This window comes from Macaca nemestrina, chromosome 1 (assembly GCF_043159975.1).
Source record: "Macaca nemestrina isolate mMacNem1 chromosome 1, mMacNem.hap1, whole genome shotgun sequence".
Lineage (NCBI taxonomy): Eukaryota > Metazoa > Chordata > Mammalia > Primates > Cercopithecidae > Macaca > Macaca nemestrina.
The window spans coordinates 58,956,366-59,236,836 of record NC_092125.1 but is presented as its reverse complement, the minus strand read 5'-3'; the positions used below and the strand labels follow the sequence as shown (position 1 = coordinate 59,236,836).

Genomic DNA, 280,471 nt, shown 5'->3' with positions numbered 1-280,471 from the left:
TTCAGCCAAATGCACCTTATCTATTTTAGCAACTTGAAGTTCTCTTAGCCTTAGAAATGGCTATCATAAAGTATCTGCATTAAAAGAACCAAAAAGTGCATAAGTAGAATTTTATTTAGAGGAAAATTGGTTCCAAATGATAGAACCTGATCTGTTAATACTCAGGGAAAGGATCTAGAAGTCACTGGAGCAGCACTTCCCAAAGTGTGTTCCTTGGTACACTAGTCTTGAAGGATGCTCTTCAAAAAAGAGTTTGTGGTCAAAACTGTGGGAAACACTAGACACAATAATGTATTGTAAGGGAGTCACAATATGTTTTATCACATCAAAGTATCTGAAAAGTTCTGAAGTAAAATGTGCCTATTTAATTTACTTTAAGGTTCCCCGAACTAATTTATTCATAGAAACCACATTTTCCCCACAGACAGTTTGCATCCCATGTACAGTAACATCCCATGATACTGTTCCTGGGAGCATACTCCCTGAAGCGTATTTTGAAAAATGCTACCATAGAGTATTATCAGAAAGACTTCAGAATATCAGGTCTGGTAGGAAACTTAGGGCCTTCTGAAGCAGCAGTTTTCAGAGTATGGTCTGAGGACTCTGTGGGCCTCCAAGACTCTTTTAGGGAAACGAGTTCTAACTGTTTTCCTAGAAATACTAAGATGTTACTTGCTGTTTTCACTCATTCTCCTACAAGCATATAGTGGGGTTTTCCGAAGGTTAGATGGCATGTGATATTGCAAGTGACTGAAGGCAGAACCAGATGTGAGAATGCACCTGTCTTCTATTCAACCGGATGGTAAGGGGGGGGTTATAAAAATATAAATTAATGCCACTCTTCTTACTAAATTTTATCTTTTAGAAAAATAGTTGTTGTTTTTTTTCACCAAAAGGTGCTTATACATATAATGAATTCATTGTTGTTACATAAATATGATTAAATTTTGTTTTAATTTTAATACTGCAAATATTGATAGGACCCAGATAAACAAAAATTCCTTAAGGTCCTCAATTAAAAAAAAAAATTTTCCCCCAATATAACCTCAATCTTTTTTTTTTTTTTTTTGAGATGGAGTTTTGCTCTTGTTGCCCAGGCTGGAGTGCAATGGCACAATCTCAGCTCACCGCAACCTCTGCCTCCTGGGTTCAAGCAATTCTCCTGCCTCAGGCTCCCAAGTAGCTGGGATTACAGGCATGCACCACACGCCTGGCTAATTTTGTATTTTTAGTAGAGGCAGGGTTTCTCCATGTTGGTCAGGCTGGTCTTGAACCCCTGACCTCAGGTGATCCACCTGCCTCGGCCTCCCAAAGTGCTGGGATTACAGGCATGAGCCACCATGCCCGGCCTAACCTCAATAATTTTTAAGAATGTAAAAAGACACAAGACCTGAAAGTTTAAAAGCTGCTCTTCTAAACAAATCTTTTCAGGGGGAAACTGAGACCCAATGGGCTAGTGCTTTGACAGGAGTAAGTTCAAACTAGAAGCCGGAACTTATGATTTCTGGTTCCAGGGCCTTACCACAACCCTACGCTGCCTCCTACTCACTACTGCAAGCTGAAAAACAAACAAAAACCCAAGATATTTGATGAAGTTAAGAACATTGAAACCAAAAAGTGAGCTGTTATCCTCTATTTATGCAGTGCCATGAAGTCTACAACCAAAAGAACATGTGCAGTGGTGGGAGCTGAACCAAGAAAAATACAACACAGGGAGCTGAACACGTAGCACCCAGGACGGTGTACATCAGGGTGCCTAATGGGCAACTGCTGGTAGAATGCCTGACATAAACTGGGTCTAGTATATCAATTTAAATATGGGTGTGCATATTACATCTGTATGTGCATTTACATATAAAAAATAGTAAACCAGGCAGTGTTTGTCATTTATTAAGCTTTAGGTAGAATAATGCTTTTATTCTAAGTTTTGTTCAATTAAAATGTAATTCAGCCAGGCGCATGGGCTCATGCCTATAATCCCAACACTGGGAGGCCAAAGCAGAAGGATCGCTTGAGGTCAAGAGTTCCAGACCAGCCTGGGCAACATAGCAAAACCCTCATCTCTCTCTCTCTTTTTTTTTAAAGTGCAATTGCTGTTTGCTTAAGAGTTGCTTTAGTCAAGTGGTGTTGAGAGTGCAGTGTGTGTGTATAAAAAGGCAAATATGGGGACCCCAGCCAAAAAGAGTGTGCCTATCCAGGGGCTTGCCAAGCTAGAAAAGGGTACTACACAGCAGGGCACTCTCTGCCCTGAGCTCAGTGCCCCCATCTCCCTGATGCCTGAGAAATCCTGCTACAGCCAGAGAGATAAGAGGTACTCAGGTATCTGAGGATGGTGCCCATACTATTTCAAAGACATTGTCAGGCACCTGACCTGCCATCTGTGGCTAGAGGGCAATGTCCTATAAGAGGTGGGTCAAGCGCTTCTTTGTACTCCCACATTACTGCCCCTTTGAGAGTGTTAACACATATCTGTATTCTGTCATTTGAGCTTTGTTCTCTGTTTAGGCTGGATGATCTTTTAGTGTGTCTAAGACATGGTTGCTAATGCAAAAATTAGGAAGTTAATCATCTCATAGGAGCTTGAGGTGATGAGACACTGGACAGATAAGCTTTGGTGGGGATTAGAGGAAAAGCAGGGGCATATAATTGATGCCAGGGAGAGTAGACACCATTTGGGAGTAATGACAGCGCTCATCCCCTATCCAAGAGCACCAATGGTAGAGACAGGGAATGAGGAGGAACCCAGACCCTCAGCTGTGGCATGGATGCCAAGATTTCGCCTCGTAAAGTCAAACTGATTTTAGGGTTATTGGATAAAAGCAGATATGAGCTAGAGGGTATGGGTTTTGGCCTGAGTTCTAGAGCTCCAAACTTGGGGGCAGGATGAAGGCTAAGTCCTGAGAGGAAGCAGTGGAAGGCTCCAGAGCTTCCTTAGGCCTCCTCTGCTGGAGAGAGTGCATTGCTGACGTTACCTGGTCTCCACCCTCTCCATGAGCCCTGAGCCAGGGGCTCCCTGCTCCCTCCTGGCTCACATTCTGACTCTGATGTCACTGGGCTCCCTGCCCTCCCTTCCCATACTGAATCGTTAGCTATTTTTCTACATGCCTCTCCCTGCACTTCCCCAGTGCTCTCTCTTTGCTCTCCCTACACCGCCCCTGCCCCCCACCAGAATGCCCTCCTCACTATCACCTTGCTCCTGAATTGCATCCCAAATTTTGCCCATCCCCTTCCCGACAGTATTTGTTTCCCATGGCTGCTGTCGCAAATTACCGTAAACCTGGTGGCTTCACACAACACAAATGCATTATCTGACAGCTCTGTAGGCCATAAGTCTGACAAAGGTGTTCCTGAACTAAAATCAGGGTGTCTACAGGGCTGCATTCCTTCTAGAAGCTCTAGGGAAGAATGTATTGGCTTGCCTTGACCAGCTTTTGCAGCACCCACAGTCCTTGTCTTGTGGCCCCTGCCAGCATCTTTGAAGCCAGCAGCATAGCATCTCTCTGACCCTACTTCCACGTCCATCTTCTTCTCTAACCACAGCCAGGAAAGGTTCCTCTGTTAAGGAGCCATCTAATTAGATTGGGCCCACCTGGATAATCCAAGCCGCTCTCCCCAACCAAGGACCTTAATTTAATTATATTTGCAAAGTGCCTTTTACTGTGTAAGACAGTATTCACAAGTTCCAGGGATTAGGATGTGGACATTTGGGGGTGTGACATTGTTCTGCCCCCACCACTCTGGCACAGCCCAAGTAGCCCTCACTGCCCTCAAAGCCCCCTCTCCACCATTCTGGGCTCCCCTGGCCCTTGGTCTAGGTTTCCCAAGTGCCGCTGCAGCCTTCCCCCAGCACAGCTCTTACCATCCTGAATTGTCATTGCTTGTTGATTTGTCATTTTCTTGCAATAAACTTCAAGTTCAGTGGGAACAGGGACAGGGTTTGTCTTGTTTACTGAGATATCCCCAGCACCTAGCACAGTGCTCAAAAAATTTTTGAAGGGAAAAAGCATTTCTGATACAGGAGATAGAAATTATTTAGGCAGACAGCAAGGACAAAAAAGTCCTTAGCAGAACTTCCCTTCTAATAAGAAGCAGTCCTAGAAATCATTTCTTTTCCAACACAGAGTAGCCTGAAAGATTGGGCTGCAAACATATATAAGGAAGCTGGAAGCTTGCATGGGGGAATGCTGGCAGCTGCACTCATAGAAAAGGGCTACCAGGGGGGCCAGGCATGTTCACCATGGGGCTCTACCTTCCCTTTTTTGTTAGCACATGTACAGTAAGAAAGAACTGGGCAACATGGAGAAGCTCAGGCAGAGAAGCCACCTGCATAATAAAGATTGGGCTGGGGGCTGCCAGAGATTTGTGCCCTATACAGATGGCACACCTGGTGCTAACTTTTTTTGAGGTGCCCTGTATAGATGAGATACCATCTCCCCACTAGCTCATCTATAAAACCCCCTGCATTTCACCTTGAATCGGCAACCCATTTTTCCAGGACCCCTCTCTGTAGCAGAGAGCTGTTCTCTTTCTTTCACCTATTAAATTTCCACTCTTAACCTCACTCTTTGTGTGTCTGCATCCTTGATCTTCATGGCCTGGAGACAACAAACCTTGGGTGTCACCACAGACAACAAGGCTGCTTCACTTCTACAACACATCACTTTTCGTGCTACATTCCAACCATGTGATTGGTCTCCTATTAGGTTGTGCATTACTTGAAAGCAGAGTTACATATGATTTGTCTATTGTATCCCTGGGGTACCTAGCATCTGTGAGCCCTGGAGTTTGGCTCACAGATAGCGCTTGGCACATGTTTATGGAATTAAATTGAATGAATAGGTTCAGACTAACTTCACTGGCATGGCTCATAAACCAGGGCACATGGAGGATGCATGGGAATGAGGTGCCCTGGGTCAGGTAGGACTATTTGGGAAAAGCTTCTGCAAGGCAAGTGCTTGGGCAGAGAGTTGAATTAGATGAAAGATAATGACTGGCAGGGCTAGGCATGATAATATCCTATGGAGGACTGCAATGAGCAAAGTCAAATGTAGGGACAGCCAGGGAGGGGAGTAACCAGTGATGAGATGGGGTGGGGAAGCACAGAAATGGTAACCACTTGGCTTGGTTGCCAAGTGGAGGGGTCTGAATTAGATGCAACAGGGTGCTTGCTACCAGAGATTATTGAGCAATGAGCGATGTGCTGAAAACAGAATTAGAGGAAGATAGGATGAAACTAGGAGGACACAGGAAGGGAGTGCATTTCAGGGAGCAGAATGCTAGCTGAGGAAACATACAGGCAGGGTAACAATAGCTACTTCTTGGGGACACCTGGATAGACAAGATGTGGAAATAGGAGAAAGGAGTCAAAGATAGTTTGATGCCATAATCTAGGGGCTGCAGAAATGCCAAATGACAGTGGAAGTCCTCCCTTCTGTTTGATGAGGAAGATGGTGAGCTCAGCATTGGGCATATTTAGTGTTGTCTGTCAGAGGGTCATCCATTGGAGGTGATAGACTCAGTCCCATGCTTTTGTCCCCATGAAAGTCCCCACCTCCACATAGAACGTATACGGGGGAAGAAGTGTCTTTTTCCAGTACTTGAACTATCTCTTCTGCCCCCACGAGGTAGGCATCCTGTCTCTGCCTGAGCTTGCTCACCAAAGCAGCCATTCTGACCTCCACAATGAGCTAACATTGCCATTTATAGAGCCTTCCTCTTTGTGCCAGATGCTGTTCTAGGTGCTTTGCACATGTAAACTTATTATATCCCCACAACCATCTTGAAAATTTGGTAATATTTATCCCATTTTATGGGCATGGAAACCAAGACTTCTGAAAGGATTCCAAAGACTTCCAAAGACCCAAAGGCGGTGTCCTAAAGGAAACCACCCAAATTCACACAACTAGGAAGGGAAGAACCAGGATTCCTGCCCTGGTCACTCTAGCTCCAAAGCCCCTGACCTTTGCATCACACCACAGGCCTCCTGTCCCTGCTCCCTGCCAACTAGGTTTAATTTAATTCTATATAATTCAGTTTAGCAAACACTTCCTGAGCACCCACCAAGCGCAGGTCACTCTGCCAGGTGGCAAGGATATAAAGAGGAATAAGGCATAAGCGTAGGAGAGAGGAACACAAACTCAGTGGCCTCCAGATAAGTGCCCACCTCAGTTCACAGGGCCTTCGAGGGGCTTGATTCCACCTGGACCCAGCCCATATGCTAATCCAGCCACCAACCTCAAGTTTGGGCCATATTGATACCCCTCCCACCCACCCCTAAGGAATCCCAACATATCAAAGCTGAAGGGGATCTTATAATCCAACCAAATCATTTTACAGATAAGTGAAGTAAGGGAAGCTGAGGCCCAGAAAAGGGAGGTATGTTTTCCAGGCTAACACAGCGGCTTAGGGGCAGGGGCAGGGCCAGGGCCAAAGCCCCGGTGTCCTCACTCCAGGTCTGGTGCCCTGAATTCAGATGAGTCCTCTTTCCTTCACAGCTGGCAAGAAGTTCACACCTGCCCTGTAGCAGCTGGGAACCCCCACCCCTGCATCCTGGCCATGCACACTTTGCCCCATTTTGCCAGGCCCAGCACCAGCATGGGATAGGCGGACCAGGCTAAGGACGCTGTTGTGCACACTCTTCACAGGCCCAGCCCACACCAACCCCTCTCCAACCCTCGATTTCTCCTTCTCAGGTGTGTGTGTAGGGGTAGAGACGTTGCCGCGCAGAAAGTCCTCTGTAGCAAAGACGTGGATCCCTAAATAACATTTCCAGATTTTGAATGAGGACAAAGCCCTTCAATCTCATATCGTTTTTGTTGCTATTACTAGCTTACAGTGCATAAAGCGCTTTCTCTCTAAAACAGCAAGATGAAACAAGCTGAGTTTTATGATACAAGGAAGGGAGAAGCACTGCAGTGGGAATTCTCAGGCCACACAAAGGCAAGACCCTTCCCCAGGAGTTTGGAAGGCTGACGTTTCCTTTTCTGATTTGGTCGGGTTTGAGAAATGCCCGCCTCTCCCTTGCGCAAGAGTCTCCACGCCCAGGTGAAGGCGGGTCTTGCTGCCATGGCGACAGCGCGGTTAGGCTAACGAGCTCCTCTGGCAACCAATAGAAGCTAGGAGAGGGCGGGGCCCGCTGGGTCTTTTGCGGCTGCGGCGGGCTTGCAGGTTCGTGGACGCGGCATTGGGGGAGGGGACGGGGGTCGCGGGGGTACTGGGGGTCCTAGTCTGGCCTAAAACCTCTGGGCGTGGTGGGCACCGGCCTTCGCCGTCGGAGCAGGGGTCCCAGACTCGCACCCAAAAGTTCCCGTCGGGCCCGAGCGGGGAGGAGCTGCGGGGCGGGCAGAGGCGGAGATGGCGGAGGGCAGTGGGACGTGATGCGCGGGTCAGAGCCGGGCCTTGAGAAGGAACTGGAGGCCCCTGGCAGCGGTGTGCTCTCGAGGCCCCCTCTGCCGGGCCCACCAGGTGGCCGGCGGAGAGCCGGAGAGTTGTGCGGGATAGAAAGCAGGGTTTGGCGACCGAGTTTAGCAGGCCTTGGAATCCTGGAGCCCAGCCCCCAACCCCATTCTCACTTCTTGGCAGGATGGTTAAGGGCCTAACGTGCTGGCTGCAGCGTGGCCACCTTCCCCTTCTCCGACTCCGTATCTCTTTTTCCAGGTGTCCGGCTTTGCTGGCCCAGCAAGCTTGATAAGCATGAAGCTCTTATCTTTGGTGGCTGTGGTCGGGTGTTTGCTGGTGCCCCCAGCTGAAGCCAACAAGGTGAGGGAGGTGAGCCTGCAGCACCTGGTCACGACCGCCGACCACCGTGCACGGCCACCCTGTCTACAGGGCTGACTCAGAGGTAGCTAGTTGCTCCTTAAGACTGCCTCTCACTCACCTATGGGCCATACTTTTTTTAGTGGTCTTCCTTCAGGTTCAAGGCTGCTGGCCTCTCTAAGGATAGTGCGGGGGAAGAGGGTGGGGCACAGAGCACTGACTCACTCTGGATCAGACAGATCAGTGGTGGACTTCCAGCAAGGAAGTTTGGAGAAGTTATCTAAGTTCTCCGTACCTTCCTTTGCTTTGGACCAGAAGTATTTTTCGTTTCAGATATTTTTGGATTTGGGAGTATTTGCACATACAAAATGAGATATCTTGGGGGAGGGGAACCAAGTCTAAACCTGAAGTTCATTTATGTTTCATATATGCTGTATACACATAGCCTGAGGGTAATTTTATACAATATTTTCAATAATTTTCTGCATAAAACAAAGTTTATCTACACTGAACCATCAGAAAGCAAAGGTGTCACTATCTCAGGCGCTCATGTGAATAGTCTGGTTGGTTGGCATCACCACCGTTCCTGACAATGAATTTATATGCTGCCGATAAATATTTTCTTACAAATAAATTTTTAACAGTAAAAAATATGATGTACTATTAATACAGTGAAAATAAATGATGTGTTCAGGGTAGCACAGTAGCATCACCAGAGTATCAGCTGCTAGACACAGCAGCATCAGGCTTTCTGTCCCCTGCTGTGACGCTGTGTTTTGATTAAAGGTTACTGTGCACAGTATTTTTTTTAGGTGAGAAGTAGTGTCTGAAGCCGTAAAGGTACCAGAAAGTGGGTTCTCTAGAGATGAGAAGGCATTCTGCCAGATGGTTTTTAAAAATGTTTTTGCCAGTCACCTGATTCATTAACAAGCTTTTGTCTTAGAAGTCTTTTTGATTTTATAGACTGACACGATTTCTTGTTCTGTTATGAATACACTCTGCTGTAGTATTTCAAGAAGCCCATGACACATTTTTACCATGTCTATAGGTGCTTTTCTGCAGTGTTAACATCATCTTTGTGGTCATGTCCGTGCTTAACAAGTTTGAGATTGGGAGCATTTCGAATTTTTGTTTTAGGGATGCTAGTACTGCCACCTGTAGCAGCAGTTGTATCTATTACTCTGCTTAGGGAGAATCAAATTACATAACAATGTAAAAATGCCCTGTCAGTATAAAATCCTATACAGTTTGAAGTTTCCATTATTAAGGGTGACCCACCTAAGTTCTAGGACTCCTGAGATAACTTCCATTCTTTAAGGCTACATTCCTATGGAGCTGTTTGGATAGATCTATGGAACTAAAGATCATCCAGGCTTTGAAGTAAGGTTAAGGCCAGGGGTTTGCTTCCATTCTCTCCTCAGAATTCCTAATTAATAAAGACATTTATGGTGGTGTCTCTTACTCATTCCAGAAGGGAAGAACTTTCAAAGGGGTTGCTTGAGTATGCCCACAGAAATGACCCACTTTTTCTTGTTTACCCTTGCCCTTTATGTTTCCCCAATCCTACCAAAGAAGTTGGAGATGGAATGTGGGGAAGAGGCTGGCTGCTAAGTCCACTGGACAGAGGTGCACACACAAGTGTGGGGTCTGGGGTAGAGGACTGCCACTTCACACACACATACACACACACACACACGCATTTCCCCCCTTCCCTCTCCCCCGATTCCTCTAAGTACCTACTTTGGGACTCGCAGGCCTAGACAACTTTCTGTGAGTCTCATTTGCCACCTGGACATTTTCTGTCTTTAGGACCCTGTGCTGTAGCTTGCCTCCTGCAGTGGCAGTCCTTGCTGGACTTGAACTTGGGGATGGAGAAAGTGCAAGAGCATAGATATGGTTCACCTAACAGGATAGGGAACAGAAAGTTGACAACCTTGCTAGAACCTGAACCCAGGCAGAGTCTCTGTGTACTTGACATGTGCTTTCTCTTCCAGAGTTCTGAAGACATCCGGTGCAAATGCATTTGTCCACCTTATAGAAACATCAGTGGGCACATTTATAACCAGAATGTGTCCCAGAAGGACTGGTAAGGCATTACACACAGGCCCCTGGCTGCTATACCCAGCTGAAGTTATGGGTGTTTACTAGAGTTCTTGGACCCTGGAGGATAAGCATGCTCTCCCATTCCTATGGAGAGCCTTTCAAAGGAATAATTATTCATGTCACAGAACCAATTTCATAGTTGTCAACTGTCTGTGGAAACAGGACCCAGGTATCTTGAATTCCAGCTGGGTGGTCCCTGGCTAGAGGAGTGGATTTTGTTGTTTTGCTTTGAATATTGGTCTTTAGTGATGCATACAGAATGGTAGTAGAGAAATTGGGAGAGGTAGGTATTCTGACCACATACTGTAGGATACCTAATGCTTTTGCAAAGCTGTTACATGTGATATTCTGTGCCAGTCTCATAGCGTCCTTGTAAGGTAGGTGGGATGGATTTTGCTCCCATTTTATAATAGCAGAGACAGAGGCCCAAAGAAATAATTTAGAGTCTTGAATTCATTTCTGGGTACTTCACTTTTAAAAAGAGAAGAATAACCCAGAATTCATTTAGAGAAAGGAGACCAGTGCGGTGAAGGGAAGTTTGAACACATTGTCCTGGAAGGAATGGCTTAAGGAAGCAAGGAGAGCCTAAAGAGGAGAGGACTTGGGGGCGCACGATGATTGATTAAGAGCTGGAATGTTATGGGAAGTGAGACCTGTGGGAGCAGGTACTGGTGGGGATCAGTTATGTTCAGTGGGGTTTCGTGGTATAGAGTTGGAGCCAAAGCTTCAGGGAAACCGACTTAAGCATGAGTTGAGGGAGCATTTCTAATCTAGGCAGTTTTGGGAGTCAGGAATCTCCGTGCTTGGAGGGCCCCGAGCACAGATGGGCTGAGGTCACTATAGAAGAGATCAACATCAGTTGAGGGGTCCGGGTCAGTGCTGCCTCTCCTGCTTTCTCAAAGCAGATGAGCTTTGAGAAAATACAGATTCCCGGTACCACCACCACCCCCCGATTTTGATTGTTCAAATACAGAGTGAGGGTGGGGGGAAGCAGTAACCTTTCTTTCCTTTGGTGCTTAGGACGCAGTTGATCCAGAGCAACACTCGAGAATTTTGAAACTAGTTGAATTTCCAATTCTGAGACTGTCTCGTTTTCTGAGAGGCAGTCTAGTTAGACAGACTCTGTGTTCAACCTTCCTGACTTCAAATTTAGCCTAGCTGATTGTTAATTGTGTGACAAATTACTTAGTCTCCACTGCACTTTGATTTCCTTACTGTAAATAGTGGCAGTACTTTGAGTGTTAAGTATGTATGTGTTTGTGTGTGTGTTGTGCATGTGTGTGCACAGGTAAGTAACTATAGCACTTAGAACAATATCTGGCACATAGTGCTTATATAAATGTTAGCTGATATTAATGTATATTATCATGCCTTACTGGTGGCCACATAGATAGTCATGATCAAACTTACACCACAGACTGAGAAAACGGGCTCCTCCTGAAGCAATAGCCTTCTACTTAGAAGTACAAGTAACCCCCTTGTATCTTGTGGTTATAGTTCAAATAGCATCAGTAAAACCTTTGATGGGCTGTCTTAGCCCTTCACCAGATAACAAGGCTATATCCCACACTCCTTGTGCAGGCAGACACTTGCAAATTTAGGAACACTCTCTCTGTCCTGGAGCTATAGATGGCCTGAAAACCCAAGGTTGGATGCCTGCAGAGGACAGAGTCCTGTCTAGACCTCTCAGGCTATAGTTTATCTCCTTCTTCCCCTTAGAAGTCAGAATTAAGGGGCTGCCTGATGAATAGCCTTACATCAGGACCCTCAGGGCAGCTCCATTAAGGGTGGTGGGTGAGGCTGGAGGAAAGACTCCAGGATTCTAGGACCCAGTGACACTGACCTTGACTGGGAGTCATCATGTGCTTGCCTGGAGCCTCTTAAGGGTAGGGTGGGGCCTTGACATTATTCTGAGTACCTCAGCGCTAGGGCTACAGGAGGCCAGTTTGAGTGGGTCTTCTAGTCTCTGCCACGTTTTCACTTTGCTGTCACGTTGGTCCACTGCTAAAGAACACTTGCACCCTTCCCCTTGGTTGTGCAGAGTAAAGCCAGAATCATCTGAGATGCGGTCCTCAGGTTTAATGGCCAAGCCATGTATGTTTCTATGTTTACTGGTATCCTGCCATCTAGTGTTGAGAGTTTATAACTGTATGCACAAAAAAGGCAGAAACCCCAATTTTGCCCCATTGGTGGGTCTGGCAAGGAGATGTGTTATTAGAGACACTCCCAGAGCAGGAAGGCACTTAATAAGTTGGCTAGTTCCTTGCCTTTCAGACTTGTTAAAATAGAACTTCTCTGCAAACAAAATCAATTTTAGAAACAAAATCTATAAAACATAAAGTCGGAATTGCTCTGGCTGAGAGGGAAGTGTCCCTCGGCCCCTCCCTGACTACCACCCCACCGTACAGTGGTTCCCATGGGTCCCAAAAGAGTACAGTTTGGAAGACACTGACCAAGTTCAGTCTCCATTTGTAAATGAGAAAACCGAGGCCTGGAGAAGTTAAATAAATTGCCCACTATCACGGGAGAGTTGGAGACAGCAGAAGTATTTCAGCTCCTTATTGCTGTTTCCCTGGGTAGCAGGATCCCACAGTGAAGAACTCAGGTCGCCCTTCCAAACTGCCCCTGACACCTTGGCCTTGTGAGAAATCCATAAATCCCACTGCAGTGCTGGTATGACCTAGACCCAAGACCCAGTGTAGCTCACGTAAGGGAGGAATCTGGAGGCTTGTAGAGACTTCCTGGAGAAGGGAAGATGGCATTCCCTCTGGACAGGAATGACAACCAAGCACCCTGGGTGACCCTGGCCTTGCCCCTCAACCCCTCCCTCCCAGAGGAAACAGCGTGCAAGGCCTGAAAGCAGTACTTTCAGTTACAACAGGGGAGACCTGCTCACAGCAGGGAGTAAGTAACATGTTGGACACAGAGATGGAACTGGATCATGAAAGGTTTAGATAAACTATTGTATGCTACATATGGATTTTTAGGAGAACAGAGTCTTTTAGAGCATATCCCATTCTTATTCCAACACACGATCTTTATATCACACACCCTTGATGCTTCTGCCAGAAACCCAGCCCTATAGCTCAGAAGGGAGCTGTGCTTGACTCTTGCAGGACACCGGTCAGAGCTGGAAGGGCTTTTTAAAGATTAACTGGTACAACTGCTTTATCTCACAGAGAAGAGGACAGGCCCAGGATATGAACACTTGGTGGCAGAGCCAGGACAGAGCCCAGGTGCACTGCAGCATGACACCTGCTTCACCTCTGCACACCCCCGAGGAGTTTGGTTTTTCCATTGGTAGTGATGAAGTGCGTTCTGTAGAGTTTTTTGCTTTCTCAATGTGGTCCATGAACCCAACACGTTGGAACCATGCCGATCTGAGGAAGGCTGGGAATGAGAGGCTTGAGGCAAGCCAGGTACCAGCCCAGGCCCCACTGAGGCTGAGTCAGAAGTAAAGACATGTGGCTGAGGATCTGGATTTGGTTTCTGGCCTCACCACCACTGTGGAGATGCCACTTTGCCTCCTAAGCCTCTTTCCCTGTTTTTAGATGTGGAACCTAAGATCTTTATCCCACCTTATGCAAGAGTGCTGTTAGATGAAAGTGGGCTAAGTGGGTCTACTCTTCCTTTAGGAATCACGTAGTTACTGAGCCTGCTCTGGCGAGCACCCAGCTAGGCACTGGGAATATGGAGATGTATAAGACATAACCCTGTGTTCGAGGAACGTACACCTCCTGGGGAGACAGCACAAATAAAGATTGGATTCCAGTGCAGTGCATTGGCGGGGGGTTGGGAGGAGCTGGCTGTTGGGCACAGGCAGCTGAGCTGAGAGTTAAAAGATGAGACGAGGTGGCAAAGCCATGCCCTCCTGGTGAGAGTGTGAGTGTGGCTCATTCAGAGAGCAGCCTGGCAGATCCATGTGACTGGAGGATGGGAAAGTGGGTGAGGGAGGCATAGCAGGAGATGGAACTGTAGTGACATGGGTTGGGACCCCCAGCAGAGCAATTCAGTTAGTACTGACCCTAGGGGCTCTGTGGAGGCCTAAGCTGGGGAATGACATGACCAGAGTTGCATTCTGAAAGACTACTCGGCTGCCGTGGGAAGGTAGTACATGTTAGAAAGGCCAAACTAGAGGCGGGAGGGCAGTGCAGAGGCTGGCGCAGTTGTCCAAGGAAGATAGGATGAGGGCCTGAGCTAAGACACAGCAGTGGGAAATAATAAAGGAGATGAATTCTAGGAATTTTTAGGGAAGTAAGATCACTGGCCTTTGGTGGATTCATAGATGAGAGGAAGGCAGTGTCAAAGATGATTTCCAGGGTTTGACCCAGACAGTGAAGTGGATGGTAGAGGTGTTCTCTGCCATTGCGAATGGGGAGCCAGTTTGCAGGAGTAGGGAGTGGGGGGCAAAGGGTGTGCAGGGGCGGGTGTAGAGTTCATAGTCTCTATGAGACATGCAAATAGTGACTCCTGTAGCTTATAGAGGAGAGCGGCCCTGGCTGGAGATTCTGACCTAAGATCTGTCAGCTTCTGAGTTAAACCTTTGGGACAGATGAGCACATCCAGGGAAAACATAGCATGAGATGAGGAAGGCGGCTGGGGGTAGAACTCTGGGAACGTTGATGGTTTTGGTGCCAACACTGTAGGCAGTTTGGAGAGCTGGTTTTGATGTGCAAGGGGCATGGGCTATGAGGCTTTGGGTTGGGAAGGGATTCTGCCAGTCTGATCCTTTATAAGCCCTCAGTCCTCTCTGGGAGCACCCTTCACTTTTTCCCAGTCCCTACCTCTCAGCTCCCCTGGCTGCCTGCTTCCCTGGTCTTGAGGCTTTAAGACCTGGTGGCCCTGCCTCGACAGCCCTGTCTGTCTCTGTTGCAGCAACTGCCTGCACGTGGTGGAGCCCATGCCGGTGCCTGGCCATGACGTGGAGGCCTACTGCCTGCTGTGCGAGTGCAGGTACGAGGAGCGCAGCACCACCACCATCAAGGTAATGCCAGGGTGTCAGGAAGCCAGTGGGATTCCCACACTCCATTCCCCAATCGCGGGCTGGCCTACACCCACAGTTTTTCACTTTATTCTGGAACATTCCAACGGCTATGAGACTGGCTTCTAGGCTAGCCTAGTATAGACATCGGGACCCACATCCCACACCTTCCTGGAGCCAGCTCCCTTCTCTGCTCTCTTTCCAGTGGTTCCCATTACAGTGAGAGGGGAGAGCCCTGGGAGAGCTGCTGGAGACTCACTTTTCCCTTCATTCTTTCCAGTTTTTTTCCTTCCTCTCCCTTCTTCTGTTCATCCAGTAAATCTCTTTTCGGTGCCTGCTATATTCTGGGCAGATGCTGCCAATGGGGAGGTTGGCCTGCCCTCCTGGAGCTTAGTCTAATTAAGCTTCCAAAGTGACTAAGCTCCTGTAAAAAGTGTCAGAGCTGTGAACTAGGGCTGGGTATTGGGTGCTGGGAGAACATCAGATTGGTCCTTTTGTGTTTTCCTGAACCTTGTTCTCATTGATTATTTGGGTGAATTCAGGAAAGAGATGATAGACACAGTCATCACCACAGACATCATGAGGTCTCTGTTCATTCCTCTGCACCAGGCAGAACTTCCTGTGTCTTCTGGAGGCTGTGAAGCTGCCCTAGCAGAGACCCCCATGACCCCCAGCCTCCCAGTGCAGCTTCCTAGTCCAGGTTCTAACAATCCTGGGCCAGGCGCCTGGCACACACAGTGCTCACTGATTACATAGTCATTTCTCTCTCTTTTTTTTTTGTTTTTTAGAGACTGGGTCTGACTCTGTTGCCTATGCTGTAGTCCAGTGGCATGATCACAGCTCACTGCAGCTCTGACCTCCCAGGCCCATGCAACCCTCCCACCTCAGCCTCCTGATTAGCTAGGACCACAGGTGTACATCCCCACACCCAGCTAATTTTTAAAATTTTTTGTAGAGACAGGGTCTCACTATCTTGCCCAGGCTGGTCTCAAACTCCTGGCCTTGAGCAATGCTCCAGTCTTGGCTTCCCGAAGTGCTGGGATTGTAGGTGTGAGCCACCATGCCCGGCCTAATGTAGCCCTTTCTGTTCCAGTTTGTAGCTTTTTTCTGCTTATCCTTTGAAGAGTCTATAGATAGCATTGGAAAATAATTCTCATATTTAAAGGCACTGCTGGGTCCTCCATCAGGTTTCTCCTTTTGAGGCACATTTTGTGGGGCGGTGGTCTTCACTGCTGTCCTTCCTGCTTGTTCCAGGGAGCCCTGTGCTGTAGCTCCTCTGTGTTCTCACCACTCAGGGACAAAGCAGCTGTCTGTCCTCCACCGCTCCCAGCCAGTGCCCTGTGCAGACTCCACTCTTTTCATCCTCCCACCTGCGGCAGCCCCTCCTGCAACTGTCTTTCTCCTTCTCTGAACTTGCTCCAGTGGGCCTCACCCTCCAGGGACCAGATGCCTGAGACCTGAAATTCAGAGCCAGATGTCGCCGCTGCTCCCTGTTTGGCCGGGAGGGAACTTCCTGGCATGGGGACCTCATCAGATACAACTTCCTAATCCCTCCCATTTCCCCCAGTCCTCCTGCTAGGAGGCGCCCCTCAGCTTCAGCCTATTGAAGACCCAGCCTCTGTTCTCCTTCCGCCTTCCTGGGGTACAGGTGAGGTCTGATTATTTGACCTGTTTAATCAGGTGTGAACACGGTGCCCCAATCAGGTGGGACATTGGTCCAGTGGAACTTGGCTATTGGCTGAGCTGGGCACCCAGCTTGAAAGTCCTGAGGTTCTTTTTTTCACTCTTGTTCACAGTGTAGGCAGGGCAGGGCTGAGATCAGAAGCCAGCAATGGCCAGGCACTGTGGAATTAGGAAAGGCATTTGAGAGGGAGTCAGCAAGTCTGGGTTCGAGTCACACCTCCACCGTCTGGTAGCCTTGGGATCCCGGGTGACCTAGCCCAGCAGTTCTCAGTCAGATGATTACAGCCCCACAGAGGGCATTTAGAAGTGGATGAAGGTGCTTTTGTGGTCCCAATAGCCGAGGTGTGTTATCAACACCGTTACAGGGATGTCCCACCCAAAATCCCAGAGCACCCACATTGAGAAACATTGAATTTGCCTCATTAAATCTATCTTTTCTGTAAAAACAAAATGACTCCAGCTTGTGAAGCACTGTGTATGTAAGAGATTCATGGAGTTGTTGTTCTAGCCCTGGCTTTCCCCTCCCTGCAGAGGGGCTGGTGGGAGGGCAGGCGTGACCTTCACCCCCAGTGCACGCCTTCTTACCAGCCCGAGCCACTCTGCGCAGGGGCGTGCTGTGAGTGGGCCAGCGTGCGCCATCCGTCCTGCTCTCCACAAGAGCAATGAGCCCCCAGCCCAGGCTTATTCTTCCTGGTCTCAGCTTTCCAGCCTCTCCACAGCCTGTTCTTCCTTGCTCTTAGTTTCTGATTGCTTCACCCTTCATCATGGACTCTTCTACAGCCAGGGAGGCCCTGCGTTCCCACCTCCACCCCGCGAGCCTCTCAGGGCATCAGGCTCCAGATTTCTTCCTTTATCATCTGCCTGCTGCCCTGATGCCTGCTGTGCAGATTCCCTCAAGTTAGGACAGAGCGCTTCCTCTGTGGAGTAGGCCCTCCCTTTCCTTTCGGGGCATGCTTTCCCTCTGAGCCCACGTTGCCTCCAAGTCCTTTCTTAGTGCACCACTCGAGGAGTCACTGCCAGCCAGGCACAGATGGCCCAAGACTAGAAATGGATTTCTAGCCCTGGCCCCAGATGCTGATTGACAGGCACGCTGGTCTTTTCCTCAGGTCATCATTGTCATCTACCTGTCCGTGGTGGGTGCCCTCTTGCTCTACATGGCCTTCCTGATGCTGGTGGACCCTCTGATCCGAAAGCCAGATGCATACACCGAGCAACTGCACAATGAGGAGGAGAATGAGGTAAGAGGGCTTTGAGTGCCCAGGCCCTGGGCTCCTGCATGTGTGTCCCCAGGGCAAAACCCAGAGGAGCGCCACCTAGGTCTAGGGCCCACCTCCCCCACATGCTTCAAGTTGCTTTTCTGGTCAGTGTCCTACACATCACCCAGACTCAGCAGGGACCTGCCCTTTGCCCTTCCAGATGAAGCAGGACACCAGGCATCAGGCAGGCTCCATGCACAAGCCGGGGGAGCCATGTCATCCTGCTGCACTGTGCTTCCCAGCAGAGGGGGTGCAGCCAACCAGGGCCAGTCACACATAGATACACATAATATTCCCTGCGTGCTCAGACATGGGTGACAAGCTGCTGGTGGACTGGAAGGCGGCAAGTTAATTTGTTTGTCAAGTGATTCCACAAACATCTGTTGAACACTTGCTCAATGCAAACCAGAGCTCCAGGGTCTGGAGGGAAATGTAGGATTTCCAGAGCGGAAGAGGAATGAGGTAGACAGTGGTGCCGGGTGGGGGACGTGTGAGGAAGTTTGAGCGTTGCAAGCATAGGGTAGGGGTGTTTGCACAGTGGCAGTGAGAGCTGGCCAGTAGATTAAGTCCACATTATTAAAGGCCCTAAATGTCAAGCTAAGGGGGCTTGGCTTTATCTGATATGGAAAGTGGGGAACCACTGACCCCAGATGGCCTGCAAGGCCTCCAGGAGCTCATGCAGTGGTGGGGAGCTGACGGGGCTTGGACCAGGCCCAGCACAGTTAGCAAGCGCTCTCATCATCTTCCCATTCATCCTCATACTAAAAAGTTGTGGACACCATGGTGAGGAAACCCAGGGGGACAGGAGGGCTCAGGTGAAGGACTCTTGGTGGGAGTGAGACGTGGTGCGCCAACATGTTGAGCAGAGTTGTGATGAGCCCCGCACTCCCCAGGTGGTCTAGGGGAATCTTGCCCGAGTGAGCCCTGTGTGCCTTGGGCTCCCCACTTACGCGCTCATGTACCAGCTAGCTGGGCGCACGAGACAGCAGAGCGGGCTGCTTAGAGGCGTGGAGCCGAGGCGGACGGGGTTGGCTGCTGCTTCCACTCTGAGCTCTGTCCCCAGGGCCTTGCTGCTGGAAGATACTCCTGTTTATTGACTGATGGAGGGATGCCCTGAGTGAACTCATGCATATGCATAAGGAATATCTAGTGGGGAAGCGCCTCAGCTAGGCCTCGGAGAATTAGTTGAAGAAACTGAGAGTTATTTAGCTTAAAGGAAAAAAGACAACTAAAGGAGACACATGATAGCTGCCTTCAGAAGTTTGTAGGAGGCGGCCGGGCACGGTGGCTCACGCCTGTAATCCCAGCACTTTGGGAGGCCGAGGCGGGCGGATCACGAGGTCAGGAGATCGAGACCATCCTGGCTAACACGGTGAAACCCCGTCTCTACTAAAAATACAAAAAATTAGCTGGGTGCGGTGGCGGGCACCTGTAGTCCCAGCTACATGGGAGGCTGAGGCAGGAGAATGGCATGAACCCGGGAGGCGGAGCTTGCAGTGAGCTGAGACTGCGCCACTGCATTCTAGCCTAGGCAACAGAGCTAGACTCCGTCTCAAAAAAAAAAAAAAAAAAAAAAAAAAGAAGTTTGTAGGAGGCAGCTCAGCCTCACCTAGGGACGGAGAGATTTAACACAGTATAAGGAGGAAGCTAGGAGTCTTCCTGTAGACAGCGTGGTCTAACTATGGGGCAGGTGGGCTGGGCTCCCTTGCAAGACCATGAGCCAGTTCCTCACCAAAAAGAGGACCCAGGGCCTCAAGTGTAAGTGTGAAGCTGCCTGGGTGACGTGGGTCTGGGCCAGCATGAAGAGTGAAGAGAAGGGCAGGTCAGGGAGGGAGCCCGCCTGCTCTCGAGGGCTGTGTCGCCCCACCCTGCGCACATGCCTGGACTGCTCCCAGTTTGCCCCCAGCCTCCTGCTGACATGAGTTTGGCCGAAGGTGGAGCAGAGGGGATGAACCTCGCCCCATTGGAGCTGGGGCCTGGGAGGTGGTGGCACTGGCAGTTGGGTGGTCTGTGTTCAAGAGGAAACCTCGTGTGCCTACCTGGTTATTAATGTAGAGTAATAGCAGCTCTGATAGGGGAGGAGCATTGCTAATAAACACTCAGCGATTAGGGGTAATGTGGTAATTGCAGTCCTGGCTGGGGTAGTAATTGAGAGATGCAGCCCAATGATTTCCGTGGAATGCATGGCTCTGGGGCATGGCCTTGTTGTGTCTCCTGCCATCCTAGCCAGGGAGCCGGAGGGAGGGCAGCTTGGGGAGGGCAGCTTACCGTCCCTGGGTATGAACCCAGGTCTCTCTTACCCCCAGGAGACCTGGGGTGCTCCTCATTTGAAGCCTGTTCGTATGAGCCTTGGGAGGAAGAAGGGGTTAGATTGGCTAACCTGTAGCAGGACTGCCTGAGAGGACAGTAGGCTGTGACAGGCTGCAGCACAGAGAAGCTGGCGAGCCATGCTCCCTGCTGTAGGGGAGATTCCGGCCCTGGGATGGACAGGATGACATGCCCTCACCTCTCACCCAAGGTTCTAAAAGGTCATAAAAGGTTGTGTTTAATCTCTTTGATACCCTAACCTAGGGTGCAGCCAACTCTGGCTGGTTTTGGCCTGGGGCAGGTAGATCCCATTGGGTGCCCTTGGCTGGGTAAGGAAGTGCCCTCGGTCCCATTCTTTGGCATCACCTCTCCATCCCCTCACCTCCTGTGATTCTGTGTGGTCTGGAGGTCACAGATGTCTGTGGTTCAGCAACCCTGCTTTTCTGAGTGTATTCAGAAAACCTGCAGGTGGCACGGTGTTGAGATTTACACAGACCTTATGTCTGCCCTCAGGGATTTAAGCCCCAAGATGGCCAAAAGCAGGTGAACCAGCAGGAAACATAAAGGCTGGCAGTAAAATCTGGCTTCATAAGATGGATGGTCAGCTGAAGAAGCCAGATGCCTTGGGAGGCCCCTCTTTACTAAACAAGGGGTCGGAAAGTTACCCTTCCCTTTGTGTTAGTCTGGGAAGGAAGGCTTCCTGGCAGAGGGGGATTTTCAGTGCCAGCTCAGGGTGGATGGGAGAGTGACCGCTGAATTGCAGGGAGGATGAACAAGGCATTGGGGCTAGACAGAACCCAAGGAACTTGTCTTTACAGAGACTGGGGCCCTAGTCCTGGATGACAAGGGATAATCTACTGCCCCTCTCAGTGCACAGAGGAAAGGATTGCGGGGAAACATGGGGCTGGGGGGCAGGCACTCAGAGGAGTGGCAGCAGTACCTAGGCTGTAGCCATGTCTCTGGGTTTCACCCCAAGAGGAACAAAGTCAGGACATGGCCTCTTGGGGTTCCTTGAAAGCTCGCCTAGGCCTGTACAACTCGGTGACTTTAGAAGGAAAAGTCTCCCTAGGCTCCAGGAACTTTCAGGCCCTACGCCCCAGGAGTCTGGGACCCAGTTAGGGGTGAGATCTGGAAGTCAGGGCATTTTTTCAGGTTAGGGACCCCTTGGGTCCCTCTTCCCAAATCCTGTGGCCAGGAGCTCTCCTGCCCTGGAGGCAAAGAACTGGAAGAGGAAGGGGAGGCCTCCCCCTCAGCCTCAGCCCCGTTCATGGAGGGAGATGAAAGCCTGTCATGTTCCCTTTGAAAGCGCTGGCAGAGCCTCAGTGGGCCCTGATTGCTGGGCGCTGCCTCCCCTGGGATTCCAGCAGCATTAGGCGTAATCCCTGGGCTCAGACATCCTTTGAAAGGAGGAAGCAAGCATGTTTGCTGGGGCAGAAACGGCAAACAGAGCTGTTTTAGATGTGCAGGTTGGGCCCTCTTTGAAGAGACACACATGGTTTCTCTGAGGCTGGGGATGTCGCTGCTCACAGCATGGGCCCAAGCTCTGAAGAGGTCTTCAAAGTGCTCACCCTCCTGGGGCAGTGGGTAGAGTTCTGGGCCCCGTTTGGGAGAGCGTACACAGGGAAATCAAGGAAAGGCGATGATGATGATGGGAACTGGAAATGCAGGCACCAGGGAGAAGACTCGGGCCCCTGGGGAGCAGTCTCCCCTCCTGTCCGCACATGGGTAGCAACTGTGTGCTGAGGACCCCAGCCCTGGGGAGCTGACAGTGAAACACGGAACAGACACACTGATGAGGGCAGTCCAGACAGCCTCCTCCCCTGAGGGCAGAATAGAAAGGTGTGCAATTCAACAGATGCTTCTAGAGCCTCCAGTGGGGCAGCACAGCATTGTGGTTAATCACAGTCCTGGGAGGGGCTGAGCCCTGCCATTTACTGTCCGTGGTGCTAACCTCTTGATTTAGTTTTCTAAATCTGGAATAGACATAATCATTTTTACCTCAGCATAACTGTTGTGAACGTGTGCGTGGAAGCTTTACAAGTATTTGCTCATCCTTAAGAATGTGCTATTTCAATCAGGTGTTAACACTTAAGTAGCATCATGATTGCTGGAGGGAAGCCTGAGGGGCAGAGTGCACAAGGGCCTGAGTGAGGCGATCACCGCAGGTAGAGAGAGGACGCATGGACCAGTGTAGCCAGAGGCTTGGGGGTAAGGGGGGAGGTGAGGCTGGGAGTGCCCTTGAATGTCATGCTCAGCAGGGTTTTACTTGTGAGCAGCTGGGTCCCAGCTGGGGTTTTTGAGCAGGGAAACAGCATGAGTTGGTGTGTGGCAGGAAGGTGGCTCCCGCTGCAGCATGCAGGGGTCAGGGAGAGCCTCGCCGCAGAGATGCAGTGGGATGCAGCAACAGCAGCAAGGATTTGGGTCAAACGCGCAAAACTCAGGCTGTATAGTCCTCTTGCTAAAGGGCTTTGCACTAGGGCCTTGCTTTGCTGAGTGGCTGGTAAGTGACGAGACCACCTGGTCACGTTCCTGTGTCTGGGATTGGGGAGGACAGAGGAGGAGCAACCAGAGAGGGGAGAGCCGCCTGAGGTGGGGTTCTCACTCTCCCTGTGTTCTCGTCATCAGACTTGGGCCAAGTCCAGTGCCAGCTCAGAACCAGTGCTTCTGGGCAGACTGAAGAGGGTTTCATCTGGGACGGCCTGAAGGGCTCAGGGCTAGTTTGATCAGCTCGGGCTTATCCACACAGCTACTTAGGTCCTCCCAGTGCTGGAGAGGAGGGCCTCGCTTGATGTCCTGAGCACTGGTTCCTTTAGAGGTGCTTTGTTCTTGCTCTAGCTGTGGGGAAAGATACCAACCTGTCTCTTTGGTTCTCCATGCTGGCTCCCTCTTAGGAGAAACCAGCTAAAGAGGGATCCAGCTGGGTCCTAGGATAAGAGATATACATACATAGGTTCAAATTCTGCCTTGGCCACTAAACAGTCATGCAGCCTTGGGCAGCAAGATGATTCACCTTTCAGAGCCTCAGTTTCTGCAGCTACAATATGGGATGGTTTTACCCATTTGCCAGTGTTGTAAGCCTGGGAATAATCTGTGTAAAGTGCCTAGCAGAGCGCCTGGCACGTAGTGGCACCTGTCACAGTCACACTGGTCTGGTCCCCCTGGGGACCTCCTGGGAACCCATCCATGTCCAAGCTCTTTCCCCTGATTGGGAGGGGCTCCACCCACCTCCCCTCCTAACTGCCCTTCTGTTCCCGAGTTAACCAGAGGCCCAGACTCAGGGCGAGAGGGGAGGAGTTGGTGGTATTTCTCCCACTGCTACCCACCATACTTGCTGCAGAGCAAGCACGGATGAGGCCTCACTCTGGGCTGTCTCTGAAACAGATGTGGAGTCTTTAATACCTTTTAATCAGACTATTAGCGATGGAAGCACAGCCTCTCAGTGGCAGCTTTCCCCCACTTAGGAGCTGTTTGTTAAGACTTTACATGAAGGGAAAACAAATGATACTGTGGTAATGTGGTGAATTTCAGCATGTTCCCTTAATGCTCTGCTCTGGGATCTCCCTGGCTTCCCCTTCTCAAGACGCTCCCCTGAGATGCAGAGCAGTGGAAGGAGGGCAGGGCTAAAACTGCCCCACCCTTCCAAGCCTAGCACCCCACCCACACACACTGGAGCCCTGTCATGAGGAGGACGGTCCCAGAAGGGATGAGAGTGGGAATGAAAAGAAGAAGAGAAGGCAATCCAGCCCCCAGAGCCAGGATGACCAAGTCCTGGTGGGCCCATAGCTTCCCAGATGGGTCTTTAGTGTCCACCTCATGTAGACGGCCACACAGAGGCAGGATTGGGTGGAGGCTTGGTCTTAGCACTGTGGCCAGCTCAGTCAGCACAGTGAACAGAGAAGGCATGGAACTGGAAGGAGGGGCAGCAGCACAGCAGTTCTCACAGGCTTTCTCCTGGCAGCAGGCTGCCAGCCTTACTGCCTACTGGCTTCCAGAGCTAGGCTCTGATATCAGCCATCGCTCCTAGGGAAGAAACCAAAGGTCTCTTGAGCCCTAGCTCTGTGACAGCCAGGGTAGTAAGTGCTTTATATGTGTGTTGTTTAACTTTGCCGTACCCATCTACTAATCTTAAACCAGTGTATTTCAAACAAGCCATTAGGTCATGAAATGAATTTTGTGAGTCATGACCAGGATTTTTAAAAAAATAAAATGGAACAGAGCAAAGAATATCAGAATGCATTACACTAAGTATTGTTTTATGAAACTTCCTTTTCACTGTGTGTGTGTGTGTGTGTGGGGGGGGGGGGGGTAATATTCAGTAACTATAATTCCTAAAGACTGTAGAGCAGAAAACAGTCTCAATGACTACATTTATTATATTAAATTGAAGCTTGGAGAAATAAAGTAACTTGTTCAGGGACACACTGCCTCAGAAGTGACTGAGGCCATGGCTCCTTCCCAGCCCCCGCTGTGGACCTGTAGTTCCACCTGGGACACGGGCCTAGGGGAGTCTGAGGCTAGAAGGGGGCAGGTGGTCCCCAGCCCAGGAACAGAACCCAGGAGTCCTAATTCCAAGCTCAGTGTGCCCCCTGCCTGACATGGCCACACCTGCCTTTCAGGTGTTGCCTGAGCCTCACCTAGCCTGGCACAGGAAGCCTTCCTCAGGACCTGGACGGGAGGCTCCCAGAAGGCAGTGTCCATCTCTAATGCAGCTCAGAGATGAAGTCCTCAGAGCTCCAAGGGGATGATGATGAATCCTCTCCCAGCCTCCTCACTGCCAGCTCATTCTCTGTCCACCCTACCCTCACCTCACCACCCCCCTTCGCCCCAGCCTAGCAGCTGCATGGTGACAGAAGCCGTGCCAGCTTGGGGCATTAGAAGCAAAGTTGCATTTACTGGGCGGCTCTGGGCTTAGAGAAGTGCACTAATCCCTTAAGAGATGTGTGGCAGGAGATGAGAGGCAGGGAAAGCTAGGGAGGAAATCCCCACGGGGGTGCAGGCCTGGCCCTCAGCTCTAATTCTCTCCAAAGATCAGGTTCAGGTCCTGCAGGAAATGCAGAGGCTCCAGAGCTTCAGAGGCAGAGAAGTGGTAATTAGGGGAGGATGCTTTTGACGGCAGCAACAGTTCTGAAAGCAAAGGGGAAGGGGATCAGCAGAGGCAGATAGGGAGGAAGCAGAGCTGTCCTCGGCTATCAAAGGAGGGAATGGGCCAGAGTGGGCTCTGCAAAGGGAATGCTGGGGCCGCTCTGAATTTCCATCCCTGCCAGACTCCCTGAGTGATGTCACATCCCTCTTTCCCAGAGAAACTAAGATCCCATGGATCTGGATCTGTGCAGACTCCTCAGTAGGCACCTTCTCCCATCTGGAGCAGACTGCTGCCATCTCAGGGTAGCCAGACTCTAGCCCCTGGGCCTTCCTCCCACTCCCTGGGCGATGGCAGGGAGGGCAAGGGAGTTCTCTAGCCTAGTACTAGCCCTGGGGGCACCTCGGTGCATTCCTGAAACAACACATGTCATCAAATCCTCTGCCTAAGTGAGGTCTTGAAGCCTATGCTTAGCATCCTTTTTGAGAGTTAGAAATAGTGGAATGGAGCATTATGAGGGGTGAGTTCAGGCTGGGAACCTCCCTTGAGCTATCTATGTGGCAGTAACTGGGGCCCCAGCAGAGCCTACTCTTCCTGGAGTGCTTGCTTTCCCAGGCCCCAGGGAGGGGCAGGGACCCCATCCTGCAGATGCTACAGACACTAAGGCCTCCAGCAGACCTGACACACTGTTCAGCTCTGCAGATGACAAGGCAAGGTCCTCAGCCCACAGCACTTGGGGAGGCCCAGCCTCCCAGTCTGGGGAAGGTCAGGCTTTGGGGTTGCTCATGGGTCGTTCTTTCCATGTCAGACTTTTAGGACCTGAGACCCTTCTGGCTTGCCGTGCCAGATCTTCTCTTTTTTTCTTCCCACTACAGGATGCTCGCTCTATGGCAGCAGCTGCTGCATCCCTCGGGGGACCCCGAGCAAACACAGTCCTGGAGCGCGTGGAAGGTGCCCAGCAGCGGTGGAAGCTGCAGGTGCAGGAGCAGCGGAAGACAGTCTTCGATCGGCACAAGATGCTCAGCTAGATGGGCTCATATGGTTGGGTCAAGGCCTCAACACCATGGCTGCCAGCTTCCAGGCTGGACAAAGCGGGGGGCTGCTTCTCCCTTCCCTCGGTGCCAGTTTTCCCTTTAAGAGCCCGTGGCATTTTTCCTCCTCCTCCCTAACTTTAGAAATATTGTACTTTATTTTGATTAGGGAAGAGGGATGCTGTCTCTGATCTCTGTTGTCTCCTTGGGTCTTTGGGGTGGAAGGGAGGGGAAAGGCAGGCCCGAAGGGAATGCAGACATTTGAGGCGGCCTCAGGAGTGGATGCAGTCTGTCTCTCCTGACTCCACTCTTGCCGCCTTCCAGCTCCGAGTCTTGGGAATGTTGTTACCCTTGGAAGATAAAGCTGGGTCTTCAGGAACTCAGTGTCTGGGAAGAAAGCATGGCCCAGCATTCAGCATGTGCTTCTTTCTGCAGTGGTTCTTATCACCACCTCCCTCTCAGCCCCAGCTCCAACCCTGAGGACAGCTCTGATGGGAGAGCTGGGCCCCCTGAGCCCACTGTGGTCTTCAGGACGCACCTGGAAGCTGGTGTTCCCTGTCCCCTGTGCACTTCTCCCATTGGGACATGGAGTGCCCTTGCATACTCTGCTGCTGGTCCCCTCACCCGCGCTTGAGGGGGCTGGGCAGTCCCTCCTCTCCCCAGTGTCCACAGTTGCTGAGCCAGATGGTTGGTTGGAACACGAGACTCGAGGCTGACCGTGGATCTGAACACCGCAGCCCCTGTCCTTGGGTCGCCTCTTGTCGCTGAACTTCGTTGTACCAGTGCATGGAGAGAAAATTTTGCCCTTGTCTTGTCTTAGAGTTGTGTGTAAATCAAGAAGCCATCATTAAATTGTTTTACTTCTCTCACTTGCTGGATTTTAAGAGATTTAGGGAACTAGGAATTTTTCACAAGTGATCTGGTAAATGTATCCCAGAGGGGACAGAGAGCATTGCGCTTGCTAGGTCCAGACAGGCAGAGCCTTGGGAAGTCCAGGTGGCCGTGGCAGAGCCAACCATAGTGCACTCAGGCCAAGGCCACGGCTTGCTGGAAGTCCTCCTCACCTGATGAGGAAAGAGGTGGGTAGGCTGGGGCAAGGAGCATGGTGAACCGGCCCTTGGGAGTTATCCTGAGATTTTACTTGCTTCATGTTTGTGGGCGATTCCTCTGAAACTGAACAGTGCCTGATTCATCCTAATATCCTACAGACACAGTAAATAGTGCTCCCTGCAAAACCCTGAAGTATCCCCAAATGAAAACCAATAGGTATCAGGAGAAGGGTGGGTGGGGGAAACCAGAAAACGAGCTGCCCTGTAGAAGAAAGTGCCAGCAGCTTCAACAGGGACATCCAGAGGAGCCTGGCACTGCGCCAGCTCCAGTCTGGATGTGTGGTGCAGGGCACGGCCAAGACCCAGGCAAGGCATCTAGAGGGACCGAGCTGATCTGGTGTCCCCAGGGTTGTCCAAATAAACATGGATTAAGAACCTTTGTGTGGGCCCCCATGCTGGGTTTTTGGAGAGGGGTAGGAGGCAAGAGAACAACGTGGGGTGGGGGGTCAGTTTGCAGTAGTTTGTTGAAGTTCAGAGACAGAAGCGTAAAGGGGATGGGACTAGGGTGACCTGCAGATGGGGCTCCCAGGAGGAGCAGAGACTGGTTGGCATTGGAAACAAGAGACCCAGGTGAGAGAGGACCAAGTGGATTGTGGGGTCCTGAGCAAGTCCACTTAAGAAGTTTGTGGTAGGGCTAGCAAAAGATAGATGTGCCCCCAAATGCAAGGCTGGGACGGGAGTTGGTACTGACAGCATTTCTACTGGTTCATTTACTTGGCAGCTACTCAGCGCCTACCAGGGCCAAGTACTGCTGTGGAAGCTGCAGTGGGCTCTTTTATTCTTTCAGGATGGGGATGCCCTTATTTCAAGAGGCACACAAAAGCAGCGCTTTCCAAAGGTGGGCAGGTGGGTGTATTAACTTACCAAGGATAACCAGGCCAGAAATTGGTGCCTAACATTGCCAGGTCTCCCCTGTAAAACCACATGCCCTGGGGGAAACCTTGAGTGCCACATTTCTCTGAGGCTTGGGTAAGTCCTGCAGATGGTCCAACCTGGCTTTGGTAGTTTTCAGGACAACTGCTGTTAACTATAAATAAACCGAACTACAAGTCCAGTATATGAACATTTATAAAAGATTAGGAGTGACTGTTCACTTTACTAAAGATTCAGCCAGTAACCAGACATCTCAATATGTCTCAACTTCACACACAAAACCCAATTTTCAGACGATGGCAGAGTACGCTTCATCTCTCTGTGAATATGAAAGGACGGAGGTCCCCAGCAAGGGGCGAGTGCACTGCTTGACTGGTATCTGGAACAGAGATGAAGACCCCTGCAGCCAATGACGGAAAAGATCAGAAATGACATTCTTCACCCCGTCTCATATGATGTAAAAGGAACAGAACTTGGCCGGGTGCGGTGCCTCACACCTAGAATCCCAGCACTTTGGGAGGTCAAGATGGGCAGATCACAAGCTCAAGAGATCGAGACCATCCTGGCCAACATGGCGAAACCCCGTCTCTACAAAAAATACAGAAATTAGCTGGGTGTGGTGGCGCGTGTCTGTAGTCCCAGCTACTTGGGAGGCTGGGGCAGGAGACTCGCTTGAACCAGGGAGGTGGAGGTTGCAGTGAGCTGAGATTGTGCCACTGTACTCCAGCCTGGTGACAGAGCAAGACTCCGTCTCAAAAAAAAAAAAAAAAAAAAAAAAAAAGGAACAGAACTTGGTGCTGTGTTCAGAAATCCTGTCTTCCCTCAAACCCAACAACCATGCTGTTCTGTAATAGATTGGTCCCACCTCGAAAAACAACTGGTTGGAGTTGGCCCTGGGAACCTGAGCCTTAGAATTGGTCTCCACAGTTAGAGGCCAGCACTCATCCCTCGTGTGGCTCAAAGGGAGGCTGATGGAGAGGCCAGCCTGCTTCCTCGTGGCCTTTCCTTCATTCCTCACCTAGCCCGACTCAGTCCTCCTCCTTCTCCTCTCATTTCCTGGCATCGCTGTTACGCATCTGCCAGCAAAACCCCAACCCCACCCAGCCTGACTTCCCTGCTCCTCCCTGGGCAGCCCAGTGCTGCCACAGAGGCTGAGGGTGCCCCGGCAGGTGCATGGCCTCCACCCCCTCCCTTCCCCCATGAGGGCCAATAATGCTCCCGTGAGGCTCACTCTTGAGGCCACTAGGCAACCTTCCTGTCTCCTCATCTCCCTCCCCTAGAAAATCTTGCCTATGACTTCAAGAAAATGGAGTGATCTCTTAACTCAGCCCCATTGTTAAATCATTCTTCATTCATACTCATCCTGACTGCCTTTGCTACAGTCTTGGGGATAGTGTGTTCCTGTTCAAAGCCAACCGCCCACCCCATACTGCATGGGATTCCCATCATTTCTCCAACCCCCAATACTGTCAGGGACCTCCATTTCTCCAATCCCCCCCTGCCCAGTACTGCCTGGGACCTCCATCATTTCTCCAACCTTACCCTATTTACTGGCCCTTCTCCTCAGCCTAGTTACATGCTGAAGTCTTTGTCCTAAGAACCCTCCAGGGGCTCCAGGTCCACCCCTGGCTACAGTGGAGTCTCCTCCCTGTCTCTGTGCACTCAGTCATTCACCCCCTGCCCCTGCCAGCTGACCTCGCCCTCCATGCTCCTCTGAAACTGCGCTCAGCAAGGTCACAGCGGGCTCTGGGAGCACCAGGCCCAGGGGGTGTCTTTGGTTCTTCTGGCCCTCTCTGCTATTTTGGTGGTGTTGATCCTCCCTCCATAACACTCATCACTTGGCTTCTGGGACCTGGCCTCTTGGGCTTTTCTGACTGTCCCTTCCTGTCCCCATGAATGTTGGCTCCCCAGGCTTCCATGCTCAGCCTACTTGGCTCAATCTAAAATTTGATTTCTAAGTACTCTCTTTGGAAGTTTATTCTGTTTTGCAGTTTCATGGTGTTTATTCAAACATCTCTATCTCTAGCCCAGCCCTAACCAGCCCCAGAGCTGCAGACTTACGTATCTGGCTCCCAGTTGGACTGTGCCCCTGAGCACCCCAGAGCCAAGATTAAACTCATCTTTGTCCTGAAATTGGCTTATTTTATATGTAATATATAAAAATATGATATATATTTATATATAATATATAAATTATAATTTTATTATATGTAATAGTGTTTAATATATATTTAATATATAAATTTATATATAAAAATATATTTATATATTATATATAAATGTATAATATATTTTATACATTTATATATTACATGTAATATTTATATATAATTTATATATATTTGCATATATTTGTATATAAATATATAATACATATAAAATAAACCAGTTATATATTGTATATAATAAAATATATATAATACATTATGTTACATATAATATTTATAATATACATTATATATAATATAAACTATATATATTTATATATATATATATTTTTGAGACGGAATCTTGCTCTGTTGCCCTGGCTGGAGTGCAATGACATGATCTTGGTTCACTGCAACCTCCACCTCTCAGGTTCAAGCGATTCTTCTGCCTCAGCCTTCCAAGTAACTGGGACTACAGGCACGTGTCACCACACCTGGCTAATTTTTGTAGTTTTAGTAGAGACAGGGTCTCACCATGTTGGTCGGGCTGGTCTTGAACTCCTGATCTCAAGTGATCTGCCTGCCTTAGCCTCCCAAAGTGCTGGGATTACAAGTGTGAGCCACAGTGCCTGGCAGCTTCTTTTATATTCTTAACTGGTGGTACCACCACCCACCAAGTTGTTTAGGCCAGAAACCTGAAGGTCATCAATTCCTGATTCTTCTCTTGCACAATCACTCACAACATCCCACCAATTTTACCTCCAAATAGTCCTTAGATCTGTCCCCTCTCCGCAGCCCCTGTTACCACTGCCCCAGTCCATGCCTCCCCATTTCTCACCAGATATTGCAGTTCTTGTCAGGAGTGCCAGAGAGTATGTTTTTAATCAGACCAGGTCACTTCTCTCCTTCAGAGCCATCGGGGGCTCCCCATTTCCTAAGGCATGAGTTCTTTATTGAGACCTGTAGGGCCTCGAGGCCTCGGTCTGTCTGCTCCTCTGGCCTTTAGCCCCAGAACCAATTGGCAGGAGTCTTGGAAGTGAGGAAGTTGGAAAGACCCTCCAGGTGTCTGCTCACCTAGGTGGGTGCCAGGTCTTGAGTACGAGGAAGGCAGCGAATCCCAGGCTGCCCCATGAGGCTCTGTGTCCTGGGTAGGAGCTGCCTCATCTCCCCACTGGCTCCCACAGCTCAGACCCTGCCCTAGGGGATGAGGCGGGAGCTGAGCTTGAAGAAGGGATGGAAAGGGTAGAGGGGGATGCCCCAAGCCTACATTTACTGTCTAACACTGGAGCATGTATTTCCCAGTGCACAGGCAGTGCCTGTGTGGCTGCATGGAGTCAGTAGGTGCTGTGGACAGAGTGTGGTCTGAAAGCTGGAAGCTACCTGGGTTCTCAACCCAGCTCTTCCCCTTGGCAATGCCTGAACCCCTTTGAGCTGGTTTCCTCATCTCTAATAATACCAGGCCTCAGGGCCTAGCCTGTAGTAAATCCTCAACAAATGAGGCACTGGGGCCTAAAGCTCCCTAAAAGACCCATCTTCCACCTAGTAAAATAAGTGGCGTGGCTAAGAGCACGAACACTGAGCCCAGTACCCTGGGCATAAATCCTAACTGCCACTTACTAGCTAGGCAGCTTAGAATAAATATTCAAACTCCATATGTCTCTGTTTCCTCACTGCAAAATGAAGCTACAACTACTGACTGTGTTGGGTTGTTGGAGGGAGTGTGTCGTGAATGTGTGTAAAGCACTTAGAACGGTTCTGCAGTGTAAGCACTCAACAAGTGTCGGCTGTTCTTGGTCACGTCACTATTATTACTATCACCACATAACCTGCAGCCATCAAGTCAAGGTTCTGCAGTTTCAACAGGGACTTCCTACTCAGTGTTACCAGGGGACCTTTAGGCTCCAGAAAACCCTGACCCCTCAGCTAGATCCCACACTTGTTGAGGTTCAACTCCACGCTTCCAGGTGGGACAATTTCTCCTCCGTCTCCCCTGCCCCCAGGCTTGGAACTGAGCAGGGAGCCAAGGCTGCAGGCAGGGCTGGCTCTGAGGGTGCCTGAGCTCTTGAAGGTTTGGGGACTCCTCTGATTCCTGCCTCCAGGTGGACACGGAGGCCAAGTCTCCAGGCTGGGAGTTGGGACCCCTGACCCTGGCTCTGCTGCTATTCGCTGTGTGACCTTGGGCAGGGTGGCCTCCTCTCTGAGCCTCAGCCTCTCCAGATATCCTGTCCAGATAGAGCACGTTAAACTAGCCCATGGTCTTGCAAAGCATGGTGTACACAGGTGAGGTGATTTTAGGTGGTGCCCAGAAGAACACTTTTTACTGTAGTAGCTATGTAATTACGTTAATGTGTATTAGAAAAAAACATAATTGGCACATCCACCTCACAATTTTGTGGATATTAATGCTAAGGACAAGCAGAAAGGGGCCAGGGAGTGAGCATATATAAAGAAAATCATTAGGAAAACAGCGAGTACAAATGGTGCTATAAATGGCAGAAACCGTGGAGGCAGCTGTGTGCTGACGATGCCAGTTTGGGCGCCCTGAACCAATCACTTTCTAAGGGACCTTCAGATCCTGCATCTGTACACTACAGAATCTCTAGATGTCACTCTGCCTGTTGACCGACTGGGGCTGAAAAGCATGAAGAGAGGGTTTGCCCAAGGCTCTGCTGCTGCAGCAGTGAGAGCGCAGCTCAGACCAGGTCCCGAATGGATCCACACTGGGAAAGACACTGTGGTGCAGTGGCCGGGAGTGTCGACCCCGGAGCCAGACCATGAGGGTTCATGCCCAGCACTGACTCTTCCTAGCTGTGTGACCTTGGGCAAATCCATCTGTCTCCATTTCCCCAGCTAAAACATGGGAATAGTAACTTCTCTCAGGGGGTGTGGGGAGGGATAAGTGTGTGTGTGAGTGCGTGGGGAGCAGGGCCTGACGTGTAGTGAGTGCTCAGTGGCTGTGGTTGTCTGTCATTCCTAATACGTGTCTGTGTGGCGGAAAGGAGGGCCTCCTCGCTGCTACCAAGAGAGGTCCCTGTTGGTACCTCAGCCCAGCCCCTAGGCTTTTTCTGTCTGCAGAGAAACAGAGTTCGACGTGGAGTGAGGGTGGGAGGGTGGGAGGGTGGGGAAGCAGAAGCTAGAACGCAGGTCTCCCAGCTCCCAGCACAGGCCTCCTCCCTAGAGCCGCAGGCCTCACCACACAGAGCTGGGCCTTCACCTTGCCGGAGGCTCATCTAGTGGGCCACGTATCCCTGGACACACCTCTTTCCTCTCTGGGTGCCACTTTCCTCAGCTGGCCACTGGGGAGGATAGGCTTGGTGACCTCCACGGGCCCCTCCAGCTCTGGCTTCAGGCAGCTCTGTGCATGTGCAGTGCAGTTCCCCTGCAGTCCCTGCAGAGGCCAGCTGCACAAGTGCCCCCCTCCCCCAGCCCTGCACTGTGTCTCTGGAGAGCCACTGCAGCCCTCCTAGTCCTCGGTTCAACCCCTGGAGTGGCCAGTGATCACCTGACCGTCCCCACCCCCAAGCTGGTATCATTAAAGCCACTCCAGAGAGAGTGTTGTCTTCTCCTGACCATAAGGACTGCCCCCATAAAAAGAGACTCCCTGAGTGTTCCTGGTCTCTTGCCCTTCACGCTCACGACGCATTTCCTACTCGCTAATTCAAGTCCCTCCTGCTGCACAGACTTCCATCCAGAGGCTATCTGAGGCTCCCTGGCAGCTGGGCCAGATGTGTCACCCTCCCTTGGCTCTCAGCAGGGCAGCGCCCTGGACAGCATCCCCATTCCTCCTACGCTCCAGCCCAGAGCTGCATGTCGCTTGCCCAGACTCAGGGCAGCCAATCACAGGAGGCCAGGACTGGCCCTCTCTCCTCCTTGGGAGCTGATCCCAGATCAGAGGAGCCCCCACCCCCTGCCGCCCCTCCTCCCTCCCCTTCTGGGTGTGTTGCCGTTTGAAGCTGAATCAGGTAAAGTGTACCTGGCTCCTGGTGCCGTGGCAGGAAAGCCCGGCCAGAGGCTGCTGAAGGTGCTGCTGGGCAGGCGGGCAGCTCTGGAGATTCCGCAGTTCCCCCAGGAGGTTCAAGAGCCACTGATCAGGAACGGCGCTGCTGGAGGAACAAACCCAGAGAGGTAACCGTGCGAAGGTGGTGGCTGAGGGATGTGCCCGAGTTTGATCCTGAAATAGTGATGGCCCCACCCGGCCTGGAGGAGGGAGGCCAGGAACACTGTTTACTCAGGGCTTAGTCACCCCGATGGCTTTCCTACCCAAAGGAAAGGAAAACAGAGCCAAGCCACCTGCTGGCTGGGGTTATGCACCCACCAGTGAGGGGAGAAGGCGAGACCAGCTGTGCTGCCAAGGCCATTGCTACTGAGCGGGCATTATCCCAGGGACTTGCTTGATGTGAAGGGTCTAGGCAGGAGGAGAGCTGGGCCTGGGTCTGAACTTGGGAGCAGGCTCAGGAGGTGCAGAGCAGTGGTGAGGGGACTGGCCACGGGAGAGATTGCCCAGGCTCAACCCCAGCTCCATTACTTAGTTGTTGTGGGACCACAGGCCATTTGCATATCTAGGTCTCTGTCCCTTCACTTGTTAAGTGAGTTAATAATAGTATATGGCTCACAGCAGTGTGTGAGAATCAAATGGGTAAAGTGCTTAGACTAGTACTTGGCATAGAATAAATATTATATAAATATTTTTGTTGTTTTTAATCCTGCCATTTACTAAAAATATGATCCCCCTTAAACTCACTTAAGCTCGCTGAGCCTCAGTTTCCCCATCCATAAAATGGGAGTAGAAAGTTATTTAAGGGAGGGCGGGGCACAGTGGCTCATGCCTGTAATCTCAGCCAGTCAGGAGGCTGAGGCGGGAGGATCACTTGAAGCCAGAAGTTCGATTCTGTCTCTACAAAAAAAATTTTAACAACCCAGCATGAGGGTGCATAGCTGTAATCAGGAGGCTGAGGCAGGAGGATTACTGGAACCCAGGAGTTCAAGTTTACAGTGAGCTATGATCGTCCCACTGCACTCCAGCCGGCATGACAAGGTGAGATCCTGTTTCTTTAAAAAAAAAAAAAAAAAAAAAAGGGGGAAATAAAAGAAAATTAACTTTAAAAAGAGCTAAGGGAACTTGAAGAGATTAAATAAATAAATTGCTAGCACATGGTAAGGTGCCTAGCAAATAACAGTCTCCTTCCCCTATGGTGTGAGCCAAGGTTCTGTCCCCATTAGAACACAACATTTCCTCCCACTCAGTGCCTGTGCTTTTTATCCTGCTCCCAGAGGAGGCAGTTTGGATGGATGAGTTTTGTATTTTAAGGCTCAGACCTCTGCATCGCTGCTCTACCACAGACATTAAATGAAGGTGACACGGCATGTGAGACCACCTGCTTTGCTAGAATAGTCATGGACTGGTGACACTCACCTGTGCCCATTCAATTGCCGTTTATCCAGCAGCCATTCAATTACCCCTCCACATCAGGTACTTCTTGGACACCTCCTGTATGTCAGGGGCAGGGCTGGACCCACAAGAAACAGAGGGGGCGTGAGGTTCCTGCCCTTCAAGGAACTTCTGCTCTTTGAAAGAGCAAGACACAAATGCACAGCAAGGTGAAGAGCAAGGCGAGAGCACACCAACCAACTCTGACCACTGACAGCCAACACGCCAAGGCTTTAGGATTCAGGGAGGAGAAGGAGCAGAAACAGGAGAGGGTAGCAAAGTTCTATGGACAAAGAAAGACCCAAATGGGTTCCAGAAGTAGGAGTAGGAGTTGGATGAGTAGAAAGGCAAGGGGCTGATTCTCCCGGAAAGGAGCAACTCTGTGAACATGGGCTTAGAGGGGAGAACGCAGAGGCTGCTTGAGAGAAGAGAAAGAGCTGTGTTCATGCTGAAGCTGAGGGCTGATGTGGGGATATGGGGGAAGAGAAGGTTGGAGAGAAGGATGGCAGACTGCTGGGAACCTAGATGCCAGGCCTGGGAGTGTGAGCAGCTGTTGATTACTGAGCACTTCCCAGCCACGAAGCCGCCAAGGTGTTTTCATGCACGATCTTCTTGAACTTCGCAGTAACCTTAGGAAGTGAGTGCTGTTGCTCTCCCCAGCCTACAGAAGAGGAAATGGAATAGGCTTGCTCAAGGTCATATAGTTGGGAAGTGGCAAAGCCAGGATTCTCACACACATCTGGCTGGCTCCAGAGTCCCTGGTCGTAAGCCAAGGTATGACAAGTTCAGAGAGCCCCAGTTCCCTCTAAAATACGGGTAATTGCATGCATGAGACAGGTTGGAGAATCCCAGTGACAGCCTGCACACAGAGGGAGCTGCAAGGGCCTCAGCCACCAGGAGGGGAACCTGGGATGGGGGCAGTGGAGAACCAGGGCCATGGTCTACCCTGGCCACAGATCCAGGCTCTCCTGGCCTCGGTCCCTCCTGTGGAGTGGGGTCTGCAGACACCCACTTCACAAGGACACCCTGAGGCTCGAATGAGATCCAGAGTGTGAAGCATCACAAGTGCTGAACAATGTTAGTTCATGAATCTCCTTCCATCATTACGGGTGCCATCTCCCCTCCAGCCTTGCAGCTGCAGTCACTTTCCACCTACAAATTCTCTGGATCTATTAATATGATCTGGAGAGGCCACCAGGCCCATCTTCCTTGGGAACCCTCAAACTTTTGTTCTGTGGCCCCTAAGGGCTTTTCTCTCCCATGAAATACCCATCACCTACAAGGGAGACTCCTTTTTGTAGAGAAGGGAGTGAGAATCCTTTTTCCTCTGTTCCCCTGAGTTGGCAATAATATGGGCCCCAGGGCATGACTCTCTGCTTGAGGTCGGCACTGGAGCCTAGGGCAGGAGGGCTGGGGAGGAGACAGCCGTGATGATGGGTGGGCGACTCAGAGGGCAAAGTCTGGCAGGCAGCACCCTTGGGGGCAGCTTCCATGGTACCCACCCTTCCACCCCAGCCTCCCTGGCTTCCCAGCCTGTGAACCCAGCTCTGAGGTTGACTGTTCCTCATCAAGGGAGGCTCAGGCACAGCTTGAATTTCCAGGGTTCAAACTGATTTCCTCTGCAGAACTGCCTGGTTCATTCTGACCATGACTTCACTGTGTCTATAGGAGGCTTTTCCTTCCTCTTTGTCTTCTTTGAAATTAACATTGATTAATCATAAGCATTCAGAAACACTCTTGAGCACCTACTGTGTGCAACCAATGATGAGAACAGGAATCGTAGCAACTTGCATTTGCACAGCAGTATGAGTCACTTCAGCCAGAGAGAGCAAGTTAAATACTGGGTTCCTAGTCATAATTTTGGCCAGGGTCTCACCTTTCCCTTCTGCAACCCCAAAACCCACCCCCCAATAAGGTTGTTGGACTCCTCAGAAGGTATTTCTACTCCCCGAAAGGCAAAGCACGGAGCAGTTTTATCTGATGGTAAGATTTGTGCAGTCCCATTAGCACCTATTGGTGGCTTTGGGACAAGAGTCCAGGTGTCGGGCTTCTGAGCCATAGACTCTTCCTCCTCCCCTTGGGTGGGGTGGGGTAGTAGGAATAATGTAGGGAATGGACTTTCTTCTGAATCTGAGTCTTATTCTTCTGGGCTACGAAAGACTCGTTCCTGGACAGGATGACGATGCCTACCCAGTCCCAGAGTGTAGAAAGGATCCCTTGAATCCCAGGTCAACATTTATCAGCTGTGTGACCTGTGGCAAGTTGCTTAACCACTTTGTGCCTCGTTCTTCTCATCTGTAAGTTGGGGATACCATCAGTCCTGACATCATAAGGTCGTAATGAGAGTTTTGTAGTACACTTAGAACAGCGTCTGGCATATAGGTAAGTGCCAGGTGTGTGTGGGCACTAAGATGTGGTCCTTTTGTCCTCTACTAGACTGAGGGCAGCAGTTGAGGTTGTCCTGTGCTGGGTCCCCAGCCCACAGAAGGATTCCTTGAAGGAGCTCAAGAGATGTTATTTGGTAGGTGGATTGACAGGCAATAGAACACATGGTTGAATAAATTCAATTTATTAGAATTATTTGAATTCAGTTACCCTTTTCATTCAAAGATTTGAGGGGAAAAAACAGACATTTGATGCATAGAATTTTCCTTTTAGACTCTGTCAGGACAGACGTGACTATGGGAAGCTACTGGGTGTGAGCATTGGTGCTGTGTCCATTGCAATGTTGATGGAACAATGTTGGAGGGGCACCTGCCGTCCTGGGCTTCTCTTAGCCACATCCAAGGGTCCTAGAGCTTCTGGGAGCTTTTCTGAAGGTCACTCATCCCCTACCGGCAATAACAGCTACCATTAATTCAATTGCTTTTAGGTGCCACATGGCTCACATACATTACCTTTATCTTTACAGTAACCTCTAAGGTAGGTATTATTACCTTCACTTTTCAGATGAGGAAACAGGCTTACAGAAATCACTTACTGGCCTAAAGCTACTTAGCCAGTAAGAGCAGTGCCAGGATTCATCCCGGCCAGTTTGATCTAAAGCCCGTGCTCAAGGTTTAGGAGGTAGAAGCTTGATATTTTTCCTAGGAATTGGGGGTGGTTACCTCTGGGAACATCTTCCCATGACTCCACAGCATTGCAAATGCCCGGTTATATTCAGGTAACTGGGAAGGACTAAGCTCCTCACCCAACTCCACCCTCAGGAGATCCTGTAACAATCATTACTCATAAAAAAGTTGGGGACCCCTGCCTAGCCAAGAAAGTCCTCATATATCAACCCAATGAGACCCGGGTAAATTCAATCAGCTGTGCGACGCTGAGCATCTCTCTTAGCCTCTCTGAGCCTGTTTCCTCTTCTGTAAACAGGAAGAGTAATAACTTCTCTCAGGTGTGAGGATGACATGAGATAAGGAAAGCAGAGCACGCTGCAAAGCACCAGGCATCAGAGGGCACCTAGTCCACGCTAGCCCTTCCTTCTCCACCCTGTTTCTCTTCTTTAAGACTCTCAGCAAAGTGATGCCACAATGAGGACTTGGCTTGGTCAGCCCATGTCAAAGCTCTGTGAGTTTTTCTCTCTGTGAAACTGGATGCAGCCAGGTTGCTGGGGAGCAACAGAGGTTTCCAAACCTGAGGCAGGGAGGATGGCATGGAGGGCAGTGTGAGGGGCTAAGCAGGCTCTGGGGCCCATGGACAGTACTCCCTCATTCAGTGCAGGCTAAGGGGCAAGTGGGGCCGGAATCCCGCCTACACGACACCCATCCAGAGCATGAAGCATTGTTTTCTAACCCAGCAAGGTGCCATGTGGGCTCATGGGCACAGGGCCTGGCTGCCCCTTCTCCCATCAACGTTGAAACTATACCTGTCAAGATTCAGAAATGATTGTTTATGTTGAATATGTGGTCTGGAGTGTTCACTATGTATATGGTGGGGGTGGTGAGGTTATCCTTCTAGAAATATTTACAGGTTGTGTGACAGACCCCACAAGGGAGATTGTAAGATTTCCTATTTGGTTTTTTGTTGTCTTTTTTTTTTTTTTTTTTTTTTTTTTAGACAGAGTCTGGGTCTGTCACCCAGCCAGGTGCAGTGCCGCAATCACAGTTCACTGCAGCCTCCACCTCCTGAGCTCAGCTGATCCTCCCACCTCAGCCTCCCGAGTAGCCAGAACTACAGGCGTGCATCATCACATCTACTTAATTGTTTTTATTTTTAGTAGAGATAGGCTCTCTACTCAAGTATGCAGAACCTAATGAAAAATGAATATGATATTTAATGACAGTTTTTTTTCAAGTTAGTGATAAAAAGATGGTCTACTTAATGAATGCTAAATAAATTGACACTGCCAATTATTGGTCTACAAAATTAAAACAGAACCCTATTGGAAACCATATACTAAACTGAATTCCTAAAGGAAAATGTAGGGGTGAGTAAGACTTAAAAAAGACTAGAAGCACAAGTTTCCCAAGCTGGTCACAAATTCCTGGGCTCAAGCGATCCTTCCACCTCAGTCTCCGAAAGTGCTGGGATTACAGGTGTGAGCCACCACACCCGGCCCCTGTTTGTTTGTTTGTTTGTTTGTTTTAATATATGTATCCTGGAGATTTAAAGGCAGAATTTCCTGAAGTGTATTCTATTTGATGTTAGCGGGCTTAAGACCATTTTTTTAAAAGTGTTCTGTCCCATTGGGAATTCAGGGGTTAAACACAAACAGGTTTCTTTACTTGTGGGCCTTCCCAGGGCCTCTGATGCTAATGTGCCCTCCAAGGGCGAATGCTAATGTGGGTATCCAAGCAGGGGCATGTGGGGAGCTGCATTTCTCAAATTATGGAGCCCTTAGGGGAAAGGTTTTAGAAACCATCTTGCCTGGAGGCAGGGGGATGAGTGAGAACTCCACAGAGCTAATGAGTTCTGTCATTCTGAGTCCTTGGCGTCCTGATAAATGTTCCCAGTTTTGGCAGCAGTGGGTAGAGGGGAGGCTATGGAAGCAGTCTCCCTGTTGCTGCCCAAAAGCAGCATTATGGACTAGCCAACTCTCAGAAATCTCTCAGAGTGGTAGGCGAAAAAGAAGACTATGGAATCACTTTCCCCAATACCTCCTTCAGAGTCATGGGTTCCCTGTTGAAAGAGACATATTCAGCCAGTTCCTGACCTCAGACCCCCAATTCTGGTTCCAGTCCCACTAAAGACAATGAGAAAAGCAGGAAAGGTAGAATGATGTTGTCTTCTTCTTCAGAGTTCACATCTGCCTTTGCCTCCCCAGGGCTTCCCACCAGTGTCAATCAACAAATACTGAGCTTGTACTGTGTGTCTCAAAGAAGGATAAGACCAGAGTTCTTGGGCTCACAGTTTACAGCCTGGGTTGGGAGCAGTGACAGGAAGAGCCCTGGGGAGAGGGCCCTCAGGCTGCCTGTTGCCCATGCAGAGTATAAGACTGAGGAGGGTGGGGAGACAGGGCCCTGGTGAACACTGGGCACCAGGAAGAGGCCTGGGAGAGATGGGCAGGGGATGAGTATGAAACCATTAACAGCAAGTTATGATAATGTGCCATCCCCAGGAGCGTGGACAGTGAGATCCTCTGGCAATAGGGACAACAAGGGGCTAATACTGCTGGGGCAAACTAATGCTACACAATTAGAAGCAGCAAGGCATTGCAAAGGAGGGCCGGGAGACCCCCGCTGGCAATGCACCCTCTCTGGTGCAAGTCAGATTTGAGGATTAGAAAGTTCTTTCCACAATAACTGATGATAGCTGGCCCTAAACAAACTAACTGTACATGGTACAACTGAGCGCAGACAGCAGGCATAAGAGCTGAGGTAGCTTGCACCACGAAGAAAGCTCCTGGGAGGAACGGCAGTTACTTCCTGCCAAGCACATCTGCTCGGCTGCTTCCCAGGGCAAAGTAAACTAGAGTACAGCTGGTGATGAACGGGGTTGCTGAAAGCAAGGAGTGGCTTCTGTCCCAGAGAGGAACCAGGGCCCCTTAAAAAGGGGGACAGCACTGCCTGCAACTAATAGTCTGTGCCTACTCAAGGCAATCAACGGGTTCATTCAACTAGCTCTTTCAGCAGTCACCATGGGGGCTAAGAGTAGAGGGAAAGCTCTTCCACTGTTTCAGAGCCACATTTTTATCTAGTAAGTTGCCTAATGCTGATGCAATTGCTATTTTTAACTCAAAACAACAAAATACATCTAATTGTATTGATACATGTTTTATGTACATGTGTACATAGTGAAAGTTTAAGTGATATGAATTGCTTAACAAACACAAGCAGAAAATTAGTAGACGTTGACAGAAAACTCAATAGCTTTTCCTAAGGGGTCTTCTCTTACCCTGAATTTTCCAGGAGACCTAGGGACCCACAGTCCCCAAAGGGAGCTGTCACAGGAAGTGATGACTTTGACACCCGTGGGGTGGGGATGGGAATTTCATCAATCTGTGGCCGCCATTGCGTCTCACCACCACACTGTGGCGCTATTGATAGCTCGTTCTGCCCAGTCCCATGAACTTAGCCGATGAGTAGGTTCTCTTGCTACTGATAGATCCTCCTGGGGCCTCTGCTCAGGTTTTCTAAGCTCAGGCAAGGGGGCTCCTGCTGCTTGACTCAATCTGATGATACTTCAGTCTGCGTATTCCCAGCAGCAGAACTCCATGGGCCACCCGCCAAACACATCTTCAAGGGGGTGTTACCCTCCCAAAAGGTGACCAGGGTGACCTTTAGTTCTTCTCTTAGCAGAAGCTAAATAACAGCATCATAATTTGAATCTTCAGCGGGATATCCCCTCCAGGAATTATAATTATAATCGTAATTCCTCTCCAGCAGGAATAATAGTACTAAGATTATTTTGTTAGGTCAGTGTAAACCTCTCCGATCATTTGATCAGATGAGAAGCCACTAGTAGAAATACTGAGGGAAGAGGTGGGAAACTGAGATTGTGGGTTAGCCTTTATTAGTTCATGAATTCCTAACAGTGGGTCCTTAAAAAGTGACTTACCCTTCATGTGCCTCAATTTTCTCACCCGTAAAACCAAACAATATTAGCACGTACCTCTCAAGGATGGCATGAGAATTAAATGAGATGATTCACATCAGGCTCTTAGCACAGTGTCTTGCACATCATGAATAATAAGTGTAGCTATGATTATCATTATTATTATTATTTCACTACAATGTTTGTTTGCTGTTCTATCCTAGTACGTAGAGCAGTACCAGGATATCCAGGACCCTCTGTACATATTTACTGAATGAAAATCATACCGCTTAATGGTAATATGCTACACTGTGTTCCTCAGCTTCGTATTCAGTGATAGACGCAGAACACAATTGCAGGTGTGTACCCCCCTATGCTACCTGGCAGGTAGGTTATGAGTTGTTTCTTTTTCCTTTTTTTTTTTTTTTTTTTTGAGACAGGGTCTTGCTCTGTTGCCCAGGCTGGAGTGCAGTGGTGAAGCCTCAGCTCACTGCAACATCTGCCTCCTGGGCTCAAGCCATCCTCCCCGCTCAGCCTCCCTCTGAGTAGCTGAGACCACAGGCACATGCCACCAAACCCCACTAACTTTTTTAATTTTTCGTAGAGACAGGGTTTTGCCATGTTGCCAGGTTGGTCTCAAACTCCTGGGCTCAAGTGATCCTCCCTCCTTGGCCTTACCAGGTGCCGGGATTACAGGTATGAGCCACCGCGCCTGGCCTATCCGTTCTTTTCTAACAGTAAAGACAGAATTGGCTCAAGAAATACACAGTCCAACTGTGAGGTTTCTTGTTTGAATCACCTTTCTGAATTGTTATATGAAAAAATGTAAATAGTATATGAGGAAAATAAATAAGTTATGAATATTAAATCAGCATGAACATATAGTAAGTTGTACTTGTTAAAATTGTCGTAAACTTCTGACCCCTATCAAATTAAATTTAAATAATGAAGTCAAATATGAATAGACAGGGGTCATATGGGAGAGTGCAGTCTGGATCCCAAATTTGTACAGTAAAAGAGAACTGCTAGAAAATCATTTTGAGCAAGGGACTGATAGGTGTTACCTGAGAAATAAAAGCCCTAGCCCCTGCCTTCGGTTGCTTACATTCTGGTTGAAGACATAGAATAATGCACAACCCATGTTGGAAGTCAGAGAGCTCAGGCAGTCAGAATGGGCAGGAGCTGGAATCAAGGATGGCAGGACTCTGGGTAAAGCAGAGAGGCGTAGAGAGGGCCCCCAGGACCAGAGCCAGCACAAGCCAAGTGTGAGATCAGGAGAGCTAAGAGTTCCAGAGAAGACTGACCTGATAGACCTGAGGGTCTGTTTGGGAGACATTTTCTAGAACCTTCTCTTGAAAGCAACGGGGAGCCTTTGAAGGCCATTGAGAAGGGGAGGGATATGTGAATTTGTCCTGAATTCTCAGACATTTGGTTTCACTCTTTTTTTTTTTTTTAAGGAGAATCTTGCTCTGTCGTCCAGGCTGGAATGCAGTGGCATGGTCTTGGCTCACTGCTACCTCCACCTCCCAGGTTCAGGCGATTCTTCTGCCTCAGCCTCCCAAGTAGTAGGGATTACAGGCGCCCACCATCCCACCCGGCTAGTTTTTTTTATTTTTAGTAGAGACAGGGTTTCATCATGTTGGCCAGGCTGGTCTCGAACTCCTGTCCTCAAGTGATCCTCCCACCTCAGCCTCCCAAAGTGCTGGGATTGCAGGTGTGAGCCACCACGCCTGGCCTGGTTTCACTTTTGAGAACACATCTAAGTCTCCGTGATGCTTAGAATCATTGTTGATTTTTCTTGGTCCTCATTTAGTGTGGAGGACAAAGCGAGCTGGAAACAGACTCAGGGCCTGCAATAAGGACAGAGGTGAGAGGGTGCAGAAGGAGACGTTCTCAGGAATCTGAGTTTACCACGAACTCCTCCTGTCAGGGAGAGAGCTAGCCCCTTTCTGTCTCTTGGAGAGGCCGTGCCCAGTGGCCAAGGTGTCACGCTGCCCATCACTCACTCACTTGCTAAGTCCTGAGCATCTTTTACGAAGAGGGAAAAAATAATAGAGTCGTGATAAGTGCTAATATAGACCTTATGGTACCCTGTAGACACACACAAGAGGTGGGCGTGCGATCAGAGAGGCTTCCTAGACAAAATGGCACCTAACCTGGATCTGATAACCACATTCAATGAAGCTTGGTGGCACCTAAACTCAACACACACCAATTATTTCTGAAATAACAGCTTCCTAAATCCTATGAAAGGCTACGTGTAATCAGTCCCACCCTAACAAACCCAGCTTTCTGCCTAATCCTCTCTCTCAGTTATTCCACATGTATTTGTGGAGCATCTATTACTTGACAGGGGCTGGGCTAGGCTCAGGACATACAGGTGAAAGAATAGATGCCCCCATTAGGTGCCACGGAGAAACCCAGGGTGGGGTGAGAGGGTGTATCTCGGACCATAGGAACTGGGGCAGGGAAGGCTTTGATGACTGTCTCTGCCAGGCAGAGGGCTTTGAACGGACCAACAAGACCTACCTGGTTATCAAAGAGGCATTCCTTTCCATAAAGAGTTGGCTTCCCTCGTTGGCTGATGGCTGCTGCTGCTAATTCAATAGGCAGTCTCAGACCTTCTTCTAGATGTAAGGCCCTGGAAGGGATCAGTGATGAGACTTAATCCCCACTCTCAAGGGACATGACAAAATTGGGCATTTGTATAAGCTATGCCCTTTAGGAGGTGTTTTTGCATACATACTTTCACAGTTGATTCGCTTATTAATTTCTTGTCAGGGATGTTTCCCTTGCCCTTCCTAGGGAAACCATGACTCAAAGCGGTCACCCGACTAGTAAAAAGGGATGCGCACAAGATTTTAACCCAGATCTGTGCCCCTTCAGTAGCCAACCACCTCTCCTCCTGAGGCTTACAATCCCGTTTGCGGGTGGAGATGATACAAATAAGCCCATAATACAGGCCTTTCCTAACTGATATGTTCACTCTCCTCTCCTCTTGTTTAGAAATGTTTCCCGGGACTCCCTCCACTGAGCTGGCGCACTCCTAACAGCAGCCATCAGTTTGGGCACCCCGGACTGCCCAGGGATCAGGGATCTCGAAGGCCGTGAGGACCAAGGACCAGGCGCTGGGGTGGGGGTGGAGGGCATGGAGCCTGGGGTTTAGGCCTGAGGTGCCCATGTTGGGCGGCAGGAAGAGGCAAGGCGTGCGGGTCTGTGGCCGTGCCCATGGGTGCTGCGGAGCGAGGTGTGGGCCCTCAGAGTTCCGCGGCGCCATGGGCTGGATCTGAGAAGGTGTGCACCGACCCCCTGAGAGGGGCCACACTTGTCTAGGACGATGGCTGGTGTTAGGGAGTCCTTGGAAGCCACCCTAAAGGGCGAAAAGAGGCCCTAGCAAATCCTGGTACCCCGGAGCTGCTGCTAGCGATGTGATTTGCCCCAGTGGTCGAGACCGTGTAGACCCCAAGCAGGGGCCATTCGGTGGGGGCCTCACTCTGGGTCCAGCTCCACGTGGCACCATGAACAATAACTTCTGCCGGGCTCTGGTGGACCGGAGGCCCCTGGGGCCCCCCAGCTGCATGCAGCTGGGCGTCGTGCCCCCTCCCCGGCAGGGGCCCCTGCCTCCCGCCGAGCCCCTAGGCAACGTGCCCTTCCTGCTGTACCCGGGCCCAGCCGAACAGCCCTACTACGACGCCTACGCGGGGGTGTTCCCCTATGTGCCCTTCCCCGGTGCCTTCGGGGTCTACGAATACCCCTTCGAGCCAGCCTTCATCCAGAAGCGCAACGAGCGCGAGCGGCAGCGCGTTAAGTGCGTCAACGAGGGCTACGCGCGCCTCCGCGGCCACCTCCCCGGCGCCCTGGCAGAGAAACGACTTAGCAAGGTGGAGACGCTGCGCGCCGCCATCCGCTACATCAAGTACCTGCAGGAGCTGCTGAGCTCGGCCCCAGACGGCGCGACGCCCCCCGCCGCCCGCGGCCTCCCGGGCACCAGGCCCTGCCCCGCGCCGCCCGCCGCCCCCCGGCCCGACCGCCCTGGCGACGGCGAGGCCCGGGCGCCCTCCTCCCTGGTACCGGAGTCATCCGAGTCCTCCTGCTTCTCCCCCTCGCCTTTCTTGGAATCGGAGGAATCCTGCCATTGATCGGGCTTGTGGCAGCCCCTGGCTTGGGGAATGATCCGTCGGCCCCGTCCCACTTTCGGGAGCAGCGGGAGGCTGCTGGGTCACCCGCGATGCGCCGCAGGCTGGTGACTGCAGGAGGTCCGCGGTGCTCCCGTGTCTGCGACATCCTTCCTCCTCCATCAACTTGGGGAGGAAGTGCAGGGCAACGGGTGCGAGGCGCGCGATAGAGACCTGAGGAGCTCCGTGGGTGCAGCGAGGGGCAGGGCCTGGGACTGCTCCGGGCGTCCTGCGTCCCCTCCGGGGTGCAGAGGGGCACTCCAGGACGATTATCCCTGGGTCTGGCTCCCGCTCGGCCCGCTCCTGCTTCTTCCTTCCTCGCCGCAGGCGCAGCCCAGTCTCTGCGAGTTCCCGGGAGGCAAGCCCGGCTTTGATCCCTCGGTTACCATGCCCCTGCTCTCCACCAGATGGCTTCAAATACTAGCGACTTCTTTGGGAGCACGCTTGCCCTTTGAGAAAGGAACCCAGAGGAAGGGATGGGAGGCCAGGCCGCTGCCGGCGCTCAGCCCGGACCGAACCCACAGACTCAGCAGAGGCGACCTATGTGCCCTGGTGGCTTTCTCTAGCTTCCTTGGTGGGGGGCGATCACTCCCTTCACGCCCCCCAACGAGGTCATCTAGTTTTGTCCCAGGTTGGGTGGGGACTGTGGTTTTTTTCCCTCAGACTGTAAGCCTTGGGGGAGGGGGGTGTGCATATGGGTACATAGGCACTGTGTTGGCACCAAAGAGCTAAATAAAAGGATTGTTGAATTTTCTCATTCCTAGATCATTGTCTACCCTCACCCTTCCTGGTGCCCCTTTCTCATTCCCACTCCTAGTCCAGAGTACTTGCTGGAAGGGTATGTGGGATTCGCTGTTAGCGCATTTAAGGTTCAGTGTTAGCTCAGGCATTCAATGAATTTTTTTTTTTAATTTTAATTTTAATTTTAATTTTAATTTTTATTTTTGAGACAGGTTTTGCTCTGTTGCCCAGGCTGGAGTGCAGTGATTCTATGCCTGCTCACTGCAACCTCTGCCTCCTGGGTTTGAGCAATTCTCCTGCCTTGGCCTCCAGAGTAGCTGGGATTACAGGTGCACACCACCACGCCCACTAATTTTTGGTATTTTTAGTAGAGTTCAGGTTTCACCATGTTGGCCATGCTGGTCTGGAATTCCTGACCTCAAGTAATCTGCCCACCTTGGCTTCCCAAAGTGCTGGGATTACAGGCATGCGCCACCGCGGCTGACCTCAATGAACTTTTCTTTTTGAGACAAAGTCTCACTCTGTCTCATTCTGTCACCCAGGCTGGAGTACAGTGGCCCGATCTTGGCTCATTGCAGCCTCAACCTCCCAGACTCAACTGATCCTCTCATCTTGGCCTCCTTACTAGTTGGGACTACAAACACACACCACCACACCCTGCTAATTTTTGTATTTTTTGTAGAGACAGAGTTTCACCACTTGCCCCGGCTGGTCTTGAACTCCTGAGCTCTAGCCATTTGCCCACCTCAGCCTCCCAAAGTGTTGGGATTACAGGCATGAGCCACCACGCCTGGCCTCAGTGATCATTTACAGGGAGCATAGTATATGTGGGGACTGTGCAGAGAAGGGGCCAGAGTCCCAGAGATAAAGCACACAACCTTTACACCTGTAGGGGTGGGAGGAGGTGAGGAAGAAAGATACACAGCAGATGCTCCACAGTGAGGCAGGTGCTATGCCAGAGGTGTGTACACTCAGGGATGTTCTGGGAGTCTTCCAGCCCACTGGAGAGGGGTTTACTGTTTCCCTGACATGGGATTGCTTGGGGGGTGGGTTGAGGGTATGTTTGGGGAGTCTTGGCTGATGGTGCAAATACTGAGCTAGGTAGAGGGTGCTGTGGAGCTGTCCTGACTTAGGCTGCCCAGTGCCTTCTCCAGACAATGTCATGGGGCTGAGGAGGGGAAACCTAATTTTGGCATGAGGGGGCCACTCTGCCGTTTGAGGTTCCATATCCAAGGCTACCGCTTCCTGATCTCTGTTGCCGCAGGCTTGAAACCTTCCATCCTGTCTCCCTCTCCCACTGCCCCTGCCCCATCCCAGGCCTGTGTGTAAGTTCTTCTCCCCATCCCCCACCCTCCTCAGGGGACAGATTGGGAAGCCACTGGCTGGACTGGATGGAATGACAGCTGTCTGGCCTCAGGAGCTCAGGCCCGGCAGTGGGGAGCCGAGTGGAGGCTAATTTTACTTGCTGGGAGTGGGGAGAGTAATCCTCCTGCCCCCACTGCTGCCCCCGCCCCCCGGCTGGCTCAGCAGGGCAGGCTCAGCCGACAGCCTCAGCCAGCCCAGTCCTCAAGGCGGGGGGCATTGGGGACGCAGGGAAGAGAGGGCACTGGGGAGGGGGAGCCAGATTCCCAGGGAAGCCATGGAGCCGTCCTCACCCCAGGATGAAGGCCTGAGGAAGAAACAGCCCAAGAAGCCGGTTCCTGAGATTCTGCCAAGGCCACCCCGGGCCTTGTTCTGCCTGACCCTGGAGAACCCCCTGAGGAAGGCCTGCATCAGCATCGTAGAATGGAAGTATCCTTCAGGGCCCAGGCCGTGGGGGGGAGCATGCATCATGGGGGAGGGATTCAGGGGTGATCACAGAGCACATACTTCCTACAGGAGGGCCAGGGAGGCCTGGGACTTAGACCTGGGGTGAACTCACAGAATTGAGTGAGGCTAGGGGAAGGAGCCCTCAGCTGCGCAGGAGAGGAGGAGGAGGAAGAGGAGGGAGAGAAGGAGGAGGGGGGAGGAGGAACAGGAAGAGGAGGAGGAAGAGGAGGAGGACTTGGTGGGGCTTCCTGGGCCTGAGCAGGCCACCCAAGTCCTGGGTGACAACCAGAGATGCCTACTGACCACCTATGGGTGGGGCCTGCTTCATGGGGACTGTTCCCAGGTGTGCCCAAATCCACATTATCATGGGGTGCCACTAGGTTTTTGAAGCACCAGCCTCATTTCAGAATAGGATAGGAACCAATAAAAGGTTCAATGGCCTCTTTGAGAAAACTCCCCCTTGTTTGGGTTGGGTGGGGGGTGACCCCTCTGGGGGCAGATCCCAGCTGAGGACAGAGCCAAGGGAAAAAATGGGTCTGAAAGACACCTGGTCTGAGTGGCTCCAAGACACAGGCCAAGCAAGCCTGGGTGTTCTAGCTCAGACGTGCCACCCTGGGGACAGAGACTTCGAATCTCATGCTGTGTTTGCATTTGCTCTGGGGGGAAGAATGCTGAAAATATCCGGGTTATCTGGGGAAGGGAGGAAGGAGTGACAGAGAGAAGGGGAGGGCTGTGTCAAGTGGGTTCTGAGAGCGAGGGTCGGGCATATTTGAAATATTTCTGAAGGGTTCTGGAAGGCTGGGCTCCTACCAACTGTTCCCTAGAAGGAAGGAGAATGAGGGATAACTAGAAGGACAAGACAAACGTGGGGCAAGTAGAGATATCTTGGGGTCAGTGTCAGCCTTGTTCCCTTCACCTGCCCTTGGCCAGTCGGTGAATCACCCACATCGAACCCTCCTAGGCCCTCCCTCCTTGCCTCTCTTCTGCAAACAGGTTTACTCCATGGGTTCTCCCTCTCCTCCATCCTCTGCTCCTCTGCACCTTCCCCTCTTGTAGCCCCCTGCCCCTGTGGCCCTCCTCTTTTCTCAAACACTGGAGGTTACTGGGAAGAGAATGGGATTTTTCTGTCAAGCCCATCTACATAATATGCCTCCCCATCCGCCCCCAAACAACTGCCTCGCTTCCTCCCTTGCTTTCTCTAGCTCTTTCCACACTTGCTGCCTAATGGGTCAGAAAGTCAAGAAAGCCATGGACCTGGGGTACCCTCTAGAAATGGCTGTGGGTGGGTGTGTCTGGGAGGGGCGAGGTGTGATGGGTGTGAGCACGAGCACACCAGCATGCACACATGGCTCTGGAAATTCATCGTTCATCTCTCCATCCCTCATTCCCAGTCCTGCTCGGTGAGTTCTCAGCCTTACCCCGCATCAACCCTTACCCTCCCGTGCCATTTCTCTGGGTGAGCCTCTGTGGATTGGCCAGAATCTGGGAAAGTCATGGCTCCCTGGGAGGAGGCAAGGGCGTAGACAGGCACTGAGAGTGGAGCGGTGTGAAGACCCCCTAGGCCTTAAAGCTGAGTAGCCCTTAGCCAGGGACCAGACCTTTACCATTCCAACGAGTCTATGTGAAAGCGACTTGTTCCCGAGGAAAGGGAGCCAGTTGTCAAGGCAGGAACCTGGTCCTCACTGTATCCTGCAGGTGCTCAGGGAAGGAGCATCGTGGGTGAGTGTCCAACAGCTTGTCCACCTGCCTGGCATCAGAGTCACAGTCCAAACTGACCCTCAGCGCCCTCTTCCCCTTAACCCTGTAAGTCCCATGCCCCTGTGGCCCAAGGGCTCTCCTTAACCCTGGCTCCAGGCCCTTCGAGACGATCATCTTGCTTACCATCTTTGCCAACTGTGTGGCCTTGGCCGTGTACCTGCCCATGCCAGAAGATGACAACAACTCTCTGAACCTCGGCCTGGTAAGATTGGCTCTTCCATCCCCCTTCCTGCTGGCCTGCAGCCCCAGGCTTGGGGAGGCCCCCTTGGTGGACTCTGTTCTGGGGGATGGTGCTGGTGGTTTAACTCCCTGCATCCCCACCCACCTGCAGGGCTGGCTGAGTGGCTCAACAGGTTTCCAGGGTCAACGTGCTTATTCTAGATTCTGTGACATTGTCAGCCAGCACTGAGCACACAGTCATCGGTCCCGGGCACTGTGCTAATACCGGATGAGAGTAAACTCATTTAATCTTCACAACCACCTCATAAAGTGGTTCCATTTGATAGATGTGGAAACTGAGGCTTCGTAAGGTCAGCTAGTGAACCACAGAGGTTGAATGCTAATTTCCCTTCCCTAGATGTAATTCATAAGAAACTTGTGTCCACTAAGTTTGCCTTCATGGGAGAGTTTTATCCAGGAATCTGAAGCAAGAACATGTTTTAGAGTTCTACAATACCACTTTCTCTTCACCCCTTCATCGGTAACACATACCTGGAACCATAAAATGCCGGGGCTGGAAGGGATATTCAAAAATTAGGCTGTCCTACCTCCTCCCCACCTGATTCTGTTTTATGGATGAGGAAATTGAGGCCTAGATAGCTTCAAGGACTTACTTACCCAATAGTTAATTTATAATAAAAATGGTTAGCATTTAGTAAGTACTTATTAAATGCCAGGATTTGAGCTAAATATTTTACATTATTGTATTATTTAATCCCCATAACTACTCCTGTGGGGTAAGTAACATTATTAGACCCATTTAAAAGACAAGGAGACTGATATTCAGAGAGTTTAGGTACATTGCCCAGGGTCACCCCACATCTAAGTCTTGTGGTAGGGCCTCCAGCTTGGTCTCTCTGACTTTAGAACCTGCAATTTTTTTTTTTTTTTTTTTTTTTGAGACAGGGTCTCACTCTGTTGCCCAGGCTGTGCAATCTTGGCTCACTGCAACCTCCACCTCCCGGGTTCAAGTGATTCTCCTGCCTCAGCCTCCCAAGTAGCTGGGATTACAGGCGCCTGCCACCATGCCCAGATGATTTTTGTATTTTTAGTAGAGATTGGGTTTTGCCTTGTTGGCCAGGCTGGCCTCGAACTCCTGACCTCGGGTGATCCGCCCGCCGCGGCCTCCCAAAGTGCTGTGATTATAGGCGTGAGTCACCACGCCTGGCCAGAATCTGCTCTTGTACAGGCTGTGTTGCCAAGGTGGTGGGTGACAGCAGAAAGACTTCTAGGGGAAGCCCTCTTAGAAACAGTGGCCTCAGGCTCCCTAGGGGACAGGACAATGGAACCACCTTTTTCAACGGGACTTTTTTTTTCCTGCACTGAAACTGCAGGGCCTGGGAGGGAGGAGGTATATTAGCATGTGTCCAGGGCCTGACACATCTCTGCCTTTCCCTTATGCTGGTTTCCATGGGAATCTATCTTGAGCCGATGGGAAGCTGGGATTCTAAATGTGTGCTTGCTATGAGGAGAAAACACTCTGAGCTCCCGAGTGTGGAAGGAGAGTGGGATTAAATGTTGGCAGGGCAATGCTACCTTTGCTGGCAAGGAAGGCATTTCGTAAAGTCTGGGCATTCTACACCATAGGCTTAGTCTCCATGTTTCTGAATGCAGGGAGAGCTCTGGGTCTACCCCACCCTTCACGATTTCATATTTTTGGGCCTCAGTTCCTTACGACATTGACTACTTTTGCAAAAAACTCTGCCCCACCTTGGAGGATATTAAATTACACCTCTGCTGGATGCAGTGACTCACACCTGTAATCCCAGCACTTTGGGAGGCTGAGACGTGAAGATCGCTTGCATCCAGGAGTTCGAGACCAGCTTGGGCAACATAGAGAGACTCCCGTCTCTACAAAAGTTAAATTAGCCGGGCCTGGTGGTGCATACCTATAGTCCCATCTACTTGGGAGGCTGAAGTGGGAAGATTGCTTGAGCCCGGGAGGTCGAGGCTGCAGTGAGCCAGGATCATGCCACTGCACTCTAGCCCGAGCGACAGAGTGAGACCCTGTCTCAAAAAAAAAAAAAAAAAAAAAAAAATTACATCTTAGAGGTTATATCATCTTCCATCTTGAAACAAAATGGCTGCCTTAACTGTTTCATGTAGTCCTGTGTGTGTTTTTCTTTAGTTTGTGGGCTGGAGTTGCAAAACCTTGGGTTAGGCCTAGAGTTCATAGAGACAGGATTATGAGTTCCCTGGAAGTCGGAAACCTAATAAAAAATGTTTCCAAAGCGGAAAATGCCACTTGGCATGTCAGAGCTGTATGGGAAATGAATATTCAGGGAGGACTCCTAATCTGACCACTTAATTGTGAAGCCCAGAGAAAGTCGGTGATACCCAAAGTCGCTTAGCCAGCTTCGAGCTCAGGGCTCCTCACTGTTCATGTCCACAAAACCCAACAAGAGGGAGATGAGAGGAGTCAGAGTAGAAAGGGGCAGCAGGTACTCTCTCTCTTACCCTATTGGCTGCTTTGTAGGTATCTGAGAAGGGTTGGGGTCTTTCCAGTCATTTAGAATAACCCATAGCTTTCAAGAAAGGAGGCCTAAGGATTAACTGTTCATGAACTTTCTCATTCATTTAACGAATGTTTCTTTAGTGCCTATCATATCCCTGGCACATACTGGGGATATCACTGTGAACCAAATAGGCACAGTTCCCATCTTCACAGAGCTTCATTACCTGGATTAAACAAGTAAATATGATAAAACAAATTAAACAAGTAGTTAAAATGAAATGGGAAAGGTTCAAGGTTTGGGAACATTTTGGTAGCATATTGGCAGAGAACCTAAGCTAGTCTTGAGATCAGGAAGTCCTCCCAAAGGATGGGATGTTTAACCTGAGACCTAAAGGCTGAGGACAGGGACAGCTCCCATGTGTACAACCTATGCAGTCCCAGAGGACCCCCACTCAGAAGGGCCCCACATTTGGGGTTGAATGCTCTGTGGTCAACGTATTGAAATTTTAATTAATTTTATCTTTGAATTTATGATTTGTAAGTGAAGTACATTGGGACAATGGCACATGCACCTCAAGCTTGGAGCCTTGGCTTACACGAGGTCCTGACTTCTGCCATCTCCCTGCCTCTAAGGAGGGGCTCTCAGCTTGATGTTTTGCCCTCTGGAGTCCTGGGCCACTTGGCAGAGGCCCAAGTGGGAGAATGGAAAGGGCCGTGTCTCAGGGAAGGACATGGCTCTGGTTGTCTCTACCCTGGGCTGACAGTGATGCAGTCCATTCAGTAAACGACCCTATGAGGTTGAGCCTCCAAGACCCTCCCCCATTCTAGGTACTTATTGTCTCCAAGGAAGCAGAGATTGCAACACCCTTGGGTGCCGGATGTCCACTATGGGCTGAGGTGGCGGGTCTGAGTGAAGGGGAGATGCCTAGCTCCACACCTCCACCTCTGGCCAAGGCACAGGATGTTGGGCTGTGGGATAGTGAGGGTGGAGGGAGAAGACTAGGAGGAGGTGCTTGTGACAGTCTGCACTTGCCCCACACAACGCCGAACAGCAATCAAAAGACACCACCGTAGGTTGAGAAAGGGGCTGGAAAAAAAAGGAAAAGCTTTATATTTAGTACCTTCATCAGCACTTATTTCCTACTGTTTGAACATGGGGGCCCACATTTTCACTTATATTGGGCCCCCCATTATGTAGTCTGGCTGTGAAAGAGCGCGTTGTAGAAGGCCAAGAGGGAAAGGGGACTCTGGGCAGAGGAAGCCACATGGGCAAAGGGCTGCAGGCAAGAGACGGAGAGGTCAAGTGGGGATTTAGAAAAATCAGGCCCCACGTGGAGCATGGATTGGGGTGACATGGGGTGGGATGGAAAGCAGGGAAGGGGGCAGGGAGCCCAGGGAAGTCATCCAAGCAGGCAACAGGGGAGGCTGGGCCAAGGCACTGGTGATGGTAAAGATGGCTGTGAGGTGGCCTTAAGAAAGACCTGCCAGATGGAATCCATGGTGAGGACTGGATGTGGGGATGGAAGTGTAGGGGAGGGGGAGGATGACACTTGGGGTTCAGAAGGGAACAGAGCAGATGGCTCTGTTACTTACCAAGACTCTGTATCACTTACCAAGACTGCAGGTGGGGGTGGGGAAGAGGAAGGTGGTGAGTTCAACTTCAGATGTGTGGAGATACAGGTGCCTGTGTCCACTGACAGGCAATTGGATTTGTAGGTCCAAGCATTTTATGACAGAGGTTTCCTCACTTTGGCACATGCCAGACTGGCTGGGTGGGTCAGGGGCAGGGATGGTTGTGGGCGAGAAAGGCTCCCCTCAGTTGCCTTGTGTGTGAGCAGGGTTGGGGGTATGACTGCTGTCTGTGGGAATGGGCTCCCTTGGCAATGTCCCTCCATATCCCTTCTGCCAGCGTTGGCTGAGGGTAATAGACTTGGGGCCCGGGTTTCCTGGGGCTAGGGGTGCCCTTCTGACTCTGCCTGCTCTGTGTCAGTGGGAAAGCCCAGGATCCTCCCTGAACAGAAGAGGAAACTGAAGTCCAGAGAGAGCAAGGAGTCCTGGGAATGAATATGCAGCAGGTCAGAGGGTGGCAAGAGGGGCATCCAGGATGCTGAGGTCCTGGCCAACTGTGAGATGTTACAGTGGCACCGGGCTCTGAAATCAGCCCATTATGGCATGGTGGTTATAAAAATGGGTTCTGGAGCTAGAACCTGCTTTTGAGCCCAGGCCCACTCACGTACTAGCTGTGTGATCTTCGACAAGTTATGTAACCTTTCTGTTCCCTCAGTTTCCTCCTTTATAAAATGGGGATGATATTGTATATTTAAGAAGTATACTTAAGAAGTAACTGGATGAGTGAAGACCTTCTCAGTTTTAGTGCTTTATCTATCAACAGAAGGAATTTTGATCATGCAGGTCCCACAGAGCAGGCTCACCAGCCAAAATGCCTGTAGTCACAGAGACCCCCAGATTGTTCTAGATTCAAAGGGTCTAACTCCCAACAGTTATGACAAAAGATTATTTCAGGTAAAGAACTCCTCTTCACCCCGCCCATCGTCTGTCCCTGATTTCTCTTTAACTCTGTGTCTTCTCTCCTTGAAACCTCTAATTTTTCTTAGTGGCTTTCCTGGTCACCCCTCCCTAGTCCTCCAGCAAATCAGCAGCAGCAGCAGCAACAATGACATTCAATATTTGTCGATTACTTGTATATTGTCAGTCACTGTTCTAATGCCTTATATGTGTTATCACACTGAATGCCATGAGGCAGGTACTTTTATTTTTCTCATTTGTACAGAGGAGTAAACTGCAGCGCAGAGAGGTTAGATCACTGCGCATGCCCAGGTGGCTTTATGGGCAGGCCTACATCCTTTATTGGGCAGGGTTACCACTCCAGCCTAGGCCAGGCTGAGGGGACCAATGTGGAAAAGCAAAAACAATCATCAGACTTACTAATTGTTGGGCAGACATGAGAAACTGATTGCTTTTGCTACATTATCTCATTTCACCCTCAAAGCAGTCCTACGTCAAAGTATGATGTTCAAAAAGTGAAAACACAACTGTAAGTAAAATATCGAAGGAACACATACCAAAGATTAGTTCAACTCAGAAGAGAACAGGCAGGCGTGTGGAGCTGGGTTAAAGGGAGTTGGAGGAGCAGAAGTTATGATACTGGAGAAAGAATGATGGAATAGGAATTCTAGGTTAGATACCAAGCTGGTTAATGTCCTACAGGGCAATAAAACTCTAACCATTGGGATTATCTTCCTATCAGGCAGAATTCATTTGTATCTCTAGAGGACAGAAGAGTGAGGGCTAACCAAAGTTACATTCCCTCCTAGTCAGTGGTTTTCAAGGGATTGGGGAGGGGAAGTAGTTCTGCCCCAGAGGATATTTGGCAACAACTGGAATTGTGAAGGGGAGGGGCAGGGGCAGAGATGTGTCCTACTAGCTTCTCGTGGGGTAGAGGCAGGGGCCCTGCAATGCACAGGACAGGCCCCTCTCCCACCAGCAAAGAAGTATCCAGACCAAAATATCATTAGGGCTGAGGTTGAGAAACCCTGACCTGGATAATTAAATAATCCTTGGCCAGGCCTGTTATAAAATGCTCCAACATGATATTACAAAGATATGGCATCCTTTCTTTGCTTTATTTCCAAGTTCCGGATAATTTAGATTTTCCTTAAGTAGATGGTGCCTGCTGTCCTTGAGGGCAGGGCAGGGCAGGGCCCGCAGGCTGGGCAAGATGGCTGCCCCTTTGGCCCCTCCTGGACTGTAGGGCAGCTGCCCACCCCTCAGGCATCAGCTGGCTCCACCAGGCCCCTGTCGCATTCCTGGGGTTCAAGTTGCCGCAGTGTCCTTCACGAGGCTGGAGCCTAAGCCTCTGGCAGCCAGGGCGTTTGTCTTTTTATAGGGTCTGGAATGCGCTTGCCAACTCTTGTGGCCAGCAGCCCATTCCACTCGCCATCTGGGGAGGCTGGGGCCTCAGAAGGACCGCAGCTCTGGCCTCACCCCTCAGAGATCCAGCACCTGCAGAGCACAGGGTTGTTTGAGCCTGGGCCACTGTACAGAGAAGTAATGGTGCTCAAAAAGGGTCTGTGGAAATGAATGAAAGCCTGGATTTTAGACCCACCCGGGAGCCTGCCCTCCCACCACTGCAAGAACTTAGGTCCCCTTTCAGGGCACTTAGCTTCCCCCTCCCCGCCCATCCCAATCCATGCCCCTTCACACCAGGCACAGGGGCTGCAGACGTTGTAAGAGCTGAACAACAGAAGCCTTGGAGGAAAGCCTTTGCCCAAGCTGTGCTAGCTGCCCGGGAGTCGCAAGAAAGGACAGGCTCTCAAGTCAAACCAACCTGCCTCCAATCTAGACTTTGGTCCACAGCTTCCTAAACTCTCTGAACCTCCATTACCTCATCTGTGAACAGAGGACGACAATATCTTTCTTTCTTTCTTTTTTTTTTTTAGACCAAGTCTCACTCTGTCGCCCAGGCTAGAGTGCAGTGGTGCGACCTCAGCTCACTGCAACCTCCACTTCCAGGGTTCAAGCAATTCTCCTGCCTCAGCCTCCCGAGTAGCTGGAATTATAGGCACACACCACCACACCCAGCTAATTTTTTTTGTTTTTAGTAGAGACAGGGTTTCACCATGTTGGTCAGGTTGGTCCACAATATCTTTCTTTTCAGGACTGTTACATCCATGAGTGCAACAACCTCGTGTTTGACCTTGCACACAGGAGTTGCTCAATAAATGTTCATTCCCTTCCTTCTCTGACCTCCCAGCACTAACAGCGCACAGCTGAAGTCATGCTGAACCCAAGCCTTGGGGTGCAAAAGACAGACCTGGGATGGACTGAGGGCAGGATCTACCAAATGTACCCAGATGTCCCAGGCATGCTCTTTCTCTCTCTTCCCCGTGCCTGGCATGGTGGTTGAGACCACAGAGTATGGAATCAAACTGTAAATATCATGGCTCTGCCTCTTGGTAGCTATGTGATCCTGGAGAAATTAATCCCTCTGTGCTTTGGCTTCCTCATCTGTAAAATGGGGATAAGAGTACCTACCTTAGTTAGCTGTCGTCAGAAGCTAGGGAGGATGATGATGGACTGCCCCGCACAGACCAGGACGCGTGTTGGGTGTGGGTATGACTGCGTGTCCGCACTCAGTGGGAGCTGGGCAACACGGAGGAGTTTGTGGTCCTGTTGCTTGCTGATGGAAATGTGTTGGACCCTCCTTTTCAACTGGTTCCTCCGTTGGGCCCAAGGGTTGAGAGTAGGAGATAGTATCCCAGGCTGGCGAGGGCCTGCCCCTTACCTTGGGCACCTCGTTTTCGGCCTGTACCCTTCCCTGCCTTTGCCCTCCTAGTGGTTGTATGTGGGAAGCCCATCTCAGTTCCTGTGATCTATTCGCCTTGACCCAAGGTGGAGCGTCTGGCCTCTGCTGTGACACTGGGATCCGAGGCCTTTCCCTGCTCAGTCTGGAGCCTGCCCCACACTACACCAAGCACTGGACTCCAGGACCCCCTCCTCCCACTTTCTTTTCTTCAGGTCACGCCGCCCTGTGCTGTATCCAGCACCGTAGAAACCTCAGTGTTCGTCCTCTGCTGGGCTCAGAGGCACAAAGAAGCCTTGGGGTGTGGGGAAAGACTGTTCTTATCTAGAGTTTACTCCAAGGCCAGGGGGCTACCGTCTTCTTCACACACACCCTTGAAAGAGGAAGCCTCTTTGGGGCAGAGAGGTGGGGGCTTCATCTCAACATAGGCTGGTGGAGGAGGGGGATGCTTTTTCTTTTCTTCTTCTTCTTTTTTTTTTTTTTTTTTTTTTTTTTTTGAGACGGAGTCTCGCTCTGTCGCCCAGGCTGGAGTGCAGTGGCCGGATCTCAGCTCACTGCAAGCTCCGCCTCCTGGGTTCACGCCATTCTCCTGCCTCAGCCTCCCGAGTAGCTGGGACTACAGGGGCCCGCCACCTCCCCCGGCTAGTTTTTTGTATTTCTTAATAGAGACGGGGTTTCACCGTGTTAGCCAGGATGGTTTCGATCTCCTGACCTCGTGATCCGCCCGTCTCGGCCTCCCAAAGTGCTGGGATTACAGGCTTGAGCCACCGCGCCCGGCCTTCTTCTTCTTCTTTTTGGACTTGTTAGGAGTTAATGTTGCAAAGAGTAGTTTACATCTTCACTTTCTGAAGACGCTTGAATTGAGAACCAATGTAGCTGTCATGGCAAGGGTCATCGGGGCTGGCCACCTCACACCCACCATCTTCCCATGGGACTCCAAGACCTGAGACACAAAGCAGCAGCCAGCCCAGATCCCCCTGTTCATCCTGCACGCTCCCAAGGTTGCTCCATGCCAGCACAACCTTTGGGCGTCAGACATCAGAAGGTCTGTGTGCCTCAGCCCTGAAAGGTGCAGGTCTCTCTCATCCTCTTCTGCACCTGGGAGCAGATGCATTACCAGTAGACGAGGGCCACCTAGCCCTGCTCCAGCCGGGACCCCTGTGGCTCAGGTAGAGGTGCCGAGTCCCTGTGTCAACGTTGCTAAACGTTTTACTTTTGTTCCATCCTAGCTCTTTTTTCCCCCTTTCCTGATGATTGATTTTACAAAAGATAGAGCTCAGAAGGCCCTGAAGCGAGGAGGAGGGGCAGGGAAGATGACTAGTAGATGGAGGGTGAGGGCTGTTTTTTGCCAAAAGCCTAAGTAGAGTGATCTGGGTTATCTGACACCCTCCTGGATGGAACCCCAGAGTACCTCCAGTGTAGAACGTCCCTGGATTTTCCCCAGCCCCCAGCCTCTCCCTCTTCTGCCACGGAAGAGAAGACAAGAATTTTTAAGAACTTATTATAGCCTATTTCTCACTGGAGAGGAAAACTTATCTGGCTTTGTGGAGAAATTTCCGTCTGATACTCATAGTACATGATCTTTACTATATGCTAGGATATCACATTTAAAAGGACATAAAAGAAGAAATGTAAAACGCTTGAATGAGCTTGTATTACAACATTAATACTATTGAGAGTATCCGCTTTCCAGGCTAAAGAGAGTCATTCATTCTTCTATTCTTGCTTTAGCCCTTTGTAATCTGTGATAATGATTTTTTTTTTTTTTTTTTTTTCTGGAGATGGAGTCTCGCACTGTTGCCGGGCTGGAGTGAAATAGTGTGATCTTGGCTCACTGCAACCTCCGCCTCCTGGGTTCAAGCAATTCTCCTGCCTCAGCCTCCCAAGTAGCTGGGGTTACAGGCGCCCGCCACCAAGCCAGGCTAATTTTTTGTACTTTTAGTAGAGACAGAGTTTCATTATGTTGGCCAAGGTGGTCTTGAACTCCTGGCCTCGTGATCCACCCATCTCGGCCTCCCAAAGTGTTGGGATTATACGTGTGAGCCACCTCACCCAGCCCTACTTTTCTTTTTAAGACAAAAATGTATACAAATAAAAACTTGAAAAGGCAAAAAAAAAAAAAAAGTACTTGCCTTATAAGGTTTCGGTGAGTATTAAATGTATGCATGTGGCCAGAATAGGGCCTGGCGCGTACATGGGTGCTTACTAATGCTTAGCTATTATTATCCTCATTACCCAAGACAGCACTGGTCTCCTTTCTTCTCCCAGCCCCCTTCACCCTGAACATACGGAGCCCTCCTGGGACCCTCGGCCCCATTGTCCCTCTGTCTAGTCAGCCCTGGTGTGTCTGGTCTGCCCAGACCTGAGGGAGCCTGGTTGCCTGGTGAGGGAAGTGCTATACAGGGAAGTGAAGAGGGAACTGGAAGAGGGAAATGAGACCCCTGAGATGGAGGTAGGATGGCAAGGGAGACCCATTCCAGTTACATCTATTTAGGTGAGCGTTCATTGGACTAAACATAGCCACTTCCCTCACTCTTCAACGTGTCATCTGCCAAACCTGGAGAATGAGGTGGTTGTGGAGACATCAGGGCCCTGGACATCCAGTGTGCGGCGTGGCCATAGAGGCCAGCACTTCAGGCCAGCCTACCAGAAACTCTGTTACTTCAGTCACGGCAGGCAGGGCCTCCTCGCCTCTGGTAGGCACCTCATTCCCCTCTAAGTCTCACTTCCCTCCTCTGTGAAACAGGAAAAACAGCACAGCCGGACCAAACCTCTGTGACAACTGAGGTGTGCAAGAAATGACTTATTTTTTCCTGAGAACCAACTTTCCATGGATCCTGAGCGCATATCCCTCTAGGATGGAGAGGGATCACTGCAGCTATTCTGGCGCCTTCAGTTATCCACCTACCTGGGGAATGTGCCTAGGCCCTGGGTCTCAGGCAGTGCGCAGGTGACAGGGTCATAGGTCCTCTGCACCCTTCTTAAGGCAGGAATTGAGGCTGAGTCCTCTTTCCTGGGGGCCCCAGTGCCTCCTCCCAGATCCTGCTACACCTTCAAACTGTGAGCTCTACCCCTGAGACCTCCCAATGTTGCAGTGATTTTCAGGCTTTGGAAGACAAAAGCCTGGGCGCTGCCACAAACCAGTCCTGAGGCAAGGGGGCCCAGCCCCGCTGTCAGCTTAAGGGAACAAGAAAATGGGGGAATCTAGGAGGAAAGCAATCATGAATATTGTAAAACTGTCTTCTGATAGCACCTGCCAAGGCTGTGTGGAGAGCTTCCTGTAAGGTCCCTAAGAGGGAGTGGACATTTGAGGATGTCTGTCCTCCGCCCCAGCCTGAGCTCCCTGCAAGCACCCTGGGCGTCCTCCTCTTCAGTCAAATCTACCTTGTCTCCTTGTAGCACATATGCCTTAAAGAGTTAACAATAAATATGAGTCCAGTGCCTCCCTGCTCCAGTGAGATTTGTGCCTGAGCAGATCACTCTGTCTTGACCCTAAGGAAGGAGACTTTCAGGCCCAGGTGACAGGCAGTCATGTGGTGGCAGTGCACCTTCCCAGGGATCCCTTCAACTGCAGACACTTTGCTGCCTCTGCCAGCCCCTCCCCAGGCCAGCCGAGTAAGGTCCTTTCAGTGGGCTCTGTAGATCCCAGAACCCTCCAGCGGGGCACATGGGGAGCCCGGGAGCCTGGAGTCCTGACCAGGCCACTGTGCCAGGGGTAGGATTGCAGGGGAAGAAGGTGTGGTAGCTGCTGCCTCTGTGGTCCCAGATAGGGACACTGGCACTGGGCAGATCCCTTTGGAGGGAAGCCCAACTAGTTCTCATCATCTTCCCACAAAGCCCCATGCAGGCCAGGGGAGAAGAAGCATTCAGGACTGGCTGACCCTTGGAGATAGCAGACTCAGCCTGAAAATAGAGGCAGTGGGAGGGTGAGGGGATGTGCGGTCCCAGCCCTGCTGTTTTCAGCCCAAGACTCTGGGAGTGCCTGGCTCCAGTGCCCCTGGGAGCAGGTGCAAGGCCTGTGCATCAGGGGTCACACACCAGGACAACCTCCAGCTAAGTGTGGCTCCAGGGAGCACCAGTTAGAGGCTTATCTATGGAAGGATGAGAATTCCCTTGAAGGGGACATTTAGTAATAAAGGCCCTTGTTGGGGGCTGAGGTAAGGGAGCTCTCACGTCACAAAGTCAGGCGGGCTCACTGTCCTCCCCTGAGCTCAGAGATCAGGGGGTCAGGGACAGCCACTGCTCTCCTGCTCTGGGATCAGGACCTGAGGTCCAGTGTCTCTTCTTAGGAATACAGATCCCAAGGCTGCACCTGGTTTGAAGGTGAGCAGAGATTGTGACTTTCCATTGTTCATTTATTCAACAAACATAGCTTGAGGGCCTACTGTGTGCTGGGCAGGATGATGCATTCTGGGGCAGGGCTTCTCAGATGATCTGTAGGGAAAGACCACAGTTGGTCATTTTTAATTTCTACTCCATCATGGCCTGATACATGGTCTTACTGTGTGGGACCCCTCCACAGTGTGTGCCAGCTGGGATTCGCCATGTGACTTTGACAAATCCAGAATGGTCTATAGTCCACCCATATGTGTGGAAGTGGCTGCAGATTGCCATAGAATTTTCCAAATGCTTACTCAATGCCTACACTGACCTCATTTCAGAGTGATAGTGACGGTGTGCAGCTGCACCTGCCCACAGCCTGCACCTCTCGCAGCAGTGCCCCGGGACACTGGTTCATTCATTCCATCACAGCACTTTCAGGCACTGTTCCAGATGTAGTTGACACAGCAGTGAACAAAGCTGAGTCCCTGCTCTCAGCGATGTTATATTCAGGTCAGGAGAGATGGGTCAAATAAATTAACAAATATATAACGAGTCAAGTTTTGACAACAGCTAAAAAGAAAAATGAATCAGGCTAAGAAGATAGACAGTCAGGGGGTGAGAGCCAGGAAGGTCTCAGTGACAAAGTGACCTTCAAGTTGGGACATGCAAGGAAGAAGTAAGTGAGTCATGCGGATATCTGGGGAAGAGTATTCCAGACAGAGAGAACAGCAAGGGCAGAAGCCCTGAGCCCGAAATACTTTCATCTCTGTCGGGGGACCATACGCCCCTGGGGGAAGGGCATCAGAATCACCAGTTGGTGGGGCCTTCTCAACCATAAAACCTCCCCTCATCCACCACCAACAGCAACTCTAAGAAGCCTTCTTTGGAGAGTGACCCTGGCCCCCAAGCCCAAATGCTATTGCTGATGGCGGAATGTCACCTCTCTCCTGTTCTTGGAACAGAGAAGCCATGGAAAATCTCCACAGTTAGGAACACATGTGAGGATGACGTGGCCTCAAGGAGGCCGCAGTCTGTCAGAAGGCAGCAAAGAGCAGCACAGGATTATAAGGGACAGTGAGGACACAGGGCTGGTGCTCCCTGTGGGGGGTCAAAGGGTTGTAAGAGGCAGGAGGTCTACTTGGGCAGTGGGCCTTGGGGACACTCTAGGCAGAGGGGCCGGGATGAGCAAAGGTGGAGGCTGGGGCAGCTAGAGAGCTAGGGGACCTGAAAGTCATTCCACATGATCGACGGGGTGGCCAGCAGGCTGGTGGTGAGGCCAGAGGGATCAGCAGGGGTCATGTTATGGAGGACTTTGCATGCCACGGGAACGCATTTGGATTTTCTGGTAAGTGTTGTGGAGCCATTGCAGACTTGCAAGCAAGGCAGTGGCAGGATCTATATGGAGAAGGGCCCAGGGGAGGAGATGTGGATGGCGGTGGACCACTGCAGGCAGGGGAGAGCAAGCAAGGGCAGGAGCAGTTGAAGAGGAGGAGCTGGATTCTGGAGATGGTAGGGCTGGAATGGCCTGGACCTGCTGGACACTGGGACCCAGGGAGAGCAAGAGGGAGGAGGAGTCCAGAAAGACCCTGGGGGTTTCTGGCTTGGGCCACTGAGTGCCTTTGGCTGAGACAGGGACACATGAGAAAGAGCAGGTTTATCAGTAGGAGGAGTTTCATTTCAAACATATGGAGTGTGAGGTGGGTCAGAGCCAAGCCCTGGTGACCACCCACAGCCGTGACATCAAACAACAGCTCTGTGAAAACCAATAGAACATAATGGAAACCAACAGAACACAATGTAGGCAGAAAACAGACCTTCACCAAGGGCCCAGGTGTCTCATAAGAATAGCTGTGATGTATTCAGCATTTGGTGCATGCCAGGCAGGGGTAGCCACTTACTCACAAGGTGCCATTTAATCCTCACCATGACCCTTCAAGGCAGCTCTCATTATCTCAGTTTTACAAATGAGGAAACTGAGGTTCACAGAAGCTTAGGAACTTGCCCAAAGCAGCAGAGCTGGTGAGAACCATCACACCACGTATCTCCTGTCTCCCACCTGCCCATGGTGGGCTCTGGGGGTTGTCACAGGAAATTAGGATGTTTTAGGAAGGTTGATGACTTTGATCTTGAGGAGACAGCCAGGTCTTACCCAGGGCATCCAGTCGAGAGCTTAATAAATATCTGTGGAATGACTATCCCTCATTCTTCCATGGAAGACTGGGCCCAGGCTGCAGAGGCTGTCAGCCAACCCAGTGTGACACTGATGACACTGTTCCTATGATGCAAGAGTGGACACATCCCTTTTCCCTCTCCTCCGGAACGAGGGCTCACGCTGTGTGCACACACAAGGATTGTATGGTACTGAGTTTTACTTCCAGGCACTTCAGAGTTGGGCTGGAGGGAGTATGGTGGAAAGAGGCAGGCCTTGGAGCTAACAGGCTGAGGAAACTGAGTGACCTCATCTGAAGCCCACAGCCCCCGACAAGCTCTCTCTGAGCCAGGCTGAGCCAGACAGGCAGTGGCAGGTGCAGGCAGTTCTCTGGTGTTCATGGCTGGCCGCCCAGCCTGTGAGCACTGCAACTATTTCAGGTCCTGCTTTTCCTTGCCTCAACCCCACTTCTGTCTATCCCCCTGGGACTGCAGCAACCTGAAATTGTAAATGCTGCCTTGACTTCACTCTCCTCCCTTACACTCTTCCCTTAGTGGTGTGCCTGACTCCCAGGAAACCTATCCTGCAGAGGAGGGAGACCACCCACCCAATTCCCGGGAGATCCCTCTGTAGTTGGCCCAGCCCACTCTTCCTGCCAGGGAGGGTGCCCAGACCTCCCTTTGCAGCTCCCCTCCATGGAGTGGCTGCTCCATGATTCCCCGCAAGTGCCAAGCACAGTCTCCATCAACAGGCCCTTTCACAGAACTGCATGGCTTTGCATTTTAATTATCATATTACCATTTTCTGGAAGAAGGGGAAAGCTTTGGGGTCACAAATTGATAGAAGGAATGAAGGGCAAAATTAAGAATAGCAAATCTAGTCCATGTATGCTGCAGTTTTCCCTTCTATGTGGAAGGGGAAAATCATGCTTTCAGGAAAATTCTCTGAATGACAAGTTTGGAGGATTCTGGAGCCCTAACCACAATAATGAGCCATGTGAGGGCCTCTTCCCTTGCCTCCCACACCTACTCACTTGGAAGTAAAATTACATTATCCTCCATATCATTAATGGAGTGCCCCATTCCCCAGTCTGGCTCCTCCGTAAAGGAACTGTGAATATGAGTGACGCCTCCGCAGTGTGCTGATGGGGAGGGCCCCTGCTCCCAGGAGACGCTTCCAAGGGTGTGAGTGTTGGAGACTAATGGGGGCTGGGTTGTGGGGGTACAGACCCCCTTGTTGTGTAACTCCAGGGAGCACCAATCAGGATAGATCCGTGTATATATATACACACACCTCCTGGAGCTGTGCCGTGCTGCAGCCTGGCCTAGGCTGCAGGCTGGGTCAGTACCGCCTCGGGAGGCTGTGCTTATCTGGGGAGGCCTGGAGGCCAGAGCTCTTAGAAGCTGCCAAGCCAGGGTTCAGATGGCTGCAAGGACAGCAGTTTCAGCCTGGAGTCCCAACAAGAGAGACCTGCTTCCTCAGTTAGAAATAGCTCTCACCTGGGCCCAGAAGAGGGCGGAGGGTGACAGGGCTAAGGATAGAGTAACATAGAGGATCAGGCTACAGGGTCAGGGCCTGGAGTGTCGGCTGGGCCTTCTGCAGAGTGGGGCTGAGCTGAAACCTCAGCCTCTTACCTGTGCTCCCCACACACAGTGTACCCCACACTCCACTCACCCTATGTAATAGGGTCACGCCCTTTAAGGAGCTGCCTAAAGGGAGCCAATGTGAGGGCAGGTGGGGCGGGCAGGGAACCTTAAAGGAAAATGAATTAAAGAGCAACACTGCCCAGCAAGGGAAGGCATCTGGAGTTCTGAGCAATCCACTCCCATCTCCTACCATCCATCTCCTGCACGGTGGGAGAAGAAAGGTGCCAAAACCAGAAAAACCACCTGGGGACTTTCATTTTGGGTGCCTCAGATCCTTCATGTATTCAACCCATTCTCATCTCTGGAAGTCGAGTAATGAAAAAAAAAAAAAAAAAAAAGGGCAAAAATCCGCATGCTTCATGGAGTTTATATTCTAGTGGGGAAGATAGATAATGAACAAGATTTCATATATATAATATATATAGATATGGTATTTAAGCTAAGAGTAAGTGCTAAGAAGACCAAATTAAGCAGAGCAGAGGAACATGAAATGCTGGAGATAGCTCGCATTACACTTGGTGGCCAGAAAAGGCCTCGGTGAAGGAATTTTGAGTAAAGACCTGTGGAAAGTGAGGGAGTGGCAGTGCGGGGGCGTGTAGGTGTGGAGGTGGGTGGGCATTCCATCAGTAGGTGCGAATGTCCTGAGGCATGCCTGAGCAACAGCAGGGAACCCAGCGTGGCTGCAGGGAAGAGAGCAAGGGTGAGCTCGGAGAGCGCAGACGCATGCTGGGGACCACGTTTGCTCCCACAGGAGAAGCTGGAGTATTTCTTCCTCATCGTCTTCTCGATTGAAGCCGCCATGAAGATCATTGCCTACGGCTTCTTATTCCACCAGGATGCTTACCTGCGCAGCGGCTGGAATGTGCTGGACTTCACCATTGTCTTCCTGGGGTGAGAGCTGGGTATGGGGAGACTGGAGGTCAGACCCTCACTGGGGACTCTGTGCCCACTGCCACCACCACCAGCCTCTTAGAGGTGGGGCGGGACTCCAGCGGCCACCACCACCAGCATCTTAGAGGTGGGGCGGGACTCCAGCGGCCACCACCACCAGCCTCTTAGATGGGGCGGGACTCCAGGGGCCACCACCACCAGCATCTTAGAGGTGGGGCGGGACTCCAGCGGCCACCACCACCAGCCTCTTAGAGGTGGGGCGGGACTCCAGCGGCCACCACCACCAGCCTCTTAGAGGTGGGGCGGGACTCCAGCGGCCACCACCACCAGCCTCTTAGAGGTGGGGCGGGACTCCAGCGTTGTGCTAACCACTGCGTGGAGCAGCCTCTGTTAGAGGCTGGCCTGGCAAGGGTGTTGTCCATGCTGTGGAGAGTGGGTCATTGCTCCTGACCCTGCCCGCAGGTCACAGTCTCCTTCCCTGGCTAGATGCTATAAATTCCATTATCCTCCTCACATCACGCAAATTTGGAAATGATATGGAAGGTTCCACTGGCCAGCAGTTTCTGGATGTTCATTAGTTTCTCACCCTCTGTCATTTATTAGTTTATTCCATGGACCTGTATCGAGTACCTGTTATTCGGGTTCACAAAACGGACATTTATTAACTGTATTAGTTTGCTAGGGCTGCCATAATAACATTCCACAGATTGGGAAGCTGAAACAACAGCAATCTATTTCTCACAGTTCTGGAGCCTGGAAATTCAAGGTCAAGATGCCGGCAGGTTTGGGTTCACACGGTCTCTCCTCTGTGCATGCGCATCCTTGGTGTCTCCTTGTGTGTCCAGAGTTCCTCTTCTTATAAGGACACCAGGAAAACTGGATGAGGGCCCACCCTAACAACCTCATTTCATCTTCACCACCTCTTTAAAGACCCTGTCTCCAAATACAACCACATTCTGACATGCTAGGGGTTAGGGCTTCAGCATATGAATTTAGAGGGAACATAACTCTACCCATAGCATTACCGTAACTACCACGTAATGATAACAATAGCATTTATCAAGTACTTAATATGTGCCTACATGCACCGTCTCATTTAATTCTCACCACAATCCTGTTTTCCCTCATTTTATGAATAAGGAAGCTAAAGAACAGAAAAGTCAAGCAACTTGCCCAAGGTCACACAGCTAGCTGGTGGCAGGGCTGGGATTCAAGCCAAAGCAGTCTCGGTTCCAGAGCCTGCATGCTTAACCAGAATGCTGTCCTTTAGTTCTGAAAGGATGGTGTTGGTTACCTGCTAGCCATCCAGTGCTACTTTTGGCTCAACGGGGAAAATAGAAGAATTCTGAAGAATTCTGTGAATCGGCCTCTGCCTTTACAAACTGCCCTGGTTAGAAGCCAAGACAAGTGCGTACAGAATAATAGAGTGCAGAAAGCAAAACCTCACAGCGCATTGTTGTTTCATATGCAATGTGTCCCAGGGAGTTCTGCCGTTAGAAGGATTCGGAGGCAAAGGAATTTGAGGTAGACTTCAAAGGATAATGGAAATTTGAGTAAATTAAGAGAGGAAGAGGAGGCTAGTAGGAAAGAAAATAAAGGGCATTATCAAAAAGTGCAGCCAGGAGGAAAAGCGTGCAGGGAGAACTTGCTATGGAGTTTCTTCTCTGGGTCACCACTGAGTGTGATACAGGTAACCTCCAGCCCATGTAGGGGGTGCTCAGCCCTAGGGCCAGGGACTACACCTGTGGCACACATACCTCAACCCCGTTGAGCATGCAAAGTAGACCTCACAAGTGGAGCACCACTCTTTTCCCTGAGTATGAACTTGATGTCAGAATCCTTTTAAGTGAAATTCCCCAGGTAAGCATGATCAGATCATTTGTTAGTTGATGAACCATATTTGCCGTCTCTCCCCTAGGCCTTTCCACAGGTGCTCGAGCATGGACAGGACACAGGGCCCCAGACCACTGGGGCAGTGGCTTTTCCAACCCCTGGACCCCTTCTCTCCCTCTTCTCCGTTCTAGGGTCTTCACCGTGATTCTGGAACAGGTTAACGTCATCCAAAGCAACACAGCCCCAATGAGCAGCAAAGGAGCCGGCTTGGATGTCAAGGCCCTCAGAGCCTTCCGAGTGCTCAGACCCCTCCGGCTGGTGTCGGGGGTGCCTAGTGGGTGGCAGTGTCCCTGCAGACCCCTTTCTCCTCTCCCTTCCTGTTCCCTTGTCCCCAGTTCTGGGTCCCCTTCCTACCTTGACATCTCAGAGGCTTCCCAGGATTTATAGGGAGGGAGGGCCGTGAGACCAAGTGGAGGTGACTCCTCTTTTCCCCTCCCTGGCTGCCTCTGCAGGCCTGCAGGTGGTCCTGAACTCCATCTTCAAGGCCATGCTCCCCCTCTTCCACATCGCCCTGCTGGTCCTCTTTATGGTCATCATCTATGCCATCATCGGGCTGGAGCTCTTCAAGGGCAAGATGCACAAGACCTGCTACTTCACTGGCACAGGTGAGCTTCCAGGGAAAGTGGGACTGTGGGACAGGGCCTAGGACGGCTCAGAAGGGGGAGCCACCCTAGCTGGTGAAGGAGCCCAGGGCTTGGCCATTGCCACCCACATCTGTTGACCTTGGGAATGGGCTTTTCCGGGATAGGGGGGACTTGGAGGAAGGACAGCTCTACTGGGGTCAGTGAGCCAAGAAAGTGAGCAGGGGCCTGGGCCACAGCTTGTTCTGAAAAACCCTTACCCCCTACTCCACATGCAATGTGGTATATTCCAGGTTCTCTGAGCCAGTGGTAGATGGAGACACAGGCATGGGACAAGCTTGAATTTCTATGTGTACTTTTCCTGTCACATAGTTTTAGCTTTAGTCTGAGCTGCCCCTCAGAGCAGGCACCCAGAATAGGGTCTGAATGGGACCTCAGAAAAAACGCCCAAGAGCCAAAGGCAGTCATTTGTTGAGTTTCCAGAAATAACCTACATTGAAGCCCAGATATTCTTGAGCTGAACCAGCAGTTCTCAAACTTTTTGGCCTCAGGACCCCTTTTCTCTCTTATAAATTACTGAGGACCTCAGAGAGCTTTTGTTTATATAGGTTTTGATCTGTTGATATTCATGGTATGAGAAATGAAAACCAAGGAACATGTCACAATATTAATTTATTAATTCACTTTTAAAGAACAGTAAGAAACCCATGACATGAGAACACAAATAGTACATTTATAATAAAAAATAACTAGATTTTCCAAAACCAGCAATATTTGGTGAGAAGAGTGGTGACGCTGTTTTACACTTTTTGTAAATCTCTTCAATGCCTGACTTGATAGAGGCTGCTGGACTCTCACATCAACTTCTGTGTGCGCGTGCTGCCACATCACACCTCATGCAGCCACTGGAAAATTCCAGTCTACATTGTTGAGAGAATGAGAGACAGATGGGCAACTAACATCTTAGCACTACTTTGAAAATCGTTTTGGTCAGGCCAACACCCTGAAAAAGTATGGGGTCCCGCTCTGAGACTGGCTGCTCTACCCTGCCAGCAGCTCGATGGGACTTAGCCTCCTCCATGAGTCCTGGCATTGAACTCACCAGAATAACTCTCCTTGACCTTCAGTGTCTCAGGAAACTCTACTCACCTCCTCATGACCACTGACAACAAAGAGACAGTCAACACCAGTCCCAAACCCAACTCACAAGAGTAAACTCTGGTCCAGCTTTCAGGGGTTATATTCCTAGACCCCTCCCATCTCAGCCTCTTCCCATCACCACCACAATCTACACCCTATAATAGGCATTATCAGGATGGATAGGAGGGGACCTTTCATCACATCTTCAACCCAAATTTGGAGGTCTCAGTGGTGTTCTCATGACATCTTGAGGAATGCTGAGCAGCAGTGCTCAAAAGCCCCTCTCAGATCAGGGCTTCTGACTTCATGGGGTCAAGGCCCCCTCAGAACCATCAGTGTCCTCTCCTTTCCATCTTCAGAGCATTGAGCCTACATGCTAAATAGGTTAATAGCCTACACGGTAAATAGGTGAGGCAGGGTGTTCCAGTTCTGATAAGCCAATCTAATCTCTGAACACAAAAGGAGACTGTAAAACATCCTAAGATGAAAGGGGATGCAGGATGTCATCAGAAGTACAGGATTTTAGAGACAAGAAAGCGTCATCCAGGGGAACAAAGGAGAGTGCAGGCTCGGGCCTGGCGGGAACTTCCCTTGAGTGCAGACCCCTGCCCCATCAGCTGGGTGTCTTGTACAGCTCAGCCCAGTGCTTTTGGAGCTTCTCCAATTTCACCTCCCAGACAGAACTCTCAAGTCAGAACATGTGAGCCCTCCACCTCCAGCCTTACTCCAGCCAGGCAGCTGCCTTCTTTTTTAAAGTTCTGTGGGGACGAATGACACTCAGATTACTCCTCATTCATGGGTTGCACTGCATAGGACAATTAATCCTAGAAGCTGACCCTGCCATGAGGGCCGGGGGCCCAAGACATAATTCCTGCTGCCTGTAGCCATCCTCAGCCCCAGGCATTCCTCTTCACTGTCACCATCTGCTCCGTGTGAAGCTGTCTTTTGCGTTTTCAGCAGAGTGTCTTTAGACTTACTGCTCAATTCTCTTAAACTGCTCTTATACACCTTTCCTCCTGTCATTGTCCACCTACTACTGTTGTCTGATGCTCCCTCTGCCTTCTGTCTCCAGATATCGTGGCCACAGTGGAGAATGAGGAGCCATCACCCTGTGCCAGGACAGGCTCAGGGCGCCGGTGCACCATCAATGGCAGTGAGTGCCGGGGTGGCTGGCCAGGGCCCAACAATGGCATCACCCACTTTGACAACTTCGGCTTCTCCATGCTCACCGTGTACCAGTGCATCACCATGGAGGGATGGACTGACGTCCTTTACTGGGTGGGTCTGGGCCCGGGCCTGCCAGAACCATCTCCCTTCATCCACAGGTTTGCAAGGGAGTGGGGAGGGAGGGCTTGCCAGTCCACACAGGAGGCCAGTCTGACTTGAGTGACCCCAGCTCCCTTTTGCTCCTCCCTGGGGAATCTATATAGGATGTGTGTCCCCTTCTGGTTCCCAGGTATGTGCCCCAGCATCTTATGGGGAAATCCCCATGATACAGTATGTCTATGCAGGATCCAAGGGGCGGGTGAAGAATGGAAACCAGGAAAAACCTGGCTGTGAGTGACTTAATTCTGATGGCTTAGAATTTCAGACTTTTTGAGGAATGAAGGGCTCTTTGAGTCTTTTTCCTTTCCTCTGCAAGACTGCTTTCCCATATAACTATTATAAGATATTAGTTTCCTTACCCGTAAAATAAGGATAGTAACACTGTCTATATCAGAGTTAGTAGGAGAATTGCAACAGTGCCTGGCACACGGTCAAGACTCCATAAGAGTTTCTTTGTTGGAGTATATTATTTATTTGGTGTTTGTTAAGAGCTAGTTAGATTTCTTATTTCATCCTTCAATGATGGAAGGCATTGCTCCCATTTTATAGATAAGGAAACTGAGGCTCAGAGAGAGTAAAATAACTTGCCCATGGTTAAGAACTTAGTGAGCAACAGAGCCAAGAATCGAACTCTGATCCCCCTGGCTCCAATCCGGAATTAACCACAATATGATGCTGCCTATTAGGGGGGTGGGGGGATTGTAAAACTGTCAAATGCTTTGCAAATATAAAGGATTCGTGTAAATATTTATTGTAAGTGTGTATTAGGAGAGCAAATTATTTAAAATATCAAAGGACTGTCACATGTATGATTTCACCTCTGTTTCAAGCCTGTGAGGAGAGACAGCCCATGTCATTATCACCATTAGGCGGATGGGAATAATGATCAGAGATGTTAGGTGACTTGTCCAGGGTCACAGAGGTTGTTCACGTGAAAAATCTTGGCTTTAAATAAATCAACTGGAGGTAGAGTCTATGAGGGAGGTTAAACACTCTTGGTTGGAGGGAAATTAGGTCAGTCTTGCCCGGACCAGGTAGGCAGTCAGCAAGTCCTCCCTAGGGAGATCCTTTCAGACCAGATCCTAGTCCTCAGGCTGGAAAAGTCCTTCCAGACTAGTCCTCAGGTGAGGAAAAATGTCCACTCACTGTCCCAGGGTGGCTTCTCTCCTTGTGCCCCAGGGTTGGGTGGAGTCTTAATGAGCAGACTTGGGGAAGGGGAGCCAAGCCCTCAACTCAGAGAATCACACCTCTGTCCTGACCAGGTCAATGATGCCATCGGGAATGAGTGGCCCTGGATCTATTTTGTCACCCTCATTCTGCTGGGATCCTTCTTCATCCTCAACCTGGTGCTGGGCGTCCTGAGCGGGTAAGAAAGTTCAAAGGTAGCCAGGGGGGAAAGGAGAAAGAGGAGGAGGGGAGAAGGAGGAGGAAGGAAAAAGAACGGAGGGAAAAGAAACAGGAGGGGTGGGTAGGGGTAGGGAGGAGGAGGAGAGAAAGGAGGAGGAGGAAGGAGTGGAGCAGGGCAGGGGGCTGTGGGTGAGGCCCTCGGCTCATCCCTGGGTTCCCTGCCATCTCAGCTGGGCCAAGAGTGCTTCCTTCCTGGTGAGCAGGAAGAGAGGAGATACACACAAGAGCCCTTCAATTTTTAATTTGCCTTTCTCCTCCTCCTCAAGTCTTCCCCCATTCTCGGCCCTCCTGTCACTCTGCTTTGACACTCCTCAGTGAAGCCTCTGAGACTCCAACCTCCTGGCCCTGGGAGTGCTTTAAGTGGAGCCTCAGCACTAAGAGGCAGTGGGGCTTTCGGTTAAGCACACGGACTCTGGAGCTAGAATGCCCACATTTAAATCCCAGCACTACTGCTTGGTGGCTGTGTGACCTTTACCTAATTACCTAACCTCTCTGTGCCTTAATTTCCACATCGGCCACATAAGAATTATTTCAGTTTCTATCTCATAGGGTTGTTGTGAGGATTAAATAAGTTAATACGTATAAAGTACTTAGAGCAGAGTCCAGCACAAAATAAGCACTAAATACTAATGGTTATTATTAATGAGAGCTGTTCTCTTTGAGACAGTCCTGCTGTCATCTCTCCACCCACCCCAGCACAGCAGAGAGGCTAGAAGTCACCATCAGCCTTCTTCCCCATTGGTATCACCCCATTCCAGAAGCTTCCCTCCAGGTAGTCTGTAGATAGAATTCTGGGAGACTGTGAACTTGGATAGGAAACACTTATCTTTATTTTTCACAACTGTAACTGAAATTTAGTGTTTCCTTTAGTAACGAACATAGGCAACAAACCACAGTGCTATTAGCAGGGCCTATGACTTGTCCTAATAGAAATCATGTCACATTACAGTTGTGAATAGTATTTACACTAATTACTCCATACTTTGAAATTATGATAGATACCAGACCTGCAGCTAGATCTTGCTAGTTAATGAGTTAATGAAAAAGCAAATGTATTACTCAATCATACTTTTTTTGCATTTTAATAACTGTATTTTAACATGCAGTCAAGTGCTGCATGAAGACATTTCAGTCAATGACGGGCTGCATCCACAACAGTGGGGCGCTAAGATTGTACTGTATTTTTACTGTACCTTTTCTATGTTTAGCTATGTTTAGATCCACAGATACTTACAATCGCTTATGGTGTGCAGTACAGTAACATGCTGTCCAGGTTTGTAGGTTAGGAGCAATAGGCTATGCCATATAGTCTAGATGTGTAGTCGGCTCTCCCATCTAGGTTTGTGTAAATACGCTCTTGATGTCTGCACAGAGACGAAGTCACCTAACAATGCCTTTCTCAGAACGCATCCCAGTCATTAAGTGAAGCCTGACTGTAACTGACTTCTTTGTCATGCTTTGGTTTTATTTTGTGCATTTCACATTATTCTGAAGACAGATCCATAGGCTTCACTGGACTTTCAAAGGGTCCATGGCACAAACTGATCAAGACCCCCTCCCTGGACCCCGCCTGACCAGGGCGACTCGACCTGCCCTGTGGGCCAACCCCTCCTGGCTGCCAGGCGCAGCTCCTCAGAGCCCACGCCTGTGCTGCCGTCTTCCCCCCTGCCCCGCAGGGAAGGTGGCCATAGCCCAGGGCTGCCCTCTGCTGGCCTGAAGATCCCTCGCGACGCCTCGGGTCCTTTTCTTCCAGTCCTGCCACCTGGTTCCTCCGAGTCCCAGGAGAATTTTCCCAGGCCTTTGGTCTGTACAAAACTAAATTTCTAAGGTAGTCTGAATGGTTGGGGCAGTACGGCCAATTTGAGGCTCCGTGGTTGATTCAGTTAGGCAATGGATTGCCTTGTCATTCACCCCTAATGTGCAAGGGGAACCCCAAAACAAGGCAGGAGACAACGAGATGGATGAGAAGAAAGAAATGAGGAAGGGGCAAGGAGTGCTCCAGGGTGTTCCTGGAGGGTGGGGATAGGTGAGCGGGAAGTGAGAGGGGCTGTCTCTCAGCCACCTTGAGGGGCACCTGGACCCCAGGCAACACCCTGGGCCCAGAAAAAGGAGCACTCCAGCCACAGAATGGGTTTGTCTGTCCTCACAAAGCTCAGTCTTTCCCTGACCCTGTTCCCTCTTCTCCTCCCCTCCTGGCTCATCCATCCCATTTCAGGGAATTCACCAAGGAGCGGGAGAAGGCCAAGTCCAGGGGAACCTTCCAGAAGCTCCGGGAGAAGCAGCAGCTAGATGAGGACCTTCGGGGCTACATGAGCTGGATCACGCAGGGCGAGGTCATGGACGTTGAGGACTTCAGAGAAGGTTTGGGCCCAAAGGCTGGGGTCAGCACTCACCTCACTCTCTGACTCCTACCTCTGGGCCACACCTTGCATTTGGGCTCCATGGACAGCACTACCTCATTTAACCCCCAGCAAGCCTGGGAGGCCCACTGAGCAAGTCCAACATTCATCCTTTGAGGGTGAGTGACTTGCCTAAAGCAAAATGGCTCAAAATGGTAGGATCCAGGTGTGACCAGAGGTCTTCCCAAAGGTACATACTGCCCATCCTCACGGCCCTTCCCCTGCAGATAAAGTGGGCTCTTTGTCTCTTGGAACTCTCAATCTCTGGAAAGCACCAAGAAATCCAGGCCTACCTAGGACCCATTGTCGCAGATGTCTCTGGTCAACGGGCCCTTGTCTCGGTGCCCAGCCCAGGTGTGTCCAGCCCAGAGGGGCCCTGAAGGCTGGCTGACTCTTTCTCTCCTATCTCCAGGAAAACTGTCTTTGGATGAAGGTGGCTCTGACACAGAGAGCCTGTATGAAATTGCAGGCTTGAACAAAATCATCCAGTTCATGTGAGTATCTGCCCACTGCCCCAGGACCCTCCCAACCCCCAGCTCCCTGAGACATGAGGGTAGAGTCCAGTTACTTCCCCTCAGTGGTTTCAGAGTCACTTGTCTAATCCTTTAGAAAGGCAACCTTTTTAAGAAAACAGGGCCAGTTCCTGCTCTGAGGGACTCCACAGGGACCAGACCTTCGGGGAATGTACGATCAGAGGGGTCCTGAGCAGTGACCTATTTATATAGCACATAAGAAGGACACTGGGAGCCTCTGGGAGCAGTGAGCATGCTTGCTGCTGCTTCACCCTGATCAGGGCGGAGCTGGGTGAGGTCATTTGTGTTGGAAACCTCTGAGAGGGAAGAGGGAAAGTGTATGCAGTAGCGGCTGCACAACCCGGGAGCCCTTCAGGAAGGAGGCTGGAGGCAAGAGCACACTCCACACTCTCTCGCCTTTGTCTTAAGAGGAGGGTTGGTTTGTTTGGTTGTCTGTTTCCTTTTACAAATTCACACTTAATTATGATTTTGAAAGATCAAACAATAGAGCTATACATCAAAGAAAAGATGAAGGTCCCCAGTGCTCTTCAAAGAGGTAACCATGGTAACAGATGTGTAGCCTCTAAGATCTTTTCTGTGCTTTCCTCCCTCTTGTACACACACACACGCGCCAGGATTTTTTTTGTTTTTGATTTTTTACACAATGGGGTTGTTTATGTTAACTACTGTCACTATAGGGACTAGAAGAGTGCCTAGCACATATGGGGTGTTGCCAAAAATTTGTCAAGTAAATGAATGTAATATACACTAAAGGATAATCCAATAAAGGATTATCTAGTGACTTACTTTTTTTTACTTAGAATTATCTATGAAGAGCAATTTTCAGAACAGATTCACTTTCTTTTGTGTATCTTTGGATGTAAAATATTCCACAGGATGAATATACCATAATGTAGTTAATCTTTGCCCTCTTTGGCAATACAAATAGTGCTGCAGGGAACAGTTGTGGATAGGTATGACCATTTCTGCCAAAGGAACTCTAGAAATAGACTTGCTGGATCAAAGGGTATAGCTACTCCCAGCTCCTCGGGAGTCTGAGGTGGGAGGATCACCTGAGCACAAGAGTTCAAGTCCAGTCTGGGCAACCTAGAAAGACCTGTCTAAATAAATAAATAATAAAACATTAAAAAACAGAACATATATATTTTAAATTTTGGTAAGTGCTGCCAATTCATCCCAAAAGATTATACTGTCAAAGCTCATTTCCCCTCACCCTCCCCAGATAATATTAATTTGTTGAAGAGTGGCCTCGGATAATGGGCAAAACGTGGCATCTCAGAGTTGCTTTAATTAAAATTAAACCACACGGAGCGTCTGCTCCTTGCCAGGCACTTGTGCTAAGCGTTTTGCGTGCGTCCTCTCATTCCATTACCTCGGAGGTTTGCGTCACTATTGCTCTTCTGTGAAAGATGGAGGATTTTACTCAGTCTGGATCCCCAGCTCATGCCCTGAGCTTCTCTCATGTGGCTGGAGGAAGAGGAGTGGTCAGCTACGCATGGCTGGAGTTTGTATGAAGGTAGCTTGGACAGGTGGGGTGTAGACCAGCGCAGCACTGTGCACCATCATCTGTCCCCTCCCTTAGCCGGCACTGGAGGCAGTGGAACCGCATCTTTCGCTGGAAGTGCCACGACATCGTGAAGTCCAAGGTCTTCTATTGGCTAGTGATTCTCATCGTTGCCCTCAACACCCTGTCTATCGCCTCAGAGCACCACAACCAGCCTCTCTGGCTGACCCGTTTACAAGGTGAGGCAGAACGGAGTGAAGCCGGGAGGAGGGCACATGTGGCTGTGGCTTGATGTCAAAGTCAGCCAATGGCACTGCAGGTTTTGCAGAAGAGGTTAATTAGATATTGACATCATTTTCTAAAAATTATGGACCATGAGTGTTGGATTATATGACCAAATCCACTCCTTTCACGGGGGTAAAACGAAAACCTCAAGTGACAAAGCAACGTACCCAATTTTCCTCTTCATGGCATTGTAACTTACCAAGGGCAGTAAAAGCAATAGGCTGGGACAGGTGCTTGCCCAGGTGTCCAGGCAGATTATTCTAATCACAGATCCCTGGACATAAAATTGCTAGTAATTTAGAACTCTAAGCACCCAAGTTCAAATTCTACTACAAAAACAACAATCTTTCACCAACTATTTATTGAGTGCATCCTGTATGTAAGGTACAGGAAAAGAACTCAGGATACAGAGAACACTTAGACACTGCTCCCAGCTTCAAGGAGCTTACTTAGCCAGAGGGAAAGACTGATGTTAATAAATAATTCCAAGTCAATACAAGGAGGGCAATGATAGAGGTAAATACAAAATAGCAGCAAGAGGAGAATCACAGTAGAGACACTGGAGCTCTGTGGATCTTAAAGGATAGGTAGACAAGCCCCAGGTAGTCAAAGGGAGGAGGGAATCCTGCAGAAGGAACAGTGTGTGCGAAGAGATGAAGATGTAAAACAGTTTAGTGAATTCAGTAAGCCATAAGAACATTGCATGTGACTAAGAGAGATGTTTGCTCACATGTTTGCCTTGTGTTAGGCCATTCTTGCATTGCTATAAAAAAAATACCTGAGGCTGGGCGTGGTGACTGACACCTGTAATCCCAGCACTTTGGGAGGCTGAGGCAGGCGGATCACAAGATCAACAGATTGAGACCATCCTGGCCAACATGGTGAAACCCCATCTCTACTAAAAATACAAAAATTAGCTGGGCGTGGTGGCTTGTACCTATAGTCCCAGCTACTCGGGAGGCTGAGGCAGGAGAATCACCTGAATCCGGAAGGGGGAGGTTGCAGTGAGCTGAGATTGCACCACTGCACTCCAGCCTGGTGACAGAGCGAGACTGTCTCAAAAAAAAAAAAAGAAAAAAAAAAAAAAAGGCCGGGTGCGGTGGCTCAAGCCTGTAATCCCAGCACTTTGGGAGGCCGAGACGGGCGGATCACGAGGTCAGGAGATCGAGACCATCCTGGCTAACATGGTGAAACCCCGTCTCTACTAAAAAATACAAAAAACTAGCCAGGCAAGGTGGCGGGCGCCTGTAGTCCCAGCTACTCGGGAGGCTGAGGCGGGAGAATGGCGTAAACCCGGGAGGCGGAGCTTGCAGTGAGCTGAGATCCGGCCACTGCACTCCAGCCTGGGTGACAGAGCGAGACTCTGTCTCAAAAAAAAAAAAAAGCACCTGAGACTGGGTAATTTATAAAGAAAATAGGTTTGGTTGGCTCACAGTTCTGCAGGCTTTACAGCAAACATGGGCTGGCATCTGCTCAGCTTCTGAGGAGGCCTTGGGAAGCCTATAGTCACGATGGAAGAAAGGGAGGGCAGGCACATCACATGGTGAACACAGGAGCAAAAGAGAGAAAAACTGGGAGGGGAGGTGCCACACACTTTTAAATGACAGGTTTTGTGGTGAACTCAGAGTGAGCTCACTTAACACCAAAGAAATGGCCCAAGCGATTCATGAGGAATCCGTCCCCGTAATCCAAACACCCTCCACCAGGCCCCAGCTCCAGCACTGGGAATTACATTTCCACAAGAGATTTGGGCAGGGCTATCTATCCAAACGATATCAGGCCTTATATGTGTTGGACTTTACACTTTAGGCAATGGAAAGCCAATGAGAAGTTAAAAACAGGAATATAGTGTGATCAGACTCAGGTCTTGGAAAGCTCAGTCTTGGTGGAAGGTCAATAAGTCAGCCTCGTCCACGTGGTAGATGTTCCCCTGGGTGTGGAGCTTTGGACCCTGAGAGGAGTAGGATATGAGAAAAGAAGGACCCGTTCCAGTAACACCCCGTGGACAAGCTCAGTACCCTCCCCGCAACAAACATGTAACAATGCTGCGTAAGGCATAAGAACCATGTTTCCCAGAATGAAAAGGAAGTCTTTGAGTGGCGGAAACAAAGAAGTGACCCAAAACCAGAGCAGCGAGCTTGTGAACTGACTTCCAAGGACATTTTAGACCTAGGCCTAAATCCTAATGGGTAGCAGCTGGGTTCCTAAGGCCTGTGCAGGGCTGGAGACAGGGCCCTGGGCCTGCATGAGGTGGGAACTGGAACTGTCACACCTACACAGAGCCAGGGCCCTGGAAAGGCTGCCCCCGTGGAAGGGAAGCCAAAATCTCACTGGGCCAGGAAACGAGCTTGGAAGTTTATTCCTGCTAGAGGCCCTGGGAGAAGGGAAAAATGTCTCAAGTGAAAAATCAGAATCCTATCAGTGCCTTGTGTAGGTATGGAGTCCAATATACACTACCTCTCATGGTCCAAGGATCCTAAGCTAAGATAGTAACATAAAAATCAAGTTGCAAACAAGTAAAATCCCTGGGGTACCCCACAGAAGCAAACATAAACCATTCTTTAAGGATGCTTCTTAATCTAAGGCATATAGAATTTCTGCAGGGAAAAGTGTTTCCTGAAGATGAGCTCACAATTAAAAAAACAAACAAATGAATGAACAAAACTGCAAACCAAATAAGGAACAGAGCCACCCTGAGAAACAGTCATCAGGTACAACCAATGGAAGCTAATAGCCCCAAAAACCTGAGATGATAGAATAGTACAAAGGAGACTGTTTAAAATGATGAAAGAGGTAAAAGAAGGAAAATAAATAGAAAACAAGATTATCTTTTTCTATGGGAATAAAATAGGAAAGAAAACTAGTTCTAAATGAATTCATTCATTCATCTGTTCATTCATTTCAACCAGTCTTCTCGAGAGCACCTTGAATGTGCCAATCGTTGTCAAGGCACTGTCAATGACCAAATGTGGAGATGGTGTAAACAGTGCCCACCAAGAGGAGTCAGGGGTGATTTTGAGGTTTGTGGCCTATGCAGATAAATGGATAGTAGTGCCACCTGCTGAGAAAATGGTTAATGACCAAGTATTTTGGGTAGTGGGTGAGGATGGGCAGTATCCATGAGCTTCGTCTTGGGCATGGTGAGTTTGCTGTGCCTTTGAGACATCCCAATGTACATGTCAAGGAAGCAGATGGAAAAATAGGTCTGGAACCCAGCAGAGCAGTCTCAGCTAAAGAGCTAAATCTGGGAGGCCTTGGTGGGGATGGTCTGAAGCTGTGGTCTTAGATAACACCAGATCCCCAAGGGAGAGTGTATACTCAAGGGTATCACTCAAATCAAGCATTCAATGACTCGCTGTTTCATCCTGCTGAACCTCAGCTGGAATTGCCCCAAAAGCAGTGGTAGGGGAATTCCCACAAAGGACTACCCCAGACAGTCCTGAGATAGGGTCGGTTGCCATTCCAAAGAAAGAAGTACTAAATGCCAGGGCGATCAGTACAAAGCTTTTGTTGGGGAAACTTACTACAGAATGTTGAGCAATCCTCGTGATAGACAGCAAGAGAAAAGGGATGTTCTACCCAGACTTATCCACAGCAATGGGGTCAGGGCATGGACTTTACGTAAGGGTTTAAGGAATCTGGCTCAGGGCTGTGGCCAGTTCCTTTCAATGTTTGGGGCAACACCTATTACCTTTATTAGTACCTAGGAATGTTCAAGGTCCCAGTTTGAGGTAAAGCCTGCTGAGAAAAACCTGTAGCTACGGGTCACAGAGTGGTCAAAGCAGTCTGCGATTTTCAGTCAGGACACAGAAAGAAAGTGGCAGGGTGGGAGTGGGGAGAACTGGAAGACCCTATGCTTGCTGATGTAAAGAATGCATCTGCAGAGGAGGCTCAGGAAAATACAGAGAAGTAGAGGAAATCCAGAAGGATGTGGCACCACAGAAACCAAGGACAGAATGCTTGAAAAAGCAAGAGGATGGTCAACAATGCCCAGTGCTGCTGGTTGATCAGGAGCGGGAGGGTTAGATCAGCACTAGATGTGGCAGATTGATGCCCCTGGAGAGAGCTGTGTTGGTGAAGTAGTGAGGGCGCATCCAGGTAGGGATGAGGTGAGGAGCAAATGGGGCAGGGCAAGGGGTGAAGAAGTGAAGAGAGCAATATAGACAACTTTTGGGAGTTTGACAGTGACAGGGAGGAGAGAGCTAGGACAGGAGATAGAGGGAAAATGGGAGAGTCTTGGGGTTGTTTTGTTTTGTTTTTGTTTTTGTTTTGAGATGAAGTCTCACTCTGTCACCAGACTGGAGTGCAGTGGCTCAATCTCGGCTCACTGCAGCCTCTGCCTCCCAGGTTCAAGTGATTCTCTTGCCTCAGCCTCCCGAGTAGCTGGGATGACGGGCGTTGTGCCACCACACTGAGCTACTTTTTGTATTTTTAGTAGAGACGGGTTTTCACCATGTTGGTCAGGCTGGTCTCAATCTCTTGACCTTATGATCCGCCTGCCTCGACCTCCCAAAGTGCTAGGATTACAGGTGTGAGCCACCACGTTCGGCCTAGACTTGGGCTTTAAGAATAGCAAAGGGAGGGCTCATTTGAAAGAAAGAAGTTAAATATGTAGGAAAGAAAAAGAATCATGGATAGGGAGCTTCCCGAAAAGGGGGGGCGGGCAAAGCATAGGAGGACGGATTGGCTTCGGATAGGTGGCAGGACCCTTCTCTACCGGGAGGGAGGTGTATAGGAATGAGAGAGTAGCAGACTTAATGAACTTCGGTACAATTAAAAGTAATAAGATCATCTTCCTGTTAAATATGATATGAGTTAGCTTGCAAGAAATCAATGGGCAAAATTTACCAAGTTGTTTTTCTTTTTTAAAGTTAATTTAAAAATTTGCTGGACATGGTGGCTCACACCTGTAATCCCAGCATTTTGGGAGGCTGAGGACAGCGGATTGCTTGAGCCCAGGAGTTCAAGACCAGCCTGGGCAACATGATGAAACCCTGTCTACAAAAATACAAAAAACTAGCTGGATGTGGTGGTACACACTGGTATTAGGGAGGATCACTTGATCCTGGGAATTTGAGGCTGCAGTGTGCCATGATTGTGCCACTTCACTCCAGTCGGCAGAGTGAGGCCCTGTCCCCTGCACCCCCCAAAAAAATCCATGGTGCCTCGGAAACAAGGGAAGGGGCATCCTGGGTTGAGGCCCAGCCAAGGCCAAGGCTGGGAGGCAGGAGAAGGGAAGGAGAGTGATGCCGGGGCTGTGCCGCCAACCCTGCAGACATTGCCAACCGGGTGCTACTGTCCCTCTTCACTGTCGAGATGCTGATGAAGATGTATGGGCTGGGCCTGCGCCAGTACTTCATGTCCATCTTCAACCGCTTCGACTGCTTCGTGGTGTGCAGCGGCATCCTGGAGATCCTGCTGGTGGAGTCGGGCGCCATGACGCCCCTGGGCATCTCCGTGCTCCGCTGCATCCGCCTCCTGAGGATCTTCAAGATCACCAAGTGAGCGCTGGGGTTGGCTGGCACTCCCGGGTCCCCGGCAGGCACCACGGCCTGGTCTGGTCTACACCCACCTCATTTCTTGGGGTCTGGAATATGTGTAGGTTCATCAGTGGCCCCTTGCCTGGACTTCCCTCCCTCCTTGAAATAACCTCCTTCTGTGAAAAAAGGAATCACTTCCCCACTTTGAATCCATTTCTCTGTTTTTTTCTTACCATAGTTTATGGCAGGGTAGGGAGAGGGGGTGGTGGAAAAGAGAAAGGAAGAAGAGAAAAGGAAAGATGGGAAGAGGGAAGGAGGACAGGAAGAGCTGTAGGGAAAGGGGTGGAAACAAGAAAGAAGGAGGAACACAGACAATCAGAGCCTTTGTGAGGTGGTGAAGGAAGAGGAGAGGGGTTCATCTGCTTGCACTATTTATCCATCACTTGCGTGAGCTAGGTACTGTGCTAGACACAGGGCATCGAAGGTATGCGGGAGAAAAGCCGTCCTTACTCTCACGGGGTTTCTCGTCCAGTGACGGGACCTAAAGTTAATCAATAGTCATATTAACCAGTGTGAAATTACAGACAAGTGCTCCGCAGGAACACAGCGGGCATGCAGCCATGAATCCAGGGCCTTCCAGCCCCGAGGCAGCCCCCCTCCCTCTGTGTCACGTCAGTCCTGAGTCTTTCCCCCAAGCCTGTCCACACCTCGTGGGCCCCAGTGAGAGGGTCTATCTCCTCCCACCTTGCACCTCCTCCTCCTTCAGATACTGGACGTCGCTGAGCAACCTAGTGGCATCCCTGCTCAACTCCATCCGCTCCATCGCCTCCCTGCTGCTGCTGCTCTTCCTCTTCATCGTCATCTTCGCCCTCCTGGGCATGCAGCTCTTTGGGGGGAGGTATGACTTTGAGGACACAGAAGTACAGCGCAGCAACTTCGACAACTTTCCCCAAGCCCTCATCAGCGTCTTCCAGGTAGGCTGTCCCTCTGTGTGGCCATCCTTCTGCGCAGTTGCTGAATCCTGCTTCTCTTGTCCTTCAAGATCAAGGTGGGCATCACGTTCTCCAGGAAACCTTCTCAGATCTGCTGGTTGAGTGCAATGTCCTTCTCTGGGCTCCCCTATCACCTGTGCGTCTCTCCATTGTGACACTTGCTTATTTGTCTCCTTCACTGTAGCTGCACCCACTTTGTCTGATTAGTCTTTGTTTCTGGTGCCCAGCACAGTGCTGGCCTACTACAGGATAGTATGACTGGGTTAGGGATGGCCTGGGAGTCCAGATGCATGCTTTCTCTCCCATGTGCTACTCAGGTCTCAGGGCAAAGTCAGATAAGGGGAGCTTTTCCTCCCCAAGGCTGAGAAAGCCCCAGAGAAACACAAACCATTTCTCACTCTGCAGGCGCGGCACAGCCAGTTCACTATCAGCCACCCAACGGAGCATGGCTGTGGCCCAGTGAGAAGCTTTCAGAGCCCCTGGCCTCCTGGAGGAGTTTTCTTTTTTTTTTTTTTTTTTTGAGACGGAGTCTCGCTCTGTCACTCAGGCTGGAGTGCAGTGGCCGGATCTCAGCTCACTGCAAGCTCCGCCCCCCGGGTTCACGCCATTCTCCTGCCTCAGCCTCCCGAGTAGCTGGGACTATAGGCGCCTGCCACCTCGCCCGGCTAGTTTTTTGTATTTTTTAGTAGAGACGGGGTTTCACCGTGTTAGCCAGGATGGTCTCGATCTCCTGACCTCGTGATCCGCCCGTCTCGGCCTCCCAAAGTGCTGGGATTACAGGCGTGAGCCACTGCGCCCGGCCCCTGGAGGAGTTTTCTTAGTGTAGACGTGGAAACATTCCTCTCTGGAGTGGCCCATATTTCATGAGTGACGCCTCCCTTTTGTACCAGTGAGAGATGCAGTGTGTGATCATCCATCGGTCCTGTGGATGGCTTTGCCCACTCTTTCTTCCATTAGCCCTACTGGCTGGTCAGGCCTTGGGCCTTTCAAGAAACTTGACATTTCACATGACTTCTAAGGCCAGAATAACAGGAGGCCTGGGTGGGTGCAGCACAGTGAAGCCCGGGGATTAGGAACAGAACAGGGAGGTGGCGAGCCCACAGTCCAATTCCTTGTCCGTAGAGAGCAGTGATAAGCTTCTATATCACTGGAATAGGGGTTTTGTTTTGTTTTTTGAGATGGAGTCTCACTCTGTCACCCCGACTGGAGTGCAGTGGCACAGTCTCAGCTCACTGCAACCTCCACCTCCTGGGTTCAAGCGATTCTCCTACCTCAGCCTCCCAAATAGCTGGGATTACAGGTGTCCACCACCATGCCTGGCTAATTTTTGCATTTTTAGTAGCAATGGGGTCTCACCATGTTGGCCAAGCTGGTCTCGAACTCCTGACCTCAAATGATCCACCCACCTCGGCCTCCCAGAGTGATAAGTTACAGGCGTGAGCCACCGCACCCAGCTGGAATAAGGGTTTTGGGGAGAGCAGGGGCTGGCCACCTGGACTGTGGAATGAAAAGAGGGAAGGTCTGAGAGAACCACAGAGTTGGAGGAGACCTTCGGTCTATGCGGTCCCAACAGAAGACTCTCAGGCCCCTCTGTGTTCCCGAGCCCTTGTTCCTCCCTCCACACAGGTCCTGACGGGTGAAGACTGGACTTCGATGATGTACAATGGGATCATGGCCTACGGTGGGCCGTCCTACCCCGGCATGCTTGTGTGCATTTACTTCATCATCCTTTTTGTCTGTGGCAACTGTATCCCCTTAGGAGCAGGGTGCAGAAAACAGCTTAGGGAGGGGGTGGGGGAAAGGGCTTAAAATGGGAGTCAAGGGTGTCCAGTTTCTAGGTAGCCAGGCCCACTGGCTGGAGGGGAGCTCCCAGGCCCTTGGGGTAGGGGGTTAGGACATAACAAATGCAGGTATAGCTGTAGAATAATTCTTTCTGCCAAAAGATGAGAGACTCACAGGGGTGTTTGGCTACAGCTGGGAGGAATTAAAAGCCCAGTAAGGTCAGTGAGCCTAGAGCAGTGGGGAGGAAGGATAGAGCTTTGCTGAAGAGCATGAAGATGGTGGGACAGCCTGCTCCAAAGGTTCAGAGGCAAGCAGGGAGCCACCAGGACCCTGTGGCCGGGATGCTCAGCCTGAGCGCTGGGACCAGAAAGATGGAGCCAGGACAGGCCGAGAGATGAGAGGAGCAGATATGAGGGTGAGGTGGATGGGACTGGAGAGATACTGGCGGTGCCTGAGGCATCCTGGTGCCTGCACCATGGAATGTGATACTGTGGGGAGTGGGGGGGGAAGGGCACCGTTGTTCCCCGACTCATGCGTGCCTCGCATGGGTCTCACTTGTTTTGCCTCACTGGCTCTCCATGCAGCTCAGTGTGGGATCTGGGACCAGTCTGGACAGGAAACGGATGGTTCAAGGTCACAGTGGATTCAGGCTCCTTCCTGGGTAGTCTCCACAGGCATGCCTCCCTGAGGGCCTTCCACTATGACCCTGGACCCACACCTTCCCATGGATAGCTCTGGGAGTAGGGTTAGGTGCTGCCCACATGCAGGCAGGCAGGATTCCTGCCCACAGGCTCCCTTCCACCTATAACCGAAGGCTCCTTAGCTAAACCCACTCAGACATCCTGCTTAATGTCTTCCTGGCCATTGCCGTGGACAACCTGGCCGAGGCGGAGAGCCTGACTTCTGCCCAGAAAGCCAAGGCTGAGGAAAGAAAACGCAGGAAGATGTCCAAGTGAGTGCTTCCTTAGTAGGAAGGGACCTGGAGTGCTCAGCCGTGGCCATGGCCTTCCAGCTCTGAACAAACGATCAGGGTCCTTGACATGGTAACACCCACCTCAGTGGGCAAACTTCTGCAACCTGCGCATGGAGATGGCTGAGGTCCTTCCCTGTGGACAGGAACAGAGACATGTTGGCCTTCTGGACAGATAGGCCTCGGGATGCAGAATGCCAGAGCCTCAGAGCCCGGCCAGTTGAGCACGGCTCCCCCAGGGAGGGATCCTGGGAATTCCCTTCCTAACCCTGTTACTGAGTCGCCATGCTTCTGGGAGAGAGGTGTTGCCCTTTGCTGAGCCTCAGGCATCCTCTCTTCTGTGAAGTGGCCATTGGCTTCTCAGGTTCTTCACAATTCTCTCCATCTGTGACTTTGTCAGTGAATTCTTTGTAGCCTGGGACCCTCCTCTGGAGTGGAAGCCGACTGGTGTTCTAGACAGTGTTTCTCAAACTCTAACTGCAAAAAAATCACCTAGGGATCTTGTTGAAATGCTGATTCTGTTTCAGCTGGTCCAAATCAGATAGGGCAGGGTCGTAGTTCTACATCGAACAGGCTTCCAGGTGGTGCCCATGCTGCTGGTTGGAGGATTATGCTTTGAGTACCTAGGTTCTAGACAGAGTCCCGCTTCTTCCAATGCCCATGCCTACAGGAATGGGACACCCGTTCCTGTGGAGGCAAGATGGAAAAAGAGGGACCAGCAATGGAGTTCAGACATTTCTAAAGAGTTGGAGCCATCTTGGGCAAACCACTCTGGGCTTCCACTCTGTGAATGTTTATGAGATGTTTGTGAGCCCAAACCACATCTTGGGCTTCCACTCTGTGAATCTTGTATAAACACAGTACAAAGCCACATTCCACCCATTCACTATCAACCAACATTAAACATGGCTGACCAGTGAGCCACAGGTAGCCATGGGCCCATGCTGTGTGTCGGGCCCACTCACCATAGAGAAAGGAGTTGCCTGAGCCCACTGCACTTCCCATCTGGGGGCTGATGCCACTCCTCCTACAGATCCCAGCCCTTGGTGTGGGATCCTCCTGAGGGTGTTGTCAGGCTCAGCAGACCCCTGAGAACTTTCTGGTTTGGCTTCCACTTTGGGTTTTCTAACTCAGGGGTCTCCCAGACAAGTCAGAGGAGGAGAAGTCCACGATGGCCAAGAAGCTGGAGCAGAAACCCAAGGGTGAAGGCATCCCCACCACTGCCAAGGTGAGCACCTCGTGGGGATGTTAGAGGCAGGCTGGGGGCTCTTCCAGTCCCATGGTTCCCCTCGTACCACAGAGTACAGGTGGGATAGGTTGGGGAGGTGGGAGAGTTATCAGCCAGGTGAAGGCATCTCCCCGTGTCTGACTGGAGGGAGAGCCAGCGAAGCCATCTCCAGGGACTCCTGCACTGAGAAGCACAGACTTCCCAATCTGAGAACCAGACTTCCCCAGCGTAGCAGCTTCCCACGCCAGACCAAGGAGGTACCTCCTCTCCTTAACACCCACTGTTCCACTGAGAGCCCCAGACCAGCTTCCACCACTGCTAGCCCCACCCTGCTTGTTCCCATCTGGCTCTGCTCACCATTCCTGAAAACTGAGGAACTGGAGTTCAAAAAGTCAGGGAACCGGGCCCAGAGGGGCTGGAGGTCCTGGCCTGGGAAACTCAACTCTCTTCTGGAGAACCAAGCAGTGGGTGTGTGAAGATAGAGTCAGACAGGCTAGGGCGGGCTCAGGCCTTGCCCTGTGGGAGCTTGTGCAGATTGTCTGGCCTTGCTGGGCCTGGCCTCTCATTTGTAAAATGGGGGCGATCATAATATTCCCTGTCCCTTATCCTGTAGGGATGATTAAGTGAGCTGAACGCTAACAGGCTCTCCAGTATATGCTCACTGAGGGGAAACCGCAACTTCTTTTTCATTGTTATAGTCATTGTGTTCCTTCCTACAGCTGAAAATTGATGAGTTTGAATCTAATGTCAATGAGGTGAAGGATCCCTATCCCTCAGCTGACTTCCCAGGTGAGGATGCTGGAGACTGGACTGGAGCAGGGTGCTGGGGTAAAGTAGGGGTGTGCCGGTCCCTGATTCTCCCCGTGGGCAGTCTCTTGTGTGTCCCTACCTGGACCCCTCCATGTGGAGATCAGAACACCGGAGACATCCCTTCTGTGCAAATAAGCCATCTGCCAGCTTGTCTCTCCCAACAATGCACACAACAGAAAAACCCATACATTTTATTTTCATGTAACTCAGCAAGTATTTATTGAGTGCCATGGGTACTCAATAACTCATGTTATTTCATGTAACTCAGCAAGTATTTATTGAGTGCGTGGGTATACAAGTCTTGCCTGCCAGTCATGCAGTCATGGATCATACATGAGGATATACCTATCTATGTAGTAATGAGGCAGATTACTCACTATCCAGTGTCCAGTAGGACTGGGGGCCGGAAGGATACAGGGATGAATAGAACCATGACAGGCAGTGTGGGTAAGTTCAAGAGGAGGAGACAATGGTGGGGTAGGGGGACCATGGATAAGAAACAACCGTGGATAAACCACAAACATCTTATAAATGCAAATAGCCAGTGACTGCTGCAGAAATTCCATTTATCTGGACCAAGAAGAGGACAAGCAGAACCAGGCTGGATTAATCTTACCAGGCCACCTGGCAGAGCCCTGGGGTCCAAGAACTCTCTGAGTCCTGGGTCCTTTGGATCACCAGGTCAGTGGGTCAATTTTAGGTCTACTTGTCCCATCAGCTGATCAGCTACTTTTATGTCTACTTATGGAATCAGCTGATTAACATCTGTTTGCTCTGGTGACTCTAAGCTCCAGGGGGACTTTTGTGTTCCACACAGCACAGTGTTTGGCTCAGAGGAGGCCTCAATAAATTGAATTAATGAATGAATGCATGAAAGAAGTTTGCAAAGTGAAGTATGGGGAGAAGGGAGCTGGTACAAGTAAGACTAATGAAATTTCTTCAAATATCCACCAGCAATGAATATTTGTGTTTTAGAATAACTCATTTTGAGTTGTTTCATCTAACAGTTACCACCTATTAGATGGGAGTGACTAGTGTGCAGGTGAGATGGTGGCTGATAGGAAATCTGAGGTCAGGGAAAGGGAAGGGGCTGCAAAGAAATGAGGAAGGGAGGGGTAGAGGGGGTGTGGGCTGGGCAGCAGGAAGAGAGTCTTACCAAGGGAACTGAATGTGTTTATATCCTGCTTCTTTCTAAAAGTAGTTTGAAATGGCTTACAGCAAAAGATATGTGCAACGAAATTAAACTGGACATAGGCAGAGGAAGTAAGAAGGTGGGGGAAGGATGCAAATACGCTAACTCTAAGAATTAACGGTCTCTGTGATTAAGCATGAAATGTGTCTCTGGGGTCTGTGGCAGGCTGGGCAAGACAGGAACTGTCAAGTTAGGCCACTCATTCTGAGGAATAAGAGTTTTAGCTTCTCGGGGGAACAGAAAAATTGGAATGTGACTTGGTGGGTTTGAGAACCCCTACAGGTGGCCATGATGGAGACAGTAGAATCCAGTAGCTCTTGGCTTCCCTCAAGGCCTCTGCCAGGGGCCAATAGGGGTAGGGAAGAGGTAGCTGTCAGGGGAGGGAACCAAGAGAAACCCCAGCTTTGTAGTCCCCCCACCGTCTGATCACAGGATTCTCCCACCCTGGGAGCTGAGGATTTCAGGTACTCAACTTCCTCACGTGGTCATGAGACCCAGTGAATGTGCTTGGAATGTCTGTCTCTTCCTCTATCCCCTGCTCCCATCCCCTGTACCTGGTGTGGTCCTGGGGACTGGGTGAAGCTCAAGAAATTCTGATTGCTTTTTTCCATGCTGGAAGCTTCTCTGTGAAGTTACTATTTTTAAAATCCTAGTCCAGGAGAGGATCACAGAGTCCTTTTATTTCAACAACCCTCCTGCCCCTTGTCGGTTTCACAAATTGGAAAGCTGATGCTGACGAAGGACACAGACCTTCCCAGCACTGCACAGCAAGTTAGACGCAGAGCCGGAACTAGGACCCAGGTCTCCTCTTCTGAAGCAGGGTTCCCCACTCCATCCCCCAGCCTATGGATATTTGAGGCGGTGTGGACTGAGCCTTGAGACAAAAGATGCAGCCACAGAGTTACTTGGGCTTGCTCCTAGCCCCACTTCTGGAAGGTTGTGAGCCTCCCTTACCTACCCTTGACAGCTCAAATCTGCTCACTGTGAAGAAAAGGAGATGCCCAGGCTGAACTCTGCCAAAGCCCTAGGGTCCTAAGTCAGCCCAGTACCACCTTGCTTACCAGCTGCAGGGGCTCCTAGGAGGGCTCTGAGCACAGAAGCCACGGGCATAGCAAAGCATGGGAAGACACCCCTAATTCCTCCTTCTCTCCCCACAGGGGATGACGAGGAAGATGAGCCCGAGATCCCACTGAGCCCCCGTCCACGCCCCCTGGCTGAGCTGCAGCTGAAAGAGAAGGCCGTGCCCATTCCAGAAGCCAGTTCCTTCTTCATTTTCAGCCCCACCAATAAGTAGGTGCCCCTTGGCTGCTGTGGGGGTGATTGATGAGGCTCTCATCTGCTTCCCTGCCCTAGTAAAAACCCCCATCTGACTCTCCATGCCTACAGTTATACTATGAGAAACTCAGTGTTTTAGCTTAAAGTCTTGGGCCCTGTTTAAAATGCTAGTATATCTGGGAAAAGTAATGCTTTAAACCTTATCAGTTATTTACACCTAAGAGGGACCTGTTTATTGATTCCTTTCTGAAAGAATAGCTTTAGACAGGACAAGGGGGAGAGAGCAAGGGAAGCTATAGTTTCTATGGGCTTCATTATTTTACACCTTTAAACTACACACAGGTCATAGTCTCTATGTTTCATCTGTCTGCCTCATGGCTAGAGACCAGCCTGTCCCATTTTCATCTGATGGGAAACCTCAGGGTGGTGCCATAATCACAGGAAGGGGCAGGTGGTGGGAGGGGCTTGGCTGGGAGGCAGAACTAAGGCTTTAGAAACAGAATGAGGGGTTAGGGCCCCCTGTGTGTCCAGCCAGAGGACGCCGCAGGTGCAGGGCTGCACTTCTCTACTGGCCGGGGAGGAGCAGGAGGTATGTCCCGTGTCCCTCCACAGGATGGAGGCTGATGAGGCCAGAGCCTCCAGCAGCTCACAGCTCCCCTGCCCTCCCTAACTCGCCCCACCAGGATCCGTGTCCTGTGTCACCGCATCGTCAATGCCACCTGGTTCACCAACTTCATCCTGCTCTTTATCCTGCTCAGCAGCGCTGCACTGGCTGCGGAAGACCCCATCCGGGCTGATTCCATGAGGAATCAGGTGATGGGCCTCACCCTCTCTGCTGCTCAGCACCCCTGCCCCCTCCAGCCTCAGCCTGGTGCCCAGGGTTCAGCTGTATCCTCTATGTGGCGACAGGCATCAGAGTTTCTTAGAGTTCAATTTCTCAGGGCTAGGACTGCCCACTCCACTCCTTCTGAATGGCACAGGCTGGGGCACAGACTGGCTCTGACTGCCTGCTTTAGTGTTGCTGCTGATGATGATACTTTTGCCCCTTCCTCCTCTCACTGGCTGCTCCCTTCCCTGCCCTGTCCCTAGATCCTTAAACACTTTGACATCGGGTTCACCTCTGTCTTCACTGTGGAGATTGTCCTCAAGGTAAGTGAGGCTGTGGGGCAGCCCTGGGGAGGGAGTATCCCTGATGTGGTTCCAGCTTACACACACCGAACTCAGGGGCTGGAGAGAAGTGGAAGAGAGGTGGAGAGTGGCAGGAAAGACTCACGGGACCCAGCACACCGGGCAGACCCACAGGTGTCTGGGTGGTGGGCTGGAGAGTGAAGCCCAGCCAGCCTGTGGCTCCCCTATCCACAGAGTGTAGCCCATGTCTTGAAGCCTCAGGCATTTTTCTTTTTAGACGTAGTCTCGCTCTGTCACCAGGCTGGAGTGCAGTGGCGCTATCTCAGCTCACTGCAACCTCCGCCTCCTGGGTTCAAGCAATTCTCCTGCCTCAGCCTCTCAAGTAGCTGGGACTACAGGCGCATGCCACCACATCCAGCTAATTTTTTGTATTTTTAGCAGAGACAGGGTTTCACCACGTTGGCCAGGACGGTCTTGATATCCTGACCTTGTGATTTGCCCGCCTCAGCCTCCCAAAGTGCTGGGATTACAGACGTGAGCCACCACGCCTGAAGAAAAACTCTAGCATTTTTCTTCCATACAGTTAGCTTAAAAGCAGACCTGGTGGCCGGGCGCAGTGACTCACGCCTGTAATCCCAGCACTTTGGGAGGCCAAGGTGGGCGGATCACCTGAGGTCAAGAGTTTGAGACCAACCTGGCCAACATGGCGAAACCCCGTCTCTACTAAAAGTACAAAAATTAGCCAGGCGTAGTAGCGGGTGCCTGTAATTCAACCACTCAGGAGGCTGAGGCAGGAGAATCACTCGAACCCCAGGAGGCGGAGGTTGCAATGAGCTGAGATCGTGCCACTGCACTCCAGCCTGGGTGACGAGAGAGACTCCATCTCAAAAAAAAAAAAAAAAAAAAAAAAAAAAACATGAGCAGAGCTGGGGAGCTGTGTGATTTGTTGTCCCTAGACCTCTGTTACCAGCAACTGGAAAGGCCTTTTCCTTAAAGAGTCCCCAGAGAAGTGACCGCTGCCCTGAGCTGGATTCCTGGCAGCTCGCCCCATCACGCCTTTTCCACACCTTACCCACAGCACATCACTGCTCACCCATTCCCAACACAGATGCATGGGGTTCCAGCCATCCTGGGGGTGGTGGGCTCTGTGGGCAGAGGGAGGATCCGTCTGTAACTGAAATCCAGTAGCCCTAGTGTGTACATTCACAAACTAAGAGAGGAGAGGCTAGCCAAGCCCCAGGAATAGGTTCGGAGCAGGCTGTGGTGTGAAATCAGGACAGTACCTTATTTCAGGGCCTCTACTATTGAAGGAATTGAGTAGAGGGAGATGGTGGCTTCCTCAAGGTCAAGAAGTTTGTGGAGTTTGGGGCATGAGAGCCAGACCCTGAACAGACCCTGAAGTTGGACAGGCCTTCACTGGGTAGAGATAGCTAGAGCAGCCTAGGACAGACGGTAGCAAGTGCATTATAAGAAGATTTGGAGACATTGCCAGAGAGGACAAAGTGGCCCCTTTGGGCTGGGATATATTGCACATACAGGGAGGCCTGGGTGCTGAGTCTGAGAAGGCAAATTAAGACAAAATCATATAGGTCCTTCAATGCTGGGAAAGGTTTCAGCCCCGTTTGATTTTAAGGGCATAATGCATTTGTGCAAAGGCCTGGGAGATTATTAGAGAATATATCAAAGAAACTGAGAGGGGAGCAAGAAGGCAGGTGCTGGGAAGGAGATGGAGAAGGAGGAGAGAAGGCCCAGGACCCCTGAAGTCTTGGAGGGCTTGTTCAGCCTGATTCAGCAAGCCACCAGGCAGAAGGGATTGCCCAAAAAGCTTTCCAGGAAGGAGGAGAAATTTTGTGTCACAAAGGAGACAGTGGGGCCAGGGCCTCCCACTCTGTGGCCCCCTGGGAAAGGAGACCCAGGGTTCCCTATGGCATGTGAAGAAAAAGACTTCTGGCCCAGCTGCCCATGGGAAGTCCCCAAACTTCAACACTGTGAGCAGAGATAGGAAATGCATTTAGGCCACTGCAACGAGTTGAGTGAAATATAGAGATTTCTGGAAGATTATGCCTCAGTAAGTGCTCTCCTGAGCAGAGGCGAGAAGCCCATGTCTGTGGGAGACAGGCCTATTCCCCAAGCTCCTCCACCCAGGCTGCTGCCTCTGTCTCCCCAGATGACGACCTATGGAGCCTTCCTGCACAAAGGTTCCTTCTGCCGCAATTACTTCAACATGCTGGACCTGCTGGTGGTGGCCGTGTCCCTCATCTCCATGGGACTTGAGTGAGCAGCGTCAAAGACCAGCCCTGGGCACTGGCCACTCTCTACTCTGTGCCAGGGCTTTGTAATGGGAGGCCCACCCATGTTGGTGGGCCCCTGCCACAAGAGGAGGGTCTCTCAGGGCCTCTGATGGGGGCTGGGGTCCTGTGGGTTGTCACCAGCTGGAGTGTGAGTTGCCACCAGCGAAGTGGGCAGCACTCTGTTCTGGAGACTGGCAGGGGATGCAGAGAGGAGGAAGTGGTCCCTCCCTCCCCCACCCTGCGGGGAGCACAACCCCTGCCTTCAGGGTGCTCATTGTCTGATGGGAGGGATGGAGCCTCTAGCCACCCACAGGGGAAGGCTGTATTCTGCTTCACAACACACCCATGAGAACACAGTCCAGACAGCAGGGGTGGCTGTGCCCTGGAGTAGGGCACACTCTCACAACTGGAGGAAAGGGAAGGGGAAGATGGGAGGGTTTGCAGGCAGAAAGGCAGCTGGTGTGGAGGGCGGGGTACGACTAGAGGCTCCACTGCAGACCGGGCTGGCTGGAACAGGCTGCCCTCAGCCCCCGCACCATTGCCACCCCCCCAGGTCCAGCGCCATCTCCGTGGTGAAGATCCTGAGGGTTCTGAGGGTGCTCCGACCACTCAGAGCCATCAACAGAGCCAAGGGGTTGAAGGTGAGAGAGGGCCTGGGCATGAGCCCCGGAGAGGGATGGGAGGGTTACAGGGGCCTCCTGACTCCAGAAACTTCAGCCCAGCCATGGCTGGGACCCCTGTCCCATCTCCCTGGCCAGATAGGGGGGAGGATGAGGCTGGGGTAGCCGTGCCTCCCCACCAGCCTCTCCCCGCCTCCAACTCATCAGGAGGCAGCAAGTCTTGCACTCCTGAGGTTTCCTCAGCTGGGTTAGCGGGGTTACAGTGAGTGCACCCCCAGCCCCCATTGGCCCCTCTTTCCCCAGCACGTGGTGCAGTGCATGTTCGTGGCCATCAGCACCATCGGGAACATCGTGCTGGTCACTACCCTCCTACAGTTCATGTTTGCCTGCATCGGCGTCCAGCTCTTCAAGGTGAGGCCCTGCCTGCGCAAGCAGCTCCCGCTCCCACTCCCAGCCCTGGTGCCCACTCTCAAGCAAAAGGAGCCCCAAATTGTGAAAACAGATGTCTTTGAATGCAGTTTTTCATACGAGAATATTTTATTTTGAAAAATAGGTCTTCACCACACCAAACACGTAAGTCTGCAGAAAACTAGTAAGGCATCATTACATTTAAATAGCACCTTGAGTTCCACAAAAGCAGCCCGATGATAATCTCAGAAACAGTCAATGGGCTTCTAACACTACTGAAATGGTAGCAGAGGGTCATGTGTCTATTGAGTTGAAGTTAAAATACAATTCAAGCACCATCTCTTAAAGCTATTGTCATGCACTTAGAATTCTATCAAACAAAACAAGAAAACGGTTAGTTTGATGTCCATCTTCTAAATTTGACTATGAAACTTCAGTCTATAAATACAACTCTCCTAAATCAAACTTTTAAGAGGCAGCCGTCTTTCAATGATGGTCAATAGCTTTAAGAGATCAATGAGCTAAAATGAAAACCTGACAACAACTATCTTAAGCTCTTCAAAAAATTAAATACACAAGCAACACAACACGTTGAGACTCAAAGTGAATTTGCTTCAGTTGAATGCACAGAGTTTTGAGGCTAATATATGGCAAGTCCAGATCCTGTTTCCTCAGTGATATCCATTCTGGGCCTCTGTGGTTCTGCTGACCACCACTGCCATTGTGCCATTGTATCTGCTCTCTCCCTGCCCCTGCATGGCTTCTCCTTGGGGAGGGAGGACCCTCCTCCCAGAGCCCTGCAGCCATTCCTCTCCCTTCCCACCCTTGCCCACTTCCTCCCATCCTGCCAGGCCTGTCTGTGCCAAGCATATGCCCTATCCCAGACCCACACTCCGCCTCCATCAGTGCAGCTGGGCTGTGGCAGCCCATCTTCCCTGCTGGTATGTCTGGCATCATCCACATCTACCGGGAGCTCCTAAGGCTGAGAGTTCATCATCTCACATCTGGAGCCAACCTTATTCTTTTCTCACTTTCTTAGGGGAATACAGCTATTCAGTTCCTCTCTAGGAATCAGCCCTATAAAGATGTCCCTCCCGCAGAACCCTGATTTCCAGATGTCTCTGGCCCTCAGATCATTGGCAGGACAGAGAAATTGATTTCTGAATATACACCAACACCTTTGACACTTTCTGCATGACCCAGCTGCTCCTCCTACCACCAAAGCACAATCTTTCAAAGTCATGATTACATAACCTCAGTCAGTCTTAGACAGGCAATGGCATCATCTTACAATCATTCATTCATTCAACAAACATGTACGGAGCATGTGTTCCATACATGAGCCAGGGCCTCTGCTAGAGCTGAGGGCCTTACAAGCCAAATCCTCCCAGAGGGCAGGGAACAGGCTATGAGAGAAACAGCAGCGTGAAGCTCCCAGAGGACCTTCGGGGGTAACAGGTCTTGTCGGTCCCTGTCCTGGAGGGATGGGAGGGATGGGAGTATTTATTGTGTCTGGCCACTCTGCCAGCTGCATGTGGCCTTCTCCCCCTGGCCCAGCTGAGGGCTGTCCACCTCCTGCCCCCCAGCCCCTTCCTCTGCCAGGCTTGGGTCCCCAGAATCCCCTGAGGGCAGAGTCTGTGTCTGCCTCATCCCTTCGTCTGGCCCCCTGCCCAGGGGCTAGTGCAGAGGAGGCCCACCAGACACGCTCCCTGAAGGAATGAATGAGCCGCTGCCCTTCCTCTGGCTTCCACGTCCCTTCCAGACAAGCAAGAGCAATTGCCTGTCAACACCCAACTCTCGCCATGCTTTAGTCTGTCATTAAAAGACCCCCCAGCTCCTGCCTTCCAGGAAGTCCTAGAAGCATAACACTGCCAATTGGCATTTGATGTTGCATTTGACTCCGTGGAAGCTTGCCACGTGCATTCCACGTTATAGCAGAGAGTCAAGCTTTGCTTCCCATAGTAAATTGTGCATTTGATGTTAAGTGCCCAGGATCTGCCCAGCGGCAGCTCTATCCACTCCCTGCTTACCCCCCAGTACCACCTGCCTCACCTTCACCCTCTGCTCCAGCAACTATAAAAAGGGCATGTAGTAGGAACAGCGCAGACCTGTGCGGCAGGGGCAGTGGGAGGCAAGGTCCAGCTGTGTCTTTAGCTAGTGCTGTGTCCTTGGCCGAGGCAGTTTCCCTATCTGAGTCTTTGAAGGAACTGCACCAGAATCCGTGGATCTCAAGCCTGATTTAGCCTCCTTAAGACCTAGCCACCCTGCTGGGCATGGTGGCTCACACCTGTAATCCCAACACTTTGGGAAGCTGAGGTGGGCAGATCACTTGAGGTTGGCAGTTCAAAACCAGCCTGGCCAACATGGTGAAACCCCTTCTCACTAAAAATACAAAAATTAGCTGGGCATGATGGCACATACCTGTAACCCCAGGTACTCAGGAGGCTGAGGCAGGAGAATTGCTTGAATCGGGGAGGCGGAGATTGCAGTGAGCCGAGATCATACCACTGCACTCTTGCCTAAGTGACAGAGCGAACTTAAAAAAAAAAAAAAAAAAGACCTAGGTATCCACTACTTTCATTCAAACATGTTGTTCAGGGGTCCAATCTGTGACACAGATAAAAGGAGCAAGTGCTCTGGCCAAAGTCAGTGCAGAGGAGCACAGAGCCCCCCTACCCAGGCCTTGGGCTAGGACATGGGACCCCGCTTGACTTTGAGACAAGTTGAGTCATCAGAGCCCAGCTGGGCTCCAACTCTGCGGCTCCTGCCCCACTGGCAGGAGGATGGTGGTGGGAGGTGGGCAGCCCCTCCTCCTCGTTCCATAATGGGAGACCAAAGAAGGCCTCCTGCAGCAGTACGGGATGTGAGGGGCTCAGCTCCCTGATGGAGGGGCAGGGGCAGAGCTGCACTCATGTACATCCCCTCAGCCCATCAGGGGCACTCAGTAAATGCCCCTCTGAGGCACTGCCTTCTCGATCTTGGCAGCATCTAGGCTGGGTGGGAAAGCCCTGGGCGAGCTGTGGGAATGAACGATGGTGAAGAAAGGAGACTGCTCTGGGGCCCTGCCCCAAGGGCGAGTTCATGCCTCTGAGAGGAAGAGATCCTTTTTCCAGATGCTTGCCTTCCCTCCCCGCTTCCACTGTTCACTCCCAGAGCCCACTTTTCTATCCTGTTTCCATGACAACATACCTCCCTCCCTCCCTCCCTCTTTCTCCTGGCTGCAGGGGAAGTTCTTCAGGTGCACCGACTTGTCCAAGATGACAGAGGAGGAGTGCAGGTACACGGGGCAGGGAGCACGGCGGGATGGTGACAGGGCAGGGAGCACTGTGGGACAGTCACAGGGCAGGGAGCACAGCGAGATGGTCACGGGGCAGGGAGCACTGCGGGATGGTCACGGGGCAGGGAGCACGGTGGGATGGTCATGATGCAGGGAGTACTGCGGGACAGTCACGGGGCAGGGAGAACGGCAGAATGGTCATGGGGCAGGGAGCACTGTGGGACAGTCACGGGGCAGGGAGAGTGGCGGGATAGTCACGGGCAGAGAGCGTGGCAGGACGGTCATGGGGCAGGGAGCACTGCAGGACAGTCACGGGGCAGGGAGAGCGGTGGGACAGTCACGGGGCAGGGAGAGCAGTGGGACAGTCACGGGCAGAGAGCACGGTGGGACAGTCACTGGCAGAGAGCGCGGCGGGAGGGTCACAGGGCAGGGAGCCCTGTGGGATGGTCACAGGGCAGGGAGCACCGTCGGACAGTCATGGGGCACAGAGAACTGCGGGACAGTCACGGGGCAGGGGATTGTGTGTTGGTGGATGATGGCCCTTCAAGCTGGAAACTGGGGAAGCTCAGCCTTTAGGCCTAAGAGGGATGCTCACAGAGGCCCCTTTCCTCGGGCTTGCCCAGCGATGTCCCCTCGGGTCCCAGATCCAGACCTTCATTTCTCCTGCACACCCCCCACCCAGGGCCCAGAGGATGTGGGTGGGGCAAGGCAGCCCAGCCGTGCCCTGTGGAGTGACTGGGCCTCACTGCCACAGGGGCTACTACTACGTGTACAAGGACGGGGACCCCATGCAGATAGAGCTGCGTCACCGTGAGTGGGTACACAGTGACTTCCACTTCGACAATGTGCTCTCAGCCATGATGTCCCTCTTCACGGTCTCCACCTTCGAGGGATGGCCTCAGTGAGTGGGGGCTGGGGCCTAGGTCCCTCATGGGCGTGGTCAGGTAGGACCAGGCAGCCAGCCTGCCCTTCTGCAGCCCCCATGGTGCTACTGCTATCTGTGGCAGGTGCCCAACAAACCCACCAACTCTCTGATGGTTTGATGGTATGTTGACTGGTCACTCCAAAGTAGGCCTGACCAGGGGGCTCTGACAAAATGTACTCAGTCCCCCATAGGTGTATGCCTCTCTGCCCACAGGGCAGATTGTTAATACTGATTGACTAGGGATAGATGGAGCAACCTCTGGAAAGGCAGGGCCATTCCAGGGTTGGGTCTGGTCTTTCCTGGCCCCGTCCTAACTCCTGTCCCATAACTTGACTGTTGAGAAGGCTCCCTTGGCTCGCCACAGCCAGTGGGATAAGGCCCATCCTTCCCAGCCTGACTCTCTGCCTTGTCACCCCGCCCAGCCTGTCCTCTCTTCTCTGCCCACCCCCAGGCTGCTGTACAAGGCCATAGACTCCAATGAGGAGGATGTGGGTCCCATCTACAACAACCGTGTGGAGATGGCCATCTTCTTCATCATCTACATCATCCTCATTGCTTTCTTCATGATGAACATCTTCGTGGGCTTCGTCATTGTCACCTTCCAGGAGCAGGGAGAGACTGAGTACAAGAACTGTGAGCTGGACAAGAACCAGGTGCCTGGGCCACCTGCCAGAGGTGGAGGGCAGAGCTCCAGCAGACCTCCTGCTGGCCCGAGCCCTAGGTCCAGCCAGGGAAGAGAGGCCTAAGGGTGACCCCAGAACCGCATTTGATGCCAAGTCCTGGCCTCCATGCACCCTACCCTATCTCCAGCCTGAAGCAATACAAGTTGGTAGAGTGGGTCTTCTCGTGGAACCTCATGATGCCCAGAGAAAGGAAGCCCTTCAGACCCCCAGGCTAGTCTAGAGCACCCATGGGAATGGGCTGTGATAACTCAAGGGGAACCCAAGAGCCCAACAAGATTCTTCCCCTAAACAGTGCAGAGTCCTCAGCCACAGCCTCTGGCCACAGCTGCTCCTGACTTGCCCGTCAAGCCCATGGATGTGGGTGTGGAGAGGGAGGGAGGGGCCTCTTGGTGCTGACCTGTCCTGTTGTGTGTGTTGCAGCGCCAATGTGTACAGTACGCCCTGAAGGCCCGCCCACTGAGGTGCTACATTCCCAAAAACCCATACCAGTACCAGGTGTGGTACGTTGTCACCTCCTCCTACTTTGAATACCTGATGTTTGCCCTCATCATGCTCAACACCATCTGCCTTGGCATGCAGGTAAGGGCTCCCCAGGAGACAAATGTCTGATCAGATTGGGACCTGGGCCTTGGGTAGTGCAGGGTGAGTAGGGCAGGATAGCCCGGATTCCCCCCAGCAGACATGTTCTGTGTACTGTGTGCTGAGGCGCTACATGGAATACAGAAGTGAACTGCACCCAGGCCTTGACACCAGGCACTTATGGCTTATTAAGGAGGTAATTCGAGCATAAAAATAGTATGGTAATTCTGCAAACAGGAGATAGCTATCACAGAAGGAAGAGAAAGTGTGGGAAGTAGAAAGTGCTTTCTCTGTTTTTCTTCTGCTGTTGCAAATCTGGATGGTTGAGTTGGCTGGAATCTTGGCTCTGGTCCCAAGAAAAATGGATTTAGTATTTGCAAAACAGGTGTCTCTCTTGAGAGTTGAGCACCGTTTATAGACAATATCATAATTAGCAGCATCGTTATCAAGCCTTGGTTAAGCATCTGATTCCTTAAGCCCTGTATAAATAGGATGGTGCAGCTAGGCTTCCTGCTCGTAAAAGCCCGAGACACACCCAATGATAAGAGCACACACTGCAGGCCGGGCGCGGTGGCTCACACCTGTAATCCCAGCACTTTGGAAGCCCGAGGCGGGCAGATCACGAGGTCAGGATATCAAGACCATCCTGGCCAACATAGTGAAACCCCATCTCTACTAAAAATACAAAAAATTAGCCGGGCGTGGTGGCGGGTGCCTGTAGTCCCAGCTACTCAGGAGGCTGAGGCGGGAGAATGGCGGGAACCCAGAAGGCGGAGCTTGCAGTGAGCCCAGATCACGTCACTGCACTCCAGCCCGGGCGACAGAGCGAGACTCTGCCTCAAAAAAAAAAAAAAAAAAAAAAAAGAACACACACTGCTAGGTCATGATGATATGGAAAGACAATCATTGAGCCAGGAGGCCCAGGTCGCAGAGGATCATCAGCACTGCCTTGTGTTTGGGGCCAAGTCAGGCAGCAGAATTGGACAGTCCTGCCGAGGCAGGGCAGGGTGGAGGCAGTCATCGGATCCTCCCAAACTACCTGGAAGGTTTTGTGGAAGAGGTAGAATTTCATCCACTTTCTAATAAAACAGTCAGAGATCTCTGGGAAAACTTACAAGGAAGTAGATTTAAGGAGGGTCATAGTGGTGGGTGACAGGGGCCTCACCATCGTGCCTCCCCATCACTGGGGGTGGTGTGCAGACACAGTAAGCTTGGTGAGCTCTCGGTTTCCCACTAGTAGACAGTGATAACACGGACTGTGGAACCCAGGGGTCTTCTTTCCTAGTCCTGTACCCAAATGACTAAACAGAACCTGTCACAGAGCCCTGCCTGGACGACCTCCCATGCTCGTCCTCCCAGATCTGATATGTAAACAAGCTCTGGCCCTGCAGCCCTGCATGTAAATGAACACACTCGACAGGACTTGGAATTGGAGCCCCTCCCCTCCTGTGTTTACCTCTTTTGTGGTAGGGGGGTAGGAGGAGGATGTTCATAAAATTTGGTGGAACTCAGGGGATTGCCAAAGCAGCTTCTAGTTTTCTGAGCTAAAACAAGGTGAGCAGGGGGCCCAAGAAAGGGTTGGGGCCTGCCCAGGAAGAGGCAGGGGCTCTGGGAATGCAATCTACAGGGTGGGCAAACCCAGCCCCCCTGACCCACTGTTCCTGTGTCCCCTCCACAGCACTACAACCAGTCAGAGCAGATGAACCACATTTCAGACATCCTCAATGTGGCCTTCACTATCATCTTCACCCTGGAGATGATCCTCAAGCTCATGGCCTTCAAGGCCAGGGTAAGTGTGGGGGCTGCAGGGCCAGTTGAGAAGCTGGGGCTGGGGGGGTGGGGCCTTCCAGTGGAACATCCACCCCATCCCTCATCCTATCAGGGCCCTTTTGCCCAGCACTTCTGCTCCCAACTTGCTCCTTTGCCCACTTCCACCTTCAGACACAGGGCAGGCAAATCTTCATGCAGCCAGAATTGACTGATGACAGAAAGACTCTGGGTGCCTCTTCCTTTGAGCTTCTCTTACATTCTCGCCTGCCCCGAAGTTTCTGAAGAACAGGCCCAGGGCTGGGGGAAAATCTTGCCTTGTCTCTTTGATTCTCAAGGCCATTCCCATGGTTCCCAGCACAGCCCTGTCAGTTCTGCACTGTCAAGCCCCAGACAGGATGTTCAGTGGGGTTCAGGAGATGAAAGATATCTCTATCTGGACCAGGACCCCAAATCCTGAGATCTCAACAATTCTCCCCTCCCCCCCCCACTACTTTCTGCTCTGGAGGAGGGGAAATAAAGAGCAAAGGGAAGAGGAGGGTTGGAGTGGGGGAGCCCACTGGAGCACCAGTAGGGAGGTGGAGTCAGAGCACCCCACCTTGACCTGACCCGCAGCTCCACATTAACTCGAGTGGGACACTGTCCTCTGCTAGCAGCCAGAGTTCCTTTCTCCCAAAGCTCACCCCCTCACTCTTCCATCCTTTTCCCTCCCAGGGTTACTTTGGAGACCCCTGGAATGTGTTTGACTTCCTGATTGTCATTGGCAGCATCATTGATGTCATCCTCAGCGAGATCGACGTGAGTATCAGGCAGGCAGAGCCATCACTAGCGTGGGTCCAAGAGCATGTGTTCAGTCCACAGATATTTGTGGGTTGCCCACTGTGTGTGCAACATGGAACCCCAGGGATTAAAAAGATGGAATGACAAGTCGTGGCTTCTCCCCTCAAGGGACTATCATCCTGCTGGGCGAAGAGATAACTCAGATACCAGAGAGACACCATGGGTGTACCTACTACACTATCAAAGGCAAGAGCTGTAATGGAAAGGAAAGTCATCTCTGAGTGGGGTGGTCAGAGAAGGCTTCATGGAGGTGGTGCCATCTGCCTGAAGGAAAGGAAGGTGGTGACTGGAGTTGGAGAGGAGAACAAGCACCTCAGGCAGGACTATTGTAGGAGAGGCACAGAGCAGGAAATGCAAAGAAGGTTCAGGGCATGCTGAGTGGTCCAATTTAGCGGAAGCATAAGAACATGCAGACACGAGAACGGAGAGGGCGAGGCTGGAGAGCTAAGCGGTGAGAGGGGGCTTCAGCTTTATGGAGCAGGCAGTGGAAAGTCACTAAAGGTTTTTAAACAGGGCAGTGGGAGGATTAGAGTCCTACTTCTTTTTTAAAAATATGTTTTTGGAATATGCAGATGGGGTCTCACCGTGTTGCCCAGGCTGGTCTCCAATTCCTGGGCTCAAGTGCTCCACATGCCTCAGCCTCCCAAAGTGCTGGGATTACAGGTGTGAGCCACCACGCTGAGCCCTTAGAGCTCTGCTTCTAAAAAGCTAGCCTGGAGGTGAGCGACAGGAAGTCAGAATGACTAAAATTAAGAGACCCGGTTAGAAGACTCACTCATTCATTTCTCAAATATGTACTGGGCACCTCCCGTGTGCCAGGCTAGGTTCTTGCTGCTGAGATACAGCAGTGAACAAAATTGTGGAACAAACTGGCAATAAATAAATCAATCCCTAATATGACAGGTATGACAAATACATAGTATTATACAGAAACATAAAGGGAAATAGGGGCTTAGAGTGGAAGAGCATGGGAGGGTGGTGTCCATATGACACTGTAGCAGAGACCTGAAGAAAGCAAGGGCATGAGCCATGCCAGAATGGGGGCCAGAGTGCTGGCAGAACAGGAGGCCAGTGCAAAGGCCCTGCAGCAGGATGGTACTTGCTGAGTTGGAGGAAGAGCAGGAGGCCCTTGTAGCTGGAGGAGAGAGTGGTGGAGATGAGGTGAGAGAGTGGTGGAGATGAGGTAGGAGAGAGAAGGCAGGGGCCAAATCATCTAGGCCCTTGAAGGCCACGGTTACCATCTTGGATTTTATTCTGAGGGAGACGAGAGCCCTTTGGAGGGTTTAAGTGAGAATAGACTTTAGTTCTAAAACAATCACTGTGGCTGCTGTGTTGTGAACAAGCTAAACTGCAGGGGACACGAGGGCTGAGCCAGTGAGAGCAGTCAGGCGGTTCCCACAGTGATCCAGGTGAGAGGCGATGGGGGCCGGGGCTGGCTGTGGAGACCGTGAGAAGGGATCCATGTCTGGATCTATTTTGAAGGTTGAGCTGATAGGAAGGCTCCCAGGATCTGGACCAAGGGGATGAGGCCTTGGCGGTGGAATGAGAAACAGCAGCAGGACCTGCCTTGTGAGGGGGATGAAAGGAGCAGGGAGGCAGTTCCAGCTGGAGAGGTCCACATTCAAGGTCTTAGAAGCGGAACCCTCCAGAGGCTGCCTTGCCGTGGGTCTGCAGCTGCAGGTTGCTGCAACGATGGAGGGCGGAGACTATCCGAGAGTCAGAGGCCAAAATCAAAAAACAGTTGCCCAAGTGGCATCCTAGGAGGGACACAGGGGAAGAGAGAAAAGATGAGCATTCTTCTTTCTGAGCCAGGGTGGGATGTCAGAAAGCTGGCTGGCCTGGCCATGAGGGATCCCAGCAGGGGACTGGCCCTAAAGCTAGGGGCTCAGCCATGCATAGGGCTTTCTTCTGAACTGCCCACTGCTCAACGGAAAGCCCTTTGGCTGTGCCAGCCTGTGGGGTGAACCTTAGGGTGAGTTGGGGATGGGGTGGAAAGATGAGCACTGGAGATGCCTGAGGTGGGGTGTGGGTGAGAGGAACAGCTGAGGAAAAGTCTGGAGTCTCTGAGGAAGGAGCCCTCAGCTGAGGCTGAGCTCTGGCAGGGAGTGGGGACTTGGCTGTCACACCAGCTGTCTGATGTGCTAGGGGAGGACCAGGGTGGGAATCCTGTTCACTCTCCATGCACAGAACAGTGACAGACAACCCCATCTGCTCAGATCCCCTGGGGGCGCTGAGCTAGTGAGGGCCAGGGTGGGCTCTGAGCAAAACCAATGCGCGTGTGTGTGTGTGTGTGTCTCTGTGTGTGTGTTGTGTATTTCCATCCACACTCAGTTTTTGCTGGGAAATAGTATCCCAAAAGGCTCCATGGTTTGACAGCAGCACTTCTCACCAGCACAGCCAGAGCAGAGAAATCTAAACAGCCAAAATAAACAGCCCAAGCTAAAAATAGTTACTTGTTAAAATCTGAGGTCTGTGTAGGGGAAGCCTGGATATATCAAAACGGTGTCTTTGGTGGTGGAGGCCAGGAGGGTGTCACTGGTTTTTATTTGATTTTTAGCAGATGTCCCTTACCAGTAGTGTCTGCTTAAAGTCACGTGAAGGTTGATTTACATACCTGATGTACAAACCAGGGAAAGGGCTAGGGGGAGCACATTGGTTAGAACTTTCTGCAAGGACAGAAATGGTCTGCCCTGTCCAATAGAGTAGCCTCTAGCCACACATGTCTACTTGTCACTGGAAAAGTGGCTAGAGGAACTGAGGAACCGATTTCTGGTTTTATTCAATTTTCATTGTAATTCAAATAGTCACATGTGACTAGTGGCTACCATATTGGATAGCACAGGTATAGAACACTGGTCATCATCCTTGCTTGCATATGAGAATCACCTGGGGTGTCTTTAAACTTCTGAAGCCAGGTCCCATCCCCTAGAAGCTGACTTAATTGACCTAAGTGGAGACCCAGCAAAGACATGTGAATTTTTTGAGTTCTTCAGGTGATTCTGACATGCATCCAGGGTTGAGAACCAGTAGTCCAGGGAAAATCTGCCCCAAACGGTGTTGTTTAATGGGAAGACCAGTATGCCAGGGATCAGTCTACCTGTGGATAATTGGAAGATAAAACAATGACTTCTTTTGACCCAGGGCTCCAGAACAAGGGTGTCACATGAAGTGTGGCCCAAGGGAATAAATAGGAAGAAATTGCTCCCACACACCTCCCCACCTGCTCTTCAAGAGCCTGACTACTGAGATAGCAGCCTTGGTCCCAGATCCAGTCCGGGGCAGAGAAACATCTGCTGTGGGGATCTCAGACTCCCCCAGAGGAGTGTGCCCCTGGGAGATGGGACTTCCACAGAGGCCTGGACCCTGGCCTCAGGGCACTAAAGATGTGAATCCATTTACAATGAGCAGGCATTTTCCAACACGCCCTTGTTAGGGACATCCCCAGCATTACATAACCCAAACACATAAGAAAAACCCAAACCCTTGCCACCGGTAGCTGCATTTCCAAAATGAGAAGGGACCTGTCTGTGTCCAGCCTTCCCTCCCCTTCTTATTTTCTCGTCCCTGCCTCTTGCCTCACAGTTCCCACAGAGCTTCAGTCCTCACTCCCACCCACCCCGCCCCTGATTGACAGCCACGTGGGGTCTTTAGCCCCTGCCTCTGTCTTTTTCTCTTTAACTCTTCTGTGTGTCTGTCCTTTCTGACACGTCTCTTCACCTCCCTCCCACGTGTCCCTCCTCCTCTCTCTCCTCTCCTTCCCCTCCCCTCGTCTCTTTTCTCCACAGACTTTCCTGGCCTCCAGCGGGGGACTGTATTGCCTGGGTGGAGGCTGCGGGAACGTTGTAATTTCAGGCTGCACGAGCCTGCCCGGCACGCTCACCAGCTCCTGCCCTGCCACTTGCATGCATGGGCCTGGCTGCGTGGATTGCATGGGGTGGATCAGCACTCAGGGCTCCCTCCCCAGGGCAGGCCCGCTGAGGACCCAGGCTAGGCTCGGGTTGGGGCAGAGGCTCTGCAGTCAAGTGTGCATGGATATAGCAGCTTCCTCAGAGCCCTGGGAGATGGAGTGTGGGTTCTCTCTGGCATCATCTACGCAGATGGAAACACAGTCCAGAGAGAACTGTGACCGCTGGCAAAGGACCTTAGTGACAGTTCATTGGGCACAAGGCCTTTGAGGACACAGGAAGCAGAGCAGGGACAGCTTTCCCCTTCCAGAGTAATTCGTGTGTCTAAGGCTGGCACAAGATTAGAGGCTTGCCTGGCTTAGAACAGCCGCGTGTGGGGTGGGAGTGATGGGGAGTAGCCACATTGAGTTTATGGCAATAGAGCAGCCAAGCTTTGGGAAATCTTCGCACTGGGAGGATGCTGGGGAGGGGCCCTAGGAGGGCCACCAGGGTCCTTGACTCTGTGGCAGCTTGAGAAGATAGTGAAATGTGCAGGAGGTCAGAGAGGGCAGGCAGTGGGCCTGGGTGCAGCCACACCCCGGGGCAAATCCCTGCCACTGCTCCCAAGTGTGGGCTTCACCACACTGCCTGGTGCCCCACGTCCTCTTCCCTGCCTCCCAGCTGAACAGCCCCAGAGCCCTGCGCCTGAGGATGGTCCCGAACTAGTGGACAGCAGGGGCCAGAGGTGGGGCTGGAGCCTTCCACAAACATCTCCCCAACACACACAGTGCACCTCCCTCCCCGCCCTGCCCCTTACCCCTCTGAGGTGCTGCCCCCAGACTGACCTCTGGGGCTGCTGCCCCGCAGGACCCAGATGAGAGTGCCCGCATCTCCAGTGCCTTCTTCCGCCTGTTCCGTGTCATGAGGCTGATCAAGCTGCTGAGCCGGGCAGAGGGAGTGCGCACCCTCCTGTGGACGTTCATCAAGTCCTTCCAGGTGCAACAGGGACCCTGGAAACTGCACGTACCTGGGGAGGCCACTAGGGACATCTGCCTCAGCCCAGGGTGGGCCCCAGGGGAGCCCGGGGCAGGGCAAAGCCTGGGGAGCTAACAGAGGGCAGGGCTGCAGACACACAGTGGAGCCCTAAGACACTGACTGGTGCTCCCGCCCGCCCTGCAGGCCCTACCCTACGTGGCTCTGCTCATCGTCATGCTCTTCTTCATCTACGCTGTCATCGGCATGCAGGTGAGAGGCAGGTGGGCCCAGGCCAAAGCATGAATCTTGGCCAGGTTAGAGGGGCCATCAGTGGACCCTGAGGAGCCTGAGCAGCACACGGGCTGGACCCTCTGCCCTCCCTGCCTTGCTCATGAGAAAGAAGGAGGGGCAACCTCCCTGATCGTGGATGGCTGGAGTGTGAGATGCTTGGATGCCATCCAGGAGAAACCTGGGCATGTGGGTGGAGAGCAGGGGCCAAGCTGTGTCTCTAAGGCCCGACTAGAGGCCTGGGTGGCCTCTGTCTACCCTCCCCTGAGAGCCCTTCCCCCACACATTGACTCGTCAGGTCTGCTTGCTGCTGGGAAAACGGGTCTACCCTCCTACTTTTCTTTGGCTTGCTGGGAAGAACTTTACCTGACCTAGAAAATAATCCCATTTTTTTGGCTTCAGGTCTGATGTGGCCTGTAATGAATGGAATTTTGGGGAAGTAGGGGCGAAAGTGGGGGTCAGGCAAGAGACGCAGTGGGGTATAAGCTGAGGGGACACTTGAATCTAGGTTCCACAGTCAGGGCCCTTTGTGACTTGCAGATGTTTGGGAAGATCGCCTTGGTGGATGGGACCCAAATAAACCGGAACAACAACTTCCAGACCTTCCCACAAGCTGTGCTGCTGCTCTTCAGGCACGTGTCTCCCACCGCCCCCACCCCCACCCCACTGACCAGTCAGCCTCTGCTCTGTTGTAATCTGCACTGGAGCCAGGGCTGGCTTCATGGGTGTGTGACCTGTGCAGCCACACCGGGCCCTACACTCAGAAGGGTCCCCTGCTTGGTTGCATGCTCTGCTGTCACTGTCTTGAAGATATTCATTGTTTTTCAACAAGTGGCCCCACAGCCTTGTTTTGCACTGGGCTCCTCCACTGAGTGAAGTGCTGCGTTCTCCTCCCATCTCATCCCCGTGAAGCAAAAGACAGGGTGAAATATCTTCTCCTGGACATTTGCCCTTGTCGCTCCCGGAGCATGAGCAGGAATGCAGGGAAAGGCAGAGCAAAGAACCAGATGGGGTTGGGGGTGCTGCCACAGGTAGGGCGCAGGGGCCTATGCTTCGCCAGGGCACAGGAGCTAGAGCGTGGATTGCAACCGAGGATCCTGGGCTGCAGGCCTGCTGGGTGTGCAGGAGCCAGGTGAGAGAGGTGAGCTTCCTGGCCCACAGTGGAATGCTCCACTGAGACCAGACAAGGCCTAGGGACACCCACACCCACGGCCCCTTCTTGGCACAGCCTGTTGAAGGCTCCATGAGGTCACAGCAGCCTGCAGCCCTTATGGCCTGTGAAAAGGAGACCGCCACCTCACTGTGTTAGGTGGATATTCCCACCTCGCCCCTGGCTCTGCACTCAACTCCAAACCCGAGGCCACCCTGCACTGCCTGCTCCAGGAAGGAAGAGAGCTAGCTGAAGTGAGACAGTCATTAGATACAAAGGCGTGGGAAGTTATGCAGTCTGGCTGAATGTGACTAGGGGAGACACTTCTTCCCAGCTGGAGGGAGGTTATCTACAGAGCAGGTGGTAGCGGTTACGGGAAAAATGCAAACATGTCATGCATATGCACCTCGGATGCATTGAGATTCTTCACTCGATAGCAACACATCCACAAGGTGTGAAATCTAAGCCTGCTTTTGTGACTCAGTTAGAGTGGGTGGCAGTTGAATTCAGCCAGTTGGGTTCAACTGTGGGGTTACCTCAGAGAGTGCAGTCAGTTAACCTCTCTGAGGCCTCCGTGACATCTGACCCTGCCTTGCTTTGGTCAGAACAGTGCATCCCTCTAGTAACTTGAATCATAGATTGACTTTGCCCTCTTCTCTAAAGTTTAGCTCCTGCTTGTAACAGCCCATGAGGGCTGCAGCACAGAGGAGAAACAGGCCCAGCTCACACTGAGCTACATGGTGAACATGAAGATCGGACCTCCCTACCTTTGGGCAACAGCCCCATTTTGCTCATCTGTCCACACCCTGCTCCCACCTGGCTGCCAGCCTCCTGCGGGGCCAGGCAGGAGCAGATAGGTGACAGGAGCCTCTTCTGTCCTCTAGGTGTGCAACAGGTGAGGCCTGGCAGGAGATCCTACTGGCCTGCAGCTATGGGAAGCTGTGTGACCCAGAGTCGGACTACGCCCCAGGGGAGGAGTACACATGTGGCACCAACTTTGCATACTACTACTTCATCAGCTTCTACATGCTCTGCGCCTTCCTGGTGAGACACTGCGGGCCTGGGGGATGGGGAGAGGGCTTTGATGCACTGAGGCATGGGGGAGCCTATTTGCCCCTTCCTGGCCAACTTCCACCTCTCCTGGGATTCATCTCGGGGACACAGGAAGCTCTAGTTAGGTTGTCCCTGGTTCCGGTCATCCTGAGTGTGGCTTTGTTTCCTGGGTGCTTTTTCACACTCTAGAGAGGTTGCCAAAAGTTCTTACCTTTTTTCTTGTTTGGGTTAGCACTCATTAAAAGGAATTTAGCAAGGCCAGAGGGCACTGTCTGTGCAAGAGCACAGAGACATGACGGAGCATTGCTGTGTGTGCCATGTGGGTGGTTCAGAAGGGCTAGAACCAAGAGCACAGGTAGTGAGAAGTTGTAGGCCAGTGGACACCTCCCAGCTCTGCGACCCTAACCCTGGACCACCTGCCTTTCTGTGTTGGGACTCCTTGGTTCTTCTCTTGCAGGTCATCAACCTCTTTGTGGCTGTCATCATGGACAATTTTGACTACCTCACCCGGGACTGGTCCATCCTGGGCCCTCATCACCTGGATGAGTTCAAGGCCATCTGGGCAGAGTATGACCCGGAGGCTAAGTGAGTCCAGTCTGTAGGCTCTGTGCTGGGCCCTCCTTCCTAGACCCTTCCTAGTGTCTCACAGGGAGTCACTCACCAGTTTATTCAGTATGAGTGGGCTTCTCCTTCCCCCTTCATTTATCCGAGGTCTCAGACCAGAGAATCAGAGTCTCTCCAGGTTGGAAGGAATCCTACAGCTTCCCAGGATGGAAACACCCTTGACTTTATTGAGAAATGGTCATCCAGCTCCTGCCTGAACACTCCTAGGAGTAGGAAGCTCTATACCTCACTAGACACTCTAGACCCCAAATCAAAGTGTGGTCCTCGGACCAGCAGAATTGGAGCTTGATTAAAATGCAGAGTCCCAGGCCCCTCCCAGACTGACTGAGTCAGACTCTTGCATTGCTCTGAACGTGAGCCTCGGGACATTCGTATGCACTTTAAAGCTTGGAGAGCGCGGCTCTCTTACTTTACTTCCCAATAGGAAATATGCATCTCCCAATGGTCTGTCTCAGATGAGGAAACTGAGGTTCAGAGAGGTTAAGTAAATTGCCCCAGGCCATGCAGCTAGTAAGAGATGGTGCCAAGATTCAACGCAGGTCTGTCTGGTGCCATAGCAACCATGCTTTAAAGTGCCTCCATCAGCAGGAGCCAAACCTACTTGCCTCTACCAGTCACCCACAAGTCCTCACTCAGCCCTCTGGAGACAGGCGGGGAATGTTTCATCTCTTTTTCACAGGCCCCCCGCCCCATCAAAGAAAAGAGGAAGCCAGTAGGACCTTCCAAAATGATTTTTCTCAGGCAACACTCACAAGCTGCTCTTGCCATGCTTGTCTTTTGATCTGACCTCCCTGGTTGTTCTGTTTTCTGACCTCCCTGGTTGTTCTGTTTTATGTCTATTCTGGGAATCACGGTGCCAGTGAAAATGTGGTTTCCAGCTCTGGACCAGTCTCTGGAAGTGGGCTTCCACCTCCCTTGATCTATACCCTCTCCTTCTATTAATACAGCCCAAGAGGCGCTATTAACTTGACCAAAACCTAAGAAAGGTCCTGATGGGGAAAATGAGGGCTGGATTCCAGACCTGGAGATCCGATATCCGAGGGAACGCCCCAAAAGAGAGAGCTTATTTTGGGTACCCATTTTGTAGACAACAGTTAATCCTAACATTGTCTCTTCTTTTAAAAGGGAACTGGGCTCCCACTTCCTAAACACAGTTGGAAAATAAGGAAATGCTCCCCTGTTTCCTGGCTGTCTTTCCCTTTGCCCATCCTCTGAGCAGAAAGGTTCCGGCAGCAGAGGAGGGTACCAGGTACATAAGTCTGTGTGTCCTCCTGCAGGGGGAGGATCAAACACCTGGACGTGGTGACCCTGCTGAGAAGGATTCAGCCCCCTCTGGGCTTTGGGAAGTTCTGCCCACATCGCGTAGCTTGTAAGGTAACCAGAGCTGCCAGGGATGGGTGGCCCCAGGGAGGGGAAGAGTCACCGAGACACAGGGAAGCTGGTGAGGACCTGATGGAATGAAGCATTTTAGAGCCGGAATCTCCTGGGTCCCCAGGTTCCTCCTGGAGGACCTAAAGTCTCAACAATGTCACCCAACTCATCATTCTGTCTGTCCTCGTCAGCCGACACCCCCAGCCCTCATGTCCCATCCCCTCCCAGCCCACAGACTGGGTGAGGATGACTTGCCAAGCTTGTCCCAGCTCAGCAGCAAGCCACTGCCTCTCCCTGCACAGCGGCTGGTGGGCATGAACATGCCCCTGAACAGTGACGGCACAGTCACCTTCAATGCCACACTCTTCGCCCTGGTCCGCACAGCACTCAAGATCAAGACGGAAGGTGAGAGAGCCTTCCAATGTGAGCCCCCTCCTTTCTCCCAGAGGCTGTTCCTGGCACAGATTCTGCCAGATTCTCAGAGCTCAAGATTGCTCTCAACTGTGGGAAGAAGCAGAGGGAAGACCCTAGGCCATGGGCACAAAGTCCTCATGCCCCTCAGGGCTCAGAGGGAGTCTGAGGGTTCTCTGCAGGGCAAAGATCATCAAGTGTCTGTTCCCACACTCCTCAGCTGTGTCTGGGGACCAGAGAAGGGCCAGTGCTAGCACAGGGGTCAGGAGTGCCCTGTAGTTTGGCTCTGAGCAGGAGCAGAGGAGGTTCTCAGGCAGCACTGGGCAGGCTGACGGGAGTCCACATTCGACTCCACTAAACCTGCAGGTCCTCACCTACTGGGAAGACAGGCATGGTGGGAGCAGGGGAAGGAATCAGGGTGGGGTCTTAGTATTGTCTCTGAGCCCTTGCTCAGGGCTCCCACTGTATCAAGCTCAAGTCTCCAGTTGTATCAGGTCCATCGGCACACGGGGACCACTGCAGGGTTCTGAGACAACCTCAGGGTAAGCTTCATTAGGAGGGCAAGATGAGGAAGGCCAGGAGTCAGGAAGGAGCAGGTTAGAGCTGCAGCGAGTCTGCCTGGGGGTATTTGGGACAGACCACATTTCCTTGGGAATTGAAAGATTTTGGAAAAAGAGCAGGAGATGACAGCCTGTAAAACCAACCACTCTGGGCACTGGAAGCCAAGGCCTGTGGGGAGAAAGTACATGACCCAAGAGGTGGGCTGCCTCAGGGGGACAGTGATGCCCTCCCATCATTGCGAGAACCCGCAAGGCAGCTGCCACAAAACTCAGCCAATGTTTCGTAGTAAATGACTGGCTGGCTGAGAGGTTCAGAAAGAACTGGGTGGCCTTGTCAAGTGCAGTTGGTGTGATCTGGATAATTTTTGGCCTCTTTGCCTTTCTCCTGCTCCAGGTAACTTTGAGCAGGCCAATGAGGAGCTGAGGGCCATCATCAAGAAGATCTGGAAGAGAACCAGCATGAAGCTCTTGGACCAGGTCATCCCTCCAATAGGAGGTAGGTGCTGCTTTGGGGAACCAGAGTCCAGGAACAGCCAAGGAATGGGGTTGGGGAGCTTCTCCAAGGAGCCCCATGGGAATCTGAGAATGGACTAAACCCTCTATAAATGCCTTAGGTAGAGCCCACGGGCATCTAACCTCAGGATGGAAAGTGCCCAGTGAGCAAGTCAGCAAGACAAGGGATTGCTCGCATGCCCGGGCCTGGCTACAGCTGGCTCCCACTCTGAACCAGTGTCAGGTTCCCACCAGCCTTCAGGGCATCTCTTGTTGGCTCCTCTGCAGATGATGAGGTGACAGTGGGGAAGTTCTACGCCACATTCCTCATCCAGGAGCACTTCCGGAAGTTCATGAAGCGCCAGGAGGAGTATTATGGCTATCGGCCCAAGAAGGACATTGTACAGATCCAGGTAAGCCCAATCCAGGTACGTTCCAAGGGGCTCCCTGACTGAGCCAGGTCTCCAGACTCTAGTTATCCTTCCATGTCCTTGAGGGGCCAATGATGGAGACATAGAAGGACAAAGGAAGCCCAGAAGAGTGAAAAAATGTCAAGACAGTTCTGGATAGTCCACGATTGAAGATGTTTCAACCTCAAAAAAAGAACCAGGGGCACTTCATCTCTGGATGATAAGACCAAATAAAATAGGATTTGTTCGAAGAAGAAACAAGTTAGACACAAACAGTGGTCTCTAGGTCAGGTGCGGTGTCTCACGCCTATAATCCCAGCACTTTGGGAGGCCGAGGCAGGTGGATCACTTGAGGACAGGAGTTCAAGAACAGCCTGACCAACATGGCGAAACCCCATCTCTACCAAAAACACAAAAATTAGTTGGGTGTAGTGGCATGTGCCTGTAAGCCCAGCTACTCAGGAGGCTGAAGCATGAGAATCGCTTGACCCTGGAAGCGGAGGTTGCAGTGAGCTGAGACTGAGACACTGAACCCCAGCCTGGGCGACAGAGTGAGACTGTGTCTCAAAAGAAAAAAAAAAGAACAGTGGTCTCTAAAGAAAGGCGATCCACGAAGAGCTCTTAAAATGTCCCACTGGGTATGGGTCCAGGTGCGGCGGCTCACACCTGTAATCCCAGCACTTTGGGAGGCTGAGAAGGGTGGATCACTTGAGGTCAGGGGTTCAAGACCAGCCTGGGCAAGATGGTAGAACCCCATCGTTACTAAAATTACAAAAATTAGCTGGGCATGGTGGCATACACTTCTAATCCCAGCTATTTGGGAGGCTGAGGTGGGAGGATCACTGGAACCCGGGAGGCAGAGGTTGCAGTGAGGCGAGATTGCACTACTGCGCTCCAGCAAGGGTGACAGAGTAAGACTCCATCTCAAAAGATAAATAAATTAAAAAAAAATTTCCCATTGGATGTGAAAAGAAAATATTAGAACTTTTATGTTTTAACTTTTCTGGTTTTATTTCTATTTTTGTGTTCATTGTAATGCATATAATTTATAAATCCCCCAAATACACATGCATTTGAGCTGTGCTCAAAAATTTATTTCAATGGCTATTTTTATTTTGAAATAATATCATACTTTTAAAAAGTTGCAAGTATAACACAAAACCTTTTTTTTCTGAACCATCTGAGAGTAACTCCAAAATGATGTTCCATCATCCAAAAACACTTTAATGCATATTTCAAGGCATTATGTGTATTCAAGGCAAAATGTGTATTACAAGGGCGTTATCCTGCATAATTCTTCTATGTAACCACAACATAACTACCAAAATCAGGAAATTAACACTGATGCTTTCTTTTTGTCTTGTTTGTTTGTTTGTTTTTGAGATAGAGTCTCGCTCTGTCGCCCAGGCTGGAGTGCAGTGGCAAGATCTTGGCTCGCTGCAACCTCCGCCTCCTGGATTCAAGCCATTCTCATGCCTCAGCTTCCTGAATAGCTAGGATTACAGGCACACACCACCACGCCAGGCTACTTTTTGTATATTTAGTAGAGACAGGGTTTTGCTATGTTGGCCAGGCTGGTCTCGAACTCCTGACTTCAAGTAATCTGCCTGCCTCGGCTTCTCAAAGTGCTGGGATTATAGGTGTGAGTCACCATGCCAGGCTGATACATTACTACATTCTAATCCTCAGACCCCATTCAAATTTCACTTGCGGTCCCAATAAATGTCCTTTATAGCAAAAGGATCCAATCCAGAATCACAGTGCATTGATTTGCCATATCTCTTTAATCTCTTCCATCTGGAAGAGTTCCTCAGTCTTTCCTTGACATGACCTTGACACTTTTGAAGACTGCAAGTCAGTATGTCCCTCAAATGGGGTTTGTCTGATTACTAGGATATGCACCTTGGATAAGAATGCCACAGAAATGATGCTATGTTTTCATTACAAGCTATTAGGTGACACCAGTCTTGACTTGTCCCATTACTGGTGATATTAACTTTGACCAACTATATATATATATATGACATATGCAATCAATAGAGATCACTAATCTAGAAGACTGTACTGAGTAAGAACACTTCTCAAACTGGAAGCCTGGGAAGGGCATGAAATTTTCACCCATGGGGTCAAGAGATGACTCATTGGGAACAATTAAGGTGTGGGCTATCCCAGAGGCCAGAGCAGAACCTGGTGGCCTCTCAGGTACCTGAGACATTCAATAACCCAAGAGGGAGAGTGGGGCCTAGGCTGGGGCTTCAGGAGAGCCCTGGGTACAGTGATAAGAAACAAGTAAGCCACAGAAAGTGGTTCTAGCCAGGTATGGTGGCTCATGCCTGTAATCCTAGCACTTTGAGAGGCCAAGTGGGCAGATCACAAGGTCAGGAGTTCGAGACCAGCCTGGCCAACATGGTGAAACCCCATCTGTACTAAAAATACAAGCATTAGCAGGGCATGGTGGCACATGCCTGTAATCCCAGCTACTCAGGAGGCTGAGGCAGGAGAATCACTTGAACCTGGGAGGCGGAGGTTGCAGTGAGCTCAGATTGTGCCACTGCACTCCAGCCTGGGCAACAGAGTGAGACTCTGTCTCAAAATAAATAAATAAATAATAAACAATAAGAGGTTCTGGTCTCCTCTCCTGGGCTGGAGAGATAACTGAGTCCCTTCGCCATCCCCAGGCAGGACTGCGGACCATTGAGGAAGAGGCAGCCCCCGAGATCCGTCGCACGGTCTCAGGAGACCTGGCTGCTGAGGAGGAGCTGGAGAGAGCCATGGTGGAGGCTGCAATGGAGGAGGGAATATTCCGGGTGAGGGAGAGCCAGGAGCACCCCTAGTGGTCTAGACACCATAAGTGGCAGTGTCTCACAGAGAGGAGGGCCAGGAGCCCAGCCACATGACAGGGGGACATGAGAGCTGAAGATATCCCTCTCCGTCTCTCCACCTCACCACCCACCTCTCCTGGAAGTCAGAATCAATGACCTGACCTACTAGAGGTGTCAAATGCAACACACCCTTTCCGGCCTTTCCCTACCAAATCTCACCCCTTCCCTTTCCTCCCCACAAACCCTAGGCAACGACCTATCTCCCAGAGGCCCTCCAGGATCAAATGCCCCGCCTGCCTCCACTGAGGCCAGTCCATCCTCAGTGCTGTCTGATGTTTCTTATAACACTTTAGAGCTGGAAGGTCTTTAATGACACCTAATTAGGTCTTTTTGGGTTATTCATGAGGAAATGGTGGCCCACAGAGATCATGTGAGATGTCCAATATCACCTAGTAAATCCGTTTCAGAGAGGGGACTAGAACCCAATGCTGCAGACTCCCAATTCAGCCCTCTCTCCCCTACACCACACTTCTCTTCTGTGTGCCTGTGTCCCCTATATACCTCCTTAGGTGTGTGCTGCCTACCCCATCAAACGAAGAACTTTCTAAGGGTGGGAATTCTCCTCTTTCGATCTCACCACTCAGTCCATCCTCCTTTGGCCTTATAAGATTTGTCTCCCAATACTATCGCTTGTTCCCAACACCACTGTCCCAGAGTGACAGCCCCCCATGCCCTCCTTGTCCTCATCCCCTAGTCACTGCTTGTCTCCTTGCCCCTAGAGGACTGGAGGCCTGTTTGGCCAGGTGGACAACTTCCTGGAAAGGACCAACTCCCTGCCCCCCGTCATGGCCAGTCAGAGACCCCTCCAGTTTACTGAGATAGAGATGGAAGAGCTGGAGTCACCGGTCTTCTTGGAGGACTTCCATCAAGATCCACGCACCAACCCCCTGGCTCGTGCCAATACCAACAATGCCAATGCCAATGTTGCCTATGGCAACAGCAACCATAGCAACAGCCATGTGTTTTCCAGGTAGTGGCGGCCACTGCCATCCCTGGGTGTAGAGGTACTGGGAGGACAATGTCAGCAGGTTGCAGGCTGGATTGGAAGAGGGTACCCCGAAGTTGTAGGGTGTCTTTTGCTTGCCTTTGTGCCCCAATCCATCCTGAACCTTAATGTAAGGGCCGACCTGGAGGGCACAGGCTTCTTTGGCCAGCAGGGGGAAGCCTCACGTCATGTCAGTATTGGCCCCGATGCTGAGAGGTTCTTTTATTCTGTTGGCTTCAGCAAGTCTAGGAGCTGAGATGTATTGAACACATGATAGGTTAGGAGAGGACCTTTGGTGGTAGCACATACCACAAAAGACCGTGGACAATAAGGTTCCATCACTGGATTTAGGTTCCAAGGAGATCCCGCCATGCTGGGTGGTTCCCGTCTCACCAACCTTAGGCTGCAGACTAAATATAATCTGTGATTGGGTGATATGTTATGTGATATGATTGGGACCAAATAATCACAGAGGCCGGGTGTGGTGGCTCATGCCTGTAGTCCCAGCACTTTGGGAGGCCGAGGTAGATGGATCACTTGAGGTCAGGAGCTGAAGACCAGCCTGACCAACATGTTGAAATCCCATCTCTACTAAAAACACACAAAAAATTAGGTGTGGTGGTGCATGCCTGAAATCTCAGCTACTCGGGAGGCTGAAGCAGAAGAATCTCTTGAACTCAAGAGGTGGAGATTGCAGTGAGCCGATTGTGCCACTGCACTCCAGTCTGGGTGACAGAACAAGACTCTGCCTCAAAAAAACAAAACAAAACAAAGCAAAACAAACAAACAAACAAAAACACCAAATAATTACAGAGATTTAGTGTCCTGAGAGTGCAGAGGGGGTATGGATCACCATGGGCTAGAAAGACCTAGAATGGTTCTCAGCCTTGGCTATACATTAAATAATCCAGGGAGCTTCTGCAAATCCCAAGGCCTGGGCCTCACCACAGATGCTGGGTATGGGACACAGCCACCACTCACCTTTGAGCTCCTCAGGTGATCCTGTGTGTGGCCGAGATGGAGAAGCAGGGTTCCAAAGGCTGGGAAGCTGCAGCTGGGCCTTGGAAGATGAACAGAATGTAGAAAGGGTAGAGGGAGCAACTGAGCAAAGGAGTGGAGTCAGGAATGCACTGGGCTCCTTCCTCCTAGAGAGTCAGGGCCGGCTGGGGCACATTGGTGGGAGGGTCAGCCCTGGAGTCATGGCTACTATACTAGGTTGGCCTTGTACAGGCTCTAAGGGAAAAGGATGTTTGGGGCCACAGAGAGGCAGGGATGGCAAGAGAGCTAGCAGCCTTCTCTGGTTTACCCAGCCTTGCTTCCATTTCAGTGTCCACTATGAAAGGGAGTTCCCAGAAGAGACAGAGACATCTGCTATCAGAGGAGGAGCCCTTGGCCAACCCTGCAGGGCCCTGGGTCAGTGCATTCTGTGCGTCTAAGAAGCTTGAGTCTTCTTCCAGAGGAGTCCGGGAAGCCCCACTCTTTTCTTAGAGTCTGGGAACTTGGCTGGGAGGGCTGGCTTGGGAGCCTGTTACAATGGCAATCATCTGGGCCCTGGAATGGGAAAACCATCAGGGCCAGCTTCTTGTCCAGGTGGGGAAGCAGGGCACCATCTAGGTGGCTGAATGAGGTGGAAGGGGGAAAGCCCGTGCATGCTAAAGGGCCCTCTGCTGGCCTCCCAGGAAACTCACCCAGCCCCCTACACCATCCCCAGCGCAGGAGTCCCCACATTGCCCCAGGTCCCTGGAAGGGCAGCCCCTGGACACACTGATGTCTTGACTCTGGGGCCCTTCCGCAAATGATATTGAAGCCTCCTAGTATGATCTAGACTGCTGTGTGACAGTAGGCGCCCCAGGGAGGCTGGGGGCTAGTGGCAATAAGGATACTGCTGTGTTTCCCAACACACATTCACATTAATGTGCACACACCCAGAGACCACAGAGAACCAGCTTGGCCAGAGGCTCTGGCCCTTATCCCCTCTCCCAAACCTTCAAGAAGAGCTACCAGGCCAGTAAAGTTGGGGCAGCCCTGCCTGGCCTGGAGTTGGCTGGGCCTCATCATGTGTCTACCCTCTAAGACATCTTCTGCAGCCGTGAGAATCTCAGAGCGCTCACAGAGTGTGGCTAGCTGGCCAAGCGAGCCTCTGTTGACTTGTGGCTCCTGGCAGGAGTCAGCAGCCCCTCTTATCCTTGCCCCTTCTTGCCCACAGGACCCCACAGCAAACCTTGTGTGGAGAAGCTAAAGGGACTGATGACCCAGAGGGCAATGCCCAGAGGCCAGGCACCTCCTGCCCCCTGCCAGGTAACAGGGGCAGGGGCCTGGGAGCAAACTCCATACAGAGACCCTGCCTGGCCTGATACTTGGAGTGGGACTGTGGCGGGGGAAGGCTGGGCAGCAATGTGTCCAATAGTACAGAAGGGAGGGGATCCCTTCATCCTCCCCTTTCCGTGGATCTTGGTTGAGCTGCCCTCAGATGATCTGGAATTTTGCTCATTGGTGGGCTCCAGCACCCCCGTGGGGGTCTTTGCTTTTGTGCATTTGGAACAGTGCCCCAGGGTGGAGTCCCCCATGCCTGAGGACAGAAGGAGCTCCACACCAGGGTCTCTGCACGAGGAGACACCCCACAGCAGGAGCACCGGGGAGAATACTTCCAGGTGCTCAGCACCAGCTACAACCCTGCTGATCCAAGAGGTGAGCCGGGGGCTGGGTCACAGCAGTGGCTGCATTGAGCGGTGGCCCTGTGATGACCTGGCATGGAGAGAGGGTAGGGCCAACAGGCAGGTCCCCAAAGGTGGCTCCCCAGGAAGACCCCACCCAGCCTCCTCTCCTCCCTGCAGGCTCTGGTTCGAGGGGGCCTGGGCACCTTGGCAGCTGATGCAAACTTCATCATGGCAACAGGCCAGGCCCTGGCAGATGCCTGCCAAATGGAACCAGAGGAAGTGGAGGTCATGGCAACAGAGCTACTGAAAGGACGAGAGGCCCCAGAGGGCATGGCTAGCTCCCTGGGATGCCTGAACCTCGGTTCCTCCCTGGGCAGCCTTGACCAGCACCAGGGCTCCCAGGAGACCCTTATTCCTCCCAGGCTGTGATGCCCACACAGCATCAGCATGGGCTTAGAGCTGGCATGACCAATGGGGGTGGGGAGGTTACTGGGGTGGAGAAGGGCTAGCCCACCACAGCAGCCTCCCTCCCTCGCAGCAGCTAGATGCATGGCCTGAGGCGGGGTGGTCAGGAACCACCTCAAAAAGTGGGGAGGAAGTAGCTGGACAGGCCCTGCCCCTCAACCAGCAAGAGGCATGATTGGATGGAGCTTCTGATGTCATTCAAAAAGGCCTAGTTGGTGTCTGTGTCTGTCTGGCCTAGGGTCACTCCCACCTGCAGGACATTAAAATCTCCAGGCCTGTGACACTGGCAACTGGCCTCTGCTTGTCCAGTTTTTTGGACTCTTCTACACTTGTGTTTCCCTCTCCCCCAGTCCCTTCCCCAGGAACCCTCCCCATGGGCGTGGGAGACTGGGCATGGAGAAAGACAGAGGGGTCATCTGGATTTTTTTCTGCATGAGGCAGAGAGGGACCTGTTGTGGGTTCTCCTGGAAGTCCACAGCCAAGTCCACTGACCGGGACCAAGCAACCCCAGGAAGGACTGGTGGCCTTAGAAGCAATCGCACACCCCAGGTCACACCAATGCCAAACATCTTCTAAGCTGTGACCGTGAGGCATTGGCCAGAGTCCACTGCCAACACAGGCTCTCAGAGCCCTCAACTGCCCCCTGTTTATGGCCTTGAATACCAAAGATCTACATTCTCCAGGGCTCCTCTCAGCCACACCAAGTAACGATGAGTAACAGTAGCTGCTGTTTACCAAGTGCCTGCTGTGTGCCACCTACACACCTGCTCTCATGCCAGGGGCCGCAATACGTTATGTTTACAAAGCACTTTCAGTTACAATATTCATTTCATTGCCACCACAACCATGCGAGGTAGGTGTGAATTCCACATTAAAGATGAGGCAATGGAGGCATGGAGAGGTGATGGGACAGCCCTGGGGTGCACAGCCAGAGGCGAGGACAGGACTCTGTGCCGGGGCCTCTGCGTCCCCACAGCATCCTTCCCCCTTCACTGGACTCCTTGCTCTTCTCGCCATTCCGTCATTAAGCCTGTGCCAAGCGCCTGCTCTGTGGCTGTTGCTGTGGAAACCACACTGGCCTCCCCGTGCAGCCTCCTGGCGAACCCCCAGGCAGCTTCTGGGCTTCTCAGCCAGGCCTAGGGTATCAGTCATGCAGGGCAGGGACACTCACACTCTCAATGCACTGTACGTCCCTGCCCCCAGTCTCAACAGGGCCCCAATGCTTCCTAGTCCCTGTCAGTGCAGCAATCTCAATGCTCTTCTCTGCTCAAACCCCAACACCAGCAGCTAGCTTTGCTCCCTTCTCCACAAAAAAAAATAGAAGCTACCAGAAGGTTCCTCCCACAGCTCCTGTCCCCACACTGATGAACCCTCCTGTTTCTGCTGTCGCATTCTCCTCCTTCCCTTCTGACCCAGTGGAAGCCAGTGCTCTCCTGCCAGCTGCTCGGATTCTACCCCAGCCCTTATCCCCTCTCTCTGCCTCTCTGTAGGCCCCTTCTAGCTGCATGGAACACATTCCAGGTGACTCCCTCTTAGCAGACTGACTCTGCAGCCATCCTATTTCCCTATTTCTGTCTCCCTCTCTCTTTTTCCATCCATCCCTCCATCCCTCCCTCCCTCCCTCCATCCATCCATCCGTCATCTATGATCTATCATCTGTTGACCCTTTTTTTTTTTTTAAAGACAGAGTCTCACTCTGGCACCCAGGCTAGGGTGCAGTGGCATGAACTCGGCTCACTGCAACCTCCACCTCCTGCGTTCAAGTGATTCTCCTCTCTCAGCCTCCCGAGTAGCTGAGACTACAGGTGTGCACCACTACGCCCAGCTAATTTTTGTATTTTTAGTAGAAACTGGGTTTTGTCATGTTGTCCAGGCTAGTCTTGAACTCCTGACCTCAAGTGATCCGCCCGCCTCAGCTTCCCAAAGTGCTGAGATTACAGGCGTGAGCCACTGCTCCTGACTGAGGACCAAACTTCTTACCTGTATGGTCTCCTTGTCCACATTTCTATTTCCCCTTCCATTCTCATTTCTCCTCTCTAGGCAGTCTGCCTCTGCCCCACCCCTTCTCTGAAACCACACTCACCAATGTCACTATCTGGTTGCTAACCCAGTGGACTCTTACATCTTTACCTTACTTGACTTCCAGGCAGCATGAGATACAATTTACCCTCCTCCCTGCCTGAAATTCCCCCCGAGTGTCAGATCTCCTGAATTTACTCGTACCCCTCGAGTGTTCCAACTTGAATCTTCCTTGGGAGTTCTCCCTTGGCCTGCCTACCTCTCGGGTAGACTCTGTCTCCTTGACCTTTTCTTCTCATTGTAGTACACGTTCATATCTTAGTTGCATGTATGTGCCAGTAATTCCAAAATCTGTATTTCTAGTCAAAATCTGTCCTAAACTCCAGATCTGTATCCTGCTCCTCCCAGACAACTCTGCATAGACGTCTCACTTGTGCCTAATGCTCACCTTGTCCAGTGGTGGCCTCTTATCCTTTCCCGAAATCCTGCTACTCCTCTGGTGTTGCTGGTCTCGGGGAAGCCCACTCCTTATTCAAACCAGAAGTCTGGGTGTTGTCCTGGATGCCTACCTCCCCCTCCCACCATGCCCCACAGATTTGTCCTCCTAAGTATCTCTCACATCTGTCTCCTTTCTCTTCATCCTCACGGTCACTTTCCTGATCCGTTCAACCATCATCTCGTGCTTTATCTATTGTGACAGCCTTTGAACGAGCCTCCAGTCTCCTCTTTTCTCTTGCTCCCCATCTGTCTCTGATCTTTCTAAAAGGAAGAACCAGTCATCTTGTCTCCTTGCTGAAAACTTTTAAAGGCACGCCCAAAGCCCCTGAATAGCAAGCAAAACCCTTGCCTGGGCTCACAAGCCTCTCCCAGATCAGACCCTGCCCAAGTCTCCTGTTCGCCCCACCCAGAGGGAGCTTTCACCTCTTAGCTCACATGTACTGTTCTCTTTGGAAGCGTCCTGAGCCTTCTGCCTGACTGAGCTCTAGTCACCCTTCAAACCTTAGCTTTGCTATTACTTCCTGCAGAAGGCTTTCTCTGAACACCCCCAAACTCTCTGTAGCCTGGCCCAGAAATTTGGCTGCCATCTCTCCTCCGTTACAGTAGGGATCGTAACTGTGTTGTAACTGCTTGTTTATTTTTACCCCAGCCAGACACCAAGCTTCACAAAGCAGGAGCTGTGTCCACGTTGTTCACAGTTCTGTCTCCAGGGCTGAGCACTTTTCAACAGAGATTGCTGGCTCAATGTCGCTTGTTAAATAAATGCAGGAAAGAGCTATGGGGTGTGGACCCTGCCCGCAGCAGGGTCGCTGCCCAGTATCACCTGCTCAGCTCTGCAGCCTCCACCACCATGGCTGTCCATCTATACCAAGAGGAGGCAGGGATGTGGGGCTCTGCCTCTGGAGGATAACAAGCTAGACTCCATGGTGCAGCTCCCACAGGCAGGAGGGAGTACTCAACACCCCCACAGCTGCTTACACTGTCTCCTGCTCAAGTGACTCATCTCTAGGGAAGACAAGATAAAATGGAACATAAGTGTATGCTGTAGAGTTTTATAAAAGGACACTCTTATTTATGAGGGATCTGAACATCTCGTAGTAATGCCTACCACATACAGAGTGTCAACTAGGGCTGGACGCAGTGAATCACACCTGTAATCCCAGCACTTTGGGAGGCCAAGGTGGAAGGATTGCTTGATGCCAGGAGTTCAAGACCAGCCTGGGAAATGTAGGAAGACCCCTGTCTTTACACACACACACACACACACACACACAAAAAATTAAAAATTAGCTGGACGTGGTAACATGATCTGATAGCCCTAGCTACTTGGGAGGCTGAGGTGAGAGTGCGGCTTGAGCCCAAGAGTTCAAGGTGAGCTATGATTGCACCACTGTATTCCAGCCTGAGTGACAAAATAAGACTGAAAAAAAAAAAGAAAGCGAACTATATGGCAGGCCCTCTTCCAAGGGTTTTGCCATTATACTAATTTATTTAATCCTCTTAACAATTAAGAAAGGTATCATCATCCTCACTTTGCAAAAATGACACAGAGAGGGCCAGGTGCAGTGGCTCACACCTGTAATCTCAGCACTTTGAGAGCCTGAGGCGGGTGGATCACATGAGGTCAGGCGTTTGAGATCAGCCTGGCCAACATGGTGAAACCCCATCTCTACTAAAAATACAAAAAATTAGCCGAGCATGGTGGTGTGTGCCTGTAATCCCAGCTACTTGGGAGGCTGAGTCAGGAGAATTGCTTGAACCTGGGAGGCAGAGGTTGCAGTGAGCCGAGATCACACCACTGCACTCCAGCCTGGGCGACAACTGCGAAACTCCTTCTCAAAAAAAAAATAAATAAATAAATAAATAAATAAAAGGCACAGAGAGAACAAACGTAACTTGCCTAACCACACAGCTCATAAGAGAGCCAAGGTGGGAGTCAGTTTAGCATCTAATTCCACGTCCTTAATGGTACACCATTTGTCAAATCTATGCTGTCCCTCCCAGCCTAACTAACAGATACATGTGTAAACACAGGCTTTGAGAAACTTTCCTATTAGGTCTTCACTCTATGGAAAAGTTCAGGCATTTTCCTTTGCAACATATAAGATGTTGTAATTTATCAGAATGTGCAAAATCCTACCTCTGCACCAGCTTCGCTTCAACTCATAGGCGGGTTTCCCCTTATAGGGCTGCCGGGCTACTCAAAGCCTAAAAGGAACAAATTGTGGCAGGATGAGGCCTGAGGTGGGAGGGAGGGAAAGTGGGCAAATACAGAGAAGACAGACGCCCCTCAGCAGGACCCCCTGACAGACAGTGTATCCCTAGGAGCAGGTGGGCCCCCTTCTGTCACCTGGGGGCACTGGCCAGGGACAGTGTCTGCCAGACCCCTGTCTTCTCCCTGACAGTTCCCTGCAGACACGGGGCCCAGCTGCTGGGTGGGGGGTTCTGCCAGAAGGGGCGGGGTGTGGCTGGCAGGAGGGGTAGACACAAAGCTGCATGCTGGGGCTGTGGGGGCTAGGGGAGCCCTCCATCTAGGGGGTGTGGAGCTCAGTTGGAGGGTCTCTGGAAAGGTGGAAGAGGGTGGGCCTCAGTTCCAGTCTGTCTTCAGAATGGGGAGGAGCTCCCTGGCCCTGAGGGACTCCTGCCAAGTTGCCTGTCCTGGGTTCTTGAGGCAGGGAAGTGGTGGCTGTTGTCTGCAAGGTGTTTCCGAGCAGAGCCTTGGAAGCCCGAATCCCCTTCCCCTGTATCCATGTTGAGCGATGGTCAGGCAGTTCATATAACCCTTTGAGGTCTCTGCTCCTCCCTCTGTCTAATGGGAAGGTCATTCCTACTCCTAAAGTGGTTGTGAGATGCAAATGTGATTGAGGAAGGACCTGGCACAGGAAGGGAAGGAAGCCGTTGTTTTGATTCTGTCTGATGCTGGCTAGTGATGGGGTCAGATCTGTAAGACAGGAGAAAGCCAACCTTGGGGGAACCCGGGCACTTTAGGGGGCACAGGGCAGCAGCAATGGGCAGCCCACACACCTCAGCACCAGGCCTCGTCCTCCTAGAGGCCCTGCCAGCTCTCACCAACTGGCATGGATGTAGAGGTCGGCTCCTGCCCCAGACTGCTAGAGAAGACACTGCCAAGGCAAGGCTGAGCTTAACCCCAACTCCTATTTCACAAGGTTATGCCCCCATTCTTCTGGCATTTGATCCCTAGTTCATGTCACCCCAGCCTTGGGGCTGACAGTTCACAGTGCCAATCCCACCACAGGTCATCCTCCTGCCATTTTCCTAATGAGGCCACTGAGAGGTCTACAGTTGGTAAGTGGCAGATCTGGGATGTGCCCTCCAGCCTTCTAATTCCATGGTAACTTTCCCCTGTGGTCCATAACTGTGTGTCTCAATGGAACTTAAAGTCCAGTTGAGGAAACTAAAGCACAGAAGTATTTTTAAAAGAGATTGGCTACAAATACAAGGTGCAAGCGATGATTCTGGTCTTGTCAGCTGAAAATGCAATGGTGTCGCATACCTTGGTGAGACAGACACTGGGGTTTGAAAGGTTCAGAGGAGGCTGGGTGCAGTAGCCCATGCCTGTAATCCTAGCACTCTGGGAGGCCGAGGTGGGTGGATCACCTGAGGTCAAGAGTTCAAGCCCAGCCTGGCCAACATGGTGAAACCTCATCTCTACTAAAAATACAAAAATTAGCCAGGCATGGTGGTGCACACCTGTAATCCCAGTTACTTGGGAGGGTGAGGCAGGACAATTGCTCCAACGCAGGAGGCAAAGTCGCAGTGAGCCAGATCACACCACTGCACTCCAGCCTGGGTGACAGAGTGAGACTTTGTCTCAAAACAAAAACAAAAACAAAAACAAAACAAACAAACAAACAAAGAAAATTAGCCAGGCATGATGGTGCGTGCCTGTCATCCCAGCTACCTGGGAGGCTGAGGTGTGAGGATCCCTTGAGCCTGGGAGGTCAAGACTGCAGTGAGCCATGGTTGCACCACCACACTCCTGCCCGGCCAACAGAGTGAGACCCTATCTCACAAAATAAATAAAAATAAAGTCAAATGAAGAAAGAGAGATTCCATGGTGGGGAGAAGGGAAATGAAGACCCGGGGAAGGAAACAACCCCATGTACCTCACATCACTAAGTTCACCAGAAGAGACTCCAGGCTTCCTCAGCCAAGCTTCAGAAAGGCTGTCCTGAAACGTGCAGGGTGCAGCAGAGCGAGGCCCTGGACTTGGAGAACACCCACTCCCATTCCCACTGGTGTGTTCTCCTAAAAATGTTTCTGCCCTTTGGTTTCCTCATCTGTAGAACAATAATGGTTATAACACACATTAAGCCTGATTCATTAAGCATTTTGCTTTTCATATCATGTAATCACTGCAATACCTATAAAATAGGTATTACTACTAATCTCATTTTATAATGAGAAAACAGAGGTTCAGAAAGGCTGAGTGAATTAGTTGCAGTCACTTGACCCTGAAATGGTGAAACCAGGTGTCCAGCGGGAGCCTGGACACTATTCTTAAGCCTCTTACTTTTTGTATTCTTGTGAGGCTCACATGACAACCCACCCCTACCCTCCAATCCCCACTCATCCTCCACTAATCTGGCCTGAAACCCTTTGCACACTCTGCCAAGCACCAGCCCAACCACAGGCAACTCAACAACTCCCTCTTGCACAGGCCACGCGCTCTCAGGCTTCTACTGACAGTGTCTCTGCGCCCAACAAACTCCTCCTTGGGTCTCAGCCTGACAGTGCCTCCCGCAAGTCTTCTCTGATCACCCAAGTAAACTTAGTTGCTGCTTCCTTAGTGCTCTTACAGCACCTGATAACTCTCATTATTGGCATTTATTACACTGTATCCTAATTAGGGGTTTGCAGTTTGTTTTTTTCCAAGCATACTGTGAGTTTCTCAGGGGCAGGCATTGAATCTTTATCAACTTTGTATTCCTAGCAAGGAAAAAATGGAAGGAAGGGGAAAAGGAAGGCAGGAAGGGAGGGAGAGAGGGAGGAAAGGTGGGCAAATGCAAGAGACTGCTACATAGAACATATTAGATGGTATCATTTGAAATTGCCAATATTCTATGCCTTCTTGTCTACAAAATGGTAACTTTATATTTCACCTGGTATAATGAGGGTCGGTTTCCCCACTAGCCAGACCCACCCGAGTACATCCACTCACCCTCTAGTAGTCCCTGCTCTCTGTCTTTTGTTTTGGGACAGTTTATATGCGTCTTGACCACACAAAATGGTTAGGATCGGGGCTCACCAAGGAGGGTGGTTCTTGGGCAGCGTACAGACCAAAACTGATGGGGGCTTTCTGTACCTCTTCTCATTGAGACCACCTTGAGAGGTCCCTCTCTGAGTCCCCTCTGAGCGGGGAGGAGAAGGCTGACTCAGTGATGAGGGGGAGTGGTCTGCAGGTGGGGGCCCAGCCACTCTAGCACCAGCCACTGTCAGAGCTTGACTGTCTCTCTGGGAAGACCTCCCTCGCCTCTCACAGCACCCCAAATCTGATCCTCTTGTCTTAGGGTTTGACTTCCTTCAAGGCCTAGCCCCCTATCTCCTCCTTCCCCTTTTCCAGCCCAAGGGACCCTCATCACTGGAGGGTGGGAGAAAAGGGCCTCTTCCTCTACATTCTTTTCAATTTTGGTTATGACTTAACGTCTTTGCTCCACCCAGTCCTGGCCTGCTATTTGGATCCTCCGAGTTTAGAAGTTAAAGAGAAAAAAGGGTCTTTTCCTGCTTCTCCGCATCTTCACTAGATCGTAATTCCCAAATTCTCCTTAAGGCCAAGGGTCTCCTCTGTCTACTGATACAAGTGTCAGGAAATACAAGGGTTGCAGGGAGGACACAGACTAACTTTTCCAGAGTTGTTTCACCTCAGGCCAACGTGACTATCTCCGTCAAAAAGGCCTTTGAAGTGGTCCTAAAACCATCCTATGAGATTCAGCACACACACTGCCTGGAGTACTGGCATTCACTACCATACCTTAAAACCCTCAGTCTGGCTGCATTTCTGGAGAGCTGGCACTTTAGAGGTTGACCTCTCTCCACATGCTGCCTCCAAGCCCTCTCCTCTTCCCCTCGATTTTTAAAGTGTTAAATGAACATTTGCTGGCAATTTGCTCTGCAGGGTCTGGCCAAGGCAATTATCTATTAAAATCCAAGAAAATGATGCATCCTGGGGACTGAACGTCAACAGCAACCAGGCCAGGGTAGGCTGGTGGTGGTGATTTGTTAACTTCATCGGGGGCAGGGGCGTACACGGGTGGCATCTGTCAAAGGAAGGGAATGGCTCCTCTGGGGCCTGGCTAGGACTGCTCAGAGCCTCCTCCTCATCACCAGGTCTGGGAAGGGGTCCCATCTCCTGTCTCTCCTCTTCCCTTGTCCTCAGGCCTGTGGCTTCATCTCTGTTTTCCTCTTCTCTGACGTCCCCAGCCTGGCCTCTTGCCGGCCTCTCCAGTGTCTCCCTCTCCTGTTTTATGCCACCTTTCCGTCTCTCTGGTTCTCAACTTCCCTGCCACTAGCCCCTTCTTGGGAGGTGGCACCTTCCATGAAGCCATAGGCCATGTGGTCTCAGGAAGAGGTAGCCAGGACTTTAACTGACTGTCCTCATGGCCCAGGAGAAGTCACCAATCACTCTGCACCTCTGTTTGAACAAAGAAGTTGGGACAAGTTACTTTTCAACAGCTTTATTGAGGTATGTAATTAATGTATAATAATCTGCACATATTCAAAGTGTATAATCTGATTAGTCTGACAGATGTATTAGCATACACCCACGGAAGCATCACCACCATTGAGACAATAAATTTGCCAGGTGCAGTGGCTCACACCTGTAATCCCAGCACTTTGGGAGGCTGAGGCTGACAGATTGCTTGAGCCAAAGAGTTCGAGACCAGTCTGGGCAACATGGTGAAACCGTCTCTACAAACATACAAAAATGAGTCAGGTGTGGTGGTGCGGTGTGCGCCTGTGAGGAGGCTGAGATGGGGGGCATCCCTTGAGCTTGGGAAGCTTGAGGCTGCAGTGAGCCACAATTGCACCAGTGTACTCCAGCCTGGGTGACAGAGCAAGGCCTTGTCTCAAAAAATCTAAAATTAAATGAATAAATAAATAAATATACCCACCACCTCAAAACGTTGCTCATGCCCTCATGTCCTCCTACCCCTCCCAGATCCCTCCCCTTGCCAGGCAACCACTGATCTGCTTTCTGACACTATAGTTTACATTTTCTAGAATTTGTACATCAGTGGAATTGTACAGTATGTGCTCTTTTTCGTCTAGCTTCTTTCACTGAGCATAATGAATTTGGGGATTCATCCACATTCTATCATGTATCAATAGTTCATTCCTTTTTATTGCTAAATAATATCCCACCATATGATATACCACAGATTCTTAATCCACTCCCCTGTTGATGGACATTTGTGGTGTTTCCAGTTTGGGCCTATGACAAAGCTGCTGGGGTCCTTCATGGGCAAGTATTTATGTAGACAAGTGAAGCTCATAACTCCTTAGGGGGCTGTGCTCACTTTCTTGGCAGCTCAGCAGCTGCCAAGACCAGATTCATCCTTTTCCCTCCCTGTAATTCAGCCGAGGATGAAACGGGCAGGCAGCATGCTTGAGTCTGAACCCTGCCCACCACTTGCAATGTGACCTTGTGCACCTCTTGGTATCCTGGCTTTCTTTATGTTCCTACCTCCATGGGTTGTGTGAGCATTCCATGACCGTATGAATCTGAAGCATTTGGTGCAATGCCCAGCACAATGTTCAGAAATAGTAGCTGTTCTCATTTTGCAGGCACCTCTGAGAAGATCTATACAATCTGGAATGGGCTTCCTCTAGAATCTCTGAGCAGTTACCCTAACCCTTTGAAGTGGCTCCATTTCACAGAGGAGTAACTGAGTCCCAAAGCAAAGAGTGACTTGAGTAGGGCTGATCTTTAATTTGGGAGTGAATGCAGGCATGTCCTGATACCCAGCTATTTCCTATTTGGGTGATGGGCAGGGAGGAAGTCGGAATTTTCCAATTACTTCTCAGAGTGTCTCCTGGAGAGCCCTGAGAAGTAGCTCAGCACTTCTAACCAGAAGACTATGAGTAGTAGCTAACCAGAAAACTATGAGCCCCTAAGTGTTCCTACAAAACCATACTCATTTAGTCAGTTCCCCCGGGCTCAGCAACCTGGAAACCCCATAAAATCACAGTCAAATCAGGAGGGAAAGAGATAAGGGTAGAGAGGCTGCCTACCCTCCTCCCCTGCCCCACAGGGCTCTAAGTAGCCCAGAAAGGGGCTTCTGTGTGTCTTAGGCAAGCAGGTCGATCTCTGGAAGGTACTCACGCCATCTGGCATCTTTACAGACCAGGCCTCCGAACTCTGGCTCTGCCCCTTCCTAACTGTGTCAGGGTAGGCCAGGCTTGCCATGGCAACACACAACTTGTAAGTTCAGTGGTTTAACACAATGAAAGTTTATTTCTCATTTACACTCTATGAACAACATAGGTGTGAGGGTGCCAGAGTCTTAATGCTTCCGCTAGAGCTAACGCACATCAGTTCCGCCACGTTTTATTGGTTAAAGTTGTTCACATGTCCACAGCTAGCATCAAAGAAGAGTGAGAACATGCAGTCCTACCTTGTGCCAGAAGGCAGAGAGCCGGAAATATTTGGAGACAGCACTAATGACTACTACACTAGCCAAGTGACCTTTGAGCTCATTTCCTCTTCTGCAAAATGGGGACGAGAACAGTATTTGCCTCATAGATTGTTGTGAGGATTAAAAGAGAAATGTTATGTAACACCCTTGGCACAGTGTGGCACATGGGTGAGGTTGAGGCCCGGGGTATTTGTGTACAATGAGGACCCAGCATGCCCAGCCTCCCTCCTCCCCTGCAAACACTGACCCCGGACCCCGAGGCCCATCACTGAGTGGTTAGCAGAGGATGGATAATTTTCCGCAAATCTGTCTTCTCCCACCCTCTGGATCTGACACTGACCACTTGCGCCAGGCAAACTTCATTGCCATAAACTATCCCCCGCCCACCCCCAACTTCATTCACACTCATGTGAGACTTCTTATCCCTCACGTGACTGCTTTATGACAAATCTGCCCTTCTGTCCAGTTAGAGGATAGGAGTCCATTGAAGAAGGGATAGAGAATCCAAGAGAAATGTGAAGGAAATTAACATCCATTTTTTGCTGAGCACTGTGCTGGATGCTTGACCCACGTTACCTCATTTAAACCTCATAATAGTCCTGTAATGAAGTGAGTGTGATTATCCTCATTTTGAGATGTGGGAGCTGATGCTTGGAGTAGTTACACACCGGCCCAGGGTTACATAGCTAGTCAGTTGCAGAGCTGGGATTTGAACCCAAAACTCTGGGACGCAGAAGACCACACTTCAGCTTCTGGGCTGTCTTTTGCTATTTCATTCAGACCTTTTTTGTTTGTTTGTTTGTTTGTTTGAGACAGAGTCTTGCTTTGTTCCCCAGGTTGGAGTACAGCGGTGTGATCTCAGCTCACTGAAATCTCCACCTCCTGGGTTCAACCGATTCTTGTGCCTCAGCCTCCTGAGTAGCTGGGATTACAGGCATGTACCATCACATCTGGCTAAGTTTTGTATTTTTTAGTAGAGGTGAGGTTTTGCCATGTTGGCCAGGTTGGTCTCGGACTCCTGGCCTCAAGCAATCCACCTGCCTCAGCCTCCCAAAGTGCTGGGATTACAGGTGTGAGCCTCCACACCTGGCCCAGACCTAACTTTTATCCAGGCTATAAACTCACCAACAGCCCAACCATAGATGTTTAGCCTTTGGGTTCTATTGTGCTGTTGTGGAACTGCCCTGCTTCTGGAGTACAGGGACTAGGCTTTTAGTCACTGCTCAGTCCCTATCTTACTGTGCAACTTTGGACAAGTCCTTTGACCTCTCTGGGCCTCAGTTTCTTCACTGAAAATGAAAGGGCTAGACTAAATTTCTCAGGTTCTTTCCATATCTAGGATTTGGTAACATTGAGAATTGCCCATAGCTCTTCCTGCCTTTGGCCCTCATACTGTATTAGAAAGCATCACAAAGTAGAAAGGTAGATAAAGATCCCACATTTGAAGTTATACACAGCATTAATTAGACTCTCATTATTATTTGAAACTAAAAATAGTTTAAGATTGATGGTGTGTTTGTAATCCATAGCAGTTTTCTCCCTTCCTTGCTATTTATAACAACTCTGGTTTCCTCTGTAACTAAGTCTGTCTCCTCCTATAAAAGAGGAAGTCAGGCTAAGTCTGCTCCTGAGCTAAGATCTCCTGAGTCTGCACCCCAGGAGAGGCTCTCTAGAGCTCTGAGCTCCTGTTGCTGGGCAGAACTGGGCTCAGTCTCCAGGTGGGCATTGGAAGATGTGGCTGGACTATATGCCAGCAGGATGGGCTATGCCTGTTCTCCCATGGAACCATGCATAGCTGCTGGGGTGTGGCTGGGTATTAGGACTGGAGATCCAGAATGCTGTATCTTCCACTCCTATAACTTTTGCTTAATGCTTAGAGAGTTTTGTAAATGCCAATGCCCAATGCTAACCCTGAAGAAGATAAAAGGAAACAGAACTCAAGTTCAGGCCACTTTTGGGAGACATTTCCAGGGCCTACAACTATCTCTTAGGTTTTTAATTTGTTCCTATAGGGTTGTTGTTGAGAGCTGAGTGTCCTGGGAAATCTGGGCATCCCAGATGGCTGCCCCAAGTTGCTGCCGGAGTATTTTAACTACAGTAGTGTGGGAGCTTCCTGCCTCAGAGAGTGCTCCCCACACCTCCCCCAGGTTCCCATCTGCCCAGACGCCCACAGCTCCTGTCAAGAGAAATGATGGAAGAAGCCCCAAGATACCTGGGGGAAGGGCCTCAGCTCAGGACAAGAGCTGGGGCTCCAACCTCAGTCCAATCAGGGAACTCTCAGGGCCACTCATGGTTGTGTGCATGTGTGTGTGTTTGCCTGTTTCTGTGAGACAGTGAGGAAAGATTTGGGGGTGGGGGAAATATGCACATGGGCAGCTAATCCTGAGAAACTTTGGGGTCTGGGAAGGGGGGAAAGAAAGAAGAAAAGCTGGAAGGGGATAGAGGTGGTGGGAGAGAGGGGGATGGGAAAAACCAAAGAGAGGAAGCAGTGGCTGTGCTGAAGCTGGACAGAGACCGAAAAGGACAAGTCTTGTCCTAAACTTCCTCTGACCCACCTAACCTAAATCTCCCCACGCTGTGGTTTAAGCCTCTTTCCCACCTTGGTTCTCTGTCTAGCCTCTGAGCAGCAGAGTCCAGGAGTAACGTCGGGATGCTGGCTGCCCTGCTGCTTCCTGGCCCAGGAGGGAGCTACTTCTGAGTAGCCAAAGTCCTGAGGCTCTGACATTTAGGAGGCCTGAGTTTCCCACCCATGTGCATCCCTGCTTCCCCTGACTTGACACCCAGTGACCTGGAGGGATGCAGAGGGGGTGGGCAGCAGCTCTGGAGGCATTTCCCAGCAGTAGAACTGTGAGTCAGAAGGATCATCTACTATCGGAAGTCAGAGGGGACCTCCTGCAGGCAGGAAATCAGAGTTGGGCCCCAGAGAAGTCCAGAGATGAGTTGGCGGGAAATTAGCTCTTCAGAAAGCAACATTACCGTCCGGGAAGGCTGAACCTGGAGCCCGCTATGCCTACAGGAAAAGCCTGGGCCAGCCTAGCTCCCTTCTGCCTGGGCATCACCATCCCTTCCGCCTTGGCATCACCATCGCTTCTGCCTTGGTGGTCATCTGGGAAGTCTGGAACAAGATATACAAGTTCAAATCCGGAGTCTGTTGCTTATATGCTGGAATTCATACATGTGAGGCTCAGTTTCCCCATCTGCAAAATTTAAAAAGAATAAGAAAGCCTATCTCACAAGGTTACAGGGATAAAATGAGAATATGTGCATAAAATACCTTGTGTAGGTGGTCCATATGTGTTAGTCTCCTCCCCACGTCTTATTTTGGTTGGAAGATGGGGAGGAATGTTGCAGGATCTGACTGCAACATTCTGCTAGCCTCCTGGTCCAGGAGAGGTGATCCCCTGGCCCCAGGGAGAGCTTCCTCTAGATTCAAATGCTAATAAAAGGTCCAGGATCCCACCAAGACCTCCTCTCCAGCCTCCATCCTGGGGGCACTGCTCGCAGTGCTCCTCCTGTTTGCCATGGGGATGAAAAGGGTGTGTTGATTGGCCCTTGAAATTTGCTCTTAAAATTATCTTTGGTTTTGATTTGACCTTAATAGGTCAAGCCAAACAGGGATCTGAGCTACTGCATGAAGCAGTTATTGCGGGGGGTGGTGGGTTGCGAGTGGAGGAGGGGAGGGGAGGAAGATGGCACCAACACATGCATCCTCAGACCCCAGTCCACACCCTTGCCAAAATCTCTGACATGGTTTCATCATCTGAGGGTGATGTAAGAGGCCTGGAGTCAGACTCCCCTTGCTCCCCTCCCCCAGAGAGCCCCATCCACATCTGGAGCTGCAGCTGGGTCCTTCTCTTGGGCCCTTTCCAGGGGAGGGAGCTGGGTGAAGTGAGGGCAGCTGGTGAGGGGCCCTGTGAATGGCCCCAATGTTGGGAGGCAGGGGGCAGGGAAGAGGCCTCTGGGCTCATAGGGAGGGAGGTGGACTGGGAAGGGAATTGTGACTTTGCAGCATTGGTCTCCTCCTCCATCCAGGCCCAGTGTTAAAGTCTCCATGGTCCTCCTTGTCCTTTATATCCATTCCTGCAGGCAGCTGCCCTCCTTCTTCCCTTCCCCACCCACTTCACCGCCCAGCCTCTCTACCCAGGTGCTCGGAACTGAGGGCCCCCTTTGTTCCTTCCTTTCCCCCAGGGCAGCTCAGGCCTCCCACACTGACCCTCTGGCCCTACTGCCACAACAAGCAGAGTGTGAGCCAGGCCCAGTGGGGTCATCTGTGGGTCATAAAGGTCAATGGGACAGTCGTCTAGCAGTAGGGAGGGGCTAGTCTTGGGCTAGGAGCCTGGCCAGGAATCAGCTAAAACACGAGCTTTAAAATGCTGCAGGGCGGGGGTGGGGGGAAATTTATTTAGGGGCTAGCAAGAACTCCCTTCAAGAAGGGTTGGCGAATTTACTGGAATAAATGCAGAAGGGAAGCTTTCCTGGCTCTTGTGAACTATAAACCGTCAATCGCTGTGAGATCCCCGGGAGACCAGGGTTCTTACCATGCTTACCCACGAACTCGCTCTGTGACCTTCGGTAGTTCCCCTCTTTAAATCTCAGTTTCTTCATTTATGAAATGAGGGTCCCATTGAAGCTTGAGGTTCTGCCACTCCAGGAGCCAAGGTTCTAACGTGGTCTGCGTCCCGCGCCTCCACCCCCCATCCCACCCCCACCCTCCAATCCCGCCCCCTACCCCCAGCCACCCGTGGCCGCGAGCCAAGAGGTCCCTTTAAAGGCGCGAGTCCCGTCCCCGCTGCTCATTAGGGCTTTCGATTGGCGGCTCCCGGGCTGGGCGGGGCCCGGCGCGGGCTCGGGGCGGGCTCGGGGCGGGCTCGGTGCCGGATCGGCCCCCGCCCCCTTTGTTCGCGCTGCGGCGGGAGGTGACGGCCGGGTGGGAGGTGTGTGCGCGTGTGCCGCGCCGTAGGAAGCGGCGGGTCGCGCCGCCGGCTGTCAGCTAGCTCCGCGCCGCCGCCCGATGGCCCGAGGAGGCGCGCGGGCCCAGCCCCGGGGGGCCGGCCGCGGGTGAGCCCCTCGGCCTGCAGCCCGCGAGCATGTCACCTCCAGCCGCCGCCGCCGCAGCCTCCGCCAGCCGCGCCCGCGCCCCCGCCTCCCGCAGCCGCAGCCGCTGCCTTGGGCATTGGCCCCCAGACCCCCGCCTCTGATCCACGCCCAGACCCTAGAGCCAGAGGGCCATGGCCGGCCAGGGGGACTGCTGCGTCAAGGTGGCCGTCAGGTAGGGACCCGGGGCATGGAAGGGGCCTCGCGGAGAGGGCTCGGGCTTTGTCTCGCGTGGGCTTTGGGCGGGGGGCGCGGGCACCGCTCGGGCTGGAGCCTGCACTCCCGGGGGAGGGGCCGGCGTGGGACGGGATGGAGGGCGCCGCGCGCTGGCCAGGCTGCCGCCGGGGAGCAGCGACCCCGCGGACTACTGCAAGGTGGCTTTGTTTGGGTGGTAATTTTGGGTCCCTCTTGGGAGCCCTTAATGATCAGAAAATCGAATAAACAAGGAAATCCGGTATTTCACACCCAGCCCTGGCCCAGGCCGGAGCGTCTGTGTGTTTCCTCTTCGCCTCCCCACGAGGCTGCTGTCTCATACGGGTATACCAGAGGGAAATTTCCCCCTCATCCACGAGAGTCAGCTAGTTATGTGCTCTTGGTCCAGCTAGCAAAGGCAGCACACCCGCCCTGGGAGCCAGATCTGCAGACAAAGATCCGGTGCGGGGACCAACGAAAAACCTGGGATGATGCCTTGGCCTTCTGTGGGAAGTCAATGGCTTTCTGGGAGAATCCTGCCACTCCTGTCCCAAGAGGAGATGGGGCTAGGAAGGGAGGAAGAGGTGTATCTGAGGTGCTTCCCTCTGAGAGGGCAGGAGGGTGTGATGTGGATGCCCCATCCTCAGACACTCAGACAAAAATTGAGCAGGGGAGGGTTGCCTAGACTTATCTGGGGTTCCATTCTCAACAGCTCTGGGACTTGAGCCGGCAGAAATGAGACAGGGAGAGGACATGGCTGGGTGGGTTCTATTGGGAGGGGTACACAAAGGTGCAGGAGCAGGAAATGCTGTGAAATTGAGCCATCTGTGTTCTTTGTGCTGGGTGGAGACGCTTTACACCTCACCACCTCTCCCAGTTTTTGCTTTGGTTTTTTCTCTTTGAGAGGGGTGTATTGGCAGCAGCGTGCCAATCTGGGGCTGCTCACCAAGGTAGGGGTGTGGAAAGAACGTCTATCTCTGCCCCAGCCCTGTATGATGGAGGGGGCGGGGGATTGTCCAGGTCTAGGGTAGGTCTCTCAGGTCTCTAGATCCCTTGGGTCATATGTGACCCAGATTCCAGGGACCCGGGGAGGTTGCTCCTAGACAGAGTCAGAGATGGCAAGGAAAAAGCTTTCCTCTTCCTGCCCCAGGGCAGATGCCCCTCGCCACGGCCACCTGGCTGGCCCTCTGCAGCCCAGAGAGGAGCTGACACTGATCAGTGCTCAGCTGGAGGGAAGGAGATTGAGGCGCCCCCACCCATGCACCCCAGGCAGCACTCAAGAATCACTTGAGAACAGCTTTCCTGGCCCTGAGCAGCCAGAGAGACAAAGAGGAGCCCTGCAGGTGCCTGGTGGGCTGGCTGGGGCGGGGCCAGGCTGCTGCTGGGGCTGACATTGCAGCAGGATCTTGTGGAGGTCGAGGGAGGGTTGCATGGCCGGGGGTGGGAGTGAGAAATGTAAATATGGCATCTGCAGCAGATTGGGAGAGTCCAAGAACACCATAAAAGGGAAATGAAGCTCTGGCCCCTCTGGCCCCCACCCATTGTGAACGAGGACTGGGAAGGAAGGGGCTTGGGGGTGCCCTTTCCACAGGGGGGGTTTCCTTTAGATTCCATCTTGCTGGAGAGAGCTAAACAAAGGCCCCCACCTCTGTTCAGGGTCTCCAGGCTGGACTGGGGTGAAAAGATGTGGGTCTCCCACCCGGGGAGCCTCATGGGATTGGCACAGTGAGGATAAGCTGATGTTCTCTTCCCACTGCCACCTCTAGAGGCTTCCCGGGACCCTTTCTGCAGAGAAGGGATCATGTCTGCCCTCTGCACCCAGTTCACGGCGATGTGTGTCATCTCTGTTTCCCAGTCAGATTGCCCTAAGTGGGGGCAAAGTTGCTGATCTGTATGGGGGGTGGGGCATTTGAGCATCAGAAGTCAGTCTTGCAGGGTCTCCGGGAAGGTGAGGGCCCCACCCACTCCTCCCCTCCCACCCCAGCATGAGTGCCCAGCCCGGGCACACGCCAGACCTCAATGGGCAGCCGGCCGTGGAAGGCAGACGATGTCTGGACAGAACCCAGTTTCTAATCAGAGAGCTTAGGACTGAGCTGGGGCTGGGCTGGGCTGGGAAGGAGAGCAGATGGTGCCAGTGACGGGCTGTAGGGGGAGTTCTCCTTGTTTTTAGATCCTCTTCTACCCCTCCTCCCCTGCAGCACCCCCAGAAATCACTTCTCTCACCTGAAAGACTGGGTGGTGGGCTGCACTAGAGTAGAGCATTTATGGGAAGGGCAAGGCTTGTCCAGGGTCTAGTCCAACCCCAGGGCTCACTACCTCCTGCCAGGTCTGGCTGTCTTTCTGACTTTATGGAAGTCCTTTCTTATATCCAACTGAAGTGCTTTCTGAATTTCCATGAGAATAACTTGTAGCGAGCCTGGAGTCCAACTCTTCAGACAAGGAAGACCAGGAATGAGACGGGCGTGGTCTGATGTGTGTGTGTGGGGGCGGGGGGGGGGGGGAGGAGAGAGGCTCCAGGACTATTAGACGAGGTGAGAAGTGCCAGGCCCAAGACTCTTGGCCTTGCAATCTGTTTGGGATGAGGAGATCGAAGCTGGCTGGCTGTGGAATGCTTCAGTGAAGGCCTGGGCTCCTGGAGAGCCGGAGGAGGAAACTTTCAGGACCTGGGTCTGGGGTAAGGGAAGAAGGTCCAGGGGTGAGCAGACCCCAAAAGCCCCACCTCATGGCCTCCCCAGCTAGATGGAATCTGGCCCATCTGTCCCTGAACCCAGGCTAGTCGGCTTTGCACCAAGGGATTCCCAGGCCGGCCTCTCCAGCCTGCCCTGTGATCCCTTTATCCATTAATCCCCTTGTACTGTAAAGATTCTCAGCTTCCTGGGCTGGACTAGAACTTGCCGTTACCTGGGGGAGGAGGTGTGTAACAAGGCTAGAGAGAGGTGGGGCGGAGCTGTGACCTGCCCCAGGCTGCAGAGATACAGGCCTGACAAATGTGGGGAGAAAGGGGTAGCTGTTAAGAAATGCAAGTTGGCAAAATTAAAATTGGGGAAGGAAGCCAAGTCACATGGAAGTTTGTTTAAGACCCTTTCAAGTCCCCAGCTCTGAGCCCCCACCATGAGAGGAGACCTCGGTGTTGCCTAGCCCCCTCCCCTCTTATCTCTGCCTGGCTTCCCTAAGCTTCCTTCCTTTAGTCTGCTTGGCAGTGCTTGGCCGGCCCAGCATCCATCTGTTGAGACTACAGGGTTAAGTAGGGGATAGGGAGGGGTTTGGGGGGGGTGGCCCAAGGGACCCAAGGGACAATATTAGATTGTACCCCTGCCCTCTCCCATTTGGGTTCTCTAGCTGCAGTTATTTCCCTAGTTCTAGGTTACTCTGAAATCTTGGTCAATGACTGTCTGAATTTTGAACCAAGAGCAGTGGTGGCTTGGGAGAGAAAGACTAAAGAAGATCGAAGAAACTGTAGGGGAATGGGCATTTGGGGTGCCTTCCGAGTCCCAAAGCCAGTCAGTGCCAATCAATGCCACCTGTGTCCAGTTTACAGCTCTCGGAAACTGAGGCCCATACAGGGCCTCATGTGGGCTGTGTGGAGACCTGAGAATCTTGGTGCTGGCCTCCTGCTGCAGAAATAGGGTTTATGTCATCATAAGGAAGTGGAGTGTAGTAACCACAGGCCCCGGAAACCTCCCCCTCCACCACCCAGCCTGACTGCCTGATTGGATCTCAGCTTTTGAAAACCTCCAAGTGGAGGTGGGGCGGGGCCCAGGCCGGGGCCAGGGAGGTGGCAGAGGTGATATGTGCCTGGCATGCTTATTTTTGCAACCCTGGGGGCAAAGGGCAGAGCAGGAACTGATGCAGTTCATCTACTGGCTGCGTCATGGGCGCCTTCCCTGTTTGTCTTTGTGGGCCTTAGTTTTACCCACTGGAAAATGGGAACAGCCACTGTGTTCTGGTTTGTTCATTTGTGAAGAGCAGTGGCTTGGAGAAAGACAGACATAAAATCTTTGGAGGGAATAAAACGCAGAGTAGATTCCTGAGGAATTGAATATAAATAAAATGTTTTTTAAAAAATAGGCCCTAGGCCAGGCGCAGTGGCTCATGACTGTAATTCCAGCACTTTAGGATGCCGAGGCAGGTGGATCACAAAGTCAGGAGTTTAAGACCAGCCTGACCAATATGGGGAAACACCGTGTCTGCTAAAAATATAAAAATTAGATGGGCATGGTGGCATGCGCCTGTAGTCCCAGCTACTCAGGAGGCTGAGACAGGAGAATCACTTGAACCTGGGAGGTGGAGGTTGCAGTGAGCCGAGATTGTGTCACTGCACTCCGGCCTGGGTGACTAAGCAAGACTCCGTCTCAAAGATAAAATAAAATAAAATAGGCCCTAATGTAAGTGTACCTAAGAGATGTCTCTGTAGTTTAAGCTTCAGTGAACTCTTTAGTGAATTGAATTTACCCCCAATCCTTTGATTAATATATTAATTTAGAGCAGAATGCACGGTGTGATGGAGAGGAGTATGAACCGGGAGGTAGCTAAGCACTATAATGTATTGAACACTTACAGTGCCTGCAGCATCCTATTCAACTGGCCAGGTGACTGATGTTATTCCCATCATATACATGCGCAAACACAGGTGGTACATGGAGGAGGCTGGATTTAAACTCGGTATTCTCAGTTGTGAACACATGCTCTTCATGCAGCTCTAGGCTGCCTCCTAATTGAGGTGGTAATTAGCTGTGTTCTTGAAGTCTCTATGCCGCAGTTTCTTCAAATGCTTTACTACATGCAGTGGCCGTAAACATGAATGTGGGAAAGTGAAAATGGGAAGGCACATGGTGCTGTGCAGATGTGTGGCAGGGCTGAGGCTGTCCAGATTCTCCGGTATGGGATTGCTTAGCAGCATGGGACTGCCTGGCACCACCATGGTCCTAGCTCCTAAATCCGTGCTGTCATCATTTGTGTTTGGGGAGCTTCTCCCGCCACACTCTCCCTTTCTTAGATTGCTGCAGCCATCCCTGGCATGTGTCTTCCTGCCTGAATTCCACCTTGGCACTCTCTCAGGAAGGATATTCTGGGGGCAGCCAAGTCTTTTGCTGGCCCCCCACCTCACACACACCAAAGGGCAGAACCCAATGTGTGCGGGGTCTCCTAGCCTTTCATTTTACCCTCTAGAAAGTATTGAGAACATTGAGGAGGAAAGCAATGTCTTCTGTGCCGCTCCCTCTTAGAACAGCCGGAGGGGCACTGAGAGGGCCCTGGGCTAGGTGGTGGTTGGAGGTTGCTTCCCTGCCATGAGGGAAGCTGGATTGGAATGGCTCTTCCTTGGCCACAGAGATCCACCCCTCGATCCCTATGTGAAGCTCCAGGGCAGGCGGCAGCAGTGTTGGCTGCAGTGCCCTGTTTCTGGAGGACTTTCTCTCACCTCCAGCTGCTCTGGGGTATGGAAAGACGATCATGCTGCCATCCCATCCCCAAATGCCCGAGTGTCTATCCCTCTGCCTTCCTGAGGTGAAGCCCCCTGGCCTTTATGAAGGCTGGTCTGGTCCCACCTGAGGCTGACTTAAGGTGCACCCAGGAGAGCTATCCTGCATATAGTGTGGGCAGGGGGCCAGGGCTAGTGCGGTGGGGAGAGGCTCGCTGCCCTCCACAGCCAGCCTCCTGTTGCTCTGCATTCCTCAGCAGGGAAGCATCCCCAGGGCCCAGTCCCCACTGGCCGTCCCCCACCAGATGCAGATGCCGATGCCGTCACAGCTCTGGGCTCTGGGTGAAGCCTGACTCTGCAGCATCTCCTGTCTCTGGGGAGGTCATGGGAAACCCCTGCCAGATGCCCCGAGATGGGGGTGGGACAGGGAGAGTGGCGATGTAGCACAGCTGAGCAGTACTTCCCTGGGCTGGGCTCACCCTCTTCCCAGGCCCCAGAGATGGAGGAGCTTGACCCTGGCCCAGGAAGTTCCTGGCTCCTGCTCACAGCCAGGCTTGTGCGGCCAATGGCAGGCTGCGGATATATCCAACTCAGGACAGGGTCTGGCTCCCCTTCTCTCAGCCCCTCCTGCATATCCCTGCTCCCTGGCTTCTGATATTTCACCCCAGTCTCCTTGCTGGCCTGATTCCTCCGCACGGCTGAGATCCTGATGCCCTGGAGGGCCATAGACAACAGGACTCTCAAGGTGCCTCATGGCAGGCCCCCCCTCCCCTGTTAGCCTGCCTGACCCTTGGCATTACTCAGAAGCCAGTGGCCAAGACCCTAGGAAGAACTGAAAGAGTAAGGTCAAGGACACTCAAGAGGAGGGGTGGGGTCGGAGTCCTGAACCCCAAGCATCCCAAGCTGACACCCCAAGGCCTCCTGTAGGTTTTCCTGGAGTATCACACGGGAATGTGATTGGGGGCAGAAATCAGGCACAGAGGGTTGACAGACCGCTGTCACCATGCCGACCAAGGCCTCCTAAACCCATGCCCTTTGGCCGCATAATACAAAGCCTTCTTGTTTGGGGGTTCAGAGTCCTGAGGGCAGTCTCAGGAGGGCTGACCTGGGGAAGGGTCTGAGAGGCCAGGAGAGGGACAAAGGGGAGGGCAACAAGACCCTTCGGCTGTCACAGAGCTCTGATGGCACTGCCCCCAATAGTGCTGGGCTCTCCCCACACCTTACCCCTGCAGCTAAAAGGGCAAGCACCCCAAATTGGATCTTGCCACCCTGTTTTATAGAAGACTGGCCTCTATGGGAAGATGCTTTGTCTGGGCTAAGTCAGCTAAAAGCCCCCTGGGGTGTCTGGGAGCCAGACTCCCCTGAGAGCAGGGATTTTGCTTCAGCTGCCTTCCCCAGAACTGGCAGGCTGCCACGGGGAGGAGGAGAGGAGGCTCATTAAAGTGGGGGTGTAGACGTCCTCTTTCTGCCACAGAGGAAAGCCGCCTTCCTCTGACAGGGAGGCAGCCTCCTGGGTTCCTGACTCCGTCCTTCTCCCTGCTCCAGGCTTCAGCTTTCTTAAGCATGAAACAGGGAAAACGCTTTCCCAGCAGACAGCTTGTGGTACTGCTGGCAGCTGTCGGTAGGATCAGTCCGGGAGATTCTCTGAAGGGATCGTTTTTCTCCAAGCCAACCTCTTTCCCGCCCTGGTGCAGAGCTGCTTGGTGAATGCTTCAGGATTGGGCACCGGCAGTTTGGTTTGAATTTCGTCTCCACCATTACAAATTGTGTGACTTTGAGCTTGCTAAATTTCACCTGCTGAGTTTTAGTAACATGGGGCGCATATCCCCGCTTCACAGGGTTGTCTTAACACATTACATGTGTTCATGTACATAAAGGAGCTTGGCACATAGGCTCTCACAAAGTATTAGGTAGTGTGTGTCCTCATCAGAAAAGACCTAGGTGGTGAAGAACACATAGAACAAGGCAAGAGGGATATCAATGACAAATGATTTCTGAGGAAGAAGACTCCACAGACCCCTCCAGCCTCTCCTCTCCCAGCCTTAATCATCTTTGCAAGGAGGAAGTTCTTTTTGCTAGCTTATCTAAATCCCTCCTGCTACTGCTGAGTTCCCTTTTGATCTTTCCCTGTCACTGACGAGGAAGAGCTGGTGCCTGGTAAGTCACCACATAGCTAAGTGACCCCTGTGTGCCAGGCAGACTAGCCATCACCGGGCTTCTCTCTGTGTCGCCTCCATACACTCACACATCCACCACAGAGGATGCAAAAGCTTAGCTCTGCTCTGCCCTGCTGCCCAGTCTGGAGCCAGGCATGCCAATTGGAGGCTGGGTCATGGAATGACCAAGCAGAGGTCATGGAATCAGGGCAAACATTGCTTTTCCCCTTAGGCTTGCTGACTTTGCAGTCCCTCCCTGGGCTGTCTTACCAGCTTCTAGGAGCTCCTTTTCAAGATTCCAGAAAGGAATCAGGGGTCTTATAGGAGAAAAGAGCAGGTATGCTTTTAGCCCCCTGGGGCTTTTTCTGAAGGGACTAACATTTTGGCCATCTGGAAAGGTGATTCTAGTCCAGCTCTCTGGTTCTTCTCAAAGCCTTTGAGGTAGGCAAGAGGGTGTCTGCCAGCCTAAAAGTCCCTGAAGTGCAAATTACACACAAGTGGGCAGCTGCGAGCATGCCAGTTCTCCCCAGATTTCCCCTGGATTGAATCTTCAGGGCTGATGGCTAATAAAGGTGAAAACCTTTTTACATATTAGCTATGTGACCTTGAGCCGAGTTATCAGTTTCTCTGAGCCCTCATTTGTAAATTAAGGGCAAAAATACCCACCTTAGAACTAAATGATATAATGTAATGACCTAACATGTGCAAAGCACCTTAGATAGTGTCTGTGAGAGGCAGTCTTGGCTCTATAAATGTGTTGGTGGTAACTAATTGAGGAAGTTTAGTAAGCCAAGTCTGATGGTGTTACCATTACTAGCAAGGAAAAGGCATCAGGAATCACAGATCATGCACCATAGTTGTAAGAAATTCTTGGATTCTGGTTAGCTGTTTTAATACCATAGCCTGTGACCTCTCATCAGTGAGAAGACAGACCCTTCAAGTGGAAAGAACCTGGGACTGCACCAATGGGGACCTCAGTGTAAAGATTTGGGGGTAGCTTAGTTAGGAGTCAAGGGAGGCACCCTAGCCAGCTGATTGGGTGGGACTGACTTCACCTAAGAAGCTGAGCCAACCCCTAGGAGCCTAAGGTCACTGGGCAGAGCTCCTGGGAGGGCTGATTGGTGGGCTTTGTGTGATGTCATTAAGGACGAGGTTGGGGATGTGGCCCAGCTAGCGCCATCCTCCCCCTCCTAAGCCGCGGGATACTGTGCGGGATACTGTGCGGGGCTCCCGGCACGTGCCCGGATGTGCCCAGTCGGTACCCTTTGCAGTTTTCTCTCCTTGGCAGTCTCTCAGCATACCCCTGAGCTGCCTCCTCCCTGTCTCCTCTGTCCTCCCCTTCCGCCCCGTCCTCCTGGCTCCTCTAAGAGCTGAGGATCCGCTGAGCTCAGCTCTTCCTGCAGCTCTGCGCTCCGGGCTCGCAGCCTTTGTCCCGCTTCCACCGCAGGCACCCAGCGGGTCAGGGGCAGGGGGTGGGGGTCAGCCTGGAAGGAGGGGGCTCTCCAGCCGCCCGCACGTCCCTGGCCTCTGCGTGCGCGTTTCTCCCTGGGTGGGGGACACTTCCCACATCACACCCGCTCCTGCTCAATTGTGAACAGAGGAAGCTCAGCAACTTTGCTGCCTGTGCCAGATCCTGCCCTGAAAAGCTCCGGGCCCTTTCTCCTCGCTCTGGCGCCCGCTCTACCCGCCGCTCAGCCTCTGGATTGCCAAGTGGCAAATAGGCCCGGCTCTGTTCTGGGAGATTCCGGGGGCCTTTCTGAGTGGGGCTGTCCAGCCGGCCCTCCCTCCTGGCAGAACCTTGAGAAGGGATGGGAGGAAGACTGGAGGGGTGGGGCCTGGAGTGAGATGCCCTCCAGGTACCCTGGACAGAAATGACACTAGATGTTTGGGCAGCAAACTTTTACTGACAGAAACAGGCAGCTGGCCCGTGGGCCACAATTTGCTAATTTGATTTTTAAAATACTGCACTAAGTTGTAATTTATCTTGATTACTGAGGTTCTTCCTTGCCTCCTTAAATTCTGTACTGAGGGTGAATGCCTCACCCTAGTCCTGGCTCTGGTCCACAGCCTCTAGGGCCTGTATTTTACTTGGAAGACCCTAAAGGCCACATGCAGTGGCTCATGCCTGTAATCCCAGCACTTTGTGAGGCCAAGGCAGGAGGATCACCTAAGCACAAGAGTTTGAGACAAGCCAGGGCAACATAGTGAGACCCTGTCTCTGCAAAAACATTTTAAAAAGGAAGACCTTAGAGAACCTTGACCCCCCTCCCATGTCCCCAGGGAGGAAAAGGACTGTTAGGTGGTACCCATCCTTGCCACGCTGCTTCTTCCTTCTGCTTCTCTGGGGCCAAGTGGGCCACTGTCGCTTTGAGGGCAGCCCACAGAAGTGACCTCACCAAGGGTGGGGTCGGGAGAAGAGGCTGCTGGAGGGCTGGGCAATGGAGTTCTTAGAAAGTTGAAAGTGGGAACAGACCTTCTAGATAACCTAGAAGGAAGCAGTGGCTCATAAACCACAAGAGAGTCAGGGCAGAGGCTTGGCAAGGACCCTGGTCTCTTGTTTCCCAGCCCTCTTGTCTCCTATTTGTGGGGCATCAGTTTGAATTTGCCACTAGGCAGGGTGTGGTGAAGAGTGAACCCAGGATGACTGAGACAGTGTCTGCCACTGCCAAACTGGGAGCGCTCAAAGGTAGGGCAAGCCTGATGCCCAGCCCTGCACATATGTGAGCAGACATGCAGGACTCCTTCTAGAGAGCCCCCTGGCTCTGATGGAGGTGGTGTGGGATGAAGTTTATTTAGCGATTTTAGGATTAAGAGTTTTCAGCTGGGCATGGTAGCGCACACCTATAATCCCACTTTGGGAGGCTGAGGTGGGAGAATCGCTTGAGCTCAGGAGTTCGAGACAGACCTGGGCAACATGGCAAAACATCTCTATAAAAAATAGAAAAATTAGATGGGCATGGTGATGCATGCCTGTAGTCCCAGCTACTTGGGAGGCTGAGGTGGGAGGAGGAGCCCAGGAACCTGAGCCCAGGAGGCTGAGGCTGCAGTGAACCATGATTGCGCCACTGGATTCCACCCTGGAGCAACAAAGTGAGACCCTGTCTCAAAACCGTACATACATGCATACATGCATACATGCATACATACATACATGCATGCATGCATGCATGCATACATACATACATACATAGAGTTTTCTGACAGAAAGCAGCTTGAGGAGTGGAAGGGCATTCAGTCAGCCACATCAGGAGTTGATGCCCAACTTCGCTGTATTTACTGTGTGTGTGGCTTAACCACTTCAAGTCTCAACCTTCCTTGCTGGAGAATGGGGATTTAAATCCTCAGGTCATAGCATCACTTAAACGAGGTAACCTGTGGAGGTGCCTGACCCAGCGCTAGCACATGGAGAGCATCCCTGATATCTTAGCTTTCCTTTGCTTCCATTTCCATTTATTCATTCAGTCAGTCCAACACTCTCTCCCTCTTCCAGGTAAGTTGCTTTGGGAATTGGTGACTCAACCAGGGTCCATGCCCCCTGTCTCCCAGCCAGTGTCAGTTTCTCTGGGTGACACTGCTCAGGCATGCTCACCTGCACCCTGGCAAAGTAGTCTGGTGCTAAGAGCTGACCAGCATTGGGCGGATGTCTCTTTCTGACCACAAAGACCCTCACCTCAGGATGTGTTGGGTCAAAAAAGGGTCCCAGGGTGAATGCCCAACTGACCCCGCAACTCCTGGACCCTAAAACCCTGGGTCTCCTCCTCTATATCCTCCCCGCCAGACTGTTCTGCCCACTCTCTTCATCCTGGCAGGCAGCCTCCCCAGGGGGTCAGGGGGCTGATTGCTGAAGCAGAAGCTGCCCCTCCGTTGAAGGGCTCTGACAAGCAGGGCTGTTGCTCCCCCTCCCCTGCTCCACTGTCTCCAGGGATGATGATTCGATTTTCTCCAATCGCCAGCATTGCCATCTGCCTACAGTAATTAAATGGTATTTGAACTGAATCCAGAAATCCCACTTCAGGCAGCCACGTGGTAGGGAAGCTGTCTTCAGGAGCTGGTGCTAGCCAGCAGAGCTGGAGGGTCCTCAGAGGCTGCCCAGGCCAGGCCCTTGGTTTACCTAGGAATACCTGGATGCCCTGAGAGGAAGTGCTTCATCTTGGGCCCCACAAGCCCACAGGCAGAGCCAGGTCTGAGAGCCAGATTCCTGTTTAGTACCTGTGTACAATGCCATGCTCCTCCTTCTAAGGTTGCTCCTGCTCTCTCTCCCTGCACATGTGACATGTTCTTTCTCCCTGGCACTCTGAACCCTGGTCCTTAGAGACAGTGTAGCATATGACACTGAAAGGGCAGTGCATGCAGACTGCATAGGTTCAAGCCTTTGATCTGCTCCTGACTGTCTGTGACCTGTGACTCTGGCTGTGTGCCATCTCAGCTTCCTCATCCATACATGAGGGTCATAATCCTCACCTCCCAGTGTTGTGAGGACCAAGAGTTAATCTATGGCAGTATTTAGATGCTGCCTGGCATAGAGTGAGTGCTCAGTGTATGTCCACTGCCATTATTAGCAGTAGAGGTAGAAGTAGAGGTGGGAGCCTTGCTGACCCTGAGCTCTTACTGGAGACTGGAGTTTCTGGTCTGGAGGTCCAGACGGATGAGCAAGAATCAGCCATTCTCTTCCCAGGCAGAAAAGCCAATTCAACTGGGAGACGAAGAAGCTGGGCTCCCATTCCAATCTGGGTGAGACAGCTAGATAAATGTGGTGACCTCCTTTGGGCTTCCATCCCTTTTAGAGGAGAGCCATTGACCTATGAGGACCTGTTCACACCTTGGAAACACTTCTGAAGAAGGCCCAGACTCCCATCTGTGGGTACGAACCGGGCCTGGTGTTGCTTACCCCCGATGTCTCCCTGCTGGGCTTTCCCCACCTCCCCAGTCCCCAGTCCCTTGCTGTGGAAATGCAGGCAACAGGCTCAGGTGAGCACCTTCCCCAGCCTACAGCTCTGAGTGGGCCTTGGGGGCTGGGGTAGCTGGGGACAGACAGGATGGCGACTTGCAGGCCCTAGACTCTGTGGCTAGGCGCCTCTGGGCCCAGGATGGGTGCTGGCTTGGCCCCTGGCATTGTTTCTTCTCTTGGTGAGTGTTGGCTTAGGGAGAGGAGGCCTGACAAGTAGCTCATTGTGAGTGCCTGCTGATGGACTGGCTTGTGTGAGCCCATGGGCATGAAAGCCTAACCCCCAGCCCCTTTTACTTTAGGGAGTTGGGGTGGGGGTGGTGCTTTCTGCCAATCCCTGTGCACGCATGCTTGCTGACTCCTGCTTGGTTGCCATGGGAACCTTGTCGTGGTGATGGCTGCTTGGGAGAGAGAGGAAGGGGTGGCTGGATGGAGACAGTTGTGTCAATGGCTGCCTCCTCACTCAGTCCTGATGCTACTTTTATTCCTCTTTACAGGGAAGCCTGCCAGAATCTGGGTTGGGAGCACACCCCAGGCTAGCCTGGTATCCTTTTTAGAGGTCCCTGCCCTTCACAGGGGAACCTGGGACTTGACCTGGTCAGCCCCAGCTCTGCAGGTCTGGCCCCTCCACTCCTGGAAAGGAAGCAGAGCTCAGGCCTGAGAATGTCTACCAGGCTCTGGCATCTGGGAAGGGTGCTCCTGGTCTGGTGTCAGGGAGGGGAGCTCCTGGCCTCCTGCTTGCAGCCCCGATAGGCATTGGCAGAGGCTCTGGCCTTCTCTAGGACTTAGTCCTGGCTCTGGGAATGTGGCCCAGAGCTGTGGAAGCATCCAGTTCCTTCTCTTCCCCACCCTGGCCCTGTGCTTTGCCTCCCCAGCAGTGGACAAGCTGCCTTCTCTCCCCTGACGAGATGCTAATTTCTAGGGCTTCCGGTCCAATCAGGAGTATGTGCTTTTATGTCACACAGACCTGGACATGGCGCCATCACTTTCCGTTGTACCCCCTTGGGCAGGGTCATTTAAACTCTCTCAGCTTCAGTTTTCTCATCTGTAAAATTAGGCAAATAATAGGTACCTCACAAGTTTATAGTGAAGAGTACGTGAATTAATTTATGGAAAGTACTTTGAACACAGATCTGATATATACTGAATGCTCAATAAATGTTAACAACTGCTGTTTTGATGATGTTGATATTGTTATTACTATCGTATTACAAAAGTTGCCCATTTCCTCTGGGGGCACCTAAGCTTCCTTCCTTTTCCTCTGGCTCATAGGGGAAGTGGCAGTTTGGCAGGCAGTGTGAGGGAGGGGCCTGTGGCAGCCCCCTTCCGGCTGGGCCTGACCCAGGGCTCTCTCCATCCTGGGCAGGATCCGGCCCCAGCTGTCAAAGGAGAAGATTGAGGGCTGTCACATCTGTACCTCTGTTACCCCGGGAGAGCCCCAGGTCCTGCTGGGGAAGGACAAGGCCTTCACCTATGACTTTGTCTTCGACCTGGACACCTGGCAAGAACAGATCTATTCCACCTGTGTGAGCAAGCTCATCGAGGGCTGCTTCGAGGGCTATAATGCCACGGTGCTGGCCTATGGGCAGGTAAGCCATCTTCACGCCCACCTATGGCCGCTCCAGCCTCGGTCTCCCTGCATCCAATGGAGAGAAAGCTCTACCTTCAGAGCAACTGAGACACAGCCTCAGGTTTTGTCTATTGTCTAAGGAGGCCGCTGCACCGCTGGTTAGCAGAGGGAGGGCTGTCAGTCAGTGATTTCCCCAGAGTGTGGCTTCAGGACCAAGAGAGCAGCAGGGGAACCAGGCTGGGAGGTAGATGAGCTAAGGGGATTTGGCCCAGGTACAGGGCTTGCTGGTGTCCCCAAAGGATGTGGGGTTACACCCTCCTATCTTTGCCAATGCAGACAGGGGCCGGGAAGACGTACACCATGGGCACTGGCTTTGACATGGCAACGTCGGAGGAGGAGCAGGGCATCATTCCGAGGGCCATCGCACACCTCTTTGGGGGCATTGCGGAGCGCAAGCGTCGGGCACAGGAGCAGGGCATGGCTGGACCTGAGTTCAAAGTCAGCGCCCAGTTTCTGGAGGTACTGTGGCCCCATAGGGCGGGCAGGTGGGAGGCTTGGTGGACGACAGGGCCATGGAAGCCGGGCCTTCCTCCAGTGCAGTGGAATGAGCCCAGGGAACCATGGGGGCATCTCCGGGTGATAAGTTCCTGCTACTGAAAGAATCCAAGCATGGGCTGGAGGACTACTCAGTGGGACACTCAAAACAGGTTCCTGCATCAGATGGAGCTTGAGTCGATGACCTGTATGATCCCTTCACACCCTGACAGGTTCTAGCTCTGACACTGATTAGCCTTGTGACCTTGGGCTAGTCATTGACCACACTGAGCCTCATCTGCAAAATGGGGTGATACCTGTTTCCTTAGGGTTTTGTGAGGACCCTGGCGCTCTCGCTTCCTTCTGGCCTTCTCTGGGTTCCCCCTCTGCCTCAGGGCAGCCTGTCCTGCCCCTTTGTGGCTCAGATGTTTCCTGGCCCGCTGAGTTTTCTCTTACCCCAGGGCAGAAAGGTCCTCCAGGAAAGGTCTTTCTGTGCACCTGGCCTTTCCTGTCTCTGGGAGAATGTCAGGCTCAGACTGTGGCAGCCAGGGAGGGGCTTTCAGTGGGGAGCAGGGGGTCTCTGCACTCTTGACCATTGGGCCTATGCTGAGCCCCCACTCAGTAAGGGCGCTTATCCCATAAACCCTGCTGCTCTGATTGTCCAGGTCACCTTCTGAGGGAAGCGTGTGGCCTTGGCCCTCTCCAGGCCTTCCCCAGCGCCAGCCCCTGCCTACCACAACACAGCTGCTCCCTCCTGGGCACACAGGTGGTGGCTTGTCCTCTAGGGTATCCTGCATTTTAGAATTCGGAGGTTTTCTTTGCCGCTCTGGACTTTTGCTTCTGATAAATGGACTGCCTATGTGTGTGTGACTGTGTGTTCGTATCTGTGTGTGTGTGACATCTGTCTGTATGTGTGAGTCTCTGTGTCTTGTGTGTCTCTGTGTGTGTGTGTGTGTCTATGTGTCTGTGTGCACATCTTTGTGTATGTTTGTCTATGTGTGTCTGTGTGTGTGTCTCTGTGTCTGTGTGTGTCTGTGTGTGTCTCTGTGTGTGTCTGTGTGTGTGTCAGTGTGTGTGTCTCTGTGTCTGTGTGTCTGTGTCTGTATGTGTGTGTCTGTGTGTCTCTGTGTGTGTGTCTGTGTCTGTATGTGTGTCTCTGTGTGTCTGTGTGTGTGTGTGTGTCTCTGTGTCTGTGTGTGTGTCTGTGTGTGTCTCCGTGTCTGTATGTCTGTGTGTCTCTTTGTGTGTGGGTGTCTGTGTGTGTGTGTGTCTCTGTGTGTGTGTATCTGTGTGTGTGTGTCTATGTGTCTCTGTGTTTGTGTGGGTGTCTCTGTGTCTGTGTGTGTGTCGGTGTGTGTGTGTCTCTGTGTCTGTGTCTGTGTGTGGGTGTCTGTGTGTGTGTCTGTGTGTCTCTGTGTGTGGGTGTGTCTGTGTGTGTTGGTGTGTGTGTGTCTCTGTGTCTGTGTGTGGGTGTCTGTGTGTGTGTGGGTCTCTGTGTCCATGTCTATGTGTCTCTGTGTCTGTCTGTCTGTGTCTCTGTGTGTGTGTGTCTCTGTGTCTGTGTGTGTCTGTATGTCTCTGTGTGTGTGTGTCTCTGTGCGTGTGTGTGTGTGTGTCTCTGTGCGTGTGTGTGTGTGTGTCTCTGTGCGTGTGTGTGTGTGTGTCTCTGTGTCTGCATCTGTGTATCTCTGTGTCTGTGTGTGGGTGTCTGTGTGTGTGTCTGTGTTCATGTCCATGTCTGTGTCTTGCTGCTTGTGTATCTCAATAAGCTTCTCTCTCACATCTGTTTGTTTTTGTCCCTTCCCTGTCCTGTTGCCATGGAGAAGCCCTGAAGAGCAGGTTCCTAGAAAATCAGTTCCATAGGGTGAACCACAAGATGTCAAATGATAGAGTGTGTCTACCCCAACACATACAGACAGACGTAGGCCCCCATCTGCACCATCCTTTCTGTCTCCTCTTCCCCATTCATGTGGTGTATTTTTGTCCCTTTAGGGCTGTCAGAGGCCCGGATGTCAGAGGGCTGCAGTCTCCCCTTTAATCCCACAGCATTTTCTTGACTGCTGCCCTAGCTGCCCCCATCCCTTATTCCACTCCCCAGCCCTAGCTCCCTGCCTGCTGAACATCCCAGATCTTCAGCAGGTGACACTTTCCCTGCCAGCAGTTCCAAACACAGGAATCTCCTTGGCTGAGACCACCTGAAATGGGGTGACTGCTCCTGGCCAGGCCCCCTTCCCACGATGGTCTCACCAGGCCCTCTCCAGGACACTGGGCCACAGTGGCGTGCTCTCCATGCCCACCTGCTGGCAAGCATAGGGCAAGGCACACAGGTGTGTTCCTCCCCTTTGAGAGCTTGTCGTCACATCAGAGACAGTCAGGGCCAGGGCATGGCTCCCCTGGTCTCCACCGAGCTCTGTCTCTGCCCTCCCTCATCTGGAATCACATCCCCATCTACTCTTTCCCAGACCAGGAATACAACAGGATCTGCTCAAATTGTGGCCACATCTTCCTCATCTCCTACATCTGGGACCCGTGTACCTTTGTCCTCTTTTGGTCCTTAGCCCCTGCTGTGACCGACCTGCTGGCTGCTGGTTCCTTGGGGATGAGGAACAGTGTGCAGCCTCCAGCTAGTTCTGCCCAGGGCCCAGCTGCCTCCTGCCCCTGTCCTACAGAAAGGCCATGGGATTCAGAACCCAGAGGGGACCCACAGCCTCAGTTTCCACATCTGTAAAACAGAGATGGTTTATAGGCATGTGGCAGCCACCTAGGGCCCCACTACATGTTCTATGAATTCAGCTGTTTCCTTCCTGCACAGCTCTACAATGAGGAGATCCTTGACCTGTTTGACAGCACCCGTGACCCTGACGCCCGCCACCGCAGGTCCAACATCAAGATCCATGAGGACGCGAACGGTGGCATCTACACCACCGGTGTCACTTCTCGCCTCATCCACTCCCAGGAGGAGGTGAGCATCTGCTGGAGGTCTGGAGCAGGCCCAGGGCATCCTGAAAGGGCAGGGACTGGCACCACGGTAATCCCAAGCCCTCACTTCTGCTTCTGTTTCCAGCTGATCCAGTGCCTGAAGCAGGGGGCCCTGTCCCGCACCACAGCCAGCACCCAGATGAACGTGCAGAGCTCACGCTCCCATGCCATCTTTACCATCCACCTGTGCCAGATGCGCATGTGCACTCAGCCCGACCTGGTGAGGAGCCTGCAGGGGCCCAGGAGCCAGCTTGCTACAAGGGTATCCCAGGAAGGGCAAGATGAGGAGCCACAGATTCAGAGACAGCAAACCAGATTGAGGCTGGCCTCTGCCATTTGTTGATTTTCATATTTTTCTTGAGCCTCAGTTGCCCGATTTGTAAAATCGGTTAATGATCTCTCAATCATGGTGTTGTGAGGATTAAATGGAAATCAGGCTTGAGCAAGTACTCTACATGTTGTCAGATGCTCTGCATGTGCGAAGGGCAAGGTACTTTGCCGTCCGCCCTGCCTCTCCTGGACGGCAGTACTGTGAGCAGGGGAGCCAGTGAGGTAGGCGAGGGCTGGGTGAGTCAGAGCTGACTTCTGTTGCAGGTGAATGAGGCGGTGACCGGGCTTCCTGATGGTACACCTCCCTCGAATGAGTATGAGACACTCACCGCTAAGTTTCACTTTGTGGACCTGGCCGGCTCAGAGCGGCTGAAGCGGACAGGGGCTACTGGCGAGCGGGCCAAGGAGGGCATCTCCATCAATTGTGGCCTGGTAGGCACCTGGCGGGTCATCAGCCCCAGCACTCGCACAGCTCAGTCTCAGACCCCTCCAAGGCCCTGCAGTCCCACACCTGCTGAGTCCTCCTTGGACATCTTGCCAGTTAGCCCTTCACTCTCAGGCCTCAGCCCTGCCCCCAACTTCCCCGTTTCACCAGTTTATCCATCTGCCTATAAACCCACCCAGGGAGCAAAAGGGCTGCTGGGGCCAGAGAGGCAGGTACAGATGGTTTGGGGATTTTCTTGTCCCTCCCTACCCTTCTCTCCTTGAGTGACTCTTGAGTGCCAGGGTCTGTCTCCCACAGCTGGCCTTGGGCAATGTGATCAGCGCCTTAGGGGACCAGAGCAAGAAGGTGGTGCACGTCCCCTACAGGGACTCCAAGCTCACTCGGCTCCTCCAGGATTCGCTGGGGGGCAACAGGTATCTGGTGACCAACACCCAGGGAAGGGACAGGGGAGGCAGGGAGGTTCCTGGAAAATAGTGCCATGTGGGTATGGCGCAAGCCTGCCCCAGGAGGAGAAGGCCTTCCCATCCTAGGCTGCAGGTTTAGGAGGTAGGAACCATGAGGTGCTTTATGACCTTTAGGCAGCTATGGTCAGACTCAGTTTCCTTATCAGTAAAACAGGGAGAGACATTCTCGGGGAAGTCATATGACCCAGGCAAGATGATAGATGAGAAATGCTAGAAAATTCAGGGCTGTGACTCATCCTCATCACCAAGCAAAGGACTCTGGCAATTATGCATCACCACCTCCCCAGCCTTGGTAGCCGCCTTTACTATGGTTATCTGCTGTTGCAGTGAAAACTCCTGGCTAGATGGTCCAGATCCCCACATCCCAGGTTCTGTCCTGAGTGCCCACATGCTTTGGGCATTAAGGTAGTAGAGGAAAGGGATGGGAGCAGGACCTCTGCCCTGAGGCAGTGCTTCTAGGGGCTGGCCGTGTCCCTCATCCTCACACCAGCCTTTCTGCACCCCCAGCCAGACCATCATGATCGCCTGTGTGAGCCCCTCAGACCGAGACTTCATGGAGACCCTCAACACACTCAAATATGCCAATCGAGCCCGCAACATCAAGAACAAGGTGGTAGTGAACCAGGACAAGACCAGCCAGCAAATCAGCGCACTGCGGGCTGAGATTGCTCGGCTGCAGATGGAGCTGATGGAGTATAAGGCGGTGAGCATGCTTCTGAGCATTGCCCAGCACCCCTGCTTGGAGCTGGTGCTCCATAGGCACCCTCTGCCCTGCAGCCTCATCCTAACTTCCTCAGCATCCCTCCCACCTCCCTATCACCCACCATCCACTTTGGACATGACTGTTGAGCATCAGTTGTGTGCCAGGCATGATGCTCACTGTTAGGGACTCACCCAGGTGAATCAAGCACAGTCTGAGCCCTCAAGATTTTAGAATACTAAGTCCAAGAAAGAAGGGCTCCCGGCTTTTGTTGCATAGATCTTATGCAAAGGGCAGACACTCTCCAGGGTGTTTTCATGTCTGCCGAATGTGTTGTGTTGGAACAGATAAGACTGCTAGACTGGCACAGAATCACTGATAGAGGGGCCCACAGGAGTATCCAGTGTGCTGCAGAGGGGCAGAGGAGAGAGTTGGCCTTACTTGCTTGGATGGTCAGAGAGGACCCATGGAAAAAGGGGTCTTTTATATGGATTTTGAAGAATGAATGAGGTAACAGCAAAATGAGATGGGGCAGCCATGCTAGGTAAAGAACAAGCCATGCACAAAGGAACAGAGTGGGAAAAAATGGGTCCTTTGGGGGAAATGTCTAATTCTATGTGACTGAGACAGAAGTCACCAGTTGGTAGCCCATGGCCTGAATCTGGCACATAGATGAGTTTTGGTTTGGCTTGCACTTGTTTTAAAAGAATACAGCTTAGTTGTCAACCTTTCTGAAAGTCAGGGAGTTTCAGTTTTGCTATAAATTTTAAAGATCTAACAACTTATGGTACTAAGTTGACTGGAGAGGCATAGGGACTGCCCCTTTTAGACTAAGTCTGGGACTCTCTTAGCTCCAGTCTCTACCACTCCCTATTGTCTTACAACCAGCCTGACTCATTTATGCCAACTGCCTGGCAGAGAGGGTTTTGACCCTTGGACTAGAGTTTATGGAGATATGAAAATACACTGTGGAAAGTTAGGTCAAGTAAGATTGTGAGAGGCCTTGAGTGGCTGGTTACAAAATTTGGACTTTTTATTGTCAAGGAGAACTGCATAAGGCTTTTGCGTGTTGGGGACCAGTAGCTGTGTTTTAGGAAACCTGGGGCAGGGAAGACTGGTGATGCCGCCATATACAGGGGAAGGCCAGGGCACTGGCAGAGGGAGGGGCACCATCAACCCCTTCCCCCACCTGTGAGCTGTGCCGCCTGACTGCTCCCCTTTGCCCCTGCGCCCAGGGCAAGCGAGTGATAGGAGAGGATGGCGCTGAGGGCTATAGCGACCTGTTCCGGGAGAATGCCATGCTACAGAAGGAGAATGCGGCCCTGCGGCTGCGGGTGAAAGCCATGCAGGAGGCCATCGACGCCATCAATAACCGCGTCACCCAGCTCATGAGCCAGGAGGCCAACCTGCTGCTAGCCAAGGCTGGTGAGTTGGGCCGTGCCAGGTTATGTCAGAGCACCAACAGGCTAGGAACCCCTCTCTCCACACCCACCCCAGAGTATCAGGTAGACTAAGCCAGCCAGTCAATTCACAGTTCAACTCATTTATGCATTTTTTTCACTTGATTTTAAAACATTTTTGTATGGCACAAGCAATACATGAACACATCCTTCTTGTTCAACATGCAAACAATACATCACTATATGAAGCGAAAGATTAAAATCACCTGTCCCTGAACCCTCCACCCCAAGCCCTCTCTACTTCTCAGAAGGAACCTCTGTGAGCAGCTTGGTGTGTATTTTCCCACGCCTTTGACAGTATTTGTTTCAAGTATGAATGTGTATTCATATACATTCTTAAATGTGTGTATGATATAGACTACTTTTTCTATGTATGAGATTATATATATTGCTCTAAGACTTCCCTTTTTCATTTAGCATTATGTTTTATAAATCTTTCCATATTAAACCTACTTCTGGTTCACGCCTGTAATCCCAGGACTTTGGGAGGCCAAGGCAGGGAAAATCTCTTCAGCCCAGGAGTTTGAGACCAGCCTGGGCAACATAGGGACACCTAGTCTCTACAAAAAATACAAAAATTAGCCAGATGTGGTGGCACATGCCTGTAGTTCATGTTACTTGGGAGGCTGAGACGGAAGAATTGACTGAGCCCAGGAGGTTGAGGCTGCAATCAGCTGTGACTCTAGCCTGGGCGACAGAGCAAGACCTTGGCTCTAACCAAAAAATAAAAATTTTAAAAAACCTAATTCTCTTAATCTTCTGCCATGGTGTCCCATATGTAGCAATGATGAATAAATTTATTACAATAGCCTTCTAGTGATGGGGATTTAGGCCAACAGTGCTTGTATACCTCTGTGCAAAGTATTTTTTTCTATAGATTTCTTTTTGGAAAAGGCCCATATGAGCTACCCTATTCGAGGCACAAATAAAAGAGCCGTAGTATCAGCGGTGAAGACCCTTTTTTTTTTTTTTTTTTTTTTTTTTTTTTTTTTTTTTTTTTTTTTTTTTTTCTGAGACGGAGTTTTGCTCTTGTTGCCCAGGCTGGAGTGCAATGGTGTGATCTTGGCTCACCGCAATGTCCACCTCCCAGGTTCAAGTGATTCTCCTGCCTCAGCGTCCCGAGTAGCTGGGCTTAGAAGCATGTGCCACCATGCTCAGCTAATTTTGTATTTTTAGTAGAGACGGGGTTTCTCCATGTTGGTCAGGCTGGTCTAAAACTCCTGGCCTCAGGTGATCCGCCCGCCTTGGCCTCCCAAAGTGTTGGGATTATAAGCCTGAGCCACCGCACCGGCCTATTTATCTTCTTCATCGCACTCTCCTTCCCACCTTCCCATTCCAGGTGATGGCAATGAGGCCATTGGCGCGCTGATCCAGAACTACATCCGGGAGATCGAAGAGCTGCGGTGAGTGAGTGAGCCCCGCCCCGGCAGGTGTGCACCGGATGGGGGACCTCGGCCAGGTGACGCCAAGTGGGTGGCAGCTCACTCGGCCCCGCCCACTCGCTCTTCCCGTGCAGGACGAAGCTCCTGGAGAGTGAAGCCATGAACGAGTCCCTGCGCCGCAGCCTCTCACGGGCCTCGGCTAGGAGCCCCTACTCCCTGGGTGCCTCTCCAGCCGCCCCGGCCTTCGGGAGCAGCCCGGCCAGCTCCATGGAGGATGCCTCGGAGGTGATCCGTAGGGCCAAGCAGGACCTGGAGCGGCTAAAGAAGAAGGAGGTCAGGCAGCGCAGGAAGAGGTGAGTGGAGTGTCGTCCCCGCCCACGAGAGCCCTCAGATCGCCCCAGTGGACCCTGCCCGTCCCCCAGGAGGACTGCTGCCCACCAGCTGTTTAGGAGGGAACCTCCACGTCCCCAGCCCCAGGGGCTGCCTCAGTATTGCTTGGGAATTCGTGGCGCAGATTTGCTCAGCCTTTTGGGCAGCCTCCCTCCCCCACTTTCTCCCGCCATATGCTTTCCCCCAAGGAGAGGAAGGACTGAGCTGAGCCAAGGTCAGCTCTGGGTGGCCCTAGGGAAGAGCAGCGGGGCTCTCTGCAGAGTAGGAGCCAGCGCTTTCCCCGCCCTCTGGTGAGAGGCCTCCTGTCCTGCCGCTGCCGCTGCCGCCACCCTGCCCGTGTGCTCAAGGCAGGGGCGGCCTTCCTAATCCAGCCTCCCTGTCCTCCCTGAGCAGCCCCGAGAAGGAAGCCTTCAAAAAGAGGGCAAAACTCCAACAGGAGAACAGTGAGGAGACGGATGAGAACGAGGCCGAGGAGGTGAGGAGCACGGCCTGTCCCACCTCACCACATGCGTGCCCCGTGTCCCTGCTGGGGGTGGGGGGCCCCATCGCATCCTTGTATAGAGTGAGGGAGGCGGTTGGGTCTGCATCCAGTTGATCCTTGTATTTCCTTATATCTCTGACTGGTTACCATGGTGATCTCCATCCCCTAGGCCCCCACCTCATCCCAAATGGATGATGCAGGTGGGGAGGCCCTCCCAGAGGGGTTCTGCGGGGACGCTGGGGGAGGCGGCGCTCTTCCAGGAGTAGGGGGTGGGCTGGGGGGCTCAGCTGTGGCCTGCCCCAATCCCCACCCTCCTGACACACCTGAGGCATTGTGTCGGGACGCACCTCTGCTTCTGGGCTCCCCTCTCTGAGGCCAGGCCCACCCCAATGGTGCCTGGTGCCCAGGAGGAGGAAGAGCGAGACGAGAGTGGCTGTGAGGAGGAAGAAGGGCGAGAGGATGAAGACGAGGACTCGGGCAGTGAAGAGAGCCTGGTGGACTCAGACTCAGACCCCGAGGAGAAGGGTGCGTGGGCCTGGGCTGTGGGCTGTGGAGGATGCAGTGCCTGGCTGCCAGTGCCCAAGCGTGGGGTTGGGCCCTGCTCAAAGATTATGGTGTCCAGGCCCCAGCAATCCCAGACATGAACCCAGTGACAACAGCATCATGATGGGAATGACAGCGAATACTTCCTGGTCGTTCATTAGGTGCCAGGCACTGTACTTACCTTAACCCTTTAAGCGGCTGGGTTCTTTCAGTCTTCACTGCAACTGTATGCATAGGTGTTGTGAGCTTCCCTATATTACCACAGAGGAACAAGCTCATATGGGTTTAGTGACCTTTCCCAGTGTGGTCCATGCAGAGCAAACGTGAACGTAGGCCTGACTGGTGCCAAAGCCCTCTCCTCTAAATGGAGTTGCCTGCCCTTTCAGCCCTGCCTGCTGCCAGCCCTGGCCCTAGCCCTGTAAGGTGCTGTCAGCCATCTCACCCTCCTCCACCAAAGCTGGTCCCACGTCATCTGGAACAGGTGGATGCTGGCCTCAGGAATGGCTGGGCTGGGAAGGACGTGTAGATGCCCCTGCCAGCTCCTGAGTGCCACCTTGCCTTTCTGGAACCGCTCTTTAAATGTGTCGCTCTTTCTGGTCGCATTCTACCTGCATTGGGATTTATCCTTTTGCTCTCTGGTCACTGATTGGTCGTGGCTGACCAAAAGAAGGTCCCAGCTCCCCAAGACTGGCACATCTGCTCCCCATTTTGCCCCTCACCCTAACGCTGGGCTGAGCCTCTCTGTGCCCCCATAGAGGTGAACTTCCAGGCGGACCTGGCCGACCTGACTTGTGAGATCGAAATCAAGCAGAAGCTGATCGACGAACTGGAGAACAGCCAGCGGCGGCTGCAGACGCTCAAGCACCAGTATGAGGAAAAGCTGATTCTGCTGCAGAACAAGATCCGAGACACACAGCTGGAGCGCGACCGCGTGCTGCAGAACCTCAGTGAGGCCAGCGCCACACCCCCCACCCCATCCGGACCCTCCCTTTCCCTTGAGCCCCTCCTCTGTCAAAAGCAGCTGGCGTGTTGGGGTTATCCTGGCCTTCTAGGCAAGGGACTTCCCAACCTTTGACCTTGGCCCTTTGACCCACGGTTAAAGGTTCTTACGTCTAACCCTAGTTCCTATGAAACATTCTAAATTGATTTGTTGTTGTTGTTGTTGTTGTTATTGTTGTTATCGTTGTTTGCTATCATGTCACGTATTAGAATTCTTTATATACCCAGGCACACGAACATGACATTCCCAGCCTTTCCTCCTGCAGTCAGTTCCTTGAGTCTTTTCCTTTCGACCTGTTTGTAAACGTTCTTGCATTCTATCTTCATTATGCTACTCTTCAGCCCATTCATTCCATTTTTTATTTATTCGTTCATTGATGTGCTTATTCAGCAAACACATGTTGAATATGTCTTATAGAGCAGACATTGTCTTAGTGCTAGAGATATTGGAGTGGGCAAAATCCCTGCTCTCGTGCAGCGTACATTCTAGTGGGGGAAAGACAGACATAAAAGAAAGAACAGAATCTGTAGTGTGTCAGATGGTCATAAGTATAGCCAGGAAGGGGAACAGGAACTGCTGAAGAGTGAGTTGGAGTTTTGTTTTGTTTTTTGTTTTTTGTTTTGAGACAGAATCTCGTTCTGTCACCCAGGCTGGAGTGCAGTGGCGTGATCTTGGCTCACTGCAACCTCTGCCTCCCGGGTTCAAACGATTCTCCTGCCTCAGCCTCCCAAGTAGCTGGGACTACAGGCACCCACCACCATGCCCAGCTAATTTTTGTATTTTTAGTGGAAACAGGGTTTCACTATATTGACCTGGCTGGTCTTGAACTCCTGACCTTGTGATCTGCCTGTGTCAGCCTCCCAAAGTGCTGGGATTACAGGCGTGAGCCACTCCACCTGGCCGAATTGGAGTTTTTTAAAGGATGGTCGTGAAGACTTTACTGAGCAAAGACTCGAAGGAGGTGATAGTGCTAGAGCAGCACCAACCAGGGGAAGAGCGTCCCAGGCAGAGGGAACAGGAGATGCCAAGGCCATAAGGCTGCCATGTGCCTGACATTTTGGTAGAATGATGAGGGGACCAGGATGGCTAGAGCACAGTGAGAGGGGACAGGTTGGAGAAGAAATGTCATTATAAAGAAGAGGTTGCCTTATACTCTGAGGAGACGGGATGTGTGGCGTTTCAAGAGAGCTACATGATACCAAATTTAAAAGCATTTTTAAAAGACTACTCTGGCTGCTGCATGGGGGAGTGAAAGTGGAAACTGGAGACCACTTAGGAAACTGTTCTACTAAAGATCCCAGGAGAGGTGGCTTAGGAGGTAGTGAGAAGTCAGATTCTGGATATATTTTGCAGGTTGAGCCAGCAGAAGACTTTGATTGCTGGGAGGTGGATGTGAGGGAGAGGGGAGCCAAGGATGCCTCAGGGTGTGAGCTTCTGGAAGGAGCATGATGCTGTGTACTGAGATGGGAGAGGGGTAGGAATGAGGAGTTGGGTTTTGTACCTGTTAAGTTGGAGATGTCTGTTGGTAGTTCTGGTAGGAGAGGCCAAGAGTGGAGAATCAGCTTATTCCTTCTGCCCTGGCCCACACCATTCTGTCTTCTCTTGCTAACTCTTCCCCTTCCCACGGGCCCCAGCTCTTTCCTCCAACACTGGATCATGGGTCAGAACCTAGCCAGCATGAGTGAGCTACAGGACCCTCATGGGAAGCTGGGGACCAGGGCTTCAGAGATCCAAGACGAAAACACCCTTGCCCATTTCAGTAGGATGTCAGAGCAGGAAGGGGCCGTGGGCATCGACTAGTCTGACCCCCTCATTCAAATGATGCAACAGGCTCAGAGAGGGGTGTGAGTTGCCCGAGGTCATACAGTGGGACTGGAACAGAGGCTTCCTGTGTTCCCCCTTGATGACCCTATATTTAGTGGGAGCCCTTAGGGACTCAGCACCAACAGCTGCTTCTTGTTGCTCTCAGGCACCATGGAGTGCTACACGGAGGAGAAGGCCAACAAGATCAAGGCAGACTATGAGAAGAGGCTGCGGGAGATGAACCGGGACCTGCAGAAGCTGCAGGCCGCCCAGAAGGAGCACGCCCGGCTGCTCAAGAACCAGTCGCGCTATGAGAGGGAGCTGAAGAAGCTACAGGCCGAGGTGGCTGAGATGAAGAAGGCCAAGGTAGGGGTGGAGGGTGTGAGGAGTGGGACCTGGAGTGCATGTGACATCTTCTTAGAATCCACTCACCATGGTAAAAATAATAATTGCCGTCAAGTGTGGATTCTCTTCTCCATACACAGCATTACCTAGTTTGACCCTGTCTTGACCCTTGACACGGTCCTCTTAGCTAAGTGCATCATCCAAGGCGAAACAACCTGCCCCAGTAGTGGGGCTAGTGTGCAGGGATGCTGGGGTGCACAGGGTCGTGTTCAGGGCAGGTGAGGATTTCAGGGGACCCCACTCGGTGCTGCCTTCTGTTGGGGAGGCCACAGCACACTTGCTTCGGGTCTGCACAAAGCGCACAGGAGGCCTCTCATTTGGTGCAACCTGGCTCTGAATGATGATAGTAACAGTTGTCATCATTTGAACATTTACTATGACCAGGCTCCAAACTAGTCATCTCACGTGCATGATCACATTCAGTCCTTAGAAGAACCTCATGAAAGAAGTCTATTATTATTCTTTTATATATGAGAAAGTGAGGCTCAGAGAAGTTAATTCCAGCTTCCAAGAGGTAGCACTGGGATTTGAACTCAGTTCTCTGGCTCCCAAGCTACTGTGTGTTCCGGGTGGCACAACGCCTCCCTTTTCTACTTTGCCACCACTCAGAGTGCTCTAGTCTCTGGAACCTGGGGTCTGCCCCTGCTCTTCTGACTTCGGGGCTCAGGCTTGTGTTTCCAGTGTCTGGTGTGTTCTGGCTCCCGCCTGGGGCTCAGCAGATCCATGCTCCATTTCAGTCCTCCCTCCCTCTGTGCCTTCCAAGCCCTACATTCCTGCCTGCTCTGACCCTCAGCCCTCAGTGGAGCCCAGATCCCCACAGCCCTGGGCTAAGCCCTGGGCACGGGTGGCAGCCCCAGCAAGCTGTGAAGGGCTGGCCTTGGGGACAGAGATGTAGGGAAGGGGAGCTCCCCAGTGCTTGAGGCTGATGGGGCATCTAGGAGTCATCGGTAGCTACACCCTCCCGGCCGACTCAGTATGCAGAGGAGAGAGGCAATGCAGTGGTGGCTGATGTAGACTCTGAGAAGAGGTGGACCCATAGCTGTCATTGAGGCCCAACCACCTCACCTGGGCAGGCTCTGTCCCCAAGCCTGGGCTGCAGGTCCGGAGGCTTCATCAGCCCGACCAGAGTGGAGAAGTCCCTGCCTTGCTGTGCTCATACCTGCATGGCCTGGGCTAGCCCCAAGGAGCCCCCGTTTGCACCATCTCCTTCAGTGTGTTCACCCTGTGGTGTGTTGAGACTCAAGTGTGGACTCAAGTACCCAGATCACCCAAGGGCCCCAAGCACCTGCTGATGGTTTAGAGGGAGGGACTGGTGGGCCTTCATTATCTCTGCGGTGGAGCAGAGGCCTGCTCCCACCAGGGGCCTGCACATTCTGCAGTAGCTTCTGGAGCACTTCCGCGGTGCGCTTATGTGCGTCCCTACTTTGTCTCCCTGAGGGTTCCCGGCTGGTGCCTCTGCAGGATACCCCATCCTGTCCTGGCCAGCTCACGTCTCAGCTGCAGAGGCCCTGGAGAGCCTCATGAGGGAAGATGCTTATATGGCTCTGAAGCCGGGCAAATAATATAACGCCAAGATGCATCTGACAGAAGGCTCATGTGTAGACCTGTGTTTCAGTCTCTGGATTGCTGAGCTCCTTCAGCCACGTGCCCAGCTCTGTCCACATTGACCGTGCTCTTATGAACCCAGAGCTAGAACCTGAGAGGAACACCCTTGGGTCATCCCAGGAGGGGCCCAGGCTTTCTGTTGGAGGGACAGAGGGTGCAGCAGCCAAGGATTCAAACCAGACACTGTGAGAGCCAGTGCCCCAGAATCCTCCCATGGCTGTTCAGCTACAGGGCCCCAGCGATTCACAGAATGGAACTGGGGTGGAGCTTGCAGCCACAGCATCTCCCAGGGAGAGGCCACAATGCCTTATCCTTAAACCTGTGGAGTGATGCTAGTCTCGGGTACCATGGCCTGTTCCTGCTTGTCGTGTGCCTGGAATGTGCTCACCTGTTCTGAGACCTTTGCCTCTGTGGTAGCCACCATGGAGTTTGGCCACACATGCAAAGTCAGCTGGATGGGTCTTTGACCAGGAAGACATAGCACCTCCCCAGGAATCCTTAAGCTCCTGACCCCAGAAGATACCTGACACCTTGGGTTTGCACACAGCTCCTGGGATGCTGGAGTTTTCAGGTCCACTTTTAGCCAAGGGTCTGACTTGTTCTTCTAGTCCTTTGGGAGAACACTCATTCTGGACCCCACAGCCCCAACAGCAAGCAATCCCTCCTATTCTCTGCAGATTCACCCCAACAGAGCCTGCCTGTCCTCCCACCCTCCCAGAGAGAAGCTGACCCTGCTGGCCATTAACCCACTCCCTCATGCCATTTCCTTCTTCTTTCTCTCTCTTTTGTTTTGTTTTGTTTTAAAGGCAGAGTCTTGCTCTGTTGCCTGGGCTGGAGTGCAGTGGCGCTAACACAGCTCATTGCAGCCTCAACCTCCTGGGCTTAAGCAATCCTCCTACCTCAGCCTCCTGAGTAGCTGGGACTATGGGCACACACCGCCATACCAGGCTAGTTTTTGTATTATTTTTGGTGGAGACAGAGTCTCACTATGTTGCCCAGACTGATCTTGAACTCCTAGAATCAAGCATTCCTTCCACCTTAGCCTCCAAAGTGCTAGTGCTGGGATTACAGGTGTGAGCCACCGCGCTCGGCCTGTTTCCTTTCTTGACTGTTCTGAGGGCAGGGCAGATTGATGACATTCCTGGTGATGTCCAAGGCTTCAGTGGCAGAGGAAGGATCAACTGTCATGTGTTTCTCATGCCCCTGTCACTTGGAAGGTGTCCAAAGCCCTGTGTACATTACACTTGTATGTTCTGGGCACCAGGAATAGGGAGGCAGATGCCACAGGGCCCCAGGTCAGTGGCCTCCCAGCACATAGAGTTGCGTCCGGCCACACTAATGGTGCTCTCTGTGCCTTTGGCTACATTTCCAACAACTCTGGGGTCCAGGTTCTCTGTGCTTGGTCCCTAGCTTTGCTGACTTACCATGGAGCCATCCCTGGGGCTGCAGGAAAAGCCGACTGGAAGGCAATGATTTGTTTTCGGAATAGGCCATCTATTACTAGTTTTATGACTTTAAGTCCTTTTGTCTCTCTGAGGCTCATTTCCTTGTTTATAAAACAGGAACGATAACGTCTCTCTCATGATTGTCATGAGGAGGGTGCCTGGCATATAGCCGGATCTCAGTAAATAATGGTGGTTTTTATTGCTGTCACCATGAGCCTGGCCATGAGGGCCCTGACCTTCACCTCAGCCCTGTCTGCAGCTCAGCCTTCAGTAGGGAAGAGGATTAGCTGCCTCCAGCAACCCAGACTGTTTCTGGAATGGCCACAGGACAGTGGCTGTGGGTGAGGGCCACCAGGGGCTGTGGCATTCCAAGCAGCGAGGGCCACAGTTGGGCCCTGCAGAGTGGGGCACCTGCACTGCTGGGCTGGCTGTGAGGCCACTCCTTTTGGCAGGTTGCCCAGATGGCTTCAGCTCCTATGGAGGAGTGGGAGGTAGAACCCCTCACTTCAGACCCTGAGGCCCTAAGCCAGGGTTGCCTGGCTTGCCACTGTCCCTGCTCCATGCCCTCAGAGCTGGCCCCTCCCTGGAGAGTGTGGGCCACCTGCCTCCCAGTCCTGTCTCACCACCATCACCTCTGCCCATCCCAGGTGGCCCTGATGAAGCAGATGCGTGAGGAGCAGCAGCGGCGGCGGCTAGTGGAGACCAAGAGGAACCGGGAGATCGCACAGCTCAAGAAGGAGCAGCGGCGACAGGAGGTGAGGGGGGCCCTTGAGCCTCCAAGGAGCCTTTGGCCCTAGCCAGCCTCCTGGTGCACCTGGCTGCCCCTCTTGACCAAGCAGGCCTTAATCTCCACTGTCCTAAGTGGTAGTGGTCGTGCTTGGAGGACAGTGCAGCCTGTCAGAGAAAGATGAGACCCTGTGGCTTCTGGTCCAGCCCCCATATTTAGTTAAGAGGAGGGACTTGAGCCCTGGAGAGGGGAAAGAACTTGCTCAAGGTGACCAACAAGCCGGAAATGTGCAGCTTCAGGCCCTGCAGAGAAGCCCCAGTAGGGCTGAGCCCTCTGCTCCAGGATTCCTCCTCACTGGAGGGAAGAAGAGGCTAAGGAAATTGCCCTTGTGGAGAAAGCAGACTTCACTGCAACCTCTGGGGAGGGGAGCTCAACTCTGGGTCCCACTTTATCAAGAGTTTGGCTGCATGAGAATCACCCTGAAGCCCAGGCTTTCAACTACAGAGCTAGCCAGCCTGTGCACAGAGAGGGCTGAGGTGTCTGAGTGTGGAGCCCAGCCCTCTTCTGTCTCCCACAGTTTCAGATCCGAGCTCTGGAGTCCCAGAAGCGGCAGCAGGAGATGGTCCTGAGGAGGAAGACCCAGGAGGTGAGCTCACTGGAGGGGCTGACGAGGCCTTGGCCCTGCTGCACGTGTGTGTGCAAGTGTGCATGCGTGCGTTGCTTGCCTTCTCTTTTGGACCTCCAACTTCCTCGTGGTGGAGTAAAGGAAGCATTTCCCAGTTCTGCCAGAGCTGGCAGGGAGGGGAAGCAAGCCCTGCTTATGGCCCTGGCTCTCCCTACTTCCATTCAGCAAGTGTAGTTGGTGTCCAAATTGTGTCCAACCTATTAGAAGGGCCTTTCTCAACAAGAGCTCAGGCTGCAGGGCAGACTGTAGGCCTATTCCCAGATGCCTGAGCTGTGCCTTAAAAAAAAAAGAAGGTGACAGCCTCTTTTGTGTTCATGTCACATCAAACAGAGATCCCTTGGCCCTTTTGCAGCCCAAGCCCAGTCCAGCACAGAGCAGCCTCTGTGTTCCTGCTGCCTGGCACCCCAACCTGGGCCCTTCTGTGTGGCTCCAGGCCACCCAGCTCACCGGCTCCCTCTTTTCTCCCTGCTGCCCCAGGTTTCTGCACTGAGGCGCCTGGCCAAGCCCATGTCTGAGCGGGTGGCAGGGCGTGCAGGACTAAAGCCACCCATGCTGGACTCTGGGGCCGAGGTGTCGGCCAGCACTACCTCATCTGAGGCTGAATCAGGGGCCCGCTCCGTCTCCAGCATCGTGCGCCAGTGGAACCGCAAAATCAACCACTTCTTGGGGGACCACCCTGCGCCCACTGTCAATGGCACCCGGCCTGCCCGGTAAGGTGGACTGGCAGTCCTCTGGCCTGGCGGGCAGAGGGGGTGGGAATATGGGGCAGGACCAGGGTGAGGAAGAGGGAAGCTCTTGGGAGTGCTCTGGGTCCCCGTGGCTGTCAGCTCCAGGTAGGGGGTTCAGTGGAGCTGTAGAGGTTAAAAGGAGTCCCATCCAATCCCCTTTGCCTATGTCTCCTAGAAAGAAGTTCCAGAAGAAGGGGGCCAGCCAGAGCTTCAGTAAGGCAGCAAGGCTCAAGTGGCAGTCCCTGGAGCGACGGATCATCGACATCGTCATGCAGAGAATGACCATTGTCAACCTGGAGGCTGACATGGAGCGACTCATCAAGGTGAACCCTGCCTCCCCCTTCTCTCCCATCCCACCCCTCTGCCTATCCTCTGTCACCTCCAACTTCTCTGGCTCTTCAAACTTTCCCCGCCCCACCTCCCTCTACTCCTTGGGCCTGCTCTGGAATCCCGAGGTGCTGGGGGGACCTCACAGGCCAGCCTATGGTGGGAGCTATGGGCAGGGCTGGGCAGCTACCTGAGGCCTCTCCTTCATCACAATCACCACCCTCCCCTCCGACCCCAGAAAAGGGAGGAGCTGTTCCTCCTGCAGGAGGCACTGCGGAAGAAGCGGGAGCGGCTGCAGGCTGAGAGCCCCGAGGAAGAGAAGGGGCTACAGGAGCTGGCCGAGGAGATCGAGGTGCTGGCAGCCAACATTGACTACATCAATGATAGCATCACTGACTGCCAGGCCACCATCGTGCAGCTAGAAGAGACCAAGGTATCTGCAAGGCTGGGCCTGGTGGGGCAGAGGCGGGAGAAGTGGGTGGCAGGGGCAGCCCCAGGCGACGGGGCTCTCTGCCTCCCGGTCCTAGGAGGAGCTGGACTCCACAGACACATCCGTGGTCATCAGCTCCTGCTCCCTGGCTGAAGCCCGCCTCCTGCTAGACAACTTCCTCAAGGCATCCATTGACAAGGTAAGCTGGGAGCGTACCTGGGCAGGGGTCTCTATGGGCACAGATGCCTCTGTGATATACCCTAGTGTGAAGCCCAGGGGACTGGCTCCTCCTCACCTGCGTCACTCACAGGCTAGGATAAGCCACCTAACCTCTGCACCTCCCATGCCACAGCCATAAAGCTGAGAGGATGACCGTACCAAGCTTATAGCTTGCTGTGTGACTTTAACGAGATGCTGTGTGTAAGGGATGTGGCCTGGCACCTGGCACACAGCAGGGCCTCTGTTAAAGTTGACCCTGGGTGTCTGGCCCAAGCCTATCCAAAGCAGTGCTGGGCTTGAGTCTGTTGGAGGTGGAGGGAGAAGTGTGTGTATGTGGGCGTAGGGGAACGACAGACAGACCACATTCCACCCAGGCGGGTTTACACCAGAACATCAGGTGTCCCTTGACGTTTCTTGGGCTCCTCTCCTCTCTCCTTGACAGAGAGCTAACCAGAGGATGTGCGCCTCCTTCTTTCCTGGGGCCTGTGGTCTCTGGGGACAGACCCTACATGGTGTGAATCTGTGTAACTCTGGAAGCAGACAGGAGACTCTGCTGACTGACCCCTGCCCTGGGCCCCACTGAGCTCCTTTCAGCTCTGCTTTGTGTCTGGGGACTTTATGAGTTTGCTAGGGCTGCCATAATGAAGTACCAGTCTGGGAGCCTCAAACAAGAGATTTATTTTCTCCCAGTTCTGGAGGGTGGGAAGTCCAAGGTCCAGGTGTTGGCAGGGCTGGTTTCTTCTGGGGCCTCTCTCCTTGGCTGTAGATGAATATGAGTTTTGGGAGGACGTAACCTGGCCCATAATAGGGTGTGTCCTAAGGTGACCGTCACTTAATGTGTGTATGTGGGAGCTAAGGGGGCTGGCGGCGCTCTCAGGTCTGTGCTAGGTACAAGGGTGATGTTGGGAGCTGGAAGGGAGCCCTCTAAGGTGTCTTGAGGGATGCAGGTTGTGTGATATGGGGGACCCCCAACCCCAGGTCAGGAGGGGTAACTCCAGGCTTTGTTCCCTGCCCCCAGGGACTGCAAGTGGCACAAAAGGAAGCCCAGATCCGGCTGCTGGAGGGCCGACTGAGGCAGACAGATATGGCAGGCTCCTCCCAGAACCATCTGCTCCTGGACGCCCTGCGTGAGAAGGCCGAGGCTCACCCCGAGCTGCAGGCCCTCATCTACAATGTGCAGCAGGGTACGGGTAGGGGCGGGTGGAAGCTGCCAGCTCCTTGGCACTCCAGTGCTCTCGAACTTGGACCCCCAGGAGGCCCTCACTTCCCCCAGAACCACCCCTAACCCCCACCAGGAGCCCTGTTCTGATTCCAGTGGGTGAGATATAGGAGGGAGACCATCATCCCTCCCCCGACACTTGGATGAGGCTTCTCAACCCCTTTCCCTCCCTCCTGCCCTCCCACAGAGAACGGCTATGCCAGCACCGATGAGGAGATCTCAGAGTTCTCTGAGGGGAGGTGAGTTTGCAAGCTGGAGTGAGAGGCTGGCTCTCAGCATGTACCTGGGGCTGGTGGGAGGAGTTGCCATAGGTCCCAGGGCTGAGCCTGAATTTGGGGGCTCCTCAGGATCCTGAACTCTCTCTGCTTCTTCTTCAGCTTCTCCCAGTCATTCACCATGAAAGGGTCCACCAGCCATGATGATTTCAAGTTCAAGGTGAGCCCCGCTGGAAGTCAGGCAGTGGGTGCAGCAGGGCCAGCCTCCCCACAGCCTGTTCCCTGCTTACTGTCCCTCAGCCATAATACAATATTGTCCCCAGTTGGGAGGGAGGTGCCAAGAAAATTTAGCCTGGAATTGGGGGTTGTCCAGATAGGTAACCTGTTACAGCCCATGCCTTCTGAGGTGGGTGGAAGGTGGAAGAGTGACCGCTAGCCTCTGCTGCCACCCTGCTAGCAACAGCACCATAACTAGGGGCTCCGCTTTTCAAAAATATCCCCTTTCCCTCACCCATGATTCTACCTCATGCACTGAGTCAAAACCTACCTCTACATGTCTGGTTATCTTACATGCACACAGTCAATTCCACCATATGAGAGTCAGTAATAAGGAAATTTACTTAATAGCGAGGGATCCGTTTCATTAGACTGAAGCAAGATGCAGGGTTTTTTAAGGAGACAAGGAGGGAAAAAGCTTCAGACTGGGAATAGCAAATTATGCATAGTTTTGAGGTAAACTGATTAGCTGGTGACCTGCAAAGAAGTCAGGCTGGGCATTCTGTGTTTACATAGTCCAACTAAGGGCAGTGAAACCATTTCAGTTGCTCTGGATTCTCCAGAAACCCTGAGAGTGTAGCTGTGGAACACAGGTGATGTCTGTCTGGGTCCTTCCATCAGGTCTTCTACCTTAGGCCAAGACAGCATCATTTCTCTTTTTTTTTTTTTTTTTTTTTTGAGACGGAGTCTTGCGCTGTGTCACCCAGGCTGGAGTGCAGTGGCGCGATCTCGGCTCACTGCAAGCTCCGCCTCCCAGGTTCACGCCATTCTCCTGCCTCAGCCTCCGAGTAGCTGGGACTACAGGCGCCCGCCACCACGCCCGGCTAGTTTTTTGTATTTTTAGTAGAGACGGGGTTTCACCATGTTAGCCAGGATGGTCTCGATCTCCTGACCTCGTGATCCACCCGCCTCGGCCTCCCAAAGTGCTGGGATTACAGGCTTGAGCCACCGCGCCCGGCCCCATCATTTCTCTTGTTAGAATTTCCAGGAGGGCTAGGTGTAGTGGCTCATGCCTGTAATCCCAGCACTTTGGGAGTCTGAGGCAAGAGGATTTTGTGAGCCCAGGAGTTCAAGACCAGCCTGGACAACATGGCGAGACCCTATCTCTACAGAAAAAAAAACGTAAAAATTATCTGGGTATGGTGTCCGTGCCTGTAGTCTCAGCTGCTCAAGGAGGCTGCGGTAGGGGGATCACATGAGCCTAGGAAGTTGAGGCTGCCGTGAGCCAGGTTTGCACCACTGTCTCAAAAAAAAAAAAAAAAAACATAGAATTTCCCCTGGCTCCCCTTTATGTGCCATGCCATTTGGGCAAGTTGATCCACCCTGTTCTTCCTTTCCCAGAGTGAACCCAAGCTGTCTGCCCAAATGAAAGCTGTGTCGGCCGAGTGCCTGGGTCCCCCACTGGATATCTCCACCAAGAACATCACCAAGTCCCTGGCCTCCCTTGTTGAGATCAAAGAGGATGGAGTGGGCTTATCTGTCCGAGACCCCTATTACCGGGACAGGGTCTCGCGCACCGTTAGCCTGCCTACCCGGGGCAGCACTTTGTAAGGACGGGAACAGGAATGTGGGTTGGGGCAGGGATGGAGATGGGTCTGGGCCTCACTGGACTCTTCTGTTCCAGCCCCAGGCAGTCTCGAGCTGCAGAGACGTCCCCGCTGACGAGAAGGAAGTCCTATGACCGAGGGCAGTCCATTAGGTGAGATCGTGTTCTAGAATCTGCTCCAGAGTCACCACCAGTCTAGTCCTTGGGTTCATGAGTGGCTGTGATGTTCTGCTCTGTTGATCATCTTGTGCACAGTATAACCTGGGCCAGCTTGACTGAGCCATTCAGCTTCACCCAATGGTCCCTTCCCCACCCTGTCAGGTGTGGACTCAAGAAATGGGCCAGGCGTGATGGCTCACACCTGTAATCCCAGCACTTTGGGAGGCGGAGATGGCCAGATCACTTGAGCCCAGGAGTTTGAGACCAGCCTGGCCAATATGGTGAAACATCATCTCTACTAAAAATATAAAAATTAGCCAGCCACCACATAGTGGTGCATGCCTGTAATCCCAGCTACTCGGGAGGCCGAGGCATGAGAATGGTTTGATCCTGGGAGGCAGAGGTTGCAGTGAGCTGAGATCATGCCACTGCACTGCTGCCTGGGTGACAGAGCGAGACTCTGTCTACAAAAAAAAAAAAAAGAAAAGAAAAGAAAAAGAAAAAGAAATGTAATCTCTATAATGCACTTTAAAGTGAATAGCTGAGCCAGGTGCTGGAAACTGTTTGCTGATGTGCATCCAATACAAGTGGCTTTATAGTGGCTGGGATTAGTCATTGCAGTGAGGTGCTTCAGCCCCTTTTCGTGACCATGGGTTCTGGGGAGCTTTCAGGTCTTTTTAAGGCCTTATCGTGTGAGAGGAGATTAGAAATTCAAAGGAAAGGCCAGATGCCGTGGCTTACGCCAGTAATCCTAGCACTTTGGGAGGCTGAGGCGGGTGGATTTCCTGAGCTCAGGAGTTCAAGACCAGCCTGGGCAACACGGTGAAACCCAGTCTCTACTAAAATACAAAAAAATTGGCTGGGTGTGGCAGCATGCACCTGTAATCCCACTTACTTGGGAGGCTGAGGCAGGAGAATTGCATGAACCTGGGAGGCAGAGGTTGCAGTGGGCTGAGATCACGCCATTGCACTCCAGCCTGGGTGACAGTGCGAGACTCCATCTCAGAAAAAAGAAAAGGAAGGAAAGAAGAAAAGAAGGGAGGAAGGAAGGAAGAAAGGAGGGGAGGAAAGGAGGGAGGGAGGAAGGGAGGAAGGAAGGAAGGAAGAAGGGGGGAGGGAGGGAGGAAGGGAGGAAGGAAGGAAGGAAGAAGGGGGGAGGGAAGGAGGAAGAAAAGGAAGGAAGGAAGAAGGGGGAGGGAAGGAGGGAGGGAGGAAGGAAGGAAGAAGGGGAGGGAAGGAGGGAGGAAGGAAGGAAGAAGGGGGAGGGAAGGAGGGAGGAAGGAAGGAAGGAAGAAGGGGGGAGGAAAGGAGGGAGGGAGGAAGGAAGGAAGAAGGGGGGAGGGAAGAAGGAAGGAAGGAAGAAGGGGGGAGGGAGGAGGGAGGGAGGAAGGAAGGAAGAAGGGGGGAGGGAAGAAGGAAGGAAGGAAGAAGGGGGGAGGGAGGAGGGAGGGAGGAAGGAAGGAAGAAGGGGGGAGGGAAGAAGGAAGGAAGGAAGAAGGGGGGAGGGAGGAGGGAGGGAGGAAGGAAGGAAGAAGGGGAGAGGGAAGGAGGGAGGAAGGAAGGAAGGAAGAAGGGGGAGGGAAGGAGGGAGGGAGGAAGGAAGGAAGAAAGGTGGGGAGGAAAGGAGGGAGGGAGGAAGGAAAGAAGGGAGGGAGGAAGGAAGGAAGGAAGGAAGGAAGGAAGGAAGGAAGGAAGGAAGGAAGGAAGGAAGGAAATTCAAAGGAAAAAGAGATCAATGCAGAATGGCAGGGAGGGACCCAGCTGGTCACCCACATGTGGGCCAGGCCCACAGAGCTTCTGTAGATCGAAGGACGACTTTCAGGGTTTTCTCGTCCATGCACTTAATTAAGAGGTTTGGTGGCACACAGCTAAATAGTGGGAAAGCAGGGGCTCAAGATGGCCTCTTGCCACCTGCCTTGGTGGGAGGCAGGAGGATTTTTTTCTTTTTAGAGATAGGGTCTTACTCTATCACCCAGGCTGGAGTACAGTGGCACGATCAGGGTTCACTGCAGTCTCCACCTCCCAGGCTCAGGCGATCCTCCTGCCTTAGCCTCTCAAGTAGCTGGAACTACAGGCAGGCACCACCATGCCCGTCTAATATTTTTACTTTTTGTAGAGTTGAGGTCTCTCCATGTTGCCCAGGGTGGTCTCAAACTCCTAAGTTCAAGCAATCCTCCCACCTCGGCCTTTCAATTTACTGGGATTACAGGCATGAGCCACCGCACCTGACCACAAATACATTTTAATAAATAGGTGAATTCCCAAATATGGAATCTGCGAATGATGAGGACTGATGTTTAAAGACAGCATCCAGGAGTTTAATTGGGTGTTAAGCTCTGAGAATACTGCACAGCAGGCCCTGCCCTGCGGGCCTCACAGCCAAGGCAGAAGGTGGAAGCCCAGCACCAAGTGGGGGCCTGTGGGCAGGGGTGGTCACTAACAGGCTGCCCTCTGTCCCGACTCACCAGGTCCACAGATGTGGGATTCACACCCCCATCATCCCCTCCCACTCGGCCCCGCAATGACCGAAATGTCTTCTCTCGTCTCACCAGTAATCAGAGCCAGGGGTCAGCGCTGGACAAGTAAGCAGGGCTGAGGAGCAAGGCGGGGAGGGCACCGAGGTGGCAATGGGGAGCCTGTGGACGATCCTTGCTGGAGGAGGGCTCAGGCGGCCAAGCCAACCCCAGCCTGAAGTTCCAGCCCCACCAAGAGCTGACGCCCTGATGCCCTCTCCTGGCATTTCTCTCCTTCCTGTACTGACCATGGGCCCTTCTTCTCCCCTGAGCATGCCAGGCCCTCAGGAGAGGGCAAGAAGGAGGCCACAGGAATTGGGGCCGGGCAGTCAGGCGGGCTGGTCGCATGGGGCAGGTGCCCGAGGGCTCTCCAGAGCTGCCCTTTAATCCACCTCTGCTGCTGCTTTGGGTCTGCTTGAAGCCCCTTCCTTCAGCTTCAGCCACTCCACTCTGTGTATTCTCCCAGCAGAAAGAGACCAGACCCCCAAATTGCCTTCCTTAGGCAGGTTCAGGTCCACCTATATGCACAGCTCCTGATGCAAGACTGTAATGACTAACGGTGTGGTTTATGTTAACAGCCTCCCCTGCATTCAGAAGGCTTTCTCCCTGTGCTTTACAACCTGCTTTCATATATGTGATTTCATTAGGCAGTAAAACAACCACGAGAACTGTCTTCCCTGTTTCACATAAGAGGAAATGAAACTCAGAGAGGGAGCCAGGGATGTTCACCTAGAAAGTGGCCGAATTGCACTCAGAGCCTGGGACTTCCAGCCCCTGCCTGCTGTGCCTCAGGAACGGGAAGGACCCTATCCTCCATGTGCTGCTCTGGGCTCCCCAGCATTGCTGGGCCCACCCTGGTCCTGTTTTGCTCTCTGCAGCCCTCAAGAGGGCTCCTCTCTTAGCTTCCTGAATGCTTCCCTGCCCCAGGGACGACACTGCTGTGTCCTTCAGGGGAGTCTCATGCTAGAAAATACTTGTCCTTGTATCTAGTACCTGATGTCCACCCTACCCACCTCCCCACAGAAATGCCCCTTCCTGGGTCAAAATACTACTGGATGAATGCTGAGCCCAGGAGTCAGAGCCCTGCAGACCTGGCACCCCAGACACCTCCTTCCCCAAACCTATCTTGGCCCAGACTGCTATGCGGAGAGCCATGGATCACTTCTAGCCCATCTCCATGTTGTCACAATCAGTAGGTCCCCTTTTTGGAAGGATTGGGGCAGGTCTCTGCCCATCCCAGCCTGGTGGTCTTCTGGAGGCCTTGGTCTTGTCCAGTGGTCCCGGTCTTAGAGCCTGTGCATGGTGCAGAGCCAGCTTCTAGGCACTGTCCCAGGGGGCCCCCTGGGGATAGTGGGCTTTGTAAATAAGTGAGCACCTGAGGAATTGCTGGAAGAAGCCAGCTCCCAGGGAGGGGTAGGATCAGGCATGGCTTCCTTCAGCCTTGGGCAGGTACAAGCATTGCTGGGGTGGGGCAGGTGCCCTCAGCTTGTGTGATGGGGCAGCCAGAGAGCTTGGAACCAGCAAACAGCCCCGGAAACGTCTCCCCACGGGTGGGGCTGGTGCTCCCATGTCTCCCTGTGGCCCTGTCTTTGCTCCTCCCCTACAAGCCGAGAGACCCTGGCGGCCCACTCCTGGGGGAGAGTCCCAGCTCCCAGACCAGCCCACCCACCTCCTCCCCTGTTCTCCTGAGGCCCTCATTCCTCTGCCTGTCTCTGCTCCCCTGGAAGAGAATAACCTGCCCTCTGACCACCCCACATGCTGCTGCCGCCTCTGCGTCCCTCTGTGTGTGTCTCCTCTCACCCCCTAATCCAGCTAATTTTCTGCCCTCCCCAGGTCTGATGACAGCGACTCCTCTTTGTCGGAGGTCCTGAGGTACACACAGAATGTCTCTCGTGTTTGGTTCCCCGCTCTCACTCTCGGCACCCTCTTCTCTCTCTCTCTCGCTGCATCCCTCCTGCCTGACACCCGTGTCCTCCGCATGCGGCCCCTCCACTACCCTCCCTGCTGCCCCCTCTCCAGACTTGTTCCCGCCCTCATGGTTCCTCCCTCTCAGGGTGGCCACAAGGCCTTGGACTGTGCCGGCCAGAGCTGGGGGCTTGGGGAGGGTGCACAGTTGCTTGTCGCAGGCCCTGTTCTCTTCTCCCTCCTCACCTGGGCAGGGAGGGGCGCAGCATGGAGGCCTAAGGGATGCTGGGCTGGGGCTGAGTTCTCCACAACTGGAAGGCAGGGGAAGTGCTGAGGGCTGCTCCTTTTGGGGGTGCCGGTGGTGTGCTCTGGGTCCTCTGATTCCCTCAGCTTGTGCTGGGGTTGAGCCCTTCAGACGCTGGCTCTGGGAGGGGCACCATGGGGGCAGCACCCCTTGCCTACACTTCTTGGCACATACATGTGCAGGTACCTCTCCTTCCCTTAGCCTGTGGAATGGCTGGAGGCTGGCTCTCCCTGCCAACCCAGCACCACACCCCACAATGAGGAGTAAGACTCAGGCCCTGGGGGCCCAAGCCCTTGGCAGCCAAGGGCCCCTCATGGGCTGAGAGCTTCCTGGGCTCTCCTGGCAGGCTGTCTCAGCTCCTTGAGCCTCCAGCCCTGGGTGTCGACGTCTGGTTTACTGCGGGTCATGAGGCTTTGCCACCACAAGATGTTAGCCAGCTGGCCAGGCTGTCATCGGGGGGAGCGTGATCCCTTTGACATAGTTCTATGGCCATGCAGCGAAGCCAAACCATTGTCAGAAGCGGAGCGCTGGGGCAGCTTGGGGGCTATTTGTGCATGTGTGGCACCCGGCTGGCAGCTGGACATATCGGACCACCATCTTCAAGGGTGGGCCTGGCAGAGTCTGGGGGGAGCTGTGCCAGAAGCACCACAGGCAAAACCTTGATCATTTCAGTAGACCCTTGGCCACAGAGTCACTGTCAGGAGCAGCGTTCTCTTGGGAAAAGAAACAAAGCTAGGATATATTTTCAGACATAACTCAGCCAGGGTCTCATCCCAGAAGACGCTCACTGAGAAAATAAATCATCCTTAGAACCTCAGGAAGCTGGATATGTCAAAATCCTCACACTCACTTGGGCCGGCCTCGTTCTCGCTGCCCCAGCATCGTGGGAGCGAGGAGGTGTCATTCCGGGTTCATACAGCCCCATTCCAGAGAGCCCCAAACCTCCTACCCCAAAGCCAAGCCGGCCCCTAAGGGATTTGGCCCTTTGTAAATGCCAGTCACAGGTTTGGCCCCGTTGGTCCGGAAGGGGTGTGTATGTGTGCACATGGCTCTCTGCTCGGAAGATGCCAGCCCCAGAGGCAGTCACTGGCAGAAGGGTTTACTGGGATCAGGGTGCATGGGAGTGGCGGCCTGAGCACCCCTCCCTCTCAGCACCCCTCCCTCACACTTGGTTAACTGAAGCAGCGTGCAGCTTCTGGTGGAAGCTGTAGGGCCCAGTTCCAGCCCCCGGGCCTGTGCCCTGCCCAACTGGACCCAGGTGCATTCACGTCTCAGGATCTGGGTCAGACGTTGTCAGACGGCAACTCTCTGTGGACAGAGCCCCCACCTCCTGCACCTTCTAGCTGTGCCTAGCACAGGGTTTGCTTGCCCAGAAGTGCTCAGGATGGCAACTGACAGATTGCTGATTAAGACAGGCCATCTCCACTCTGTAGCCCATTCTTGGCTCTCAGACCTTGGTGGAATTTGGCTGAAGTCCTTAAAGTCTCTGTTATGAGGTCCTCATCCCCTCCCCGCCCTGTCCCCGTCCCACACACGTGCCTTGATCAGCCTGGCCACGGTCTCACTGGCTGATGAGCATGCCCTCTCTCCCTCTCTCCTGGGAAGGGGCATCATCTCCCCGGTTGGAGGAGCCAAGGGTGCACGGACAGCCCCACTGCAGTGCGTCTCCATGGCCGAAGGCCACACCAAGCCCATCCTCTGCCTGGATGCCACGGATGAGTTGCTATTCACAGGGTCCAAAGGTACGTGGAACCCCAACTAGCCAGGTAGGGTTGGGGTCTCCTACTCACACATGCTTCCTCTGTCAGAGTGGTCTATAAAGGAGATGAGAACATAGAGACTCCAGGAGTTGAGGATATGGTGGTCTATTTACTTACTACCCTTGTTTCTTACCTTGGCTCAAGGCCTCCATCCCATGCATCCTTGGCCAAGCCTTCCTTCATACCTGACCTGGTGGCTCCATCTAGCACTTCCTTCCAGAGCTCCCAGGGAAACTTCAGGAAGCTTCTCAGGTGCCCCACCTGTACTTGCACTGCCCGACATCACCCCAGCTCATACATCTAGGCACTCCCTATGATCGCAGCAGCACTTTACAAAGTCACGCTTACCTAATTACAGCAACAAAGTCAAACATCTTACCAGGCTGGGCACAATGGCTCATACCTATAATTGCAGCAATTTGGAAGCATGAGGCGGGAGAATCGCTTGAGCCCAGGAGTCTGAGACTATCTGGGCGGGCAACATAGTGAGACCCTGTCTCTACAAAAAATAAAAAATTAGTCACAATGACATGTGCCTGTAGTCCCAGCTACTCAGGAGGCTGAGGTGGGAGGATTGTTTGAGTCCAGGAGGTGAAGGCTGCAATGAGCTGTGTTTGTGCAATTACACTCCAGCCTGGGCAACAGGGCAAGACCGTATCTCAATAAGTAAATACAGAATTATTTATTTACTCATTCATTCATTCATTCATTTTACCAACAGAACTAGTCTGTAATAGACACGCATACTAAAACACAAGCATAAATATAGCTCTCCACGGCAGTAGGGGGATAGCTGTCAATCTAGGTGTGATTGATTGATTCCAAGTTTTCCCATAACATTTGCTTGCACTGGTTCATTTACTTTGTCAGCAATTAGCGTTTGGAGGAACAGGCATCATAAAAGCTTAAGAATTTTATTTTAGCCCTGGACACCTTAGCAGTGTGGCTCACAGAACTCTGGTGTTAGTGGAAAGTTTGCTTGAGGAACCCTGGTCTGAAGTTCTGAGGGAATTCTCTCTCCCCTGAGTTTTTACTAGCACACACACATGCCAGTGAGCACACGTGTGTGTGTGTTTCTCTCTCTCTGAACTGGAGCTCCATCCTCTGGAGCTCTCTGGATCCCTTTCCCCTACCCTGGGCAGCCCCTGCAGAGGCAGAGCTACGCCCCCTAGTGGCTGACATCCCTCCCCTCCCTGTGGCTTCCTCCCATCTCTCACAGACCGAAGCTGCAAGATGTGGAACTTGGTTACCGGACAGGAGATCGCAGCTCTAAAGGGCCACCCCAACAATGTGGTCTCCATCAAGTACTGCAGCCACTCGGGGCTTGTGTTCTCCGTGTCCACCTCCTACATCAAGGTGTGGGACATCCGGGACTCAGCCAAGTGCATTCGGACTCTCACGTGAGTACCCCTCACCTGCCTCGCAGTGGTGGGCTACAGCAGGCTGGGTTGGGTGCAAATGCTCCCAGCCCAAGTGACCCACTCAGCACAGCATAGCCCAGCTACATGGGCACAAAGACCATTACCAGCCTATGAACTTGCTTGACCCTGGGATACAAGGTGAGATCTCTTGGTTTGGGAGACAGTGTCTGGGGTAGCACCACTAGAGGAATTTTTGGCCTGCCTGGCCTCTACCCATGGCCCAGTCCCCCAAACCCTGACCCTTGAGGTGTGTTAGATATCATCCTATGAGTCTGAAAGAGGAGCTAGGAAACAGGGCGAGCCCCCAAAGCCATGCTGGACACTGCCTGTGTAGGTGACCACCCAGTCATGGCCCTGAGCCCTGCCCCGACAGTCTCAGACACACAGGCATAGGGCAGGGGAGGCAGAACTGAGACCAAGAGCCTTGCAAAATAAAGATTGTGGGTTTTTTTTTACCAGAAGTTATACTACATCCTTACATTAACACTGTAATACAATCTATTAATTTGATCCTTAAAAAGTAAACAGGCTGGGCACAGTGGCTCATGCCTATAATCCCAGGTATTTTGGAGGCTGAAGCAGGAGGATCACTTGAGACCACGAGTTCAAGACCAGCCTGGGCAACAAAGGGAAACTCTGTCTCTACAAAAAAAAATATTTTAATTAGCTGAGCATGGTGGTGCGTGCCTGTAGTCCCAGCTACTCAGCAGGCTGAGGTGGAACGTTGCTTGAGCCCAGGAGGTCAAGGCTGCAGTGAGCCATGTTTGTGCCATTGCACTCCAATCTGGCCGATAGAGCAAACCTTGTCTCAAAAAATAATAATAATGAATAAATAAACAGAGGGTTTTTAGGGCAGTGAAATTATTCTGTATGATGCTATAATGGTAGATGCATGCCATTATACATTCGTTCAAACCCTTAGAAAGTACAACACCAAGAGTGAACCTGAACGTGAACTGTGGACTTGGGCAATACAACATGTCAACATGGGTTCATAATGAAAACCCAGGCAGCTTTCTGGTTGATAACAGGGGAGACTGTGCCTGTGTGGGGGCAGGGGCATGTGAGAAATATCTGTATCTTGTGCTTAGTTTTGCTGTGAACCTAAAACTAGCCTTAAAAAAAATTAAGTCTTTAAAAAAAAAAAGTAAACAAGGCTGGGCGTGGTGGCTCACGCCTATAATCCCAGCACTTTGGGAGGCGAGGCGGGCAGATCACCTAAGGTCGGGAGTTCTAGACAAGCCTAACCGACATGGTGAAACCCCATCTCTACTAAAAATACAGAATTAGCCAGGCATGGTGGCACATGCCTGTAATCCCAGCTACTCAGGAGGCTGAGGCAGGAGAATTGCTTGAACCCGGGAGGCGGAGATTGCAGTGAGCCGACATTGCACCATTGCACTCCAGCCTGGGCAACAAGAGTGAAACTCCATCTCAAACAAACAAATAAATAAATGTAAACAGGCTGGGTATGGTGGCTCATGCCTGTAATCCTAGCACTTTGGGAGGCTGAGGCAGGCAGATCACCTGAGGTTAGGAGTTCAAGACCAGCCTGACCAATATGAAGAAACCCGTCTCTACTAAAAATAAAAATTAACCTGGCATGGTGGTGCATGCCTACAGTCCCAGCTACTCAGGAGGGTGAGGCAGGAGAATCGCTTGAACCCGGGAGGCAGAGGTTGCAGTGAGCCAAGATCACGCCATTGCGCTTCAGCCTGGGCAACAAGAGCGAAACTCCATCTCAGGGAAAAAAAAAAAAAGTAAACAGAATGGGTATAATCACTTCTTTTAACAGATGAGGAAACTGAGACTCAGAGAGGTTGATTTCCGGAAGATCCAGGTTCACACCCAGTCTCATGACTGAGCCTTACCATCTTTCCAAGCCAGTGACCAGGCACACAGGCAGGCCACATGGGGAGTTGACTCACCGGGGACTGGAGTGGAGCTCTCCCCTGGGTCTCACTTATGGGAGAAGCTATTGCTCTTCTCTGTCAGTCAAGGAAGACTTCCTAGAAATGGGTTATTTGGGCTGGTCTTAGTGACGTTTTATGGGTTCCCTGCACTGTGCACATGGATTGTTTTGACCTCTGGCCTTGCCTTTCTCCCTTATGGGCAGATCCTCAGGCCAGGTGATCTCAGGGGATGCCTGTGCCGCCACGTCCACCCGTGCCATCACCAGTGCTCAGGGTGAGCATCAGATCAACCAGATCGCCCTCAGCCCTTCGGGCACCATGCTGTACGCCGCCTCGGGCAACGCCGTCCGCATCTGGGAGCTTAGCAGGTCAGCGTGATACCTGGGGAGAGAGGGGGCGTTGGCATGCCCAGGCAAGGTCCCCAGGTCTTGGCTCAGGGGGACCCACCCCAGGGTGGGTAGGACCTCAGCAACACCTTTATTCCCCCCATGCTGCTGGGCCTGTGCCCTCTCTAGTGAGACTGCTGGGATGCAGGGCAGCTGTTGTCTAGATTCTTGATCTTGCCTTAACCAAGCGGGGGTGGGTGAGTACCCTGACCAGGCCTGTTTGTTCTGGGGCAGACACCCCACCCCAAGCCAGGGTCCCCTCTAATTCACCTACCCCGGCTGGGCCTCTTCCCACTGCAGGTTCCAGCCTGTTGGCAAGCTGACTGGCCACATCGGTCCTGTGATGTGCCTGACGGTCACCCAGACAGCCAGCCAGCACGACCTTGTGGTGACTGGCTCCAAGGACCACTACGTTAAGGTATCTGGGGCTGCCTCAGCTCTGAGGCCTGGGTCAGGGCTGGTCTTCCACTCTCCCCAGTCTTTGCCCTCTGTTGCCTTGGGAGTACCCACGAAAAATTAGAAGCCTTTTGGGGATGTTTGCTGAAGAAATCACCCCAAAGAAGGCAAGAAGTTATGTGCAGAAAGTTATAGATTGCAGCATTATTTTGTAACTGGTGAAAAATTAATAACTTATATGTTGAAGGATAGAATAACAATCAAATTATGGAAAATCCACTAAATGGGATACATTGCAGCTATTAAAATGATAAATAGCAAACCAAACATGAAGTAGACAAACAACACTAGTTTGTTTGCTCTCTGATTATGCCATTGAAAACTGTCCATACACAGTCAGAAACTGAAAGGAAGCAGGCCAGGCATGGTGGCTGACACCTGTAATCCTAGCACTTTGGGAGGCTGAAGTGGGAGGATCACTTGAGGTCAGGAGTTTGAGACCAGCCTGGCCAACATGGTGAAACCCTGTCTGTACTAAAAATACAAAACATTAGCCAGGCATGGTGTCGGGTGCCTGTAGTCCCAGCTACTCGGGAGGTTGAGGCAGGAGAATCGCTTGAACCTGGGAGGCAGAGGTTGCAGTGAGCTGAGTTTGAGCCACTGTACTCCAGCCTGGGCAACAGAGTGAGACTCAGTCTCTAACAAAAAAGAAACTGGAAGGAAGCAGGATTTTCAGGGATGGTGGGATTATGGTGAATATTTAGTAAAAAACAAAAGAATTCTAGAGGGAGGCTCACACCCCAAACCCGCCTTTCTCCTTAGCAGCTGCCTGTTGAGCTGTGGGGTCTCGGCGTGATGAGCTGATTCACCCCTGCATTACTTGACTTGGTCTCCCCCCACCCCTGCCCCAGTGTCCACGGGAAGGGTCAAGACCTGAACCGTCAGTGTTCCCAGGCCCGTGGAAGGAGCAGCCCCACCTCCAGGAACCTTCACCTGCTGGGAAGCTCCTCTCCCCAGAGGGCAGTGGCTCTCACCCTAGCCAGACTCCTGTGTCTTCATGCCCCTGGGTCCACAGTGCTGCAGGCCCTGCCTTCCCTCCTCCCACTTGGCCTCTCCCTACTGGCCCCTCCTCCCGCAGATGTTCGAGCTGGGTGAGTGTGTGACGGGCACCATTGGCCCCACTCACAACTTTGAGCCCCCGCACTACGACGGCATCGAGTGTCTCGCCATCCAGGGAGACATCCTGTTCAGTGGCTCCCGAGATAATGGCATCAAGAAGTGGGACCTAGACCAGCAGGAGCTCATCCAGGTGGGGTCAGGAGGAAGGGGAGAGGGTAGACTCGGGTGGGGTGGTTCCCATAGCACACGCAGAGCCTTGGAGACCCTGGGCCCCAGGCCGGATGGTTTTCACAGCTGCCCAAGCCCTCCTGTTCTCCCTCTTCCTCCACTGTCTCTATCCTCCCTTCCCTACCCACGGCCTTTCCTGATGCCACACCTCCCCCTTAGGCAACCTGCCCTCAGCAAAGCCTTTGCTCTCAGCTCTTGCGTTTGAATGTGAAGCTCAGTTACCCACTTCCTTTCCTGGGAGCATTTGTGTTTTAGCCTGACCCATGTGAGGGCTGAAGGGTTCTCTGCCAGGGCAGGATCTTAGGCTTGAACCTGGGAAGAAGAGCAGAGGGACCCATCTCTGGTCTCCTAAAGCCCACAGCACAGGCCACCTAGCATGGCTCCTGGAACCAGTGTCACCTGCCTGTGTGGCAGGTCTAGAGGCCAGGGGACCCTGGAAGTAGCTCCACTACTAGCAAGAGGGGCCCTGGGGCAGGTTCTCTCCCTCACCACCTCCCCCAGCCCTCACCAGCCCTGATCCTCCCGCAGCAAATCCCCAATGCACACAAGGACTGGGTGTGCGCCCTGGCCTTCATCCCAGGCCGCCCCATGCTGCTCAGCGCCTGCCGTGCGGGCGTCATCAAGGTCTGGAACGTGGACAACTTCACGCCCATCGGTGAGATCAAGGGGCACGACAGCCCCATCAATGCCATCTGCACCAATGCCAAGCACATCTTCACAGCCTCCAGGTGGGTGCTGGACAGAGAGATCTGCCTCTGCTCCCCTCATCTCCTGGTATGGGCAGGGGAGGCTGGGAGGCTCAGGGCCCTGCAGTTGTCCCCACAGGCTCGGTTCACAGAGCGGATTCCATGGTGGCCTCCTTTGCATACCTAGCCTGTGCCAGCCTTCAGTGGGTGCCCACCATATGCTGGGCACTGTGCTAGGCAGGGGAGGGGGAAGGTACTGGGCCCCGGGCCAGGCCTTGCCCGCTTGTCTCCAAGCCCTTCCTACCCTCCCCTGCCCTGGCTGTCTTCCCCCGTCCAGGTATCTCTCAGAGCACAGAGCAGCCCTGCCAGTCCCCAGACCATGTCTCTTACACACGCCTCCTGCTCTGGCCCCCTGCTTGGGGAGCCCCCAGGCCCTCTGTCCCGTGGGGTGCTACTCAGACGGCTTTCTTTCTTGTTCCGACTTTGTCCCTTCTCTCCCTTCCCCTTCCCATCTCCTCCCACCTCTCCTCTCTGTCCTCGCCTCTCTCCCCCCACAGTGACTGCCGGGTAAAGTTGTGGAATTACGTCCCTGGACTCACCCCCTGCCTTCCTCGCCGAGTCCTGGCCATAAAGGGCCGCGCCACCACCCTGCCCTGACCCTCCCCATCTCTCCCTGTCTCCTCTCTCATTCTTCCCCTCTTTCCTTTTCCCCCTCTTTCCTTTTCCCTCTCTTTCCCCACTTCGATCTGAGCTGCTTCTTAACGGTATGAGATTATTTTACTCCTCCTTCTTCCTCTCCCTTCCTGTCCTGCCTGGCCCAGAGAGGTGCCCTGCCTGTCCCTCCTGCTCCCATCATCCTCTCCCGAGCATGAACAGTGGGACAGGCCCCAGGAGATGGGTGCCAGGGAGCAGATGGGGGAGACTTCAGGCCTGGACAGAACAAAACATCCCCCCAAAAAAAACCCATGACAAAGCTCCCCCGGGGGCCTCCGAGTGCACAGGCCTCTCCATCTGCCCAGCACCCCACCACCTGCAGTCCACCTCCCCGTAAGCGATGCTTGCCTCCCAGCCCCAACCGCATTTGGGGAGTTTGGGGAATCCAGTTCATCCTCTACTTTTGGGGGCAGCCAGCCGAGCTCACTGTAAGAGCTGACCCACGCCCCTCCACTTTGTCCTCCACCCCAGTGACCTGACGGTGAAGTTCTGGAGTGTCCGGCGGTTACCCCACAGCGGCCCACCCTAGGAGTGAGGTCAGAGGGATGCCCCCGGACCCTCGACCCCGGCAGCCTGGACAGCATGGAAGGGAAGCTGTGACCCAGCCGATGGGGCCAGCTGCCCTGGGGACAGAGGGCGTGGCCCCCTCTCCTGTCCTCCTCCCTCTCCCTTGGCCTTCCCACAGGACACTGTTCCCTCAGTCCCTCTCCTGCCTCTCTGGAGCCTCTGGGTGAGAGAGGGGCTGGGGAGGAAATCAAGCTGTGAAGCCAAAGGGCATTATCCCTTCTTGTTCCACTCCCAGTGGTCCTGGCCACATTGTCTCCTGCTGAACTGGCTCTGCCCCTTTCTCAGGCCTTTGGCCCAGTGGTGGGGCCCTGTGGGGAGGTGCAGCAGCCTGGCCCCATCCCACCCTTCCGAGGAGCTGGCCTCCCCCTGCCTCCCAGCCCAGCCTCTAGAGCCACTGCACCTGCCTCTGAGCCCAAAAAGATAGTCCTCAGGTAGCTAAGGAAACCAGGTGTGGGCGGCTGGGCCTTGCAGCTAACCCTTAACCCTCTGGCCACCCGCAGATAGCCCCAGCTGGCCCCAACAATTCCCTGGGGTCCCTTTCAGATGGGGCCAAGATAGAGCTGCTAGAAAGATTCCTTTGGGGAGACAGTCAGAAATACTTCAGTTATTTATTTTGTTATTTTTATTTTTTGCTGTTGCCTCCTGGAAACTGACTTGAAGTGTCTTCCCATATATTCTTTCCCTCAGCTCTTGGGGGCCAGAAATTCCAAAGGGAGTCCGCTGCCCCGGCCCTCCAGGGCCGCCTCCTCTGTTTGCTTTGCGGAGGAGGGAGCTGCTCCTTTCACTCTGCAGCTTGGACCTGTCCCCGACACAGCCCCCAGGGAGCCTTCTAGCGTACCCCCTGGCCTCTAGGCCGCCTGACGCTCAGTGCCTTCCTCCGTCCCGGGGCCTGGCACCCGTGCCGGGCAGCCTTACACCAGCCATGCCCGTGGCACCACATGTGTCTTCTCACTCGCGAGGTCTGGTGCCCAGCGCCCCTGGGAAGGCGGGGGCGCTCACCCCACAGCCCAGGCCCCGGGGTTCCACCCCAGAGTCCTGCGTGGGCCACGTAGGAAGCAGCGTGGGGGCTGTGTCTGCTGGGAGGCGGCTCGGATGGGGAAGACGGCCCGGCACCCTGGCCCCCGCCCCTCCCCAGCCCTGCAGCCCCGCACTGGGCCGGGGAGTCTCTCCAGCTTCTCTCTCTCTGGTTATTCAGGAGACACATTTTCAGCCTTAAAACTGGCATGGAGCGCAGGCCCTCCCTTGTAGGAAATTATCAAGGAGGAGGGCGTCGGCAGTTCCTCTGCCCCGGGGCTGGGGACACCGAGCTCAGGACACCGAGCTCCGGGGAGGTTGTTAAATCAGTGTTCTGGCGCCCCCTGTTGGGGAAACTCTGGAATTACAGGAGTGGGCCTTGGGAGGTACTGAGCTCCATCCCTCTCCCCCGCCCCACCCCCACCCAAAGTTGCCCACTCTGTTTTTCCCTTGCTTCGCTGGTCTTGTGCTTCCCGGCTTCAGTCTGGGAGCCAAGAGCCAGCCCCACCTCCCTTCAGAGGACGCAGTGACTTGGACTTACCGGAGGTGGTTCTGTGTTTCTGCCCTTGGCTCCTCTCCATCTTGGGCCAGGGCACTTGGAGCCCTCTCCATGTGGCGCCCAGTGTTGTGGGGAGGCAGGCCCCAGTGGAGGTTAAGTGAGGCCTGGTCCCTTCCCCGTGCCCTCCTCGGAGCTGCCACAGAGGCTAAGAAGGCTGTCCTGCTGGTGCTGGCCCTGCTGGAAGTGGTATTGAAGTCTGGGCCTGCTGATGGCAGGAAGGAGACTGCCTCAGATGCTGGTCTCCCAGGACCTGAACAGTCTGTCTGCAATGACTGGAAATCCTTCTTCCTCTGGCCACCCTGGGGGTGCTGGGTAACCCCTTAGCTCTGAGATGTGGCCACAAATCTCTTCCCACTCCTCTCCATCCCTCCCCACCTGAACAGAAGGTTTTGACCTTGCAACCTGTAAGAAAGAATCCGTCCGCATGACTGTTTACAAGCGATAGAAACACATAAGACTCTGTCCCCTGAGCTCCCACAGCTGGGCGGGGGATGCCCCACCTGGGGTGACTGCACCGTAGCTGCAAGGCGTGTTCTCACACGAAGTGTGATCTTACGGCCCCGCGAGAGGTGCTCATCATCATTGCCCATTTTCCGCTGTTTCCGATGGGTCAGCTACCTCACGGCGGGGCCAGCTCTGCTGTCCTGGCAAGTGTCATTGACTCTCTAAACTTGAAATCCTTCGGGAGCCCTGAGCCCAGCATCCCTGAGACACCCCAAGTTGTGCTCCATGAGAGTTGGAGTCTCTGCCCACTCTTTCAGGGATGTCCAGGGTCCATCGTTAGGGGGCAGGCCCCCAGCTCCAATCACTGCACAAGCACCCTAAGTGTTGGAAGCACAAAGTGGTTGTGATTTGAGCACAATGGCAGAGTCTCGCAGGCAGACTGGATAGACCCGGGCCCGGGAAGTTCCTCCCAGGTTGCCTCTGTCCAAAGTGAGATTGGGGATGCCTGTGTCTGGGACAGGGGGCTGCCCTTGCTCAGACCAGGCCTTGGCCCATGGCTCGTGCTAATTCTGGGACTCGCCAGCTAACTTCTCACCCTTCTGTGCCCATCTTAAGATCTGAGCCTTGTCAGGCCCAGCCACATCTGTATACCATGGGACCAGGAGTAAAGCGCTCTCTAAACCCCGCACCCCAAATCTCTAAACGCCTGAGTTCAGGCTGAGTCCTAGCCCTAGTGAGCCTGAAGAGCTTGCTCTGATTCCCTGTCTCCTGGGTCAAGCCCCACTTTGTGCTTTCGAAGCTTATGAGCGGGTTCCCTGGATAGAAGGAGTCTTCCATCCCCACTGCCCTTGGGCCTCTTCAGCATAGTCCTGTGCCGGGGCCCCATCCTCACTGTCAGTCAGTTCAGTATTTGCTTTCATGTGAGTGACGGACTCCTCTGAGGCAGCCGGAACTCTCAAAGGCAGCGCCTGGAGCTGCCTTGCGAGATTTCCAAGGAAGGAGGAAAGACTAACAGGCGGAGGCTGGCACACCCAAGCCTTTGAGGTGGTCAGAGTGCCACCTTCAGCCCCTTGGGAAGGGACAGCGGTGGATCTGGGAATGGCCTCGCCCTGGATTCAGCCTAGGAATCTCTTCATCCTCAGCTGTCCAGCCCTGCTGCCTGTCTGGGGCTGTGTGGCCTGGGCAGAGGGCAGTTTAAAGCACAAAACCACATGGGGAAAACACGAGGTCACGGGGACTTTCTCATGTGCCTGATGTGGTGGAGGGAGACACCGGCAGGCGGCTGCAGTGAAGTTAGGGAACATAACACTTCTTTGCCCTGCTAACGCTCAGCTCTGGGGGGCATCCCCCGATGTGGTCTGGGCTGGGAGCAGGCATATCCCCTGGTTGTTGCCTGTGCCTGGTCTGTTCACCATCGTGTTTGTGTGGGCAGAACCTGCCCTGCAGGAGCAGTGACCTCCCACTGTGTGTCCCGGACCTGTGGTATGTGTCCCTTTGCCATCCCAAACAGGCAACTGCTTGCTGCTCTCCTCGCTTGGCATAGCCTCCTGGTCAGTGGCCAGTGCCCCACAGGCCTTCCTGGGCCTGGCCCTCCTCTCTTGACTCCCAGATCCTTCCCTGCCGTCTTATGTGCAAGGACAGATTTTGCAGGGAAAGTTCTGTGTCTTCTTTGATATCTTTGTTCTGTCCCCTGCCCCATCCCCAGCACTCATGATCTTGAAGCCCCCATCACACCCCAGTTAAGTCCCGTGAACCATGTCCTGAGGGCCTTGCAGGGAAGCAGGAAGTAGAAACTGCTTCACAAAGAGCCGAGGGTCAGAGAAGACCCCTGAGATGAATCAGGGCCCTGCCCTGCCCACCAGCTCTTTTCTAGCAATCATGCCCTGCCCAGGCTGCAGGCTTCATTAGACTCCTGCTGTCCTCCGCGATGTGACTAGCACAAGGTGTATATATGTTTTGTACCTCTGCCGATGGCTGTACATAGTGTATGAAACTTATTTAAGCCTCATGTTGTACATTTCTGTTCCTAGATTGGATGTGTGTGTTCTAAGAAGTTGTCATAAATAAAACCTGAATGACCAATGTCTGTGGAGGTGTCCCCTGCCCCCTTCCGGGGGGCTGCTGACTTTTGGCTGGGACTTTTGGAGAGGGAGTTGGTGGTGGTGGTGGGTGGGTGAATGGGTGCAGCAGGCCTCTGGGGCTGGGCCCAGCCTGATGAGAACTTCCTGAGCTGTGGGTTTGGGGCTTCACCAGTTAGAAAGCAGAGAGCTTCGAGAGTGTCACATTCTCCTCCAGACTCCATATGTTGTCTCCGGAGGCAGATGCAGTTGCTGGAAGAGTGGGCAGCAGCATTTGTGGACCACCTGCTATATCCTAGGCACTGTTCAGAGCATTTTTCATTGTGTCTTCACTGCCCTGTGTGACAGGTGACATTCTCGTTTTATGAAATGAGAAAGATCTCAGGATGGAAGTGACTTTCCCAGGATCACAGCTAGTAAGGACAGAGCCAGGATCTGCATCTAAACCTGCCCGAACACAGCAGCCTTTGCCTTTTGATAATGTAACATGTGCCTCTCTAGGGCCTGGACTGCGCTGTGCGTGGTGCATGCCAGATGTGTCTCAGTCCCTTGCCACTTATGGAAAGAAGGCAAGACTATAAAAAGATCATATAAGAAAAGAGCTCTACAAAGGTAATTTTTTTCTTTCTTTTTTTTTTTTTTTTTTTTTTTGAGTAGAGATGGGATCTCACTATGTTGCCCAGGCTGGTCTCGAACTCCTGGGCTCAAGCCTTACCTCCCATCTCAGTCTCCCAAAGCGCTGGGATTACAAACATGAGCCACCATGTGTGACCATAATTTTTTTCCTAGATCAGTGCTTTTCAGTCTTTAAGAACCCATATTTCCCTTTTGATAACCACGAATTGTTTCACCAGCTCCCGGAGATTCTGGCCCATCCCCTGGGCAGAGAGGCCCCTCAGGGAGAGTCCACATCTTCATCACCAGCCACGACTGATTAAAAAGCTTAACTTCCTGATTTTTGTATCAGGAATATAGTGGGGTCTCTCTTTGCTTTGTTTCCCAAATATAAAACCAAATTGCTTCCTCAGCCTGCACAGGTCCCCTGCTGCTTGTCCAGCACCTGGCTGTGACAGGTGCTCGGCCAGGGAATTCCTGGAGTCTGTAGGTGGCAGAAGTCACCGTGGGTGGGAGGGCAAAGGCTTCCTGGGGAAGGTTTCCTCTAGAGAGGCTTCTGGTCCTCACAGAAAGGCCTTGGTGAGTGAGAGGGACCCTGGGCCATGGAAGGAGACACACGTGGGCGGAGTTGTCCTGACTTGCCAGCCCCGCTGGCAGGCACAGAGCCTCTTGCCCGGGAGCAGGGTGCTTCTTGTGAACAGCTGTTTTTGGCTGGCTGATCCAGCATCACCAATGCCACTCCCCGCCCCACCCTCGCTCCCCACAGGCCTGTATTTTGCATAGGATCCTGCCTGACAGTGGGACAGAAGAGCCCACTGTGAACTGCAGGAAGTGACACCTGCGCATGGCCAGCTGCAGGCTAGACAGGATGTGTGGGCAAGACCCAGAGACTGGCCACTGGGGAACTGGTCACGGGCCAGACCTGCAGTGGACTCCAGCCATCTGGTTCCTCCTTGCCACTGCGCTCCTCCCTGCACCCCCCAGAAAGTTTGCAACACAAGGTAATTTTTCCAAATGCAGTTCATCCTGTCTCTCGAGGATGCCAAGGCTCCTGCGGGATGTGGGGGGGACAGGAACACTGGGTTAAGAGACTCTTCTTGTATTCTTTTAATGTGGGGTGGTGTTTTGTTTCCAGATTATATGCATAATATCTGCTTACTTTAGAAAATTTGGAAAACAAGAGAGTGTCAAGAAAAATTCCATTTAGGATATAAGCTATGGGGCAGCTTTCCCAGGCACAAGGGAATGGCACCTCTCAGAATTTGGTAAGAGCCATTCAATTGTCAGAACTAGGTGGTATCTTAAAAGGTATCTTTTTCTCAGCGTCTGAAGTTGAGTTTTAAAAACAAAGAAAGATAATGTTTCCCAACTCTCTGTTTATAAATTTACATTTTACAGAATTGAGGCCCATAGAGGCCAACAGAGTTGGCCAAAATCATCCTGGGACAGAGATGGCCCTAGAATCCATTACTTTCCATTTATTCATTACCTTGTATCTGTTATTTTATGCCTGACCAAAGTGAGGAGGTGACTTGTGGGGGTGTCAGAGCAGTCTTTGAGGTGGGTCTCATCCCAATGCACTTGACCTGTTAATAGGTTTTTAGTAAGATCTATCTTTTATCATCGCTTGTAACAAAGCAAAACTGCCCTGGCAGAGGCAGGGCACTGCAGGACAAGTATCCAGGCCTGAGTGTTGACACATGGGGTGTGGTTTGGGCTGTGCCAAGGGCCAGTCGTGGTGGTGTTTCTATAGAGCAGCACTGTCCCTGGCTCTGTGGTACCCAAACTCTCTGATCTTCCAGGAGGTTTTTCACTAACAACCCTTTAATAAATCACTTTCCTGCTTAAGCAACTCTGTTGCTTACCATCACAACTGCATTCTAGAACACCTCATGTATGCCAACATTACTTCCCCCTCGGCTCATAGTTGAGGTTGGTTCAAAAGAAACGGCTGGCTCTGGCCTCAGACCCATGGCTGAATGGGAGAAGGGAGCAGAGGGGCAGAGCAGGGAAAGGTCTCCCCGACCCAGATGTTCACAGGAGAGAAGGTGGCTCACAAGTGACTCTACCCCAGAAGGCCAAGAATTGACTGGCAAGACAATATAATAGCTATTTTCACAAAGGTGCATGCTTTTTCCTTTTATTACAAAGATTCTGCAGGGATATGCCTCCATTTCTAGCGCAGGACCCAGGAATCTGGCCCCATTGTCACAGGGTCTGATGGTCAGGCCTACATCTGAGACTCAAGGATGCAAGCTCAGAAGTAGTGCCTTTGGGGCCTCCTCCTGCAGAAGCAGGAGGTCGGGGCCTTGGCCAGTAGCAGCTTCTTCTTGGCTTCCAGGATATAGACAGTCTGCGTGGTGAGGCAGCTGACCATGGGATCAGAGTCTCTCTGCATGTGCCTTAGGGCTGAAACACAGACAGAGAAAGGATAGTGGGCTGCAGGAGGGCCTAGGCCCTGCGGCGGAGAGGTACCAGGCAATGGGGTCAGGACTGGTGGATTTTAAACTACGAGCAAGAGTTTCTTCTAGGAGTCCACAACGCTCTGTTGCAAGCAAGGCCACATAGCTGCTGTGAGCACAGGGAGATGTGACGCCCACTTGCTCCTCACCCTGCACCCATTACCAACCACTCACTCCTCTCCTCTGCCCCTCCCTGGCCCTTCGTCCTCTCTTTCCCATAGAATAGCTATGTGTGAAGTTCTCTGACTTCAAAGAGAGCTGCAGCCAGGGACTCAACTACATATGGGAGCCCAGCGCTGTCTCTTCTACAAGAAACCCAAGGGACCCTCCTGGCTGATGAATGGGCTCCATGGTGGTGAGGGTGTGAGTGAACATGGGGCAGGAGGGCTCTGACCAGCACCTCAGAACCTAAGCACCTTGGGGATGAGCCTGCCTCTTCACACTTCTGGATGATCATTTTTGTGAGGCCATCTGCCCACTTTTCCTAACTTCTGAGCATTCCCCACCAACACCGGTGCCACTAAAAGATGCAAGGAGGGGGCAACTGGGCTGCCACTCACCTGTGTACGCCTCCTCAATTTCATCAATCTCTTCCAAGTCTAGGGTTTGGATAATCTGGCCTACAGGGACGCAGAGAAGCACCTCAGAGGCCCCACCAGGAATCAGTGGGGTCCTGGCTGCAAGTACTCTCGGCCCCCTTCCCAAAACACTCACCATTCCCCTCCTTTTTCCTGTCTTTCCCTCCCTTGGCCACCAGCCTCAGGTTTGAACTTTTCCCGTAAAGTCAAACTTGTGTCCCTTGCTTCTCTGAAGGGTTCTAAGCAAATTGGGCTGGGTGAAGGAGTGGATACTCCTCTGCCCTGAACAGCTGTTCCCTGGGGTGATCTGAGGCAGTCCCCCACCTACCTCTGAACTTCCCCCACTGAGCAGCTCCCAGACCCCATATGCCCCACCCTTTGTCTCTCTGCTGGTTGGTCTCCTAGGACTTGGCACATTCTGCTATGGGAAGGTTACCACCCAACCCGACCAGGAGCTTCCTGCAGGGGAGGGAGCAGGCAGGCACAGGCAGGCACTCCCACCTCCACTCCCACCCCCCAATGTAATTCCCATGGGTTCTGTGTGTCCTCATGTCCTGGGTGCCCAGTCAGTTTAAGGGACCCTACAACAAGGACACAGTAGCTCCAACAAGACGAAAGGCCATACCTGCAAACCACACAGCTGCCCAGCGGATGGGAACCTGTGGGCTCTTGAAGAGAGCCACACACTGCTTCAGGAACCAGAGGGCTTTGTTTGTCTCCTGCTCCAGCTGTAAGAAAAGGTGTCAGATTATGGAAGGGACCCTCAGACCGTTTTGAGATTACACAGGAGCCATCCCCTGAGTGCAAAAATCTGTCAAAACCGTCTCCATCTCCATCCCCTCCTACCACAGCTCCTGAAATCTTCTTTCTTTCATGAAGCCTTCCCGGATTGACCATGCCACAGAGATCATACTCCCTGGCCTTGACCCAGTTTAAGCATGAAGCTCATAGAGACTGGCCCCAGTGTTTGGCACATACATTTTTTTCTCCTACTCCCAACAATAAGGTGAACCCTATTGCTTAAATCCTGTTTATTTCTATCTTAGTTTAAATCTTCAATCTCAAGGTCATATGCTTTAGGTTGCAAAAGATCATGCCTACAGCATTCTGTTTAAGCAGAGCCTCAGTCACACGAACACAAAGATGCGAACAATAAACACTGAGAATTCCAAAAAACAGGAGGGAGGGAGTGGGGCAAGGGTTGCAAAACTACCTACGGACTATGTTCACTCCTTGGGGATGGGAACATTAGAAGCACAAACCTCAGCATCACACAATATACCCATGTAACAAACCAGCACCCATGCCCCCGAACCTAAAATTTTAAAAATAGGCCAGGCACAGTGACTCACGCCTGTACTCCCAGCACTTTCGGAGGGCCAAGGCAGTCAGATCCGCCTGAACTCAGGAGTTCAAGACCAGCCTGGGCGACACGGTGAAACCCGTGTGTACCAAAATGCAAAAAAATCAGCCAGGTGTGGTGGCACGCGCCTGTAGATCCAGCTTCTCAGGAGGCTAAGGAAGGAGAATCGCTTGAACCCAGGAGGTGGAGGTTGCAGTGAGCCGAGATCGCGCCACCGCACTCCAGCCTGGGCAACAAAGCCAGACTGTCTCCAAAAAAGTAAATAAATAAAATAAAATGAAATAAAATATTTAAAATAAATAAATAAAAATAAACAGAGCCTAGCAGTGCTGCATGTAATTACGTGTTTTCATACCTTCCATCGCCTGCCTAGGAATACAGCCCCTTCTGCGTTCATCAGACTTCCATCCTTGAAGGTTCAAAGGATGATGTGTCCTTCCCTTTGCAACAACCACTAACCCAAACCCCGCCTCCTGCATCTCCTTCCTAGCTCCGATCCTAACTCTCCTCTTTCACTCTGCAGTCTAAGTTCTTAAAACAGAAGGTTACATCCATGGTTTTTCCCAGCTTCTTTTGGCAGGATCTTTTCTTCAAAAAGAAATCTTAACTGGAAACCCAATATCTCAAACTAATAGAAGGGGTGGGGGGCGGGTGTGGTGGCCCTCGCCTGTAATCCCAGCACTTTGGAAAGCCAAGGCAAGAGGATCACTTGAGCTCGGGAGTTGGAGACCAGCCTGGGCAACATGGCAAGACTCTGTCTCTACAAAAAAAGAGGAAGGAGAAAGAGAAGGAGAAGGAGAAGTGGGGCTGCTGGGGTTGAAGGAGGTGGGGAGGCTGAGCCTAGCCTGCCTGCTCATCTCTCCCATCTTTTGAAGTTACCCGAGAAACCCTTGGGTTTTTGTACCCTTGACTGCTTCCTGAAACTGGTCATGGTCCTTCCTAGGTGACCATGACCCTCCTCTCTTGTTGTCCTCCTTTGACTTTCTGCCAGGTTTCCCTTTCTAGTCTCCTCTGTGGGATCCTTGGAACTGATGTCTCCTGGGATCCCAGTGTTGACTCATATGCTCCTTCCACCACACAATTTCCTTAGGAGAGCGTATCTGGGCTTAGGGTTGCAGTCTTCATCTACTACCCAACGGTATGCTCAGGGTTCACCAAACACAGCCCTGTTCTCCAAGCTTCAGTGATACATATCTAACTTCCAATGGAAGCACAAACCTGTGGTGTTCTCACAGATTTTAGAAGCTTAACATGCACAAAATCAAGCCACCACCTTCCCCTCCACACCTGTTCCTCCCTCTGTATTTCTGACCTCAGTCCAGGACACCAGCATTCACCCATGTCAGAAGCCAAGAGGCAACTTTTACTTTCACACTTCATATCAAATCAATCTCCTCAACTAGCTAATCCCGCCCATGCCTTTGTCTTCTTGACTTCATCATCTCTCCCCAGACACTCTATACAGCACAGGCTCCAATTCCATCCCTTGGGAACGTTTCTCTGATCTGTAGCTTGGGTGATTTGTGTGAAATGCACAGCTCTCTAACCATGCTACCCACTTGCTTAAAATGCTTCAACAACTCCCCTTGCCTACAGCCTCAAGTCCTGCTCCTCACTGGGCCCAAACCTCCACAGAACACTGTGGCCCAGCCTCCTGCTTCCATGTCTCCTGCCTGGACCGGACTGCACACTGACAGTCCATGAGAAAAGTCAGCCTGAAGATATTTTTTGTTTGATCTATGCAGTATTTTACATTTTAAATTATTTGCCAACATCAATGGGGGAAATTTCACCCCAATCAGAGTCTTGCTCTGTCACCCAGGCTGGAGAGCAGTGACTCGATCTCAGATCACTGCAACCTCCGCCTCCTGGGTTCAAGCGATTCTCCTGCCTCAGCCTCCCCAGTAGCTGGGATTACAGGCGTCCGCCATCTCGCCTGGCTAATATTTGTATTTTTAGTAGAGTCAAGGTTTTCCCATGTTGGCCAGGCTGTTTCAAACTCCTGTTCCCAGGTGATCCGGCCACCTTGGCTTCTCAAAGTGCTGGGATTACAGGTGTGAGCCACCGCACCCGGCATGGATTTCCTGCTTCTCTTAACAACCCTGAGCCACTTTCTCTCCTAGAAACAATTCATGGGTTCTCAACTGGGGACTATACTGTGTGGAGGGAATTATGGAACTGGGGGATGTTTATGGTTTTCAAAATGATGAGGAGGGTACACCAATTTCTAATATCCCATTACACATTTATGTCTACCAAAATCCTACTTATACTAATCCATGCCTAGAAGTTGGCTCTTTTAGATAACAGAGTAGTTTTTCACAGTTCAACTACATACTGGATTTTCTAGGAGTGCATCTGCAATAGACATCAAAGACTATACTTCATCTTGTTCAGAAAGTCATCAGACTTTCTGGTCTAATCAGACTTTCCTGGTGTCGGGGGAGCTATTAATACAATCGTTTTGGAATTCCCATCACCAATGGTGACCCTTCTTGTGGTGACCCTTCTTGTGGTGACTCCCATATCATTCTGCATTTGTAGCAGATCCATTCACAGTGATTCTATGGAGAGGGGCAAGGATTCATGTACATCATTGTCTACTAAAGTAACTGGGCCCTGGCAGGGTGCAGTGGCTCACACCTATAATCCCAGCACTTTGGGAGGCTGAGGCAGGCAGGTCACCTGAGGTCAGGAGTTTGAGACCAGCCTGGTCAACATGATGAAACCCCATCTCAAAAAAGAAAAAACAAAAGAAAAAAGAAACCCCGTCTCTACTAAAAATACAAAAATTAGCTGGGCCCAGTGGCAAGTGCCTGTAATCCCAGCTACTCGGGAGCCTGAAACAGGAGAATCGCTTGAACCTGGGAGGCGGAGGTTGCAGTGAGCCAAGATCGCGCCACTGCACTCCAACCTGGGCTTCAGAGTGAGACTCTGTCTCAAAAAAATAAATAAATAAATAAAAAGTAACTTGGCCCAAGCATTTACATACAGTATTTATATTCTATTATTATATCATGTTATGCTATATTGTGTTCCATATATTCCTACAGATTATTTTGTTGTAGATTACTTTCACTTCTCCTTTGGAGTTAGGGCATTATATGACTTATTTTGGAAATATGCAAAGGTAGAGGATATTATTTATGAATTTCACTTTAGGAGAGTAAAGGCGGTGTTACTAGATGTGTGCTGTGACAATGGTGTGTGGTTTCTGGCCATGCTGAGGAGGCTGCCTGTGCTGGGTCTTGGGGCCTACATCTCTCCTCCGGGCCCATCCAGTCTGATCTCTGGTTAGTGTTTCCTGCATGACCTTGTAAGCATTTGCCTTTTCTGCCCCTGCTCTAATGATTCCAAGGCACTTACATTAATAGCTCCCTACACACCAGGCCCTTCTGCCCTTATTTCTCAGGATGGTTGTAAGGATCAAATCATACCAGATAATGTGTGCTCTGCTCCGCACCCCTATGTACAGCATCACCTTGGCCTGCACTCTTCATTCCTTCCCTTTGCCTAAGTGTTACCCTGCCTTATATTTCTCCTTCTGAAGGTGACACCTCCTCCAGGAAGCCTTCCTTCAACTTCCAGACTGTGCTGGGTACCCCTCCTTTGCCTTTCCCGAAGTATGCTGAGATTGTCTACTTGTGTGTCTAGCTCCCCAATTCAGACAGGAAACAAGGGGAGGGCAGGAACTATATCTAGGTGCCAATCACAAAGTAGGTGCTTAATGAGTATCTCATCATTGAACTGTTGCTGTTGCCGCTGCCACTACTGCTGCAAACCCCAGAGCTGCAGGAAAACGACCTAGACCGCTGGGGACGCCACCCTCCCTTGCATAGGAGCAGACAGTGAGCAAGCTGCTGGCTTACCAGGGCTCCAAGAATGTTCCACACATCTTTCTCTGCAAATACTGCTTTCAGCTTTGACCAGCCCAGCATGGCAGCTGTGTGGCAGAGGGCAGACCGGCAGATCTGGGAGACAAGGAGGCTCAGCATGAGGAGCTGAGGAGTGGGACTGGGCAGGGAAATGGAGGGGTGCAAAGAACAGAGACAAGCAGCATCACACTCAGCCTCGATGGGATGGAAACGCTGGTGAATCGACAGGGATCCAGGGCTTAGGAAAAAGGCAGGGGTCCAGGCAGGTTGGCTCTACTTACAACCCCCTATTCCCCCTAATAAGAAGTTTAAAAATTACAGTTCTAACAATTTTCCCAGTTGCTGTGGTGTGACACTGAGACCCAGAGCACTGGAACTATTTAGCTCAGAGCCTTATTCACCAGCCGCATGGCTTCCCACTCTGCCGCCCCCGCAACCCTCCCTGCCCCACAAAACAGTCTCTCTGAAAATAAATTTCCCCAAAGTCTTAATCCCCCAACTGGGTGGTCACTGTTCTAAATCAGGGCTGGCTCTGTCAGGAATACCACGGCTGAGTTCACCGGTGGGACTCTCCGCACAAATATCCCCATTCAATCGCTTGTCCAGCCGGACTCAGATGTGCCTAAGAGGCCTCAGTGATGGCAGAGTGGCCTGCTCTGTGGAAACAAGGTGTCCTGTCACAGAGTAAGTCAGCCAGTCTTCAAGTGTTCAAGCTGCAGTTCACGTTCCTGGGTCTCCTGGGCTCAAAGCTGGACTCATTCATTCCGGAATGAAGGCCAGTTCCAGGCTCTCTCTATTCGGCCCACCACACTGCCTCCCACAGGGTCTTCCCGACCCAGGGAGCTCTGTCTCCATTCACAGGCAGAGAGTATGCAGAAAGCAGCATGGAGAGGGGGCTCCTGGAGCCACAGGCTGGGAGGCAGAGAGAGGGACTGCTGCCCATCGATGAGATTTTCCTCCTGGGAGAAACACCCACAGTATTCCACTGGGAGTCAGTGGCCAACCGGATGGAGCCAGAAGCTGGAGAAAACTTTAGTGCAAGCATCTGTTCATCTCTAGTCTGTCATTCGGCAAGGTCAGAGACTAGTTGACTCCTTCAGCACCATCCAGTACTGCCACAGCCCTGCCTAAGCACTCAACATGCTTAGCATTTACCTCCCATGAAAACGGGGACTGAAGACCAGGCTCCAAGGCCTGGCCTCTCACCAGAGCCACGTCGGTATTTACGTCCCTCAGGTGGAGCACCAGGGGGACTAGCAAGTTGAGGATCTGGTGCTTCAAGGGGAAGACAAGGCCTCTCTTCTTGACCTTGGCCAAGAGACTCTCATAGATCTCAAAGGCTGCCAACCGCAGATGCTCTGACACCTGGGAGAGAAGACACGCATGCGTGGGGAAGCAGAAGCAATCAGGTCCCTGAGCTCCACCCCCGCCAACCCCACACTCCCCTGTCCATTCCCTCCCTCAAATGATCTGCTCTGATCCCCGCCTGCTGTGGTCTGTTCTCTCGCTCCATCTCACCCCTTCAGAAAGATACAAGGAGGGCAGGAGCAATCAAGTCCCTACAGAACAGTACCATATTCAAGGTGAAGGGCCTTGAATCATTCTGCCAACTCTGTGAGGGGTTTTGTTTTTTGTTTTGTTTTGTTTGACACAGGGTATCACTCTGTCGCCCAGGTTGGATTGCATGCCACAATCACAGCTCACTGCAGCCTTGACCTGCTGGGCTCAAGCAATCCTCCTGCCTCAGCCTCCCAAGAAACTGGGGCCACAAGTGCACACCACCAGACTCAGCTAATTTGTTGTTGTTGTTAGAATGGGGTCTCACTATGTTGCCCAGGTTGATCTTGAGCTCCTGGCCTCATGTGATCCTCCTGCCTCGGCCTCCCAATGTGCTGGGATTACAGGCGTGAGCCACCATGCCTGGCCAACTCCCTTATTTTACAGATGCCGAGAGAAAGAAAATGACCCCAGAGGGGCCTTTACCTCCTCAAAGAAGGGCACCAGCGTGAAGGTGAGCTGGATCAGGAAGGAGGAGGAGTGCCGCCAGGTGAGGTGGCTCAGGAGATTCTTCAGCACCAGCAAAGTCTCCAGTACTATGTCGCTGTTCGAGGAGTAGCAGTAGTTCAGCACATACGGCTGGAGGATTCGGAGCCGCCTCACCTGCGGGCGACAGTGGCTCAGGGAACGGGGAGCTGGGGAAATGACTCCTGCCAAGTCAAGGAATTCTCATTTCAAGTCAATTCAGCCCCGCAAATGAGAACCACACTCTACTGTTTTTTCATTCCAGAGCTGGGACTGGCCCAGCATCTGGGGAGCCATCGGAGTGAGTAGCCCAGGAGAGCATTTGGGGAGGTACCTTGCGTCCATCATGAGAAAAGGGGAGAAAACAGAGGAGGCCCCCTCCTCCCACCATGCCATAAGTTTCCATCGCCACTGCCCTTCTCATCCCTGATGATGACAGCAATCTCCAGGGGACCTGGATGACATGTGTGAGATCCTGGGGTTAGCTTCATCTATTCTCTGAAATGACCCTGTTCTAAATCAGAGCTGGCTCTGTCAGGAATACCACGGCTGAGTTCACCGGTGGGACTCTCCACACAAATATCCCCATTCAATCGCTTGCCCAGCCGGACTCAGATGTGCCTAAGAGGCCTCAGTGATGGCAGAGTGGTATGAAAAAACTTCTTCAGGAGACCTTTCCCAGAGGGAGAAATCATGAATGGCTCAAGCCCCAACTCCTGTCTGTGGTGCATTGGCCTCATGAGGATTTGCTCTCTTTGATCCCAAGAGTGTGTCCCACCCTATCTATAACTGGACACAGCAGATGTTACCTCCCCTGGTTACAACATCGCCTGAGAGCACACCCTTAGCCCTTGCCCCATTTTACCATGTTTTCATGCTTCGCAAAGACCTCTAGCATCTGCAGCAATGGCTTCACTATGGCTGGCTCCTCACTCTTGAACCAGTTTGCCAGAATGCGGGTGGTGAAGTCATCCACTAAGGCTGCCACATCTGGGCACTGGAGCAGCTGGGGAAGGGAGGCCAAGAAAGATGGGCGGGCAAGGAGAAAAAAAATCATCAATGACTTTGGACTAGGTTCCTACTCACTAGTAGGGAAATACTCTTAAGAGTTTAGAATTGGTAGAGAGGCCAAAGCATAAAAGGTGAATTTGCACCTGTCATTCCAGAAGTCATTTATTCATTCTCCAAGTTTTCCTTTCCTTAAGCTTTTTTTTTTTTTTTTTTTTTTTTTTTTTTTGAGATGGAGTCTTGCTGTGTCACCCAGGCTGGAGTGCAGTAGTGTGATCTCGGCTTACTGCAACCTCTGCCTCCCGGGTTTAAGCAATTCTCCTGCCTCAGCCTCCTGAGTAGCTGGGACTACAGGATGTGCCACCACGCCCAGCTAATTTTTGTATTTTTTAGTACAGACGGGGTTTCAGAATGTTAACCAGGCTGGTCTTGAACTCCTGACCTCAGGGGATCCACCCACCTTAGCCTCCCAAAGTGCTGAGATTACAGTCATGAGCCACCACAAAACTGGCCCATAAGCATTTTTTTTTCTTTTTTTTTCAGACAGAGTCTCACTCTGTCGCCCAGGCTGGAGTGCAGTGGCACAATCTCGGCTAACTGCAACCTCCACCTTCCAGGTTCAAGTGATTCTCCTACCTCAGCCTCCCGAGTAGCTGGTACCACAGGCATGCGCCACCACACCTGGCTAATTTTGTATTTTTAGTAGAGAGGGGTTTTCACCATGTTGCCCAGGCTGGTCTCGAACTCCTAACCTCAGGTGATCCACCTGCCTACCCTCCCAAAGTGCTGGGATTTCAGGCATGAGTCACCACATCCAGCCCCATTAAACATTTTTGATAAAGGAAACTGTAGGAGATACAAGTAAGAAATGCACTCTGCCCTCAAAGATCCTAGCAATTCAGCTGGAGAGTCAAGACTTAGGTACATGAACCACCTAGTGAACATCTCAAGGCAATAACAATACTACATAAATTAAAAGCAAGTAAAAAATTCCTATAAACAGGTGTTGATTCATCTAGGAAAATTTATGAAAGAGGTAGAACTTGGCCAGGTGTGGTGGCTCATGCCTGTAATCCCAGCACTTTGGGAGGCCGAGGTGGGCGGATCACCTGAGGTCAGGAGTTCGAGACCAGCGTGGCCAACATGGTGAAACCCCATGTCTACTAAAAATACAAAAATTAGCTGGGCGTGGTGGCAGGCACCTGTAATCCCAGCTACTCAGGAGGCTGAGGCAGGAGAATCGCTGGAATCCAGGAGGCGGAGGTTGCAGTGAGCCAAGATCATGCCATTGTACTCCAACCTGGAGGACAACAGCGAAAGTTTGTCTCCAAAAAAAATTAAAAATAAAAAAAGAAAAAGAAAGAGGTAGAACTTGAGCTGAACTTGAATAAAGAGAACTTCAATGAGCAGATGGAAGGGGAACGTAAGCATGTGTGTGTTTAATGGGAAAAGGTAGGTATAGCAAAACAAGGGCGAAATGTAGGGATAAGCTAAGCATAATGTAGTTGAGGGAAGGGCAACTGGGTGCTGATCCGACTCCAGAGGAGGATTCCATTGGCAGGGAATGTTGGACCTGGGAAACGTGTTATGTTGACAGAAGATCCTAGGAGGAAAGAGACCAGCATGTTATCTTTTGGAGTTGCTCCAGTCGGGTATGGTGGCTCACACCTGTAATCCCAACTACTCTGGAGGTTGAGGCAGGACAATCACTTAAAGCCAGGAGTTGGGGACCAGCCTGGGCAACATAGCAAGACTCGCTGTCTCTAAGAAAAGTTAAAATAATTGCTTCAAGCACAGGTAATAAGGGTCTGGACTAGGCCAGGGTAGTGGGAATGGAGAAAGGATGACCCTGAAGAACACTGCAAAACACAGATTTACTGACCTGTTCAAAAGGCAAAAGAGAAAAGTCAAAGACAGTCTCCCAGAATAATAATTTTTTAAAAGAGAGGGGGAGAAAGGAGAATTATTAAGAAATCATTGTTGGCCAGACATGGTGGCTCACGCCTGTAATCCCAGCACTTTGGGAGGCCGAGGCAGACAGATCACCTGAGGTTGGGAGTTCGAGACCAGCCTGACCAACATGGAGAAACCCCATCTCTACTAAAAATACACGATTAGCCGGGTGTGGTGGCACATGCCTGTAATCCTGGCCACTCAGGAGGCTGAGGCAGAAGAATCGCTTGAAACCTGGAGGCGGAGGTTGCAGTGAGCTGAAATTGTGTCATTGCTCTCCAGCCTGGGCAACAAGAGTGAAACTCTGCCTCAAAAAAAAAAAAAAAAAGAAAAGAAAAAGAAAAAGGAAGAAATCCTTGTAATGATCATTCAACAGCGCTGGGGACTCCAGGCTCTGCTGGGTGATATCGAACAAGTGATGCATGTTTGTGTCACCTGCAGAGCTATTAAAAATGCTGATTCTTGGACCCCACATCACCCCCAAGATTCTGAGTTAATTGGACTGAGTTGGCCCCCAAGTATTAGGGTAGGTTCTCCTGGAGATATGAATATGCATCCAGCATTGAGAACTCCTGCTCTAAGTGCACATGCTTTGGAATAAACATGCCAGAAGGACACCTTGAGTCTGCACAGGTAGGCTGGCTCAGACTTACATACATCAGTACATTCACCTGGATAGACCAGCCTGGCACGCACTCTGTTTAAGGATAGACTAGCATGCACATGATGGAAAACATTATGATGGAAAAACATGTGTAGTCGTGCAAATGGAAAATCAGGAGTTAAAGTAGTATTGTAGACAAGAAAAAGCCAAACAATTCAATAGGACAATGGGCAAAGGACATGGGAAGGAATTCACAGAAGGGCAAATCCAAATCACAAAATTATATGCAGAATGCTCAAAATCAATAGGAGCCAGGGAGATGCAAACCAGAGCAGCAATAAGGTATTGCTTTACACCAAGCCTGTCCAACGCACAGCCCAAAGGCTCCACGCTGCCCTGGACAGCTTTGAATGTGGTCCAACACAAATTTGTAAACTTTCTTAAAACATTATGAGGTTTTTGCGATTTTTTTTTTTTTTTTTTTTTTAGCTCATCACCTGTCGTTAGTGTTAGTGTATTTTATGTGTGGCCCAAGACAATTCTTCTTCCAATGTGGCCCAGGGAAGCCAAAAGATTGGACATCCCTGCTTTATACCTGCCAGGAGGACAAACATCTAAAAAGGGTTAAGCTTTGTTGTTAGACGAGAGAGAGAGAAACCCTTCTCTCACACTTCCCTGAGATAAATGTGAATTGTTAGTGTTTCTTTGGAAAACAATCTGTCAACATCTATTATGTGTGTGTGATTATTTGAGCATGCAGAAGGATACATACTTGGTTGCTTGCATTTGAGATACTTGGGAGATGAAGAGGTGGAGGTATAGATTGAATGTAGTAGGAGGGGAGAAGGCAAAAGAAGAAGAAAAAAAAAAGACTGCATTTAAAAAATCAGTTTGCGGACCACTTAAGGTCAGAAGTTCGAGAACAGGGCCAGGCGCGGTGGCTCAAGCCTGTAATCCCAGCACTTTGGGAGGCCGAGATAGGCGGGTCACGAGGTCAGGAGATCGAGACCATCCTGGCTAACACGGTGAAACCCCGTCTCTACTAAAAAATACAAAAAACTAGCTGGGCGAGGTGGCAGGCGCCTGTAGTCCCAGCTACTCGGGAAGCTGAGGCAGGAGAATGGTGTGAACCCGGGAGGTGGAGCTTGCAGTGAGCTGAGATCCAGCCACTGCACTCCAGCCTGGGTGACAGAGCAAGACTCCATGTCAAAAAAAAAGAAGAAAAAGTTCGAGAACAGCCTGGCCAACATGGCAAAACCCTGCCTCTACTAAAAATACAAAAATTAGCCAGGCGTGGTGGCAGGCATCTGTAATCCCAGCTACTCAGGAGGCTGAGGCAGGAGAATCACTTGAACCCAGAAGGCAGAGGTTGCAGTGAGCCAAGATCATGCCACTGCACTCCAGCATGGGCAACAGAGCGATACTCCTTCTCAAAACTAAATAAATAAATAAATAGGCCGGGCATAGTGGCTGACACCTGTAATCCCAGCACTTTGGGAGGCTGAGGCAGGTGGATCACCTGAGGTCAGGCATTTGAGACCAGTCTGGCCAATGGTGAAACCCCAACTTTACTAAAAATACAAAAAATCAGCTGAGTGTGGTGGTGGGCGCCTGTAATCCCAGCTACTCAGGAGGCTGAGGCAGGAGAATTGCTTGAACCTGGGAGGCAGAGGTTGCAGTGAGCTGAGATTGCACCATTACACTCCAACCTGGGCAACAAGAGTGAAACTCCATCTCAAAAAATAAAATAAATAAAATTTTAAAAATAAATAAATAATCAGTTTCCATGGTTTAATTTGCTTGTTTGTATTATATGTGTATATAGATTATTTTAAATAACATTTATTGCTTGATGACTTGTGAGATAGAAAATATCTTTTATATAATAAAATAACATTTTAAAAGCCAAAAGTCAATCAGATACATTTAAAATATATGTACTTGCTTTAGCATGCATGTATGCATGCACATATGAATGTACGTTTACATGTTGCTAATGGCAAAGAAGTCTTCATTAACATATCAGCAGTTTCATCTGTCTTTGATTGGCAGTCAGGCAGATCCACCCTAATTTACTCTCTAGCTGAGTAAGTAACTTCTTAAATTCTCTGAGCCTCACTTTCGTTCTCTACAAAATAGAGCTAAATAACACCCTTTTCACAGAATTAGAGAGAAATAAAATAACAGAGCTCTGCTGTTTCTTGAGTACACTGAAGAAAAGCACACAACCTTTTCTCTTTTAAATATTTCTACTTGTGATCATCTCAAGGAAATGAATAAAGATAACGAGCAACAATCAGGGAGTGACAAAGCCTGGGAAATGTTAGAAAGCTTTCTTAGCCATGGTCTCTCACTTAACAGATCTTGACCTACTTACTTACCTGGTACCTAAAACCCCACTGGCTTTCCACTTTAGAATCTACTACTTCTCTCTCTGATTGCTAAGAATGGGGTTCACCCATCTCGCTACTGGGGTGTGCCTTCCAGCCTCTTCCCAAGCACGCTGACCTCCCCTCCCCGTTGTCAGCCTGAAACCGCAATCAGGGTGGCAGATGAGCAAACGCTCTATCGTCTGTCCCTTTGTTTCAGTTGGGTATCAGACACTTGGGGAAATTCTAGAGTGATTCTCAATCCTAGCTGTATTTCTAGAACATCCCTTTAAACCTGGGAGCTTCTAAAACAAACTGATGCCTAGACCCTGTCCCAAATCTATTCAAATAGAAAAACTTGACAGAGAGTGAGGGGTGGGGTGGGGGCTTGGCATTAGCATTTTGGAAACCTCCCGGGAGGATACTGATATGCAGCCAGGGTTCAGAATTACTGCTCTAAAGAGAGTGGCAGCTATCTCATGGTGGCCTCCAGCCCACGCAGGCTTGTGCCTTGTACTGTTTCCCAAAGCTGGGTCCAAGCACTTCCTGTGGCACAGCAACCACTGGAGTACTTTTAGAAAATTAAGACTTCGTCTGGATGTGGTGACTCATGTCTGTAATCCCAGCACTTTGGGAGTCCAAGGCAGGTGGATCAGCTGAGGTCAGGAGTTCGAGACCAGCCTGGACAACATGGTGAAACCCTGTCTCTATTAAAAATACAAAAATTAGTTGGGCATGGTGGTGCATGCCTGTAGTCCCAGCTACTCGGGAGGCTGAAGCAGGAGAATCACTTGAACCCAGGAGGTGGACGCTGCAGCGAGCCAAGATTGTGCCATTGCACTCCAGCCTGGACAACAGAGCAAGACTCTGTCTCAAAGAAAAAAGAAAAAGAAAAAAAGAAAATGAAGACTTCTGGAGGGTGGGCACAATGGCTCATGCCTGTAATCCTAGCACTTTGAGAGGGGAGGCCAAGGCAGGTGGATCCCTTGAGGCCAGGAGTTCAAGACCAGCCTGGCCAATGTAGTGAAACTAAAATACAAAAATTAGCTGGGCGCGGATGATGCGTGCCTGTAGTCCCAGCTACTCAGGAGGCTGAGGCAGGAGAATTGCTTGACCTGGGAAGCAAAGGTTGCAGTGAGCCAAGATCATGCCACTGCACTCCAGCCTGGGCGACAGAGAGACTCCACCTCAAAAAAAAAAAAAAAAAAAAAAAAAAAAAAACCCACCAGCAAAAAAGGCTTCTGGGCCTTACCCCAGACTTCCTGAATCCAAGTCTCTGGGGACAGGGCCTAGGAATCTGCATTTTAAACAGCTTCCCCAAGATATGACGTTCATAAATGATTGAGATCCACTGGACTAAGCCATCCCCTTCCAGTCAGGGTTCTGCATCCTACATGTCTCATTCCCACACCCTGAGCAGGAGTTCTGCCAACATGACATATATCCTTGAATGTGTATCTCAGTACCCCATACCAACATGTACAGGTCAGCCTCTAGCAGTGGACACCTTCCAACAAGACACCAATGTCCTATAATCCACATAAGGGCACACGACGACACACTGGGATAATATCTGTTTACATCCTAGTATTAGTAATGTATTATCTTCTATCTCTGTGGTTATGTTCAAAAGTAGTCCAGCCCCTGTTATAAAAAAAAAAAATCTGGTGGCTTGAATTTTAAAAGGATCCCATTTAAAGCTGTAGTGGGTCAGAAACTCTGAAATTCTCCCAAATACTGTTGGTGGAAATCTAAATTGGTACAGCTCTACTGGAAAGCAATTTGGCATTATTGTTAAAAGTTATAGAAGACATTCATACTTTTTGAACCAATAGTTCCACTTATTATATTCAATAGTTAAGGAAATAATCTGGAATATGGGCAAAAACTTTTGACAGAGATGTTCATTAAAGTGTTATTTATAATCTTGTAAAATTGGAAACAGAATGTCGAATAAATTATAGATCATCTTTGTGATGAAACATTATAATCACATTAACATTTACATTTATAGGCCAGGCATGGTGGCTCACAACTGTAATCCCAGCACTTTGGGAGGTTGAGGTGGGAGAATCACTTGAGTCCAAGAGTTCAAGACCAGCCTGGGCAGTACAGCGAGACCCCTTCTCTATATTAAATTTTGTTTTTTAATTAGCCAAGTGTGGTGCTACATGCCTGTAGGCATCGCTATTCAAAAGGCTGAGGTGGGAGAATCACTTGAGAACAGGAGACGGAGGCTGCAGTGAGCCATGATTACACCACTGCTCTCCAGCCTGGCCAAGAGAGTGAAACCCTGTCTCAAAAAATAAAACAAAATTTAAAAATGTATGTTACAAAGAACATGTAATGACATAGACAGATATTTGAATACAGCAGGATACAGAATATTAGTAGAAAATGATTTCAACTATCACACACACACACACACACACACACACCCCTCTGTATAGGCAAAAACCTGAATAAATGTGGTTTCCTCTAGGGATTATGCTTAGTAATGGTTGTATAATTTTTGATATACTTTTCCATGTTTTCTAAATTTCCTATTTTCTTTTTTTTCTGTCAGGTGGCTGAATTGTACTGAGTCAATCGCTAAGCAAGGATTAATTTTAAAAGGCTGCTCAAGGCTGAGGTGGTTGAAGGAGAGAGCTGTGCTTTTCTGTAAAGTCAGGGCAGAGTCAAACTGCTGTGAGATTCAAGAAGGCACCAAAGCCCCCGGCTCAAGGTAACCGTTAGCCATGTCCCCCAACCCTTCCTAGCAGTGAGTCAGTGGCCTTTCCAGGAGGCGTCTGTTGGGTGTGGCTGTCTCACAGAGGGATCGCCCTCACCTGCCCCCCTCCCACCAAGAGCCAGTCACCTCTGTCAGGAACACAAGGGCCGTTAAGTGATTCTTGCAGTCTGGGTCCTGGAGGAATCTGATGATGGAGCTGAAGAGGGGGCGGTTGTGCCAACAGTTATTGATGACCAGGGACCTACCAACAAGAGCACAGTGTTCAGGTAAGGCCTGGGCCGCAGGAGCAGGCCAAGTGAACGCATGGCCCTCCAGCCGCGGACCCAGGTGCAGCTCACCTGGCCAGCACAGTGACTCCGTCATAGTGTCTTTCAGGATTGACAAGAAGCCACCAGCCCCCATGTCTCTGTATAGAAGACACATAGTCCCCATACCCAGAACTTCGCATCAAGGTCTTCAGGGCCTCCACGGTAGAACTGGAGAAAGGGCCAAAAACAGATAGGAAGTCATTCACCACCTGCGCTCCTCTCCCTCACCGGCCACCTGCCTGACTCCCAAAACTTTCTCAGGATCATGAACTGCTGGTGTGGGACAGCCCCCAGAGACCCAGGCTAATATTTTACAAGCGAAGCAACTGAGACCAAGAGAGATGTGGCATCTACAAGGTGACACAAGGAGCCAGCAGAAGGGTGGGGAATGCAATCCAGGTCTGTGGACTCGGATGTGTGTGTTATCCACGGTATTGATCTCATTTTGGTGCAGAATCTCTGCATCAGCCTAGTAGGCCAAGTTTAAAGAAGGAGTCTTTTCTAAAAAGTCCAGATAGCTGGACTTGCACCTGTAATCCCAGCAACACAGGAGGCTGAGAGAAGAGGATGGCTTGAGCCAGGAGTTCAAGACCAGCTTGGGCAAAATAGCAAGACCCTGTCTCTAAAAATAATAATAATAAAATATATATTTTTAAAGTCCTGGGGGACTTCTTGAAATGACGCATGGGGAACATGTTAAGTGCCCTGGCAGGAGGGTGTACAAAGGGTATTCAGGCCTAGGAGGCTGACACCAAGTCAGGCGAAGGTGCTAAGCTGATGGTCCCTGGAGCGTAATCACTAGCAAACACCAAAGGTACCTTATAGGGTCCACACATTCAGCTATGTGTTGCTGATCCTGGCTTATTTCAGTGTCCACTTCAACCACCAAAAAGGAGATCTGGAACAGCAAGGCCATGAACAAGGAGGAGAAGAAGGACTGCACCTCCATCCGCCGACTGGGTTCCAGCAGGAGCTCATGGATGGCTCTGGTGGCCTGGGAGGGAGAAGAAGAGTGAGGCATTATCATATCTTCAACTCATAGGTCCCATCACCAGGAAATCTCTTTCCACAATCCATCACCATGACAGATTTCCCCAGTAAAACCCATGCTGTTGGAGCAAGTGAAGACTACATTAGTGTAAGCCAGAAAAATGAAGGGCAATTTCTAGAATGTCACTGTTTTAAAGCACTCTTCTAATCATGGTGGTTGTTTTAGTCTCTTACCATCTTTGAAAGTTAAAGAGGAACTGGGGGTTTCAGTTCTTCTATCTCCCTGACAAAGCTAAGTCAACTGGAAAACCCTCCCTGTAACCCAACTCCAAGACTGCCATTAGACTGTTCCACCAAACACTGATACCTAAAAGGTCAAGGCCAAAGAGCCCAAGTCAGCTGAGGACAGGAGAGCAGGGAGTCCCCTTCCCCACCCCAACCCCCCTCTGCTGGCCTTTCCATACAATCAGTGGTGAGATCTCTGTTCTGTGCCTGGGCTCCTGGTCCTTTGATCTCTGGTGTGGAGTCAGCCTCTGGAGCAGATAGTCCATGATCATTTCGTAGCCTTTGGGGAAGGATGCCAGGATTTCCCAGGGCCTGCAAACCCCCCTGCAGAGTCAGAAACCCATGAATGTAGCTACCCACTCCAGGTAAGCCATTCTTCACAAGTCCCACAGTGCTTCCAGGGGAGGGGACTCTAGGCTCCTTTGCCCAGGCCCCTAGTTCCCCTGGTTTCTTCCTTCTTTCTTGTCTCTCTCTTCATTATCCTCTCTCTTTTTCTCCTTCTATTCCTTTCATCTTGCCATCACCTCCAGACCTCCCTGTTCTCTGTCATCTCACAGAAATCTGGAAATGTTCACTTGGTCTGTGAACCTGGTTTGAGAAAATATCTGAGGCCAAAGCTTGTTGACCACACTTGAATGTGTCAGATCAGTGAGAAGAGCCTTCTCTCTGGCCTGTCCAAGCTCTCACTACCCACCCACCCCCAGACCACTGCATCTGTCTTCCAGGCTTTCCCCTGTCATCCTTAATATCTGGCATGACCGCACCTCTCTTCAGGCCAGGTCTGATCACCAGCCCTGCAGAGCACCCCCAACCTCACCCCATGCATGGACTCTCTCTCCTCTATCATTGGGCACATGCCTTTCCCTTTGCCTAGTGTGTCTCCCCTCTCACTTTTACCTGGAAAAATCACACTCAGAAGAAAAGTACATATCTGAAAAGCATTTGCTACAAATAACATAAAATTTTAAGAAAATGTGCTTAGTGTCCTCAAGAAGTCATGGCCTTTTTGAAACAGGAGGGCAAAGCATTGAGGAAGTGAAGGTGAGATAAAAGGTGAAGACAGACTTTCACAGCTGGTAAACAATACACAGCATGCTCTGGGGACAAAGACAAGAGAGAAAAAATGAGTTGTCAATGAAAGAATGGCAATGAGACTGAGAGCCAACTTCCCCACAGAAACAGTGAAGAGCAGAAGACAGTGGGATAAACCTTCCAAGTGCTGAACAAAAATAAACATCAACCCCCAAGTTCCCAGCAAATCTATCATTTAATGCAGATTTGCTTTATTTAGAGATAAACAAAAATAGATGGTTTCACCAATTGCGTCTCCCTAGAGGATAAACTCCTAAATAATACCTTTAAAGGTTTTGTTTTTTCCTTCCCCTTTAGGGAAAAGAAAAATAATTTCCTAAGGAAAGTTTGAGATGCAAGGGATGGTGAGCAAATAAAATGGTAAATATGCCTATAAATCTAAACACAATATTAGAGTAAGAATGTGCATAACAGCACTGTTAATAATAGCAAGAAGCTGGAAACAACAAACAGTCATTAAAAAAATGGATAAAACAAGTTTGTAATAATCGTACAATGAGATACTATAAAACAATTAAATAAGCTTGGTCTGGCTGAGTGAGGTGGCTCACACCTGCAATTCCAGCACTTTGGGAGGCCAAGGAGGGAGGATTGCTTGAGCCCAGGAGTTCAAGACCAGCCTGGGTGACATGGCGAAACCCCATCTCTACTTTAAAAATATACAAAAAAGAAAAATAAATAAATAAATAAACAAGTCTGGTCTAATAGATGACTTTGCATGCAGTAGAGAATATAAATTTATTTCAAATAGCCATTAAACATATAGTAAAATTTATAACATTAATCTTCCTGGTCTATACACACAAAAGAATCCCTCAACACATTATCAAAAGGAGAAGACATTTAGATCGTGTTCTCTAATTATCATCCAATAAAACTAGAAAAAGATGATCAAAATATCTAACCACTTGGAAATTAAAAGATTAAAGAAAGAAACCTGTATAAATTTGTATAAATATGTCATTAGATGTTGCAATGGCATTTGGTATTTCAAAGTCTATTTTTTATTTTTTCAAAAAACTCAGCAGATTTTACCATTTCTTTGCATTGAAAGCATTGAAAAGCCTCTCCTCTGACTGTTTTGTAATATATGATACCTTACTGTTGACCACAGTCACTCTACTATGCCAGAATTTATTCTTCTATCGAATTATAACTTTGTCCAGCCAGGTGCAGTGGCTCACGCCTGTAATCCCAGCACTTTGGAAGGCCAAGGCAGGCAGATCACCTAAGTTCAGGAGTTTGAGACCAGCCTGGCCAACATGATGAAACCTCATCTCTACTGAAAATACAAAAATTAGCTGGGCATGGCGGCACACGCTTGTAATCCCAGCTCCTCGGGAGGCAGGCAAATCGCTTGAACCTGGGAGGCAGAGGTTGCAGTGAGCCGAGATCACACCATTGCACTCCAGCCTGGGCTACAGAGCAAGACTCCGTCTCAAACCACCCCCGACCCAAAAGCAAACACTCTAATTATATGATATCAACCTTTTGTTAAACAATTCCACATCAGTGAAAAGAAAAATACTCAGCAGATACAGAATAGAAAGACACTTCCTTCTCATGATAAAGGAAATTAACAACAAGCAATCCTAATTTCCCTAGTAAGAGAGTCTACGCAATCTGCTAGGACAGAGCAAGCCCATTCTAGTCTAGCTCTTGCACCAATTAAAACTAAAAACACTGGACAAATACAAAAAGCAACTACCTCCCAACACTGGAAAAACAACATTTGAGTGAGTTTCCCCAAATTCTTTTTTCTCTATTGTCTTCCAGCTTTGACTCGAAGGTGACCTAAGGGCTGAACTATGCAGCAGGCACAGGCAACAAAATCTCTGAGTTAAACTCTGTCTCTCTGGTCAGAGGACTGGGAAAATGGGTCCTTGTGAGTTGGGGAAGTATGGGTGGGATCCTTGTTTCTTTCTTTCTTTGTGTCTTTCCTCTCCCAAGCTCTGTCCTGAGAGTGACTCCAGATGCAGAGCTGCACAGTAGAAGCATTTGGGCAGCAACAAAAGCACCTAACACAGGGCACTGTGGCCCAGTGAGTGTAGGGATGGGGGAAGCGCTAGTTGTTTTTTCTTTTTTCTCTCTCTCTCTCTTTTTTCTCATTTCATCACCCTGAAGCCAGATCCAGTTGTGCAGCTGTAGCAGCACAGGCAGCTAAAACTCTAAGACACGACCGGGTGCATTGGCTCATACCCATAATCCCAACACTTTGAAAGGCCAAAGCGGGAGGATCCCTTGAGACCAGGAGTTCAAGACCAGTCTGAGTAACATAGTGAGATCCATTCTCTAAAAAATTACTTTAAAAAATAGCGGGCATGATGGTACATGCCTGTTGTCCTAGCTACTTGAGGGCTGAGGCAGGAGGATCACTTGAGCCCAGGAGTTCTAGGTTGCAGTGAGCTATGATCACGTCACTGCACTCTAGCCTGAGTAACAGAGCACAACCCTGTCTAAAAATAATAATAATAATACTTTAAGTACACATTTTAACCATGCTCCATGAGGTAAAGATGTACATAACAGAAATAAATGGAAAGGTCAGGCGTGGTGGATCACACCTGTAATCCCAGCACTTTGCGAGGCTGAGGCGGAAGATCACTTGAGCCCAGGAGTTCAAGATTAACCTGGGAAACATAGAGAAACTCTGTCTCTACAAAAAGTTAAAAAATTAGCTGGGTATGGTGCCACACCCCTGTGATCCCAGCTACTCAGAGGCTGAGATGGGAGGATAGCTTTAACCTGGAGGTTGAGTCTGCAGTAAACTATGATCATGCCACTGCACCCTACCTCGGGCAACAGAGCAAGACTCTGTCTCAAAAAAGAACTAAAGAGAGAGAGAGAAGCAAAGAAACAAAGAAAGAAGTGGAAAGATGGATGTTCTCATGTTCTCAGCTGAGGAATAAGCTATTTTTTAAAAAAACCAAATGGAAATTTTAGAACTGAAAAATACAATATCTGAAACAAAAATTCACTGGATGAGATCAAGAGGAAAATGGAGATTACAGAGAGAAAAGTTCATGAACTTGCAGATGAATCAATAAAAATTATACAATTTGAAGAACTAAGAAATTAGAAAAAAATTAACAGAGCTTCAGAGACTTATAGGACACCATTTAAAAGTCGAATATTCGTGTCATTGAAATCTTATAAAAAGAAAAAGAGACTGGTACAGAAAAAAATATCTGAAGAAATAATGACCTAAAACTTCCCAAATTTGGTGAGAGACATATATTTACAGATTCAAGAAGTTCAGTGAAGTTTGAACAAGATACATCAATCACAAGGCACATTGTGATAACATTAAGAGCCCACTTGAGTAATTCACAATAATCTCCCCTTCTCAAGATTCTTAGCTGAAAAAAAGCCCCTTTGCCATTGTCTCAGTTTGTATCGTGCTGCTATCACAAAATCTCATAGACTGGGTAATTTATAATGAACAGAAATTTACTGGCCGGGCACAGTGGCTCACGCCTACAATCCCAGCACTTTGGGAGGCCGAGGCAGGCAGATCACTTGAGGCCAGGAGTTTGAGACCAGCCTGGCCAACATGGCAAAACTCCATCTCTACTAAAAATACAAAAAAATTAGCTGGGTGTGGTGGCAGGCTCCTGTAATCCCAGCTACTCGGGAGGCTGAGACAGGAGAATTACTTGAACCCGGGAGGCAGAGGTTGTAGTGAGCAGAGATCGCACCATTGCACTCCAGCCTGGGCGACAAGAGTGAAACTCTGTCTCAAAAAAAAAAAAAAAAAAAAGAAGGTAAAATTGAAACATTCTCATACGGAGAAAACTAAGAATTTATCACTCAAAGACATGCTCTAAATGAAACGCTAATGAAGTTATTCAAGCAGAAAAGAAATTTTATCAGAGTGAAAGTTGAAATTTTAACAATGAAGATAAAGCAACAGGAATGGCAAATATATGAGTAAATGTAACAGACCGTTTTTATCCCCTTACGTTTAAAAATATGTATGACTATTGAAAGCAAAATTAGGTGGGCAAGGTGGCTCACACCTGTAATCCCAGCACTTTGGGAGGCTGAGGCGGGCAGATAACTTGAGGTTCAAGGAGTTCGAGACCAGCCTGGCCAACATGGTGAAATCCCATCTTTACTAAAAATACAAAAATTAGCTGGGTATGCCGACGCACACCTGTAATCCCAGCTACTCAGGAGGCTGAGGCAAGAGAATCGCTTGAACCCAGGAGGTGGAGGTTGCAGTGACTGAGATCATGCCACTGCACTCCAGCCTGCAAGACTGTCTCAAAAAAATGTAAGTAAGGTAAAACAAGCTGTATAGTGAAAGCTTCTACCTTTTCTCAAAATTGTAAAATACTAACTCTAAACAGACTATGGAAGTTTAGATATGTAAGTAGACTATAAAATTTTAGGTATGTAAATGCCCAGGAATCCACTAAAAATTGGTACAAAGAATCAAAATCTAATAGATAAGTTAAAATAGAATGCCAAAAAAAATTCAAACAATTTGAAAGAATGCAGGAAAGGGGAACACAGGAATAAAAAACAAAGGGGAAAAACAAAATAAATCATAAGATGGTAGACTTAAATCCAAATATATTATTAATTACATTAATTATAAATGATTTAAATACACAAACTAAAAGGCAGAGATTGTCAGATTAGATAAAAACACAAGTCCAACCATATGCTATATTTTTAAAAAATTTAAATATAATTATATATATTAGTTCAAAGAATGGAAAAAGATATGCCACACAAATACAGACTGTTTAAAAAGCAAAAATGGCCATACTAACATCAGACAAAGGGAACTTCAGAACAAAGAGCATTACCAGGTACAAAGAGGGACATTAATTAATGATAAAACAGTCAATTCATCAAGAAGATGTAGCAATCTTAAATGTATATACACCTAATGAAATACATGAAGCAAAAAATGATAAAAACAAAGGAAAAAATAGATAAATGCATAAGTAAATTGGGAGACTTCAACACTCCTCTCTCAGTAATTGACAGAATATGTAGACAGAAAATCAGCAAGGTTATAAAAGTCTTGAACAACACTGTGTTGTTCTATAACTTAACTTATAGAACACTCCAGACAACAACAGCAGAATACACATTCTTTTTTTTTTTTTTTGAGATAGGCTGTCACTTTGTCACCCAGGCTGGAGTGCAGTGGTGGGATCTCAGCTCACTGCAACCTCCGCCCCCCGGGTTCAAGTGATTCTCCTGCCTCAACCTCCCGAGTAGCTGGGTGGACAGGCATGCACCACCATCCCTCATTCATTTTAGTATGTTTAGTAGAGACAGGGTTTCACCATGTTGGCCAGGCTGGTCTTGAACTCCTGGTCTCAGGTGATCCAGCCACCTTGGCCTCCCAAAGTTCTGGGGTTACAGCCATGAGCCACCGCACCTGGCCAGAATACACATTCTTTGTAGGTGCACATGAGCATTCCCCACAATATACCACATTCTGGGCTACAAAACAAACCTGAACAAATTTTAAAGAATAGAAATCACATAAAGTATGTTATCAGGCCATAATAAATTTAAACTAGAAATCAGTAACAGAAATATACCTGGACAATCCACAAATATTTGGAAATTAACAATACTTCTAAGTAATTCATGGGTGACAGAAAAAGACCCAAGGAAAATTAGAAAAGATTTTTGAACTAAAAGAAAATGAAAATACAATATAACAAAAGTTGTTAGATGCAGATAAAGCTATGCTTAGAGGAACATTCATAGCACTAAAATGCTTATTTTAAAAAAGAAGAAAGTTCCCAAATTAGTAATTTACATTTCCACCTTAAGAGACTAGAAGATGAACAAATTAATAGATAATCTGAATGACCCTAACTACTAAATAAATTCAATCCATAGTTTTAAAACTTCCAACAAATACAACTCTAGATCCAGATGGTTTCAGTATTGAATTCCACTAAATGTTTAGAAAAAAGTAACACCAATTTTACACAATCTCCTCCAAAAAATAGAAAATAAGAAAATAGGCTGGACGTGGTGGCTCACACCAGTAATCCCAGCACTTTGGGAGGCCGAGGTAGGCAGATCATGAGGTCAGGAGTTTGATGCCAGCCTAGCCAATATGGCGAAACCGCATCTCTACTAAAATATACACAAATTAGCTGGGCATGGTGGCACATGCCTGTAGTCCCAGCTACTCAGGAGGCTGAGGCAGGAGAATTGCTGGAACCTGGGAGGTGGAGGTTGCAGTGAGCTAAGATTGCACCACTGCACTCCCGTCTGGGTGGCAGAGCAAGACTCTGTCTAAAAAAAAAAAAAGAAAGAAAAAGAAAATACTCCCAAAACAATCTTTTGAGTTCAGCATTATCTTGGCACAAAAACCAAAGATAGTACAAGAAAAAAGAGAAATAATAGGCCAGGCGCAGTGGCTCAAGCCTGTAATCCCAGCACCTTGGGAGGCTGAGATGGGAGGATCACGAGGTCAGGAGATCGAGACCATCCTGGCTAACACAGTGAAACCCCATCTCTACTAAAACATACAAAAAACTAGCTGGGCGAAGTGGCAGGTGCCTGTAGTCCCAGCTACTCAGGAGGCTGAGGTAGGAGAATGGCGTGAACCCGGGAGGTGGAGCTTGCAGTGAGCTGAGATCCGGCCACTGCACTCCAGCCTGGGCGACAGAGTGAGACTACGTCTCAAAAAAAAAAAGAGAGAAAGAATAAATGAATGACAGAAAAAACTACAGACCAAGTATCTCCCATGAAAAAAATCCTCAACCAAATGACACAAAAGTCCTCAACAAAATATTAGCAAATCAAATCCAGCAATATGTTAAAAAGATAAAACATCACAACCAAATGGGGTGTATCCTGGGAATGCAAGGCTGGCTCCACAGTCAAAAATGTAATTTATTATATTAAGAGCATACAAAAGAAAAACCACACAATTATCTCAATAGGTATAGTAAAAACATTGTGATAATCTCCATTTGTGGTAAATACTTGCAACAAACTAGAAATAGAAGGAAATTTTCTTCACCTGATAAAGGACATCTAACATCAACAACAACAAAACCCTACCATCTAACATCATAGTTAATGGTGAAAGACTGAAAGCTTTTCCTCTAAGATTGGGAATAAAGCAAAGATGTCCATTCTCATCACCCATACTCAGCATTGTACTAGGAGTCCTAGCCAGTGTGATAAAGCAAGAAAAAGAAACACAAATTTGGAAGAAAAAGAAACACTATAAACCGCCTCTATTTACAGATGATATGATGGCTTATGTAGAAAATCCCAGTGAATCTGTTAAAAAGCTCCAAGAACTAATAAGTGAAACCTCACTTATTGCAGGATATAAGGTCAATGAAGGTCAATATACAAAAATTGATATTATTCATATATAGCAGTAATAAACAACTAAAATTTTAAAAAATTATGTATGTACCATTTACAATTGCACAAAAATACTTAGGTATAAAACTAACAAAATATTTGCAAGATTTTTGTGCTGAAAAATACAAAAGATTGATGAAAGAAATTAAAGACCTAAATCAATGAAGAGATACACTGTGTTCATGAACCAGAAACTCAATATTGTGAAGATGTCAATTCTCATTTTACTTTCTATAGATGCAACATAATCCCAATAAAAATACCACCAGAATACTTTTAAAGAAATAAATATTCTATATAAATTATAAAATTTATATGGAAAAGCAGGCCAGGCGCAGTGACTCATGCCTGTAATCCCAGCACTTTGGGAGGCCAAGTCAGGCAGATCACGAGATCAGGAGTTTGAGACCAGCCTGGCCAACATAGTGAAACCCCATCTTCACTAAAAACACAAAAATTAGCCGGATATGGTGGCACGCACCTGTAGTCCCAGCTACTTGGGAGGCTGAAGTGAGAGAATCACTTGAACCCAGGAGGTAGAGATTGCAGTGAGCCAAGACCATGCCATTGCTCTCCAGCCTGGGTGACAGAGTGAGATTCTGTCTCAAAAAAAAAAAAGAAAAAAAAATGTATATGGAAAAGCAAAGAAAATAAAATAACCAAAACAATTTTGAGAAAGAGTTATAGGCCAGGTACAACAGCTCACACCTGTAATCCCAGCACTTGGGCTGAGGCGGGAGAATCATTTGAGCTCAGGAGTTTGAGACCAGCCAGGCAACATGGAGAGACCCCATTTCTACCAAAAAAAAAAAAAAAAGGCTGGGTGAGGTGACTTGTGCCTGTGGTTCCAGCTACTCAGGAGGCAGAAATGAGAAGATTGCTTCAGCCCAAAAGATCAAGGCTGCAGTGAGCTGTGATTGCACCACTGCACTCCAGCCTGGATGACAGTGAGACTCTGTCTCAAAAACAAAACAAAACAATAGTAATAAAATTGAAGAACTCATCCTACCTGATTTAATACTTAATATAAAACTACATTAGGCTGGGCGCCGTGGCTCACACCTGTAATCCCAGCACTTTGGGAGGCCGAGGCGGGTGGATCACCTGAGGTCAGGAGTTCAAGACCAGCCTGGCCAACATGGTGAAACCCTGTCTCTACTAAAAATACAAAAAATTAGCTGGGCATGGTGGTGGGCGCCTGCAATCCCAATTACTCAGGAGGCTGAGGCAGGAGAATCCCTCGAACCAGGAGGCAGAGGTTGCAGTGAGCCGAGATGGCGCCACTTCACTCCAGCCTGGGTAACAGAGTGAGATTCTATCTCAAATAAATAAATAAATAAAACTACACTATTAGAGACAGTATGGTATTGATGAAAGAATTGACATATAGCTCAATGGACCAGAAGAGAGCCCATAATTAGAGGCACATGAATATTGTCAATTGATTTTTTTTTTTTTTTTTTTTTTTGAGACAGGGTCTTGCTGTGTCACCCAGGCTGGAGTGCAGTGGCGCAATCTTGGCTCACTGCAACCTCCACCTCCCTGGTTCAAGTGATTCTCATGCCTCAGCCTCCCAAGTAGCTGGGATAACAGGTGCAAACGACCATTCCCAGCTAATTTTTGTATTTTTAGGAGAGATGGGGTTTCGCCATGTTGGCCAGACTGGTCTCAAACTCCTGACCTCAAGTGATCCTCCCACCTTGGCCTCCAAAAGTGCTGGGATTACAGGTGTGAGCCACCATGCCCAGCCATCAATTGATTTTTGATAAAGGTGCAAAGACACTTCAGTGGAGAAATGATAATCTCTGCAACAAATGGTGCTGGAAAAATTAGACTTCTATATGCAACAAACTGAACCTAGTCCCATTCCTCATGCTTTCTAAAAAGTTAAGTAAAAGTGAAATATAAATATAAAACACAAAAGTTAAAACTTCTGGAAGAAAACATGGAAAGAAATACCTATGACCCTAAATATGATCCATAAGAAACAAAACACTGGATTTCATCAAATTAAAAACTTTTGAACTCTTAAGAGAATGAAAAGACAATCCACAAAATGGGAGATATACATGAAAATCGTATATCTGATAAAAGACTTGTATACAGAATATATAAAGAACTCTCAAACTCACCAATAAGAAAACAATCCAACTGAAATGGGTAAAAGACTTGGATACTTGATTAAAGAAGATATGTGAATGGCAAAGAAAGACATGAAATGATGCCCATCATCATTAGTTACAACTGAATTAGGGAAATGCAAATTAAAACCACAATGAGAGGCTACCACACGCTTGTTAGAACAGCTATATATATATGTGTGTGTGTGTGTGTGTATAAAACTTTTTTTTTTTTGAGACAGTGTCTCACTGTATCTCCCAGGCTGGAGTACAGTGGCACGATCTCGGCTCATTGCAACCTCTGCCTCCCAGGTTCAAGTGATTCTCCCGCCTCAGCCTCCTGAGTAACTGGGATTACAGGCCCCCGCCACCACGCCCAGCTAATTTTTGTATTTTTAGTAGAGACGGGGTTTCACCATGTTGGCCAGGATGGTCTCGAACTCCTGACCCTAGATGATCCACCCGCCTCAGCCTCCCAAAGTGCTGAAATTATAGGCGTGAGCCACTGTGCCCAGCCGCGACTTTTTTTTTTTTTTTTTTTGAGACAGAGTTTCCCTCTTGTTGCCCAGGCTGGAGTGCAATGGCGCGATCTTGGCTCGCTGCAACCTCTTCCTCGCAAATTCAAGTGGATTCTCTTGACTCAGCCTCCTAAACAGCTGGGATTACAGGCACCCGCCACCACGCCCAGCTAATTTTTTGTATTTTTAGTAGAGATGGGATTTCACCATGTTGGCCAGGCTAGTCTCGAACTCCTGACTCCCAGGTGATCTGCCCACCTGGGCCTCCCAAAGTGCTGGGATTACAGAAGTGAGCCACTGTGCCCGTCCTGAATATGTTTTAAGAAGAAGCAAATAGACTACTGGGGGCATGTACTTATGGGATCGAAAGTCACCTACTTTTGTGACTGATCTTCTATTTTCAATAGTGTCAGGATAACTTCATCAGTGTAGTACTGGGACAGCAAATACAGGATCTTCTTAATGGTTTTTTGGGCTGTGGTTTCTGTAATGCTGTTCATGTGGTAGTAAATGTACTGGATGATTTCCGGCACCTGAAATGAGGGAAAAGGAGGTTATTTCCAGATACTCGACAGCAGCTCACCAGCATCCACATAACTAGGCACCCACTTCACCTGTAGGGCTGCACGTAATGCATACACAGCATGTCCAGACCAAAAAAGTCACCGTCCCACCGCACTCTGCTCTAGTCAGGCCACACCCTCAGGACTACGGACTGTCTTGGACCCTATGGGGCCTGAAGCAACCCCATGTTGGATGCTAATCCACCATATTGACTTTTTTTTTTTTTTTTTTTTTTTTTGAGACAGAGTCTTGCTCTGTCGCCCATGCAGCTGGAAGGCAGTGGCGAGATCTCAGCTCACTGCAACCTCCACCTCCCGGGTTTTATCATGCCTCAGCCTCCTGAGTAGCTGGGATTACAAGTGCACACCACCACTCCCAGCTGATTTTTTGTATTTTTATTAGAGACAGGGTTTTACCATGTTGCCCAGGCTGGTCTCGAACTCCTGGGCTCAAGCAGTCCACCTGCCTCGGCCTCCCAAAGTGCTAGGGTCATGGGCATAAGCCACAGCACCTGGCCCAGCATATTGACTTCTTTTTTGTTGTTGTTGTTTTATTTTTTCCTTTTCTTTTCGTTTTGACCACCATATTGACCTCTGATTAACCTTTGTTCCCAGAATACCTCTAAGATTTCTACTTTATCTATTTTTTTTTTTTTTTTTTTTTTTTGAGACACAGTCTCACTCTATCGCCAGGCCGGAGTGTAGTAGTGTCGTCTCAGCTCACTGCAACCTCCACCTCCCGAGTTCAAGCAATTCTCCTGCTTCATCCTCCGGAATAGCTGGGACTATAGGCGCTCACCACCACGCCCAGCTAATTTTTGTATTTGTAGTAGAGACGGGGTTTCACTATGTTGGCCAGGATGGTCTCGATCACTTGACCTCCTGATCCGCCCACCTGGGCCTCCCAAAGCGCTGGGATTACAGGCATGAGCCACCACACCAGCCTTACTTTATCTATTGTTACTATAAATCCTGTCCTTAGGTCAAAACAACCCTTACCATAAATCCTGCCCTTAGGGCAGATTTGCATAGCATTCTTGCTTTTTCCTGAGGGGTTGATTTTAATTGTCCTACACATTCCTTCTCTAAGATATATTTGCTTGTTTGTTTCTTAGAGACAAGGTAGTGGCATGTTCATAGCTCACTGCATGCAGCCTTGAAGTCCTGGGCTCCAGTGCTTCTCCCACCTCAGCCTCCCAGTAGCTGGGACTAGAGACACACCCACCATGTCCGACTTCTATTGTATAGAAGCCTTGGGACATGGCGGTTGATAGCTGGGGGGTCGACCATCTCCTCTCGCAGCCTCCTGGGACATGGCTTCCATTATGTTTTGTTTTGTTTTGCTCTAGATGGAGTCTAGCTTGGTTGCCCAGGCTGGAGTGCAGTGACGCAATCTCAGCTCACTGTAACCTCCATCCCCTAGGTTCAAGCAATTCTCCTGCCTCAGCCTCCCAAGTAGCTGGGACTACAGGCACACGCCACCATGCCCGGCTAATTTTTGTATCTTTAGTAGAGATGGGGTTTTGTCATGTTGGTCAGGCTGGTCTCAAACTCCTGACCTCAGCTGATCCACCTCCCTCAGTCTCCCAAAGTGCTGGGATAACAGGTGTGAGTAACCACGCCTGCTCTTTTTTTTTTTTTTTTTTTTTTTTTTTTTTTTTTTTTGAGTCAGTCTCCTTCTGCCTCCCAGGCTGGAGTACAGTGGTGTGATCTGGGCTCACAGAAATCTCCACCTCCCTGGTTCAAGTGATTCTCCTGCCTCCGCCTCCAGAGTAGCTGGGATTACCGCTGCACATCACCACACTCGGATAATTTTTTTTTTTTTTTGGTATTTTTAGTAAAGACAGGGTTTCACCATGTTGGCCAGGCTGGTCTTGAGTTCCTGGCCTCAAGTGATCCACTACCTCCCTAGTGGGACTCAACCTCCCTAGTGGGACTCAAGTGGGCACCACCATGCACAACTAACGCTTTTGATTTTTAGTAGAAATGAGGTCTCACTATATTGCCTAGGCTGGTCTTGAACTCCTAAACTCAAGCGGTCCTCCTTCCTGGGCCTCCCAAAGTGCTGGGATTACAGGTGTGAGTCACCGTACCTGGCCTTCTCATTTATAAAGAGCACAACCATTATGGAAAATTCCAACATGATGGAGGTTACTCAAAAAACTAAAAGTAAAACTACCAATACCACTTATGGGTATACAGTCAAAGAAAATGAAACCAGTGTCTGGAAGAGATAACTGCACTCCCCTGTTCACTGCAGAATCTTTTGTAATAACCATGATAGGGAAAGAACCTAAGCTTCCAACGACAGATAAATGGATAAAGAAAATGTGGCATATACACAATGGAATGCTATTCACCCTTAAAAATGAAGGAAACCCTGTCATTTGTAACAACATACGTGAACCTGGAGGGCATTATGAAAAACAAAACAAGCCAGGTATAGCAAAACAAATATTGGGTGATCTCATTTAGATATGGAATCTAAAAAAGTCAAACTCATGGAAGCAGAGAGTAGAACAGTGGTTACCAGGGGCTGGGGGTGAGGAGGACTGGGGAGATACTGGTCAAAGGATACAAAATTTCATTTAAACAGGAGAAATAAGTTCAGATCTATTGTACAACACGATGACTATTCTATACTTGAAATTTGCTAAGACAGTGGGTTTTCAACGTTCTCACTACCAAAAAAAAGTATGTGAGTTAATTGATATGTTAATTAGCTTGGTTTAACCATTCCACAATGCATACATATTTCAAAATATCATGTTGTATGCCATAAATATATATCCTTTTTGTAAATTAAAATTTTTTAAAAGAAAGTAGTTTACAAATACAAATGAGCTATGGTTTAAGGTAGTGAGCGCCTCAAGATTGCTTTCAGCACCATCTGGCTGTCCAGTGGTCTGGGGTGCTCTCAAAGAGATTACAAGCATTGTGCTTGCTTCACAGATACGAAAATTAGAATAATACAGAGAAGATTAGCATGGCCCCTGCACAAGGATGACATGTAAATTTGTGAAGCATTCCATACAAAATAGATTTAAAACCTTCAAAAGAGATTACAAGCATCAAGTGGGGAGTTAGAGTAGTTGATCTTTGGGGTCCCCTTCAACTTATCAGCGGTCTGTTCTGAGGCATTCAATCAAAAGGCAATCCAGGCCAGAGAAGTGGAAAGTGTAAGATCCCGGAACTGCTCATAGAGCCTACTGTGGAGAGGTCATAAGTGAGTTAGAGAAGTGGGTTAGGCCCTTAAAATAAGAGGGCCTCCATCAGTCCATAAGATCTTTTAAAATACTATAATAAAAAGGACCGCTAAACTGTGCTGTCTTAATTTTTTTATTAATGTTTTTAAGAGATGGGGTCTTGCCATGTTGCCCAGGCTGGTTTCAAACTCCTAGGCTCAAGTGATCCTCCCACCTCGGCCTCCCAAAGTGCTAGGATTACAGCTGCAAGCCACTGCGCCCAGCCCTATGCTGTCTTAATTTTACTGAGAACTAGTCGCAGCTCTCATAAAGGAGTCTCTGTATTTCATCTCTATTTATGTTAGTGTGTCATAAGTTTGTGGATGTGTGTATATATATATATGTATATATTTATATACACACACACGCCCCTGAATTATCCCTCCTGAAGAAAGAAGAAGGCACCTATAGATCTAACATATCAAATACTGTCTGGAAGCAGGAAGAAAGACTGAGGTCTCTCCTGGTCCTAGCAGCCCCTAGTAGTCTGCTATAGCTTTGACTCAATTCCTTCCATCCTGTTGGAGATAGAGGCCAGATGGTCAACACTTCCCAAAGAAGAGTCTTTTCCACAATCACGAACTATTCCTCATTTAGCCTTTTATCCCATGGGTTGAAGCATGTGATTCTTTAAACTCAAACCGGTAGGAGATACAACAAGACCCAAAACAGAACAGAAAGAAAGAATCCTTAAATTGACCTTGAACCATTAGGTCCCCCAGAGCTGCTACCTTCCCGATCTCTGGAATCGTGTACTTCAGGATCATCTTTAACATCTTGGAAGCTGCAGAGATGTCATGCCTGCTGGTGTTGGTCATGGCCTCCATGCTCACCATGATCATATCTGCTCTCTCCTCAGGGGTCAGGTATTTCTTGAAGAACTGAAGAAAGAAGAACAGCTGTCTCCACGATGCCAGCATCCCAACTTGGGTCTGCCCCAAAGCCTCTGGCCTCCAAAGAGACCAATCAACCAGGGGCCAGTGGAGGCAGTCCCTGACCAGAATCTGGCTATTCTATGGTGTGAAACAAGTTTCAGAGTGCCACCAGCTCTGAAATCTCCAGGAAGGAGCAATGGTCCAGACAACTTGACACAGAGGACAATGCAAAAGGCATTTCTACTTCTATTTGGAATGCAAGCAAATGAGTCCATTGGAAATGAGTTCTGATGTTTAGTGAGCTTGCAGCATTCCAAAGCAAGTAGGACTGCTATTATGTACAGCAGACATCTCTCCTATCTCTGAGCCTGCACCTGCATATCCACGTGAAGCTCATTCACTCAAACAATATTGAGGCTCAGCTCTGTGCCTGGTCCTATTGCTGGGAGCTCAGGAAAACTGCAACTAAAACATACAATGCCTTTACCCTCAAGGAATTTACCATCAAGTCAGGGCAAGTAAACAGGCAGTTATAGTGCAATGTGAGTGATACAGTTTGGTTGTATTCCCACCCAAATCTCATCTTGAACTATAGTTCCCATAATCCCCATGTGTCAGGGTGGTTACCCTCATGCTGTTCTTGTGATAGTGAGTGAGATCTCACAAGATCTGATGGTTTTATAAGGGGCTTTTTCTCCTTTGCTCAGCACTTCTCCTTCCTACTGCCATGTGAAGAAGGATGTGTTTGTTTCCCCTACCGCCATGATTCAGACCCAAGGAAAAAGGACAGAGTTCCAGGCAGAGGGAACAGAATATGCAAAGGCCTGGAGTGGAAGGAAGTTCAGCCTAACTACTGTGTCCTGCAAGGGAGACCTGGGCCAGGTGGAAAAGGGAGACTGAGACAAGATGAGGTTACAGCAGCAACCAGATCATGAAGGGTCTTGTGGGTCAAGTGAACAAGTTTGGACTTTAGAATGAGGACAGTGGAGAGTCAGTGCAAAGTCTGAAGGGGAATAATTCATCTCAGCAATTGCATTTTAGAAATGCAGTTCTCTGACTATAGCATAGAAAGTGATGTGACAAGAAGCATAGTTGGAAACAGGATGATCAGTAAGGGGCTGCTGGAGTGACCCAGGCAAGAGATTCTGGGGGCCCCACAGTGGGGCTGGAGCAGAGTGGACAAATTCAAGAGCCATCCAGGAGGCAGAATGAACAAACCTGGTGTTGAATTGGATGTGGAGAGTGAGGGAGAGGAAAGAGCAAGGGATGACTCCTGGATTTCTGACTGGAGTGATTTGAGTTGATTGAGCCTGGAGACACCGTATCTAAGACAACCAATACATCTTTTTTTTTTTGAGATGGAGTCTCGCTCTGTCACCCAGGCTGGAGTGCAGTGGCGCGATCTCGGCTCATGCAAGCTCTGCCTCCTGAGTTCACGCCATTCTCCTGCCTCAGTCTCCCAAGTAGCTGGGACTACAGGTGCCCGCCACCACATCCAGCTAATTTTTTTTGTATTTTTAGTGGAGACGGGGTTTCACCGTGTTAGCCAGGATAGTGTCGATCTCCTGACCTTGTGATCCACCTGCCTCAGTCTCCCAAAGTGCTGGGATTACAGGCATGAGCCACAGCGCCTGGCTAAGACAACCAATACATCTTTACTGAATAAAAAAAATTAGGGCTAGGCTACAAATAAGGTACAAGGGCACGATCTGTAGGAGGAGAATAGGGTTGACTATACTTCTTTTAAAGAACTATTTTGGCCAGGCGCAGTGGCTCACGCCTGTAATCCTAGCACTTTGGGAGGCCAAGGCAGGTGGATCACCTGAAGTCAGGAGTTCGAGACCAGCCTGGCCAACATGGTGAAACCCCATCTCTACTAAAAAATACAAAAATTAGCTGGGTGTGGTGGCATGAGCCTGTAATCCCAGCTACTCGGGAGGCTGAGGCTAGAGAATCACTTGAACCCAGGAGTCAGAGTTGCAGTAAGCTGAGATCGCACCACTCCAGTCTGGGCAACAAAGGAAGACTCTATTAAAAAAAGAAAAAAAAAAAAAAAGAACTCTCTCAATGACTTCAAGCCTCAGTCAACTCAAGTGCAGCTAGGGAATGGGTCTTACCCCTCCAGCCTGCTATCCATGAGACCTTGAGCTTTGGAGACACTCCTCTGGGTGAAGGATTACTCCTCTGTGGCCCCACCCAGGCCCTCTACAATCTCCCCACCCCAGCTCTCCTTATTCCCTGTCATGGCTCCCCATCTGGACATTTCATGCACTGTGGAGAGTGATGGTTACCAGTGTTAGATACTGCAGGCTGGCAAGCCATGCTCCATGGAAATGCTTCTGCAAATCCTTCAGGATAGTCTCTGTCTTCTGTTTCACACCTTCAATCCAAAAACAACAATTAAGGGGCAGGGCCTTAACAGGGAAATAGGAACACACCCTTCTTTATTTGCCCTCCAAACCTCAGAGAAGATCAACAGAGTGAAATGGGTGAAATAACATTTGCTCAACAGAGTGGGACGAGTTCCCCAGCACCAGGCCAATGGGTGGAGGGAGAATGCGGCTGGGGACTCAGTCTGGTCCTTGCAGCTCTTCCTGCGCTGTGCCAGAATGTGGACTGTTCTACCCGCGGGTGCTGAGCAAATGCCCTCATAAGAAGTATGCCCTGTTGAACCATGAGAAGTAAGAGTTTCTGAAGCTCCTTTTAGGGATATTTGCAAATCCTCCTGACACCTCTGGAAGTGTATGTGACTGTTTGTATTTTTTTGTTTTCCTCGAGCAAAGAGGGGCTCAATCTGGGACTCCCAAATTTGTTCCCTAAGAAAAGATGTTCATTTTCCCAGTCTTAGGCCTAGCAGTAAGGCTGAGACCACTGGGAAATATTGAGTATCCAAGTTGATTCCATAGGTGGCTGCAAGCCTAGCTCCCCTTTTCCCTGAGAATCTCTTAGAATCACTTACAAGAGGGCATTGCATCAGCAATGGGGTTGGAGCTCATCCAGATAAAATTTCCAGATCTACTTGTAACGAGGATCCCTCATCTTGGGGCACATCATAGCATATTTACTCTGCCCTCGTGAGAAGGAGCTGCCCTTCATCGTGTGCCTGACACAAAGTGGGCATTCAATGAGCAGTGCTTATGTGCTCCTGTTATTCATGGGCTCTCATGGCTGCAGCCCAGTGGCTACCCAGGCTCATGTTGCTTACTTCTCTGAAGCACAAGGATTTTGAACAGGTAATGCAATGCCTCCGATGCCTCTTTGCTGATCTCGTGGTTGCAGTCCGTGCAGAAGAGGCCGAAGATGCTCATCAGTTTCCCACTCATTGAGAATTCCTCCATGTGCTGCCCCAAAGAGGAAACTGGTTAACTCCCCATCACCCGAAAAGGAGCTTCCCCATACTGTGGCCACCAACCCTCTCCAACCTCCCCACCCCTCCACACCACTGAATCATTTGCCTGCATGTATCCCCTCACCACACCAGCTCCACACTCTTTCCCTGGCCAAGAAAAACCTTTCAAAGCAACACCCAGGGAAATGCGGCAGCCAGATCCCCGAAACATGTTAGCCAGTGGGAAGTTGTGGACCCAACTCAGCTGTTTAGGCCAAGGTCCCCCAGCAAGGCTGAGATGTGTCCAGCCAGTTGGAACTCACTTGGCCAAGGGCAGACCAAGCAAACAATTCAAACCTCTTACCCCATAGGAACAGAAAAGTCGCTAATGCAAAAAAAGAGGGACACTCTGACCACCCACCTCCCAGTAACCCCCTGCAGAGCCATAGGCTCTCAGGTACCCCATGTGCAGAGAAGCAGGGCCTACTGAGTCAGCCTTTCCCCGACTCCAAGCACTCACTGACAGTTCTGGGAAACTGCAAATAAACCTCAGCAGCCGGGAAATAGTGCCCAAGGCCCGCATCTGTTCGTGCACTTTGTCTGACAGTGATGACCAAGGTAAGATGATCTGGAAAAGGAGTAAAGAGACCTTGTGAACACCTTCTGTGGGAGTGCTGCTCCCTTCCTTCTCTTGATTCCACATCCCTGACTGCTAAAAAGACAAAAAGGAGGGAGTTGTGGCAGGCCCCCATGAACTTGTCAAAGCAAAGATGTGTTTAAGAGTCACCGGGGCTATACAAAAAATTGGCTGGGTGTGGTGGTGCCTGCCTGTGGTCCCAGTTACTCAGCAGACTGAGGCAGCAGAATGGCTTGAACCCGGGAGGCGGAGGTTGCAATGAGCTAAGATCACACCTTTGCACTCCAGCCTGGGTGACAGAGCAAGACTCTGTCTCAAAAAAAAAAAAAAAAAAAAATGTCTCCGGGGTTTCACCTGCTACCTTCTGGGTCTCTTCTGAGAGGAATGTTTAAAGACAGCGCTGTGCCTTAGATGTAGAATTACAAAGCAGTGGGTAAGCAGGAATGGGATAAGGTGGGGAGATGGGGCTCTCTTGGCAGCATATCCATGCAAACCCCTACCTGCTAGGCCAGCGGAAGGGGTAAAGTGGTCTCTGAAGGATGAGATTCAGAGCCATTAATTTCTGGAGGTTAATAATAATAGTGACACAGGTAAGTACTCTGAATAGAATAACCCACTCTATCCTCCCAGCAACCCTATAAGTGTTATTATTACTACACTAGGTTGAGATCCCACCAGGGAAAAGAGGCCTGTGTCCTGCTTGCTACAAACTTTTGGGAAAGTGTGTCCTGTATCACAGCTGCTGGACAGGTGTCCTTCAGGGTAGCCTTTCTCCCAGAGCACTGAACCCCATCATGGACAGCCATGTGCCAAAAAAAGAAAAATGAACTACAACGTATACCTGACCGTCCAATACAAAAGTTAATTCAGAATTGACCACAGACTTAAAATCTAGAATGATAAGATTCTAGAAGAAAATGAGAAAATACGTAAGGAAGGCAAAAATTCCTAAATAATATAAACAAAATATAACCATAAAAAATAATAATAATTTGGACTTCATCAAAATGAAAAACTACCTGCTCTTCAAAAGATACTGTTAAGAGTGGCCGGGGATGGCCGTCGTGGCTCACACCTATAATCCCAGCACTTCGGGTGGCTGAGGTGAGTGGGCCACCTGAGGGCAGGAGTTCAACACGATGTGGGCATTCAATGAATGCCCGGCCAGTATGGCGAAATTCTGTCTCTGCTAAAAATATAAAAATTAGCCAGGCATGGTGGCACACACCTGTAATCCCTGTTATTTGGGAGGCTGAGGCAGGAGAATTGCTTGAACCGGGGAGGCAGAAGTTTAGTGAGCTGAGATCGTGCCACTGCACTCCAGCTTGGGTGACAGAGTGAGACTCTGTCTCAAAAAAAAAAAAAAAAAAAAAAAAAAAAAAAGACACTGTATAAAGTCAGGCCACAAAATGGGAGAAAATGTCTGCAAATCACATATCTGGCAAAAGATTTATATCCAGAATATACAAAGAGCTCTCAAGGCTGGGCGTGGTGGTTCATACACTTGTAATCCCAGCACTTTGGGAGGCCAAGGCAGGAGGACTGCTTGCACCCAGGAGCTCGAGACCAGTATGGGCAACATAGGGAGACCGTAGCTCTACATAAATTTTTTTTTTTTTTTGAGACAGAGTCTCACTCTGTCGCCCAGGCTGGAGTACAGTGGCATGATCTTGGCTTACTGCAAACTTCTCCCCCCAGGTTCAAGAGATTCTCCTGCCTCAGTCACCTCAGTAGCTGGGATTACAGGCATATGCCACTACACCTGGCTAATTTTTGTATTTTTAGTAGAGATGGGGTTCTGCCACGTTGTCCAGGCTGGTCTCGAACTTCTGACCTCAAGTGATCTGCCCACCTCAGCCTCTCAAAATGCTGGGACTGCAGGTGTGAGCCACTGTGCCTGCCCACAACATTCAAAAATTAGTGGAGCATGGTGGCGCACACCTATGGTCCTAGCTACTCAGGAGGCTGAAGTGGGAAGGTCTCTCGGGGAGGTTCGAGGCTGCAGCCAGTAGTGATGGTGTCAATGCTCTCCAGCCTGGGCAATAGAGTGAGATGCTATCTCGAATAAAATAAAATAAAGAAACTTCAAACCCCCAAATAAGAAAACAACCCAATAAAAAAATGGGCAAAAGACTTAAAACAGACGCTTCTTCAAAGCAGATATGTAGATGGCAAACAAGTCTATGAAAAGGTGCTCAACATTAGTCACTAGGAAATGCAAGTTAAAACCACAAAGAGATGCTACTACACATCTATAAGAATGACTAAAAGGAAACACTAACAATACCACATGCTGGCAGGGATGCAGAGCAACTGGGACTCTTACACATTGCTAGTGGGAATGGAAAATGGCCTCTTGGGAAACACTTTGGAAGTATCCCCCCCTCCTTTTTTTTTTTTTTTTTGAGATGGAGTTTCACTCTCGTTGCCCAGGCTGGGAGTGCGATGGTGTGATCTCGGCTCACAGCAACTTCCACCTCCTAGGTTCCAGCGATTCTCCTGCCTCAGCCTCCTAAATAACTGGGATTACAGGCATATGCCACCACGCCCGGCTAATTTTGTATTTTTAGTAGAGATGGGGTTTCTCCATGTTGGTCAGGCTGGTCTTAAACTCCCGACCTCAGGTGATCCGCCCTCCTCTGCCTCCCAAAGTGCTGGGATTACAGGCAGGAGCCACTGCGCTCAGCTGGGAAGTATCTTATAAAGTCAAACATCCACATGCCATACAACACAGCAATCCCACTCCAAGAGATTTATCCAAGTGAAATTAAAACCTATGTTCATACAAAAGCCTGCACACAAAGATTTATAGCAGCTTTATTTGTGATCATCCCAATCCAGAAACAACCCCAAAGTTCCTCAACTGGAAAATTAATGCACAAACTGTGATCCATCTACTCAATTAAAAAATAAAAAGAAATAAAGTACTGATACACATAGCAACACGAATAAACCTCAAATGCATTATGCTAAATGAAAGAAGACAGACTCCAGAGACTGTCTACTGGATAATGCTACTTAGATGTCTTTTTTTTTTTTTTTTTTTTTGAGACAAGGTCTCCCTCTATTACCCAGGCTGGAGTGCAGTGGCATTGTCACAGCTCACTGTAGCCTCGACCTCCTGGGCTCAGGTGATCCTCCCACCTTAGCCTCCCAAGTAGCTGGGACCACAGGTACACAACACCATGCCCGGATAATTTTTTTATTATTTGTAGAGATGGGGGTCTCACTGTTGCCCAGGCTGGTCTTGATCTCCTGGGCTCAAGTGATCCTCCCAAAGTGCTGGAATTACAGGCATGAGCCACTATACTCAGCCTTAGGTAACATTTTAATTATTTTATTTATTTTTGAGATAGGGTCTCGCTTTGTTCCCCAGGCTGGAGTACTCAGCCTTAGACAACATTTTAATTATCTTATTTAATTAATTATTTATTTATTTTTGAGACAGGGTCTAGTTTTGTTGCCCAGGCTGGAGCGTGGTATTACAATCACAGCTCACTCCAGCCTCAACCTCTAGGCTTCAGGCGATCCCCTCACCTCAGCCTCCCAAGTAGCTGAGACAACAGGCACACACCACATGCCCAGATAATATTTTTTGTAATTTCTAGTAGAGATGGGATCTCATATGTTGCCTAGGCTGGTCTCAAACTCCTCGGCTTAGGTGATCCCCCTATCTTGCCCTCCCGAAGTGCTGGGACTATAGCACCTAGATGACATTGCACCTAGAGGACATTTTAGAAAAGGCAAAACTATAGGGACAGGAAACAAATCAGCCATTGCCAGGGATGGGGAATGGGGAAGGGGTTGACCATAGAGTCATGGGGGAATTGGGGGGTGATAGAACTGCTCTATAGCTTGATAGTGGCTGTAGTTACAGGACTGCATGCATTTGTCAAAACCCACAGATCTACACACTAAAAGCTGAATTATACTATATGTAAATTATACCTTAATTTAAAAACAGAAAAAAAGAAGACAAAAGAAAAAGGAGGGCCCTTAAGAAAACCATATAGCCCTTAAATTCAACCTTTCTGATCCAGCTCTGCAAAGTCAAATGTGAAATAAATGATGTCGTATTATGCCATCATGTCCTTTTGTAGGAAAAATATGTCTAAAATATACACACTTGACTGAGAATTACCTCAAAGTAGCAAAAATAAATTTTGTTACACATAAAAATAACTTATTTTTATACTTTTAATTTTATGTATCAAGGTAAATTGATTTCTCCACTATTTTATACAAAATGTTGGAACCTGTTTCAGATGGTGCTTTTGCAGGGCTCCATTTATCTTTGGATAATGAGAACCCCAGTAATGCATCTCTTGAAGACTCTACGCTGACGAGGACCAAAGTTTTGCATCTCTGTTTCCCACAGACTCCAAGAACAACAGAACATTTGTTCTTACATTTATAGCAAGGTTGCCTAAAAAGCACAAAAATCCTTCTCAACAAACATACCAGAGATGGTACATTCCAAAAGAACTATGTCACTCATCCAAATGTGGACAAATTTCCCTCTAGCTAAAGTCCTTGTCAAAGTCTTTTTTGGGTTTTGGGGGGGTTTTTTTGAGACGGAGTTTCACTCTTGTTGCCCAGGCTGGAGTGCAATGGCGTGATCTCGGCTCACTGCAACCTCCGCCTCCCGGGTTCAAGCGATTTTCCTGCCTCAGCCTCCCGAGTAGCTGGGATTACAGGTGCCTGCCACCATGACCAGCTAATTTTTTTGTATTTTTAGTGGAGACAGAGTTTCACCATGCTGGCCAGGCTGATCACAAACTCCTGACCTCAAGTGATCCACCCGCCTCGGCCTCCCAAAGTGCTGGGATTACAGGCGTAAGCCACCGTGCCTGGCCTTGCCAAGGTCTTTTTTTAAGATGCCTGGGCAATCTTGTCTCCTTCTTTGTAGTCACACCTAATGTTTTATGCAAAATTATATTACCCTAATTGATTACCATCCTGTTCATGAAAGTCAGTTTCAAGTGACTCTTGGCTGTTTCCCCAACTCAAACTACCCTCAGGAGATAACAATTTGTCATAACTAAGAATATTTGAAATGCTCTAAAGCTCTAAAGATAGTTAAAGGAGTACATTGAGTCTCTGGTGGGGATTACATTAAGGGATATAAAAGTAGCCTGATGGTTAAGCACTGAGGTCTTCTTTATCACAGAGCAACGGCAGACACTGCAAAAGGGGAAAATACTTTGAAGATTAAAGTCTGGCAGGGATGTAAATGTTATTACCATTGAAGCCCCAATATGTCCAAGTCCTGGGCGGAAATGGGTCCTCAGCTTAGCTGGCTATGTTTCCAAAAATGTGATCCTCAAAAAGATATTTTGTGGGAGACACAGAAATTTGTCTTCAAGTGATGTTTATGCACGCTGAGGCTTGAGAACCAATGGTTTTTGGACTAGAATGACACCCAGGCTATCCTGATATTCTTTTCCTTTCCTCCCAAACATACTAGAATTAATATGGACTTTCAGTTTCCTTGATTTCCACAGCCACTTACCTCCAGGAAGTGTTGTAGTATGAGCATGTTGGGGTTCATACCGTCCATCACAAGAGCCTGCAACATGTCATCTAAGGCCTGGACTGTCTGACAAGTGAAGAGACAGGGAGTGTCCAGAACAGACTGCCACAGTGCCAGCTCAGCTCCCTGGGGGCACTCCCCTATCTCCTTGTCCCCTACCTCTGGAGGAAGGAAGTGGGGCCAGCCTGGCTCTGCCACCCCCGGCATTCTCTCTCTCATGGCCAGCCACACTCTGATCTTCCTTGGTGCTGACCTTTCTTGCCCTCAATGAAGACTGGACCAGGTCCAGCCCAAATTGTGAGCCAGTGGTAAAATGTAGGCATTGGGCCATTCTCCCCAGGAGCCAGACCCCGTGGGACTCTCCGCATTAGATTCATTCCACTGGGTTCAGGAAACATCTATTTGTATTTATTTTTTTGTTTATTTTTGAGACAGAGTCTCACTCTGTCACCCAGGCTGGAGTGCAGTGGCGTGATCTCGGCTCACTGCAGGCTCTGCCTCCCGGGTTCACGCCATGCTTCTGCCTCAGCCTCCCGAGTAGCTGGGACTACAGGCGCCCGCCACCACGCCCGGCTAATTTTTGTATTTTTAGTAGAGATGGGGTTTCATCTTGTCAGCCAGGATGGTCTCAATCTCCTGACCTCATGATCCGCCTGCCTTGGCCTCCCAAAGTGCTGGGATTACAGGCGTGAGCCACTGTACCCGGCAGGAAACATCAATTTTTAAAACTACAAAGGCTGAGGTGGGAAGATAGCTTGAGCTCCGGAGGGTGAGGCTGCAGTGAGCTATGATTGCATCACTATACTCCAGCCTGGGCAACAGAGTGAGACCCTGTCTCAAAATTTAAAAATTAAAAATAAAATAAAAAACTGCAGGCCCCTGGGAAGATTTGACAGTCTACCGGTCAGTTGCTCCATAGTATCCCTGGGTTTTATTATCAGACTGTCACCTCCCATGACTGAAGCTGCTGTGAGCCTTAGTGAGCAAGGACATGGATAGGGTGGGAACATGGGCCGATCCCTGGAAAGGCAGGTGAGGGTATGACAGCCGGAGTGCTTCTTAGCAGCCCGAGGGCCACGGGGCCAAGGGCTAAGCAGAGAGATCAGAGTAGGAGAAGGGCGGGGAGTTAAAGGACAGGAGGTGACTCCAAAGACAAACCCTCCCTGTGGAGCTCCATGAAGAGGTGGGGATTACCTGGAGGTAGAGACTCGCATTGTCTCTTCGGTGCAGGCTGGGCATGATGGGCGGCAGAGAGAACAGGCTGGAGACGCCCACATTTACCAGATCCAGTTTCTGGGACAAGCGGAATGGTGGATTCACCTGACTTCAGGGGGAGGCAGGGAATGACAAGGGGCTTTGGGGATCCCTGGGAGAGGCTGGGTTATGTTTCTAGGACCCTCTGGGAGAATTGCTCTGCTGCTCTCTCTGAGGTGCAGGCAAACAGTGGGGACCTGAGACCCCAAACACTTTCTAATGGCCTCTCCTCCGGAAAAGGAGGGCCCCGGTTTCTGGGGAAGCTTCGATCACTGGATGTCCTAATAGGCTCTCAAAAGTACAATTGGAGAACCCCCCCTCCACCCCAGGATGCAGGCAGATAAAGTGGCAGCCACTGGGGCTCTGCCACCCACAGGCCAAAAGTTAAGTCCCCAAACCTTGCCCTCCCTCCCAACCCAAATGTTCTCAGCACCAGAGACCAGGCGCTCTGAGAGGTAAGGGCAGGAAAGGCACCTCAGCGCCACGATGCAGAGCATGGCTTGTTGACGCATGTTGCCCATCAAAATCTCAGTGGATTCTTCAAGAATTAGTATCTAGAAAGGCCAGGAAAAAAAACAACAAAAACAACAACAAGAACCCCCTCAGAGAGAGATGCCAGCCCTCAGGTCCAGGACTTGTCATCCTCATCCCTGAATGATGAACTCCCAGAAGAGCTTGGGTCTTTCTCACCTCAATTTTCTTGGCCAGGATGGCTTTGGGATAGTAATTGTCCATATTGCCATCTGCCTGGGCACGCACAGCACTACTCAAAGTTTCCACAGCACTCAGGAACTTCAGCTTGGCGAACTCAGACTAGGACACAATACACAGACTGCTGCCCATAAGCTGGGCTTCAGTCCTTAGCTCTGCCCACAGGCAGCACATGAGACCTGCACCCGACCCCTGCTCCTCACACCCAGCCCAGGTTCCAATCAACTAGGCCAAAGGATGGATTGCTCACTTGATTTTCTCAGTGCAATATCCCTGTCCCCAGGACTGCTGCTCACCAATGTCTGGTCACCTATGTAGGGCTCTGGAGGACAGTGGGGCTAGGGATCTCTGATGAAGATCCTTCCTACAGGAAGGGAACTGCAAGATCTGAGCCCTAGACACCCTGTCCAGTGGCCTAGCCACCAAAGATCTGCCTGGTCAGGAGGCAACAATGGGCTGAGTATCTGGTGGCTTCCAAGCCAGGGCTAGTACTCAAAACCCAAGGAGGCATAAGCCCTCTTTTTTTTTTCTACTTTCTGCCTTAGTTCACACAAAGGTCCAGATAACTTTCTTACCATATGTTCTTCTTCTAGAAATTCCAGTATGAACGCATAGGCTTCTCTTTCTAATTGGCACAATCCTGAAAAGGGATGTAGTGGGGGGAGGTTAGCTGATTCCACCAGATGGAACAGGAAGGCAGAGTCTTCCTCCCCTTCCCTTCCTGTCCACCAAGGAGGTTCAGAAGCTACCAGGGTCCCCAGAACCAGCTTCTCTAGGCCAATGGAAGCCAAAGTGGAAAGGCCATCATGTGGGACTAGTTAAGAGATTTTCAGCCGGGTGCAGTGGCTCATGCCTGTAATCCCAGCACTTTGGGAGGCTGAGGTGGGTGGATCACCCGAGGTCAGGAGTTCGAGACCAGCCCGGCCAACATGGTGAAATCCCGTCTCTACTAAAAATAAAAAATTAGCCGGGTGTGGTGGCATGCACCTGTAGTCCCAGCTACCCGAGAGGCTGAGGCAGGAGAATCCCTGGAACCTAGGAGGCAGAAGTTGCCCTGAGCCGAAATCACACTACAACACTCCAGTCTGGGTGGCAGAGTGAGACTCCATCAGAAAGAAAGAAGGAAGGAAGGAAGGAAGGAAGGAAGGATGGAAGGAAGGAAGGAAGGAAGGAAGGAAGGAAGGAAGGAAGGAAGGAAGGAAGGAAGGAAGGAAGGAAGGAAGGAAGGAGAGAGAGAGAGGAAGGAAGGAATGAAGGAAGGAAGGAAGGAAGGAAGGAAGGAAGGAAGGAAGGAAGGAAGGAAGGAAGGAAGGAAGGAAAGAAGGAAGGAAGGCAGGAAGGAAGGAAAAAGAAAAGAAAAGAAAAGAAGGAAGATTTTCTGCATCAGGTATGGCCCGGGATGGAAGAACAATTGGGAGGAGACCTTTAAGTCACTCCCAGTGGCCACAAATTTCTAGGGCTGTCCTACACTGACTTTGAAAGTTTTGGTTGTGAATGGACTTGAAACCCCAAGTCAGCCTGGGAGGCTTCTTTGCCAACTGTACTGGCATAGCCTTCAGGGCGTGCCTCCCTGAGCCTGAGGGTTGAGGCCAGCAATAGAGCCTGTTTGCCCCAAGTGGAGTCGGAAGAAGGTAAAGCAAGAAGAAGGAGCTGGTGACACCACTGGGCTCCAAAGCAACATGGGCCATGGGCCTGAGTTCAAGTTGTTGCTGCCCTCTCACATTGCCCTGCAAGAAAAGCCACTCAGAATAGGGCTTGAACCCAAGGCACAGGAGCTACGCACAATGGCCCTGGCACCAAACTGCATGAGTTCAAAGCTCAGCTCCTCTGCTTCATCAGCTCTGTGATCTCCAGCAAATTAAATTCTGTCAACTTTACCTTCCCCATCTGTATGACAGGGAAGATGATACTATCTGTTGTTATTTGATGATTAAATGAACAATGAGTCTTAATACATGTAAGAAGTGATCTTGAGCAAATTAAATTCCCCCAAGCTTCAGTTCTGACATCTTAACCTGGGGGATGATCATCATAGTATCTATTATTGTTGTGGATTTAAATAAATTAATATGTGAAAAAATATTTAGAATGCTTCCTAGCATATAGTAGAAAATCAATAAGTGCATTCTTCAGTGTACATTTATTGAGAGTCTGCTATGTAAGAGGACTCTCCTAGACCCATCAGGGAAGAAAAGAGACAATAATCTTTGCTGTCATAGAGCTTCTTACACACCAGGGAGTTCCTTCACAGGAATTACCCTTATAAAATAATTTCTATTTTGTATTTGCCCATATAGGTTTGTATATACACAGAAGTCAAAGAAAATCTCATTGTATTTGAGTGGGCTTGAAGGACGTAAACGTCAAGCCATTTATGTATCTGGCGAGAGAGCATTCTAAGCCAAGGCAATAGTAAATGTGAAGGCCCAGAGGCAGGATCATGCCTGGAAAGCTCAAGGAACAGCAAGGAAGCCTGGGTGCCTGGAGTGGGAGGAGCAGGGAGGAGTGGTGGGAAGTGAAGGTAAAGTACTAATGGGGCAGATCATGAGGGACTCATAGCTTATTGTAAAGACAATTGGCTTTGGGGACAGGAGCCCCTGGCAGGTTTTGAATAAAAGTGGTCTGACTTTGATTAACAACAGCACTCTGGCTGTTCAGCTGAGAATAGATCAGGAGTAGAGGTGGAGAATGGCATGGGTGTGGGCAGAAGCAAGAGACCAACTGGGAGGTTGTGACAATAATCCAGAGGTGAGATGGTGGTTCACACCAAGGGAAGTGGTTAGAAGTGAATGATCAGATTCTGTATCCATGTTGAAGGTAGAACCAATAGGAATAGTTGATGGCTAGATGTGCATATGAGAGACAGAAGTCAAGAATTTTGGCCTTGATACACTAGAAAGATTGAGTTCCCATTAATTGATGTGGGAGAACAGAACAGATTTGCCTTTGGGAATAAAGTTAAGAGTTCAGTTTGGAATATATTAATTTTGAGATGTCTACTAGGCATCAGAGTGGAGATATCAATAGGTAGTTGGATGTAAGAGCCTGGAATTCCAGAACTGCAGATATGGACTGCAGATACCAATTTGGGAATTGTTGGCATGTAGATGTTATCCAAAGATTTCTCTGCCTGGGTGCAGTGGCTCATGCCTGTAATCCTAGCACTTTGGTAGGCCAAAGTAGGAGAATCCCTTAAGCCCAGGAGTTTAAGAACAGCATGGGCAACATAGTGAGACCACAACTCTACAAATAACCAAGAATTAGCTGGACACGGTGGCACGCACCAGTACTCCCAGCTACTTGGGAGGCTGAGGTGGGAGGACTGCTTGAGCCCAGGAGGTCAAGGCTGCAGAGAGGTATGATGGTGCCACTGCATCCTAGCCTGGGTGACAGAATGAGACCATGTCTTAAAAGAAAAATATACACATATCTATCTAATCTATCTATCTATCTATCTATCTATCTATCTATCTATCTATCTATCTATATAGCGAGAGAGAGAGAGCGCTCTGGCTGTCCTGAACAGCTGTCAGCTACAGGAGGTGTCACTCAAATTATCAGGCAATGTCTTGTTCCTGGCCCAGCTCCAGACTTCTCAGGGAGGCAGGCACGCAGAGACTAGAGCTGTGACAGGGGTAGCCAGAAGTGGGCAGATGTGTGCCCATTAGGTACACCTCAAGCGAGGGCTTGGGCAATCATCACCACTTCTGAGCACCCGCAGCTGAGATACGGGACCAACTGCTCACCCCGTAAGTGGGACTTCCAAGAGGCTTGTAATGTCGATGGCTCAAAGGTTACTCTCTTTGATTTTCGCTTGGTAGAATTCGGATTCATCTGTATGCTTGGGGCAGCAGCCTGCAGCTTGCGAGGAGAACAGTGGGCAGGCCAGGCGTGAGATAGTCCTTCCTAGGGATGCCACCCCTCTGCACTCACTCCAGGGGGAAGCTGCAGGAGGCAGACCTGCCCTTTTACCACAAAAGGAATTGGCTGAGTAGGGCCAGTGCTGGGTCCCAGGGTCAGCTTCCCATTTCCTCCCATGGGAAGATTCGGGACCCTCTGAAGGGCCCTGGTCCCTCCTGATTTGCCTAGGAGTCTTCCATTCTGGGATCTTCCAGCATGGAGAATCTCAGACTCACAGGTGGGCTCCTAGGTCACAGTGGCCATCCCTGTGCCTCCAGGCCAAATTGCCTCTAGGAGTCTTGCTGCCAAAATCCCAAGGTCCCCTCTTCCCAGAGGCTTCTGTCCCCACTCCCTAATTCATAACCTTCCTTCTGCCCTATGGTAGGGGAGCTAAGTTCCCCGACATGTCTGCCCCTCCCAGACATGGCCCAGGGAAGCCTGCTCCTGGACCAGGAAGAAACTGCTGCCCAACCTGCTTCTCTCACGGCCCTGCACTTCGGGTCCCCGAACGGGCGCATCCCATCGCTCACTGCCTTAAAGGGCCTTGCTCTGCCCCTGTGTGCGTCTCTTTTGTATCCCTCCTCTTAGCTGCTCTCTGTCTGTCCTGTTTTTGGGAGCTGCCGCTCGGACAGGCCATCCCCTGGGAACTTGCTCACCCTCAGTTTTCCCTGGGCCTAACTCACCATCGTCTAAAATACAGAATCCAGCGCCCCATTCCCCACAAATAATAAGTCGAAGCGCTCAGGTCTGAGATCAGGATACCCTACAACTTCTCCAGAGACCCTGGAGCCGTCTCCCCTCCCATACCTTCCCCAAGAATGGAGTGCCCCAGACCCCTGAGGCCCACAGATCCCCGCGGCCCCGAGGGCTGCATCCAGGCAGGGCTGGAGGCTCCCCTTCTGCAGCGAGGGCCGGGGGCCCTGCCCCGCCCCTTCCTTGGCTGTGGAGGGAACAGGCGGGAAGGGGGAACCCTTTACCTGACACTCCGGCGCCTCAGGCCGGCGCTTCAGGTCCGGGCACAGCCTCTCCAGGGGGCGCTGTGCTCCGGGGCCCTGGAGCGACCCCTGCAGGGCAGGCACGGAAGTGTCCAAGGTGGCGCTCCCCACCATGCCGCAGTGAGACCCCATGCAGCGGGCGGGGGGCTGAGAGCCCCGCCTCATCACCACCCCAAGGAGGGGCCCCAGTCTTCCAGGTAAGGGGAAGGGGCTGTTTCTCATGAGCCTGGGCTCCGGGCAGTCAAAGCTCCAGGAATGGCTTGGAGGCACTGAGCCACCCATCTCTACCGTCTGCCTGACCACTCCCCTGTCCTTCTTGGGGAAGTGACTCCCAGAGGCCAGCTCCTCAAGCTGAAGAGGAGGCCGTAAGGAGCTTTGACAGGGGTTGTGCTGGCTTCCACCCTGCCCCGGAAGCAGAGAATCTGAGAGCCTCCCTCTACCAGGCAACCCATCACACCAGCTCCCCAGGGACCTGGCCAGCCCAGCTGGAGGGGCCGGGCAACTCAGTCACCTTGGCAGGCAGCCCAAGGGGCCGGGTTCAGCCTCTGCTCAGGAAACCTGGCACACACACACACACACACCCCAAAATAATAATAATAATAATAATAATACCTCAGCCCCAGCTCAGCCAATCACAAAAAACAGACTTTATTGAAGTATTTAGTACTAAACCCCACACAATTCCAGCTCTGTAGCTGAGGACACAGCCACTTGGCAATGGCACCAGGTGTTATACAGGACCAATAAGTTAATGTAAAGGACGCTTAGGTGTGGAAGGCCAGTGCTCAGCCATCTCCTGGTTCAGACTAAGGCGCTCTGGGCTCCAGTTAGGACACTGAGAGACCAGGGAAACCAACATGCCCTGGGGAAGGGGGCTTAGAGACAAACCAGAAAAGCACAGCATCCAAGCAGGGTATTCACACATGAGGGGCAGAGTAGGCCCAAAAGGTGGGGGTTGCTGATGCAGTAAGAGCACAGTGAGAGAAATGCCAGGTGCATCCCTTCAGCCTCCTGCGTCCTCCCACAGGTTCCTTTGATGGGCCATCCTGGGTCTTCCCTTGGCACCCTTGTGCAATCAGCTACACCGTTTTCTTTCCAGTAGGAAGAACTGTGCCTCTTTTAGGTCAGACACCAGAGGTTGAACCTTCCGCTATACTCACAGTCTGTTCCAGTCCAGGTAACATAGGAGCAGAGTTCTGCACAGGTAAAGCCAGAACTTAGCTCTCCCTACCTCTCCTAGCCTCAACTCAGTTGCTTTCTCATTGAAGCAGGTCCCCTGACCTGGAAGCAAAGAAGGCCCTAGGATGAGAACCCAGGGATGGCTGGGTGGTCTTAGCACATGCAGCTTCCACCCAGCCACTGCAGCTGGGACAAATAATGAATGCCCTCAAAGAAAATTCAGCATCTCATCAGTCCTTGGGAGTAAGTATGTCCATGTTGGTATAAATAAGCACCTTCTCAGAGCAGAAGCGTAGCTGGTGGGGGCAGTAAGAACTGTGACTCCCTCCCCCAACCAGAACATGCCACAAAAGTGGTGCCTTTCCAAAACCACTTGTAAAGTATTGGTTTTTGGGACTACGATGAAAAAATGTTAGAAGGGCCGGGTGCGATGGCTCATGCCCGTAATCTCAGCACTTTGAGAGGCCAAGGCGGGCAGATCACTTGAGATCAGGAGTTTGAGACCAGCCTGACCAACATGATGAAACCCCATCTCTACTAAAAATACAAAAATTAGCCAGGCATGGTGGCGCTTGCCTGTAATCCCAGCTACTCAGAAGGCTGAGGCAGGAGACTCGCTTGAACCCAGGAGATGGGGGTTGTAGTGAGCCAAAATCTTGCCACTGCATTTCAGTCTGGGTGACAGAGTAAGACTTCATCTCAAAAACAAACAAAATGTTAGAAGGAGCAATGGGGCTGCAAGCCCTTGAGATGCCCAGAGGTGGTTGTCAAAAGGTGACCACTAAGCACCAGCATGGACCAGTTCCCCGCCGGACTCCCTGAGGCTATAAACCATGATGCCACTGACTCAAAGCTCAGAGGTCTAGGAGCCCACAGGGCATAGACAGGGTATAGTGACTGGGTCCCTAAAGAGGATTTATGGGGTCAGGAAAATAGGAAAGTCTAGCAAGACAATACACCACCAGGATATACTGACCTTTGACCTACCACTTGGTGTGTGCATCACAGAGCACATTAGAAAAGGGGAAAGGATTCTCCCCCATCCCAGGCTGGGGTACTCAGAGACCTGGGAAATGGGGGAGAACCATGTGCATGACTCTCATGTACCATGTATGTGCCATGTCCATCCTCCAGCAATAGTGGGACAGGAGGGCCAGGGGCAGTTCCCCAGGGAAGTTCTTAGAACCAGAGCACAGAGCATTGGAGAACTCCCAAGGTGGCCCACTCTGCTTCACTCATCCCCTGCCACTTGTCTTGCATAAGGAGATAGAGGCTGTCAGTCAGACAGGCAAGGCCTTAAGTCCAGTAGGCTAAACTCTGGGGGATAAAGCATAATCATATCACAGGGGTCTTGAGGACAATCCACATATATAAATCCTTAGGTCAGGGCTTCTGAAAAAAGTCATGTAAAAAAAAAACATTAAAGGTCTCAGCTCCAGGTCATCGGCCTGCGATGGGGATGGGGGAGCTGAAAGAGGCACTCAGGGGTGGGGGGTCGAGACCCCAGCACCTCTATGAAACAGTCTTTTCCAGCATGGGGCGAAGAGTTACACCTGGCTGATGATCTCTCCTTTCTCAGGTACAAAGACTTGCACAGGGGCCCCATCAGGCGATCTCCGCAGCACACACACTGTGGGCACCTGCCAGGGTCAGGAAGAAAGGAGAGGTGGGTAAATGAACCAGACCGAAAAGCGGGGACTGCAGGCGCAGTTACACCATCCTTATCCCTTAGGGACACTGACCAGCAGAAGCAGCAGCAGCAGCAGGCCCTGGCACTCAGCCCTTTCCTCCCAGGAGGCTCTCTGTCCTTCAGGGACCCCCTTTACACATTTTCCTCCAGTCCTTTGGGGTGTGACAGGCGCCCTGACCTCCTCCTCCCCCACTTTTCCTGGGCTCACTTCTCATCACCCTCCCTGTCTGGCAGGTTGGGATGGGCTGGGTCTATCCAGCCAAGGACAGGCCCAAGCGCGCAGGAAGGGAAAAGCACGTCAGCTGGAGGGCGCGGCCTGGGACTGAGGCCAGGGTGCTGCCAGGCCCAGGATGCCAGCTGCAGTCCAAAGAACCGTGGGTGGGGGAGGAACACGCAGCTGGGCCTGCTGGGAACCTGGGGTCTCAAAGAAGCAGCTTGTTGGTAACTTCTGGAGCACATCCCCTGCAGAGCCCTCCGTACCAGGGAGAAAGAAGAAAGAAAGGATTCCTGTGTGTGGCTCCCCACTTCGAGAATGAAGAAATAGGGGCCAAGAAAACCAAGGCTGCCACCCTACCCAGTATCAGGGTGCTCTATCCTATATACTACCCTCCAGCCTGCTCCCTGGCCTCTGCGGCCCCAGATGATAATATCACATATCTAGTGCTTACCATGCATTGCTGTAATCATTCAGCCTCTTGGCAGCCCTATGAGACAGGTACTCTACCACTACCATTTCACAGGGGAGGAGACACTAGGTCCAAAGGGGTTAAGTCATTTGCCCAGTCATACAGCTCGTAAGTGGCAGAACTGGGATTTGAACCTGGTTGTCTAGCTTGAGGGTCGGTGCTCTTAACTCTGATGCCACCCTTCTTCTCGGCTTGGTGGGGAGGAGGAGTGTCAGGGAGGATGCTGATGCCCAGAAAATCACAGGTTCTGGCTTCTGCAACACACTTCCTACTCTCCCTTTGTCCTATACCTTCAAATGGAAGTTTGAGGGGCTGATTTGGACTGGACCTTTGATTATGAAGAGGCTTATCTGCTTTGTGGATCATCATTTAGGGAGGGAAAAAGTCTCAGCTGTCTTCGGGGATCATCTCCACCAGTGTATACGCTTCTGAGCTAGACATGGCAGGCAAAATTAGGAGGTGCCCCAGGGATGCCAAGAGTGCCTTCCAAAGCCAAGAGGAAATGTTTTTTTGGCCTGTTCTTCCTAGCTGGGGTTTGATTACCCGGCCACTAGGTTGCTGCTTTGATGCCTCTCTACCCTTGGACATGCTAGAATTATAGCCCCTCCCCAGCAAGACAGCCCTCCTGCCTGGCCCCGGGGTCCCTCCAGAGCAGCCGTACCTGTGCCCGGGGTCCCAGGGCTCGCCCGAAGCCCTCTCTTCCGAGGGGCAGGCTCCTGACCCGGAAAGCTCCTTGGCGGTCCAGTGAGTGGGGGCGGGTGCTCCGGAGGCGTGCACGCTCGTGCCACCACTTGAGCTCCTCGGACACGGCGGCCTTACTGAGCCCCCGGCCTGCCGGGCTGTCCTTCAGGGAGGGCGTCCGCACAATGCGGCTGCGGGAGGGCACCAGCCGCTGGTAGCGCAGGGGAGTGCCCTCCTCCTCGTAGGCGGGGCCCGGGGCTGGGCGGCACAGCTCCCACTCGCCAGGCGGCAGGGGGCTCTCAGCCGCCACCACCACGTACCGCCCCGCCGGGAAATAGCCAGGTGGCAGCAGTAGCTTGGGGTGGTGGGCGACCAGCTCTCTGCTGCCGGCTGGGCCCCAGGCCCCGCGGTGACGATGGGTCTTGGGAGGGGAGAGAGGCTGCAGAAAGGAGATGTCGGGGCTGCTGCTGCCCGGTGAGGTGGGGTGGGAGATGCTGGAGATGTCAGAGCCACTGTCTTCTGAGCAGGAGTGGCAGGAGGCGTGGGGCAGCGGGGGCTTGGTCGCGGGAAAGCAGGACTCTGGCACTGTCACCGTGTAGTGAGTGGGGCGGCGGCGGGGAAAGGCGCTGCGACCTCGGCCCTCAGGACCCGCCCGGAAGGAATCCACCCTGAAGAGGGAAAGAGAGGCATTCTGAGTGTGGGGGTCAGAAACTCTACGCTGGGGTTGGGATAGGAGGTGGGGTTAAACCAGGTGAGTCCTGCTCTACCTCAAGACCCAAGCATGGCCCTCCTGCAAGGGTCTTAGGTCAAACCTCCCAAAGCAAACCATCAAACCCTCTGCTGGGCTGTGTGGGTGCAACGAATTCCCTCACTGTGTGCAGATGTGTACCTGCTGCATTCACAAGCTTGTGGCTCATGTAAAGTGTGCTACATCAAGTAGCACATTAAGTACTCTTTTAAAAGTACTACATTAAGTACTTTCAGCTGAGGTACACTGTGTCCAGTGGCAGATCATCCACAGCATCTATTCGGTAGGCACTGCCAGGTACCTGACTTGAACGCGTAAAAGCTGTCATGTGGTACCCAGAGCAGTTACATGCAGCCCAGGACCGGCAGGGGCTGAAATCCAGCCTTCGCTTCACTCTGCTAATGCACCCAGGTATGGGGCTCTGTCCCCCTTTTTCCTAATTTGCACAAAGGCATGGTTTGTAAAATGGCCCTGGTAGCATGTAAAATATAAAATCTATTGCTGTGTGGTGGCGGATGCCTGTAATCCTAGCTACTCAGGAAGTTGAGGCAGGAGAATCACTTGAACCCAAGAGGCGGAGGTTGCAGTGAGCCAAGATTGCGCCACTGTACTCCAGCCTGGATGAAGGAGCAAGACTCCACCTCAAAAAAAAAAAAATTAGGCCGGGCGCGGTGGCTCAAGCCTGTAATCCCAGCACTTTGGGAGGCCGAGACGGGCGGATCACGAGGTCAGGAGATCGAGACCATCCTGGCTAACACAATGAAACCCCGTCTCCACTAAAAATACAAAAAAATTAGCCGGGCGTGGTGGCGGCGCCTGTAGTCCCAGCTACTCGGGAGGCTGAGGCAGGAGAATGGCGGGAACCCGGGAGGCGGAGCTTGCAGTGAGCCGAGATCGCGCCACTGCACTCGAGCCTGGGCGACAGAGCGAGACTCCGCCTCAAAAAAAAAAAAAAAAAAAAAAAATTAAAAACTAAATAAAATCCATTGCTTTACTTGAGAGCAGTTGTCCCAAGCTGCCCCCAGTTCAGTGCTGCCTGACCAGCAAATTTAAGCTGACGGAGAATTCAGCAATGCTTTCATTGGTGCCCCAGTCCCCCCATGGTATGGCCAATACTGCCTGTCAACACTTAACCACTTAAACTATTACCAAGTAGCAGATGACTTAGAAAGTAACATACAATCAATTCTCATTATTTGCAGATTCAGTATTTGTAATTTTCCTAGTTGCTAAACTTTATTTTTAATCCCCAAAGCAATATACACAGTGCTTTCATGGTCATTCTTGGACACTGCAGAAGAGTGACAAATTTGAGTCTCTTTAAGTTTCAGTTGAGGTTAAACGAGGCCATGTTCTGCCCTCATGTTTCAGTTCTCATGCTGTAAGCACACATGTGTTCTCATGCTGTAAGCACACACTTACAAAAAGTGTCCTTTTTGTGGCATATTTATGTAGTGTGTGTGTTTTTGCTTTGATTGGTGATTCTGCTATTTAAAATGGCCCCAGATACAGTGCTGAAGTGCTATCTACTGTTCCTCCCTGAGGCATACTGGGAAAAGGCTATGGTGTGCCTTATGGAGAAACTATGTGTGCTAGGTAAGGTTCATCCGGGTATGAGTTAGAGTGCCATTGGCCATGAGTTAATGGATCAACAACCCATATTAAGTAAGGTGTCCTTAAGCAGAAACTCACATAACACAAGGTTATATATTAATCAGTTGATGCAAAATGTGACCAAAGGCTCACAGGAACCTAACCCTATATTTCCCCAGGGGAAATACAGTATTTGCTAATTCAGGATTTGCGTCAATTTTTCTTTATAGAACATAGCTACCACAAATAATGAGAATCAACTGTGTGTCAACTGAAAAAGTGAATTGCCTATTGTCAGTGACCAATAATTACTAGCACGAGGAAACATGGCAAGGGTAGAAAATTTGAATCAAGTTATGCAAAAAGACAAAACTAGAGTCTTTGGAAGAAAACAACTTGCTTCATGGATGGCCTTTGGCTTTGCGGGTGGCAGTGTAGTCTCTGTCAAGAGATGCCCCAAGAAGAGATCCTAAGAGAAGCCAAGGCACTAGCCATGTGTCACCCAGGGTTGTCCCACCTGTATCCTGGGAGCTCCCACCCTCCAACGATAAGCTCTGAGTGGGTCCCCCATCTCTCTGGGGAAGCTGTCTCTTACCTCAGAGACTGCGACTGGCCCCTCCTCCCCTGCATCTCGGGGGTGGCTGGGGCACTGGTGCGGCCCTGCCACTGGACAGGAACACCACGGATGGGAACCATGTGGTAGGAGGCAGGCTCCAGAAGCCACAGGCTAGAGGCACTGGGCCCATCCTGTGGTGTGGTGGCTGGGCTGCTGCAAAAGGATTAGAGACAGGTCAGTGGCAGGAATGCCTCCATTCAGGAGCTCAAGAGGTGCAGAAGAATGGGGATGCAGTGGAAGGGGCTCCCAAAGTTAGTGGGGCAAACTGCCAGCACCCTTGGGGAACTACCAAGGCTCATGCTTCCATCCCACTGCTGCAGGAGCTCTCTCCTCCACCTTTCCACTCTTCCATCCACTCAGCCTATGGCCGTCCCCAGCACAGCTCCCACCAACTCCCAGCCCTCCCCTTCTCCCTTCCCTCCCCGATCCTGACCTGGATTTGCTCCAGGGCTCAGAAGATTTCCTGGGCTTCTCATAGGGGTGGTCCAGGCTGGTCTCCTTCCAGGGGCTGTTCTGGACTGGAGCCCGTTCCGGGCCCCCAGGCTCAGGTTCTGTTGGCTGCAGACCCTCGAGGGTTTGGGGTGGGAGAGGCCGAGAAGGTGGGGCTGGGGACTCTGGAGGAGGTTTTGGCACTTGGGATTCCTCTGCAGGAGTAAAAGTAACCTGGTAAGGCCAGAGGCTGGGGGAACCGGCCCAACAAGAACCTACACAAACCATAGCCCATGCCTCCCTCTCCCTCCCATGCTGGCTTGTGCGGCTGTTCCAGGCCATGGCTCCAGCCCTAGATGCTCAAACATGTTTTCTTCTTTGGGACTTACTCCTTCCCACACAGCACTATTTTATGTCTTCCTGCTTCAAGAAGACTCCTGGGTTGTCTCTCTTGGGCTTACAGTGCTCCACTTTCTAACCTTTGTTCCTGGTACCATGTCTGCAGTTATCTTTTGTTTACCTATTTTTCTTGTTCCTGCCATGCCCATATGGCCTATTTCCTTATTGGCTTGGGCACTCCCCTGGGCAGGACTGTAACAGCTTCTCGATCCACCTTGACCCTGGCATCCTCATGGTTTGTACACAGGGTTCTTAATCTATAGACTTGTGTTTCCTCCCCCAGTGCTCCCTTCCTTTCAAAACTGGCAATGATTGTGGGCAGATTGCTCTTTGGCTCTGACTGGTGCATCTTGAAATCAAATCCCAGGGTGAAGGAGGGACATCTGGGGTTGATCAGTTCTCTTGGAGTTCACCTTTCCTTTCCCTGTAAAAATAATGAGCTTCCAGAATGGGAGATCAGCACATTCCCCATCTTCAACTGAGCATGTGCAAGGGCACATGGAAATCGACATGAGGTCCAAGCGGAAATCCTAAGCCTGGCACCCTAGCCTTCACTCCCACTTCAGAAAACTACCCAAACCCCATGGTCTTGCAATAGGAGTCCAGCCTTGACAATAGGCCCCCAAACATCCTTCTCACCTTCCTCCAGGAGGAGCCCATCTGACAGGGAGCTGTCATCAGAGGCACTGAGCTCTGGGAAAGACAAAGGGGAGAGAAGAGAAGGAAGTGAAGAAATGAACAAACAGATATGAGTAACCAGCAGTGCTGAGCAGCTCAGGCCTGATCACTCCCCCAGGACAGCATCCGTTATGAGGAAATACCCACTGTATGCTAAATACACATTGGGAGTGAATTTTTTTTTTTTTTTCTGAGACAGGGTCTTACCCTGTTGACCAGGCTGGAGTACAGTAGTGTGATCATGGCTCACTGCAGCCTTGACCTCCCAGGCTCAAGAGATCCTCCTACCTCAGCCTCACAAGTAGCTGAGAACACAGGGGTATGCCAGCACATCCAGCTAAATTATTTTATTTTTTGTAGAGAAGAGGTATAGCTGTCTTGCCCAGGCTGGTCTTGAACTCCTAGGCTCAAGGGATCATCCTGCCTTGGCCTCCCAAAGTGCTGGGATTATAGGCATGAGCCACTGCACCTGGCCTGGCTGTAAACTTATTACACAGAAGTAGAAAAAAATAGAAGGCAGAGGCTAGGAGACAAGAAATGTGATTTTAATCCTGACTCTGATATTAGCTCTGCAACTTTGAATAAACGATTTCAATGCTCTAGACCTCAGTTTCCCCACCTGTCAAAAAAAAGAAAAAAGGTGTCCTCTGGCAGGGCTTCTTGGCAGTGGAAAGGAAAGACAGAGTCATTTTAGAAGCCCTTGGGATAAAAAGAATTTCATGGCCAGGCGTGGTGGTTCATGCCTGTAATCCCAGCATTTTAGGCGGCCAAGGCAGTGGATGGCTTAAGCCCAGGAGTTCAAGACCCGCCTGGGCAAGATGGTGAAATCTGGTCTCTACAAGAAATATGAGAATTAGCTAGGCATGATGGTGAGTGCCTGTAGTCCCAGCTACTCGGGAAGGTGAGATGGGAAGATCACTTGAGGCTGGGAGGTTGAAGCTGCAGTGAGCCGTGATCACACCACCACACTCCAGCCTGGGAAACAGAGTGAGACCCTGTCTCAAATTTTAAAAAGGGAATTTCACTCTAATTTGTGTATAATCATCTCACATCACAAATACAATTCAAAGATCCCAATGTGAGACCTGCTGCATTACTAACAAGAGCAACGCAAGATAGGAATTTGAATTTAAGATAAAGTCTGGCCAGCTGGCCCCATGGAAGGTTCTTCAGTTGGTGATCTGGCAAGTCACCTGAAGGTAATGTAGTGTGACTTTTCTGCATGGTATAGCAGCACTTGTTACCTAGGAAATCAGAGGGAACTCATTTTTGCTATTGCCCTTGAACAAACTTAAGCCTTCAGATTTTTTTTTTGTTTTTTTTTTTTGAGATGGAGTCTTATTCTGTCACCTAGGCTGGAGTGCAGTGGCGTGATCTTGACTCACTGCAACCTCTGCCTCCCAGGATCAGGCGATTCTCCTGCCTCAGCCTCCCGAGTAGCTGGGATTTTAGGCACCCACCACTATGGCTAGCTAATTTTTGTATTTTTAGTAGAGACAGGGTTTTACCAGGTTGGCCAGGCTGGTCTTGAACTCCTGACCTCAGGTGATCCACCCGCCTCAACCTCCCAAAGTGCTGGGATTACAGGCGTGAGCTACCACACCCGGTCAAGTCTTCAGATCTTAAGAATAAGCCTAAAGTGACCTGGATGGAACTAACGAAACTTTTGCAACTGTGTTTGAGAATGAAGATGAGGAAAAAGTAATAATTGCTAATGTTTCTACTGTGCCAATACATTTCTAAATACAGCACTTTATATATATTAATTCAGGTAATTCTCATAACAACCACGTAAGGTAGATGTTATCATCTGCAAGTGACAGTTGAGGAAACCACGTCTCAGAGGAGTTGAGTAACGTGGTTTAGGTTGTACATTCAACAAAGCTGGTTGAGTCAGAATTCACACCCAGACAGTCTGACTGGAGTCTGCTCTTAACCACAACCCTTTATGGGCTCTCCCCTATGAGCTTGCATCTCAAATGCATGAGCATTACACAGGAAGTTTAAAGAAAAGTAAAAAGTTCCAATCATCTTGAAATCCCTTACAACAGGGGTTAGCAAACTATGGCCCAGGGGCCAAATCCAGTTCAATGGCTGCTTTTATAAATAAAGGTTTGTTGGAACACTGCTATGAATTTGTTTATGTAATGTCTGGCTGTTTTAGCACTGAAGTAGCAGAGTTGAACAATTGTGATAAAGACCAAACAGCCCACAAAGCCTAAAATATGTGCTATCTGGTTCTTTGTGGAAAAGTTTGTTAACCTTTGCTCCACAACTTTTTTTTTTCTTTTTTTTTTTTTTTTTGAGACAGAGTCTCACGCTGTTGCCCAGGCTGGAGTGCAGTGGCGCGATCTCGGCTCACTGCAAGCTCCGCCTCCTGGGTTCACGCCATTCTCCTGCCTCAGCCTCCTGAGTAGCTGGGACTACAGGCGCCCGCCACCGCGCCCGGCTAATTTTTTGTATTTTTAGTAGAGACGGGGTTTCACTGTGGTCTCGATCTCCTGACCTTGTGATCCGCCCACCTCGGCCTCCCAAAGTGCTGGGATTACAGGCTTGAGCCACCGCGCCCGGCCTTTTTTTTCTTTAAAGATGGGGTGTTATGATGTTGCCTAGGCTGGAATGCAGTGGCCCAATCACAGCTCATTGCAACCTTGACCTCCTGAGCTCAATCAGTCTCCCACCTCAGACTCCTGAGTAGCTGGGACTACACGTGTCCACAATCATGCCTATCCAATTTTTAAATTTTAATTATCTGTAGAGACAGGGTCTCCCTATATGGTCCAGGCAGGTCTCACACTCTTGGGCTCAAGAGATCCTCCTGCTTGGCCTCCCGAAGTGCTGAGATTACAGGCTTGAGCCACCATGACCAGCCTGCTCCACAATTTAATGAAAAAAATCTTTATCCAGAGCAGGTGTTAGATTTGCAGGACACATGGTGCCAGAAGCTGGGCCTGACTCCTGAGTAGACAGCCAGCCTATGCTTTGCTTGGCTCACAAGTAGCCTTTGCTTTAGGGTTCAATTAAAGAGACACCCTCCTACTGAATTCTGGTCTCTTGCCTTTGATCTTTTATAAAAACCTTAGGAATAAAGGTTTTTATTGGGCCAGGCACACTTGTAATCCCAGCTACTCCAGAGGCTGAGGCAGGAGGATTGCTTAAGACCAGGAGTTTGAGACCAGCCTGGGCAATAAAGCAAGATCCCATCTCTAAAATAGTTTTTGTTTTGTTTTGTTTTAATTTGCTGGGTGTGGTGGCACATGACTGTAGTCCCAGCTCCTAGAGGCTGAAGAAGGAGGATCACTTGAGCCCAGGAGTTCAAGGCTGCAGTGAAGTATGATCACACCACTGCACTCCAGCCTGAACAACAGAACAAGACCCTATCTCTCAAACGATTTTAAAAAAAGATTCAGGTTTCTGAGAGCTGCTCACTATCTCACCCACTGTCCCAACCTCTGCCCCGCAGCAGCATCACAGGACACCCCAGGCGGAGGGGTAGCAGTGGAGATCATACTCACAAATGCTGAGCCTCCTCCAAGGCTGTGCTGTCCAACACAGTTGCCACTAGCCGCATGTGGCTATTTTCATTAAAACTAAATAAAGTCAGTTCCTCAGTCACACTAGGCAGAGTTCAAATGCTCCATAGCCACATGCAGCGAATGGCTACTGTATTGGACAGCACAGATACGGAACACTTCCATCATCTCAGAAATGCTATGAGAAGCCAGGTGCAGTGGCTCACACCTATAATCCCACCACTTGGGAGGCCGAGGCGGGAGAATCCCTTGAGGTCAGGAGGTCGAGACTAGCTTGGACAATTTGGCGAAATCCCATCTCTACTAAAAATACAAAAATTAGCTGGGCGTGGTGGTGGCGCACATCTGCAGTCCCAGCTTCTCAGGAGGCTGAGGCAAGAGAATCTCTTGAACCCAGGAGGTAGAGCTTGCAGTGAGCTGAGATGGCTCCACCGCACTCCAGCCTGGGTGACAGAGCGAGACTCCGTCTCAAAAAAAAAAAGAAAAAAAAAAAGAAATGCTATGAGGGTATTGCTAATGGCTGGTGTTGTTGATCAACAAATGCATCCAGAGCGCTTATTACACTGCACAGGTGGGTGCCAGGTGGCCCTCATGGGCTTCACCCTAGTAAATGAGCTCAACACCTGACTGCTCCCTGCCACTGCAGAGTATGGCTGATGACTCTCACTTAGCACAGTTACTTTCCCAACCTGAATTACCCTTATATGGAGCCCAAAGGGGCAGGGTGGTTTTTTGTTTGGGTTTTTGGTTTGTTTGCTTTTTTCACCCCCCCCCTTTTTTTTGAGACAGAGTTTCGCTCTTGTCGCCCAGGCTGGAGTGCAATGGTGCAATCTCAGCTCACCACAACCTCCGCCTCCTGGGTTCAAGTGATTCTCCGGCCTCAGCCTCCCGAGTAGCTGGGATTACAGGCATGCGCCACCATGCCTGGCTAATTTTGTATTATTAGTAGAGATGGGGTTTCTCCATGTTGGCCAGACTGGTCTCGAACTCCCGACCTCAAGTGATCCACCCACCTCGGCCTCCCAAAGTGCTGGGATTACAGGTGTGAGCCATTGTACCTGGCCTCCTTGTTTTTTTTTTGAGACGAAGTCTCACTCTGTCGCCAGGCTGGAGTGCAGTGGCACGATCTCGGCTCACTGCAATCTCTACCTCCCAAGTTCAAGCGATTCTCCTGGCTCAGCCTCCTGAGTAGCTGGGACTACAGACATGCGCCACCATGCCCGGCTAATTTTTGTATTTTTAGTAGAGATGGGGTTTTAGTATGTTGGCCAGGCTGGTCTTGAACTCCTAACCTCATGATCCGCCCACCTCGGCCTCCAAAAGTGTTGGGATTGCAGGCATGAGCCACCGTGCCCGGCCTTCCCTTTTTAATTCAAAACACCTCAGCTACTAATAATTCTGCTTTACTTCCTCCTTTCTAGAAGGGCGGATGGGCAGAGGAGCCACAAAACAGAAATTACTTGTCTAGAGCTGATCCATTCTGTGCTCTCATGACAGGACTTTAGATCCCAGGGCCTGAAGTTGGCGAGTGGGGTCTTGATTCCTGATGCGGGAAAGTCAGCAGCTACACCAGCTGTCTCCTCTCCACAGCTCTGTCTTCACCTGGACTGAATGCTCCAAGTTTTCAGAATCTCATCCTCCTGCCTTCCACAGAGCCCCAGGCCAGTCCTGGCCTGCTCCTGACTCCCAACAAGAAGCATTATGGGTCACAATGGCAGCATCACGGTGACACTCCCTTGCCACCCATCATGGGCAGAAGCTCCCAGCAATGGCAGCACCGGTGGGTAGGGGAGGCTGCTGAGCAGTGTGAGGTTGGAGCGGGGAGCAGGAGGCCCTGCAACCAACTGGCATGTTTCACCACTCTGACCTCTGCCTGCAAGCACAGAGCAAGCTGGCCCTTAGGGGCTTCCATGCCCAAATCAGCAGCTACCTTTCAAGGCTGCTGGGATCCCTGCTGAGAGTGGAGTAAGGATGTAGAATTTGTCTTTCATTAGAGCCTCAGAGACTGGGAGTGTTGTTCTGCGGCCAAGCCAGAACCACTGGAACCAGACGGAGGTCTGGCCATTTTCCCTGGGTCAGCCCCACTGTCTTCTGACTTTACTGGGTTAACTGTCACATGGAGGCACCTCCTCTTTATCACCTACTCTTGGCTGCGGGAGGTGACCTGGGTGGTGTCTGGTCACGCACTTTCTACCCTAAATTAGAGGCCATGGATGGGAGCAGGGACTTCTGAGACCTGTGCTGAGATAACCCCCTGCCTGAGGCATGGGCCACGGCACAGGGACTAGCAAGGGCCTTCCAGCTTCCCCATGACTGCTCCCAGGCTGAGGAGTACTCTTGGCAAAAAGCCAACACGATGTGCAGGGATGGGAGCCTGAGAATGTGAGTGAAGGCCGAGACCTCTGAATCCAATTCTATTGCAGGGCCACTGCCTCATTCCCTCCTGGTTCCCTCTGAGGCAGCCAGGGAGGTCTGGGCCCCATGTGAGATACTGGGGGGCAGAGCTGAGTCATGGGCCCACTGCGGTGGGGCTTGGAATGGAGAGCTGCAAGTCCTGACCTGATAGGCTGGTCCTGGGTCAGGACAAAGGAAAACAGTCACACTTAAGGGCTCAGAACCCCCTGTTGGAAGCTAACATGGGCTGGACACACTGATGTGATGTGGCAGGCCCTGGGCAACAACAACTCACTAGGTGCCCCCACAGCCACCAGTCTCTGGGCCAAGGAGCTCAGGGATTGAACTACAGACACAAGGAGGGCAGAGAACAGACATGGAAGGATCCCACCCTTGACCAGGGTGGCTGTAGATACTTAAGGGGCTGTGGGGCATGGCACCAGTGCTGCTGGATTTCAACCTGAACATCTTCTAAGTAGCTGTGGACCCCTGAAACAATTCAGCGATCAGTAACACAAAGCAATGGTCAATCTCTTTGCTGCCTAACTCAGGCCAGGGGACTACACATCAACTCAGAGCCTCGGGCTCACGTGAGCTTCACACTACCCTGACCCAGAGAAGCCATCACCCTGTGGGCCTGGAGGGCAGTGGGACCGGCCTGGGCTACCCAGTTGAATGCAACTTGGATTCAGCTCAGGGTCAGCTGAGAAGTATCTCTGTGTAGGAAGTTTCTTGAAGGGAGTGCATTTTGAGGAGGGTACGGAAGGAGACAGTAGGGTGTTTTCCAAGTAGACCGAGGAGAGGACCTCACAGGATACGGAAGGCTTGCTGGAATTGCAGAGAATCAGGATGGGGTGGAGCTGAACCCAAGAATCAGCTTTACCCAGCTGGAGCCGAACGCAAAGGCAGTGGCACGGGGCTGTGCGCCCACCATCCCTCAAAAGCTCGTTTAAGGAGCATGGCCCAAGGGCCCTCGGGGCTGCTGGCTCACCTCGGCCCAGGGGGAGGGCAGCAGCCGGAGGTGGTTCACTGTTGCGCCTCCGCTCGACCAGGCAGCGCTGGAGCTCCTGCAACTTCTTCTCCTCCTGCAGCATGGAGTGCTTCCGCTGCCGCCGAGCCTGCCTGCTGAGATTCTCCTCCAGGCACAGCCGACGGGCTGCCTCTGTGATCTGCAGCTGCAGGGCCAGCTGGCGCTCCAGGCTGCTTAGGGGGTCCTGAGAGGGGGGCAGGAGTGAGGCTAGAGAGAGGCAGGGAGATTGGGGGCCCAGAGGGTAGAGAGCGGCCCTGACACAGTGCTCTAGGTCCCAGTCCTAAGCCCTGAAGACAGAAGAGAGGCAGACAGCAGCACCAATGGACGGACGTGGGGCAGAGGGTGGAGGGGTGGGAGGAGCTGAAAAGCAAACTTGTCAGCCTGAAAAGCTGGCAGGGGCACCCACCCACCAATCTGCCTGCTGAACCGGGCAGGGTGGGAACCCAAGTGGGACACTTTCCCTCCTGACCCCAAAGGGTGGGGCAGGCTGGTCCGTGGGAAACTGATGCCATTGATGCCATGGGGAAAGGGCACCCAGGGCCTGACTGCCCCCACCTCCTCCTGAGAAAGGAGGACAGCCGTAGGGGCCAGAGTAACCTGTCTGAGCAGGCTATTGCCCGCTGGGTTAGTGGCTGGCGCTCTTAACTGATCTTCTGCCCACTGGGGCCAAACCCAGTGTCCTCCCTTGAGCTCCCAGCTTGCAGTTCCATGGTGGTGCCCCTTCTCCACGGCCATTTGGGCTACATATTCATGGTGCCCCTTGCCAACATGCAGCCAAGCACCCTCATTGGGTGTGAAGGGGTGGAAGGGAACCTGCCAGGGTACTGGGCTGAGGTGTGGCGTCTCAGTGATCAGCTTTGGGGGTCGAGGGGTACTGGCAGCTTCCTGAGGTTCCTCACCTCTCTGTGCAAGGCCCAGTCGTCCAGTTTGTAAGCTGCTCCGATCCTGCGGCGAACCTTGGGGGCCTTTTCCCCTGGTTTGAGGGGATACTCCGCTGGCAAGGTGCCCGTCAGCTCCTAGGGAGGAAGCAGAGTCAAGCCAGGCCCACTGCCCAGCCTTGGCCACTGGCCCCTGCAATGCAAGTACCTGCCTTCCACAGAGGCCCTGTTGGGACCACCTTCCACCCTCCTCCCCACATCCCATCCTCCACGCTGTCTCTCCCGTCTTCAGACCCACTCTGCACCCCTCCCCTTTCCCTTCAGACCTCCTTCTGATCACTTCCTCCAGAGCTACACCGACCCAGGTTACAGCACTCAAATGCACTTATGTCTACGCAGTCCCTCTGCAGCCCCTGATGAGCTTTGTTCTCTGTGCCTGAGCCCCCGCCTGGGTCTGACTCTTCTCCATCCAGCACAAGGTCAAACACTGGTTCATGGGGACTCTGGACCCCAGCCCCCAGCCTGATGTCTAGAATTCCCTCAAGAATGGGGCTCCCTCTCCCCAGCTCCCGCATCCCCAAACATGGCTCCACAGCCCCTCAGATGAACGCCATGCTTGTGTGTGCTGGCTGGGGCCTCACCGCCTCCCGCAGGCAGAGTCTCCTCAGCTCCTCCAGGCAGGCCTCCAGCCTCGCCTCCAGGGCCCTCTGCTGCTTGTGCACTGCGTGGGCCAGCTCCTTCATTGGGGAGACTGGGCTGTCAGGGCCTGCAGGGGTGGGGGACACATGCTCAGGGAGGCTGAAGGCGGAAGCCTCCTCCGTTACTTGTTGACCACCCCTAGGGGAGCACACATGCACACGCACACACATCTCATGCCTGCCCACAAATTGCAGGCTGCCTGCTGTGGCCTGTGTCACAGCCGCAAAACACCACGACTCTTGGCTGCACAAATGTTACAGCTCAGAAGGGAGGGTCGTCCTACCAGGTGATCTACAGTGGGGACAGTGCAAGGGAGGGAGTTCTGCCCATGCAGTCCTCCCCCCACTCCTCCTCCCTTCTCCTTCCTCTTTTCCTTCTTCTTCCTCTCTTTCTCTCTCTCCCTCTCCCCACTACCCCTCTCTCTTGCACACACACAAAAGTCTCTTATTTCTTGTCCTCTGTCAAAACTAGGCCAGACTAGGCCCACAGGTCTGGCCAAACAGAGAGGCAAGACCTTCACATTGGCCAGATGATATATATTTTTTTGAGATGGAGTCTTGCCCTGTCGCCCAGGCTGGAGTGCAATGCTGTGATCTCGGCTCACTGCAACCTCCGCCTCCCGGGTTCAAGCGATTCTCCTGCCTCAGCCTCCCAAGTAGCTGGGACTATGTGGTAGCCAGGATGGTCTCGATCTCCTGACCTTGTGATCCACCCACCTTGGCCTCCCAAAGTGCTGGGATTACAGGCATGAGCCACTGTGCCTGGCTGAGATTTTTCAGCTTCTCAACTGGGGCGAAAGCTGAACACTGCAGATCCCTCTTCCAGATAGAACCAAAACTCCAAGCCAGTTTTCTCCAGGGAGGAAAACTCCACATGTCCCTGAGGCTCCAGCCCTTCCAGAACCTCCCCCTCCTCCCAGCAGAGGCCTCTCCCTCCCCTTCCTCTCAGCCCTTGGGAGTCTCAGCTGGGCCAGCCCTAGCGCCTGGGGACTCAGGACTCAGGAGTCAGGGCCGGGGACCAGGGCGGGGGGATTTCCCTGAACACTCACCAGACTGCAGGATGATGCCGCTGTCGGTGTCACTGACCTCATCCTTACTCTCCATGGTGGATTTCTGGAAGGAGAAGGCACAGAGCAGGGAGGGGGGATACCGTGACCAGCCTGGGCCAGGATGTGTAGGTAGCCTGGAGTTTCCCCAGCTTTAAAGAGAAAAGAGAACAATAACAAAAAAGCTAGATATGAACCATCTTGGTTACAAAAAGCTTAATGGATGCTTAAGAGCAGGGGAGTGGGAGGGCTGTGCTTCAGGAACCATCTAGGGTGGGAGATTCTGGCACTGGGGGTGCTGCCCGAGAGAAGGGGCTGTGGGCCTCACCAGCAAACCCTGTTCTCAGTGGACACTCAGGGGCCCAGCCTAGCTCCCCTCTGGGCCAAAGTCCTTTAGGCCTAAGGAGGTTGACAACTGTGGTAGCCACAAGAGCCACTCGACTGGGGAGAAAGGCAAGAAGGAAAAGAGCAGAGACAGGATAAAAAGGAAGGGGACAAAGAAATGGGATGGGATGACAAAGAAAGGAGGAAGGGGGCCCCGCATGGTGGCTCACACCTGTAATCCCAGCATTTCTGGAGACCAAAGCAGAAGGATTGCTTGAGGCCAGGAGTTCAAGACCAGCCTGGACAACTTAGACCCCATCTCTCCAAAAATGAAAATTAGCTGGGCATGGTGGTGTGCACCTGTAGTCCCAGCTACTCAGGAGACTGAGGCGGGAGGATTGCCTGAGCCTGGAGAAGTCAAGGCTGCAGTGAGCCGTGTTCGCGCCATTGCACTCCAGCCTGGACAACAGAGACCCTGTCTCCAAAAAATAAGAAAGGAGGAAGGGGAAGACGTCTTTATGGGACACAGCTATCCTCAACCCAGGAACCCAGGAGGTGTGAGGCATGTCCTACTGCCCCAGTGGCTGAGGGCACTTCAAGAAGTGGGCAGGCACATGGCCAAGGCCCTGGTCTGGGGCCTCCAAAGCCCAGGACGCCTGCTCTCTGAATTGGCGCCCTGGACTCTGAATTTCACATCTGCAGACATGTGCGGCCACTGTATGCCACAGAGCTGTCCCAAAGCCCTCAAACAACTTTCAAGCCATCAATTGCTCCTAGGAGACCCTTGAAGGGGAATCAGCCTGGATCCCCTACACCCCACAACCCAGGGCTGTGTCTGTCAGGGTTGTCAAGACTTGACACGTCGGGGGCGAGCAGTGGCTAGAGCAGAAGCTGCACAAGGACAGAAAGGAGATCACCTGCTCCTCTGCCTGCTTCGGGGTGGAGAACACTTGGGTGGTACAGGTGCCATCCCATTGTGTCGGCTCAGCTAGGGAGCAGTCACCCAGATAACACCTGTGCCCGCCCCCTCTCCCTCCTCACCAACCCACACCCCTGGTTGGGGTCCCAGCTGGCCAGGGCCTGGCAGCTGCTGGCTGCGGCAGGGGTGGGAGGGGTAGGCGGAGCCCGTGCAGGCGGTCCGGTCTGGAAAGAGAGCCCAGCCACCTCCTCACTGAGTCAGCCCATTGAGCAAGAGTCCAAAAGTCCTTCCGAGTTTCTGTCTGGAGCCTATCCTGCCTCCTCAGAGCGCGGGGCCGCAGGGTGGGGGAGGTGAGCTCCACCCCTCCGCAGGCAGCCAACAGGACAGAAAACTCAGCCGGAAAGCTGGTAACAAAGCGAGGCCAACAGGGAGAGGGGACTGCTGTCAACCAGGTCCCTGTGATACGTCTCCACCCATCAAAATGATAAGAGCAGGACGATCAAGAACTTTTATAGACCTACATAAACAACACAGCAGCCACAGGCAGCAACAATCAAACACAAAGCCCTAAAAGCAGCATGTACCTTGCACTTTGGAATTTCAATTATTCAAGGAAGTCTAGAGAATGCATGAGAGAATTATTTTTTTTAAGTTTATGGGAGGCCTTTGCAAACAGGCCAAAGTTCTGAAAGACTGGCCATATATTCTGGGACCCCACCCAGCAGGGTACTTAGGATGACTATTAGCTCTGCACTGTCCGTCTGTCCCAAACTCTCTCACTCGTAGAGATAAGAACAGGACAGAGGAGCAGGCAGCTCACCCCCACCCCTTCCCACTCGCCCTCGCCATCCTCCCACCTTCCCCAGAAGCCAAGGGCAGGATGCAGCCAGAGCTAGGAAGCAAGGTGGTCTCAGCTAGCACACTGAGTGTGTCTGTTTTGGACAAAGGAGGAAGTAATGTGGGAGGGGAAGCCATTAATTAGTCACGCTTGCTAATTAATTATTAACCACTAAGTAGTTGCCTTGGAAAGTTGGGCCAACTCAGGCCCTGCTTCTCAGGGGCTCTGAGACTGTTGCAGAGGAGTGGGGACTTACAGGGACAGAGGCGTACCTTAGCACACCTCCTGTCTCCGCCAGCTGCCCCTTCTCCCAGCTGGGCCCAGCCTCTCACTGCCAGCGTCAAAGAGGAGGCACTGATCTTGCCGGTGGCCCCAGGCTGATGCTGGGTGCTCTCTGGGATGACTTGCCGCCCCAAGTAGAGCAAAGGGAATAGTGTCAGAAGCCCATAGCCCGGTTGTGGAATCAAGGCTTGGTTCTGCTGGGTCTGCGCTACCTTGGGAAAGTCACCAGGCCTCCCTGGGCTTCCTTTCCTCCTGTGCACAATAAAGACTGCACAGCGTCTAAGGCCTTTCCAGGTCCCCGGTCTGAATCTCGACCTCTTGGTCAATGTCAGGCCAAGAAGGAAACCGCACAGCCATGTAGCAGACCCCCACATCTGCCTCTGCCGAGGCCGCCCTCCACAGCTGTAGGGAACCTGCCCCAGAGTCCGCAGGTGAGAGCGAGGGCACCACCCCCACCCAGGAGGCTATGAGTCTTAAGTGTCTAAGGCATTGCTTTTAGGTAAAGGCAGTTCAGGTAACATCCCACCCCCTCCCCAACACAGGGATCCCTCCTGGGCCTCTTCAAGCCCCAGTACTGGGCCCTAAAAAGCAGCCATCCGGCTGAACAATGTCCCCAGAAAAAGGCAGAGGCCAGAAGGGGCCCAGAGGGAGAGAGGGAGGGAAACTCCAGAGCACCTTCCCTCAGGCTGGGCCATGGGGGATCCTCCTCTATCCCAAGTATGTCCCCCAAAGCCAGGTCTTGGGCCGGCCTGTCCCAGCTCACCTCTGCTTGCCCTCCCTCTGGTGGAAACTAAGGCCTGGGCAACCACAGGAACAGGCTCCTGTCCAAGCCCACCAACACCCCTCTGTCATCCCTACACCCCAGACATAGGCTGGCGGGGGTGGGGGTTGGAGGGCTGATGGCCACTGCTTGGGCTCCTGCACTCCCAGGCCAGCCTGCTGTCAGTCCCAAAGACCCATTCCACCTACCCCGCCCTCACCTGCTTCTGGGCTTTTGTCCAGGAGTTTGAGAAACAGCCCCTGCTTCCAGTCAGGGGGCGCAGGGCCCTTGCATGTCACCTCAGGGTCTCCCAAGCCACAGGCCTGTGCTCTCTCTCCAGCAGACGGGGCTGCTGGCCATCCGTCTCGGCTCACCTGCCTGCCTTGCCGTCCCTCCCAGGCTGCCGGGCCAGGGGAACCAGGTTACTTGTTATGACTTGAGTCAGAGGGGAGGAGCAGGTGAGCAAGTCCTTCCCTGAACTAATCCCGTGCAACTGGTGCCGGCAGGCAGCTCCTGGGCCTCTGCACTTCCGGGGGGCAGGAGGGTAGCAGGGAAAAAGGGGCTCCCATGGAGGAATCCCCGAAGAAGGCAACAACAAGGGTCGTGTCTTCATGGCCTCAAGAGACCCTAGTACAACGTTCTGAGCTGTGAGGTACCTGCGTGCTCTCCTGTCCTGACCCTGGCTCTCTCTGCCTTCCTTTGACCTCAGTTTCTCTTTCTAGAAATCGAGGCCTGTTAAGCCCCCCAGAAGCAGGGTGAGATGTTCACTGTCCACTGAGAAAACAAGTAGGACATTTACAAACTGACAGGGATGGGTCATTGCTCTTCCCCATATACCGAAATGGAGACCAAGGCCTGGGTTTTATCTCTACCGGGTGAGGATTTTAAAACCTCAGGCGAGGCAGCTGGAATTCCAATATGTAGAAGTTCTAGAATCCTAGAGAGGGAGATCAGGCTGTTCTTTTTATCCCAGACATTTTCCCCCAGGGGTATCAAGGCCATCACTTCTCTGTTTATTATTACATCCATCCCCCGGCAACGCATGTTCATGGGGCACTGACAGGCACTGACCTGAGCCCAAGTCCTGTTCCCTACTCCACAGGAGGTCCACTGTGACCCTAGACCCTAAGCCCACTCCCCAAATGCAAGGAACCAGAGACCAAAATGGAACTTATTTCCTACAGAAAAATAAGCCTCAAGGTCTCCCTTGAGGAGAGACCTCCCGACCCCCAAGCAAATGGGAAACTGGAATCTAGCCTGTTTCACAGAGGGAAGCAGAACTAAGGCTGACTGTTGCCTGTCCCTAGCAGGCTGCACCCCTCAAGTCTTCATCTTACCACCTCCCTTTCCCCCCACTCTCTGATCTTCCCACCATTCCCCTCACCCAGATTCCAGTGCCTCAGTATTTGTCTGGATTGCCTCCCCTCCCGCAGACCCTAAAGAGCCCTGTCCCCCATTCCCCACTCCCCACCCCCGAGTGCAGAGAAGACAGAGGAAGTTTGCTTTCACCAGGCATCTCCTGTGGAGCAGAACTCATGGGACTGGAGTCCGCCAGCATCCCCCACAGCTCCGGTACACACACCCAGCACACCTTCACATTCCTGTACACACCCTTTTTCCAAACAATGCTAGCCCCAGAGTGCTGCGGGCTGACCACCTCATTTTCTGCCCAGGCTGAGGCTGAGGGGCCCTAACAGGGGACAGTTCCTCCTCCCCCTACCCCATGGGGAGCTTGTTCTCTGGGTCTCCCAAAGAGCCTGCAGTCCTGCCCTTCCCCAGTCCTCCATGACACACAGTCCCTCCCCATAGAGGCTTGGCACTTTCTTACAAAGTCAAACAGAGAGGGGTTAACTCTGGGCATAAGCGGCCCTTCCTCCACGTTGCCCACCCCCAGCTCCAGGTGGGGGTTGGTGGAAGTTTCTAGAATTGGCTCACGGTTCACATTTCTTAATGCATAGAATAAAATTAAGAAGATCACTAAAAAAGTCAATTGTATGACATAAAGTTCTAAAAATAAAAAAACATAGCAATATATATGCTTCTTTATTAACATTAAGCAGGGTCTAGCAGTGGGTAATTTCATACAAGGGCTGAGTGTAAACAATATTTCAAGACAGCTGTGACTGCAATGTGATATGAAACTGTGAAATCTATTAATGGCAAAGTCACAGGTACTGCCAATGCTACCGTGATTTGTTGTCTTCACAACTAAAGGTGATGTTAAAATCTGTTAAAGATTGGTGAAAAACAATATCTTTTTTTTCCTCACCTAGTTTACAAACCCTCTGAATTCTATCTACAGATGCCTAATGCCAATGAACCCAGTTAAGAATCCCTGCCCTCAGGTAATCCACCATCTCTGACTTCAGGGGAGGTTAGTACAGATGCTCAATCTGTTTGCATTGATCCTTTGGAATTCTCAAAAACGCCTTGCTCCCCCAAATTCACACTCAATATTTCCCAACCCTGCAGAATCTGAGGTTTGGAAGGGAGCTGGCAAACCAAACCTCCTGCCAAGAATCCCAGGGAGCCATCCTTGGAGGTCTCTGATAGCCATGTCATTCAATTCAAAATACTAATGGGGGAGGTGGGCACTCCAGAGGCCAGCTGGGAATCTGAAACAGCTCCCCACTCCAGCCAGGCTGGGGAGTCAGGGGACTGATGCCCCAGCCTCAAACCCTAGAGCACCATCCAGACCACCAGTTGGTGAGGAAGTGGTATTTCCTTGCAAAACATTATAGTAGTTGGAATCTGATCTTTGCAGACAAGAGCTCTTCCCCAGGGAAGGGAAACTGGACCTCTTTAGTGTTTTCATTTCCTAAGGAAAAGTCCCGAATCAGAAAACTCTTCCCCAGCGCTGTAGCCACCCACTCTCCATTTTTTTTAAAAAAAGTTCCTTCTTCTAGCGTCTTCTGATAACACCAGATTGGAAGTTCTTTAAAGCAAGGGCCTGATCCTACCATCTTCACATCCCCAACAGCCCCCAGCAAAGCAGTCTCAGGCACTGCTAAAAATCTTACTTCATGAATTAAGGAATCAATGGCCAGCGCTAGAGCCAACAGTGAAAAAAGGAAGAAGTGAAATAGCCCGGGACCCTCCAGGCAGGAGGGGTGGGAGATGGTTCCTTCACTGTTTTCTTACTTGCATCTGCTCCCTGCTCACTAGGAAAGGTGTTCGCCTCCACTAAGCAAAGGTGGAGTGGGGAACTCCAAGCCAGCCTGGAATGCGCCCTGAAATGAGACCTCTAGGCTTTCTCTAAAAAGCCCCTTTGTCCTGTCCAGCCTGCTCCCCTCCCCCACCGCGCCCTCCACATCCAGGCTGGCCCGAGACTTTGCTCCTTTTGTTTGGCTGCTTTCTGGCTTCCCGGAACCTGGCCAGGAAGATCCACAGGCACGAAGAAGGTCGACGGAGAAAGGTTGAGGGGCTGGGAGTGTGCATTTTTGCTAGGAACTCAGAATTCCTGCCCCCTTGATACATAACCCCATTCCCTGTAGGCACCCTCCCTCCGCTAAGGCTGAAGACCATGGGTTCAGGGGCCCGATCCCCCGCTCCAGTTCACCCGCGCTGGGTGCCCCAAAGTTTTCCCGCTTACCTGTCCCATGGAGCTCTGGCGCCGCCCGCCTGCCCCTGCGCCCTCCGCTCCAGCCTCGCAGCTTCAGGACCTGTTTGTCCAGGCCATCTTCCCTCCCCGCGAGCCTCCCCGCGGCCTGCCCTCCCCGGAGGTATTTCATTTAACTTCGGCATTTGCAGCATCCCAAATGTTAAAGATCCCAAGACATCTGTCCCCTGGGGCATACCAAGGCCCAGATGAAAGAGGGGAAGACGCAAGAAGGGACTGGAGAGTCCAATCCAAGAGTCGGGACGGGGCCGCATGCGGGAGTGACGAGGTACCCGCAGGGGTGCGCGAGCTGCGGGAGCAGCCGCTCGAGGAGCAAGGCTGTCCCCTTTGCCCCGCTTTCGGACGCCCGCGCGGCGGGACACCCCCGGCGCCGCCAGTTTCCGCAGCCCAGGCGGGACCAGGCTTCTCTCTTGGTCCCAGTGCCGCCTTTCATTCGCGCGCTCTGGCCTGGCTGGGGCCAGTTTTCATTCCTGGAGACCCCCGAGTGGAAGAATGAAAGGAGCCTGCGGAAGGGCGCTCCTCCGACCCTGTCCTCCCCACAGGCGCCCTCCCCCTCGCTGTGCCGCGCTGCGGGCGGCGGAGCCCGGGTGTGTGGGTCGCGCGGGGATGGCCGCTCCTCCCTGGCCCCGGCCCCGGCCCACTCCCACTCCTCCCGCCGGGGCCGCTGGCTGAACTCGGGCTGGCTCTGAAGGGAAGGAGCACCCTCTCGGCGAGCGCCTCCTGCTGCCCGCTGCGAGCTGCTGTGTCCCCGTTCATCCATTCATTCACTTCCCAGTTTTCACTTGTTACCAAACATTTATTGAGCACCTACTAGTGCCCAGCCCGATGGATCAAAGCTCAAGCCCTATTCACTGGAGGAGTATCCAATCTAGACGAGTGATGAAGCAGCACAGTATCTGAAGTAAGGGCTGGGACCCCGGGCAAGGAGAGGGGAGGCTGACCCAGGCTGAGCCTTGGCAAAGCTTGGCCAGAGGAAGCAATAACAGAAGATAATAGGGGGCTTGAAACAGCAGTGACAGGTGTACAAAAGCACAGCAGCAAGGGAGCACAGCGGGTTCCAGGAGCTGCAGGGAGGTTAGGGTTTGGGATAAGGAAGGAGTAAAGGGAGAGAATATGGAAGAGAGACGAAGCTAATTCGTCAGTCAGGGGCTCATCCAGAAGCAGGGCAGCAAGGCGCAGAGGCTCACACCTATAATCCCAGCACTTTGGGAGGCCCAGGCCAGAGGATTGCTTGAGGTCAGGAGTTGGAGATCAGCCTGGGCAACATCGTGAAAACCCGTCTCTACCAGAAAATAAAGAAATTGGCCAGGAGTGGTGGCACACACCTGCAGTCCCAGTTACTTGGGAGGCTGAGGTAGGAAGATCACTTGAGCAGGGAGGCGGAGGTTGCAGTGAGTCAATATCCCGAAACTGCAATCTGGCCTGGGAGACAGGGAAAGACCCTGTCTAAAAAAAAAAAAAAAAAAAAAAAGAAACTCACAATGAACGACCAGGCGCGGTGGCTCACACTTGTAATCCCAGCACTTTGGGAGGCCAAGGCGGACAGATCACCTGAGGTCAGGAGTTCAAGAATGGCATGGGCAACATGGTGAAACCCTGTCTCTACTAAAAATACAAAAAAAAATTAGCCAGGCACAGTGCCGGGCGTCTGTAGTCCCAGCTACTCAGGAGGCTGAGGCACGAGAATTGCTTGAACCCATGCGTCAGAGGTTGCAGTGAGCTGAGATCACTCCATTGCACTCCAGCCTGGGTGACAGAGTGAGACTCTGTCTCAACTAAACACACACACACAACAAACAAACAAACAAAAGTAAGGCGGCTCCATGTGGTTGTCCAGGTTGTGCACCATACTAAGAGGGAAGGTTCGCCATTCTCCACCCACCTCGCCCTGTGTTTGGTCAGAGTTGTATCTGCCTAGAGAGGGCGGCTTTTTCTAATTTGTACAAAGGCAATATATGAGCTAAGATGACTAAGAGCCTTGTGGGCTAGGTGAGGATTTAAGATTTTTATACTGAAGTTGAAGAGAAGCTACTTGAATTAATCAGTGTTCTCCGAGAAACAGAACCAGTAAGATGTGTATGTATAGATAGGTAAATAGACAGCTATATCGAGAGAGAGAGAATGCAAGAGAGAGATTGATTGATTTTTAAGGAACTGGTTCATTGGATTGTGAAAGCTGGCACGTCCAGAATCTGCAGGGTAGACTCTCAGGCTGGAGACCCAGGGAAGAGCTGGAGTTCAAGTTTGAAGGCAACCTGCTGGCAGGATTCATTCTTGCTCCAGAGAGATCAGACTTTGTTCCAACCAGGCCTTCCACAGATTGGAGGGTAATCTGCTTTACTCGAAGTCTATTAATTTCAATGTTAATCTCATCTAAAAACACACACAAAAAAACAAAACAACAAAACACCTTCTAGAAACATCTGAAAAAAAGTTTAACCAAATATCTGGGCACTGGGCCTAGCCAAGTTGACATGTAAAATTAACCATCACACTGCTGAAAAATGTTGACCCAGGAGATGAACTGGGCAGACTGACCTTTAGAAAATGAATGGCCTGTGAGTGGTTGGAGTGGGGAGAAAGCATGGGCAGGCAGGAGTGCAGAGTGCAGGTGAGGGCGATGGCGCCTAGACTCCCGTTGTGGCAGTGGGGTGAAAGTGGGTCAAAGGCGGAGGGAAGAGGTCAAGGGCCTGAGAAGTAGGCATCATGGAGGCACAAACCAGAGTCCTCACTGGAAACTGACTGCTCAGCCCATGGAGGGGGATGAAGGAGGTGCGATTTGGAAGAGGCCGCTAAGCCCCCATCAGCTCTCTCTCCTTCCCAGTTTGGCTGAAGGGGCAAGCATTTTCGGTCAGATGGGCTTTTCTGTTAAGCGGAAGGGAAGTGGGGGAAAACTTCAAGTTCTTGCTGGGGAGGAGAAAGGGAAGCAGAGTTGGATGTCCTTAGCTGAGCCTCTAAAAGCTGCATGGTAGCTGGGCAGCTGCGCACACCCTGAAGCACCGTCCTACGAAGTAGAGGGACTCGCTCAGCCCTCCCCCTGCCCGGAGGAAGCTATCCTGGTCCAGCTTCGAAATCCTCAGGCCCTCTGGCCAGGCAGAGGAAGAGGGGGAGGAGGCTCAACTTTCCCACTCTCCCCTTCACCCCACCCTTGCTCCAGGGGCGGGATGAGGAGAGGGAGGCCTGCCTAGACCCAGACAGTGCCCTGTCAATGCCCTCAGTGAGAAGCTCTCTGGAAACCCCAGAATGACTCGGGCCTAGGCCTCACTTCCTCTCCTGACCGCATCCTGCAGCTGGCAGCCAGAGGCAGGTGCAGGAGGGGCACTATCCTCTGTTGGCCTCAGCCTCTGTGGACCAGATCCCTCTCCACTGATTGGGTGCAGGGTGGGCTGCAGGCAGGTAAGTAGCTATGCGAAACACATACAGCCGACTTAGGAGGTCCAGCCAGGGGGCCTCACTCAGCTGCTTCAAAGGAAGAAAACCCTCCAAATGGGTCCAGGATACTGAATCTAGAGAGATGCTTGGAGGACAGGGGCAAGCCCATCCCTGGGGCTCAGACTCTTGAGTTGCGTGAGATGGGAAAGGAGCCTGCTCCCCAGAGACACACCAGCATCCTCCTGGCCAGCAATCCTGGGCTGGTTTCTCAGTGTTCCCAGGTCCTCTCCAGGGAGTTAGGGTCCTCTTCCTAACCTACCCGCCTCCTCTCTTTCTTCACTTTTTTTTTTTCCTTCGCGCTCTCTCTTTCCTCCTCCCCCTTCCTCTTCAGCTCTTCTATCCTGGCCACCTGGGCTCCCAGAAGATTTCAGGGACCACAGGACCGTGACCTCGCACTGCCCATGGAGAGCACTGGCCCCTGACGCGCTATCCCCGACCTCTGCCCTGCGTGTAACTCGCTCTCCCAGGCGGGACCCCCAGGGGTCGACAGTTGCCAGAAGTCTGCTCCTCTGTGTGCCCTCGAGGAAGAAACCCTAAGGGTGAAAGTGCTGGGGGGTAGAGATTGGGAAACGGGGTGGCCAGGAGGCTCTAATTTAACCTGGGACCCCCTGCTTTCTGTGGCCCTGCTTGGGGAGACTTGGACCCCTGTTTTGGGGAGAGCAAAACCTGGCCCCTCTCTCACCACAAGCCCAAGCTCCCTGCAGCATCCCTGGTCCAGCGAGCCCTAATGCCCTGGCCTCTGTGGCCATTCTCTCGCTCTTTTTTTTTTTTTTTTTTTCTTTTTTTTTTTTTGAGACGGATTCTCGCTCTGTCGCCAAGCTGGAGTGCAGTGGCGCGATCTCGGCTCACTACAACCTCCACTTCCTGGGTTCAAGACAAAAGCTCTCCACTGTCCTCCTCAGTTTCTCTTGGAAAGCCCAGTTCTGTTTGCAATCAGATGGCACACGGTAAAGACACTTTGTTGCCAGTCCATGCTTCCTTCCCGGTGGGCGGTGGTGTGTGGGGTCAGGAATTTCCAGGTCCCAGCTGGGCTGCACCTCAGGAAGCCTGAAGCCCTGGCAGGAGGTGAAGACACCATGACAGGGGTCTGAGGGCTGGATGATTATTGTCCCTCTGTCAAAACACAAAATTACGACAAATTTAGTTAAATGATCTAATTGGCTTTTATTTGTGATTTATGAAGCTGGGTAGCATTTTTTTCTCTAAAAACTGAGAAAAAGTGCTCTAATGAGCTGAGCAGAAGAGGTTGGCTTTACAGGCAGCAAAGGGCTGAAGAAAGCAGAATCAGAACAAAAAGCAGCTGGTTAGCATCACGTAACTTCAATTAACTTTCCTTGTAAGGGTTAAAGCAGAGGGGACTTCTTAACATGCTGGCTAAAACTGGCCTATCTGGGGATTTGGCTATTATCTTTCTCTCCTGTTTTCTTGGAAGATCAGATAAACAATTTAGTTTCAGTTTGGTGACATGAAATTTTAGCATAAGTGACACCATGCTATTTTGTTTTGTTCTGTTGAGCCTAGAGCAGGAGGTCAGTCCAAATCATACCACTAATAACAGTTGCATTTTTCAAAGACCTTGGGACGGAGGTGCCCTCTAAAATAGCACCTGACAGGCCGGGCACAGTGGCTCACGCCTGTAACCTCAGCACTTTGGGAGGCCAAGGCGGGCAGATCACCTGAGGTCAGGAGTTTGAGACCAGCCTGGCTAACATGGTGAAACCTCATCTCTACTAAAAATACAAAAATTAGCCGCGCATGGTGGCTGGCTCCTGTAATCCCAGCTACTCAGGAGGCTGAGGCATAAGAATCACTTGAACCTGGGAGGCAGAGGTTGCAGGGAGCCCAAGATTGCGCCACTGCACTCCAGCCTGGGTGACAGAACAAGACTCCATCTAAAAATAAATAAATAGCACCTGACCCATTTGGGGCTTTTTAATCAATTTACCCTGTGAATGTTAAGTGCCTCACTCAGGTACATAATTTGGGGGAAACTTTTAAAATGTGTGTTTTGTAGTCAGATGGCCTCAGTTTCTTCATCTGTAAAATGGGCATGAGAGGACCCACTTACATGACTGTGGTGAGGATAATGAAATCATGCAGATAAAATGCTTTTGAGCATTGTGCTTTGCACATGGTAAGCACCCAATAAAATGGCAGGGTTTTTTTAAAAAAAAAGATGTTTTCCAAATTTCCAAATTGTCTTTTTTTTTTTTTTTTTTTAAAGTTTTGCTTCTTCCTCACACCCAACCCCCAGGAAAAACAAGATAGTATTTACTCATGATAATTACAAATTAAATGGTCCAAACCTGCTTACTGGTGACCAAGTTCCACTTCCTGTGGTTTAACAACTTGAGGCTTCAAAAGGCCAATCTCCCCCTGTGATCAGGCCTGGGCCTATGGCCTTGGCATGCGTTATATAAAAACAAATTAATACCTCATACCTTTGCCTTGTCTTAAAATACTCAAAGTGTTGAGAAAGGAGTGTGTTTTTGAAGAAAGGAGGGTTTTAATTGAGGTCAGATGCTGTCTAAATCCATTGAAATGGTCCATAAACCCAGCTATGTGTGACCTCCTCCCCATCTCTCCTCAGAGCTCTGCCCCCAACCCACACTCGTCCACACTCCTCTGCAATTGGTTCACTTAGGTCGATGCAGTTTCATTCATTTGTTCAAAAATGTGTGCACCAAAGCGTTGTAGGTGCTCTCATAGCTCTGTGGGCTCGGGCAGTGGTGAGACGTGGCTCAGTACAAAAGTCAGTTCTATGGAATGAACTCCCATTTACTCATCACCTACATTTAGTATATTTAGTAAAGATTAACATTTCCCTATATTATTTTCTCTTTTTTATAGTTTTTTTCTTTATTTCCTTTTATTTTATTTTATTTCATTTTTTCTGTTGTTGTTGTTGTTGTTGTTGTTGTTGTTGTTGTTGTTGTTTTGAGACAGGATCTGGCTCTGTTGCCCAGGCTAGACTATAGTGGCATGATCTCAGCTCACTTCAACCTCTGCCTCCCAGGCTCAAGCCGTCCTCCCACCTCAGCCTCCTGAGTAGCTGGGACCACAGGCATGCGCCACCACACCCGGCTAATGTTTATATTTTTTGTAGAGATAGGGTCTCACTTTGTTGCCCAGGCTGGTCTCGAACTTCCGAGCTCAAGCAATCCATTTGCCTCGGCCTCCCAAAGTGCTGGGATTACAGGTGTGAGCCACTGCACCGGGACTGTTTTGTTCTTTAGTGAAATATCTTAAAGAAAATCCCAGGCTTGGTGACATATGACTAATAAATGTTTCAGAATGTATCTCTGAAAATAACTGGACATTTTTCTTATATGATCGCTTGACCATTATCACAATCACTTCTTAATATCACCTAATACCCAGTTATATTCCAAGTTCCCCAGTAGTCCTCATACTGTCTTTTAAAGTTGGTTAGCCCAGGAACAGTGGCTCACACCTGTAATCCCAGCACTTTGGGAGGCCTGGGCTGGCCTCCATGCTTGAGCTCAGCACTTCAAGACCAGCCTGGGCAATATGGAGAAACCCTGTCTCTACAAAAAATACAAAACTTAGGCGGGTGTGGTAGCACACTCCTATAATTCCAGTTACCTGGGATGCTGAGGTGGGAGGATCACCTGAGCCCCGGGAGGTCAAGGTTACAGTGAGCTGAGATCCCACCACTGCACTCCAGCCTGGGCAACAGAGTGAGGCCCTGTCTCACAAAAATAAAATAAAATGTTGGTTTGGTTGTATCTAGATCCAGTAAGATCTACACATGGCATTTGGCTCTTTTAATCTGGTATTGTTCCCCGCCCCGCAACCTCCAACTTTTAAAATCATATCAGTGACTTGTTTAAAGAAATCGGGTCAGTTGTCTCATGAAATGTCCTAAATTCTGTTTTATCTCTCTGTGTCCTCACGTTGTCATTTAAC

At 51.1% G+C, this 280,471-nt stretch overlaps 6 protein-coding genes, 4 long non-coding RNA genes, 1 other non-coding gene and 1 pseudogene across 37 annotated transcripts in view; 8 read left to right on the top strand and 4 right to left on the bottom strand.

The window, feature by feature from the left end:
• LOC105484708 (uncharacterized) overlaps positions 1-1,901 on the top strand; it is an 11,938-nt gene extending 10,037 nt beyond the window's left edge. For 2 of the 8 annotated variants that reach the window (XR_003018718.2, XR_011612636.1), the window contains exons 3-4: positions 701-802; positions 1,645-1,893. This is a non-coding gene — a long non-coding RNA (uncharacterized lncRNA). Of the gene's footprint in view, positions 1-700; positions 803-1,514 lie in introns of all 8 variants that reach the window. The other 6 variants (XR_011612643.1, XR_011612642.1, XR_011612634.1 and 3 more) reach the window with 5 other exon arrangements.
• Positions 1,902-7,395: 5,494 nt separating this feature from the next.
• On the top strand, positions 7,396-27,065 carry LOC105484709 (transmembrane protein 9). The gene is given in 6 exon segments (XM_011746559.3): positions 7,396-7,797; positions 7,799-7,840; positions 9,750-9,841; positions 14,734-14,842; positions 17,629-17,760; positions 26,041-27,065. Coding segments are annotated over 6 exon segments (633 nt in total). The 5' UTR covers positions 7,396-7,692; the 3' UTR covers positions 26,194-27,065.
• A 7,280-nt stretch (positions 27,066-34,345) lies between these two features.
• LOC139358142 (uncharacterized) lies at positions 34,346-46,897 on the bottom strand. Of its 3 annotated transcripts, none has more exons than XR_011612632.1 (3): positions 46,794-46,897; positions 45,252-45,363; positions 34,346-34,428 (listed from the first exon to the last, which is right to left on the bottom strand). It is a non-coding gene; the product is annotated as an uncharacterized lncRNA (long non-coding RNA). The 3 variants fall into 3 exon arrangements; XR_011612631.1 differs by lacking the exon at positions 34,346-34,428 and adding an exon at positions 38,307-44,572; XR_011612630.1 differs by lacking the exon at positions 34,346-34,428 and having other exon boundaries at positions 38,307-45,363.
• Positions 34,349-47,650, top strand: LOC105484953 (achaete-scute family bHLH transcription factor 5). The gene is made up of 2 exons (XM_071077851.1): positions 34,349-34,450; positions 45,729-47,650. The coding sequence occupies exon 2, from the start codon at positions 46,241-46,243 to the stop codon at positions 46,859-46,861; it is 621 nt and encodes a 206-aa protein (XP_070933952.1). The 5' UTR covers positions 34,349-34,450; positions 45,729-46,240; the 3' UTR covers positions 46,862-47,650.
• A 1,534-nt stretch (positions 47,651-49,184) lies between these two features.
• On the top strand, positions 49,185-124,023 carry LOC105484707 (calcium voltage-gated channel subunit alpha1 S). The gene is made up of 44 exons (XM_011746558.2): positions 49,185-49,429; positions 51,302-51,407; positions 68,072-68,211; positions 70,236-70,378; positions 70,557-70,709; positions 72,898-73,103; positions 74,414-74,517; positions 76,774-76,919; positions 77,370-77,451; positions 79,073-79,233; positions 84,555-84,780; positions 85,526-85,733; positions 87,378-87,498; positions 88,371-88,485; positions 89,638-89,731; positions 90,451-90,520; positions 92,891-93,023; positions 93,692-93,821; positions 94,098-94,157; positions 96,304-96,410; positions 96,981-97,068; positions 97,351-97,458; positions 100,680-100,732; positions 101,487-101,633; positions 102,109-102,310; positions 102,761-102,919; positions 104,598-104,708; positions 105,401-105,484; positions 109,312-109,368; positions 110,278-110,406; positions 110,590-110,655; positions 111,214-111,305; positions 112,708-112,867; positions 113,334-113,461; positions 114,778-114,874; positions 115,174-115,276; positions 116,237-116,338; positions 116,623-116,747; positions 119,423-119,551; positions 120,346-120,596; positions 121,939-122,024; positions 122,818-122,909; positions 123,156-123,299; positions 123,446-124,023. The coding sequence occupies exons 1-44, from the start codon at positions 49,278-49,280 to the stop codon at positions 123,695-123,697; spliced, it is 5,622 nt and encodes a 1,873-aa protein (XP_011744860.2). The 5' UTR covers positions 49,185-49,277; the 3' UTR covers positions 123,698-124,023.
• Positions 124,024-126,872: 2,849 nt separating this feature from the next.
• On the bottom strand, positions 126,873-139,623 carry LOC105484706 (uncharacterized). 8 transcript variants are annotated; one of them, XR_011612619.1, is made up of 7 exons: positions 139,446-139,623; positions 137,507-138,022; positions 134,887-137,083; positions 132,243-132,902; positions 130,378-130,551; positions 128,391-128,458; positions 126,873-127,255 (listed from the first exon to the last, which is right to left on the bottom strand). It is a non-coding gene; the product is annotated as an uncharacterized lncRNA (long non-coding RNA). The 8 variants fall into 8 exon arrangements; XR_989162.2 differs by having other exon boundaries at positions 134,887-138,104; XR_011612603.1 differs by having other exon boundaries at positions 134,887-138,022.
• A 180-nt stretch (positions 139,624-139,803) lies between these two features.
• On the top strand, positions 139,804-194,795 carry LOC105484705 (kinesin family member 21B). Of its 8 annotated transcripts, none has more exons than XR_011612592.1 (36): positions 139,804-140,176; positions 154,080-154,302; positions 154,620-154,802; positions 157,630-157,779; positions 157,882-158,016; positions 158,391-158,558; positions 158,869-158,984; positions 159,543-159,738; positions 160,971-161,160; positions 162,535-162,598; positions 162,712-162,930; positions 163,361-163,442; positions 163,856-163,973; positions 164,747-164,938; positions 166,961-167,160; positions 170,897-171,004; positions 171,554-171,622; positions 172,139-172,371; positions 172,565-172,712; positions 172,955-173,149; positions 173,244-173,345; positions 174,384-174,549; positions 174,772-174,823; positions 174,962-175,019; positions 176,417-176,622; positions 176,700-176,774; positions 179,249-179,362; positions 181,127-181,165; positions 183,108-183,244; positions 184,482-184,662; positions 186,800-186,964; positions 187,283-187,400; positions 188,517-188,687; positions 189,254-189,453; positions 189,969-190,175; positions 190,597-190,897. XR_011612592.1 is itself a non-coding variant. In XM_071077816.1 (35 exons), the coding sequence occupies exons 1-35, from the start codon at positions 140,136-140,138 to the stop codon at positions 190,652-190,654; spliced, it is 4,872 nt and encodes a 1,623-aa protein (XP_070933917.1). In that variant the 5' UTR covers positions 139,804-140,135; the 3' UTR covers positions 190,655-194,795. The 8 variants fall into 8 exon arrangements, 4 of the variants coding, with proteins under 4 accessions (XP_070933917.1, XP_070933918.1, XP_070933906.1 ...); XR_011612587.1 differs by lacking the exon at positions 139,804-140,176 and adding an exon at positions 152,555-152,736; XR_011612593.1 differs by lacking the exon at positions 181,127-181,165.
• On the top strand, positions 191,916-194,795 carry LOC139358140 (uncharacterized; annotated as a pseudogene).
• Positions 194,796-197,533: 2,738 nt separating this feature from the next.
• On the bottom strand, positions 197,534-248,371 carry LOC105484704 (maestro heat-like repeat-containing protein family member 7). The gene is made up of 24 exons (XM_071068550.1): positions 248,079-248,371; positions 247,902-248,034; positions 246,941-247,055; positions 243,770-243,834; positions 243,174-243,296; positions 242,958-243,037; positions 242,424-242,553; positions 241,209-241,295; positions 235,580-235,687; positions 234,937-235,072; positions 234,023-234,111; positions 231,588-231,737; positions 227,427-227,581; positions 216,130-216,274; positions 215,494-215,669; positions 214,706-214,843; positions 214,494-214,608; positions 206,568-206,708; positions 205,664-205,840; positions 204,887-205,045; positions 203,675-203,776; positions 199,068-199,170; positions 198,425-198,484; positions 197,534-197,811 (listed from the first exon to the last, which is right to left on the bottom strand). Exons 1-24 carry the CDS (start codon positions 248,369-248,371, stop codon positions 197,660-197,662), a joined length of 3,132 nt encoding a protein of 1,043 aa, XP_070924651.1. The 3' UTR covers positions 197,534-197,659.
• Positions 230,547-230,649, top strand: LOC112427256 (U6 spliceosomal RNA). Its single transcript, XR_003018764.1, has one exon. It is a non-coding gene; the product is annotated as a U6 spliceosomal RNA (small nuclear RNA).
• Positions 248,372-248,713: 342 nt separating the features above from the next.
• Positions 248,714-273,636, bottom strand: INAVA (innate immunity activator). 4 transcript variants are annotated; one of them, XM_011746548.3, is made up of 10 exons: positions 273,083-273,636; positions 266,371-266,519; positions 265,265-265,389; positions 264,645-264,761; positions 263,707-263,929; positions 256,750-256,803; positions 255,716-255,926; positions 255,262-255,435; positions 252,306-252,993; positions 248,714-250,908 (listed from the first exon to the last, which is right to left on the bottom strand). In XM_011746548.3, the coding sequence occupies exons 1-10, from the start codon at positions 273,361-273,363 to the stop codon at positions 250,816-250,818; spliced, it is 2,115 nt and encodes a 704-aa protein (XP_011744850.3). In that variant the 5' UTR covers positions 273,364-273,636; the 3' UTR covers positions 248,714-250,815. The 4 variants fall into 4 exon arrangements, with proteins under 4 accessions (XP_011744850.3, XP_011744855.2, XP_011744852.2 ...); XM_011746553.3 differs by lacking the exon at positions 273,083-273,636 and adding an exon at positions 269,711-269,974 and having other exon boundaries at positions 266,371-266,434; XM_011746550.3 differs by lacking the exon at positions 273,083-273,636 and adding an exon at positions 269,711-269,973.
• LOC139358138 (uncharacterized) lies at positions 249,378-251,552 on the top strand. The gene is made up of 3 exons (XR_011612586.1): positions 249,378-249,511; positions 250,848-250,934; positions 251,427-251,552. It is a non-coding gene; the product is annotated as an uncharacterized lncRNA (long non-coding RNA).
• Positions 273,637-280,471: the final 6,835 nt, after the last annotated feature.

What these genes read in the sequence shown, in the direction of transcription:
- INAVA (XM_011746548.3), bottom strand. Translation starts at nt 273,363, where the DNA reads ATGCGGCCCCGTCCCGACTCTTGGATTGGACTCTCCAGTCCCTTCTTG. An exon ending in GACTCTGCCTGCGGGAGGCG is followed by an intron (nt 264,762 to 265,264) that starts GTGAGGCCCCAG and finishes CTTCCTCCCTAG; the next exon opens with GAGCTGACGGGCACCTTGCC. An exon ending in ACTGGGCCTTGCACAGAGAG is followed by an intron (nt 263,930 to 264,644) that starts GTGAGGAACCTC and finishes CCCCCCTCTCAG; the next exon opens with GACCCCCTAAGCAGCCTGGA.
- LOC105484707 (XM_011746558.2), top strand. Translation starts at nt 49,278, where the DNA reads ATGGAGCCGTCCTCACCCCAGGATGAAGGCCTGAGGAAGAAACAGCCC. An exon ending in CTGGCTGACCCGTTTACAAG is followed by an intron (nt 79,234 to 84,554) that starts GTGAGGCAGAAC and finishes CCAACCCTGCAG; the next exon opens with ACATTGCCAACCGGGTGCTA. An exon ending in TCCCTCAGCTGACTTCCCAG is followed by an intron (nt 90,521 to 92,890) that starts GTGAGGATGCTG and finishes CTCTCCCCACAG; the next exon opens with GGGATGACGAGGAAGATGAG.
- LOC105484953 (XM_071077851.1), top strand. Translation starts at nt 46,241, where the DNA reads ATGAACAATAACTTCTGCCGGGCTCTGGTGGACCGGAGGCCCCTGGGG.
- LOC105484704 (XM_071068550.1), bottom strand. Translation starts at nt 248,371, where the DNA reads ATGGGTGGCTCAGTGCCTCCAAGCCATTCCTGGAGCTTTGACTGCCCG. An exon ending in TCCTGGCCAAGAAAATTGAG is followed by an intron (nt 243,038 to 243,173) that starts GTGAGAAAGACC and finishes TGGCCTTTCTAG; the next exon opens with ATACTAATTCTTGAAGAATC. An exon ending in CCCTTGTGTTCCTGACAGAG is followed by an intron (nt 206,709 to 214,493) that starts GTGACTGGCTCT and finishes TCCCTTCCCCAG; the next exon opens with CTGCTCCAGTGCCCAGATGT.
- LOC105484705 (XM_071077805.1), top strand. Translation starts at nt 152,570, where the DNA reads ATGAGGACCTGTTCACACCTTGGAAACACTTCTGAAGAAGGCCCAGAC. An exon ending in CGGTGCTGGCCTATGGGCAG is followed by an intron (nt 154,303 to 154,619) that starts GTAAGCCATCTT and finishes TTGCCAATGCAG; the next exon opens with ACAGGGGCCGGGAAGACGTA. An exon ending in CGCATCTGGGAGCTTAGCAG is followed by an intron (nt 186,965 to 187,282) that starts GTCAGCGTGATA and finishes TTCCCACTGCAG; the next exon opens with GTTCCAGCCTGTTGGCAAGC.